The 253,064-nt window shown below is 43.1% G+C and overlaps 6 protein-coding genes and 2 long non-coding RNA genes across 15 annotated transcripts; 4 read left to right on the top strand and 4 right to left on the bottom strand.

Moving 5' to 3' along the window:
• Positions 1-20,880: 20,880 nt before the first annotated feature.
• Positions 20,881-67,096, bottom strand: LOC112218671 (ras association domain-containing protein 8). 5 transcript variants are annotated; one of them, XM_024379673.2, is made up of 7 exons: positions 66,825-67,095; positions 53,689-53,843; positions 31,774-32,023; positions 30,223-31,190; positions 22,802-22,976; positions 22,618-22,725; positions 20,881-21,209 (listed from the first exon to the last, which is right to left on the bottom strand). In XM_024379673.2, exons 3-7 carry the CDS (start codon positions 31,874-31,876, stop codon positions 21,178-21,180), a joined length of 1,386 nt encoding a protein of 461 aa, XP_024235441.1. In that variant the 5' UTR covers positions 31,877-32,023; positions 53,689-53,843; positions 66,825-67,095; the 3' UTR covers positions 20,881-21,177. The 5 variants fall into 5 exon arrangements, with proteins under 5 accessions (XP_024235441.1, XP_024235445.1, XP_024235444.1 ...); XM_024379677.2 differs by lacking the exon at positions 53,689-53,843 and having other exon boundaries at positions 31,774-31,889; positions 66,825-67,096; XM_024379676.2 differs by lacking the exon at positions 53,689-53,843.
• Positions 67,097-77,527: 10,431 nt separating this feature from the next.
• lrrc56 (leucine rich repeat containing 56) lies at positions 77,528-124,377 on the bottom strand. Of its 2 annotated transcripts, none has more exons than XM_024379670.2 (12): positions 124,304-124,377; positions 123,457-123,616; positions 110,950-111,037; positions 110,104-110,164; positions 88,455-88,551; positions 88,038-88,235; positions 84,061-84,241; positions 82,045-82,302; positions 81,590-81,657; positions 79,476-79,618; positions 79,185-79,378; positions 77,528-79,004 (listed from the first exon to the last, which is right to left on the bottom strand). In XM_024379670.2, the coding sequence occupies exons 2-12, from the start codon at positions 123,601-123,603 to the stop codon at positions 78,490-78,492; spliced, it is 1,950 nt and encodes a 649-aa protein (XP_024235438.1). In that variant the 5' UTR covers positions 123,604-123,616; positions 124,304-124,377; the 3' UTR covers positions 77,528-78,489. The 2 variants fall into 2 exon arrangements, with proteins under 2 accessions (XP_024235438.1, XP_024235439.1); XM_024379671.2 differs by having other exon boundaries at positions 123,472-123,616.
• A 7,674-nt stretch (positions 124,378-132,051) lies between these two features.
• Positions 132,052-161,565, top strand: LOC112218668 (GTPase HRas). The gene is made up of 6 exons (XM_024379668.2): positions 132,052-132,335; positions 150,863-150,996; positions 154,941-155,119; positions 157,468-157,627; positions 157,863-157,987; positions 158,109-161,565. The coding sequence occupies exons 2-5, from the start codon at positions 150,886-150,888 to the stop codon at positions 157,980-157,982; spliced, it is 570 nt and encodes a 189-aa protein (XP_024235436.1). The 5' UTR covers positions 132,052-132,335; positions 150,863-150,885; the 3' UTR covers positions 157,983-157,987; positions 158,109-161,565.
• Positions 161,566-161,856: 291 nt separating this feature from the next.
• Positions 161,857-166,607, bottom strand: LOC112218669. Its single transcript, XR_002948649.2, has 3 exons — positions 163,307-166,607; positions 162,934-163,175; positions 161,857-162,844 (listed from the first exon to the last, which is right to left on the bottom strand). It is a non-coding gene; the product is annotated as an uncharacterized LOC112218669 (long non-coding RNA).
• An 11,195-nt stretch (positions 166,608-177,802) lies between these two features.
• LOC112218667 (leucine-rich repeat neuronal protein 2) lies at positions 177,803-182,719 on the bottom strand. The gene is made up of 2 exons (XM_024379667.2): positions 182,025-182,719; positions 177,803-180,533 (listed from the first exon to the last, which is right to left on the bottom strand). The coding sequence occupies exon 2, from the start codon at positions 180,295-180,297 to the stop codon at positions 178,276-178,278; it is 2,022 nt and encodes a 673-aa protein (XP_024235435.1). The 5' UTR covers positions 180,298-180,533; positions 182,025-182,719; the 3' UTR covers positions 177,803-178,275.
• A 1,070-nt stretch (positions 182,720-183,789) lies between these two features.
• LOC121840075 (testis-expressed protein 52-like) lies at positions 183,790-188,190 on the top strand. Its single transcript, XM_042301618.1, has 4 exons — positions 183,790-184,027; positions 184,713-185,710; positions 185,896-186,048; positions 187,650-188,190. The coding sequence occupies exons 2-4, from the start codon at positions 185,379-185,381 to the stop codon at positions 187,834-187,836; spliced, it is 672 nt and encodes a 223-aa protein (XP_042157552.1). The 5' UTR covers positions 183,790-184,027; positions 184,713-185,378; the 3' UTR covers positions 187,837-188,190.
• Positions 188,191-188,323: 133 nt separating this feature from the next.
• LOC112218666 (S-adenosylhomocysteine hydrolase-like protein 1) lies at positions 188,324-224,825 on the top strand. 3 transcript variants are annotated; one of them, XM_042301615.1, is made up of 17 exons: positions 188,324-188,637; positions 217,069-217,180; positions 217,589-217,732; positions 218,010-218,110; positions 218,224-218,326; positions 219,026-219,120; positions 219,246-219,352; positions 219,725-219,841; positions 219,946-220,009; positions 220,123-220,211; positions 220,434-220,504; positions 221,398-221,492; positions 223,440-223,538; positions 223,627-223,695; positions 223,881-223,959; positions 224,056-224,176; positions 224,334-224,825. In XM_042301615.1, exons 1-17 carry the CDS (start codon positions 188,377-188,379, stop codon positions 224,338-224,340), a joined length of 1,734 nt encoding a protein of 577 aa, XP_042157549.1. In that variant the 5' UTR covers positions 188,324-188,376; the 3' UTR covers positions 224,341-224,825. The 3 variants fall into 3 exon arrangements, with proteins under 3 accessions (XP_042157549.1, XP_042157550.1, XP_042157551.1); XM_042301616.1 differs by lacking the exon at positions 188,324-188,637 and adding an exon at positions 207,290-207,455; XM_042301617.1 differs by lacking the exon at positions 188,324-188,637 and adding an exon at positions 216,507-216,697.
• An 18,616-nt stretch (positions 224,826-243,441) lies between these two features.
• LOC112218665 lies at positions 243,442-245,641 on the top strand. The gene is made up of 2 exons (XR_002948648.2): positions 243,442-244,130; positions 244,329-245,641. It is a non-coding gene; the product is annotated as an uncharacterized LOC112218665 (long non-coding RNA).
• Positions 245,642-253,064: the final 7,423 nt, after the last annotated feature.

Here is a 253,064-nt window from a genome sequence, read left to right as displayed (position 1 = left end):
GGCACTGCATCTCAGTGTTAGAGGCGTCACTACAGACCCTGGTTCTATTCCAGGCTGTATCACAATTGGCAGTGATTGGGAGTCCCATAGGGCGCCCCACAATTGACCCAGCGTCGTCCGGGTTAGGGTTTGGCCGGAGGAGGCCATCATTGTAAATAAGATTTTGTTCTTAACTGACTTGCCTACTTAAATAAAGGTTAAATAAAATAAATAAAAATCCACAGAAAATGCCATCTCTATTGCACACCACACTGCCCTTTCCCACCTGGACAAAAGAAACACCTACGTGAGAATGCTATTCATTGACTACAGCTCAGCATTCAACACCATATTGCCCTCAAAGCTCATCACTAAACTAAGGTCCCTGGGACTAAACACCTCCCTCTGCAACTGGATCCTAACTTCCTGACGGGCCGCCCCAGGTGGTAAGGGTAGATAACAACACATCTGCCACGCTGATCCTCAACACAGGGGCCCCTCAGGTGTGCGTGCTCAGTTCCCTCCTGTACTCCCTGTTCACCAATGACTGCATGGCCAGGCACGACTCCAATAACATAATTAAGTTTGCCAATGACACAACAGTGGTGGGCCTGATCACCGACAACGACGAGACAGCCTATAGGGAGGAGGTCAGAGGCCGGGCCATGTGGGGCCAGGATAACAACCTTTCCCTCAACGTGATCAAGACAAAGGAAATTATTGTGGACTACAGGAAAAGGAGGACTGAGCACGCCCCAATTCTCATCGACGAGGCTATAGTGGAGCAGGTTGAAAGCTTCATGTTCCTTGGTGTCCACATCACCAACAAACTATCATGGTCCAAACACACCAAGACAGTCGTGAAGAGGGCACGACAAATCCTATTGCCCCTCAAGAGACTTGGCATGTGTCCTCAGATCCTCAAAAAGTTATACAGCTGCACCATCAATAGCATCCTGACGGGTTGTATCACTGCCTGGTATGGCAACTGCTCAGCCTCCGAACGCAAGGCACAACAGAGGGTAGTGCGTACGGCCCAGTACATCACTGGGGCCAAGCTTCCTGCCATTCAGCACCTCTATACCAGTCGGTGTCAGAGGAAGGCCCTAAGAATTGTCAAAGACTCCAGCCACCCTAGTCATAGACTGTTCTCTCTGCTACCATACGGCAAGCGGTACCGGAGCACAAAGTATAGGTCCAAAAGAGTTCTTAACAGCCCCCCCGCAGGAAGAATCAGAAATTCCCCAGGCCAGCTGTTTAGGCTCCTTAATTTTTTCAATCTTTACTAACAACATGTCAATGGCTTTGAGTAAAGCCAGTGTGTCTATGTATGCAGATTACTGAACACTATACACGTCAGCTACTACAGCGACTGAAATGACTGCAACACTTAACAAACAGCTACAGTTAGTTTCAGAATAGGTGGATATTTCAGGATTTCAAAAACTAAAAGCATTGTATTTGGGACAAATCATTCACTAAACCCTAAACCTCAACTAAATCGTGCAATGAATCATGTGGAAATTGAGCAAGTGGACGTGACTAAACTGCTTGGAGTAACCCTGGATTGTAAACGGTCATGGTCAAAACATATTGATACAACAGTAGCTAAGATAAGGATAAGTATGTCTATAATAAAGCGGTATCTGCCTTCTTAACAACAATATCAACAGGGCAGGTTCTACAGGCCCTAGTTTTGTCACACTGGGACTACTGTTCAGTAATGTGGTCAGGTGCCACAAAGAAGGACTTAGGAAAATTGCAATTGGCTCAGAACAGGGCAGAACAGCTGGCCCTTAAAAGTACACAGGGAGCTAACATTAATGACAGGCATGGCAATCTCTCATGGCTCAAAGTGGAAGAGAGATTGATTTCATCACTACTTGTTTTTGTAAGAAGTATTGACAAGCTGAATGTACTGAGCTGTCTGTTTAAACGTCAAGCACAGAGCTCGGACACCCATGCATACCCCACAAGACATGCCACCAGAGGTCTCTTCACAATCCCCAAGTCCAGAACAGACTATGTGAGGTGCACAGTACTACATAGAGCCATGACTACATGGAACTCTATTCCACATCAGGTAACTGATGCAAGTAGTAAAAGTAGATGTAAAAAAACAGGTAAAAATACACCTTATGGAACAGAGGGGACACTGAAGAGACACACACACAGGTACAGACACTCGCATATACACAAAAGCGTTAGCTCACGCACTCTACACACACATACATTGTAATATTGTTGTATGGTGGTCGTTACACATTTTGTATTGTAGATATGTAGTGGTGTAGTAATGTTATATGATGTACTGTTTTATATTTGGTTTTATATGTAATATAAGTGCCTTAATGTGTTTGGACCCCAGGAAGAGTAGCTGACGCCTTGGCAGCAGCTAATGGGGATCCCTAATAAATACAAATGTGTTTGATGTATTTGACACCATTCCACTCATTCTGCTCCAGCCATTACCACGAGCCCGTTCTCCCCAATCACCGTCCTGGGGCATTCAACGGATTTCGCTTCATGATCTACACGACAGCTAGACACACAACATTTTGCTCTTTGTCCATTCTCTTTTGCAAACAATCGCTTTCGTAATGATCTTACCCAAATATCCCACATCTTGGCTTCTCCCATCTGCATACACTTGGTACATGTCCCAACATTTAATAGTGGGTACATTGCAATGGTCTGGGAATAAACACTCTGACAGAGTAGTTCACATATCCCAGCTGCACTCGGAAAGGGAGAAGCTCATCAAAAAACACAAGAACAGACAAACTTCTCCTTCCTGCCATTTACCATTGGATGTGCTACCTTGTCCCGGACCTGCTGTTTTCGGCTCTCTTCCTCTACCGTACCTGCTGTCTCCAGCTCTGAATGATCGGCTACGAAAAGCCAACTGACATTTACTCCTGAGGTGCTGACTTGTTGCACCTTCTACAGCCACTGTGATTATTATTGTTATTTGACCCTGCTGGTCATCTATGAACATTTCAACATCTTGGCCATGTAATGTTATAATCTCAACCCGGCACAGCCAGAAGAGGACTGGCCACCCCTCAGAGCCTGGTTCCTCTCTAGGTTTCTTCCTAGGTTCCTGCCTTTCTAGGGTGTTTTTCCTTACATCAGCTGATGTAAAAAGGGCTTGATAAATACATTTGAACGATTGATTAATTGACCATGCAATTCATTCTACGTGCATCGACCACTCCATGAATCTTCTTCAGTAGAGCATTGTTGAATTCTTACGCTACTCCAGAAATGACTCCCGTCCACCCCGACCAACCATCCTCTTTTTGTTTACATTTACTATGTTACATCTAGTCTATGAGACCAGGCTGTTTGCTTTAACAGGTACCCTGCTTCAAACAGTAAATCAAAGCATGACACATCATATCCATCAATTGACTTGAGATCCAACACACGTGTCTTCTGATCAACAAAAGTCCACTTCTCTTGATTTTCATAGATTTAACTTATCCCATTGCTTTCTCCACCAGTTTTGATATTTCAAACAGATCCTTAAATAGGCATAGGGTGAATTCAGAAAGCGAGGGAAGTCATAAACTGGGACAGCTTAATCCTGACACGTCTATTTCTTGGTCTGACAAGAGAAAATCTAAAATATTGTTACTAAGCCCTTGCAGAGAAACCACATGATGTGTGATCACTTCATTTGTGTGACATTATAGAGCAGGGTTCACCAACTGGCGGCCCATGGGCCGAATTTGGCCCCTCAAGTTTTCTGAGCAAAAAATAAATACAAATATATATATACATTTCTCAATGCTGGACATAATAGACTGTAAAAACACCAGGAAATAAACTCCAAGTGATTTTAATTTAAGAAATCTGTTCCCAAGTATTCCCATACATAATAGAGGTCAATTTGCAGTCTCACCTTCCGGCCTCCAGACCATCCGCTCAAAGAAAAATCGTCCCGCGGCTGAATCTAGTTAATGATCGGTGTTATAGAGGGTGGCAGAGCAAGCTCCAAACAGGAAGCTGAGAAGCACACGGTATGATCAGTCATATAGCTATTTATTTTATGTTAAGGTTATAAAACTTTCATAATGCATTGTGCCAAATTGTGGAGGAAATGTGCATACTATGTACTGGTGCATCAAAACAAGTTGCCAATATTATGTTTGAACTTTTTCATTTTTGTTGTTGTCCCACTTTACCAGCCCTAGCTAGCTAAAGTAGGACAGCATGTAGAAGCTAAAGTGGGACAGTCTAGGCTTTTCCAATGGAGGAAAGAGATCCAGTTTACATTAGGGACCCCCTGTACTTAGATTAGGCAGGGCTCTCGTTCTTGTAGCACTATATCATGTAAAAAAAAAGTGTAGTACTGTTATTAGTGAAAGAAATACAGAAATATTTTACACAAGTCAAAAAGAAAACAAAGATGATGTACTTTCCAGAAGAGAGAGAGAGGTGTGTGTGTTAGTAGTGAAATTTTGAGAATTCAGAAATTTTGTGAATGGCAGAGCTCCTCTGTTCAGTGTCTGTGTTCTTTTTCCCATCTTAATCTTTTCTTCTTATTGGCCAGTCTGAGATATGGCTTTTTCTTTGCAACTATGCCTTGAACGCTAGCATCCTGGAGTCGCCTTCTTCAATGTTGACATTAAGACAGATGTTTGCGGGTAAGATTTAATGAAGCTGCTAGTTGAGGACTTGTGAGGCGTCTGTTTCTCAAATTAGACACACTAATGTACTTGTCCTCTTGCTCAGTTGTGCACCGGGGCCTCCCACTCCTCTTTCTATTCTGGTTAGAGCCAGTTTGCGCTGTTCTGTGAAGGGATTAGTACACAGCATTCTACAAGTTCTTCAGTTTCTTGGCAATTTCTGACATAGAATATCCATCATTTCTCAAAACAAGAATAGACTAATACGTTTCTGAACAAAGGTCTTTGTTTCTGGCCATTTTGAGCCTGTAATCGAACCCACAAATGCTGATGCTCCAGATACTCAACTAGTCTAAAGGATGCCAGTTTTATTGCTTTTTTAATCAGAACAACAGTTTTCACCTGTGCTAACATAATTGCAAAAGGGTTTTCTAATAATCAATTAACCTTTTAAAATTATAAACTTGGATTAGCTAACACAACGTGCCATTGGAACACAGGAGTGATCGTTGCTGATAATAGGCCTCTGTACGCCGATGTAGATATTCCATAAAAAATCAGCCTTTTCAGCTACAATAGTCATTTACAACATTAACAACATTAACAATTATTTTAATGAACAAAAAATGTGCTTTTCTTTAAAAAACAAGGACATTTCTAAGTGACCCCAAACTTTTTAATGGTACTGTATATTGGCCTATATATTTTCTATAACACTAATTTATTTATGATATTTATGCCATTTGAAGTTGCATTGAACTAAAAAATAAATGTATTGTTAATTAAATGATATACAGTGCATTCAGAAAGTATTCAGACCACTTGGCCTTTTCCACATTTTGATACGTTACAGCCTTATTTTAAAATGGATTTAATAAAACATTTTCCTCATCAATCTACACACAATACCCCATAATGACAAAACAAAAACAAGTTTTTATTACAAATAAAAACAGAAATACCTTATTTACATAAGTATTCAGACCCTTTGCTATGAGACTTGAAATTGAGCTCAGGTGCATCCCGTTTCCATTGATCATCCTTGAGATGTTCCTACAACTTGACTGGAGTCCACCTGTGGTAAATTCAATTGATTGGACATGATTTGGAAAGGCACACACCTGTCTATCTAAGGTCCCACAGTTGACAGTGCATGTCAGCGCAAAAACCAAGCCATGAGGTCGAAGGAATTGTCCGTAGAGCTCCGAGACAGGATTGTGTCAGGGCACAGATCTGGGGAAGGGCACCAAAACATTTCTGCAGTATTGAAGGTCGCCAAGAACACAGTGGCCTCCATCATTCTTTAATGGAAGAAGTTTGGAACCATCAAGACTCTCCGTAGAGCTGGCCGCCCGGCCAAACTGAGCAATCGAGGGAAAAGGGCCCCGGTCAGGGAGGTGACCAAGAACCCAATGGTCACTCTAGCAAAACTAGTTCTAGAACTAGAGTTTCTCTAGGAGATGGGAGAACCTTCCAGAAGGACAAACATCTCAGCACCACTCCACCAATCACGGCTTTATGGTAGAGTGGCCAGACGGAAGCCACTCCTCAGTAAAAGGCACATGACAACCCTTTGTAGTTTGTCACCTAAAGGACTCTCAGACCATGATAAACAAGATTCTCTGGTCCGATGAAACCAATATTGAACTCTTTGGCCTGAATGCCAAGCGTCACGTCTGGAGGAAACCTGGCACCATCCCTATTGTGAAGCATGGTGGTGGAAGCATCATGCTGTGGGGAGGTTTTTTAGCGGCTAGTCAGGATCGAGGGAAAGATGAACTGAGCAAAGAACAGAGAGATGAAAACCTGCTCCAAAGCGCTCAGGACCTCAGACTGGTGCGAAGGTTCACCTTCCAACAGGATAATGACCCTAAGCACACAGCCAAGACAATGCAGGAGTGGCTTTGGGACAAGTCTGGAACATACATACAGGAACTCAAATCCTTCTGTTCACCTGATTTAGAATTCCTCACAATCAAATGTAGACCGCATTATCTACCAAGAGAATTCTCTTCGATTATAATCACAGCCGTATATATTCCCCCCCAAGCAGACACATCGATGGCTTTGAACAAACTTTATTTAACTCTCTGCAAACTGGAAACTATTTATCCGGAGGCTGCATTCATTGTAGCTGGGGATTTTAACAAGGCTAATCTGAAAACAAGACTCCCTAAATTTTATCAGCATATCGATTGCGCAACCAGGGGTGGAAAGACCCTGGATCATTGTTACTCTAACTTCCGTGACGCATATAAGGCCCTGCCCCGCCCCCCTTTCGGAAAAGCTGACCACGACTCCATTTTGTTGATCCCTGCCTACAGACAGAAACTATAACAAGAAGCTCCCACGCTGAGGTCTGTCCAACGCTGGTCCGACCAAGCTGACTCCACACTCCAAGACTGCTTCCATCACGTGGACTGGGAGATGTTTCGTATTGCGTCAGACAACAACATTGACGAATACGCTGATTCGGTGTGCGAGTTCATTAGAATGTGCGTTGAAGATGTCGTTCCCATAGCAACGATTAAAACATTCCCTAACCAGAAACCGTGGATTGATGGCAGCATTCGTGTGAAACTGAAAGCGCGAACCACTGCTTTTAATCAGGGCAAGGTGTCTGGTAACATGACTGAATACAAACAGTGCAGCTATTCCCTCCGCAAGGCTATCAAACAAGCTAAGCGCCAGTACAGAGACAAAGTAGAATCTCAATTCAACGGCTCAGACACAAGAGGCATGTGGCAGGGTCTACAGTCAATCACGGACTACAGGAAGAAACCCAGCCCAGTCACGGACCAGGATGTCTTGCTCCCAGGCAGACTAAATAACTTTTTGCCCGCTTTGAGGACAATACAGTGCCACTGACACGGCCTGCAACGAAAACATGCGGTCTCTCCTTCACTGCAGCCGAGGTGAGTAAGACATTTAAACGTGTTAACCCTCGCAAGGCTGCAGGCCCAGACGGCATCCCCAGCCGCGCCCTCAGAGCATGCGCAGACCAGCTGGCCGGTGTGTTTACGGACATATTCAATCAATCCCTATACCAGTCTGCTGTTCCCACATGCTTCAAGAGGGCCACCATTGTTCCTGTTCCCAAGAAAGCTAAGGTAACTGAGCTACACGACTACCGCCCCGTAGCACTCACATCCGTCATCATGAAGTGCTTTGAGAGACTAGTCAAGGACCATATCACCTCCACCCTACCTGACACCCTAGACCCACTCCAATTTGCTTACCGCCCAAATAGGTCCACAGACGATGCAATCTCAACCACACTGCACACTGCCCTAACCCATCTGGACAAGAGGAATACCTATGTGAGAATGCTGTTCATCGACTACAGCTCGGCATTCAACACCATAGTACCCTCCAAGCTCGTCATCAAGCTCGAGACCCTGGGTCTCGACCCCGCCCTGTGCAACTGGGTACTGGACTTCCTGACGGGCCGCCCCAGGTGGTGAGGGTAGGCAACAACATCTCCTCCCCGCTGATCCTCAACACTGGGGCCCCACAAGGGTGCGTTCTGAGCCCTCTCCTGTACTCCCTGTTCACCCACGACTGCGTGGCCACGCACGCCTCCAACTCAATCATCAAGTTTGCGGACGACACAACAGTGGTAGGCTTGATTACCAACAACGACGAGACGGCCTACAGGGAGGAGGTGAGGGCCCTCGGAGTGTGGTGTCAGGAAAATAACCTCACACTCAACGTCAACAAAACTAAGGAGATGATTGTGGACTTCAGGAAACAGCAGAGGGAACACCCCCCCATCCACATCGATGGAACAGTAGTGGAGAGGGTAGCAAGTTTTAAGTTCCTCGGCATACACATCACAGACAAACTGAATTGGTCCACTCACACAGACAGCATCGTGAGGAAGGCGCAGCAGCGCCTCTTCAACCTCAGGAGGCTGAAGAAATTCGGCTTGTCACCAAAAGCACTCACAAACTTCTACAGATGCACAAATCGAGAGCATCCTGGCGGGCTGTATCACCGCCTGGTATGGCAACTGCACCGCCCTCAACCGTAAGGCTCTCCAGAGGGTAGTGAGGTCTGCACAACGCATCACCGGGGCAAACTACCTGCCCTCCAGGACACCTACACCACCCGATGCTACAGGAAGGCCATAAAGATCATCAAGGACATCAACCACCCGAGCCACTGCCTGTTCACCCCGCTGTCATCCAGAAGGCGAGGTCAGTACAGGTGCATCAAAGCTGGGACCGAGAGACTGAAAAACAGCTTCTATCTCAAGGCCATCAGACTGTTAAACAGCCACCACTAACATTGAGTGGCTGCTGCCAACACACTGTCAATGACACTGACTCAACTCCAGCCACTTTAATAATGGGAATTGATGGGAAATGATGTAAATATATCACTAGCCACTTTAAACAATGCTACCTTATATAATGTTACTTACCCTACATTATTCATCTCATATGCATACGTAGATACTGTACTCTATATCATCGACTGCATCCTTATGTAATACATGTATCACTAGCCACTTTAACTATGCCACTTGGTTTACATACTCATCTCATATGTATATACTGTACTCGATATCATCTACTGTATCTTGCCTATGCTGCTCTGTACCATCACTCATTCATATATCCTTATGTACATATTCTTTATCCCCTTACACTGTGTATAAGACAGTAGTTTTTTAGAATTGTTAGTTAGATTACTTGTTCGTTATTACTGCATTGTCGGAACTAGAAGCACAAGCATTTCGCTACACTCGCATTAACATCTGCTAACCATGTGTATGTGACAAATAAAATTTGATTTGATTTGATTTGATTTGAAGTCTCTGAATGTCCTTGAGGGGCCCTGCCAGAGCCCGAATAAGGCTGTTATGTAACAAAATTTGGAAAAAGTCAAGGGGTCTGAATACTTTCCGAATGCACTGTACAAACAAGAAAATGTTCATCCTCCAGATGAGTATGAGGGGGGAGTTGAAGTACAAATCTTTCAAGCTTGTTTGACTGGTCTGTAGCTCGTTCTTTAGATGTTTGAGGCTGTTGGTGAACCATGATGTGCAGGCATAATCAACGTGACACTAGAGTAGCACACTTGCCAGAGTCTTTAGGGTGTCTATAGCTCAGTTTTCATCCAATTGGTGACTGATTTTCATGTGAATGTGATCAAATCTATATAAAAACAATATGCACATTTCAGAGTTTCCTTTCGGAAAATGTGGTGCCAGGCAACGTGGCCATGAAGATTTTAATTTACCAGACATTTGAGAAATGTATGTCTTTAAGATCGACTTGGTGCAATGAGCACCATCAATAAAGGAAGGATATTGGCCAAATGAGACACATTTACTTGTCCTTAAAGACTGCCTATAACAAATTACAAAAACATTATTCCTTGGGTTTAAATGTGTAGCATATGCAAAACCTTTTAGCCATTTTTGTATACAGTTTTTAGACAACTTTTCTTAAACAATAATTGTCCACCTCAATATCTGAGCACTAAATACATCAGGGCCTTGCATGCATAGGCCTATAGGCTTAGGTGTCCACGGTATGATAACATTTTTAGAAATGGATATAGCCTATATTAAACGAAGACAAGCTTAGGCCTATCCCCAGGGAGATAGACACTTTTGAATGAAACATTCAAATCACAGGGCTTTTGCACCATTATTCAAATGACATTTTCACTGCAGCACTTGCTTGAAAACAATAATAAATGATTCATTGCATTGTGGTGTTGTAGACTAGTCTAGGTAGGATAATGTTGTTGTTCCTAAACTAGATCAATAGGAGGGCTTTTTGAGCTGGGCTTCATGTCTTCACTGTTCTTTCATGTGCAATGATGAACGTGGCATCTCCACTGCCTATCAGCTATTCCTATTTGTTCTTGTCGATTCATACTGAAAATTGATGCAGCTTTGAATGATTTTATGTGTGGTATGATTGCTAGTTAGCCTATTGCAAATATGGACAAAAGATCCACCTAGCACTATTGTCAATATGAATGGTGGATAAAAGGCAAGATGGACCACTGGACTGGTAGATTATACCGACCTGTGGTATAGTAAAGCAATAAGGCCCGAGGGGGTGTGGTACAGTATATGGCCAATATACCACGGCTAAGGTCTATTCTTAGGCACGACAAAACACTGATTGCCTGGATACAGCCCTTAGCTGTGATATATTTGCAATATACCACAAAACCCAAAGGTGCCTTATTGAAATTCTAAACTGGTTACCAACATAATTAGAGCAGAATAAATAAATGTTTTGTCATACCCGTGGTATACGGTCTCATATACCACACCTTTCAGCCATTCAGCATTCAGGGATCGAACCACCCAGTTTATAATAAAAGCTAGCAAATGGAGAAGCATAGTGCATAAGAGAAGTACCAAAACACCTTGATATAGGGGAGGCGCATGTGAGCAGATGAGGAAATTTGGCTAGGATGGAAGAAATGACATAGCAATACATGCAACTAGCAGATGTAAACCAGGGGGAAAATGCACTGCCCTCCCCTGTGCCCAACAAAAAAACACACAACCCTCCCCTATATTGGACCAACCCTCCCCTATATTGGACCACCCCTCCCCTATATTGGACCAACCCTCCCCTATATTGGACCAACCCTCCACTATATTGGACCACCCCTCCCCTATATTGGACCACCCCTCCCCTATATTGGACCACCCCTCCCCTATATTGGACCACCCCTCCCCTATATTGGACCACCCCTGGACCACCCCCCCATATTGGACCACCCCTCCCCTATATTGGACCACCCCTCCCCTATATTGGACCACCCCTCCCCTATATTGGACCACCCCTCCACTATATTGGACCACCCCTCCCCTATATTGGACCACCCCTCCCCTATATTGGACCACCCCTCCCCTATATTGGACCACCCCTCCCCTATATTGGACCACTATTCCCTCCCCATGTGCAGTTTTATAATGCTATTCTACACATTTGGCCATGGGGCAGAGAGAAATATTGCAGACCACACCCTGGGGCAGAGAGAAACATGTGCCCCCTAAAAATGTGCAGTTTTATAATGCTATTCTACAATTCTACACATTTGGCCATGGGGCAGAGAGAAACATGTGCAGTTTTATAAATTGCAATCTGTCCCTAACTTCCTGCATTTCAAAACGTTTTGCCATGGGGCAGAGAGAAACATGTGCAGTTTTATAATGCTATTCTACACATTTGGCCATGGGGCAGAGAGAAACATGTGCAGTTTTATAATGCTATTCTACACATTTGGCCATGGGGCAGATGTGAGAAACATGTGCAGTTTTATAATGCTATTCTACACATTTGGCCATGGGGGAGAGAAACATGTGCAGAGAAACATGTGCAGTTTTATAATGCTATTCTACACATGGGGCAGAGAGAAAATTGCAGTTTTATAATGCCATTTGGCCATGGGGCAGAGAGAAACATGTGCAGTTTTATAATGCTATTCTACACATTTGGCCATGGGGCAGAGAGAAACATGTGCAGTTTTATAATGCTATTCTACACATTTGGCCATGGGGCAGAGAGAAACATGTGCAGTTTTATAATGCTATTCTACACATTTGGCCATGGGGCAGAGAGAAAAATGTGCAGTTTTATAATGCTATTCTACACATTTGGCCATGGGGCAGAGAGAAACATGTGCAGTTTTATAATGCTATTCTACACATTTGACCATGGGGCAGAGAGAAACATGTGCAGTTTTATAATGCTATTCTACACATTTTGTCACGAGGCTGTGAGCTATTCTACACATTTGGCCATGGGACAGAGAGAAAAATGTGCAGTTTTATAATGCTATTCTACACATTTTGTCACGAGGCTGTGAGCTATTCTACACATTTGGCCATGGGACAGAGAGAAAAATTTGCAGTTTTATAGCACATTTTCTGCTATTCTACACATTTTGCCATGAGGCTGACAGAAAATTGTGCATACCATGGGAGCCTAGGGCACTTGCCCTGTCCATTTGTAATCCTGCCCTGATCATTCCACTGATAATAGGCATTGGCCTACATACTATGTGGCTTTCTTGCTCTCTGCTGGTTGATGTTGAAATGACATACAGTACCTGGGTGGACCTGTTACATAATATATTGTAAGAAATGTATGCTTTATTGTTGTTTTGTATCGTGGTAGAATTTGTCCACACTGTATCCGGTTGTATCCAATCAAATAAATGGTATGGTCTGGCATATTCTGATCAGACACGATTCTATTGCTTTGCCAAACTGTTGATCGACCTGTTCCGGTTCAAAAGGGGTACTTGGTAATGTTGTTGAACCTGAACATAACACCTTTCAGTAGTTAGAGGAAACGTGGGAATATACAAGCTCAAATTGGGGGTAAAAATGGTTATGAAGAATTGTCAACAGGAATAGGATTTATAGATAATTTCTCAGCTAAATGTTTTTGTATTTGTTTAAAATGTGTTAAACGTGTATAAAATATTGATCTTGAGTGTTAGGCAATTGTATCCAAAATTGAATTTTGCATCTTGCAGTACATCTAAATAATTCAAGATGATCGGTAATGCGCCTTGAATACTGTATGATTGCACTACGCCATTAGTCCAGATCATACAGTCTGTGCCATTCGCGCTCTCTCGCTCTGATTTCCACTACTGTAATGAAGCAGCATCCTTAGTACGTGCACAACCACACTCGCCTCATGGCAACACTGTACACAAGCGAGCAGAGTTCAACCACTTTCAGTAGTACGGGTAGAGCGCTTTTTCTCAAAACGGGTTAAATGCACGCCCCTTGACTCCGACGACCAATGTTGAATTACAGTTTGCCCGACTTAGACGGGGAGAATCTTGTCGTAACCGCCTTTCTGATTAATATTGCCGATGGAAGGAAATTGATGACGCGAAAATGGTTTATTCCTAATATAGCCTGAGACGTGCAGAAACGAACGCGCCGCACCCCAACCATAACTCAAGGAAATCCACTAAACCCATTGGTGGTGTTAAGTACACCAATTGGACGCTGTAATTCGATGGTTGTGTTTATTGGGCGGGCTTGTACAGTAGGAATAGTGTCCACAGGCTTTACAAGACGCCAATATCTGTATGCTTTGCATATGCAGGTCAGGTTGCAGAGATGCATTGGAATGGGTAGTTTTGGGGTAGCGCAAGTGAACTGAACTGAACTTCTGGGTTAGTGTGGCCTAAACTGCTATTCTTTAAATGCACCTAACTTTAATGAAATATTTGACATATTTTTGAGAAAACAGTTACAGTGAATGTATGAACGTGTGGCACTCTTCAGAGCTATTGGGAGTTATTTTCTCTTACACATTACCTATTCAAAAGGAAAATGTGGGAGATTGGTGAGTAGACTTCTGTATCTTTATCTTGTGAAATGTTGTAATAATTTCCTGAGAATATTTTCCAAATGTTTTTGAAGTAGCTCGATGCGACGTTGAATTTGATGATGTGTTAGGCCTATGTTGTAGAATTACTTCCCTTGTTGTTGATCATATTGTAATTTGACTGATAGGATAAATGAGAACCATGCTAAATATTTTACAACCGAAATGTGTCGAAAATGTAGATGAATATGTCAAGGAGGAGCCTGCCAAACCAACTGAGATTGCACATAGTTTCGAATCCAAAAGTTATTTTCAGTATTTGGATGCAAACTATTTACGCAACTTGCGCTGTAAAACAATTCCTATAGCCACGATGAATTGTATCCTATATTTGCATGCCATGTTGATATCAAATAAGATGATGATGATTATTATTGTTGTTATGCTATTATTGTGTTGTCACTGTATAATACATACCATTTTTCCCCCCTCAGTTATCATTTGGTAGGATTTATTTTATGAATCTGAAATCAGGTTAGCCACTGACTAACGTACATTGCGCCTATCCCAATACCACTGTGCGTGTGACAGCGGCTAACCTGGTTTTGGGGAGACTTCTCTACTGCCGCCGCGGGAAAGGCCCTGTCCAGACACACTTTACAAATGCAACATCTCGTGCTATCTGACACCTGTTATGTGGGAATAATTATTTGCTTCAGCATTACTGCCCTCCCCGTGGCCTTTCTGAGTACTACTGTATGTAGTACACTATCTCCAGGCTATACAGTCAGAGGCCTTCACATTAGACCTACTTTGGAGCTGCCGTCCTATAGACCTGGCATGCCATCTACTGGGACTCTAGGCTGCTGGTGGTGAGTGTTTCTCTGGCATTGCCTTAGTTTACTTCAGTGTGTATTTCGTTAATTAGCACAAATATAGTCCATAACTTGTATCAATGTATATATACTCTGTTCCAAACCAATGACAATGTGACTTGACAATGTTACCCTAAGAAAAAAAAGTAAACTTTCTATTGAAATCATGTGGCATCAAGTATATTTATTTCCATTGTGTGGTTTCAGTGTTTAGTTTATTGCCTCATGGATTACTGAGTGACACCCAGTAGATAGATAAGTAAGTGGTGTATCTAACTGTGAACGTGCAGATAGTTACGGCACCATCCTATCAACAGGCAGGCAGCAGGGCTACATCCATAGCATTCAGGCTCCGGCCATAAACAGCCTCTGGCCCCCTCCTTTTAGACCCAGGCACATGTGTTCTGTACATCTGAAATTATTGGGTAGGTGTAAGCATATGGCAAAGTGGAGCTACCAGCATATTGCTTATCCAATTATTCCTGATCTACACAAATGGTTAGGGACTAGGGTTGTTTTTGGACAGGGGTCCCTCACTTTTTAGTGATAAGAACAGGGTGCTATTCAATGCCATGACTTCCAACCCACGTCCTGCGTAGATACATATGATATACATATTGTTCTGTCTGGTTAAGGTCAGTTTCCATATCCAAAAGGCAAACGTTTGCCTTACCTCTTGCTGAACCAGTCTCAACAGATTCAGTGAGAGAGGATCCATGTTGAGTGGTATAGTATCTGCGAGCAAACATAATGCCCTCATCAGGTAGACACCCTGCAAACCCATCATAATCTGTTAATGTTCTCCTGTTTGTGAGATAGCTGTCCTTAAGGTTAGCTTTTGAGTGGGTGAGATTGTGTGTGTGCGTGAAAGAGAGGTAGTGCCTGTGTGACTGTTCTGTATGTGAGTGGCTACAGGCCACAAATGGGGACATTTCAAAAGATTAGAGACTAACTGGATGTGATTGAACTGCTCCTGAACTAGAAGGCCTTCCAGTGTGATAATCCCTGATAGGAAATGGAAGTTTCCATGAGACTGATGACACGACATCTGCATTTAGTATTCCACTTCTGCTGCATGCTCATATCAGTGTGACCCTGCAACAGCTCAGTGTGTGTGAGAGAGAGCTTCCCATGTCATACCAGGTCAGAGAACTGTCCCCCCCTCTCTGCTTTCTTTCCCTCACTTCTCTCTCTCCCCTCCCTCTCTCTGTCTCCCTGTCTCTCCAGACTATGGGAACTGCAGGGATTCTGGGGCTTATCTATCTCCAGCCAAGCCAGACATGTCCTGATCTTGTCACCATAATCCAATTCCACATAATTCATCTTAATATCAGAACTGTCTAGTCTTTTCAAGTAGCTCTGACAAACATATGTACCTCAGCTACTCCCTCAACCCATAGAGGTGAGAGTTAAAACAGGAATGTAGAGAAATGCCGACTTAGGCAAAGTCATTAGATAACTATTGAAGGGTGGGAAAAGTAGATAAATATAGAGGTGCAGATACAGTATGTAAAGGGAAGAGGAATCTCTTTATGTGGCAACAAGGACAAATATTTACAGGGCTGTGGAGCAGCTAAGCAGAGTTTGTTTCAGCATTGTGGTGGTTCATGGGACTCACTCCGTCAGACAGCCATCATGTTTATTCTCACAGATATACACTACACAGAGAGAGGGAGAAGGGTGGGACTGGGCCATCTGACGTGGGTTCAGAGAGGAGGACTGTGTAACGTGAATAGAGTCCAGAGTCGGGGTCAGCTCACTGTTTATGATATCACTTACTGTAGTACTGATATCACTAACAAGCTTCATTACAGAAAGGCATACTGAATAGACATTTAACTTTTCATCACTATCTACTTAGCTAAATACACTATCAGGGCGGTCGGTAGCCTAACGGTTAAGAGTGTTGGGCCAGTACCCGAAAGGTCGCTGGTTTGAATCTCCAAGCCGACTAGGTGAAAAATCTGGATGTGTCCTTGAGCAAGGCACTTAACCATAGTTGCTCCTGTTAAGTCGCTCTGGATAAGAGTGTCTGCTAATTGAATTTAAAAAATGATTGTACGGTCCTAGTCCTGCACTCTGTCATGTTTGCATTTTATTTTCCATGTTCAAATACCACGGCAAGTCACTGGTTTGAGGTAAGAGCAGGGGCCTGGACTAGAGTATGGGAAGTGTTGAGTATATGGCATGAAGAAGCACTTGAGTAGAGAATTAGTGTGCACTAAATGTGCATGTTCAGCTATCGTGTGAGTGGACACATCAGGATAGCATAGTAGACTTCATGGCAGCTGGTGCTAGGTCACATGTACTGTATGTGTTCTCTACCTCTCTCCCCACTAAGGGAGACATTTTGGTAACAGATTGTATGAGCAACATTATGTGTATAATGTATTTAATGTGCTTTCTGTCACTCACAGTCACTCACAGTGTATTGGAAGTGTTGCCATAACCATTTAAAACAGCTCTATATAGCAGCCTTTATAAAATGTATGAATATCTATCATAAATGTGAAATTCATTAAACTAGCAATGGTCATCGAAATAGTTAAAAGGTTTTAAAAACAATTCTAATAAATGCAAGTTAGACAATGGATGAAGATACTCCAACCTTTTGGAATTTTTATAATTTATCAGATATTGAGTGATTTATAGCACATAACATTTTCCTACTGTATTATTGATTGTATGTTTGTTTATTCCACACTGTGTTGTTGTATGTGTCGAACTGCTTTGCTTCATCTTGGCCAGGTCGCAGTTGCAAATGAGAACTTGTTCTCAACTGGCCTACCTGGTTAAATAAAGGTGAAATACAAAAATAATAAAACTGGCACGGACAAATAATGAATGGAGTTCTTGGATTTTGGTGGGAATACAGGTATTCAATTCAATGCCATATATCACTTTTTGTATGTACTCATCTACACTCAGTGGCCAGTTTATTAGGTACACCCATCTATACTGAACAAAAATATAAATGAAACAATTTCTAATATTTTACTGAGTTACAGTTCATGAGGAAATCAGTCAATTGAAATAAATAAATTAGGTGCTAATCCATGGATTTCATATGATTGGGAAAACAGATATACATCTGCTGGTCACTGACACCTTAAAAAAGAATTGGCTCCACAATGGGTCTCAGGATTTCGTCAAGGTATTTCTGTGCATTCAAATTGCCATCGATAAAATGCAATTGTGTTTGTTGTCCGTATCATATGCCTGCCCATACCATAACCCCACCACCACGGGGCACTCTGTTCACAACGTTGACATCAGCAAACAACTCGCCCACATGGTGCCATACACGTGGTCTGCAGTTGTGAGGCTGGTTGGAAGTACTGTCAAATTCTCTAAAACCACGTTTCAGGCGGCTTATGTAAGAGAAATGAACATTAAATCCTCTGCCAATTGCACGCTCCCTCAAAACTTGAGACATCTGTGGCATTATGTTGTGTGACAAAACTGCACATGTTAAAGTGGCTTATTATTGTCCCCAGGACAAGGGGCACATATGTAATGATCATGCTGTTTAATCAGCTTCTTGATATGCCACATCTGTCAGGTGGATGGATTATCTTGGCAATGGAGAAATGCTCACTAACAGGGATATAAACAAATTTGTGCAAAAAATTTGAGAGAAATGCATTTATATTTTTGTTCAGTGTAGTACTGGGTCAGACCCCCCTTTTCCTCCACAACAGCCCAAATTATTTTTGGACTTCTATAAGGTGTCGGAAACGTTGCACAGGGATGTTGGTCTATGCTGACACGATGGCATCACACAGTTGCTGCAGATCGGACAGCGGTACATTCATGCTGAGAACAGCCTATTTCATCTCAGCCCAAAGATGCTCTATTCAGTTGAGGTCTGCAGGCCACTCAAGTAAACTGAACTCACTGTCATGTTCCAGGCAATGTTTCTCCGCTCCTCAATTGTCCAGTGTTGGTGATTGGATTGATGAGTTGTGCAGTTCAAGATGCTGTTCTGCACACCACTTTTGTACAACTCTGTTATTTGTCAGTTTGTGACCCACCTGTTAGCTTGCACGATTCTTGCCATTCTCCTTCGACCTCTCATCAACAAGCTGTTTTTGTTGTCCACAGGGCTGCTGTAGACTAGATGTTTTTTTGTTTGTCGCACCATTCTCGGTTAACCCTAGATACTGTGGGGTGTGAAAAGCCCAGGAGGCCAGCCATTTCTGAGATACCGGACCTGTCACGCCTGGCAACGACTATCATTCCAAGCTCAAAGTCGCTTAGGTAACTCATTTCGCCCATTCTAACGTTCAATCGAACAGTAACTGAATGCCTCAATGACTGCCTGCCTGCCAAGTGACTTACTGCCTGTAGGAGCAATCCATATTTGGGAACGGGGTGGTGTACATAATAAACTGGCTGGCGAGTTTATACATTTTCTTATTGCATCAGCTATTTGTTTTTATTTTGTGTTAAAATATGCCTAATTTGCATAAATACACATGTTGTATTTGCATATATGAATATTAACATAACAGGGTGGAACAGGACTGCAACCACCAAACACCTGCTCTATCTATCCTACCAACACTCACCTGCTCCGTCTAACCTACCAACACTCACCTGCTCCATCTAACCTACCAGCACTCACCTGCTCCGTCTAACCTACCAGCACTCACCTGCTCCGTCTAACCTACCAACACTCACCTGCGCTGTCTAAACTGCCTCATTAATTACTGTTGTTGTCATGTTCTCTTTTTTAATTCAACAAGTGTGTCTGTTAGAGACAATTTCGACATATTTGTATACAGAACATACAGAGCTCCATGTACGTAAATATATTAAATATGAATGTATATGATGAAATATTAGGTATTAACCTTTATGATTTATATATTTACCTGATTGAGATATATTCCTTTGTTATTAGCGAAATTTTGTTTGTCTTCCCCCCTTGTCCACTCATTGTACTGTGGTAAATGTGTTAGTGATAAAATAAAGGCAGGAAGTTGGGACTTTGGTGGGGAGTGTCCTAGCTAGACGCTGGAGCAGTATAGTCGTTTGGCCATACATGCATATGCATGCATACAAACAGGCCGTATTTTTCATGTCAAGTAATCTAGACTTTAAATTGATAGGATAATCCTTTTTTGATGTTAGATTTAAGAAGAATAAACCTTTTTGTTGCACCATAACCCTGGACCTCATTGAATGTTTTTGCTGTTTGGGAACTTTGAATGTGGACTGACTGTATGCTTCTGAAACAACCCCACTTCAGGCCAGGGCAGTGTCTATGTTCAATTGGTAAGGAAGCCACTAGTGTCAATAGCAGGATACCCTCGGATTAAAAATCAACATGCTTGGTTCTAGATTACATATCTAAACATACAGTACTTTACATTGTTTGCGAGATCAAACATAATATCACTATAATCCGAGTATTCATTTTCGGAAGTTGTTTTCATTTTTTTCATATTTTTTATGGAATTAAAAACCCATCAAAATACATTTTCCTTCCTTCTCTTTCTTGTGATGTAAGTGTCGAGAGGGTTCATTAAATCCCCAACGAAGCATTAGAGTTCTTATAGATTCAACGGAAATACAATATATTCCATTGAGCCCATTTCAGCCATTAGTGTGTTTGACAGGTCATTACAAACATTTCCGCGCTTGTAACGTTACCGGGGGAAAACGAGAGGCACAAGCAAAAGTATGAAAGAGCCGCAGGAGTCAAATGAAAGTAATCAATCCAGCGAGATTTAAGTGACAAGTAGATTTTGCATCCCTCAATCACAGGAAATCGATGGCTGAAAGAGATCCTCAAGTGGGCGGGGCATGCGCGTTCTACATCATTAAACAGTGCCTCATAGAAAGGGTGACTGGAGTTTTGAGTCAGCGTTATGCACTAGCATGTGAAATATTCAGAGTTGGACATTCCCAACAGTGGCCCATCCTTGCCATATCTTATTGCATCCCTTAACCAGGCCTGTAGATGCAAGTATATATTATGCAACTATGATGTGGTCTTGGGGAGGATTTAACAGTTTCATTCAATCAAAACAACAGGAAGTTTATCTAACACACAGTGCACAATATTTTATTATATTTAAATACACAAACAAAGTAATAATTCTCCAGGTAAAGGTTTTCCTAAATCATTTTACATTTCATACATAGGTACTTTGCAGTGTACAGTAGTAAAATGCTATAAATATATTTATGTGCTAGTATATACACAGTATGTATATAGTATATGTGGTAATCTGGATAATAATAATAACAGACAGTAGGTATAAAGACAGACAGGGGTTAAATAGAATATGTGTTGGTGACATTAAGTAAACAGTGAACAACTCCTTGGCCCTGCCGTTCCTTGTTTTATCTCCATGACGACTCTCTGGATGTCACGACTGCAAGACACACAAAAATAAGTTGGGATGATGTCTCCTTTCATTTGGTTTCGAAAACACTTTTCTTGAAAACAATTTTCTTGTTAAGGTGGAGGGAGAGCTTGGTAGATAGAGATTGTAAATCATTCCCTGGGAGTGGGCAGAAGTTAGCCCTAACCACTGATTCAGGGTCAGTTCTTATTTAACCACCTAATGGATTGGATTAGGGGCATCTGATCAAGGATCTGTGGTGAGGCAACTTCTACCTCAAGCATGCGACCTCTATTTCCCCACTAAAGCCAGAGAAACCGCCAAAATACCCCAGCAACCAGGAGGGAGCACACACACACACACACACAACATCACACACACACTAGGCAATGGCCATGTTTCAATACTTCTGAAATGCATTGTTCCATTCTCTGTCCTTAGAAGAAATGACTAATATGAAATATCAGAACTAATGTGAAGGATGCATGTTTTAAGTATTCAAACAGGGCCCATGACCTCACACAGAAGAGAGAAGGGACTGTGCAATACATCTTACAGCACTAAGGTCAGGCTCTCTCTTTCTCTTTGGAAGTCAAAGGTCACCAACATACAAGGCAATATGGAAGTAATCCCCCAGACAGAGACAGAAGGCTCTCTGGTACAACCAAACACAATTGTATTTTACACTACAGTCAGAATGGTCAGTCATTGAGCCACATTTATCAATTGTAAGCAGCACAAATTTGATTTTTTTCCAATAAAACATCTGCATTTAAATGAGGCCCACTCTTTTATACAGAAATAGAGTGGTTACAGTGTAATAGTGTGTTTCTGTTGTGTGTGGAGAACAGGCCTGTTGTTCTGCGGGTGGACAGACACCCTGCGTCACTGGACTGACTGGGGGGGAGAGAAGGGAGGGGGACATACTGGGGGGGGCTGCACCACCCGCCTGAGTGTTACAGTCCAGCTGGAGTAGAGGGAGCAGTAGGAGGCAGAGCTACTGTTAGTCCACAACACAGAGAAACAGAGAGAGAGACTGACAGAAAGAGAAAGAGTGGGGTCGAGAGAGAGAATCAGAAAGTAAGGGAAGCGGGTGGAAAGAAACCGAGAGAGAGAAGAGAGAGGGGAGATGTGCATAGGAGAGTTGAAAAGAGTTGAAAATAATGATTGTAGATGGACCAATATAACAGATAACCAGAATGACCAGATAACCAAATAGCATTAGAGGCGTAAGGGGCAGTCAGAGGACAGCAAAAGGTTAAGGGAAACCTGGGGGGGGCTGAGAGGGGGATGGGGGAATCAATGCTTGGACCTCCACCCTTAGTACCAGAACAGATGGGTGTAGTCGCCAGGCATGGCCCAAAAAGTCAAGCTAAGGCATGGGAAGGCCGGAGTGGGACAGGGCGGGGTAGCGGCAGATAGCGTCACACATACACACCCTCTGGGTGGAGGCTGGACACCAGCGGGTTCTGCAGGTTGCGGGGGTGTCCCAGGAACTGCTTGGCTGTGGGCCGGGGTGGCGACTCTGAGGGGAGCAGGCCCAGGCCTGGTGGAGAGAGACGGAGGTTAAGGAGGAGCAATCTTCTGTGCGAGATTGCGAGAGAGAGAGTGTGTGTCTGTACCTCCGTTTCTGTATCTTTCCTGTAGCATATGAGCCAGTTCTAGCTGGTCCAGCTGGTCGCTGAGGTCTGTGCGTGAATGTGTGTGTGTCGGCAGGACTCCCGCCTGCTGGATGAACTGCTGCAAGTTACACTGCCTCAACTCCTTGTTCAGCTCCTCCAACTCCTCCTGCTTCTCCTGGGGAGGAACACAGAGAGGGAGGGGGGGGGACAGTCACACCCAATCCCAGATAGACTCCTAGCCCCTACACCGACGCAGTTGATGATACTATAGGCATAGGTGTTGGATAGGTCTTAAGTTAGGTTTGGGTTTCAATTAACAGATCTCTTCTCATTCTCTTCGTTTATCTCATTCTATTAATATTATACACCATTAGATATGTGTTTGACACTGAAATGTACATCGGACAGGTTCAATAATATTTGGATTTAGATGCATATAATTAAAGAAATGGTGAGATGTTTCTATTGCATGAATCACCTCCTTTGTTTTCTAGGACTACCTCCCAAATATGCAAACTGGAATATAAAACAACCACAGATATACATCCAACTGGAAGACATGAAATGTAATTTGCAAGGTTACTTAGGTTACATAATCATTAGAACAAACACAGACTGGCTGATGTTGGGCTTTCAAAGGCTGTAATTCATATTCCCACCACAAGAGTACAGCAACATCCACAGCATACATCTCAGACGCTCATCATCATTAATGAACAGCCAGCCAGCCACCTGCTGTATATATCTAGAAAGCCACTGCTAGCTGCAAAAGCCAAACAATCCTGACCATACAATTCATAAGCTTGTAACGATCAGTAAAGTATGTTTTGACTATAGACACCCATCAGTTTGAATTTTTGACTTAGAATATGTGGACAACTACAAATACCTAGGTGTCTGGTTAGACTGTAAACTCTCCATCCAGACTCGCATTAAACATCTCCAATCCAAAATTAAATCTAGAATCAGCTTCCTATTTTGCAACAAAGCCTCCTTCACTCATGCTGCCAAACATACCCTTGTAAAACTGACTATCCTCGACTTCGGCGATGTCATTTACAAAATACCCTCAACACTCTACTCAGCAAATTGGATGCAGTCCATCACAGTGCCATCCGTTTTGTCACCAAAGCCACATATACTACCCACCACTGCAACCTGTTTGCTCTCGTTGGCTGGCCCTCGCTTCGTATTCGTTGCCAAACCCACTGGCTCCAGGTCATCTATAACAATTTGCTAGGTAAAGCCCCTGCCTGATCTCAGCTCACTGGTCACCATAGCAGCACCCACCCGTAGCACGTGCTCCAGCAAGTATATTTCACTGGTCACCCCCAAAGCCAATTCCTCCTTTGACCGCATATCCTTCCAGTTCTCTGCTGGCAATGACTGGAGCGAACTGCAAAAATCACTGAAACTGGAGACCGATATCTCCCTCACTAACTTCAAGCACCAGCTGTCAGAGCAGCTCACAGATCACTGCACCTGTACATAGCCCATCTGTAAACAGCCCATCCAACTACCTCATCCCCATACTGTTACAGTGGTGCAAAAAAGTATTTAGTCAGCCACCAATTGTGCAAGTTCTCCCACTTAAAAAGATTCGAGAGGCCTGTAATTTTCATCATAGGTACACTTCAACCATGACAGACAAAATGAGAAAATAAAATCCAGAAAATCACATTGTAGGATTTTTAATGAAATTGGGTGGACCAACTCTATATTAATGCCCATGATTTTGGCAAGAGATGTTTATTTTTTTATTTTACCTTTATTTAACTAGGAAAGTCAGTTAAGAACAAATTCTTATTTTCAATGACAGCCTAGGAACAGTTGGTTAACTGCCTGTTCAGGGGCAGAACAACAGATTTGTACCTTGTCAGCTCGGGGGCTTGAACTTGCAACCTTACGGTTACTAGTCCAACGCTCTATCCACTAGGCTACGCTGCCGCCCCGACGAGCAGGTGTCCACATACAGGACCATACAGTACATGACCAGAAGTACCAGAGATGAACCAGCAACAGTCCTGATATAGTCCTGTACCAGAGGTGGACCAGCAAGCTATGCTGAGAGATTAGTGATTTTTGAGGTCGGTTTGGTTTCTGTTCAATAATCTTTTAAGACATTAAATGCACTGTGGGTTGAATGCTGCTACACAGAACAAAACAAGTCCCATGATGGTAGTGACTGCCGATGACTTCTTATCACTTATCAACCATCATTTATTCACATTACTTGAATAAAATATTTCAGTTGTTGTGTATATTTCACAGTTTATTACCACAATTTCTGCGCTAAACTATGTAGAATATTGGCCTGTTGGAAACTATAACTCCCTACTACATCACACAGTTCAGGCTGATATGATTTATCTCTAGAGAAATTGTGCACTACCTCACAGAAAGAAAAAAAAACCTAAATGGATTTCAAATAACATGATCAAAGGTCAATCAATTAGTAAAACAAATAAAGAATAACTGAAATTTAGGTTTATCGCTTTTTTAAATTTAGCAAGCTATGGTCCTGAACCAGAGGAGGACCAGCAAGCTATGGTCCTGAACCAGATGAGGACTAGCAAGCTATGGTCCTGTACCAGAGGAGGACTAGCAAGCTATGGTCTTGTACCAGAGGAGGACTAGCAAGCTATGGTCCTGTACCAGAGGAGGACTAGCAAGCTATGGTCCTGTACCAGAGGAGGACTAGCAAGCTATGGTCCTGTACCAGAGGAGGACTAGCAAGCTATGGTCCTGTACCAGAGGAGGAGCAGCAAGCTATGGTCCTGTACCAGGCAGCAAGCTATAGTCCTTCCTCCTTGGGAAGGAATATTTATATATTTATTACATTTTTATTTAACCTTTATTTAACTAGGCTAGTGAGTTAAAACCTCTTGGGGCTAGGGGGCAGAATTTTCATTTTTGGATAAATAGCGTGCCCAATTTCAAGTTCCTGCTACTCATGCCAAGAATATAAGATATGCATATTATTCATAGATTAGGATAGAAAACCCTCTGAAGTTTCTAAAACTGTTTGAATCATGTCTGTGAGTATAACAGAACTTATGTAGCAGGCAAAACCCCAAGGACTAATTGTTCAGAATTTTTTTTTTTTTTTTGCCTCTCTCTGTTCCCTGAGATGTTATTGCCAAGGGATATTTCTTAGGAACCTGTTTTCCTACCGCTTCCACTGGATGTCACCAGTCTTTGGAATTTGGTTGAGGTTATTCCTTTGTGCAATGAAGAAGCAGGCCAACTGGGAACTGGGTACACTTTTGTGAGTTGCGCAAGATGTGAAAAGTGGCGCTGGTTTGTTTTCATTCCTGTATTGAACACAGATTGCCCCGTCTACAATTTGATTGATTATTAACATTTAAAAATACCTAAAGTTGTATTATAAAAGTAGTTTGAAAAATTTTGGCAAAGTTTATAGGCAACTTTTGAAATATTTTGTAGTGACGTTGCGTTATTTGTAAGCTGTTTTTTTCTGGATCAAAAGCGCTTTATAAATGGACATTTTGGATATATATGGACAGAATTAATCAAACAAAAAGGACCAATTGTGATGTTTATGGGACATATTGGAGTGCCAACAAAAGAAGCTCGTCAAAGGTAATGCGTGTTTTATATTTTATTTCAGCGTTTTGTGTAGCGCCTGCAGGGTTGAAATATGCTAACCCCTTTGTTTACTGCTGGTGCAGGCTATCAGATAATAGCTTCTTATGCTTTCGCCGAAAAGCATTTTAAAAATCTGACATGTTGGCTGGATTCACAACGAGTGTATCTTTAATTGAGTATCTTACATGTGTGATTTAATGAAAGTTTGAATTTTATAGTATTTTATTTGAATCTGGCGCTCTGCATTTTCCCTGGCAATTGGCCAGTTGAGACATTTGCGTCCCGCCTATCCCTATTAAGAACAAATTATTTTTTTAAATAATGGCCTACGAAAAGGCCTCCTGCAGAGACGGGGGCTGGGATTTAAAAGAAATATATATATATATGACAAAACACACATCACGACAAGAGAGACACCACCACATAAAGAAAGACAATAAGATAGCATGGCAGCAACATGTGACAACAAAGCATGGTAGCAACACAACACGGCAGAAACCAAACATGGTAGCAGCACAAAACATGGTACAAACATTATTGGGCACAGACAATAGCACAAAATGCAAGGTGGAGACAACAACACATCACGTGAAGCAGCCACAACTGTCAGTAAGTGTCCATGAGTGAGTCTTTGAATGGAGATGGAGAGAAAACTGTCCAGTTTGAGTGTTTGCAGATAGCTTGTTCCAGTCGCTAGCTGCAGCGAACTGAAAAGAGGAGTGACTCAGGGATGTGTGCACTTTGGGGACATTTAACATTCTCCGTGTTGGAGAATGGAGTGGATGGATAGGGCTGCCGTGCTTCAAGCTCTTAGAAAACTTTGCAGTATTTTATTTTATTTTAAATGTGTTAGGAGATGTTAGGAGATAGTGGTTGTACCCCCTGTGACTATTAACGTCTTGTTTCCGGACAAGCTAAACACCTTCTTCGCCCGCTTTGAGCATAACACAGTGCTACTGACTCCGTCCACTACCAAGGACTGTGGGTTCTCCTTCTCCGTGGCCAACGTAAGTAAGACATTTAAGCATGTTAACCCTCGCAAGGCTGCCGGCCCAGACGGCATCCCTAGCCGCGTCCCCAGAGAATGCGCAGACCAGCTGGCTGGAGTGTTTACAAACATATTCAATCTCTCCCTATCCCAGTCTGTTTCCACACATGCTTCAAGATGTCCACCATTGTTCCTGTACCCAAGATAGCAAAGGTAACTGAACTAAATGACTATCACCCCACAGCACTCACTTCTGTCATCATGAAATGCTTTGAGAGACTAGTCAAGGATCATATAACCTCTACCTTACCTGACACCCTGCCCCAATAGATCCACAGACGATGCAATCGCCATTGCACTGTACACTGCCCTATCCCATCTGGACAAGAGGAATACCTATGTAAGAATGCTGTTCATTGACTATAGCTCAGCATTCAACACCATAGTACCCTCCAAGCTCATCATTAAGCTCGAGGCCCTGGGTCTGAACCCCGCCCTGTGCAACTGGGTCCTGGAATTCCTGACGGGCCGCCCCCAGGTGGTGAAGATAGGAAACAACACCTCCACTTCACTGATCCTCAACACTGGGGCCCCACAAGGATGCATGCTCAGCCCACTCCTGTACTCCCTGTTCACCCATGAGTGTGTAGCCACGAATGCAACCAACTCAATCATCAAGTTTGCCTGATTAACAACAACGACGAGAGCCTACAGGGAGGAGGTGAGGGCCCTGGGGGTGTGGTGCCAGGAAAGTAACCTGTCACCCAACGTCAACGAAACAAAAGGAGCCGATCGTGGACTTCAGGAAACAGCAGAGGGAGCACCCCCCCTATCCACATCGACGGAAAAGCATTGGAGAAGGTGGAAAGCTTTAAGTTCCTCTGCGTACACAACACTGACAAACTGAAATGGTACACCCACACACAGTGTGGTGAAGAAGGCGCAACAGCGCCTCTTCAACCTCAGGAGGCTGAAGAAATTTGGTTTGGCACCTAAAACCCTCACAAACTTTTATAGATGCACAATTGAGAGCATCCTGACGGGCTGTATCACCGCGTGGTACAACTGCACCGCCCGCAACCGCAGGGCTCTCCAGAGGGTGGTGCGGTCTGCCCAACGCATCACCTGGGGAAAACTACCTGCCCTCCAGGACACCTACAGCACCCAATGTCACAGAAAGGTAAAAAATATCTTCAACAACAACAACAACCACCCAAGCCACTGCCTGTTCACCCCGCTATCATCCAGAAGGCGAGGTCAGTACAGGTGCATCAAAGCTGAGACTGAAAAACAGCTTCTATCTCAAGGCCATCAGACTGTTAAATAGCCATCACTAGCACATTAGAGGCTGCTGCCTATATACATAGACTTGAAATCACTGGCCACTTGAAATAATGGAACACTAGTCACTTTAATAATGTTTACATATTTTGCATTACTCATCTCATATTTATATACTGTATTCTATCCTATTCTACTGGATTTTAGTCTATGCCGCTCTGACATTGCTCATCCAAATATTTATATATTCTTAATTCCATTCCTCTACTTTAGATTGTGTGTATTGTTAGATATTACTTGTTAGATATTACTGCACTTTTGGAGATAGAAACACAAGCATTTTGCTAAACCTGCAAAAACATCAGCTAAACACGTACGTGAAAAATAACATTTGATTTTGACAGAATGTGACTGGCAGAACGGGTGTTGTATGTGGAGGATGAGGGCTTGCAGTAGGTATCTCAGATAGGGGGGAGCGAGGCCTAACAGGGTTTTATAAATAAGGTCAACTTGTGACTGATGAAATAAGGGTCAGTCATGACTATATAGACCACAGACTTAATCACAAAGTCCCACTCCTACTCAGCTGACAAACTGATACCAAATGAGATTTTCATGGTCTTATAATCCGTTTTCATAGCATGCCAATAGCACAGTCATTACTTATGGATCACAATGAGATGGGTTGCAATGGTCTAAGAGTGCCAATGGCCCCGTCTTAATGTGGGATGTAGCAAATGCACTCAACCCATATGAAATACATTAGAATATCATTAGCTACATACAACAACATCATCACTGTCTCCAACTAGCAGCAAACACTGACAGACCTGCTTGTGGCAAAGTCAAGCCAATAAAATGCACTTGTGCAATGGATAAATTACCTTTATTCAGGTTTTTATTTATTTTTCTCCATTTCAGTTACAAGAATATAAGGAAGTACAAGTACTGTCAATGTGATACAAATGAGAGTACAGATATGGGGGAGTGTATCTAATCAGTCCAGATGAGAACTAAGCTGTCACAGCCAATCAAACCAGTCAAGCCAGTTCAACCAGACACCCCAAAGGGGTCCCATTACAATTCATAGCAAACATTCATACATTTAGGTACACATTTGATTTAAGTACAAAACATTGTGTAAAAGGTAATCATTTTTCTCCCCAATAAATATAGGTTTTCCCATCACCATTGGAGACCGAGACCATATTTATTTGTTTGTTGAGTGTCCTTGCACTAATGAATGTATGTGTGTGCATTTGCTGCAGTGTGCTGACAAGAGGGGGTGAGAGATGGTAGCTACACCAGTGGTTCGCAAAATGTTTTGCTAAAGTGTTTCAAATGTTCCTATGATAACACGATTTGCCTTGATCAAGGATTGGCTCACTTGGTTTCCCAGGTCTCAATCAGTTTGTCCCACAGCACTGACCCATCATTTGGGAACCACTGAACTACAACCTTCTCGTGGATACTGAATAGGAGTGTGGGTGAAGGAGACTGCGAGCTAAACCCCTCTCTCCAGGGCCCTACCCTCTCTCCTTACCTGCAGCAGTGACTCAGCCTTCCCCAGAGCCCTGTCCGTCTCCGATAACTCCCCCTCCAGCTCCTCGCTGTGTCTCCCCTGGCTCTGTAGCTCCGCCCTCATCGCCCCTAGTGACTCCTCACCCCCCGCCTGATTGGCCCTCCCAGCATGGGCACCACCCCCAAGGTTCTCCCGTTTGATGGCCTGCTCCAGCTGGGCGGAGCGAGACGAGAAGTCGTGGAGTCGCCGGCCGCAGTCGTCCATCTTGGCATGGAGCTCCCCCAGCCTCCTCCTCATCCCCCTCTCCCTTTCCACCTCTGCCTGCAGCTCTTCCTCCCAGAATGTCTCGTGGGCCAGCTCGGCCTGGTTCCTCCTGGCTGCCTGCTCCAGAGCCTCCATCTCCTCCTGGAGGCGAGCCTCTGGGACAGGGGAAGGAGAGGAGGCCGGGGAGGCCCTGTTCCTGGACCGAGAGTCTCTCTCCATGGCCTCCAGCTGGGCCTCAAAGGCCCTCAGCTTCTCCTGCTGCTGAAGAATCTGCCGGAAAACCTCCTCTTTGGACGGGCCCACGAGAGGGGAGGGAGAGTGGGGGGAAGGAGAGGAGGAGGTAGCATGGTGGGGAGGAATGGGGCTGGGTGAGGACCTCTCTTTGGGGGAGTCGCAGGCAGACTTCCTAATGAGCTGCTTGGCTTTGGTTCTGGGGGAGGTGGAGGGCCCCAGGTTAAAGGTGAGGGACTTCATGGGCTGGGTGTGTTTGAGGGGCTCTGGTTCGGGGTGTTTGGGCATGGAAAGAGGTGCGACCCGGTCCTGGGTGGAGCCAGAGCCAGACCCTGGTCCATCGCTGCTGCTGGGGCCGGTGCGGCGCAGGAAGAACTGGACGTCGTTGCCGTGCTGGCCCAACTTGGCCAGGGACTCCAGGGGCCTTTCGTTGGCTAACAGCTGCCTCTCTGAATCTCTCAGTCTCTGGATCAGCACGTAGCGACCCGTCTGACCTGTGGCAGGAAGAGAGAGTCAGAAAACAGAAACATAAAATTAGCACAAATCATTAACAGCTCGTTGCACTCTCTCTGGCAATGGGCATATGGCTAATGTCTATACAAGACTCTAAACTCTAGTTCTTCAGTCCTTAACTCAACTCTCTCTTCTCTCAGCAATGACAAATATAAGTCTTATACAATGTATAAACATGTTCAAACAAACTGAAATGAGGACAAGCTCTCCCTAATGACCTGGCAGTGGGGTTTAGTTTTTGGCACTGCAGTATGTGGCTTCAATACAGCCGGAGGGTGTGGTGACAGAAGCTTACTCCATACCAAGTCGACCCCTAGCACCATTCCCCCTTAGCACTTTATTGAGGTCAGAAAGGAAGGATAGATGGAAGAAATAAATAACACAGTGGTCCCACCTTACCCTATCAGTGGGATTTTCACCATATTGCTTATGCCCATCCTATTATTTTAAATCTAAAGTGCCTATGGTGTAGTAGGGGCTAGTCAGGGTTGGTTTGGAAAGAGCCGTAGGGTTTAGAGGGAAAGAACTCACTCCCCAGAAAGGAAGAGGGACTGAGATACTGACCAATGGCCTGAGCCAGTGCGATGACCACATCCTGGCAGGAAGTCTCCTCTGATAGGCCACAGACCACACGCACCACACCGTCCACCCACACCTTCAGTTCCATCTGAGACGCGATGCTAAGAAATGCAATGAGGAATTCAGTTCAGATCCGCTTGGCTTGGTTCAGCTCAGTTCAGCACTGCAGGGTACTACTGACTCCTCTCTGCAGGGTACTACTGACTCCTCTCTGCAGGGTACTACTGACTCCTCTCTGCAGGGAAGAGAAACATGGATAATAAAACATTTAAAACTCAAAACCAACCAAATTAGTCACAGTACAGAAATTCATGTTACACAGAACTTGTCAAACGTCCAATGTTATCTAGCCAAAGGGGGTGAAAAAAGTAATCCCTCGAAATTAGCAGAATAATATTGTTGCTCAGTTTAACACACCCGACACGCAGCTGTGTCACACACAAATGGCCCCTTTCTCTCTCTACCCTCTGTTGAGTATTGAAGCTATGGGTTTATACATCTCTCCTACAGGGTCTATACGTAACAGAGCCTTATTGACGTCAGGCCCTGCGTATGTGTGACTGAGGTTTAGATTTTCATTACACTGCCCCTGGGGAGCTGAGCGGAGCCGAGCGTTGCGTTCATGAAGTTTCCTGTTGGTTAGTTGGAGCTCTGGTGGTACCTCACGGATCGGAGAGCATCAACTCAGATCTGTAACCCAATTAAATGCTCCGCTGCCCTCCTTCAAAGACATTATGACAGCTTAGTGCTGAGAAGAGCACAAGCAGAATGCACCATAGCCACTCGGTGTGTAGGTGAGAGAGTGTGTGTGTGATCTACTTAGATGCTTCCCACCAGTAGCTGACCTGGCAGACCTGGAACTTCAGAGACTGTCACTGGGAAGAGCAGCAGGTATCCTAACACAGGAGGATATTTAGGCCTAAGTGGATTTCACAATGAGGAACAGGAACAGCACTAACCACTCCCCTGCTGTGTGCCGTTTTATGACTTTACTTCATCTGTATTCCACAAATAACAAGGCAATAACACACACTGCCTGACTCAAAGTCTATAGCCTTGGGTGGTAAAGTACACACACAGACCTACAACTTTTATTAACAATAGTAGTAGTAGTAGTAGTAGTAGTAGTAGTAGTAGTAGTAGGCTATACAGTTTCTCATTTGGCATATGTAAGGCCATACACACTGATCTGGCAGTGTGACTCTTACATAAGTTATGTCAACATGAGTAATAGGTCAAATGACCCACTTGCTCTGTAACTGGCCCACAGCACAGCTAGTGTTCGAGCTCAAACCCCTAGCCTAGCTCCTCCTCTCTCTGAGGTGTTTTTACTAAAATCCTCCATTATCTCCTCCTCAATGACTGTTGGCTGTGGTCGTCTATAGGGGAGCTGCCCAGCAGGAATGCAGGACTTCATCTGATGATCACAAGAATTCCATATTTCTTAACAAACCGTTATTATAATGGTTTATATACCGTCGCTAGCTCCCCTACCTGCGACCCAGCTACCCCCAACATTACTCATGTGTTATAAACAGGCCAAAAGCTGGGCAAGCTGGGAAGCAACAGAGCTTATCACAACACCACATACAGAGAAGGAGTCACAGCTAGGGCTGTTACGGTGAGCGTATTACCGCCACACCGGCAGTCAAATGCCAAGTGACCGTTTAGTCACGGTAATTAGGCTTCTCCAAACTCTGATGCTGCTGGTGGTCACTAATAGCCTACCAAACTTACTAACTGCCTGGTACTCAACATGAGCTCACGTTGCACAACATATCTATAGGCCATGCAAATGCATGATAAAACAGAGTGATGGGATCCTCTTCTTTTTAATAGAGGCCATCAGCTTTCTATAGGCTAGGCCTACTATATTTATTCACTTTTGATAATGGTGTTTTCCCGCTAATGGAACATTCCTGCATATAGCCTACTGCCGTGTGCGCATTGCTGCGCTTATAATGTGAATAAATAGCCTAATAGTTTATCAACATTTTAAGCTAAACGTTCTGATCTGTTGCATCCCACAACTCCCAGACTATCTTTAGAATATTTATTTCTCGCACAGAATAGGTCAACTTTTGTACTATGGGGGATAGTTGATTGGGTGAACAACGGTGGGTGGACCGGCCGCCATCTTTGTGGTAGTAATTAGAAGCTAACATTTTAATTGAAATGTCAGTGGTGTACCAGCTAAATTGCAGTGGTCTGAAGGGATAGGTCCATTCTATGAATTCTATTTATGATTGAATGACACCCACCCTGTATTCAAGAGCATGTTGTGTCTCTACCGATGGCGAGCACAACACAAAAACCTCAGATGATGTAAGGTAGGTCCAAGCTACAACATATGTGAATAAAAAAAAATCCAAAACCATACATTTATATTTAGATAATTGACATTAAAAAGTTCAAAAATGTCCTAGTTTTTATAAAAAACTTTTTTTTAAAGAAATTAAAATAATTTGACAACCCTATTTGTACGCTTTAAAATGATATCAAACTCAACCGTTTATATTTTCCAGTGACGAAGACATGGGTGTCTTATGGTATGGTGAGGTATGTAAAATGGGTACATTTTGAACACCTTTATCTCCTGAATGTTTTGGCATTCAGGTAACAAAAAGTCCCTATCTGACCACCTCTTCCATGGTCAAACGTATATGAAAAGTTTTGTTTAAATTAAAAGCGAAGATGTCAAAAAGTGATTGGATTCAAATGGCTTTACCCAATTATGACTCATAATAATGACTCACATATATCTTACAACGGCTGAAGATATAACATGTTTCTAAAACACCACGCGGAGAGAGCGGTCGCTAAGTGCATTGTTGGAGCATGTGTCAATACTGATATTATCAACATAAAGGGAGCGCCTGCTCTTGGATCAGCATTCAAATCTTTACTTAACATTATTTCACAATACTGATGACGGAGGAGCTCCTAGAGAGATATTACCACCTACGGCTGCAAATATTGAGGCAGCTTATTCTAATGATTACCCTCCCAATAACAATTCACTAAATCACCGATTTGGCACATCATTGAGCACGTTAGGTTACACATCATGAGACAAATGACAGTACATGTAGCAAAACAGAACTCAATTGATTGAATATGAAATGTATTTCACTATGATTGAAATGGGCCTATAACCTACTATTTATAATTTAATGCAGTCATCTCTGTTTTTATTTAAACCATCTTTTTATACGTTGATTGTTTATAACAATTGCAAAGACATGGGCAACTTTATATTTGTACTCAACTTTGTTCTGAAGTTATTGGTGGTCACAGAGAGACGGATAAACCATGTGATTCTATGCTTAGCAGAGATCTGTGTATAAAGTCATGCGGGAGAGCAAAAAAAGCATCTAACTACACACTTAGCTGCTTACAAGTGGTCTGAGGCAGACGTTAGATTACAAGCGTTCTCAAGTGCAAGGTTAATAATGATGATTTTGGGAAACCGCTCATAGATTTCATTATGCTCCTACGAACATTCTAACAATGAAATTAGCCTTAAGATGCTTTTGGGAAACTGGCCCAGGCCGAGAGCAGTGGAATGCCACCTTGTGTGTGTGTGTGTGTGTGTGTGAGAGAGAGAGAGAGAGAGAGAGAGAGAGAAAGACACTGGAACAAACTCTCCTTTGTCTGTGAGAGGACTAAGACTATGACACATATACAGTAACCCAGTAAGTGTAACATGGTATCCAACACCAACTCCCCCTGTCAGAGCCAGGCTTTGTGCCCTTTGAGATACACTGCTCATCACACTCAGGTAGGAAAACGTAACAAATACAGCATCTGAATTCTCCAAAATGGCTTCATTTCCACACCACTGGCAATGATCCTGCAGAACTGGACGATAGATGAAAGCAAGTGTAAAAGTGTATAGGTCTCCAAAGATTAAATTTACTTGATCTAGTGTTTTCAGATGGTTGTAAAATAAGGTGATGAGATGAGGTAAGGACAGAGGTATCTGTGCCCTGACCCCTATCCAACATCTCTATCTTATCTAGCATGACAAGCTCTCCTACAGCACCTCACCTGGCCAGGTCTTATTGGCCAAACGAGCCCTGGTGTGTTGGGGGGGTTGTGTGTGACAGGTTCTCACACTACCTATGACGCCATGTGACAGCTTAGGAGTTGTGTGTTCCATGAAGATATGTAATTTTCCCACAAAAACATACCTCTTAGTCAGTGAAATGTGATCAACCACATCAACAGGAAACAAACCAGCCACACAGTCTCATGTTACTTACTGCCTGGCCATTGTCACTGTCAGTCTGTCTCAGGAACAACAGCGGTATGTATATATGGCAGATATCCAGTGGTGTAAAGTACTTACATACACATCAATTAAAGTACTGCTTCAGTAGTTTTTTGGGGGGCATCTGTACTTTACTATTTATATTTTTGCCAACTTTTACTTCACTACATTCCTAAAGAAAATAACGTGCTTTTTACTCAATACCTTTTCCCTGACAGCAAAAGTACTCGTTACATTTGGAATGCTTAGCAGGACAGGAAAATGGTCCAATTCACACAGTTGTCAAGAAAAACATCCCTGGTCACCCTTATTGCCTCCGATCTGGCAGACTCACTAACCGCAAATACTTCATTTGTAAATTATAACTGAGTGTTGGTGTGTGGCCCTGGCTTTTTGTAAATTAAAACAATTAAAAATGGTGTCATTTGGTTCTTAATATAAAGAAGTTAAAATTATTTGTACTATTCCTTTTTTGATACTTAAGTATATTTCAGCAATTACATTTACTTTTGATACTTAAGTATATCACAAAAGTGAATACACCCCTCACATTTTTGTAAATATTTGAGTATATCTTTTCATGTGACAACACTGAAGAAATGACACTTTGCTACAATGTAAAGTAGTGAGTGTACAGCTTGTATAACAGTGTAAATTTGCTGTCCCCTCAAAATAACATAGCTATTAATGTCTAAACCACTGGCAACAAAAGTGAGTACACCCCTAAGTGAAAATGTCCAAATTGGGCCCAAAGTGTCAATATTTTGTGTGGCCAGCATCATTTTCCAGCACTGCCTTAACCCTCTTGGGCATGGAATTCACCAGAGCTTCACAGGTTGCCACTGGAGTCCTCTTCCACACCTCCATGACGACATCACGTAGCTAGTGGATGTTAGAGACCTTGCACTCTTCCACCTTCCGTTTGAGGATGCCCCACAGATGCCAATAGGATTTAGGTCTGGAGAGATGCTTGGCCAGTCCATCACCTTGACCCTCTGCTTTTTTAGCAAGGCAGTGGTCGTCTTGGAGGTGTGTTTGGGGTCGTTATCATGTTGGAATACTGCCCTGCGGCCCAGTCTCTGAAGAGAGGGGATCATGCTCTGCTTCAGTATGTCACAGTACATGTTGGCATTTATGGTTCCCTCAATGAACTGTAGCTCCCCAGTGCCGGCAGCACCCATGCAGCCCCAGACCATGACACTCCCACCACCATGCTTGACTGTAGGCAAGACACACTTGTCTTTGTACTCCTCACCTGGTTGCCGCCACACATGTTTGACACCATCTGAACCAAATAAGTTTATCTTGGTCTCATCAGACCACAGGACATGGTTCCAGTAATCCATGTCCTTAGTCTGCTTGTCTTCAGCAAACTGTTTGCGGACTTTCTTGTGCATCATCTTTAGAAGAGGCTTCCTTCTGGGACGACAGCCATGCAGACCAATATGATGCAGTGTACGGCGTATGGTCTGAGCACTGACAGGCTGACCCCCCACCCCTTCAACCTCTGCAGCAATGATGGCAGCACTCATACGTCTATTTCCCAAAGACAACCTCTGGATATGACGCTGAGCACGTGCACTGAACTTCTTTGGTCGACCATGGCGAGTCCTGTTCTGAGAGGAACCTGTCCAGTTAAACCGCTGTATGTTCTTGGCCACCGTGCTGCAGCTCAGTTTCAGGGTCTTGGCAATCTTCTTATAGCCTATGCCATCTTTATGTAGAGCAACAAAAATGTTTTCAGATCCTCAGAGAGTTCTTTGCCATGAGGTGCCATGTTGAACTTCCAGTGACCAGTCAGTATGAGGAAGTGTGAGAGCGATGACACCAAATTTAACACACCTGCTCCCCATTCACACCTGAGACCTTGCACCACTAATGAGTCACATGACTCCAGGGAGGAAAAATGGCTAATTGGGCCCAATTTGGACATTTTCACTTAGGGGTGTGCTCACTTTTGTTGCCAGTGGTTTAGACATCAATGGCTGTGTGTTGAGTTATTTTGAGGGGACAGCAAATTTACACTGTTATACAAGCTGTACACTCTCTACTTTACATTGTAGCAAAGTGTAATTTCTTCAGTGTTGTCACATGAAAAGATATACTCAAATATTTACAAAAATGTGAGGGGTGAACTCACTTTTGTGATATACTGTATTTAAAACCAAATACTTGGTTACTCAAGTAGTATTTTACTGGGTGACTCACCTTTAATAGAAAATAACTCAAGTAAAAGTATCTTTACTTTTACTCAAGTATGATGTTTGGGTACTTTTTACACCACTGCAGATATCTATGGTATCTTCTAGAATGTAGTGAAAACCATGGCAACTACGCCTAGGCCCTACATATATTTTAAGCCCCCAACAACAGCATGAAATAGCATACATATTTAATGGTGCACTTCTATTCTGGGATATGTCCAATGAGAATCCAGCTGACAGCTTCTCCAACCCCAAATGTCTTGAGGTCAACTTCACCACATCCTTACAGTGGAGTCTCCAGGCCTGACTGACATGCATCTCTGTGGTTGTGTGCAGGGTGCTTGAGTGTGTGAAGGGTGTGGAGGATCCACACAGACCGCTCACATGCATTCAGAAACACACCCACCCACCACTACCCGGGCAACCAGAAGTTTTCAAAAACACAAATATCCACCCAGGCCCTCCACACCCAAAAGTCTCGGAGTAGAGACAAAAAGCATCCGCCCCGACCCCATCCCCTCACCCGCTGCTCTGCTCATTATCTTCCAGTTCAGCCCAGATCCACCCAGCGAGACAGAACAGTGAACAGACATGTGCCTTTCCATTCTCTTCTCTTTTCATCACCCACCCAGCCACTCTCTCTCTGATCAATGAGAGGCCAAGAGAACCCTCCAGCAGCATGGCTGCCTGCTGCACACACTCATCATTATGCCAATGAAAGAGACACACACTGACAGACAGCATTTGGGTCTAGTCTGGTGTTCTGAAGCCTAAGACGGACTAGTCCCAGCTAGTCCTTAAGAGTGAATAGGGTGAATAAGAGAGAGTTCCCGCCCTGATAACCTCTTACCATGACAACCATCAGCACACATTCCTGTGGCTTTACGCACACTCCGTAGATCACCCTAAACACACGAAACATACCAGTCACTCACACACACAGATTGACACAAGCACACAAACACTGGTCCATGCTAACCAACAGTAGAGGTGATGGTCATTCATTGGTGGCCTGTGTCTAGTTGAATCTCAGCTGAGCTACTAGGGTCAGCTCTCAAGGGGACAGGAACACATCTCTACAGAGCAGAACATGTTCAACTAGACTAGGTACAGGTTTTTCTCAAGTGATCAGCATCAACGCCCACACAGACACAGTGGGTAGCATCTCTCTGTCTGTGTGTGTGTAAGTGTGCTTGTGTCTGTATGAGCTACAGTGTCAGCCTGTGTATAGCACAGGGCCAAAACAAGCAGAGCATGACCATGTCTCCATATGTACTCCACAGCTGTTCATAGAGGAGAACGCACGCACGCACACACCACACGCACACACTAAAACCTTCCCATCCAAACCTACACAAAGGAGGAATTTATTGATTACTGTTAGTCACCTGGAGTAACGCTATTGGGAAATGGATCAGAGGATAAAGGTGAGGAGTAAACATTCCACAAGTGTTTAAGTTATGAGTCCGCTTCAACACCTTCCCCTTAAACAGTGAAGAACAAGGAGCGGGACAGATGCGTGCGTATGCATGTGTCTCTACACTGACTGCACTGCAGCCTAATTCAAATATATACCTGCCCACAACTATTACTGTACAATCAGAGTGAGTGAGAGAGAGAACCCCTTGTCAGAGCTTCATTGTACAACCATGGACAAGAGGAGAACAATGAGAAGAACAAAGGAGAGTATGTAGTACACACACACACACACACACACACACACACACACACACACACACACACACAGAAAATGACAATGTAGAGCACATTTTAATGTTTGTGCTTTTCTTTTAACCAACTTCTGTCCTCTAATCATGTGCGGTTCTAATAACCAATTTCTTTGTTAATGCAAGTGGCTGACTGTACAAATCCTCACTATCAGTAGCTGCAATTTGGCAGTACGCCCAGACTGTGTTTTGAGAACAAACAAAAGATATCTCAGTTTCAAGATCTCAGCTTAGAGAGAAGAAGCCTCGTGGGGTATTGGTCTGTCACATGTCATGAACCAGTATTGGTTGGTCACATGAATGAAACAAACTGGTAATGATTAATTCACTGTGCTAAATCATGCAAATATAATTTGTCTGTGTAAAGTTGTATATAAGACAACTGCTGGGTCTGCCCAGAGAGAGCTCCTGATTGACATGTGTACTATGGTGCATTGACTTGGTTGGAACCTCTCTAGCACGCTGACAAATAAACAATGATTCATTTAAGATCGACTTCGAGTGTCTCTGTGTAAGAATTTCCAAGACAACACACAGTTTTAAACACACTCATTCTTTTCACACACACACACACACACACACACACACACACACTCTCTCCCTCTACTGTTCCCTCTCTCTTATCATCATTCAAAGGAAAACACACACTGTCCTTGATACACAAAAGTAAACAGCTCCCTGAAGTAAACAGTGTGATAATGAGTTTCTTTGTGGCTGTTTGGGTAGTGGGCAATGCCCTAGTGATGTGCTCGACTCTGCCTGCTGTGTCACTCTACCCCTGGGCAGAGACTGTAACAGGCTGGCACCAACCACCCTGGTCCCATCTGCACAGTGGAGGCGGTCCCACTAGTAATGTAGAGCACTGTCTGTCACAGCGGGCACCCAAATATTTATGTTGTCCTCTCGCTTGCTTTGTTTGTTAGGCTTGACACTCATTACTGGCTTTGTTGGTTCTGTCTTGTCTGGCTGTCTATCTGTTTTATGACCATTCTGCTCCACGTGGGACAGCAATAACACTGTAATAAAACTGTTGATTAAACGTTATTTTGTCCTCTTTTTACATCCCTCATTCCCTCCATTCTTCCTCTGTCCCTCACAGCTCCAAGTGAGGCTGATAAGAGCTCTGGCACGGATATAAGCTGAGAGCAGCCAGTTAGGTCACATCATCATCATCCAGCAGGGTTTTGACAATCTAACTCTCCCACCTGATGTCTCCACTACAGAACATGTACAAAAGAAAAGATGACATACACACAACCAGGTGCTGCAGGTTAAAGAATAGGCTCCTTCTGTACAAGAGTCAGGAAACATTAAGACATGTTTTAATACACCACATGGGAGCATACTGTAGATGTCAGTGTGCAGTCTTCTTGTACTAGATGTCAGTGTGTAGTCTTCTTGTACTAGATCTCAGTGTGCAGTCTTCTTGTACTAGATCTATGTGCAGTCTTCTTGTACTAGATCTCAGTGTGCAGTCTTCTTGTACTAGATCTGTGTGCAGTCTTCTTGTCCTAGATCTCAGTTTGCAGTCTTCTTGTACTAGATCTATGTGCAGTCTTCTTGTACTAGATCTCAGTGTGTGGCATACTGACACTCTGAACACAGACACAGAACTGCATCTAGCAGTAAGCTATATCTAATCACAAGTGTTCACATGCAGAAATGATTAGCTGTAGTTTTGTCCACCAACTGAGCTGCAGTTACTGGCTGGCTGACTGACTGCAGTAGAGAACAGGGAGTGGTCACAGGCCCTGGAAGAAATAAGATCTCTGATCTTCTGAAGCCTCCACATGCAGCCCTATAAAAGACTGATTCCTGGAGAACTTTTCAAATAGAACCACACCTAAGACTGGAGCAGATTACTGTTGCCTTTACAGTCTGTGACAAGGAAGTAAAGAGGTTTGAACAACAACAAAACCTCAATGGAAGGTTTAGTTGGCGCTCTTAGCAAAACATCAGAAAGCAGAACGTTCCCTGTGTGTGGAGGTAGAGTCACGTTTGTTTTCTCCTGTTTCAGAGTCGATGTGGCTATGTGTGTGTGTTCTCTCACACAGAGAAGGGGGCCAGGCTGCTGCAGCCTCTCTAGACACACAGCTTGCTAATTAGATTGAGCGGTTGCCTGTTCTCGCAGCGAATGAAGCGCAGAAACAAATCATGAATAATGCATTTCACAGCACATTCAATTTGGCAAATATTTCTCTGAACAAATCCCAAACACGTGACCGGCCGGCAGCGCCTCTCTGAAAACATCCCCTCTGTCTGTCAGTGGTAGCTCTATTCAGATGCTAATGACAGCAGGATGCATCAGGCACTACCATAGAACACATCACTCCTCCAGACATCAGTATCAACCCATTATACTGATTGGATTACTGGTTTGTGGGTTAATTTGCCGCAAGAATTACAACATATTTTATATTGTCCTCAAAGCACCTCAACAGTGTTTAGTGGTCTGTTAATAGTGCAGGCACAGTTGTGCAACATCTCACTCAGTTTAAAAGATGCAGAGTAACCACCCAGTTGGATTACATATAAACCTACTGTAGCAACAACACATAGGTTTTACAAAGTCATTGATTATTAACCAGGTAAAAAATATGACAAGGCTCACGGACCAGCAGGCAGACAGACAGCTTCATTCACCTCACAGCACCTCACTGCAGTGTCAGTCCTGTAGCCAAGCAGCACAGTGTTAAAAACAGTCTGGGTGAAAACTCAACAGTCATTAACTAGCTACTCTTCTCCACCCACGTGTAACGCCAAGCATGGCAATACTGACCAAGGAGTTGACTTATCAGCAGCAGTCAGAGTCAGTCAGTGGGACGGTGACTTGATGACAGGGTCGTACTCTAAACCATAGCAGAGAAAACATACATCTGGACAAAACAGTTGATATAGTCAGGTCCAATCAGTGGTTAAATCCTGCTAAGAGAAGAATATAAGGTTACTACTCACACTAATGACCCCTACCTCATCAACTCCCTGGCATGACTAGATTCACTGCCTTGGCTGCTTTAACTAGCCTAGCTCAACCGTTTACCCATCTACAGTACCAGTCAAACACTTGGACACCTACTCATTCAAGTAGTTTAAAAAAAAACAATTTTCTACATTGCATAATAATAGTGAAGACATCAAAACTATGAAATAACACATATGGAATCATGTAGTAACACAAAAAGTGTTAGACAAAATCTAAATATAATTTATATTTAAAGATTCTTCAAAGTAGCCACCCTTTCCCTTGATGACAGCTTTGCACACTCTTGGCATTCTCTCAACCAGGTTCATGAGGTAGTCACCTGGAATGCATTTCAATTAACAGGTGTGCGTTGTTAAAAGTGCATTTGTGGAACTTCTTTCCTTCTTAATGCTTTTGAGCCAATCAGTTGTGTTGTGACAAGGTAGGGGTGGTATACAGAAGATAACCCTATTTGGTAAAAGACCAAGTCCATATTATGGCAAGAACAGCTCCATAATGTGTTATTTCATCGTTTTGATGTCTTCACTATTATTCTACAATGCAGAAAATAGTAAGAATAACTGACTATACTCTCTGTTCACTAGATTAGTGTTCCCAGTGCTCTGATTAATTTTGCTTCTGTTTACTTGGTAGGGCGGTAAAAGTCTATTTTAGGTGGGTGTTTGACACGCACGCGTCAGCAAAAATTAAAGTTTGGAGAGTGCTGAACGATGTAGCAGGCACAGCTTTAGGACTACTAAAGACAACAATAAAGGCTTACTCATAGGTCTAGTTCCTAAGCCCTACCTCAGACACTACCACAACTGCTTCAACTGGATAAACACTTTATTTACTCATGTAAACTATACTGCTGCCAAAGTTTTTGGGGACAATAGAAGGTTACTCATTGTGGCTCAGCCCTATACAGCCTTTTTACTAAGAGAAATACATGAATGGCCTGGCTGCCTGAAGGTGATGAGGTTTTAGAACAGAGAAGAGAAGAGGACTTAGCCTTGTCATCATTACTCAGCACCTTGAGAGATGGAGAGGAGTGACTGGTGTGACTACTGAGCTCTAAAGAGAACAGGAGGCTGTATTGCTAATCGGTTAAGAGCGTTGGGCCAGTAACCGAAAGGTCACTGGTTCAAATCCTAGAGTTGTCAAATTGGAAAATATCTGCCATTCTGCCCTTAAGGCAGTTAACTGGCTCCAATGATGTGGACTTCAATCCATGCAGCACTTCACTGATTCAGAGGGGTTGTGTTAAATGCCTAAGATACTTTTCGGTTCAAGGCATTCAGTTGTGCAACTGACTAGATATTCCTTTTCCCTAGGCTACAGACACAGACTGCTGATGGGCACCTCTATGTGTAATTATACACTCTCTACCTGACTCAGCACTACTGCAGGCCTGGCAGAGTCGAGATCACGCACACAGAGTGCACACAAATGCAGAACGCACACACAATTAGGGGTGTACCGAATAAACATAAACACACTAGGCCTATAGGTTATGCCTACGCTGCGTTGTATGCCTTTTGAGTGAATCGGAGCAGAAAAATTACATTTCAGGCTATTCCGTTAAAACAACTAGAGCCTATGCACACGTTGTAATTAAATTTCGAATCTTAATTGGCGCATTAGAAACTGTCCTTTTGCGAGGCGCAGCTGGGCACTAGTTCTGTACAATGGCAAGTGATGGTCAATAAAACAGGAGAATTCTCCATCGCCGTTTAATTCTCCAGTTGGGGAAAATGTTGGAAAAAAGTAGATTACAACGGTGATGGAAACAGAGTTAACAGTACTAGGTAGTCACTGCTAAACGAGAATAGTCTATGCAGCTGCCAACACCTCAAACATGTTGACACAACCCAGTATTCCTACCACTGGATAAAAACAATACAAACGTGGTCTCCCCTCTACATACAAGCAGCCTTTCGCTGCCGAATCTGACCGGGACCAAAAAATTACAAGAGCGATAGGTATGTTTATAGCCGCGGATATGCACCGATTCTTGGTGGTTGAGAATAGGGGGTGTCAGACTCAGCACCTCATGAAAGTGCTCGCGCCAGGTTACGAACGTCGCACTCTCGCACCCATTTCAGCAAACAGGTAGTACCCACTCTATACTAGCAAGCTAAATCTGAAGATGTCAATGAATTGGCCAATGCACCATGTGTTGCGTTCACTACAGATGGATGGACCTCCAGGGCTAGACAGCTACGTAGTGACAGCCCGTCACATTACCCCAGAGTGGGAGACGAAAAGTACCCTGCTACAGACACGCCCTCTTTGAGTAGTCACAAAAGTGCGCATATTTTTCTCTTTGTAAGAAAACATTATAGCAAAGGCTTATACAATGTCTGAGCTATGTTTACATATTGATTTCACTGTCAAATGTATATTGCACTTTACTTTAGTGTTGTTGTTGATGAGTAATCGTGTGTTTTCATTTGAGAAAATACAAAGTGATATTCCTGATAGTATTCCTGATTGGGCTCTCCTCAGGCATTATGACTCATGATCATATATCGAATCAGGGATACAAACACTTCGTATTTTCTTAAATAAAATAAACTACAGTAACTGTTTCCCGCTGTGCCGAAACCGAACCGTGACCCCACGGAGCCGTGGGTTTGAGGTTTGGGTCATTGAGTATGTTTACATGCACAGTAATAATTTGATGTTCGGCGCGAGTGAAGTGAGTTTGAAACAACTGAATGTATGCGTCTTAGTAGTTTACATCCCAACTTTATAAACTCAGAAAAAAATAAACGTCTTCTCACTGTCAACTGCCTTCATTTTCAGCAAACTTAACATGTGTAAATATCTGTATTAACATAACAAGATTCAACATCTGAGACATAAACTGAACAAGTTCCACAGGCATGTGACTAACAGAACTTGAATAATGTGTCCCTGAACAAAGGGGGGTTCAAAATCAAAAGTAACAGTCAGTATCTGGTGTGGCCACCAGCTGCAGTAAGTACGGTAGTGCATCTCCTCCTCATGGACTACACCAGATTTGCCAGTTCTTGCTGTGAGATGTTACCCCACTCTTCCACCAAGGCACCTGCAAGTTCCCAGACATTTCTGGGGGGGAATGGCCCGAGCCTTCACCCTCCGATTCAACAGGTCCCAGACATGCTCAGGAAGTGTACCACATGAGGGAGGAGGATGTCTTCCCTGTAATGCACAGCGTTGAGATTGCCTGTAATGACAACAAGCTCAGTCCGATGACGCTGTGACACACCGCCCCAGACCATGACGGACCATCCACCTCCAAATAGATCCCGCTCCAGAGTACAGGTCTCGGTGTAACGCTCATTCCTTCAACGATAAATGCGAATCCGACCATTACCCCCGGTGAGACAAAACCACGACTCGTCAGTGAAGAGCACTTTTTGCCAGTCCTGTCTGGTCCAGCGACGGTGGGTTTGTGCCCATAGCTGACGTTGTTGCCGGTGATGTCTGGTGAGGACCTGCCTTACAACAGGCCTACAAGCCCTCAGTCCAGCCTCTATCAGCCTATTTCGAACAGTCTGAGCACTGACGGAGGAATTGTGCATTCCTGGTGTAACTCAGGCAGTTGTTGTTGCCATCGTGTACCTGCCCCGCTGGTGTGATGTTCGGATGTACCGATCCTGTGCAGGTGTTGTTACACGTGGTCTGCCACTGCGAGGACGATCAGCTGTCCGTGAACAAGCATGGGAAACAATGTTTAAACACTTTACAATGAAGATCTGTGAAGTTATTTGAATTTTTTACGAATTATCTTTGAAAGACAGGGTCCTGCAAAAGAAACGTTTCTTGTTTTGCGGAGTTTATGTCCTAACTCCGAAACAAATAGGCTTCCAAATAATATGTTTGCTGTGGTAGAATGTTTTAAACAGTATTATTAGGGAAATTGTTCTTCTTTCAAAGCTTGTAATTTAAAAAAAAATCAAACAATTATATTAGTCGGACTATAATCACATTGTTGTGTGCATGTAAACGTACTCATTGACTTAATTAAAGAACAGAGAGTGCAATTACAAGACTGACTAAGTTGGTACCCTTAAATTGCACTGAGGACAGTTATATTCGTAGGCCCTGTTCTAGTCTCATCTGTGTGTGCGCATGTCGGCCTCCAGTAGCACTGGGCTGGTCTCAATAATCATTTAAGGCTCTTTCCATGTCTGCTAATGTAAAGGACGTCCCGCTGCTTGCTTAGGGAGTACCGCTTCCTCCTGATTCGGCTCACACAGAGGCTCGAACCCAAGACCTCTGTCTCACAAAACACACGTGACCACCTTCCTGAAGCTTCTTACCAGTCAAAAGCTACAGTAGGGCCACTTCAGGCTGCTTTTGGGGATTTAATGTTGCAGCAGTATGCTCCAAAATGTTCCAAATGAGACCCATTCCAAGTGTTATATGTTAAACCCCAAATACAACGTTGAGAGTTGTCTATAGCCAATGTTGTTGTGGTAAACAAATAGCTGGGTAAACTGATCACCTGTGAATAAGATAACGCTCGCTGTCGTGCAAAAACAAATGGTGGTTAAACTGCATTGAGTTGCATTTACTACACCACTGTCTATAGCCTAAAACCAAACAACAGTGGGAGTCTTTAGGATCCAGTCCAGACTAGTGTAGGTGTGCATACTTTAACAAGGCTGGGACAGACCGTCAAAATATATGACTCCAAATGCAAAACAAGGACTTGCGGGCTGGATGAATGTTTTAACAGATGAGATCTGTGCTGCATTCCACCCAGTTAGGCTACCTCCCAAGTCTCTCAACTTAGCTGGGGCCATGCAATGGATAGTTAACAACAACAATCTCAGTCCCTTCAACACTGGTTTCAATTAAACTGAACTCATCTAGTTCCATTCCTTCACCCTAACACTAGGGAAATATTTGTTAGAACTTGGGGCCATGCATAGGATACTGTGTCAACCAACAGCCAATGCTATCCCATTACACTATAACGTCTTAGTTTCCTACAGCTCCATTTCTTCTCCTTCTACTATATTTATTCTCCTGAACACTAGTGAAACATTTGTCAATCTAATACACAGTTTAGGTAATAAACAGGTGTTGTAGATTAACATGTGGCTCCATGATTAAGGTCAGAGGTATGCTAACCTCCTATCACACACCTAATATTGACCTAGGGAGAGAGTGACTATCCCTGGGAGAGTGGGATAAGGGCAGAAGTGTGAGAGAGTGTGTGTGTGTTCATCTGAGATGTGTACTTTAAACAGGACAGTGGGCATTCATACACCCTGAGGAATGTTTGTTGTGAAAGCATTCAGTGAGATGACTGAAAGACAGAGGTAAAGTTGAGGGGGAGTAAGGTGTGGGGTTAGGTGCAGAAGGTATATGGTGTGAGGGGAGCAGAGTATGTGGATATTTATGGAAGCTATGAAGGTAGTATTGACTTGAGTGCGGTTGGTGTGGGTCATGCAGTGGGGATCTATAGGACTAAGGCCACTCATTGGGAGGTGCCAGCCTCAACTCAGTCTCTCATTAAACTGGGGGACGAGTAATGATTTTTGCTCTCTAAGTAGAGGGATGAAATGATGGAAGGATAGAGTGGAGGATGAGTGGAAGGGTAAAGGGGACGATGTAGATTTACGGTGGGATTCCTCATATCCCAGATACCTTACTGGAGCAGGGTTATATCTGCCTCGCTCTGTCCAGCCCTAGAAACCTCCCTTTCGCCCCACTTACCATAAACACACACACACACACACAGTCAGGGGTCCATAGTTGACACTAGCCAGTCTGTTGAGATTGATTTCTCCTAGGGAAGATATCTCAACCCCTGGAACTACGGGGGGGGTATTTTATTAACCGGAGCTGATAAAGCATGAGAGGAGGGAGAGAGGTGCCACTCTAGCAGGTGGGGGATGGGCAGTGCTGTGAGCAAGTGACATGGGGAGCAGGGAGGGAGAGATAAGAGACAGCAACCAACCAAGCCAATTCTTGCTATAGTAGGCTAATCGCTGCCATAGCTAGTTTATTTATCATCAAATATGATTATGTAGTACCTGTCTTGCCCTGCATCAAACCGGGACCAGAAGCTAGTCAACTTCTTAGGGCTAGGCCCCTTTTTTCTCAATTTCCACCTGAATGACGTGCCCAAAGTAAACTGCCTGTTACTCAGGCCCTGAAGCCAGGATATGCATATAATTGGTACCATTGGAAAGAAAACACTTAAGTTTGTAGAAGTGTTAAAATAATGGAGGAGAATATAACACAATAGATATGGTAGGAGAAAATCCAAAGAAAAAACAACCAGACTTTAATTTGAGAGACCATGCTCTTCCAATGGCAAGTATAAGGGCATACTCAATTCTAGCTCCCAGGATGCAATTCCTATGGCTTCCACTGGGTGTCAGCAGTCTATGTTCAAGGTTTCAGGCTTGTGACTTCCAAAATAAGTGAAGTGAATATACATCCAAAGTAAGTGAATATTTAACCGCTATTAGTGAATTTATGAAATCTGTGCCGGTGGAAAAATATTTTGATGTGGGGCACCGTTCTCAAACAATCGCATGGCATGTTTTCACTGTAATAGCTACTGTAAATCGGACAGTGCAGTTAGATTAACAATAAGTTTAGCTGTCAACCGATAAGTATGTATGTACCTAAATGTTTAATATCCATAATTGTTATGATTATTTATTTGAATTGCGCGCCCTCCAGTTTCATCAGAAGTTGTCCCGCTAGTGGGACGCCGATCCCTGAGAGGATTTATTAAACTAACTAACTAGGCTGACTAACTGGGTTAACTGAGGCTTCAGTGCATGCGCCTTCTCATCCTACAGTTACAAATAACAACAACTCCATTCCGAACATTAAGTAGCAGCCTACCTGTTGCCTCTTTATCATTGTAGCCGATCCTTCTCCTTTAACTTTTAATTCCGTCATTTTAATTCCATTAGAAATCTCCTAACTTTTGCCACACTTGGAGCGAGGCTCTATGACTGTACCATATTGCCGCTTTGATGATTTAGGATTGGCCAACATCAACGCTCCACTCTCGTGAAAAGCAAGAGCAGCTGCATAAATTACAAGATTTCTCTCTCGCTCTCTACTGCAGCAGTCTCATTCGGAAATGCAAGGGCCCTTCCGGACAAGTCAGTTAAAATTACACATACCCGAGACCTGTGACAATCATATCAGATCCAACCCACATCCTTGACATTATTTCGAATTCTGGGTCCCAGATCGGGAATTCGGGTACCGGTGGATCCGTGAAGACCTCTAGTGGCTGGTATCCATTCAGGATGTTCTTTACCACACACACACAGCTCAGACACATTTCAATATTTCAAAGAGAAACTCTCCTAACAGTGTGTTTATGGTGGTACAGCCAGTCAACAGTCCACAGAGCAGCATGGAGAGTCTACTGAGCAAGTCAAGAGAACATATGTCAGTGGGAAAAGGCCAATGTAAAACAAGCGCCCTAACTAAACAAAGGGATGAGTCAAGACACTGAGAACAGGGCCTTATCCATTAATCTCCATGACAGGGAGATCTTTGTCATCACATTGTGGTGAGCATAGGGGTTTACATACAGCTCTAAGAACCAAATAGAACACTGTTCAAAGTGACAACAAGTCTTCTTCACCCATGAAAGATCCTGAGCTGTGAAAGAGAAGCACCAGAGTGTGCTGAGACTGTGTTGAAAGTACACAGTCCCTAACCTGAGTAATGCCAACCAGTCTGACTATGTCTGTGTGTATCAGTGGACGGAGGCTGACCTGGAGGTTACCATGTACTACTATAGGATGAGAAAATGTCCCTAGGTGCTGATTTTTCAGTCCGTTTTGACCTAGGATCCCTCCTAATGGTCAATCTTGAGAGGGCTGAAGAAGTTAGATTTGAGCTTTTCGCTTCTATTACCTGTTCTTGGAGGCAACTTTGACGTACTTCTATGATGTTCACAGATAATAGATCTCAGTTTAAGGCAACGTCTTCCAACTCTGATTGGAGGCAAGTCGCTGTCAAGAACACCTGCCTCTACTCCCTTAGTCATAGATTTAGAAACCTTCACAGCTTGCCTTCTGCTTGGTGCCGAAAGCCCCTCTCAGGCCCCTGTGTGTGTGTGTGTACGTGTGTGTATTCAGGCCCTCCCCTGGCAGAGAGACCAGCCTTAATTATGGTTTTGTAAGATGCTGAGAGTCAACATGGCTCCTCAAACACAACACCCCATTGCCATGTCTATGTATGGCATCACACGACTCTCCCAGGGGATTGTGGGATATTTGCATTGCCACAAGACAGGCTGCGTCAAGATAAATCTCATTACACGCACCACACACACATTGCCCCTCGTCTCCACGTCCACAGGTGTCCGGAGGCTTGGCAACACTGTCAACTCTAACAGGTCAGGATCATATAGATCAACCTAGAAGTCTGAGGCCAAGCAGGTTTCACTCACACCACCCCTCGTCTCCACGTCCACAGGTGTCCGGAGGCTTGGCAACACTGTCAACTCTAACAGGTCAGGATCATATAGATCAACCTAGAAGTCTGAGGCCAAGCAGGTTTCACTCACACACACACCACCCCTCGTCTCCACGTCCACAGGTGTCCGGAGGCTTGGCAACACTGTCAACTCTAACAGGTCAGGATCATATAGATCAACCTAGAAGTCTGAGGCCAAGCAGGTTTCACACACACACACCACACGTCCACAGGTGTCCGGACACACTGTCAACTCTAACAGGTCAGGATCATATAGATCAACCTAGAAGTCTGAGGCCAAGCAGGTTACACACACACACACACACACACACACACACACACACACACACACACCAGGATGAAAGAGGTAAAGCAGTAAGAAACAGACAGGGCCAGGAGTGAAGCTGAGAGTACAGTGGAAAGCACAAATCACCGTCAGCCAGGTAGACTTCGTTGTCAGTAACAACAAATCCTGAGGTGTGTGGGTTATCAGGATGTCTGACAGTGAGGGAGTTTGAAAACCTCTAGATCAGAGGTCAGACCAGAGGGCCCAGAAGGTTATCTTTCACTGCCGGACTAAATGACCACAGCCAAACTGCCAGGGACTTTCCATTAGAACTTCTCTCTAACTGGTTGACCGAAGGCAAACATGCAGCAATTGGTATCAAACATTTTCCTCCAGAAACAAACAGACCGGAAGCTATTGGTTCCTGCCACCCAGTTAGGGCCTGGGTGAACATATGTGAGAGAGAGTATGAGTGAGTGAGTGAGTGAGCGAGTGAGATTGGAATAATGAAATATACAGGTGTCTGAGTGTGTCTGTCTGTGAGAGAGAGGTAGAAGAGTGCAAGTGAGGAGAGCAGCACTGGATCAATCTTTAAATCACGCAGTGCACTCTCCTTCCTGATAGATCACACACTGTTTGTCTGTCCATCACATTACACACACATTCACTCTATCAAACACACCTAGACAAGAAACAAGTAATACTTTCCCTCATGAAAACATTCACATACTGTTGCTTTGAGACCACCTGCAGTAGGTAACCAATGACAGGCAGAGCCACTTCACAGCATGAGGACAGTCACTTTACACACCCACATCATCAGTTAGAATGAACTAACTGTGCTCAGCAAGACTACATTACATGAATTTACAGCTGGACACACACACTTCATAACAGAGGAGGAGAAAAGGGGCCAAGCTTTTCCAGGTGTAGTGAAGCAGTTAAAAGGCCATTAAATATAAGATCGCAGTGAACACAACCATCCCTCAGAGTACGCTCCACCCAGCCCAATGTAATGGGAAATTAACCATACTGTATGTTTAATCCACTGTGTGTGTGTGTGTGTGTGCACACACAAATAACAGTACATTCTTGCATTCTATCCATGCTGGTTTTGGCAGGCTACCTGAGACATGAAACCTATAGGAGGGAGGGCATACTGGCTGTTCCCAATTTATTAATACACAGTTTGTCTAAATGGTTAATGGAAACACTTCTACCACTTCATTTTCATCTAGACACCATGGTTTCTTTTTTGGGGGTCTGACGTCATTACATCCAGCTGGAAACTCACCGCCATCTATTTTAATTTGTCACAAACTTTCTCTAAATGTCAAAAAATAATAATAATCTACTGACTGAGGAGACAGTTGGTTGAAAATGTGCTCGAGTTTAAATACCTTTACGTCCCTCCCTCCGCAACCATCTCACACACTAACATGTACACACACACGACACATGAAGTATGGCTATTTACTCTCAGAGTAAGCCAGACAATAAAATCTCTGGCTCCCTATGGCTGCACATGGTTGAACAACAACTACAGACTCTAAAAAAAACACACACACACACAGGTTAGGATAATAAGTTCATATTTCGTAATGTGTAGCACGCTAACAGTTAAATAAGCTTTGTATAGGCAGTGAGTGAACTCTGCGCATGCCCTCAATAAAGTAAAAAGAGCTGGGTGACATGCAGGCTGTGGAAGAGATACCCATGGCCTTAGATACCCATGGCCTTATCATGCCTTGTCACGCATACATTCATGCAGAAACACACACAGGTCGGGCAGACAGTTTCCCCCTAACAGGTTTGAGTTGTGCCACAGAGGGGGCCTAGTAGCAACAGATACATTTAAAGACATAGTAGCCTGGTTGGGGACATTGAACACACACTCATATAAAGTCCCTCACACAAACCCACACTCACTCAGAGAAAAACACACACACACACACACTTTTTCCCAGAACAACATATGCCACACTCACCAGGTGTGGAAATGTCTTCTTTAACAGCTCTCTCTCTCTCGGGTAGATTCCACTCGCTCCTCCGGGCTCTGGAGAGAGGGATCAGGAAGTGTAGTCCCAGCGCAAGAGGGAGTGAGTGTGTAAAGTCCAGTGGGGGTCCGAGTCAGACAAGGTGGCTGGGGATTAAACAGATCGTTCTGTTGCTACTCATCTGTTTCTCTCATTCTTCCTTTCTCTCTTTTTTCTACCCCTGTTTCTCTCCGTCACTCGTTCAATGGCTGCTTCAGGAAGATCTGAGTGACTGCTGAACTCTCCCTCTCTCTACCCCTCCCTCTCCACCCTTCCCTTTCTGACATACAGAAACACACCCTCCCAGTCGCTCTCCTTTCACCCCGCCCTGACACACGCTGCTGACAGGGCATCCCCCTCCCCCTCTCCAGGTACTGGGAGTAGAAGAGTATTCTCTCCCCCGCTCTCCACCTACCTCATTCATTCTCAGTAACACATTTGCTGGAATCAACGATCTCTATCCACACCAGCTACAGAGAAACACCAGAGGCTGGTGGGAGGAGCTATAGGAGGACGGGCTCATTGTAATGGCTGGAATTAATGGAAAGGAGTCAAACACGTTATTTCCATATGTTTGGTACCATACCATTGATTTCATTCCAGCTATTACAATGTGCCCTTCCTCATACCAGCCTCCTCTGACACACACACAATGGTTAAATCAGCAATCTTGTCACTGCAGGGAAATAGGACAGACACAGAACACACACTGATCACATTCGTGCACATTGACTAATGCATACTTAGCCCCAAATTCAAACTTTGCCATTTCTGTTCCTGGAATAAGCACAGAATCTCACACACACACACACCAGAGAGCCTAGCATTACCAATGGTTGTGTGTGGGAGCCCCACAGCAGGAGCTGAGGCCTGTTTTCCATCAACACCTCTCTCTCTTCATCCCTTTTTCACTCTCTCTCTCCTTCCATCTCCCTTACGCTCCCACACTACATGATTCCCTCTGCCTCTCCAACCCAAAACCCCAGGGCTGGTCACTGATACTCAGGAGGATCCCAATAGAGCAGGCCCTCTCTTGGATAGCCTAGTCTGTTTCACAAAGAAACAGGGAAACCCTTCAAAACAAGCAGATGTGTGTGTGTGTGGTTCCTGCTAAGCAACTAAGGTTGGATTTGGAGCCGTGCCAGGCCAAATAGATGTTGTGTTGGTATTGTCACGGCAGGACATCCTATGGCCTTTAGGGTGAACACACTAAAAATCAACACAACCTGAGCATTAGTCTAATTTACCAAGACTGAACTGACATGATTCATAACAGTCTTTAACTAAACACATTCACAAACACAGACTCATTGAGACTAAAATGTTAAATAATGGGGCTATTTTGTCTTGCAATAACCCATATGTCCCCCAACCTTAATGAAACCATATAAACCAGGCTAGGTCTAGCTTTTTACTGCAGCCTGAACTATGGAACCCATCAGAGAGTTTGCTCACATCTGACACTTCTGTCCAATGACACAAGCTTTTGACACATTTAAGAGGTCAGATCCACAACAGATCCAGTAATACTCTCTCTCTCACACACACAATTCCACTTCTGACTGGAACTACAGTGAAGGGAGAGAACCCTGGAGGTTCGGTTGCTAGTGGCCTGGGTGAGAAAAGCAGAAGGTGCCAGAGGGAAGTAAAGTTTTAAAAGGGCAATATCGAGAAGTCAGTCTTTTTCCCTACAATTAGGAACTACTTAGCTGGTAAATCCCAAAAGTCAAACCGAGCCAATGAGAGCTGAGGGCAGGGTGAGTTAGATGTGATGTAAGGATTAATCTCAAGGCTTTGAGATTTCACGGTCCCCTTCCAGGCATTCCTGAGGGTGCCTCCCTCCTGAACCAGAATATGGGTTTACAGGAGACATATGGCAATTCTCCTTCAAGCCCAGAAAGCAGCCATTCAACTTGCCTTTCACCAGCTTTTCAAGCTTAATGTCAACAACCGTTCTGTACTTACCAAAGAAAACAGTTTCACTGAGCAACTATCATTACTGTCGTTACGGTCATTGCGTACTTCCAAAAAAAATACAAATAAATAAAAAGTTACATGCAACCAAAAATGTTTATTGTCTGGAAAGAATCTTTTTTTTTTTTTTAACCAAATGCGCATGCACCAAATCCACCTCTTCTGCACCTCCAATGAAATTACTGCCAAGCACAGGTTGGCTGGAAAGGTAATTGATTTTACTACCTACAATAGTGTATGAACGTTATATCAATCTGTTGTTTCACAAATGCTACACAGAATGCAATAATATTTCATGTAAGTAGATGAAGTAGACAATATAGGGTACAATTTTACAGTGATTGTATATTTCTAGATAGGCTTTATTTATTTGTGTGTATTTCAAATCCATGACTAATTATGCAGGAGCAAAAGAGGTGGATTTGAGACACTTGGTCAAAAACAATACTTAGATTCTTTCCAGACAAGGATTTTTTTCAGTGGCATGTAACTTTTTATTTTGACCTTTTTTGGAAGTACGTATCAGCCATGACGTCAGTAATGACAATAGTTGCTCAACAAAAACATTATTTGATAAGTATCAAATGTATTTTGGCATTATTAATCTTGAAAAGCTGGTCAATGGCAAGTTGAATGGCTGCTTTCTGGGATTAAAGGAGAATCGCCATATTCACTCAACCCCCCAAACCTTACTTTTCTATAACACATTCAACCCCCCCCTCCTGTAAACCCTGATTTGATTCTGGTTCACCTCCCTCCACCCCCCAAACCTTACTTTTCTATAACACATTCAACCCCCCAAACCTTACTTTTCTATAACACATTCAACCCCCCAAACCTTACTTTTCTATAACACATTCAACCCCCCAAACCTTACTTTTCTATAACACATTCAACCCCCCAAACCTTACTTTTCTATAACACATTCAACCCCCCAAACCTTACTTTTCTATAACACATTCAACCCCCCCAAACCCCTCCAACCCCCCCCCCAAACCTTACTTTTCTATAACACATTCAACATTCCCCCCTCCAGTTTGCATCAAGCAAAAAGAAAGAAAGCAAAGAAAGAACAGATGAGGTCTAAAAAGCGTCATCATCTTAGCAGTCAAATCCAATACAGCCCCGTTTCCTCCTGCTAAATGTTCAGTCCCAGGACACTAAAGACTGAGAGCATTCCCAAACCCACAACCCAGATCACCCTTTCACTGGCCTCAATCAGAGCCCATAATAACTTAATACCTTTACTAAGGACACACATAAATCTGTCCAGAGAGCAATAAGCCAACAGTAGATCAGGGCAGAAAAGGCAGGAAGATGTCAGTATCTGAGGTAGGAGGAAGACAAATAGACCTCTCTTTCCTGTCACTTCTTCAATAGGTTCTGTGGAGGGAGGTGGGCTCAGGGGGACTCATGCAGCTGATAGGTTCTGTCTTGTTGGCTGTTCTGCATCATGCTTGAATAGCATTAAGTCTAAGGCTCAACCGTCTCCCCTCCCCCTCTTCAGAGATGAGACCTCGCTCTCTTGTTCTACTGTTTCCCAGAAAACCTCCAACAGGTGGGGAAAGGACGGACAGACGGACGGAGTCCCTTCTTCGTTTCAAAGGGTTTTCTCCTATTGGATCCTGTATAACACAACGCTGCATTTTGCCTTCTGTATGCTTTAACCTGTCTGTCAGTCTGTCGGACGGCCTTCTGTATGTTTTAACCTCTGCCTGTCTGTCGGGCGGCCTTCTGTATGCTTTAACCTCTGTCCATCAGACAGAGACAGAGAGACAGAGAGAGACAGACAGAGAGAGAGAGACAGTTAAAACATACAGAAGGCAAAATACAGCGTTGTGTTCAACAGGATCCAATAGGAGAAAACCCTTTGAAACAAAGAAGGGACTACAGTCCAATAAGTTTCTAAACATTTTGCATCATTGCTTGTCTAATTGAATATGTCCCAGCCTGCACTGCTCTCATGTTTGCAACAACACACTGAGTTCTGAACTTTTGTTGGCATAGGCTGTGGTCAGGGTAAGCCAGACCAAGGCAGTAGTAATACTTTGTTTGTTCCTAGCAGAGCTAAGTATAACATAGCCATGTCATTATGGTCAGTGTCGAACTATTGCTCCTGCATTGTAGCTCTGCTCTGTGTATCATGAAGATAGAGAAAGTCTGGATGGCTTAGGTCATTGTATGGTTTACTCTTAAATATAGCACACCCCGCAGAAGTTAGAAACAAAGCCTTTGTTTTCTGCCATGATACTTGTCACAGTCAAGGAATAATATAGGTCTATCTTTATGATCTCATTTGGAAATCATCATAATCTCACCTCATTTCATCTGTATTACTACAACAGTCTTGTCTGTGCATGAAAACAGTTCATACCAGTTCAACAATACGAAAGAGAGAAGCAAACGTGATAGCCTAGATCTCTTCCTCTGCTGTCATCTAGTCTAGACCAGTGTCAACCCAAAGCCAGGGATGGGCTCCCTCTCCCTCAGTCATGCATGGAGCCCCTCAGTGTGGAACACAAAAGCCAGTCAGGGTTTAAGTCAACAGTATGCTCACATCAGACACTGACCCCAAGCCCCAATCCTCAGATCCTCTCCATTCTGGGAGTTCTGGTGGTGGGAGTGTGTGGGATACCGCCTCGCCACACACTGGTCTCACACTTGTGAACAAACACACCGCCAGGCCAGACTAGAGAGACAAACAGAGAGAGAGACAGACAGAGAGAGACAAGCAAGTAATGGAGAGAGAAATTCACAATGGATATAAAACAGAGACAGAGAGAGAGAGCTTAGAGCGAGCTAGAGCGAGGAGCTACAGAGAGAGAGAAAGAGAGAGGAAAATCGAGCTAGAGAGAGAGGAGCTAGAGTGAGCTAGAGCTTGAGAGAAAGTGAGCTAGAGAGAGAGAGAGGAGCTAGAGCTAGAGTGAGCTAGAGCAAGTGGAGCTAGAGAGAACTAAAGAGAGGAGCTAGAGCTAGAGAGAGCGAGGAGCTAGAGAGAGCTAGAGAGAGAGAGAGGAGCTAGTGCTAGAGAGAGAGGAGCTAAAGCTAGAGAGAGGAGCTAGAACCAGAGAGAGGAGCTAGAACCAGAGAGAGAGAGGAGAGAGAGGGAGAGAGGAGCTAGCAGAGCTAGAGAGAGAGAGAGAGAGAGAGAGAGAGAGAGAGAGAGAGAGAGGAGCTAGAGAGGGAGAGGAGCTAGAGAGAGAGAGGAGCTAGAGCAGAGCTAGAGAGAGAGAGAGAGAGGAGCTAGAGCGGAGCTAGAGAGAGAGAGAGAGAGGAGCTAGAGCGGAGCTAGAGAGAGAGAGAGAGAGAGGAGCTAGAGCGGAGCTAGAGAGAGAGAGAGAGGAGCTAGAGCGGAGAGAGAGAGAGAGAGAGGAGGGATCTAGAGAGAGGAGGGAGCTAGAGAGAGGAAGGAGCTAGAGCGAGTGGAGCTAGAGAGAACTAGAGAGAGGAGCTAGAGCGGAGCTAGAGAGAGAGAGGAGCTAGAGAGGTGGAGAGAAGCTAGAGAGAGAGGAGGTAGAGCAGAGCTAGAGAGAGAGAGGAGGTAGAGCGGAGCTAGAGAGAGAGAGGAGCTGGAGCGAGCGACAGCTAGAGAGAGGAGCTAGAGCTAGAGAGAGCTAGAGCGACAAACAGACTAGGCAGAAACAGAGAGTACGAAACAATCAAAGAAACAAAGAAGAAGAGAGAGACAGAAAGGTAAAAAGAGACTGTAGGAGGGAGAGAGGGTCTGGAGGGTGGGGTTGTTGATGATGATAAAGCGCAGGAAGTGCCAGTTAGGGAGAATGGAACAGTCAGGTGATTAGAGGTCAGGGGTCTGGGGTAAACAAGGGACAGAGTGTGAGGCGCCCTAATGTAGGCACTGACTCCCTGTCTCTGTCTGGTTCTCCCTTTACCGATCTCTCTGGGGTGGCAGGGTAGGCTAGTGGTTAGAGCATTGGACTAGTAACCAGAAGGTTGCAAGTTCAAATCCCCGAGCTGACAAGGTACAAATCTGTCGTTCTGCACCTGAACAGGCAGTTAACCCACTGTTCCTAGGCTGTCATTGAAAATAAGAATTTGTTCTTAACTGACTTGTCTAGTTAAATAAAGGTAAAATAAAAATACCTCTCTGTCTCTTTTCATTTTCTCCTCTGTCTGATGTCTGGGGAAAGGGCTATAAAAACACCTGTTAGAACAATAAGTCCCAATGGCTTTCACTCCACTTCTCTTTCACTTCCGTGGATCAAAGGATTCATCTTGCTGTGTGTGCAGTGGGGTGGCTGGGTGAGTCAGTGTACCTTCCCCTTTCCCTTCCCTGCACACATCAGCCTGCCTGGGGAACATGAAACTACTCCTCTCACATAATGGACTTGCATTGTTCTAGTACACATCTCTTTTACAGATATCATCCTCACAATATATGTCTCATAATCTAGAGTGCTAGTGTAAAAGGTTTCATCAAAACCTATAGAGAGTATCTAGTAGCCTGGAGGATTTCCAGGAACCCTGGTTGAATATAACCTAGGACAAGACATCTGAAAGTATAATCACTGTCTAATGGTAGTGGAGCTTGAGTGTGTTCTACTGGACATGTGTGTGTGTGTGTGTGTGAGTGAGTGTCTGATTACTAATTAATAGAAGGGTCATAGGGTCCTCTGTCTCTCCCCCACAGCAGCCCACACATGCCCAGCCTGCTTTGCATAACACCACCAGTAGGAATGTGAGGATTGTTGGGTCAGCAAGCGGTGACATCATACATAGCAGCATGCAGCTACAACGCAGCCCTAGTCCCTGTTTCCTCTTGATTACATCAGCCAAGTATTAATGTCTACAGATAAAGCCATGACACACTCCACCACAGCTTCCTGTGAGCACACACACACACACATTTTGGGAGATTCATACAAACACACTTCAAACCCTGAGTAGATTTAAAATGACTCACTGAGTCCAGCCAGTCTGCCTCACGTATATTAGCCTTACCATACATCTTTTTCTCACACGACAGGCAAGTAATACAAGCTCTCTTCTCAGCAACCCAGTTCTGAGTATGAGAGATAACCTCTCACACACAACAGTTGTCTCCTAACTGTGTGTGTGTGTGTGTGTGTGGGTGTAACAGGAGATCCTCCGGCCATCAGACAGACAAGACAAGAGTGCACCTGTGGGAGTGGCCGAGAGCTCTGCTTCTGGCATTGCCACGGTTACCAAACACAGGGCAAGCCACGTGGTTGGTGGAACCGGAGCAGGGCAGTCAAAAGAGGACAACACTTGAAGACGGAAGCCATGCCAGAATGTGACAAAGTAATTCATAGACACAGCCCAAAGAGTGCGTCAATGTTGGGACAAAGCCAGAAAAACAGAGCTCACAGCTGTGGAGTCTCAAGATATTATGGTCCTTTTCTACTACACGACCCAATGGTGTTTAACAAAGGACACACATCTTGAGACCAGACACAACTGTCATGCCAACAGTTTCAATACAAATTCTTTCCATACTTTTACTGAAATTAAGACTACAGTAAGTTCCATGTTTAAGGCTAATGCAGCTTTACACTAAAATGACAGTTCATCTCATTTCCCATGGAAGGCTCTCCGCCACCAATCTAGACAGAAAAGCAATCCTACGCTCATCTTAATTCATCGTCAGCGGTGTACAACAATATCAACAAAAGATCTCTGACTCATAAAATATGTTCTGCCAGGAGCGTTGTAGAATTGACCCTCAGCTGATATGAAGACAAATGTGTGCCAGTTCAGTGTTAGACCTGCATTCACCTGTAGTGAACGACACAGAAGCGAACAGAAAGAACATTAAATTGTCAAATGAATCCGGATTTCATCATTTGTTTTTTGTTAGAATCTGCCTTAGAAATTAGAACGACGTAAGCAACTATTACTATTTACTTAAATTCAAACCCTCTGAAAACAACAGTTTGACAAAGACAGCCAACAGAAAAAGACACAAAGCAAACTTCCAAAAAAGGGGAACAAAAGCCCCAAAACTACTCGCCTTCTTTAGTAGAATCCAACCGTCTGTCTGGGTCTCTGTGGTGCTGTGAAAGAAGAGCAAGATGAAGATGAAGAGAAACAGCCCAGTCACTGTGAAAGAAGAGCAAGATGAAGATGAAGAGAAACAGCCCAGTCACTGTGAAAGAAGAGCAAGATGAAGATGAAGAGAAACAGCCCAGTCACTGTGAAAGAAGAGCAAGATGAAGATGAAGAGAAACAGCCCAGTCACTGTGAAAGAAGAGCAAGATGAAGATGAAGAGAAACAGCCCAGTCACTGTGAAAGAAGAGCAAGATGAAGATGAAGAGAAACAGCCCAGTCACTGTGAAAGAAGAGCAAGATGAAGATGAAGAGAAACAGCCCAGTCACTGTGAAAGAAGAGCAAGATGAAGATGAAGAGAAACAGCCCAGTCACTGTGAAAGAAGAGCAAGATGAAGAGAAACAGCCCAGTCACTGTGAAAGAAGAGCAAGATGAAGAGAGAAACAGCCCAGTCACTGTGAAAGAAGAGCAAGATGAAGAGAGAAACAGCCCAGTCACTGTGAAAGAAGAGCAAGATGAAGATGAAGAGAAACAGCCCAGTCACTGTGAAAGAAGAGCAAGATGAAGATGAAGAGAAACAGCCCAGTCACTGTGAAAGAAGAGCAAGATGAAGAGAGAAACAGCCCAGTCACTGTGAAAGCATACGTGTTACACTGCTACCTGATCCAGTAGAGTGAATGACAGCCCCACACACTCAACGCGATGGAGGGGAGGAGTGGGGAAGGAGAGAAAAGTGAAATGGTGCTGCCATTCTCTGTCGCCCTGGAGACCAATGCTCTTTCAAAGAAATCGACCAATGACAAACACCGGCGATTGTGTAGAGACAAAAAAGTCACGACTGCCATTCCCTCAGCAGAAAAAACACAGAGCGAGAGAGGGAGGGAGAAACAAAGAGAAAATGAGGGAAGAATTAAAAAGGGAAAGACAGAAGAGACAGAATGACCAACAACAACAAAACTGAAAGAGTGAAAGAGAAAGAAGGGGGATGAAATGGAAGCCAGTGAGTGACAAAAGGGGCCAGGCAGTGAAGAGGCCACCAGACCAGAGTCTGTCCTTTCTCCATTGTCCTCCTCATCTCTGCTCGGGGGGGGACCCTGTATCAGTGGTTAAGAATAAGAGTCTCATATCCTCCCTGTATTTCCCACGGCTGAGAGGATCAATGCTCTCTCTACACCACTGTGTGAGCCGGATGATAAGTACTACAACTTCAGTTGGTCCCATGTTCTGAAACAGCTGAACTTCACATTATATCTGTTGTTGACACGTCACCATTCTGGTGCTGTCGACTGGTCTGCTGATGATAACACTGTCACCGGTGGCTGGTGTACCATGTCATTTGATCAAAACTAGCACTTCAGATGGAGTAGCCCTGATTTCCAAAAGCTAATGTGCAGGGCCTAGGGAGAGTGAAATGGATGGACTGAACAGAGAAGATTTCAAATATATGGCACTCACACATCCATCACCTTTTCAGCAACACTTGAGCACAATCAGTTTCACAACACAGCCTCAGTTTACTAAATGACCCTCCTTCAGCGGTAAATGCTCTATTTATCCTGAGCCAAAGCGTTTACCATGTGAAAATGGCCCTATTTCCCTGCTGTGACAGTCGCTATGACAGGATTGCTGATTAACAACCAATATAGTGTGTGTGTGTACACATCAGACAGAACAGAAAGGTTTAAACAGCTAGGATTGATTTATTTGAAGTGGGTAATGGGGTGTTCTGACAGGAATTAACTGCTCTGTAATAGCCCTGTACTGGCTGCTGCATTAGGGTTTTAGTAATAGCTGTTCCATGGATCTCATCTAGCATGGATATTTAGGCTACACAGATACAGCAGCAGGCATAGATAAAGCACCTAGTCTATTTCAAAATTAGATGTATCCCCAAAATGAACCATCAATGAACTATTGCATTGTAGCCTAATAGCACTGTAACAAAATAAAATTGTATTTGTCACATGCTTTGTAAACAGCTGTAGACTAACAGTGAAATGCTTACACAGTGAAATGCTTACTTGTGGGCCCTTCACTACAATGCAGAGAGAAAAATGTAAAAAGAACAGAAAATTAATAACAAGGAATAAATCCACAATGAGTAATCATAACTTGGCTACATACACAGGGTACCAGTACCGAGTTGATGTGCAGGGATACGAGATAATTGAGGTAGATATGTACAGTTGAAGTCAGAAGTTTACATACACCTTAGCCACCTTATCCTGCACATGAGCTTTTTCACAATTCCTGACATTTAATCCGAGTAAAAATGCCCTGTTTTAGGTCAGTTAGGATCACCACTTTATTTTAAGAATGTGAAATGTCAGAATAATAGTAGAGAGAATGATTTATTTCAGCTTGTGGACAGAACTGAAAAAGTGTGTACAAGCAAGGAGGCCTACAACCCTGACTCAGTTACACCAGCTCTGTCAGGTGGAATGGGCCAAAATTCACCCAACTGATTGTGGGAAGCTTGTGGAAGGCTACCCGAAACATTTGACCCAAGTTAAACAATTTAAAGGCAATGCTACCAAATACTAATTGAGTGTATGTAAACTTCTGACCCACTGGGAATGTGATACAGTGAATTATAAGTTAAATAATCTGTAAACAATTGTTGGAAAAATGAATTGTGTCATGCACAAAGTGGATGTCCTAAACGACTTGCCAAAACGATAGTTTGTTAACTAGAAATGTGTGGAGTGGTTGAAAAACTAGTTTTAATGATTCCAACCTAAGTGTATGTAAACTTCCGACTTCAACTGTAATGTTATTTTGATAATTCATACCATTTAATCCTTCCATCTGAGGACAAAAAAACTAAATACAATACTTTCATTCATGCAAAAATGTTGGTTACTAGGCCTAACAAAAATGGTTGCTATGGAGGCTGGCTAAGTCTTCTCACTGAGCCAACTAAAGCTACAAACTCTACAGCTGGAAGGGCAGCAAACACTACATTTTCCTCTGTTTTCATAGCTTTTCTACTGACATTTAATTGCATATATTCATGATAATAATATTGTTGCTTGATTTCTGGATCAGAAAAGTTTGTCTTGTTCATTCACAGCATTCTCTGTGGGGCGAGATCAAATTGTAAAGGTAAATAGCCTAATAGCTATGGATCTGACATGCTATTTTAATGAGCCTAATGTGGCCTAACAAAAGTAGCCTTATAACATCCTAGTATGACATCAGCCATTTCAAAATCATAGATCATTGTAATCAGAGACGGAACAATGAGGCATTGTGTGTGAGCAATGAGCAGTACGTTCTGTAAATATTGTGTTCCAGTAAAGCACAGTGACTGACTGACAGTAGAGAACCTGTAGCTGACAGGAGGAACCAGAAGGTGGTTTGGCTGTGTTTTTATCGGCCTTTCAATCAGTGGATAACATGCGAGTCACAGCTCTGATAAGGTTGTGGTAGGAATACAGGCAGGTCCAAGTACACCAACACTTCACATTGTTATGATTGGGACAGAGGAAGAGAGTGAATTGAGATGCACCCAGTGAGTAGAATAGTTGTGGCAAAGAGAACAGGAAGTCCTTCTTTGGATATTTCCCCTACTGGGTGACTGGTCAACAATGACATCATGAAGTTGGAGAGTGTACTGATGTGGGAGTACGCAGTGTGGGTTCATGCCCATGAGGGGAATGCACTCTGTCTACCCCAGCTAACATTGTTTAAGGATGAGAGAGAGAGAGAGAGTGTGTGTGTGTGTGTGGGGGGGGGTATTAAGTGCTTTCTCCAGTTGGTACACAATCTTTTTTGTTTTCCCATGGAGAAGCAGCTGTACAGATGATTAAGTATTGGGGGATACAGGAAGGAAGAGGGGAGGACGAGGAAGAGGGCAAGGAGGAGGCAGACACAATTTTGTTTCACTACTACAATATTACAATAACCAATAGACACTTAGGGAGGGAATTCATTTATATCATGGGAAAATACAGGTTTAGGCCAAACAAAAGTACAGCTCCCAAAGAAACAGAAGATACAAACATGGCTCAATTCACACAGCAATATTCTTGATTACAGAAGAAAACTGTTACATACTTTCCTTATGTAAGGGAGTTGGGGAGGAGCAGAATGGCGGAGAGCACAACAGAGGGGATCCTAATGCCTTTAGTGATGCTGGAGGCATCATACTGCACACAAATCAAACAAACAATGCTGCCAAAGCATTCCAGCATAGTACACACTACTGCCTGCCCTCAAAATACTATAAACTGCATGTCTTGAGTGATCACATTTCATGTTATAATAAAAGGTAGCTTAAGCAAACACAACAAATACAAACAGAGCAGAGTACTACATTTTCTATTACAACATAGGCTTTTTGCTTGCAAGCCTGTGACACAAACAGAGAGTCAACTAAATGAAGCTAATGCTGAAATATTTAAATGGTAGTATTCCACAGCCAGCTATTGAAGTTGGCTTTTATACTGGATGTAACTTGTCCTAGGCTACATTCTTCTCTATTTGACACTCAACAATAATGACTGCTGTTTTCACACAGAAGTACACCAGTACAACAACTGGCACTCTCATTGCTATGGCAAAGTATTTCTTTCATGGGCAAAATCAGAAACACCATGCACTATTAAATAGTTCTTAGACTAACTTTAGCTGTCTTTACCTCTCTAACGAGCACTTAGGCCTAACGGATGTCACAGTAAATCATAATTTCAATGTAAAAAAAAAAATCTTTAAAAAAAATCTAAGGTAACATTCTTTACAGTTTACAGATGGGTTGGTTCACAGACTGATATACATAAATCACCTGAACTTTGAACCTTGTTAGAGCTAGTACAACTTGGAAATCAGTGATGGAATGCATCCCGTTCAATACGCAAATATCAAACTGATATTTACATACTCATGCAAATATGTTAATGTAGATTAAAATAGCTTGCAAGTGACTCTTGATTTCCATAGCCTACTCGAAGCGCCATAATGTATCACACACACACACACACACACACACACCGAGGGAGAAATAAGTTGGCTAGCATGGCTAACTTAACATTAGCTGATTAACGCGAATGTTTTTGTGAAGGTGTTTTACCAATGTTGTGTCTTACCGGTTTATAGCAATTCGGTGTAAAACGACAGAGGTCCTCGTCTCTTATTTCAGGTGTATTCTACTCCGGTTGTCTTGCCATAGAGCGCATGGTGCAGTTGAATCTACTCTCCACTGTCCCTGTCAGCGACTCTCTACAAATATATTCTGCACATGCATCAGTCCTGCTCATGCCTCTGTAAACAACAGTCTGATTGACATCTTAAAGAGGCAGTATCCAATGATCTGGCGGACATGTAAGAAAAACGTTTTTTTTCCTGATTTTGATGATCTAATAACGTTTGAGCTATTTATCGTACCTGTCTCATGCCTTTAACATCCGAGTCCAATCAACATGTTCAGCCCTTCTCCCGGGTCATGGCTCGAAGGGGTCCAGCTTTTGTCAAATCAACGTCAGATTTTAATTTTCGCAGCAGGTTAGGATAACTTATGCAGCAGGTTAGGATAATTAACGTAGCAGGTTAGGATAATTATTTTAAGGTTAGGGAAAAGGTTAGCTTACATAACATTTTTTGACGTTAATTTACGTTAATTTTACAAAAGCTGGATCCCTTCCTAGCCATGACTCCTCTACCGCCAGTTAGTGTAGCCGCACACACTTACAGAGGTTGAGCTATTTGGTGATAGCAAGACTGTTCGATTTAGGTTACTTTAAGTTCTTTCACAGTGACAAACTGAAAGTTGTACAATGCTTCAGTGAGTTGTCTGTGATGTCAAATTGTTGCAAGTTGTAATAAACTTTGTGTAATCCAATGGTATCTGGCATCTATGGCCAAATACATTGCAAAGAGTAAACCCTAGCTAGCATCTCTTTTAACATCACTACTCTAGCACTAAGCTAAGCTAAGCTACACGTACATGCATTGACTTGTTGGCTATTTCCATGAACATTATCTTGATCATTATCTTTTTAACGCTTCGAAAAACATGCACTTAAATTGTTACAGCGAAGATTTGTGCAGCTGCCCACCTGAGATAGGCCTGGCTACATGAGGGCCAGGGATGGTGCCACAGAGAGAATGGAAATTCAAAACACCTTGCTAGCTTGTATGTAAGCCAGCTATATATATATATTTCCCTATTTCATACTTTAGCATAAGGGTGATGACTAGGCCTATAATAGATTTACCTATTTTGTGCACCTACAAAGATTATATCTCAAATCAAATGTTATTTGTCATATGTGGCGAAGACAACAGGTGTAGTAGACCTTACCTTGAAATGCTTACTTACAAGCCCTTAACAAACAATGCAGTTTTAAGAAAATAGAGTTAAGTAAATATTTACTAAATAAACTAAAGTAAAAAAATACATGTTAAAAAAAAAGTTACACAATAAAATAACAATAATGTTACAGGGGTACCGGCACCGAGTCAATGTGTGGGGGTAAAGGTTAGTCGAGGTAAATTGTTACATGTAGGTAGGGGTAAAGTGACTGCATCCGACAAATGTAATCATGAGTCCAGAGTGCTTTCCAAAAAAATGTCTCCGGGTGAACAAAATCTAGTCCCGAGTTCAAAATGTAATGTTGGAGGCCTTATTTTTCACTTTCAAACCTGTCTGTGCACCTAAACTGATTGGTACATGTATGATGTACAGTAAAAGATCCCAACAGCTCCTATTAATGTTATATGATTCATGCTTCTCTTGAATTTAATGGAATGGAATGTCCCTGTGGGCAGGATTGTGTTCCATACTGCATGTCTGAACTCATAGGCGTATCCAACACAGGGACCCTGTTGAGCTTTATTTTTCCTAGAATGGAAAACTAACAAGCCTCCACCTAAAGTAACAGAACAAAGCAGGCTGCTTCCTCTAATAATTATGTCTTAATTGCACACACTTGGCAAAGGTTCTGGTATGTCAGTGAGTGCATATCTGCTATACAGTCCTGTGTTGCTCAGTTGGTAGAGCATGGCGCTTGCAACGCCAGGGTTGTGGGTTCAATTCCTGTGGGGGACCAGTACAAGGGGGAAAAAGTCTGAAAATGTATGCACTCTACTGTAAGTTGCTCTGGATATAAGTGTCTGCTAAAATGGCAATATAATTATGCTACTCATTTCTTGTTTGGCATCAGGCGCAGGATGCAAGTTTGTGCATGTTTGTAACTTAGGCTATGTTGTTACATACACTACTGTTCAAAAGTTTGGGGTCACTTAGAAATGTCCATGTTTTTTAAAGAAAAGCACTTTTTTTTGTCCATTAAAATAACATCAAATTTATCTGAAATACAGTGTAGACATTGTTAATGTTGTAAATGACTATTGTAGCTGGAAATGGCAGATTTTTTATGGAATATCTACATAGGCGTACAGAGGCCCATTTATCAGCTGTCACGCCCTGGTCAAAGTATTTTGTGTTTATCTTTATGTATTTGGTCAGGCCAGGGTGTGGCATGGGGTTTTTGTAATTGTGGTGTGTTTGTCTTGGGGTTTTGGTGGTGGTATTGGGATTGTAGCTTAGTGGGTTGTCTAGCAAGGTCTATGGCTGTCTGGAGTGGTTCTCAATCAGAGGCAGGTGCTTATCGTTGTCTCTGATTGGGAACCATATTTAGGCAGCCATATTCTTTGAGTTTGTCGTGGGTGATTGTCCTGAGTGTCTTGATGTCCTTGTTTGATGTTAGTTGACACAAGTATAGGCTGTTTTCGGTTTTCGTTTCGTTTATTGTTTGTAGTGTTCGTGTTTAGTCGTGTTTACGTTTGTTTAAATAAACATGGATCGCAATCGACACGCTGCAGTTTGGTCCGACTCTCCTTCACTATATGAAAACCGTTACATCAGCAACCATCACTCCTGTGTTCCAATGTCATGTTGTGTTAGCTTATCCAAGTTTATCATTTTAAAAGGCTAATTGATCATTAGAAAACCCTTTTGCAATTATGTTAGCACAGCTGAAAACTGTTGCCCTGATAAAAGAAGCAATACAATTAGCCTTCTTTAGATTAGTTGAGTATCTGGAGCATCAGTATTTGTGGGTTCGATTACAGGCTCAAAATGGCCAGAAACAAATAACTTTCTTCTGAAACTCATCAGTCTATTCTTGTTCTGAGAAATTAAGGTTATTCCATGCGAGAATTTGACAAGAAACTGAAGATCTCGTACTACGCACTGTACTATACCCTCAACAGAACAGCACAAACTGGCTCTAACCAGAATAGAAAGAGGAGTGGGAGGCCCCGGTGCACAACTGAGCAAGAGGACAAGTACATTAGTGTCTAGTTTGAGAAACAGACGCCTCACAAGTCCTTAACTGGCAGCTTCAATAAATAGTACAGGCAAAACACCTGTCTCAACATCGACAGTAAAGAGGCGACTACAGGATGCTGCCTCTGATCTAGCGGACTCAATAAACACAAATGCTTAATTGTAAATTATGTCTGTGTTGGAGTGTACCCCTGGCTATCCGAAAATGAAAACAAATAAAACAAATTGTGCCATTTGGTTTGCTTAATATCAGGAATTTGAAATGACTCATACTTTTACATTTGATTGTAAAGTATATTTTAGCAATTACATTTACTTTTCACACATTTCTATGCTTGGGCCGCCACTATAAGCATGTTATTATCAGAGTAAAAAGGTTAATGTTTGCATGCTACAGGCCCACTGAAGCTAGGAATAGTGTGTCCCAATCTCTGAGATATAAGGCTGTATACTTCTAGGAAAGAATCTGAATATTTGAATGCTGTGATAAACTTTTAAACACTTCGACAACTTGTTTGTGCTTTAGATGTCTGATAAATGGAGGACATTATAATTAGTACTGTTTACTTTTTAATTTGACGTGAGCCTAAACCCCCTTCCTCCGCCCTCTAAAGAATATCAATGTTCTGTTGAAAGTCATCTCTTGGGAATCAAGATGCAGATTTTGGGAGGAGTGGTGTAGTGGTATAATTAGCTATTTAATTTGATAGAGTTAAAGCATCCTCCTTCCACCTGCTGCCATACCAACTGTGTCAATTGTCTAGCAACAACAAGGTTGTAATGGTAGCATTCCATTCACAGTAACCCAGGGGCAGGAGAGTCAAACTAATGTACCCACACCCTGACTTAAAGTCTGTTACCAGGCCCTTTACTACATTCTCTGTCATCTGTATGTAATGGTCAGCTCATTGCATAGCAGCCTTGTGTAGTGATGCAGGGCTGTTTTATGGTAATGACCGTTGACATCAGAGTGCAGTGATGGTGGGAGAATAAAAAGTATAAAACCTGCAGGCCATATATACAGTGAAACTGGTTTCCCTGGTTGGTTTAAGACTAATGACTGGTGAGCAGGGACAAGCTCTCTACAACACAGATTCCAGTCAGTCACCACCAGCTGGAAGTGTTTCTCTCTCCACAGTCAAATTACACATCTGAGGCTACTACCTGGACCCAGGAGCTGCCCGCTCCAGCTGTCTGCAGCATTGATCTCCCTTCCTCTCTCACACACCCTACAAGGCATCCCCTCTCAATCCACTCTCTCTCATCACTAGCAGGCAGTGTGGATGATTGCCATTTGGCCAAGAATGTTAACCTCAGAGAATTCAATTATCTGGTTAAATGAGATGAGCAGTAAGTAGGCAGTGAAGTTGATGAGGCTCAACAGGAAGCCAGCTATACAGACCATGTCAGACACAGCTGGTCAAAGCACAGGTGCATGATGGAAATGGATGCTCAGATAGGATGGCAGCAAAATGTATCAGATAAATCAGGCAAGTCAAACAAACAGCTTCTTTGTGTTATGTAAGTGTAACAGTTTCGCTTCAGTCCCTCTCATCGCCCCTACCTGGGCTCAAACCAGGGACCCTATGCACACATCAACAACAGTCACCCTTGAAGCATCATTACCTATCGCTCCACAAAAGCCGCAGCCCTTGCAGAGCAAGGGAAACAACTACTTCAAGGTCTGGCGTAGCATACTGTATATATCTCATTGCCTGCATCCGGAATTGGTCTGGAGTCAAACGACCACCCCTCATCACTGTCAAACGCTCCCTAAAACACTTCAGCGAGCATGCCTTTCTAATCGACCTGGCCCGGGTATCCTGGAAGGATATTGACCTCATTCCGTCAGTAGAGGATGCCTGGTTGTTCTTTAAAAGTGTCTTCCTCATCATCTTAAATAAGCATGCCCCATTCAAAAAAAATTGAACCAGGAACAGATATAGCCCTTGGTTCACTCCAGACCTGACTGCCCTTGACCAGCACAGTAACATCCTGTGGCCTACTGCACTAGCATCATATAGCCCCCGTGATATGCAACTTTTCAGGAAAGTTAGGAACCAATATACACAGGCAGTTAGGAAAGCTAAGGCTAGCTTTTTCAAACAGAAATTTGCATCCTGTAACACAAACTCAAAAAGGTTGTGGGACACTGTAAAGACCATGGAGAATAGGAGCACCTCCTCCCAGCTGCCCACTGCACTGAAGCTAGGAAACACTGTCACCACCGATAAATCCACGATAATTGAGAATTGCAATAAGCATTTTTCTACGTCTGGCCATACTTTCCACCTGGCTACCCCTACCACGGTCAACTGCCCTGGACACGCCCAAGCCTCCGCAATTTCTCCTTCACCCAAATCCAGCTGATGTTCTGAAAGAGCTGCAAAATCTGGACCCCTACAAATCAGCCGGGCTAGACAATCTGGACGCTCTCTTTCTAAAATGATCTGCCGAAATTGTTGCTACCCCTATTACTAGCCTGTTCAACCTCTCTTTCGTATCTTCTGAGATCCCCAAAGATTGGAAAGCTGCCGTGGTCATCCCTCTCTTCAAAGGGGGAGACACTCTAGACCCAAACTGCTACAGACCTATATCTATCCTACCCTGCCTTTCTAAGGTCTTCCAAAGCCAAGTTAACAAACAGATCACCGACCATTTCTAATCTCACCGTACCTTCTCCACTATGCAATCTGGTTTCCGAGCTGGTCATGGGTGCACCTCAGCCACGGTCAAGGTCCTAAACGATATCATAACTAGAGGTCAACTGAATATGATTTTTCAACGCCGACACCGATTACTGGAGGACCAAAAAAAGCTGATGCCGATTAATCAACCGATTTTTTTATATATTTGTTATAATGACAAGGACAACCTACCGATCCTCGACGATGTCATTTACAAAATACCCTCAACACTCTACTCAACAAATTGGATGCAGTCTATCACAGTGCCATCTGTTTTGTCACCAAACCCTCATATACTACCCACCACTGCGACCTGTACGCTCTCATTGGCTGGCCCTCACTTCATACTCATCGCCAAACCCACTGGCTCCAGGTCATCTACAAGTCTTTTCTAGGTAAAGCCCCGCCTTATCTCAGTTCACTGGTCACCATAGCAGCACCTACCCACAGCACGCACTCCAGCAGGTTTATTTCACTGGTCATCCCCAAAGCCAATTCCTCCTTTGGCCACCTTTCCTCACAGTTCTCTGCTGCCAATGACTGTAACGAACTGCAAAAATCACTGAAGCTGGAGACTCATATCTCCCTCACTAACTTTAAACACCAGCTGTCAGAGCAGCTGTACATAGATCATTGCACCTGTGCATAGTGCATCTGTAAAGAGCCCATCCAACTACCTCATCCCCATACTGTATTTATTTATTTGTTTTGCTCCTTTGCTCCCTAGTATCTCTACTTGCACATTCATCTTCTGCACATCTATCACCCCAGTGTTTAATTGCTATATCGTAATTAACTTGCTACTATGGCCTATTTGCCTTACCTCCCTTATCCTACCTCATATGCACACTTTTTTTCTACTGTATTATTGACTGTTTGTTTGTTTATTCCATGTGTAATTCTGTGTTGTTGTATGTGTCGAACTGCTTCGCAGGTCTCAGAGCGAGTGACGTCACCGATTTGAAATGCTATTAGCGTGCAGTGTTGCCAACTTAGCGACTCAGTCGCTATATTTAGCGAGTATTCAGACCTCTAGCAACTAATTTACAAAAAAGCAACTAGCGACAAATCTTACCGACTTTATTGGAGACTCTGACATGAAAGCACGTATTGTTCTTACTCTTCTCAACGAGCAGCGGATGCTGCCGTGGGCCCCACCCCGTCCCAAAGCACGCACAGGAGATGTTCACCCCTCCGTGCTCAGACTGCAAATGAATCGCACATGCGGTAAACTGCCGCTGGGTGATCCCATCCTGGCTTACAATAAAAAAAACTATTAACCTGAATTAGGGCCAGACTAGTTACCATAATTTTCTGACATTGCCATTGACAGTTTCTTCTATGGTCTCTTTTTGGTCCATTTAGATTGTATACAAAAAAAATGTTAAAAAATGTTATGGTTAAAAATGTTCATGTTTTACTGTGACTTGTTGTAGGCCCCTAAGTGGACCATAAGGTTAAAAACCAATTTAAGAAAAATAACCTAAAAAATATATATATATTTTTTTAAACAAAGTAACTCCGCCAGAGTGTCTCTTTTGGGTCACTTTTGCCAGTCCCAAGCCCGGATAAAGGAGGAGGGTTGGAATTGTGACATAAAAATAAAAAAAAGAATCGACAAGTTCATTTGTAGTTCTAAACATATTTAGGGTGTTTTTTACTCACTTTTTTTTGTCTCTCTCACAACGTTATTTCTCTCTCCAACAACATCCATCACAATTACATGCACATGGCCAATTATGCAAATTAGGCGATGACGTCATTGAGCAACTTCTATCGATTTTTAGGACAGCCAATAGCTACTTTCCTTGCTGAGGACTTGGCAACACTGTAATAGCACGCACCCTGCTACCTAGCTAGCCATTTCACACCGGTTACATAAGGACAGTCTCGTGGTTAAAACAGACACACCTTCGTACAGTTTGTTCTGTATTTTTGCGTGTCCATGAATCCCACACAAGTCTTCCATGGTAGTGTGTAATCAAACAGTACTCTGTGGTCGCGATGGCAATCTGTTTTGTTGTTCTATGGCTCCTTCATTTCTGTCCTTTTGCCAGAGACAGCAGTGAAGCAGAACTGACAGACATGCAGAGTGGAATCAGGCCCTCTGTTTGCTTGTGTTTGTGTGTGTGTGTCTCCAGGAACAGGATTTGGCCTTCTCAAATATGTCAGCTTGGTTAAAATTGTTCACCTGTTCATAGCAGTAACTTACACGAGGACACCTATGTCCAGAACTCTGCTCGGTACCAATTATTTATAATTTGAAAAAAATATTGATAATATATATAATTTGTACACAAGAAAATCAATTATGGATCAACTTCTAAATATTGCTTCCAGCATTGATCAAAGATCAGAAAGCTATTATTCTTGATCTGACTGAGTTCTATTCACACCTGCCTCTCTGCGAACGAGTGGAATCATGAACAGTGCTTTGTTTGTCTGCGTCCCCTAGATTTTCCTCACAGATTTGCCTTTTTAGCAGCACATTCATCACTCTCTCAAACAGCTAACTCCTCCACCTCGCAACACAAGCCGAGAGACGTGACATTTTAAAACCGTCCCGCAACTCCTGCATGTCTGCTGACATCCCCATAGCCGCGGGAAGTAGTTTGGGAGTGCCGCGAGAGAAGAAAAAAAACTCCCTGAAGACGTCTATATTGGTCCACTAATACAGGACTAGTAAAGGCCCAGTGCACTACTTTTGGTAATTTTTTAAAACTAAATGTATTTGAGTGTTTACCAGCACTTGTAACTTGAGTCTGATAATTATCTGTACAAAACATTTAATCAGATAATACTTGTGCAATATAAAAATACTTACTTGATTTGTTTTCCAGTTTCTTAAAATACTTTGCAAATACAACTTATTTCTATGTAAAAACTGAAATGGTCTATTCATTCCTTTTCAGTAGATGCTCTTATCCAGAGCAATGTACAGTAGTGAGTGCATACATTTTCATACTGGTCCCCCATGGGAATTGAACCCACAAACCTAGCATTGTAAGCACCATGCTCTACCAACTGAGCCACATCATCACAAATCACACAAACCTAAATGACCAACCTATTTACATTAAGGATTGTCAATTAATACTGCACAAAACATGGTGGTTTTCCATGTTTTTTTATCAAGAAAAATATTTAATTTGATGTGGAAGTTTTGCATCTTTGCCTATACCTTTGCACCTTTTGATGTAAATGTTTGAGGACAAGGTTTTGTTCTTTCTGGATTCCATTAGAATGACAATCACAGAGAAAGGGACAGGGACAGGGCAACAACTCATACAATTCTAACTATTGAATCCTGCAAGATACTGTTCTTAACTATACAACAAAAAATAATTTTGCCTGCTCTACAGAGGTATATATCAGTTTAAAAAATATATATATATAATAAATATATTCTGATTTTTCAGGGGGTGCTGGCTATGGACATCCCCCAAACAAACGGACTCTGGGAGAATGAGTGCACAACTGCAAACAAGTCGATTATAAATATGTCAGTCAGTCAGGGGGATAGCCTCTGGCAGAGACTTCTATTGCAGTAATGTTGAAGGGCTCTGGTTAGTATCACTTAGCTTGCTAGAAGGATGAAGTAAGAGGCTAACGTTAAACGAAGCCTAACTCAGCAGGAGCAAAAATTACACAACTAAGTTCTCGTAATAACTTTGATTTACAGAGAGTAGGCTACTACTGAGACAGACAGTGAGTGATATGGCACTCAGTGGTGAGGCGGAGGCAGGCTGCAATGCATGCAGGAGGAACTAGAGGAGACAGAGACAGAGAGGAAGCAAGCAGAGAGAGGGTCAGAGAGGTTAGTGTAGTGGTTCCCAAACTTAGGGTTGGGGTCCCCTGAGAAAATCTGTACTAATCTTATCTCCACATGCAAAACCTGGACCTGTACAAATCAGCTGGGCTAGACAATCTGGACAATCTGGATGTGTAACTCTGTGTTGTTGTATGTGTCGAACTGCTTTGCTTTATCTTGGCCAGGTCTCAGTTGTAAATGAGAACTTGTTCTCAACTAGCCTACCTGGTTAAATAAAGGTGAAAAAAATAAATTATAAATAATAAACATGGCATATCTTCTCTATAGGCCTACATTAAAATGCAATCAATATAGTTCTAAAAATGTAATACATTTTAGTTTCGATGCTGATTCTACATGTCAGTGTGAATCATTTATCATGTTTCCCCCCTTTTCAGAGGTATAACATTACAATTGTATAGCTAATAGTGTTAATAGCTATGTGTTTGTAGATCGACTGAGGTGAATAAGCCTACAGCAGCCAAGGTGATAATGTCTGAGGTCATTTTTTCTTGTTTTTGCTGTTCTCCAAATACCATTTTCAAGTTTTTTTTAATTGTATAGAAATGCAGTAAATGAGCTTCAACTTAAAAAAAAAAAAATCCTCCTCCATCCCCTTCCAGGCCTCATTAAAACTCAAACCCTGGTTATGGCCCTGCACCTGTTGTCCACAATGGATGCCACGTGAGGAGGAGGCTGTCACACAGCTTCTCCAGTCAAAACAAACAGTACTCGTATTACTATCTACCCGTAGGAACTGATTTAGGATCAGTTTTCCCCTCTCTGGTCCTGATCTTTCCACTGTAAGCTTCACAATAGCACTGGCCCTTTTCCAGCAGCTCAGGACTATTTCTCGAAGCAGGGACACTGGCCAACTAACTTTACCAGTTTTCCCAAATATTTGGAAAAAACTCCAGTAGTGTTAAGTATTGACCTAAAGCACTCAGACACAGTTATATTTACACACACTATTTAATTTAGTGATGTCTTAATTGCTTTTGCTGTTAAACTCTCTCTTTGATCCGGCCCAAAGCAGAGAGTAGAATGTGGGTCTTGAGTAGTTTTATGGAGGCAGTCTTGACAACACAGTAGGGGCAGTAGTGAGTTATATGGCGCCCCCAAGTGGCATAATATTGCCACACCACCACAAAGTTGGGGAAAGTGAAGTGAAAGATGATACATTTCTTCCATTGCAGAATAATCCTTGATTGGACTCTACACGCTTTCTTTATATCTTAACAAACCTGGATAGATTCAAACTCTAGAGATGTGATTTAACAACTAAGAAATTTGATCTTACTAAGCTAGTCAAGATCAAATTATTCCATTAAAGGAAAGATTTGTTGATCAAACTATGTTTTTATTTAAGGTGTGGATAAGGTAGTACTTGAGTAAATAAAAACAGTACAAAATGTAATTCAAACTGAAAAACACAGATATGAGACATGAATGAGACATGTGAAACACACTTAAGTCCCACAAAAATTCAGCATTGTGAAAAGCATACTAATTCAATTTAAAGGCCATTCCAAGAAATATATCTTCGACCAAACTATAAACCTTTTCAAATAGAGCTGTTGTCCTTAGTAAAGCCAATGTGAGCTCAGTATCAGAGTCATTGTCAGTACTCTACTGTGCTGAGCTGAGAGAGCAGAGGGATGCAGGTGATTCTCTAACTGTCCATCAGAGGAAGTCAGAACACTGAGATAGCAAGTTCACACTTGGATTCCACAGCTTTTATGTTCCTTTCTCCAGGTGACAGTTGGATGTAATCCAGCCCCCAGGGTCCTCTTTCCTAAACATAACATAGAGGGAGACTTGTCACTGCACTCACTAAGGAAGTCTTCACATTACAAGTTGGCTCAGCTCAGAAGAGCGGGGACCTGGAGGACAATCTCCATCTCTGCCTCAGCTACTGTTTTCAGTGTTCCCCTCTCAGGAAACAATCCCAGACAGTATGTGGCTTAGTCTAAGTAAGAGTTCCCCCTGCTGGGCTGGAGTGTGAGACGCTGTGGCATTTTCTGCAGAGCTGCCTTGGCCGCGTGAGGACGCATAATGGCCGGCCTCCCTGGTGGTCTGCACAAGACAATTGGGTGAAGCCCGTTGACAGACTGCACATAAGCTCCACCTGTTGGTGACCTGAGCCCTCTGACCAGTGGGCTGGAGGCTGGCCTGTGGGGCATGTGGTAAGTAGTCTTGGGCAGCAGAGGGACTTTGGGCCTCACAGCCTCCTGGAGCCCCTGGCTCTCCAAGATGCGGACTCCTGTGACCGTCTCTGAGTCTGTATGGTCTTCAGCAGGCCTTACAACAGCCCCAGCCACCCCACCACTGAGCCTCAGCCTGTGTGCTCGCAGCACTGACAGCCTCCGGCTACCAGGGGCTGATGTGGCACTTTGAGGGGGAGAGGGCGACAGAGTGCAGTCAGGGGACAGTGAGAGCCGGGCCACTTCAGGGGATTTGGCTTCTCTCAGAAACACATCTATAAATTAAACATAGTTTATTAGAGAACATTTCAGACTGTGTTGTGGTCGTGTGATCTCAAGTTATTCTGTGTTCAAATCCCTGGATTTATATTTAGGTTTCTTGATTTTATATTTCATATACTGAGTAGGTTTGGCATGTTTGATAGCCTTCTTAACCAGAGATGAGAGAGACTCGCCTGGAGAGGGGGACTGGGAAGACGAGTCTGTCGAGTCAGTGTTTAACCAGTGACTCAAACCAGCGCTCTCTTTTTTTCCCTCCTCTTCTTCCTCCTTGCCAATGAAAATGCTGAGACTTTCATCATCCTCCTCTTCATCACCATTGAGGATGGTCAGTATCTGAGGCCCATCCCTCTCCATGGCTAATAGACGTCTGGAACACAAAGCAATAGAAAACAGTGAAAAGTTGGTTCAGTAATCTCTCACACAGACAGTGAGAGTAAGTGAGTGAGTGAGTAGGTGGTCAGTACTTGTTATGCTGTTCCCTCCAGGCCCTGAGCTCAGAGAACACATCACTGCCCTGGCATCCTTCTTGCTCCTCAAGGTCATAGGTGTGCTCCGGAACATGGAGGGGCGGGGTGCTAGGAGTGGACACAGGCGAGGGGGCTGCATTCTGCATAAGGAGGCAGTAAGGGAATTTGATTAAGCTGGCCCGGGCGCCTAGGTAGGTGGACTTTGCACTGGTTGAAAAGTGATTGCATTCATTTTTGAACCAGGCTGCCTTCCGGGCATGAGCCAGGTGCCCCGTTATGGCTGGCGGCGAAGTCGGCTCAAAATCAAATTGACGTAGTTTAAGCACGTGGAGTAATCAGTAGCATTCTGTGTTTTCACATGTAAAAGTTATTACTTTTCATGAAAATGTATTATCTGCATCCCAATGAAAACAAGTTAAATTCTAACAGATATTTTATGCTGTACGTTTCTGGGCTAAACCTGGTTGAATTAACGTTGTTTCCACATCATTTAACCAAAAAATACAATGTGTTGACGTTGAATCAATATGGAAAACTGATTGGATTTGCAAAAAGTCATCAACGTAAGGGAATTTAGTATTTTTTTCAGAGAACTTTTAACCTAAATCCAATGACAGTGAATTATTTTGTTGATTTTACCTTGAATTCATGTTAGTTGACAACTCAACCAAATGTAAATCAAAACTAGATGTTGAACAGTGGGATGCTACCTTGTTGACCAAACGACAGAGATAACTGTTCGATTTCCGCAGGGCGGCTCACCGGCTTCGCCCGATCACGTGACGGGCCATAGCCCGGGTCAACCCTGGCTAGCTTAATAAAATCCCCTCAGTAAGAGAGAAAGATAGATAAGGTTCGCGATAGAAGAGGGATAGCGAGACTGAGGGAGCCAGAGACTAATAGAGGGATGAAGAGATAGAAAAATAATACAGAGGGAGACAAAATACAGAGAAGATCTGAAAGAGAAATTAGGGATAAAGATTAAAGAGAGAATGACAGCCCAAGAGAGAGAAGAGTGTGACAGCAGTTTGAGAGTGAGTGACGGATGGCAGGTCTATAGAGATGACAAAGTGACAGATCGCCTGGCATTGGCAGTACTCCACTGGGGCAACAGCTGCATCCCTCTATCACCCTCCCCTCCGCTCTCTGATAATTATCTCCTTCTGTTCATCCTGACATCACATTAGAGAGACAGGGGGAGATGTCACGTCACCCAGTCATAAAGGCCTGTCACAAAGAGGGGTAACCGCAGGTAGTCTAGCGGTTAAAGACAGCGTGTTCGAAACCTGCCGTTCTACCCTTGATCAAGTATGAGAGAAAAAGTACATATTTACCTGATTTATTTGATATTAATGGTTAACAATTAATATTGAACTAATAGTAAGACATTTCTGTCCTACTAATGATGTGTTTTTATGGTCTCCACTCTAGTTCTCTGCAGCTAATCTGGGAGTATGGTCACTAGAGATGGCTTGAGCTGACAAATTAGTTAAAGACTGCATTACATAGACAAGAATGTGTTTTACTAGAGATAGTTTGGGAGTAGAGCAATCCCTCACCGGGGGGGTGACACACCAACCATGACTAAGCATTCTTAGTGTCAGCCTATATAAAGTCAGCTATATAAAGAACTCTGCATTTGTGTAAGGGTTAGGTTACTCGGTCCAACACTCAAGGGTTTTGGGTCAACCAGCCTCATTATTGCAATCATTAATCGATATTGAAAAAATATAATTGTTTGAAGAAATGACAAGGTCTCTCTCACTTGATTAGAATATTCCATGACACAAGGTAGTTGACCCCAACAACAACTGCTCCTCGGGTGACGCGGGCGTCGATTAAGGCAACCCCCGCACCTCTCTTGATTCAGAGGGGTTGGGTTGAATGCGGAAAACACATTTTGGTTGAATGCATTCAGTTGTGCAACAGACTACATATCCCCTTTCCCCTACACATAACTACTCCCCTTCACTCTGGGCCACTTTCCCCTGAAGCTGGAAGACTGTGTCAAATCTCTGCTGTGGTCAATGTCCAGAGAGGACTCAAGTTTGTCAAATAAGGATTGAGATGCTGCAGTTAATTAGTTTCATGCTAATGATGGGTCAACAAACCCTCATCTTCTGTCGCCTGGCTCTGAGGGCCTGGACAGGGCTCCCACAGAACAAGACCTTCCCTGCACCTGGAGAGAAACAAAACCATTTCATTACAATGGAGGATAGCCAATCAGGGATGGGATTGTCACAATATAGGAATTTAGAAAAATAGGCATAGTATGCCTGAATTCTGGGGTTGGAAAATCAAAGATCTCTGATTTAAAAATACATAATGAATCTTCAGACACTGTTACAATATGTCCTCATGGTGGCAGTGTTGCATAATTATACAGATGAACGGTACTTTTTCAAAAATAAGTAAAAAATAAATCAGAAACGGCTAATTAACACAAAAAGGATACAAAACAATAAGCCTGATTCATTATATGGACCTATTCAGGGACATAAACTGAAGCTTTATATGTGGAGATGGTAGGGCTTTCAGTGCCAAGGACACCAATAAAGTGTCTCACCGTGCGTCAGAACGCTAGCGTCTGGGTCCACAGAGACTGGATCTGCATCAGCAGAACCAGATCTGGACCCTGGAGGGGAGAGGGCTCTGTACCCAGCCGCTGATAAGGGTCGCGACCCAGAGAGGGGTCTGGAGCCGGCTGCTGAGAGGGGCCTGGCAGTGACTGGTCGGCTGGAGGGACAGGAACTGGAGAGGCTGCTAGCTAGGTGCTGGCCAGAGCTGGGTCTGGAGTAGACACACACACTGGCTGCTCTCTTCTCTATGGCCAGACAGGGAAGAGGGAAAATATTGCATATCAAAACACAGAGTAGAAGAACTGGCCTGGTGGATCTACTGTTCAGATACAGTGTTCAGATACAGTGCATTTGGAAAGTATTCAGACCCCTTGACTTTTTCCACATTTTGTTATGTTACAGCCTTATTCTAAAATTGATTAAATTATTTTTTCCCCCTCATCAATCTACACACAATACATACCAAAAGCAAAAGCGTTTTTATTATAAATGTTTGCAACAAATGTATAAAAAAATATAAAAAACAGAAATATCACATTTACAGAAGTATTCAGACCATTTAATCAGGACTTTGTTGATGCACCTTTGGCAGTGATTACAGCCTTGAGTCTTCTTGGGTATGACGCGACAAGCTTGGCACACCTGTATTTGGGGAGTTTCTCCCATTCTTCTCTGCACATCCTCTCAAGCTCTGTCAGGTTGGATGGGGAGCGTCGCTGCACAGCTATTTTCAGGTCTCTCCAAAGATGTTCGATCGGGTTCAAGTCCGGGCTCTGGCTGGGCCACTCAAGGACATTCAAAGACCTGTCCCAAAGCCACTCCTGCGTTGTCTTGGCTGTGTGTTTAGGGTCGTTGTCCTGTTGGAAGGTGGAACTTCGCCCCAGTCTGAGGTCCATTCTGTACTTTGCCCCGTTCATCTTTCCTTTGATCCTGACTAGTCCCTAACGCTGAAAAACATCCCCACAGCATGATGCTGCCACCACCATGCTTTACCGTATGGATGGTGCAAGGTTTCCTCCAGACGTGCTCAATTCATGCTAAACAGGTCATTCAACAGAGAACCTAGTTTCTCATGGTCTGAGAGTCTTTAGGTGCCTTTCAGCAAACTGCAAGCGGGCTGTCATGTGCCTTTTATTGAGGAGTGGCTTCCCTCTGGCCACTCTACCATAAAGCCTGATTGGTGGAGTGCTACAGAGATGGTTGTCCTTCTGCAAGGTTCTCCCATCTCCACAGAGGAACTCTGGAGCTCTGTCAGAGTGACCATTGGGTTCTTGGTCACCTCCCTGACCAAGGCTCTTCTCCCCCAATTGCTCAGTTGGCCGGGCGGCCAGCTCTAAGAAGAGTCTTGGTGGTTCCAAACTTCTTCCATTTAAGAATGATGGAGGTGACTGTGTTCTTGGGGACGTTCCATGCTGCAGACATTTTTTGGTACCCTTCCCCAGATCTGTTCCTCGACACAATCCTGTCTCGGAGCTCTACGGACAATTCCTTCAACCTCAAGGCTTTGTTTTTGCTCTGACATGCACTGTCAACTGTGGAACCTTATATGTGTGCCTTTCCAAATCATGTCCAATCAATTACATTTACCACAGGTGGACTCCAATCTAGTTGTAGAAACATCTCAATGAAGATCAAAGGAAACAGGATGTACCTGAGCTCAATTTTGAGTCTTATAGCAAAGGGTCTGAAAACTATGTAAATAACATTTTTCAGTTTTTTATTTTTCAATACATTTGCAAACATTTCTAAAAACCTGTGTTCGCTTTTTCATTATGGGGTATTCTATGTAGATTGATGAGGGAAAAATATAATTTACTCTATTTTAGAATAAGGCTGTAACGTAACAAAATGTGGAAAAAGTCCAGGGGTCTGAATACTGAATACAAATGCACTGTACACATACAGACAGATATACACACAAGCAGATGCAAGCACATAGATCCATACACACACACACACACGGGCACACACACACAGATGCACAGACGCGCACACACACACACCCTCAGCTGTCTCTGTAGAGCTGCAGTCTTTAAAAGACTCTCTGAGCAGGGCCCAGTCTTCCCCCATGGAGCTGCTACAGCGAGACCCCGCCTCCTCCCTGGCATGCATGTCGTCTAGGTAACGCAGCTGTGGGACCAGCTCCCTCACTGATGACCGGTAGCAGTACCCCTCCTCCTCCTCCTGGGAAAAGGAGAAGACAGCATAAACAAAATAAGGGGGGGGGGGGTTGGTTGTATCTGGAAGAGAGCCCAGCCCACACCTCATTCAACGAATCATGTTTCATATGAGCAGATGAGAAGTTCAATTAGGCTAAGTTTGATAAAACAGGGCCCACCTCTGGACGACTGTGATAAAGAATGATAGGTGATACAGTAATAGGACTGCATAAAAGGGTTCAAGGTTGTACCTTTAGTTGTGATTTGAATGGTAGATAAAGGCCAAGGTAAGTCCAACCTTTCAAAGTTAGCCTTTCAATGCCAAATACACAACACTTAACACCAGTATACCATAACATAACACAGCATAACATAACATAGAGCTTTAAGGCACAATGAATGTGTAACTTCTGTTCAAAGGAGGAGACAAAGAACATGGTTCTGAGTGGGCCGATAACAGAGTACTAATAAAGGCAATAATCTGCACTTTGTACTGTGCTTTGATCATTTATAAGCACTGAGAGACAGCTCAGAGAAGAAAGGGGAGAGAGAGAGACTATTCTGCTGCTGCTGAGAGATCAAACCCACAGAGAGAGGGAGTGAGATGGGGGAAGAGGGTTTTAGAGAAGGGGGGAGAGAGAGAGAGAAACCCAAGGACCCCACTCTCAGTGCTTGGACCAGGCCTAATACATATTCAGATCAGTCTTCCCTCCCTCACTGCCCCAGTTTCCTAAGTCCTGCTGCTGACTGGGTAGGTGAAAATAAACACATTCACTCTGTCCCAAAAACCCTACAAAGCACTCACAGCCTCACAGGCCAAGCTCCTGGGCTCTCCTAAAAACCCACAATTGGTAAACAAGATAATGTGGCACAGGAACTAGACTAAAACATGGAATGATATGGGCAGGAAGCATCGTTCAGTCATACCACTTCATCGTGTCATTGTGCGATAGTAAAATCTTAATAAACCACTTTAATATGGGCTCAATCCCATCACTCAAAACATATATGCTAAAACCTTACTACAGTATATTCTCCACCCTGCCCAGTTGAGCAAGGTTCATACTAACCATCACCACAGCTGGTACCATCCCTACTTACACAAGCAAAACAAAGTTAAGCCTAAATGAAATACAGTGTAGGATAAGAAACCCCAGGTGCATAGGCTCCCTAGGCCTGGACTTTGTCAAATGAGAGCAGCCTGTTTTGGTGTTTGTTTTGCTTTGAACACCACTTCCCTGTTCCCTGCTCTCCAGTCCCACTCCATTCTGTCTGATGCAGACACAGACAGACAGGGACAGACACACCGGTAGGTTTGTCAAACATTTGATAGTACTTAGCACCTCTGAACAGAGTGTCGGCAAACTCTTTTGTTTACACACAGCAAAGACCTTGAAAGTTGTCAGCCACTCAGCCTTGTTAAAATACTACAAACCAGAAGGTGGCAGTAGCGTTGTTTGGCAATGCATACCTGTGCATGGTCTAGATTCCAAGCTTTCTACACTATTGTTTCTATTTTGTAGAAAGCCCTTGATGATACTAGTCAGATGGCCACAGCTAGTTAATTACCTAGCAAGAAGACAAGGGAACCATTTCATTCGTAATCCCATACTGCCAGTGCCAGCCCATAGCCAAAATGTTTAGCTAGCTAGCTAAGGTTAGAATATTCGCTAGCGAGCAAAACAGAGTTAGCTAGCTAAGGACACTGCACTAACTCAGCAGCTAACACAGGAAACTATCTAACCCGTTGTGATTTAATTATTATGTCAACACTAGCTATAGTGGTTAGCTAGCTTGGCAGAAGTATTTTGTGTTGTGTGCATTGCGTCTGTGCACTTACAGTGAGTGCATTCGGAAAGTATTCAGAGCCCTTTCCGTTTTCCACATTTTGTTACGTTACAGCCTTATTCTAAAATGGATCAAATAAAATACCTTTCCCTCATCAATCTAAATTGAGCTCGAGCACTCGAAATTGAGCTCAGGTGCATCCTGTTTCCATTGATCATCTTTGAGATGTTTCTACAACTTGATTTGAGTCCACCTGTGGTACATGTTATTGATTGGACATGATTTGGAAAGGCACACACCTGTCTATATAAGGTCCCACAGTTGACAGTGCATGTCAGCGCAAAAACAAAGCCACGATGTCGAAGGAATTGTCCGTAGAGCTCCGAGACAGGACTGTGTTGAGGCACAGATCTGGGGAAGGGTGCTAAAACATTTCTGCAGCATTGAAGGTCCCCAAGAACACAGTGGCTTCCATCATTCTTAAATGGAAGAAGTTTAGAACCATTGAGACTCTTTCTAGAGCTGGCCGCCTGGCCAACTGAGCAATTGGGGGAGGAGGGCCTTGGTCAGGGAGGTAACCAAGAACACGATGGTCACTCTGACAGAGCTTCAGAGTTCCTCTGTGGAGATGGGAGAACCGTCTCTGCAGCACTCCACCAATTACGCCTTTATGGTAGAGTGGCCAGACGGAAGCCACTCCTCAGTAAAAGGCATATGACAGCCCGCTTGGAGTTTGCCAAAAGGCATCTAAAAGATTCTCAGACCACGAGAAAAAGATTCTCTGTTCTGATAAAACCAAGATTGAACTCTTTGGCCTGAATGCCAAGCATCACGTCTGGAGGAAACCTGGCACCATCCCTATGGTGAAGCATGGCGGTGGCAGCATCATGCTGTGGGGATGTTTTTCAGTGGCATCGACTAGGAGACTAGTCAGGATCAAGGGAAATATGAATGGAGCAAAGTACAGAGAGATCCTTGATGAAAACCTGCTCCAGAGCACACAGGACCTCAGACGAGGGCGAAGGTTCACCTTCCAACAGGACAACAACCCTAAGCACACAGCCAAGACAACGCAGGAGTGGCTTCCGGACAAGTCTTTGAATGTTCTTGAGTGGCCCAGCCAGAGCCCGGACTTGAACCCGATCGAACATCTCTGGAGAGACCTGAAAATAGCTGTGCAGCGACGCTCCTCATTCAACCTGACCGAGCTTGAGAGGATCTACAGAGAAGAATGGGAGAAACTCCCAAATACAGGTGTGCCAAGCTTGTAGCGTCATACCCAAGAAGACTCAAGGCTGTAATCGCTGCCAAAGGTGCTTCAACAAAGTACTGAATAAAGAGTCTGAATACTTATGTAAATATGATATTTCCATTTTTTTTATAGACATTTGCAAAAATGTTGAAAAACCCGTTTTTGCTTTGTCATTATGGGGTATTGTGTGTAGATTGATGAGGGGGAAAAAGCGATTTAATACATTTTAGAATAAGGCTGTAATGTAACATAATGTGAAAAAGGTAAAGGGGTCTGAATACTTCCGAATGCACTGTATCTAGCTACCATCCCATAGCCTGCACTGCATATGAAGTGTGACTAAACTAATCCGTGGACATACAGAGAAAATTACCATTTGTGCTCGCTGATTGGCTAAAAGTCAAGTTGTTGGCCACTGACGAGCATTGGTATATTCATTGCTACCGGGTTGCATGCAGGTACCACTTTTGTTCTAGCAAGAGAAGGAACGGCTTCCCACTGTGATGAGTAGCTATCGGCAGTGAGATTCTTGGTGTATTTCATGGTTTAAAGCAGCCTGGGATCACAGCCAGACTCACTGCATTTTGGCCAATATCATCTGGGCCCATCGGAGAGAGCATGGCTCACAGCCAGAGCCCGGCATGGCTCACAGCCCCCCATACACACACATACACAACTTGAGTATCTATGAAGATTCAGTAATGAATTCAATAATATACACGATTGTGGAATTGTGGTGAGGGTTAGGGTAAGAAGATACAGTAGGAGTGTGTATAGGTACCTGTGTGGCGTTGGGGTGGGGGCACATACAGACGGGGTTTCCCTCCAGGGTAAGTGTGCGGAGCTGGGAGCAGAGGCCCAGGTACTGCACCTGCACCAGGTCATTCACATCATTCCCTTCCAGGTCCAACAGCTGTAGATTCTCCAGCATGCTCACCTGACTCAGGTCTGACACACTGTTGTAGGCCACATACAGCTCCTAGCGTAGGGAGAGAACATACCAACACAGGTTCAGATTTAGTGTCGCTCAACTGTTATTTGCACATAGTCAAATGCATAAAACTTCAACTTTTGTTGAATTGTGAGATTTTCACAGGTGAGCAAGGTGGGTAGAAGCCAGGTGGATTAGGCAGGTGGAACAAGTCTATCCTCTAGTTCATGATGGTCCACTGCAAAAGTTTTCCAGTAGCAACTCTACCTTGAGAGAGGAGAAGGAGGGAATCCCATCCAGGTCTGCCAGGTTGCAGCGAGACATCCACAGCACCTGCAGATGGGACAGCGTGGTTCCCAGGTCCCTGGGAGACATAGACAGCCATGATCCCGAGGCAAAGGGTGGAATTGTACCAACAGAACATCAGGTGCCGCGACATATGGTTTATGAATTGATCAAATGTGAAATGCAAATCCAGGATGGAAAGAAAATAAATTGCCCTGTAACATGAGTCCTAACTTTTGAACGGTTTAGGCTAGAGACGAGCAGTTTTCTGCAATGTAAAAGGTACAACGTGGCGTTTTTTTTATGGTACACTACATGGCCGAAAGTATTTGGACACCTGCTCGTCGAACATCTCATTCCACAATCATGGGAATTAATATGGAATTGGTCTTGTTGGAAAGGTGGCACGTTAAAAGCCACTGAGCTCTTCAGTACAGGCCATTCTACTGCCAATGTTTGTCTATGGAGATTGCATGGCTGTATGCTCGATTTTATACACCTGTCAGCAACGGGTGTGGCTGAAATAGCCGAATCCACATACTATTGGCCATGTAGTGTATCAAGAGGCAGTGGTACAGCGAATCCTACAGACTTGCCCGAGCTCAGGGCTGGGTAGGTTACTTTCAAAATTGTAATCAGTAACGTAACTTTTGGATTACCCAAACTCAGTAATGTAATCTGATTATATTCAATTACTTTTAGATTACTTTCCCCTTAAGAGGCATTAGAAGAAGACAAAAATGTATGTTACCAATTGAACAACATCTATTGCAGGATAAATCAATGTTAAAGTTTTCATAGCTGGCCATATGTGGATGTCAAATTTTACTTTATGGGTTGGTTATATGTAGGCTTCTTCTTAGTCATCGCTTTGTACCACATATAATAATATGATTAAATTATATATATATTAATGTAAAGATAAGTCACAAAATGGATGTAGCAACTACAGATTACCCCTTTAAGTCTATCAAAACTTTACGAGTTTAAGCATGTGTCCATTAGGCCTATGGAAAAATTGTATTGGCATGAATTAGATTGAGCAATAAAAGCCTTACTTTTATTCCATAGTCTGGGATCTGCACTATGCAGCTTTTGCATTTTTCACTGGCTGTCCACTGGTTTCAAAAACAATGATTGATTGGCAGCTTAAACTTCTTGAATTCAACCATTATTGGGTTCAAATACACATTTAGATTTGTGAACAGCCATCCACAACAACCACAATCTGTAAGGCGCAAATAGCTAAATGAGAGAGCAGCAGTGCGATTCACATCAATGTGCTATGTAGATATCAATAATAAGTGGTATCTGTATCACCGTAGACTACACCACTGCTGTCATCCTTACCTCCAAGAGTTTATTCAAATTGCATAATCTTTGGATGCCGACAGCAGTCGCACCATTGGAAGACATACAAAACGCATATTCTTGCTCTTTTCCCGCGATCCATTAAACACATTTGGTGTGTCATCATAGTGGTCTCTGACTTGTGGTCAGACTAGCTAAGGTAGAACAAACGTAAACATGCGCCTTTTTACAATGCTGATTTTAATGTCATTGGGAAAACAAAGATTTTTTTTCTCAGAAAGATTCTTTCTGAATTTAAAAGTAATCCTCAAAGTAATCATCTAGGTTTTCAAAAGTATCTGTAATCTGAGTACAATATTTTAGCTGGTAACGTAATGGGTTACAGTTACCGTTTTTTGTAATCCTTTACTGTACATGTAACAGATTACATGTCATCCTACTGCCATTCAACACCTCTCATAAATAAAAGTAGTGATGAAGTCAATCTCTCCTCCACTTTCAGCCAGGAGAGACTGACATGCATATTATTAATACTAGCTCTCTGTGTATATCCATGGGCCAGCCGTGCAGCCCTGTTCTGAGCCAATTGCAATTTTCCTAAGTCCTTTTTTGTGGCACCTGACCACACAACTGAACAGTAGTCAAGGTGTGACAAAACTAGGGCCTGTAGGACCTGCCTTGTTGATAGTGTTGTTAGGAAGGTAGAGCATCGCTTTATTATAGACAGACTTCTCCCCATCTTAGCTACTACTGCATCAATATGTTTTGACCATGACAGTTTACAATCTAGTGTTACTCCAAGCAGTTTAGTCATCTCAACTTGCTCAATTTCTACATTATTTATCACAAGATTTAGTTGAGGTTTAGGGTTTAGTGAGTGTTTTGTTCCAAATACAATGCTTTTAGTTTTATAAATATTTAGGGCTAACTTATTCCTTGCCACCCACTCTGAAACTAACTGCAGCTCTTTGTTAATCGTTGCAGTCATTTCAGTTGCTGTAGTAGCTGACATGTATAGTGTTGAGTCATCCACATAAATAGATACTATGGCTTTACTCAAAATCAGTGGCATGTCGCTGGTAAAGATTGAAAAAAGCAAGGGGCCTAAAGAGCTACCCTGTAGGATTCCTGACTCTAACTGGATTATATTTGATAGGCTTCCATTAAAGAACACCCTCTGTGTTCTGTTAGGCAGGTAACTCTTTATCCACATTATAGCAGGGAGTGTAAAGCCATAACACATACGTTTTTCCAGCAGCAGACTATGATCGATAATGTCAAAAGCTGCACTGAAGTCTAACAAGACAGCCTCCACAATAATTTTATCATCCATTCCTCTCAGCCAATCATCAGTCATTTGTGTAAGTGCTGTGCTTGTTGAGTGTCCCTCCCTATAAACATGCTGAAATTCTGTTGTTCATTTTGTTTACTGTAAAATAGCATTGTATCTGGTCAAACACAATTTTTCATAGAAGTTTACTAAGGGTTGGTAACAGGCTGATTGGTCGGCTATTTGAGCCAGTAAAAGGGGCTTTACTATTCTTGGGTAGCGGAATGACTTTAGCTTCCCTCCAGGCCTGAGGGCACATGCTCTCTAGTAGGCTTAAATTGAAGATGTGGCAAATAGGAGTGGCAATATTGTCTACTATTATCCTCAGTAATTTTCCATCCAAGTTGTCAGACCCTGGTGGCTTGTCGTTGTTGATAGACAACAATAATCTTTTCACCTCTTCCACACTGACCTTACGGAATTCAAAAGTATAATTCTTGTCTTTCATAATTTGGTCCGATATACTCGGATGTGTAGTGTCAGCGTTTGTTGCTGGCATGTCATCCCTAAATTTGCTTATCTTGCTAATGAAGAAGTCATTAAAGTAGTTTGCAATATCAGTGGGCTTTGTGATGAATGAGCCATCTGATTCAATAAATGAAGGAGCCAAGTTGGCTATTTTCCCCAAAATTTCATTTAAGGTGCCCCAAAGCTTTTTCCTATCATTCTTTATATAATTTATCTTTGTTTCATAGAGTAGTTTATATTTATTTTTATTTAGTTTAGTGACATGATTTCTTAATTTGCAGTACATTTGCCAATCAGTTGGGCTGCCAGACTTAATTGCCATACGTTTTGCCTCATCCCACTCAACCATACAATTTTTAAATTCCTCATCAATCCAAGGGGATTTAACAGTTTTTACATTTTATTAATGGGTGCATGCTAATTAGTAACAGGAATAAGTAGTTTCATAAATGTGTCAAGTACAGCGTCTGGTTGCTCCTCATTGCACACTATAAACCAGCAAATATTCTTTACATCATCAACATATGAATCACTACGACACTTCTTGTATGACATCTTAAACAGTATATTAGGCTCAGCCTTTGGAAGTTTGGTTTTCCTAGATATGGCTATTATATTGTGATCACTACATCCTATGGATTTGGATACTGCTTTAAAGCAAATATCTGCAGCGTTAGTAAAAATGTGATGAATACATGTTGGTGATTTAATTCCTGTGCTGTTGACCCCTCCATCTGCCACTATCCCATCTCTCTCCCCTGCACTCTCTTCCCGCTCTACCCAGCCTCTGTTATCAGTCCCCCTGGACCTCCACTCAGCACACTCCTCACAGTCCCCCCCAACTGGCCTCCAGAACCCAGCCAGCACACGGCACTCTCAATAACCCCTCCAGCATTCCAATCCCAACTCTTCCCAGCCATCGCATTCACTCCCAGGGCCATAGATTACATTTCAATTGATCTATGACTTCTGGTCAGCACCAAATTTCAGCATACTCTCAAAAGTGCCTCCCCCCAACCTTAGCCTCAGGAAGCACACTCTCCACTTTCCCACCTGACTTCTCACAACACCAGCAGCCCCAGTATCCAGTTGTCCCTGACCACCATCCTCCCTCCCCAACACTCTCTCCTCCTCAGCCCCCGCAGCTCAGAGCAGGATATGCAGGAAATGCTATCAGGGGCTGTTCACCGGCCCTGAGCTACTCATCACAGGGTGGGTCACACAGTTCTCTATCTCCACTCTGCTCCTCTCCTCTCTTATCCCTTGTTCATGTACAGCTCTATCTTCCCTCTCCTCTCTTATACTTCACTCCCTCTACAGGACTCCCAGGATGTGTTACACAGGTATATTTCTTCCCTCTGCTCCTGTCCTTTCCTCTTGCGTTCTCTGCTTCCTGTTCCCCAGATGCATCTGACTTCATCTTCATCCTACAACGACAGGCTTTGTCCAGTAGAACCTTGTCAGTCTTGCCTGGTTCCCCGATCTGTGTGCATTGTACCACTATACATACGAATGAAAAAGGTTCTGGCTAAAGCAAAAACTGTTCTGGCAACCAGACTACTGTCTGTCTGCTGTGCGATTTACAGGTGGGGTGCATCTGCTCCACAGACAGAGGACCTTGGTCAGATTTGCTGCTCCCCCTCATCCTACTGTCACAACTCCCTACGTCCTGCCTAAGTGGAAATAAAGACTCTGCACCTGTACTGTGTGATGTTCCCATCCCATGCCCAACCAACAGGGTCTCAGTCTTCAAAGCACAGCGCTTAACCATATCCCTGTCCTCTAGAGCCTCCTACTCCTGGGTGTTTCCTGATGCAGACAACCAGACCAGGGTGAAGCGTGACAGGGATCCCCATGGGGCGACACTAGCTCTGGTTCCAATTACGGCTCTCTTTGTGGGAGGCTGGGATTGTACCATCTGAGCCACTGGCTTAATCCTATTCTTTAACTTTTATTATTGGTGACGCCTGCTGCTACAGTCTAGTTCCACCCTCAACTTCTGGACTTGTCTCTGTACTACTGTGCTGTTTGTTGCTCTTTGGCTATCTGCCAAACTTTTTGGTTTTTTCTTTTAATACATTTTACCTATGTTTTGTCCTCACAAATTTTTTAATTAAACTTTTTCACCCCAGACACTTTATCTAGACATGGTTCTACAGGACCTCCACTAGGCGAAAAAGCTAAGTAGTAACATTAACACTATGCCATTAATTGCAGTCGCTGTACTCATAATATACACGAGAACTATTGCCTTATGGTGAGGATAGCCGTGTTGCAAGCACAGCTTCATATGCAATCGTTAGGCAAGGGTAATTTAAGTGTAGGAAAGGATGAAACAGCGTCTGTGCCACCAGTAAATTCAGATTGTAGTATAAATCCCCCTGCACAGTCCCCGCAGCCGGAACATATTCTCTAGGCTTCTAGAAAGAAATGCTGTCGGCATGCTCAACCAGTGTTGCTCAACCGGTGTTGCTCATTCAGCCGACAAACTTTCAACCGGTTCTCCCCATTAAGCAGCGAGTCGGAGTCGGAGGCCAAGCCTTCTCAGGTCTCTCCTCCACCTGTTACGGTGTCTGAGCCGTCGGAGCCTCCAACCATTAGCTCTGACAAATTGAAAACCTTAGTCTTTGGCGAATCCATTACACACAATATTAGAATTATCCAGCGATCATACACAGGGGGCAGTACTACCGACAAAAAGACTAATCTGAAGATGGTGCTGGCTAAGGCTATTGTAGAGAGTATAGGGATATTGTTATCCACGTCGGCACCAACGGCGTTAGGATGAAACAGTCAGAGGTCACCAAGCGCAACATAGCTAGAAAGATGTGTCGGCATCGAGTAATTGTCTCTGGCCCCCTCCCAGTTAGGGGGAGTGATGAGCTCTACAGCAGTCTCACAACTCAATTGCTGGTTGAAAACTGTTTTCTGCCCCTCCCAAAAGATAGAATTTGTAGATAATTGGCCTTCGTTCTGGGACTCACCCACACACAGGACCAAGCCTCACCTGTAGAGGAGTGGAGGACTCCGTCCTAGCTGGAGGAGTGCTCTCATCTTATCTATCAACATAGACAGGGCTCCACAATAAGATAGGGTGCAGGCCGCAATCTGTTAGCCAGCCTGCCAGCTTAGTGGAGTCTGCCACTAGCACAGTCAGTGTAGTCAGCTCAGCGATCCCCATTGAGACCGTGCCTCAATTTAGGTTGAGCAAAACTAATCATGGCGGTGTTCGCCAAAGAAATCTCACTGGAATAAAGACCTCCTCCGTTACTGTCATTATTGAAAGAGATTGTGATATCTCACATTTAAAAATTGGGTTACTTACTTAGTGTTAGATCTCTCACATCCAAGGCAGTCATAGTCACTGATCATTATGGGGTGGCAGGGTAGCCTAGTGGTTAGAGCGTTGGACGAGTAACCTGAAGGTTGCAAGTTCAAACCCCCGAGCTGACATGATACAAATCTGTCGTTCTGCCCCTGAACAGGCAGTTAACCCACTGTTCCTAGGCCGTCATTGAAAATAAGAATTTGTTCTTAACTGACTTGCCTAGTTAAAATAATTTAAATTAAAATTCTTGCTGTGATTGGCCTGACTGAAACATGGCTCATGAATTTACTGTGTTAAATGAGGTCCTCTCCTCCTGGTTACACTAGTGACCATATCCCGCAGAGGTGTTGCTAACATTTACAACAGCAAAATACAAATAAATGACTGTGTTGTTGTATTTTGAGCTTCTAGTCATGAAATCTATATAGCCTACTCAATCACCCTGTTAACAGGCCTGCTGGGAAGTTAACAGGAGCCTGTTAACAGGCTCCTCCTACAGCGTTCCTCTCTGAGTTCCCTGAATTCCTATCGGACCTTGTGGTCATGGCAGAAAATATTCAAATATTTGGTGACTTTAATATTGACATGGAAAAGTCCACAGACCCACTGGGTTTTGTCCAACATGTCTCCGGACCTACTCATTGCCACAGTCATACCCTGGATCTAGTTTTGTCCCGTGGAATAAACATTGTGTTTTTCCTCATAATCCTGGACTATCAGACCACCATTTTATTACGTTTGCAATCGCAACAAATAATCTGCTCAGACCCTGACCAAGGATCATCGAAAGCCGTGCTATAAATTCTCGGACAACACAAAGATTCCGAGATGCCCTTCCAGACTCCCACCACCTATCCAAGGACATCGGAGTGCAAAAATCGGTTAACCACCTAACTGAGGATCTAAATGTAAAAACCAAAAACATTTGTCACAAGAAATTTGTTCCCTTGTATACAGAAAATACCCACGCCCTGACTAGCTTGGAAAGACAGTACCGTGCAATATTGAAGATGCCTCACCGCTGCTCGATAATCCTGTTTTTCAAGCCTAATTGAGGAGAATAAGAAAAATCCTAAATGTATTTTTGATACTGTTGCAAAGCTAACTGAAAAACAGCATTCAACAAGAGAGGATGGCTTTCACTTCAGCAGTGATGAATTCATGAACTTCTTCAATGAAAAGATCATGATAATTAGAAAGCAAATTACGGACTCCTCTTTGAACCTGCATATTTCTCCAAAGCTCAGTTGTCCTGAGTCTGCACAGAACTGCCAGGACCTAGGATCAACGGAGACACAAGTTTTTTTAATCCTGTATATCGACATATTCATGAAAATAGTCATGGCCTCTAACCCGTCAAGCTGCATACTGGACCCTATTCCAACTAAACTACTGAAAGAGCTACTTCCTGTGCTTTGCCCTCCTATGTTGAAGATAATAAATGGCTCCCTATCCACCGGATGTGTACCAAATTCACTAAAAGTGGCAGTAATAAAGCCTTTCTTGAAAAAGCCAAACTTTGACCCCTGAATTTTTTAAAAACGAATCGGCCTATATCGAATCTCCCATTCCTCTCACACATTTTAGAAAAAGCTGTTGCACAGCAACTCACTGCCTCCCTGAAGACAAATAATGTATATGAAATGCTTCAGTCTGGTTTTAGCACTGAGACTGCACTGAAGGTGGTAAATGACCTTGTAATGGCGTCAGACCAACGCTCTGCATCTGTCCTCATGCTCCTAGATCTTAGTGCTGCTTTTGACACCATCGATCACCACATTCTTTTGGAGAGATTAGAAACCCTAAATTGGTCTACACAGACAAGTTCTTGCCTGGTTTAGATCTTATCTGTCGGAAAGATATCAGTTTGTCTTTGTGGATGATTTGTCCTCTAACAAATCAGTTGTAAGTTTTGGCGTTCCTCAAGGTTCCAGTTTAGGACCACTATTGTTTAAACTATATATTCTACCCCTTGGTGATGTCATTCGAAACACAATGTCAACTTTCACCGCTATTTCTTTCTTTTTTTTTATTTCACCTTTATTTAACCAGGTAGGTTGGTTGAGAAAAAGTTCTCATTTACAACTGCGACCTGGCCAAGATAAAGCATAGCAGTGTGAACAGACAACAACACAGAGTTACACATGGAGTAAACAATAAACAAGTCAATAACACAGTAGAAAAATTAAAAAAGAGTCTATAATATACATTGTGTGCAAAAGGCATGAGGAGGTAGGCGAATAATTACAATTTAGCAGATTAACACTGGAGTGAAATGATCAAATGGTCATGTGCAGGTAGAGATACTGGTGTACAAAAGAGCAGAAAAGTAAATAAATAAAAACAGTATGGGGATGAGGTAGGTAAATTGGGTGGGCTATTTACCGATGGACTATGTACAGCTGCAGCGATCGGTTAGCTGCTCAGATAGTAGATGTTTAAAGTTGGTGAGGGAGATAAAAGTCTCCAACTTCAGCGATTTTTGCAATTCGTTCCAGTCACAGGCAGCAGAGAACTGGAAGGAAAGGCGGCCAAATGAGGTGTTGGCTTTAGGGATGGTCAGTGAGATACACCGGCTGGAGCGCGTGCTACGGGTGGGTGTTGCCATCGTGACCAGTGAACTGAGATAAGGCGGAGCTTTACCTAGCATGGACTTGTAGATGACCTGGAGCCAGTGGGTCTGGCGACGAATATGTAGCGAGGGCCAGCCTTGAGACTAGAGCATACAGGTCGCAGTGGTGGGTGGTATAAGGAGTGCAAATTTTAGTAACAAAAAGGATAGCACAATGTGATAAACTGCATCCAGTTTGCTGATGGTAGCAGTATTGATGAAGCTATTTTGATAGATGACATGGCTAGTGATACATGTATTACATAAGGATGCAGTCGAGGATCGGCATATGAGAGGATAATCAGTTTTACTAGTGGGTAAGTTTGAGTCAGTACCCAGTTGACGTGACCCAGTGAAGGAGGCTTTGTTGCAGAATAGAAAGCTGACTCTAGATTTTATTTTAGATTGGAGATGTTTGATATGAGTCTGGATGGAGAGTTTACAGTCTAGCCAGACAACTAGGTACTTATAGATGTCCACATATTCTAGGTCGGCACCATCCTGGGTGGTGATGCTAGTCGGGCGTGCGGGTGCAGGCAGCGAACGGTTGAAAAGCAGGCATTTGGTTTTACTAGTGTTTAAGAGCAGTTGGAGGCCACGAAAGGAGTGTAGTCGGGCGCGGCGGTGCAGGCAAATTGGCAGGCATTTGGCTAGTGTTTAAGAGCAGTTGAGGCCACGAAAGGAGGTTGTGGCATTGAAGCTCGTTTGAGGTTAGATAGCACAGTGTCCAAGGAAGGGCCAGAAGTATACAGAATGGTGTCGTCTGCGTAGAGGTGGATCAGGGAATCGCCCGCAGCAAGAGCAACATCATTGATATATACAGAGAAAAGAGTCGGCCCGAGGATTGAACCCTGTGGCACCCTAGAGACTGCCAGAGGACCGGACAACATGCCCTCCGATTTGACACACTGAACTCTGTCTGCAAAGTAGTTGGTGAACCAGGCAAGAAAGTCATTAGAAAAACCGAGGCTACTGAGTCTGCCGATAAGAATATGGTGATTGACAGAGTCGAAAGCCTTGGCCAGGTCGATGAAGACGGCTGCACAGTACTGTCTTTTATCGATGGCGGTTATGATATAGTTTAGTACCTTGAGCATGGCTGAGGTGCACCCGTGACCGGCTCGGAAACCAGATTGCACAGCGGAGAAGGTACGGTGGGATTCGAGATGGTCAGTGATCTGTTTGTTGACTAGGCTTTCGAAGACCTTAGATAGGCAGGGCAGGATGGATATGCGGACGACACACAGCTGTACATTTCAATGAAACACGGTGAAGCCCCAAAATTGCCTACCCTCGAAGCCTGTGTTTCAGACATAAGGAAGTGGATGGCGGCAAATGTTTTACTTTTAAACTCGAACAAAACAGAGATGCTAGTTCTAGGTCCCAAGAAACAAAGAGATCTGCTGTTGGGATCTGATAATTAATCTTGATGGTTATACAGTCGTCTCAAATAAAACTATGAAGGACTTCGGCGTTACTCTGGACCCTGATCTCTCTTTTGACGAACATATCAAGAATATTTCAAGGACAGCTTTTTTCCATCTTCGTAACATTGTAAAAACCTGTAACTTTTTGCCCAAAAATTATGCAGAAAAGCTAATCCATGCATTTGGCACTTCTAGATTAGACTACTGTAATGCTCTCCTCTCCGACTACCCGGATAAAGCACAAACTAAACAAGGCTGCTAGAATCTTGACTAAAACCCCAAAATTGTATCAAATTGTATCATATTACTACAGTGCTAGCCTTCTCTACGCTGGCTTCCTGTTAAGGCTAGGGCTGATTTCAAGGTTTTACTGCTAACCAAAAAAGCATTACATGGGGTTGCTCCTACCTTGCTCCCCACGATTTGGTCCTGCCGTACATACTAGGGATAAACAATATCAGTAATCAGTGAACATATCGGAATCGGACGATATTAGCTAAAAATGCCAACATTGGTATCGGTACCGTAAGATGGCGCCGGAGAAGAAGGCAGACGTTTTACGTTCCCCCAGCCGATTGTGTTTTTTGTTTTGTTTATTTGCAACTTGTTTTTTTAACTTATTTTGTACATAATGTTGCCGCTACCGTCTCTTATGACCAAAAATAACTTCTAGACACCAGGACTGCGATTACTCACCACGGACTAGCAAAATAATTTTTTTCCTTTCATGACTCTGACGAGCCAGACACAAAGGATATACTGCTTCCTCGGGAACAGGCTCGATCCCCGTGATCTGCGTGAAGAGGAGGCGGAGAATGAGGGGTCGAAGGTCAGGCTGCCTTCTGAGAATTCGTAGGTGATTGAATAAACCCCCATTTCCCTCCATTCTGCAAGCATACGTGCAATCTTAGGAGAATAAAATCGCTGAGTTACGCAGAAGATTAAACTACCAACGGGACATTAAAAACTAACATCTTATGCTTCACGGAGTTGTGGCTGAACAACAACAATATCAACATACAGCTGGCTGGTTATATGATGCACTGGCAGGACAGAACAGTGGAGTCTGGTAATACAAGGGGCGGCGGTATATGTATTTTTGTAAACAACAGCTTGTGCACGATATCTAAGGAAGACTCAAGTTATTGCTCGCGTGAGGCAGAGTATCTTATGAAAAGCTGTAGACCACACTACCTACCGAGAGAGTTTTCATCTGTATTCTTTGTAGCGGTTTACATACCACCACAGTCAGAGGCTGGCACTAAGACAGCATTGAATGAGCTGTATTCCGCCATAGGCAAACAAGAAACCGCTCACCCAGAGGCGGCACTCCTAGTAGCCGGGGACATTAATGCAGGGAAACTGAAATCCATTTTACCAAATTTCTATCAGAATGTTAAAAGCGCAACTAGAGAGCAGTAAAAAGAGGTAGGGTGGGTCAGTCCGTTTGGTCAAAAAGGTTGTGGTGTAGTGTATTAACCTCTCTGGGATATGTGGGACGAGCTTCATTTGTTGGCACTCCAATATGTTCCATAAACATCACAAATGGTCCTTTTGTTCGATTAATTCCATCAATATATATCCAAAATGTCAATTTATTTGGCGCGTTGGATCCAGAAAAACACTGGTTCCAACTTGCGCAACGTGACTACAAAATATCTCAAAAGTTAACTGTAAACTTTGCCAAAACATTTCAAACTACTTTTGTTATCCAACCTTCGGTATTTGTTCACGTAAATAATCGATAAAATTGAAGACGGGATGATCTGTGTTCAATACAGGAGTAAAACAAACTGTAGCATGCTTTCTGGTCACGTGCCTCTTTCTAACAGTACACTTCAAGTGACCCTCGTTCAAGATGGCCGTACTTCTTCATTACACAAAGGAAAAACCTCAACCAATTTCTAAAGACTGTTGACATCCAGTGAAACGATAGAAACTGCAAGATGGTCCATTAGAAATATGGATACCCAATGAAAACTCATTGAAAAGAGAGTGACTTCAAAAAAAAAGAAATCTGAATGGTTTGTCCTCGGGGTTTCGCCTGCTAAATAACTTATGTTATACTCACAGACATGATTCAAACAGTTTTAGAACCTTCAGAGTGTTTTCTATCCAAAATCTACTAATAATATGCATTCTTATTTTCTGGGGATGGGTAGCAGGCAGTTGAATTTGGGCATGCATTTCATCCGGACGTTAACATCTTCTACCCCAAGCCAAAAGCCATAAGCCTCCTGAACATCTAGTCGAATGGCTACCCAGACTATTTGCAGTGCCCCCCCCTCCCCACACCACTGCTACTCTCTGTTGTCATCTATGCATAGTCACTTTAATAACTCTACCTACATGTACATACTACTTCAACTAATCTGTGCCCCCGCACATTGACTCTGTAGCGGTACCTACTGTATATAGTCTCGCTATTGTTATTTTACTGCTGCTCTTTAATTACTTGTTACTTTTATCTCTTATCTATATATGTTTTAACTGCATTGTTGGTTAGGGGCTAAGCATTTCACTGTAAGGTACACCTGTTGTATTCGGCGCATGTGACAAATAATAAATAGCTAGTCAGCAACTTAACCCTGGTGCCCAAAGTTAACGTTATAAGCAGAGAACTAGCTTAATCTGGCCAATGAGGCTCGACCACACCAGGTTATGTGGAACAACAGTGGAATTTGCAGTTTGCCTTCAAAATTAAAGTCTGTCATTGACAGTAATGCAAATTAACACAAATAGTAGAATTATGCCATACTTTTATTTTGAAGGCTAACCGCAAAGTCCACTATTGTGGCTAATCCTTATTGTGGTTAGCTTCATATAGATGGGTCTGACCACCATAAATCAAATAGGAACCGTCTTATAAATTAGGGTTATTTTAGATGATGACACCTAGCTATATAGTTAGCTAGCTAACTATAGCTACTGAAACAGATGTTGTGTTATTTGACGTGTATCTTTTAAGACATGCAAAGACCGAAACGGTGTTCCATAGAAATCCTGTTGAGAATGAAACGACTGATCAACGAAACAGGTTTTGATTATGTTTTACTGGTAATGGGGCCATACGTAAATGCCAACAAAATAACTTTTTGGTCTGTGTGTGTGTGTGTGTGTAATCTTTATTTAACTAGGCAAGTCAGTTAAGAACACATTCTTATTTACATCCCGGATGACGCTGGGCCAATTGTGCTCCGCACTATGGGACTCCCAATCACGGCCGGATGTGCAACAACCTGGATTCAAACCATGCTCTAGACTGCTGTGTCCATGTGTGTGTGATAACTATTTAACTGTACTAGCTTTAAAGGCCGCTAAAATTGTAAATATCGGTTATCGATGTCGTATTTTTTGAAACGGAAAATATTGGATATCGGTATTGGGCAAAAATGTCATATCGGTGCACCACCAGTACATACCTACACGTACGCTACGGTCACAAGACGCAGGCCTCCTTATTGTCCCTAGAATTTATAAGCAAACAGCTAGAGGCAGGATTTTCTCCTATAGAGCTCAATTTCTATGGAATGGTCTACCTATCCATGTGAGAGACGCAGACTCGGTCTCAACCTTTAAGTTTTTTACTTAAGACTCATCTCTTCAGTAGATCCTATGATTGAGTGTAGTCTGGCACAAGGGTGTGAATGTGAACGGCAAGGCACTGGAGTGACGAACCACTCTTGCTGTCTCTGCCTGGCCGGCTCCCTCTCTCCACTGGGATTCTCTACCTCTGACCCTGTTACGGGGGCTGAGTCAGTGGCTTACTGGTGCTCTTCCATGCCGTCCCTAGGAGGGACGCGTCATTTGAGTGAGTTGATTCACAGAAGTGATCTTCCAGTCTGGTTTTGCGCCCCCTCAGGCTAGTGCGGTGGAGATCTTTGTGGGCTATACTCAGCCTTGTCTCAGGGTAGTAAGTTGGTCTGTTGATATCCCTCTAGTGGTGTGGGGACTGTGCTTTGGCAAAGTGATTGGGGATTTATCCTGCCTTGTTGGCCCTGTCCTGTGGTACCTGTCCGGAGGTAGTGTCCTGTCTGAATTTAAGTATGCTTCCTCTAATTCCGATTAGAGCAATTAGGAAGCATTAGTACGCTTCCTCTTCCTCTGATTTTTCCAAGATGGCGCAGCAGTTTTGTTTTTGTCCCAATGTAAATAGTCTTTTTGGTAAATGTTGAATACATATTTCAATCTCTTTTTTCCATTTTCAAATTAAATATACCTTCCTGCAACCTGCCTCACCCAATGTGGTACGGATCTGCTATTTTTTAGACCTTATCACTGGAACCTCCATCAGAAGCTAGCTGTCAGAAGCTAGCCAACTAATTAGCTACTTAGTCATTGGCTAACACTGCTAGCGGTCTTTACCTTTAGCACGGACACCAGCCGCTTTAGCACAGATAGCCCAGATAATATCTGCCAGTCTGCACAGCGCGATATCAGCCCTGAGCATATCGGACTACTTCTTTTTTCCACTACATCACCGGATTCCTGCCGCAAGTTCTGGACCATTACACCGGATTGTCACAGCTAGCTAGCTGCTACCGAGTGGCTATTGTGGCTAACGCCCTTGTCCAGAAGCATGCACAAGTTAGCCTCGAGCTAGGCCCATCTCCCTGCTAGCAAACAAAGTTCACCAACTATAATACCTCTCTTGCCAATTTGGCCTGGACCCTTTGTCAACACGGAGCCCCTCCGATCCATCACGACTGGTCTGCTTATCTGCTAATGTAATTCAACTGATGTGCTCTCAACCGGCCTCTGCGTTGTGGATGTTGTGAAGATCCATCTGCTATCCCTGGCCCGCTAGCTTCCTGAACACTGTCTCCCGCTCGCCTAGCATAGTAATTGACTACCGAATAGCTCCCTGTTTCATCTATTGCTGCTCATTGGACCCTAAGATCACTCGGCTACACAGCTGATGCCTGCTGGACTGTTTATTAACACGGTACTTAATTTTGTTTATCTGTCGGCCCCAGCCTTGAACTCAGGCCCTGTGTGTAGCTAACAGACACTCTCTTTGCCTATTTATCGCCTTTTAACTGTTGTAGTTGTCTTAGCTGTTTACCCGTTGTTGTCTCACCAGTTGTTGTCTTAGCTCTCCCAATCAACACCTGTGATTGCTTTATGTCAATATGCCTTGTATACTGTTGTTTAGGGCAGCTCTCATTGTTTTATTTTACTGTGGAGCCCCTAGTCCTGCTCAACATGCCTCAGATAGCCCCCTTGTCCCACCCCCCACACATACGAGACCGCACCTAGCTTAACTAGCGCCTCCAGAGATGCAACTTCTCTCATCAATGCCTAGATTTACCCCCACTGTACTCGCACCCTACCATACCCTTGTCTAGACACTATGCCCTGAATCTATCCTACCACACCCAGAAATCTGCTCCTTTTATTCTCTGTTCCCAAAACACTAGACGACCAGTCCTTACAGCCTTTAGCAGTACCCTCATCCTACTCCTCCTCTGTTCCTCTGGTGATGTAGAGGTTAACCCAGGCCCTGTGTGTCCCCAGGCGCACTCATTGGCTGACCTCTGTAACCGTAATAGCCTTGGTTTCATGCATGTTTACATCAGAAGCCTCCTCCCTAAGTTTGCTTTATTCACTGCTTTAGCACACTCCGCCAACCCTGATGTTCTAGCCGTGTCTGAATCCTGGCTTAAGAAGGCCACCAAAAATTCAGAAATGTCCATCTCCAATTACAACATTTTCCGTCAAGACAGAACTGCTAAAGGGAGCGGAATTGCAATCTACTGTAGAGAGAGCCTAAAGAGTTCTGTCATACTATCCAGGTCTATGCCCAAACAGTTTGAGCTTCTACTTTTAAAGATCCATCTCTCCAGAAATAAATCCCTCACTGTTGCTGCTTGTTATAGACCCCCCTCAGCCCCCAGCTGTGCCCTGGACACCATATGTGAATTGATTGCCCCACATCTATCGTCAGAGATCGTAATGCTAGGTGACCTAATTGGGATATGCTTAACACCACAGACGTCCTACAATCTAAGATCGATGCCCTCAATCTCACACAAATTATCAAAGAAACTACCAGGTACAATCCCAAATCCATAAACCTGGGCAACCTCTTAGATATCATCCTGACCAACATGCCCTCCAAATATACCTCAGCTGTTTTCAACAAGGATCTTAGCGATCACCGCCTCGTTGCGTGCATCCGTTATGGGTCCACGGTCAAACGACCACCACTCATCACTGTCAAACGCTCCCTAAAACACTTCTGCGAGCAGGCCTTTCTAATCGACCTGGCCCGGGTATCCTGGAAGGATATTGACCTCATCCTGTCAGGAGAGGATACCTGGTTGTTCTTTAAAAGTGCTTTCCTCACCATCTTAAATAAGCATGCCCCTTTCAAATAATTTAGAACTAAGAACAGATATAGCACTCGTTTCACTCTAGACTTGACTGCCCTTGACCAGCACAAAAACACCCTGTGATGTACTGCACTAGCATCGAATAGTCCCCACGACATGTAACTTTTCAGGGAAGTCAGGAACCAATACACACAGCCAGTTAGCAAAGCAAAGGCTAGTTTTTTTAAACAGAAATTTGCATCCTGCAGCACTAATTCCAAAAAGTTTTGGGACACTGTAAGGTCCATGGAGAATAAGACTACCTCCTCCCAGCTGCCCACTGCACTGAGACTTGGAAACATTGTCACCACTGATAAATCCATGATAATCGAGAATTTCAATAAGCAATTCTCTAAGACTGACCATGCTTTCCACCTGGCTAACCCAACACTGGTCAACAGCTCTGCACCCCCTGCAGAAACTGGCCCAAGCCTCCCCCTGCTTTCTCCTTCACCGAAATACAGATAGCTGATGTTTTGAAAGAGCTGCAAAACCTGGACCTGTACAAAACCTGGACCTGGGCTAGACCATCTGGACCCTCTCTTCCTAAAATTATCCGCCGCCATTGTTGCAACCGTATTACTAGTCTGTTCAACCTCTCTTTCGTATCGTCTGAGATTCCGAAAGACTGGAACGCTGCTGCGGTCAACCCCTCTTCAAAGGGGGAGACACTCTAGACCCAAGCTGTTATAGACCTATATCCATCCTGCCCTGCCTATCTAAAATCTTTGAAAACCAAGTGAACAAACAGATCACCAACCGTATCTTCTCCACTATGCAATCTGGTTTCTGAGCTGGTCACGGGTGCACATCAGCCACGCTCAAAGTCCTAAACGATATCATAACCGCCGTTGATAAAAGACAGTACTGTGCAGCCATCTTCATCGACCTGGCCAAGGCTTTCGACTCTGTCAATCACCATATTCTTATCGGCAGACTCAACAGTCTTGGTTTCTCTAATGACTGCCCCTTCTGGTTCACGAACTACTTCTCAGAGTTCAGTGTGTCAAATCGGAGGGCATGTTGTCTGGAACTCTGGCAGTCTCTATGGGGTGCCACAAGGTTCAATTCTCGGGCCGACTCTTTTCTCTGTATATATCAATGATGTCGCTCTTGCTGCAGGTGATTCTTTGATCCACCTCTTAAGCCGATGACACCATTCTGTATACATCTGGCCCTTCTTTGGACACTGTTAACAAACCTCCAAACGAGCTTAAATGCCATACAACACTCCTTCTGTGGCCTCCAACTGCTCTTAAATGCTAGTAAAATTAAATGCATGCTCTTCAACCGATCGCTGCCCACACCCACCTACCCGACTAGCATCACTACTCTGGACAGTTATGACTTAGAATATTTGGACAACTACAAATACCTAGGTATCTGGCTAGACTGTAAACTCTCCTTACAGACTCACATTAAACATCTCCAATCCAAAATTAAATCTAGAATCGGCTTCCTATTTCGCAACAAAGCCTCCGTCACTCATGCTGCCAAACTTACCCTCGTAATACTGACTATCCTACCGATCCTTGACTTCGGCAATGTCATTTACAAATTAGCCTCCAACACTCTACTCAGCAAATTGGATGCAGTCTTTCACACTGCTATCTGTTTTGTCACCAAAGCCCCCATATACGATCCACCATTGCGACCTGTATGCTCTCGTTGGCTGGTCCTCGCTACATATTCATCGCCAAACTCACTGGCTCCAGGTCATCTATAAGTCTTTGCTAGGTATAGCTCGGCCTTATCTCAGCTCACTGGTCACCATAGCAATACCCACCTGTAGCACACGGCCCAGCAGGTATATTTCACTGGTCATCCCCAAAGCCAACACCCGCTTTGGCCGCCTTTCTTTCCAGTTCTCTGCTGCCAATGACTGGAACGAATTGCCAAGATCACTGAAGTCAGAGACATACATCTCCCTCACTAACTTTAAGTGTCAGCTGTCAGAGCAACTTACCGATCGCTACAGCTGTACAAAGCCCCTGTAAATAGCCCATTCAACCAACTACCTACCTCATCCCCATATTTGTTTTTCTGCTCTTTTGCACACCAGTATTTCTACTTGCACACCCTCATCTGCACATATATCACTCCAGCGTAAATTGCTAAATTGTAATTACTTTGCCACTATTGGCCTATTTATTGCCTTACCTCCTTACTTCATTTGCACACACTGTGTACAGATTTTTCTATTGTGTTTTTGACTGTACGTTTGTTTATCACGTGTAACTCGTTGTTTTTGTCACACTGCTTTGCTTTATCTTGGCCAGGTCACAGATGTAAATGAGAACTTGTTCACAACTAGCCACCTGGGTTAAATAAAGTTAACTAAAAAATAAATAAATAACATTAAAATAATTCTCTCTCTCCCTCCCCTCCTGGGGGACCTGAGCCCTAGGATCATGCCTCAGGACTACCTGGCCTGATGACTTTTAGCTGTCCCCAGTCCACTTGGTCGTGCTGCTGCTCCAGTTTCAACTGTTCTGCCTGCGGCTATGGAACACTGACCTGTTCACCAGACGTGCTACCAAGTCCCGGAAGTGCTGTTTTCGACTTTCTCTCTCTACTGCACCTGCTGTCTCGATCTCTTGAATGCTCGGATATGAAAAGCCAACTGACACTTACTCCTAAGGTACTGACCGGTTGCAGCCTCTACAACCACTGATTATTATTTGACCCTGCTGGTCATCTATGAACATTTGAACATCTTGAAGAACAATCTGGCATTAATGGCCATGTACTCCTATAATTTCCACCTGGCACAGCCAGAAGAGGACTGACTGGCCACCCCTCAGAGCCTGGTTCCACTCTAGGTTTCTTCCTAGGTTCCTGCCTTCCTAGGGAGTGTTCCCTAGCCACTGTGCTTCTACATATGCATTGCTTGCTGTTTGGGGTTTTAGGCTGGGTTTCTGTAAAGCACTTTGTGGCATCTGCTGATGTAAAAAAAAAGTCTTTATAAATATATTTGATTGATTGATAGGAAACCCATACACAGTGGGTCTGCTGCTTTGTCCCCTATCATAGAGACTGAGCATATACAATTGAAGTCGGAAGTTTACATACACTTAGGTTGGAGATGTTAAAACTTGTTTTTCAACCACTCCATACATTTCTTGTTAACAAACTATAGTTTTGGCAAGTTGTCTAGGACATCTTTGTGCAACAATTGTTTACAGAAGGATTATTTCACTGTATCACAATTCCAGTGGGTCAGAAGTTTACATACACTAAGTTGACTGTGCTTTTAAACAGCTTGGAAATGCCCAGAAAATTGTGTCATGGCTTTAGAAGCTTCTGTTAGGCTAATTGACATCATTTGAGTCAATTGGAGGTGTACTTCAAACTCAGTGCCTCTTTGCTTGACACCATGGGAAAATAAAAAATAATCAGCCAAGACCTCAGAAAAAAATTGTGGATCTCTACAAGTCTGGTTCATCCTTGGGAGCAATTTTCAAACGCCTGACGGTACCACGTTAATCTGTACAAACAATAGTATGCAAGTATAAACACCATGGGACCACACAGCCGTCATACCACTCAGGAGACACTTTCCGTCTCCTAGAGATGAACGTACTTTGGTGCGAAATGTGCAAATCAATCACAAAACAACAGCAAAGGACCGTGTGAAGATGCTGGAGGAAACAGGTACAAAAGTATCTATATCCACAGTAAAACAAGTCCTATATCGACATAACCTGAAAGGACGCTCAGCAAGGAAGAAGCCATTGCTCCAAAACCGCCATAAAAAAGCCAGACTACGGTTTGCAACTGCACAGGGGGACAAAGATCGTACTTTTTGGAGAAATGTCCTCTGATATGATGAAACAAAAATAGAACTGTTAGGCCATAATGACCATCGTTATGTTTGGAGGGAAAAGGAGGATGCTTGCAAGCCAAAGAACACCATCCCAACCGAGAAGCACGGGGGTGGCAGCATCATGTTGTGAGGGTGCTTTGCTGCAGGAGGGACTGGTGCACTTCACAAAATAGATGGCATCATGAGCAAAGAAAATTATGTGGATATATTGAAGCAACATCTCAAGACATCAGTCTGGAAGTTAAAGCTTGGTCGCAAATGGGTCTTCCAAATGGATAATGACCCCAAGCATACTTCCAAAGTTGTGGCAAAATGGCTTAAGGACAACAAAGTCAAGGTATTGGAGTAGCCATCACAAAGCACTGACTTCAATCCTATAGAAAAGTTGTGGGCAGAACTGAAAAAGTGTGTGCGAGCAAGGAGGCCTACAAACCTGACTCAGTTACACCAGCTCTGTCAGGAGAAATGGGGCAAAATTCACCCAATTTATTGTGGGAAGCTTGTGGAAGGCTACCTGAAACGTTTGACCCAAGTTAAACAATTTAAAGGCAATGCTACCAAATACTAATTGAGTGTAGGTAAACGTATGAACCGTGAAAGAAATAAAAGCTGAAATAAATAATTCTCTCTACTATTATTCTGACATTTCACATTCTTAAAATAAAGTGGTGATCCTAACTGACCTAAGACAGGGCATTTTTACTAGGATTAAATGTCAGCAATTGTGAAAAACTGAGTTTAAATATATTTGGCTAAGGTGCATGTAAACTTCTGACTTCAACTGTACAGGGCTACCTGCCTTTTTACTGTGAAGTACTGCTAGCAGTAGTATTTGTAGTACTTGGAATGCAGAAAGTGCTTTGTTTTACCTAGTCAAAGAGAAGTAAAAAAAACTACAACACATAACTATAATAGACATACAGAGACAGAGCACTATAGTGGAACTTTCCACTTACCTCACTGACATTATCATACTGTTGTTCATTTTCAGCTGCACCAGCTTGGGCAAGTAGGCACCTGCAAGATGATAAGATAGAGAGACGTTCCTCACACGTCACAGAGGGCCGATGACTTGATTTGATTGGGTCTTAAACAGATGGCTGGCTCCCTCCCAGCCATGCCTCAACAGGCCTATAAACTCCATTCATTAGCAGAGAGATTGAGAGTGAGTTGGACTCTGCTGCTAGTGCACAAGCCAGACGCACGTGATTCACCCCTGTGCAGACAAACTTCAGTCATGCCTGCACACGTTGTGCAACTGAGGTTTTCCTAAGGACATAGGTGAGCATGATGGTGCGGTTCTTTCTGGCCTTATCTTTTAAACCAGTGAGAAGAGAGGGGGAGGGAGTTGTGCCCAGTGAGAGAGCTTTGGTACAGTACAAACCTGAGGGTGAATTTGGCATGTTCTGTTTTGTGTGTCACACAGCTACAGTGTTTTTTGTCTGGTCTTTATCTATGTCTGACGAGAAACCATGTCTGTATAGATTGTGACGGTCTTCATGTATCTATGCTATAAGTCATTACATGAACTCATCAAGTGTGAGCCGATCAACCCTGTACATTTCCACATTTGCAGTAGGTATGGCATAACGCCCACTTCGTGTTTGATTAAAAACGAGGATTCACATACAGTACTATTGATATACACTTCATATACAGTACATAGTCCCCTATAAATTCAAATACTGCATGCAAAAATATGTATATATCTATGTGTAATATAATACAAATACAGTATGGGCCTACACATGTAGTGGACTGAAAGGGTAGTGTATGCTGCTTGACCAGTGATTGTCTCTCACCAAAGTTGCCCAGAGTGCTCTCCTGAGTGTCCACACACATTACCAGGGAAGTGACCTGAACTAGGTCTTCTGTTCCCGACAAGGCTTTCTGTGGGGTCAGAGAGAAATATGTCATGGACTTTATCAAATTGATTCTCTTAGCCGACATTATGTAACAGCACACTGGTTGAATTAATGTTGTTTCAATGTAATTTGTCATCCTATTGTGATGTGGAATCTACGTGGAAAGCATTTGGATTTGCAAAAACTAATCAACCAGTACTGTTTATCTAATTTCAACCAGTGTTGCAAACATTGAAATTAGTGTAAAACGTAGGTTAAGTCATTGTATTTAAGTTGACTAACAGGTTGTTACATCAATCTAATTTCAACATAGTCACCAGAACTACGTATACATTAAAAGTGCATAGAAAATTCCATGTAGAAAAGTAAACAATATTTTTCATGCAATATACTTTATATTGGGTGGTTTAATTTATGTAGAATTTCATATGATTATTTTTATGTTTACCTTGTTTCAATGTTGATAGTAAAATGATATGTTTGAATCAACATTTTTGTTTCAACGTCATGCCATCAACTTAAATAAAAGAGGTGTATTGAAACAAAATTTGAAGCCACAGTCAAACGATTCCTGACTGAACAGTGATTTGTGCTCGTTTATGAGGGATAATGAACTTTATTGAGAACTAGTCTTCCATCCAGATGCCTACCTCTAAGTATAACCTGGTCTCAGTGCCTTTTTGTATTATTCTGTACGTAAATCTGAGACACTCGTTTTAGCATGATATGCTACTTTTCGTATGGTATGTATTAAAATTGTGGATGTCCATTATGCATTTGCATGATACAGTATTATACGAATTCTAGCTAGCTGGCTAACGTTAGCTACGCTAGGGGTTAGGTTAGGGTTAAGTTTAGGAGTTACAGTGCATTCGGAAAGTATTTAGACCCCTTGACTTTTTGCACATTTTGTTACGTTGCAGACCTTATTCTAAAATTGATTAAATTGTTTTTTCCCTCATCAGTCTACACACAATACCCCACAATGACAAAGCAAAAACAGGTTTTTAGAATTTTTGGTAAATGTATATAAACAAAACTGAAATATAAAATTTACATAAGTATTCAGACACTTTACAAATGCTTACTTACAAGCCCTTAACCAACAATGAAGTGAAGAAAAACATACTTAAAATAACAAATAATTAAAGAGCAGCAGGTAAATAACAATAGCGAGGCTATATACAGGGGGTATCGGTACAGTCATTGTGCAGGGGCACCGGTTAGTCGAGGTAATTGAGGTAATATGTACATGTAGGTAGAGTTATTAAAATGACTATGAACCCTTGGATTTAATAACTGGTTGACCCTCCTTTGGCAGCAATAACCTCAATCAAACGTTTTCTGTAGCTGTGGATCAGACCTGCACAGCGGTCAGGAGGAATTTTGGACTATTCCTATTCAAAAAACTGTTTCAGATCAGCAATATATCAGCAATATTCTTGGGATGTCTGTTGTGAATTGCTCTCTTGAGGTCATGCCATAGCATCTCAATCGGGTTGAGGTCAGGACTCAGACTCCAGAAGGCTTATTTTCTTCTGTTGAATCCATTCTCTTGTTGATTTACTTATGTGTTTTGGGTCATTGTCCTGTTGCATCACCCAACTTCTGTTGAGCTTCAATTGGCAGACAGAGAGCCTAACATTCTCCTGCAAAATGTCTTGATAAACTTGGGAATTCATTTTTCCGTCAATGAGAGCAAGCTGTCCAGGCCCTGAGGCAGCAAAGCAGCTACAAACCATGATGCTCCCTCCACTATACTTTACAGTTGGGATGAGGTTTTGATGTTGGTGTGCTGTGCCTTTTATTCCCTACACATAGTGTTGGATGTTCCTTCCAAACAACTCAACTGTAGTTTCATCTGTCCACAGAATATATTTTGCCAGTAGCGCTGTTGAACATCCAGGTGCACTTTTTCAAACTTCAGACGTGCAGCAATGTGTATTTTGGACAGCAGTGGCTTCTTCCGTGGTGTCCTCCCATGAACACCATTCTTGTTTAGTGTTTTACGTATCGTAGACTCATCAACAGAGATGCTAGCATGTTACAGATATTTCTGTAAGTCTTTAGCTGACACTCTAGGATTTTTCTTCACCTCATCGAGCATTCTGCGCTGTGCTCTAGCAGTCATCTTTGCAGGACGGCCACTCCTAGGGAGAGTAGCAACAGTACTGTACTTTCTCTATTTATAGACAATTTGTCCTACCGTGGACGATGAACATAAAGGCTTTAAGAAATACTTTTGTAACCATTTCCAGCTTTATGCAAGTCAACAATTCTTAGTCTTAGGTCTTCTGAGATCTCTTTTGTTTGAGGCATGGTTCACACCAGGCAATGCTTCTTGTGAATAGTACTCACAATTTAGTGAGTGTTTTTTGTAGGGCAAGGCAGTCCTAACCAACATCTCCAATCTCATCTCATTGATTGGACTCCATGTTGACTCCTGACTCCAATGAGCTTTTGGACAAGTCATTAGCATAGAGGTTCACATACTTTCTTCAACCAACACTGTGAATGGTTAAATAATGATGTGGTCTAGTGTTTTTTCCCTCTGGTTACACATGCTGGTAGAAATGAGATAAAACAGAGTTAAGTTTTCCTGCATTAAAGTCCCCGGCCACCTCTGGTTGAGCGTTTCCCTGTTTACTTATGACCGTATACAGCTCATTGAGTGCGGTCTTAGTGCCAACATCGGTTTGTGGTGGTATGTAGACATCTACGAAAAATACAGATAAATTCTCTTGGTAGATAGTGTGGTCTACAGCTTATCATGAGATACTCTATCTCAAGTGAGCAAAACCTTGAGACTTCCTTAGATTTCGTGCACCAGCTGTTTTTACAAATATACATAGACCGCCACCCCTTGTCTTACCAGAGGTCGCTGTTCTATCCTACCGAAAAAGCTTAAAACCCACCAGCTATATATTATTCATGTCGTTGTTCAGCCATAACTTGGTGAAACACAAGATATCACAGTTTTTATGTCCCTTTGGTAGGATATACGTGATCGTATTTCATCTATTTTATTATCAATGATTGTACGTTGGCAAATAGGGCCGATGGTAAAGGTAGATTACCTTCTCTGCCACGGATCCTATCAAGGCACCCTGATCTTCGTTCATGATACCTCCGTCTCTTTCTTCTGCAAATTACGGGGATGAGGACCTTGTCGGGCGTCTGAAGTAAATCCTTCCCGTCCGACTCGTTGAAGAAAAAGTATTCCTCCAGTATGGGGTGAGTAATCGCTGTCCTGATATCTAGAAGCTCTTTTCTGTCATAAGACACGGTGGCAGAAACATTATGTACAAAATAACGGGAAAAAACATACACAATAGCACAATTGGTTGCGGGATCGTAAAACGGCAGCAATCTCCTTCGGCGCCATTGCTTGATCTGGCAGCTTCTTGGGTTTGACGCTACAAATTTAGCACACAGTTTCTCCCATTCTTCTCTGCACATCCTGTCCAGCTCTGTCAGGTTGGATGGGGAGTGTCGCTGCACAGCTATTTTCAGGTCTCTCCAGAGATGTTCAAGTCCGGACTCTGGCTGGGCCACTCAAGGACATTCAGAGACTTGTCCGGAAGCAACTCCTGCATTGTCTTGGCTGTGTGCTTAGGGTCGTTGTCTTGTTGGAAGGTGAACCTTCGCCCCAGTCTGAGGTCCTGTGTGCTCTGGGGCAGGTTTTCATCAAAGATCATTCTGTACTTTGCTCTGTTCATCTTTCCCTCAATACTGACTAGTCGCCCAGTCCTTGCCGCTGAAAAACATCCACCACCATGCTTCACCGCAGGAATGGTGCCAGGTTTCCTCCAGACGTGACGCTTGGCATTTAGGCCAGAGTTAGTTCTTGGTTTCATCAGATCAGAGAATCTTGTTTCTCATGGTCTGAGAATCCTTTAGGTGCTTTTTGGTAAACTCCAAGCAGGCTGTCATGTGCCTTTTACTGAGGAGTGGTTTCTGTCTCGCCACTGATTGGTGGAGTGCTGAAGAGACGGTTTTCATTCTGGAAGTTTCTCCCATCTCCACAGAGGAACTCTGGAGCTCTGTCAGAGTGACCATCAGGTCCTTGGTCACCTCCCTGACCAAGGCCCTTCTCCTCTTGTTCAGTTTGGCCGGGCTGCCAGCTCTAGGAACAGTCTTGCTGGGGGAAGGATTTAGCTAAAAGGGTTAGGGTTAGGGGAAATATTAGCTAACATGGTCAGTAGTTGCAAAATAGCTTTAAAAAAAGTAGCAAGTAGTTGGAAAGTTGATAATTAGCTAAAGTTGATGAGATTCGAATTCACAACCTTTGGAAACAAGCTGGGCTATCATGTCAACACATTTAGACATTGATCAGCTTTCATACTCATTTTTGTAGACCAGCTAAATAACATTAAATATTTGAAAGTAACTAACTTTCCTTAACAAGCTGTCTGTGAATGTAAATTCAGAGTGAAGTTGGGTTTATGTAGGCAACATTGACATCCGTTTCGCCCAAATGACACCATTTCAAAGAGTAGCTAGGTATACTGTCATTCATTCATGGTTGATTGTATCTTTAGAAGTAATTATCATTAGACATATAAATAGGATGCCAAATTAATGATATTAATAATAAACTTTCACCTTTGGATATTGTCTTTTATATGAAGGATGGTTAGTTGACTTCAAATGTAATCTACAAGTTAATAATTAAGAATAGGACTAAATCAAACTTATTTCAAGTGCATTATTATTGCTATTCTTTAACTTCGATTATTGGTTGAGAAGGAGACATGAATCCATCTTATCAATCAACTGGATATTGAATTGTGAACGCAACCAAATATCAACGTTTTCATGCTTGGATAATATATTTATATATACACTACCGTTCAAAAGTTTGGGGTCACTTAGAAATGTCCTTTTTTTTTAAAGAAAAACACTTTCTGTCCATTAAAATAACATAAAATTGATTAGAAATACAGTGTAGACATTGTTAATGTTGTAAATGACTATTGAAGCTGGAAGTGGCTGATATTGAATTGAATATCTACATAGGCGTACAGAGTTCCATTATCAGCAACCATCACTCCTGTGTTCCAATGGTGGTTGTGATGGTTGTGTTAGCTAATCCAAGTTTATCATTTTAAAAGGATAATTGATCATTAGAAAACCCTTTTGCAATTATGTTAGCACAGCTTTAAACTGTTGTTCTGATTAAAGAAGCAATACAATTGGCCTTCTTTAGACTAGTTGAGTATCTGGAGCATCAGCATTTGTGGGTTTGATTACAGAAAACAAAGAACTTTCTTCTGAAACTCGTCATTCTATTCTTGTTCTGAGAAATGAAGGCTGTTCCATGCGAGAAATTGCCAAGTAACTAAAGATCTCGTACAACGTTGTGTACTACAGCGCAAACTGGCCCTGACCAGAATAGAAAGAGTGGGAGGCCCCGGTGCACAACTGAGCAAGAGTAGAAGTAAATTAGAGTATCTAGTTTGAGAAACAGATGCCTCACAAGTCCTCAACTGGCAGCTTCATTAAATAGTACCCACAAAACACCAGTCTCAACGCCAACAGTGAAGAGGCGACTCCGGGATGCTGGCCTTCTTGGCCGAGTTGCAAAGAAAAAGCTCAGACTCAGACTGTCAATAAAATTAATAGATTCAAATGGTCAAAAGAACACAGACACTGGACAGAGGAACTCTGCCTAGAAGGCCAGCATCCCAGAGTCGCCTCTTCACTGTTGGCATTGAGACTGCGTGTACTATTTAATGGAGTTGCTTTTCTTTCAAAAACAAGGACATTTCTAAGTGACCCCAAACTTTTGAACGGTAGTGTACATATTTCTGATAATTATGCTGAAATTATGTTAATGTAACAAATCTGTAAGTCAGTTTAAGTCATTGTATATATTTGAAGTTTTACCCTAATTTAAATGTTTATAACGCTGGTTGAAATAAGATGTAAACAGTACTTGCTGACTTTTTGCAAATCCAAATGTGTATTCCACATAGATTCCACGTCACAATAGGTTGACATACGAGGTTGAAACAACATTGATTCGACCAGTGTGTGCCCGGTGGGAGTGTTGTGCAGTAACTACTCTTGCTTTTGGAGAAAAAGAAACCAGTGAAAGCTTAACTTCCACAGGCGTCGACAACATTCTAAATTCTACTCATGACTGTGTCTATTGTCTGTCTGTCGCTGGAGGAGGTAGCCAGGTTCTAGGTTAACACCACAGATGATTATGGATGGGAGTGTTTGCACACCATGCCTTTTGGCTCAGCGTAATCAGAACGGTGCAGACTCCAGAGATAAATCAAAACCTCCCCAATAGCTTTAATGGCCACATCTCAGTAGGCACACCTATGTCTCCTCCCTCCCAGAGACCAATCTCACTGACAAGGCTAACAGCATTCCCACCAGGCAACAGCACCACAGCTTAATTTATAGTATAAACTAGCCCATCAAATAATTTCAAAAGTGATGCTGAAAGAGAGGGAGAAAAGTGTTCGTTTGCGCAGTGTTTGTTTTTATAAAATACTAACCAACAAACTCCATTTAAAAGTAACACTGCAAGGAAAGATTCTCCAGTGTGCCATTCATCAACCTCTGATGCAAGTGAGACTTTTATGAATGTCCCCCCATATGTCCACTCAGCAATCAAGATAATGGAGCATGTTAATAGCTGTCAGAACAGTGTCACGTCGGAGTCATAGCTCATTCGCTTAGTCACGTGTCTGTTCATTCAAGCATCTTTTAAATGCATAGGAATATAGGAATGTACAGGCGTGGACAAAAGTTGAGAATGACACAAATATTAATATTCACAAAGTCTGCTGCCTCAGTTTGTATGATGGCAATTTGCATATACTCCAGAATGTTATGAAGAGTGATCAGATGAAATGCAATCAATTGCATAGTCCCTCTTAGCCATGTAAATTAACTGAATCCCCAAAAAACATTTCCACTGCATTTCAGCCCTGCCACAAAAGGACCAGCTGACATCATGTCAGTGATTCTCTCGTTAACACAGGTGTGATTGTTGATGAGGACAAGGCTGGAGATCACTCTGTCATGCTGATTGAGTTCGAATAACAGACTGGAAGCGTCAAAAGGAGGGTGGTGCTTGGAATCATTGTTTTTCCTCTGTCAACCGTGGTTACCTGCAAGGAAACATGTGCTGTCATCATTGCTTTGCACAAAAAGGGCTTCACAGGCAAGGATACTGATGCCAGTAAGATTGCACCTAAATCAACCATTTATCAGATCATCAAGAACTTCAAGGAGAGCGGTTCAATTGTTGTGAAGAAGGTTTCAGGGCACCCAAGAAAGTCCAGCAAGCGCCAGGACCGTCTCCTAAAGTTGATTCAGCTGCAGGTTCGGGGTACCACCAGCACAGAGCTTGCTCGGGAATGGCAGCAGGCAGGTGTGAGTGCATCTGCACGCACAGTGAGGCAAAGACTTTTGGAGGATGGCCTGGTGTCAAGAAGGGCAGCAAAGAAGCCACTTCTCTCCAGGAAATACATCAGGGACGGACTGATATTCTGCAAAGGGTACAGGGATTGGACTGCTGAGGACTGGGGTAAAGTCATTTTCTCTGATGAATCCCCTTTCCAATTGTTTGGGGCATCTGGAAAAAAGCTTGTCCGGAGAAGACAAGGTGAGCGCTACCATCAGTCCTGTGTCATGCCAACAGTAAAGCATCCTGAGACCATTCATGTGTGGGGTTGCTTCTCAGCCAAGGGAGTGGGCTCACTCACAAGTTTGCCTAAGAACACAGCCATGAATAAAGAATGGTACCAATACATCCTCCGAGAGCAACTTCTCCCAACCATCCAGGAACAGTTTGGTGACGAACAATGCATTTTCCAGCATGATGGAGCACCTTGCCATAAGGAAAAAGGGATAATTAAGTGGCTCGGGGAACAAAACATTAAGATTTTGGGTCCATGGCCAGGAAACTCCCCAGACATTAATCCCATTGAGAACTTGAGGTCAATCCTCAAGAGGCGGGTGGACAAACAAAAACCCACAAATTCTGACAAACTCCAAGCATTGATTATGCAAGAATGGGCTGCCATCAGTCAGGATGTGGCCCAGAAGTTAATTGACAGCATGTCAGGGTGGATTGCAGAGGTCTTGAAAAAGAAGGGTGAACACTGCAAATATTGACTCTTTGCATCAACTTCATGTAATTGTCAATAAAAGCCTTTGTGAAATGCTTGTAATTATACTTCTGTATTCCATAGTAACATCTGAAGTTACTACTAGTTAAATATCTAAAGACACTGAGGCAGCAGACTTTGTAAAAATGTAGATTTGTGTCATTCTCAAAACTTTTGGCCACGACTGTATATAGCTTTCTGTCTTCATACGGGTAAGGAACCCAAAAATATGACTCAGCAATGTTGGCAATGCAGCCCATTTCGCAACCAATAGGTTTTCTGCCGAATACAATTGGGCGATTCCATGCCAGCGTAGGCTAAAAATATATTTTTGGTATCTCAGATTGTTCTGGTAGGATATTTGACATGCTTTTTACATTTGTATCAAACGTTTTTTAATAATTTATTTTTTATGATAGTGGAAATTTTAGACCTACAGCGCCTTCAGAAAGTATTCACACTAAAGGTCGGCCGATTAATCGGAATGGCCGATTAATTAGGGCCAATTTCAAGTTTTTATAACAATCGGTAGTCAGCATTTTTGGACACCAATTATGGCCGATTACATTGCACTCCACGAGGATATTGCATGGCAGGCTGATGACCTGTTATGCGAGTGCAGCAAGGAGTTAGCTAGCATTAAACTTATCTTATAAAAACAATCAATCTTAACATAATCACTAGTTAACTACACATGGTTGATGATATTACTAGTTTATCTAGCTTGTCCTGCGTTGCATATAATCATTGCGGTGCCTGTTAATTTATCATCAAATCACAGCCTACTTTGCCAAATGGGTGATGATTTAACAAGCGCATTTGCGAAAAAAGCACTGTCGTTGCACCAATGTGTACCTAACCATAAACATCAATGCCTTTCTTAAAATCAATACACAAGTATATATTTTTAAACCTGCATATTAGTTAATATTGCCTGAAGGTTGTGCAATGTAACAGCAATATTTAGACTTAGGGATGCCCACCGTTAGATAAAATACGGAACAGTTCCGTATTTCACTGAAAGAATAAACGTTTTGTTTGTTGTTCGAAATAATAGTTTCCGGATTTGACCGTATTAATGACCTAAGGCTCATATTTCTGTGTGTTATTATATTAAAATGAAGTCTATGATTTGATATTTTATAGAGCAGTCTAACTGAGCGATGGTAGGCAGCAGGCTCGTAAGCAATCATTCAAACAGCACTTTCCTGCATTTGCCAGCAGCTCTTCAAGCATTGCGCTGTTTATGACTTCAAGCCTATCAACTCCCGAGATTAGGCTGGCAATACTATAGTGCCTATAAGAACATCCAATAGTCAAAGGTATATGAAATACAAATGGTATAGAGAGAAATAGTCCTATAATTCATAAAATAACTACAACCTAAAACTTCTTACCTGGGAATATTTTAGACTCATGTTAAAAGGAACCACCAGCTTTCATATGTTCTCATGTTCTGAGCAAGGAACTTAAACGTTAGATTTTTAACATGGCAAATATTGCACTTTTACACTTTGTTTTTGCATTATTTAAACCAAATTGAACATGTTTCATTATTTATTTGAGACTGAATTGATTTTATTGATGTATTATATTTAGTTAAAATAAAGTGTTCATTCAGTGTTGTTGTTACTAAAAATATATATATATATTTTTTTTTTAAATTAAATCGGTATCGGCTTTTTTTGGCCCTCCAATAATCGGTATCGGCGTTGGAAAATCATAATCGGTCGACCTCTAATTCACACCCTTTAACTTTTTCCACATTTTGTTGTGTTACAGACTGAATTTAAAATAGATTACATTTAGATCTATTTGTCACTGGCCTACACACACACACAATACCCCATAATATAAAAGTGTAATTATGGTTTTTGAAATGTTTACAAATTAAAAGCTGAAATGTGTTGAGTCAATAAGTATTCAACCCCTTTGTTATGGAAAGCCTTAATAAGTTGAGGAGTAAACATTTACTAAACAAGTCACATAAGTTGCATGGACTCTGTGTACAATAATAGTATTTAACCTGATTTTTGAATGACTACCTCGTCTATGTACCCACACAATTGTCTGTAAGGTCCCACAGTCGAGCAGTGAATTTCAAACAGATTCAACCACAAAGACCAGGGAGGTTTTGTAATGCCTCGCGAAGGGCACCTATTGGTAGATGGGTAACAAAACAAAAAAAGAAAACATTGAATATCCATTTGAACAAGGTGAAGTTATTAATACACTTTGGATGGTGTATCAATACACCCAGTCACTACAAAGATACAGGCGTCCTTTCTAACTCAGTTGCCAGAAAGGAAGGAAACCACTCAGAGATTTCACCATGAGGCCAATGATAACTTTAAAACAGTTACAGAGTTTAATGGCTGTGATAGGAGAACACTGAGGATGGATCAACAACATTGTATTTACTCCACAACACTAACCTAATTGACAGAGTGAAAAGAAGGAAGCCTATAAAAAAAATATTCTAAATCATGCATACTTTTTGCAACAAGGCACTAAAGTAATTCTGCAAAAATGTGGCAGATTGTTAACTCTTTGTCCTGAATACAAATTGTTATGTTTGGGGCAAATCCAATACAACACAGTACCACTCTCCACATTTTCAAGCACAGTGGTGGCTGCATCATGTTATGGGTATGCTTGTAATCGTTAAGCACTGGGCAGTTTTTCAGGATAAAAAATAAAATGGCATGGCAAAATCCTAGAGAAAAACCTGGTTCAGTCTGCTTTCCGCTAGACACTGAGATTAATTCACTTTTCAGCAGGACAATAACCTAAAACACAAGGCCAAATCTACACTGGAGTTGCTTACCAAGAAGACAGTGAATGGCCGAGTTACAGTTTTAAAAACGTATGGCAAGATCTGAAAATGGCTGTCTATTAATAATCAACAACCAATTTGACAGAGCTTGAAAGATTCTCAAAAGTATAATGAGCAAATGTTGCACAATCCAGGTGTGGAAAGGTCTTAGAGAATAAAAATGTATGCACTCATTACTGTAAGTTTCTCTGGATACGAGTGTCTGCTAAATGACTAAAATGTTACCCAGAAAGACTCACAGCTGTAATCGTCGCCAAAGGTGCTTCTACAAAGTATTGACTCAGGGGTGTGAATACTTCTGTAAATCAGTATTTCTGTATTTAATTTGTTAATAAATTTGCTAAAATATCTAAAAAAAGGTGTTCACTGTCATTATGGGGTATTACAGTATGTGTATATGGGTGTGCGGGGAAAAACTATTTAATCAATTTTGAATTTAGGCTGTAATACAACAAAATGTGGAATAAGTCAAGAGGTATGAATACTTTCTGAAGGTACTGTACTTTATACATGACTCCTATAAGACCTTATGGTCCATGAACTGTACATGATACAGACAACATATTGGTGTCATTATACTCCTTATAGTGTGCTCTAGCATATGGAGTATGTATAGATTCTGAAATCGAAATATTCACATTTATTTATTCAACTTTAAAAATCAAAATACCCTTTTTGATTTGGTTCATTTTAAAACATATTGTTTGGAATAATAGGCCTATACACTACGATAACATAAAATGTCCAGAGTGGGCTCTCTGCTAATTCTGAAGTTATGATAAATGTTATGAGCACCACCAACACAGTGAATGGGAAAATTGATTCAAAGGGAACTACCTCTGCTGGTGATTTGCTGCATATGCAAACCTAAAGGAAGGCTGTGATTGGGTTAATGATCTATAGTGTCAATTTCTATGTATAAAATGGGTCATTTCATTAAAAGTACCAGAGAGCTCACTCTGGAAATTGTACGCGTTTGAAAAGTATATTGTTCAAAACAATCCGTCAAAAAAATTACCAATTCAAAAAGGGTACTTTTGAGATATTCATATTCATATTATAATTTTGTATACGGAAAAAGTTAATGTGAAAAATGTATTTCAGAATCTAGACATACTAGATATTTGAGTGCACACTAATAGGAGTAAAATGACACCAAGATGTTGTCTGTATCATGTAGGGTTCACAGATCATAGGTTCTTACAGGAAGCATGTATAGGTCTTAAAAGGGCCTAAAATGGCCACTTTCATCATGATTGTCTCATAAATGGTTTGTGATACAAATGTAAAAAGCATGTCAAACATATTCTTCCTCCCAATTAAGTTTATGTTAGAATCAGAGATAGCAAAAATATTTTAGGGCTACGCTGGCATGGAATTGCCCAATTATAGAATTGTGTTGATGCACTAAATTCAGTCAAGCATGCTCCCACATCTATAATTAGCCTATAAAAAGGGCCACACCCCTCCCTTTACCAATAGGAGCCCCACCAGCTTTTCTGGAGAGAGGTAGAGCTCCACCTGCATGTCAGAGTCTTCATAAGCAGCAGGAGTTGGGTTCATCTGACCAGACCCACTCAGCTCAGTCACCAGTACCCTCACTGAGTCCTGGGAACAAATCATCACTCACAGACACCTGGAAGTGGTCAAATAATAATAGGTTAGGGAAAAAAGTAACATTCTGTACAGGGGCAGACTGGCCCATCTGGCATTTACATGAAATGCCAGATGGGCCAGTCCAGTTTTGGCCCAGTGAGTCTGTCTAACCTGGGGGTTTTTGCACAAAGGGATCGCTAATAATAGGGGCCTGGAGGAAAAAATTGCCAGGGCCGATTTCTGGTCCCAGTCTGCCCCTGATTCTCTGTGTCAGAAGGTTGGTAGCCTACGTGGAAATTCAGGGTGATGATGTAGCTCCTGTTATTGCAATGGAAACCATGGAAGAATATAGCTAGCTTTATAAACTCAAAGCATAGAATATTTGGCTTATGGCTAGCTAGCTGTCATTATCAACTTCTGATTAACATACTGTATCTAACGTATGTTGTATCAATTCCTAAAGAAGACATTCTGAGGCACTGTCAGAAGAAGTAACTAATCTGGTTATCTGGATATTTGGTTTGTTAGCCTAGCTATCTAGTTAGCTAGCTGACATCCCACACTTAAAGCTAGGATATGAAAACAAGCGGTCTAACATCTCAATTGCATACAAGTTTGTTGACGTTTTGAATGGCTGCAGATAACAAATGACTGTAAAAGGCTAAATGTAATCACAAATAACTCTTCATTATGATGATCAAATATCCAATGTCGTATTTTTTCTTACCTTATGAAGTGAACATTCTTCAGAGCATTTACAAAGACACGCACAAGTTTGCTTGACAACGCACCCAACTTCCTGGATACGATGATAAAGTTGGCTTTGCCCCTTGGGATATGTAGTCAATATGTTATCGTATTGATCGATTACAACACAAGGATGATACATGACCATACATGTTCGTTTCAAAGTTTATTGGTCGCAGTTTAGCATATGTTATAGTTGGTGCAGCTAAATGCTTATGTTAGTATCTCCATTAAACTGTCAAAAAAGAAAGCCTACACACATATTCCAAATTAAATGTGTATGTCATCTATGTATATATACACAGGATGAATTTACACAACATATAGGCCTATTAAGAATTATATGTAGGCTACAGCAGTAGGTATAGACGATTACAGTGAGCAATGTCAAGAGTCCAGTATATAAATAAATATGTGGTGTGTATAAACAGTGCAATGTACAGTTGTACAAATATTAGAATGAGATGTGTCGAGAATAAAGTAGGCCTATATAAACACACAGTACAAAACCCCATGGCAAATGGATAGAATTGCAAGAATTAGCTTCCGAACCAGAGTCTGGAATATAAAATGTACTGTATGTATATGAATGGTATGTATAGACAGTATGGACAGTAGGCCTATGTGAAATAGGTGTGTAAAGCAGTAGTTATATAGGATGAGCCATGACTAGAATACAGTATATACAGTGCCTTCTGAAAGTATTCATACTTCCACATTTTGTTGTTCCAGTCTGAATTTAAAATGGATTAAAGATACAAATTCACACAATACACCATAATCATGATAACAACACCCAACAGTAACACACGTTCCAGCAGGTATATCTCACTGATCATCCCCAAAGTCAACACCTCGTTTGGCCGCCTTTCCTTCCAGTTCTCTGCTGCCAGTGACTGGAACGAATTGCAAAAATCGCTGAAGTTGGAGACTTATTTCCCTCACCAACTTTAAACTTCAACTATTTTCTACTGTGTCATTGACTTGTTTATGTTATTGGCTTGTTTATTGTTTACTCCATGTGTAACTCTGTGTTGTTGTCTGTGTCACACCGCTATGCTTTATCTTGGCCAGGTCACAGTTGCAAATGAGAACTTGTTCTCAACTAGCCTACCTCGTAAAATAAAGGTGAAATAAAAAAATAAAATGACAAAAGTGAAAACAAGTTTAGATATGTTTATGCAAATGTATTAAAAATAAAATAAGTATCTCATTTACATTAGTATTCACACCCCTGAGTTATAATCAACTTTGGCAGCAATTACAGCTGTAATTCTTTCTGGGTAAATCTCTAAGAGCTTTGCACACCTGGATTGTATAATATTTGCACATCATTCTTTTTAAAATTCTTCAATCTCTGTCATGTTGGTTATTGATCATTGCTAGACAGCCATTTTCAAGTTTTTGCAATAGATGTTCAAGCCGATTTAAGTGAAAACTGTAACTAGGCCACTCAAATCAAATTGTATTTGTCACATGTGCCGAATACAACCGTGAAATGCTTACTTACGAGCCCTTAAACCAACAATGCAGAGTTTTTAAAAAGTAAGAAAAATATGCTAAATAAACAAAAAGGAAAAATAGTATACAATAAAAAAATAACAAGGCTATATACACAAGGGATACTGGTACCAAGTCAATGTACAGGGGTACAGGGTAGTTGAGGTAATATGTACCTCAATTGTAGGTAGGGGTAAAGTACTATGCATAGATAATAAACAGAGGGGTAGCAGCAGCGTATGGGAAGATTGTGAAGGAATGTTAATGTGTGTGTGTGTGTTGGAGTATCAGTGTAATATGTGTGAGTGTGTGGTTAGAGTCCAATGAGTGTACATCAAGCCTGTGCAAGAGAATCAGTGTAAACAAATAAGAAAAAATACAAATAAAAAGGGGTAATTGCAATTTGTCCAGGTAGCCATTTGATGAACTGCTCAGCAGTCTTGGGGTAGCCCTGGTATATGGCCCTGGTATAGACGTTCCTGATGGCAGAGAGCTCAGCCACAGTGATGTAAAGGGCCGTACGCACTATCCTCTGTAGCGCCTTGCGGTCGAATGCCGAGCGGTTGCCATACCAAGTGTTGATGCAACCCGTCAGCACGCTCGCAATGGTGTTAACCACTCGGCTATGGGGAGCGTGATCGCACAGTCGCCTGGAACATCTGGAGCTCTCATGCATGGTTCAGTGTTGCCTGCCTCGAAGCAAACATAGAAGGCACTTAGCTCAGGAACATTCAATATCGTCTTGGTAAGCAACTCCAGTGTATATTTGGACTTGTTTGTATTTATTTTTTGCTGAAAAGTGAACTTGTCTCCCAGTGTCTGTTGGAAAGCAGAATTAACCAAGATTTTCCTCTAGGATTTTGCTTATGCTTAGCTCTATTCTCGTTAAAAGAAAATTGGGTGTACATTTTTGTTGTAATTTTTACCCAATTACTATCTTGTCTCATCGCTGCAACTCAACAACGGGCTTGGGAATGGCGAGTCATGCATCCTCCGAAACATGACCCGCCAAGCTGTGCTTCTTAACACCCGCTCGCTTAACCCAGAAGCCAGATGCACCAATGTGTCAGAGGAAACACCATTCAACTGACGACCGAAGTCAGCCTGCAGGCGACCTGCCCTACACAAGGAGTCGCTAGAGAGCGATGAGCCAAGTAAAGCCACCCCTGGCCAAATCCTCCCCTAACCCGGATGACGCTGGGCTAATTTTGCACCGCCCTATGGGACTTCCGTATTCCGCTTCCAGATGGTAGTGGGGTGAACATGCTGTGGATTGGGTGGCTGAGGTCCTTGATGATCTACTTCTTGGCCTTCCTGTGACACCGGGTGCTGTAGATGTCCTGGAGGCCGGCTGCAACCATGTTTCAGATAATTTCGTATTGTTCTGTACATAAATCTGAGACACTCCATTTAATATGATATGTTACGATTTGTTGGTATGCATTAATTAGTGGATGTCCATCATCCATTTCATTAGACATGTTAAGAATTCACAAAAATATGTTACGATTTGTGCAAAACGTATGATATGTTACAAATTCCAATTAGTTGTTGCTAACTTTGGCTAGGTGGCTAATGCTAACGTTAGCTAGCTGGCTAAAGTTAGTTAGGCTAGGAATTTGGGTTAGGAGTTACATTAAAGGGTTAGGGTTAGGAATAGCTAGCATGCTAAGTAGTTGAAAAGTAAATAAAAAGTAGCAAGTAATTGCAAAGTTGCTAAAATGCTAAAGTTGCCCGTGATGAAAAATGTTTTTTTCTTCAGTAACCTTCTGTCTTATGTAACCGTACCAAACATTATATACACTACACGACCAAAAGTATTTGGAGACCTGCTAATCAAACACCTCATTCCAAAATCATGGGCATTAATATGGTGTTGGTCCCCCCTTTGCTGCTATAATAGCCTCCACTTTTCTTGGAAGGCTTTCCACTAGATGTTGGAACATTGCGACGGGGACTTACATCCATTCAGCCACAAGAGCATTAGTGAGGTCAGGCACTGATGTTGGGCGATTAGGCCTTACTCGCAGTCAGCGTTCCAATTCATCTCAAAGGTGTTTGATGGGGTTAATGTCAGGGCTCTGTGCAGGACAGTCAAGTTCTTCCACACCGATCTCGACAAACCATTTCTGGATGGACCTTGCTTTGTCCTAAAACAGGAAAGGGCCTTCCTCTAACTGTTGCCACAAAGTTGGAAGCACAGAATCGTCTAGAATGTCATTGCATGCTGTAGCGTTAAGATTTCCCTTCACTGGAACTAAGGGGCCTAGCCCAAACCATGAAAAACAGTTCCAGACCATTATTCCTCCTCCACCAAACTTAACAGTTGGACTATGCCTTCCGGGCAGGTAGTGTTCTCCTGGCATCTGCTAAACCCAGATTCATCCGTCGGGCTGAATGAAGCATGAGAACACGTTTCCACTGCTCCAGAGTCCAATGGAGGCGAGATAAACTCAATCAAATTTATTTATAAAGCCCTTTTCACATAAGCTGTACAAAAACATTTTGGATGCACAAAGTGCTGTACAAAAACTCAGCCTAAAACCCCAAACAGCAAGCAATGCAGACGTAGAAGCACAGTGGCTAGCAAAAACTCCCTAGAAAGGACAGAACATAGGAACAAACCTAGAGAGGAACCAGGCTCTGAGGGGTGGCCAGTCCTCTTCTGGCTGTGCCGCGTGGCAATAACAGAACATGGTCAAGATGTTCAAACGTTCATAGATGACCTGCTGGGTCAGATAATAATAATCAGTGGTTGTAGAGGGTGCAACAGGTCAGCACCTCAGGAGTAAATGTCAGTTGGCGTTTCATAGCCGATCATTCAGAGTCAGAGACAGCAGGTGCGGTAGAGAGAGGGTCCAAAACAGCAGGTCCGGGACAAGGTAGCACATCCAGTGAACAGGTCAGGGTTCCATAGCCTTAGGCAGAACAGTTGAAACTGGAGCAGCAGCATGACCAGGTGGACTTGGGACAGCAAGGAGTCATCAGGCCAGGTAGTCCCGAGGCATGGTCCAAGGGCACTGGTCCTACGTGAGAAGAGAAATAGAGAGTATACTTAAAATTCACATTTTTGGACAGAAAGTTTCTGAGTTTTGCAATGTTACGAAGATGGAAAAAAGCTGTCCTTGAAATATTCTTGATATGTTCGTCAAAAGAGAGATCAGGGTCCAGAGTAACGCCAAGATCCTTCACAGTTTTATTTGAGATGACTGTACAACCATCAAGATTAATTGTCAGATCCAACAGAAGATCTCATTGTTTCTTGGGACCTAGAACTAGCATCTCTGTTTTGTCCGAGTTTAAAAGTAAAACATTTGACGCTATCCACTTCTTTATGTCTGAAACACAGGCTTCCAGGGAGGGCAATTTTGAGGCTTCACCATGTTCCATCAAAATGTACAGCTGTGTATCGTCCGCATAGCAGTGAAAGTTAACCTTATGTTTCCAAATGATATCACAAAGAGGTAGAATATACAGTGAAAACAATAGTGGTCCTAAACTGGGACCTTGAGGAACACCGAAATTTACAGTTGATTTGTCAGAAGACAAACCATCCACAGAGACAAACTGATATATTCCCGACAGCTAAGATCTAAACCAGGCTAGAACTTGTCCTTGTTGACCAATTTGGTTTCCCAATCTCTCCAAAAGAATATGGTGATCGAGTATCAAAAGCAGCAATAAGGTCTAAACCACTACAGCCAACGCTTGGCAGTTCTTGTACTGACGTTGCTTCCAGAGGCAGTTTCGAACTCGGTAGTGAGTGTTGCAACCAAGGACAGACGATTTTTACTCGCTACACGCTTCAGCACTCAGAGGTCCCTTTCTATGAGCTTGTGTGGCCTACCACTTCACAGCTGAGCCTTTGTTGCTCCTAGGTATTTCCACTACACAATAACAGCACTTACAGTTGACTGGGAAGCAGGGCAGAAATTTGACAAATGGACTTATTGGAAAGGTGGCATCTTATGACAGTGCCACATTGACATTGAAAGTCACTGAGCTCTTCAGTAAGGCCATTATACTGCCAATGTTTGTCTATGGAGCTTGCATGGCTGTGTGGTCGATTTTATACACCTGTCAGCAACGGTTTGGGCTGAAATAGCCAAATCCACTCATTTGATGGGGTGTCCACATACTTTTGTATATATAGTGTATCATACTAATTTGAGTGTCCCGGATTTACGTTTACTATGTTATATCTAGTCTATGAGGGTAGGCAGTGTGCCGGATGATGCGTTGGACTGACCGCACCACCACGATGGTGCAGCTGTTGAAGTTTGTGGGGTCTAAAAGAGGATTTACACTTACCGGAGGCTTTCCGAAATGCGATCCGAAGAGGCTCCGTAAAGTCCGGAGGCTTGCCGAGGGCAAATCAAGCTCTGTACCGCATCGCTGTGTGCATCCAAAATGTTTTAACAATGTGGAGGGCTCCGTATATCTCCGGATTGACATGATTGGTTGATGAAGGTGGAAGGTCCTGTTTAAATACAAATTTACTTCCTTGACAACTTCCTTCACAACAGCTCTACTCTGTTCGCGAAGAAGTTTGAACGCTCTGGCTTCTGTGGAGGCCGCATCACAGTAAATGCTGTGGCAGTACAGCACTGCAGATGTCAGATTGACCATGCAGAGCCTTTAAGCCAATTTATGCCTGCTCCGTTTGCAATCCGGAGACTGTGCAGATGGTTAGACGCAATTGCATAGCCTCTAGAGGTTTGTGGAATCCAAATTGAACTCCGTACCGCATCACCATGCACCTCCTAAATTTTGTAACAATGTGGAGGGCTCGCTTCGCATTGACATGATTGGTTGGTGGTGGCGGGAGGTGCTGTATAAACACAAACTCACGTTCTTGACAACTTCCTTCATAGCAGCTCTGCTCCGCAAAGTGCAAAAAGTATGAATGTCCTGACTTCTGCAGAGGCCATACACAGTAAACACTGTACAGCCACTGCAGAGCCTTTTAAAGGCGTTGCATAGTCAATCCGATGTCTGCATCGGCCATGCAGCCTTTTTGGGCATTCATACTTACTGCACTTCGCTGAGCAGCTCAGAGCTGTTGTGAAGGAATTTGTCAAGGAAATTAGGTTTGTGTTCATACAGGACTTTCCACCCTCACCTACCATCAACCAATCATGTCAATGCGGAGTCATGGCGCCCTCTTCATTGTTACAAAATTTGAGAGGCACATGGTGATGCGGTATGGAGCTCAATTTGGCCTCTGGAGGCTCCACAATTGCGTTACGCCATCCATATGGTGCCTCTGACCACATTTTCAGATCAAACATAAATTGGCTCTTAGCCTAGCCTCGGGAAGTAGGGGAGCTGAGGGTGCTGCAACACCCCCTGAAAAATCTGAATAATTATAATTTAAAAATCATTGTATTTCTTTCACAAATGTTGTGCACTGGGCCTTTAATTGTCCTGCATTAGCTGACTGATATAGCAGAGCCAACGCAAGTAAAACCTTTCAACCTCCCCAGTCTGCCCAAAAAAATCGCCGCGCCCTCACCCCCCAACTACTGACTGTAGCGATGACTCTTACGGACCAAGCCGAATTTCTTCAGCCTTCTGAGGTTGAAGAGGCGTTATTTCTCCTTCTTCACAACGATCTCGGTGTGGTGGGACCTTTTCATGTCCTCGGTGATGTGCACGCCGAAGAGGAACATGAAGCGTTTGACCCTCTCTACTGCGGCCCCATCGATGTGGATGGGGCGTGCTCTCTCTGTTGTCTCTTGTAGTCCACGATCAGCTCCTTTGTTTTGTTGAGGGAGAGGTTTCATTTTGGTCTACACATTAGACCTATATTAAAATTAAAACAAATCTACATTTCTAATTTAACTCCCAGGTTGACTTTATCTAGGATTAGGCTAAATTTAGAGAATAAAAATGCCTAAACCACGTGAAGATACTCCGGCATTTGTAATTGTACTGCGATATGCCCACACTGCCGCTTTATATTTTGCAGTGTTACAGATAGGCCTACCGACCAATGTAATAACGATGGTCAAAAACAGGCAACTAAACAGCGGTGTATTCGTTACGGAAACCGTTTAAGAACGGAAACAAACAGCAAAACGAGAGTTTCTATTTAACAATTTCAGGTAAATTCCTCACCGTTTGGTTCTGATTGTTTCCGTTCAAGAAACGTTTTGTTACAGAATCCGCGGAATGAATACACCCCTGTGCTCACTTGGGCGGTTCATACAGGGCTGGGCGTGGGCTCCAACAGACTTGACTTCATCCTCTCGGTCTTCGAAGCACATTGTGCGCTATGACTTAACCTCTCGTACAACATTGAACGAATGCTGTAAAAATTGGGCTGAAAAGTATGAGTTCTGGAATAATAACATATTTATCTTGTCGAACACTGTTGTGAGACATTCGTTGAGAAAACGGGTCTACCATTTGTATTTCTATTCTTGGAACACTCAGAAGCTACTGAGTTGAAACATTGTTTCCAGTAGACCAAGTCTCGCTCCTGATTATTGGGTAGAGCTCTGCTTGTTGTAAGTATTGCGTGCACGTTTTTCATCTATTACACAAATATAAGCTATTTGAACTGTCGCTCAATGTTATTTTGTGTGCTTGGTCCAGGGAACCCATACAGGGGACCAAAAGTAGTGTTTACAGCTCGAGCTCGTTCACACGGCCACTGCTGCGGCGCACCTTTTTATTTTTTTTAGGACATTCACACGTACATCAGGCTGAATCTCGTTGGCAAGCACAACATTGGGAGGTGTAGCCTGACGTTTTGGCAGACAAAAACTGCTCTTCGCGTGATCATTGACCCAAACCATAGGCATATTGGTAGGCCTATTGAATCAGTTTGTGTATATTATTTTCTCAAATATAGGAATTTAGTTCGTAGGCTAAATCCCCTGGTCAGCCCATAAACTTCACGGACAGGGGGTCATCTGCTGCTGATATATAGGCTAAGCTAAACCAAGGAAGGCATACTAGAAAATGAACCCCCTGATATTTTCATTGGCATTGTCAAGAAATTCAAGTATTAAACTGTTGCCATTTTGTATGGCCAGGCTATTCGATGAGCGCTGCAATAGTGGCTGTAGCTTGAAGACCACACAGACAAGGGTGACGCCCCGTCTTGTAGGCTACACCGAATTGTAGCACTGCGGAAGTTGCATTTAATTACTAGGCAGTTGATTAAGAACCCGATTCTACACTGATATGATTGGTCAAGGACCAGGAATATATTATTTTTGTAGTCTAGAGACAGTCGGCTCACCAGACCACAACGTCGCAAGTTTGTCTATGTCGCATGCCTTACATTCGAAGCTGATGCTTGGAATAACATGCGATTTTGTTGTTGAGTAGCCTGAAGTTTAATAAAAAAAGAAAAGCATGGGAGGCCTGGTATTTCCGGTAGAATATCTCACATAAGGCTAAATACAAAGCTAATTCAACAGCATTGCTATTTTAGCTACCGATGCCTACCAAGGTGTAGCGTCTCTCATTGCTCCACAGTGGGCTATGACATCATACATGCGGTGTTGACCAAGAGACAGATCTATGACCAATGATGTAGCCTAAAATCATAATATATTCTCAGTCTTTATATGCCTCAGTTTCACCCATCTTCAGTCATTAGGTGTTTTGATAACTTCATCTATTTGTTTGTTATGATGATGACCATGATTATTAGTAGTAAGTAATAATACAGAATAGACCAGTGCTTAGTAATACAGTAGACTATTATGAGTGTATGCCAAATGGAACAACCTAAGTGAAGCATGATTCATGTCAACAATAGCCCATGAGAGCAATACTGTTTTATACAAAAAGTGATCATGCTGATCAAGGTCTCTACAGATTTACACTCAAGCTAGATATACCATTTATTTGGACACTCTTAGATTTAGAAAGGGTTCTATTCGTGTAAAGGGTACGGTGGTGGTATATAACACTTGATAATGGTTAGCTGAAGCTACATGAGGGACACAGCACTTCTCTAATTCTTGGGAAGAGTGGCTTTGCGTTGGGGATTGTTTACTAATAGATTCAATGGATGGTCTTCCAGTTGCTTTCTATTGTCATGGAGCTGAATAGAAATAGTCTTTGTCCACTGATGGTCCTGGCTGTATTGTGTGTGTGCTGTTTTGTCTGCAGGTCTCTTCTCAGCCTGTGTTCTTGGGGAGGACTATAGAGCAGAGGATTCTGGGTGGCTTCTTCCTTGTCCAGGAAGGCCTTTGTTTACGCAGCTCTCAGGGATGGCTCTGATTGTTGGTGGGGGTTGTCTGATGAATCATCTCACCTGATCTCTCTCACACACAAACACAAAAACACACTTATTTACTTACCATGAAATGCTTAGTCAATGTTACAAACCTGACTGTTAACAATATATGTATCATATTTCTTGATCAGTTATTTTTTTTGGTTCTCATTTTATGTTGCATTGACACTTAAGTGGGCCCTTCCCGCTGCACAGCCTACATGCCAGTGGCCCACAGGTGTCAGAGGCTATCAGGTTGGCAGTGTTTAGTGTGGACATCTGTCCTTTTCATCTCACCACCTGGCTCCATCACCTGATCCCTGGTTAACAACCTGAAAGGACGACCCAATGGAAAAATGTCACATTTTGCTAAGAGGCTGTTTTGAAGCTAGGGCCCTCACCTCTTCTCTCCCTCTGCACACAGTGTCACTATTGGCGAGAGCAGAGGGAGCACTGCACTTCCACCCTTCCTGCTTTCTGATAAGATGCTACATCTCGATTCCAAGTCTCTTAATTACAAACTGTTTTGTTCTGTCTTTGTTCCTATTCATATGATGTGCGGGCTTCGATCTTCACATTGTGTTCTGATGGATGAGCCATGGATGTAATGGGGTTAGTCCTGAAGGCCTCGGTATTTACCTTATCTTGTAAATGGATGGATTTTCTGATGCTGAATTGTGTCAAGGCTGGGCTACATTGTGTTGTAGCATTGCAGCTGAGCCTCATGTAGTGATGGTGCACTGGGGGGGCTTGGTCTAGGCTCCATGATGGTTTCTCAGTGTTCGATTGTGATCTTTCCCTAGAGAGGTTTCTCTTACCATCATCGCTCCATTAAAAATCTATCCCTGCTATGGGCTTGTGGCTCTGCCAATATGGATCCTTTAACCTATTAAGTGTTTTAGTTGAGAGAGTGGCGACGCATGAGGTCCACTCTTAAGTTCTTTATCCTCGATAGAGGATGTGTGGCGCCGAGAGCGGGACAGTTATTTGTGTATTCAGGTGGAAAGGTGGTCTACCTTTCCTCAAAAGAGTGGCAAGAGTAGCATACTACTAGCAAGTCAATGCTGAATACAATGAGTTGTGTTCTGCCCCAAGGTACAGTATACACTGAGTGTACAAAAAAATTAGGAACACCTGCTCTTTCCATGACTGACCAAGCGAAAGCTATGATCCCATATTGATGTCACTTGTTAAATCCCCTTAAATCAGTGTAGATGAAGGGGGGGGAGACATGTTAAAGAATGATTTTTAATCCTTGAAGCAATTGAGACATGGATTGTGTATGTGTGCCGTTCAGTGGGTGAATGGGCAAGACAAAAGATTTAAGTGCCTTTGAACAGGGTATGGTAGTAGGTGCACCGGTTTGAGTGTGCAAAGAACTACAACGCTGCTGGGTTTTCCAGCCTGCGCCCTCAGTAAGATGTCATGTCAGATTATCCTCATGGTCCAGGCAGAGCTCTAGAGTTTCAAAAGGAACTGTTAATTCCCCAGCTCGAGGTGGCCGTGAGCTATATATAACCCTACACATGTTCATGTACCACCCCTTGAGCAAAAGGGCACAACCACACAGAGATTTAGTGGAGTAGGTCATCAGACAGGGCTGTGGCTGAAGACTGAGAGTGTTTAAGACTTTTTTTAATATGTGTCACCATTTCAAAAGTGCTTACACAAGGGGTTGACTCCTTCATTCTTGACCTCTTATGTTAGAATTCTGGATCAATTCATTAATTTAAAAAAAATCCAGATTATGTGTTTACTGTAGTGGTGGGGTTTTGGAAACTGTTTATGACTGCTGTGTGGTGTGCGCTTTCACCGTATGTGTGCACTGTAACAGTGTGTGTGTGTGTGTGTGTACACTTAAGGGGCTAATTAAGACTGGTAGAGAGACTCTACCAGTGCTCTGTGCCCTAATTAACAAACAGAGTCAGAAAGAGAGGAGAGGGTATGGCTGGCACCGGGCACTGCCACAGGGAGAACTCTGCCGTTTGTGTGCATCCCATGTGATTGTGTCCTCCTTCAGTAGTAGCTAGACAAACACCACAGGACTGATCCCTACAGACAACAAGTGGTCCTGGAGTCAGCAGGCAGGGCTGCATCAAATATTCATCTCCCTATGTATGTCTGGATTATTAATCAGCCTCTGACAGTCTAGATTGTCAGTGAATGGCACAGCTATGTCTCCCCTCACCCATAGAGGAGTGTGTAAAAAGCTCCTCTTACCAATAACAATTCAAATCTGCCTAGACTGCCGCTATTGGCTCTTTCCAATGTGGGCACGTCTCAAGGAGATGTCAGATGATGTGACTTACATGTAATGGCACATTAGAGTTGAACTGTTATTCTCATGATAATTCAACCATCCATGATAAAACGTGGAAACTATGTACTGTACTTGGTGGTGCTGTTTGAAGCTATTGTCTCAAAGCATTCCTTTCTGTTGAACCCTGACACCTTTCACTTTCACTTCTTCACCACAGAAACTAGTTTCCCTCCCTGGAATCCCAGGGGTTTTCTTTCAAACTGCTCCTACTCTCTTCTGCCCTTGGCTTTGTCAGAGGAAAAAATCTCAGGAACCACATTGGTGTGATGTATATCTATCTTCTGAGATGCACAGCATAAGTAAAAAGATGTCCTAGAATGTGCCAATTTTAACTGTAAGATATTGATTGATGGGCAGCTGGTGGGGAGACTGGAGAGTCTGGCTACAGGGTCATTCAGATTAGAGGTCGACCAAATATTATTTTTCAACGCCGATACCGATTTATTGGAGGACCAAAAAAAGCACATACCAATTAATCGGGCGATGTTAAAAAAATAAATAATAATAATTAAAAAATAAATAATTATATATATATTTTTTTTAAATAAATAATAATACTTTTACATTTTTAATTTTTTTAAATAATGCCAGTTAAACCAATACTGAATGAACAATTATTTTAACTTCATATAATACATAAATAAAATCATTTTAGCCACAAATAAAGGGAATTCTCTTCGATTATAATCACAGCCGTATATATTCCCCCCCAAGCAGACACATCAATGGCTCTGAACGAACTTTATTTGACTCTTTGCAAACTGGAATCCATTTATCCGGAGGCTGCATTCATTGTGGCTGGGGATTTTAACAAGGCTAATCTGAAAACAAGACTCCCTAAATTTTATCAGCATATCGATTGCGCAACCAGGGCTGGAAAAACCTTGGATCACTGCTATTCTAACTTCCGCGACGCATATAAGGCCCTGCCCCGCCCTCCTTTCGGAAAAGCTGACCACGACTCCATTTTGTTGATCCCTGCCTACAGACAGAAACTAAAACAAGAAGCTCCCGCGCTGAGGTCTGTTCAACGCTGGTCCGACCAATCTGATTCCACACTCCAAGACTGCTTCCATCACGTGGACTGGGATATGTTTCGTATTGCGTCAGACAACAACATTGACGAATACGCTGATTCGGTGAGCGAGTTCATTAGAACGTGCGTTGAAGGTGTCGTTCCCATAGCAACGATTAAACCATTCCCTAACCAGAAACTGTGGATTGATGGCAGCATTCGTGTGAAACTGAAAGCCCGAACCACTGCTTTTAATCAGGGCAAGGTGACCGGAAACATGACCGAATACAAACAGTGTAACTATTCTCTCCGCAAGGCAATCAAACAAGCTAAGCGTCAGTATAGAGACAAAGTAGAATCTCAATTCAACGGCTCAGACATAAGAGGTATGTGGCAGGGTCTACAGTCAATCACGGATTACAAAAAGAAAACCAGCCCAGTCACGGACCAGGATGTCTTGCTCCCAGGCAGACTAAATAACTTTTTTGCCCGCTTTGAGGACAATACAGTGCCACTGACACGGCCCGCAACTAAAATATGCGGACTCTCCTTCACTGCAGCCGACGTGAGTAAGACATTTAAACGTGTCAACCCTCGCAAGGCTGCAGGCCCAGACGACATCCCCAGCTGCGCCCTCAGAGCATGCGCAGACCAGCTGGCTGGTGTGTTTACGGACATATTCAATCAATCCCTATCCCAGTCTGTTGTTCCCACATGCTTCAAGAGGGCCACCATTGTTCCTGTTCCCAAGAAAGCTAAGGTAACTGAGCTAAATGACTACCGCCCCGTAGCACTCACTTCCGTCATCATGAAGTGCTTTGAAAGACTAGTCAAGGACCATATCACCTCCACCCTACCTGACACCCTAGACCCACTCCAATTTGCTTACCGCCCAAATAGGTCCACAGACGATGCAATCTCAACCACACTGCCCTAACCCATCTGGACAAGAGGAATACCTATGTGAGAATGCTGTTCATCGACTACAGCTCGGCATTTAACACCATAGTGCCCTCCAAGCTCGTCATCAAGCTCGAGACCCTGGGTCTCGACCCCGCCCTGTGCAACTGGGTACTGGACTTCCTGACGGGCCGCCCCCAGGTGGTGAGGGTAGGCAACAACATTTCCACTCCACTGATCCTCAACACTGGGGCCCCACAAGGGTGCGTTCTGAGCCCTCTCCTGTACTCCCTGTTCACCCACGACTGCGTGGCCACGGACGCCTCCAACTCAATCATCAAGTTTGCGGACAACACAACAGTGATAGGCTTGACACCTTGCCCTGATTAAAAGCAGTGGTTCTCTACTGCATCTTTATGTAATACATGTATCACTAGCCACTAACTATGCCACTTTGTTTACATACTCATCTCATATGTATATACTGCACTCAATACTATCTACTGTATCTTGCCTATGCCGCTCTGTACCATCACTCACTCATATATCTTTATGTACATATTCTTTATCCCCTTACACTTTTATCTATATGGTAGTAGTTTTGGAATTGTTAACTAGATTACTTGCTGGTTATTACTGCATTGTCGGAACTAGAAGCACAAGCATTTCGCTACACTCGCATTAACATCTGCTAACCATGTGTATGTGACAAATAAAATTTGATTTGATAATGAAACATGTTCAATTTGGTTTAAATAATGCAAAAACAAAGTGTTGGAGAAGAAAGTAAAAGTGCAATATGTGCCATGTAAGAACGCTATCGTTTAAGTTGCTTGCTCAGAACATGAGAACATATGAAAGCTGGTGGTTCCTTTTAACATGAGTCTTCAATAATCCCAGGTAAGAAGTTTTAGGTTGTAGTTATTATAGGACTATTTCCCTCTATATCATTTGTATTTCATTAATCTTTGACTATTGGATGTACTTATAGGCACTTTAGTATTGCCAGTGTAACAGTATAGCCTCCGTCCCTCTCCTCGCTCCTCGCTGGGCTCGAACCAGCAACACAAGGACAACAGCCACCACATCGAAGCAGCGTTACCCATGCAGAGCAAGGGAAACAACCACCCCAAGGCTCAGAGCGAGTGAAGTTTGAAATGCTATTAGCGCGCGCTAACTAGCCAGCCATTTCACTTCGGTCACACCTGCCTCATCTCGGGAGTTGATAGGCTTGAAGTCATAAACAGTGCAATGCTTGATGCACAACGAAGAGCTGATGGCAAAATGCACGAAAGTGCTGTTTGAATGAATGTTTACGCGCCTGCTTCTGCCTACCACCGCTCAGTCAGATACTTGTATACTTGTATGCTCAGTCAGATTATATGCAACACAGGACACGCTAGATAATATCTAGTAATATCATCAACCATGTTTAGTTAACTAGAGATTATGATTGATTGTTTTTTTATAAGATAAGTTTAATGCTAGCTAGCAACTTACCTTGGCTTACTGCATTTGCGTAACAGGCAGTCTCCTTGTGGAGTGCAACGAGAGAGAGGCAGGTCGTTATTGCGTTGGACTAGTTAACTGTAAGGTTGCAAGATTAGATCCACGAGCTGATAAGGTGAAAATCTGTCATTCTGCTCCTGAACGAGGTAGTTAACCCACTGTTTCTAAGCCATCATTGAAAATAAGAATGTGTTCTTAACTGACTTGACTAGTTAAATAAAGATTAAATAAAGGTGTAAAAATAATAATAATAATCGTCAAATCGCGCCCAAAAATACCGATTTCCAATTATGAAAACTTGAAATCGGCCCCAATTAATCGGCCATTCCGATTAATCGGTCTACCTCTAGTTCTTATAGGCACTTTAGTATTGCCAGTGTAACAGTATAGCTTCCGTCCCTCTCCTCTCTCCTCCCTGGGCTCAAACCAGGAACACAACGACAACAGCCATCCTCGAAGCAGCGTTACCCATGCAGAGCAAGGGAAACAACCACTCCAAGTCTCAGAGCGAGTGACGTTTGAAACACTATTAGCGCTCACCCCGCTAACTAGCTAGCCATTTCACATCGGTTACACCAGCCTCATCTCGGGAGTTGATAGGCTTGAAGTCATAAACAGCGCAATGCTTGACTCACAACGAAGAGCTGCTGGCAAAATGCACAAAAGTGCTGTTTGAATAAATGCTTACGAGCCTGCTGCTGCCTAGTCAGATACTTGTATGCTCAGTCAGATTATATGCAACGCAGGACACGCTAGATAAACTAGTAATATCATCAACCGTGTGTAGTTAACTAGTGATTATGATTGATTGTTTTTATAAGATAAATTTAATGCTAGCTAGCAACTTACCTTGGCTTACTGCATTCGTGTATCTCCTTGTGGAGTGCAATGAGAGGCAGGTGGTTATAGCATTGGACTAGTTAACTGTCAGGTTGCAAGATTGGATCCCCCGAGCCGACAATGTGAAAATCTAACCCCCCGTTCTTAGGCCGTCATTGAAAATAAGAATGTGTTCTTAACTGACTTGCCTCGTTAAATAAAGGTGTAAAAAAATGGCCAAATCGGTGTCCTTAAATAACGATTTCCGATTGTTATGAAAACTTGATATCGGCCCTAATTAATCAGCCATTCCGATTCATCGGTCGACCTCTAATTCAATAGATGGGGAGGTGAAACAGGAGAGGAGGCGCACCAAGGGGATGGGATGGTTTGGACAGGGGAGGAGTAATCGTCACTGTCTCCCGGATTGGCTCACCTTGAGCTGGGCGATATATCGTTTGCAGGTATGGATCCAAATCCCGCCTTTAATTTATATTTTGATACAGTGCTAAATTATAAGTTCTACAAATTGTACTACTTCACTGTCTGATTTGTTCTAGTTTGGTTGAGTATAAAGCCCTTTGAAACCACTTAGAACTAATTTGTTGCCATTCAAGGGTCATGCTCTATATATTTAGAACTTGAATTATTCAGTAGCAGAAAATACCGCCATACTGTCAAAACGTTTGAGAAATATTGTGATATCGCTTCGGCCCACCCTGTCCATTCTGTTGATTTGGTTGTGCCTCTCATTTCCTTTTGATGTTGTCCACCTTTCTTCCAGGACACAAAGCCCAGTAAAAATGATCTGCCTCCCACTAAATCTCCATGTTGAAAAGGCAACAACAACCTGTGTGCAAAAAGTCATCTCTCCTGTTTACACAGAGGGATAGGGCAAAGCTGCATCTTTTCTCTCTGGGCCAGACCTCCATCACTGTAGAATGTATCACTGCTTTTTATTCTGTTACAGCCTTCTGCTGCAGGAGATAACACTACAGTAGCCCAGGGTATGTCCAGGCTCAGCCAAGAGACACCTCAAAACATGACCTCCACCTCAGCTGCTCTATTAGCTCAGTGCCCAGTGCCCAGTGTCTGGCTATGTTAGAGCACAGTGTATGCATAAATGAGAAGTGTGTTTTTTTTTTACTGAATTCATTTACTTGGAAGAAGGAAGCTAAATGTTTGCCCACATGATTGAGAGGTTGTGGTAATCCCCTCCTGTAGTGTTAGAATTATAGCCATCGGGTTGTTTTTTGCAAGCCTGTGTGTTGACATTGGCGATGGTCTAGCCGATCTAGAGAGCTACCTGTTTCCATGAAACCCCTTGGCAGTCTGGTATAGAGCCTGTTGGAACAGCTGTGCAGGAGAAGCATCGAGGGGTTTGGAGCGGTGGAGAACAGACCAGAGGGCAGTTGCTCTGTCAGCAAGCAAGAAGCCTTCCTTCAATCATTAACATCAGTGACCCAACAGTCCACTCATCAACAAGGCACTCTGGTCTCTCTCTCACACACACACACAGAGACACACACACACACACACACACACACACACACACAGGGGCTCTAGATTAGCAGAGGTGCATGACGTTCAATTAATACACCACCACACCGAGAGACAAATATAGGAGTTTACTTGGAGTGTTTCTGTTGCCTTTGACTCCCTGCCACTGCATTAGCCTTGTAAATGGGGTGGTTTTTTGATGGTGTGTATCCTGCTGTCATCAAACTGTCCAGAGTCCAGTTTGGTGTCACTAGTTACTCCTCTCGGAACACTGCAGCACCTGTGCAGGCATATTAGTGTGTGTGTGGACTGTACACACAGGGCGTGTGTGTACAGTTTTTTTTTTTAGCACATTAAGGAGTAACAGGGCTTCATGGAGCTAAAACGGTAAAGGGGGACAGGAGGTTAGTGTAGGCTAGGGGATGCTGTGTTTGACTGTGTCAGGGAATACAAAAAGCACCTGACCTGTAAGGGATATTTCTGAGAGCAGTGAAGAGGTAGGGTGGGTCAGTCCAGTGGTAGTTTGGTCAAGAAGGTTGTGGTGTAGTGTATTAAAGGAGTAGGATGCTTATATCCGGTAGAAGATCCAGGGTCTGTTTGTTAGCAAGTCATCTGTGTGGGCAATGTTCCCTCTCATTTTTTCCGGCACTGAGCAAATTTCAGGTCCGCTAAGCGCAAACTTGAACATTGTGACAGTCGCCAAGTAGGTTGCTGTGGCTATTTGATCATGATGTAGGCCTACCAGAGTTGCCTACCACAAACAATGGAGACGAATGCATCCCATAACATTTTAACATGGAAATAGCTGTTCTGTCAGTAGCAGCAAATGTGTGGTGTAAAATGTAAACCTTTATTCCATGAGACATTTGGAAAAAAACATGCAGGGATTGATATTAACTGGTTTATTCACTTGTCCTTCAGACAAGGAGACGACTGAAAATGTTGTGGTGGTTGATGCAAGAAATCACTTTACAAAATAAAGTCGTTATTATTTGCATACCATTATTAGAGAGAAACAGACAAGTTATGCTACCCTCTGTCTATTGGCTACTTAGCTTATTTGAGACTGTCTCAATGCAACACTGCCCCTCTAAGACAAAAAAAGCTCTTTACCTGACTCGCTTTTCAAAGATAGTTAGAAATGCACACATTTTGTGCTCCAGTTGGAAGCAACCAATTGTTGACAAGAAAATGGCTAACTGGACTAATAACTCACTAATTAGCAAACAATTTGAACAAATGTGCACAGGTGGCTACATTCAGCTCTCACTTTGATATCAATAAAGGTCATCTACTCGTGACCGCTAATGCTTTAAATACAGTCCAGTTCAAAGTGAATGGCACAGATCCATATATGGCCATGGCTATTTACAAATAGGCCTACTACAGCTCTGATTGGTTATGGCGCACCGGTCTGTATAGAGTACGGCAATGCAATACACTCCTCCTCCAATGTGCTCTCTTGCACAGATAGTTTTGCATACTAAACCTTGTATAGTTTGTTTTCTTTTGGTATGTTACATTGAAAGTGGCTAATATTGTGTTGATACGAGCACAATTCCCACAGTAGAGTGAAATGTTGATCGTCTTAACTAAAGTGGAATATTCTAGAAAGTTGAGTGAAGTTCATTCTCGTGCTTTTCTGCATTGTCTGATATTTCTTCTGCACAGCAGTCTGAGGGGAGCTGTGCATGCGCATAGCTTAGAGGAATGTGTGTGTGGGTACAGTAGAAGATAAAGGGTAGGGCAGATCCATACACTGGGTTGCAGTGGGAGGAGGTGTGAGTTGGTTGGCTGTCCCGTATCTTTAAAAAAAAAAAAATCTGTCGAGCTATTGGACAAGGGAGGCTCCTCTATAAACCTGTCATGATAAATCACAGGGGCAAAGAATAGTCCTTATTGCGGTCAGTTTACCCCTTCACTGACTCTTCATCACGGTGTCCTGCCGTGGAGAAGTGGTCATGGGAAGGATATGTAGGCTAACTGACTGATGGTAAGCTGCGGCGTGTATACCAACAACATTGCCCTTATGACTCCCCACTGCTGCTGTTTGGCTCATGTCCTTCACTGGCCATTGTGTGTGCGTGAGTATGTATGGTTCGTGCAGCTTACCTGGCAGTTGACACCCTGACCCAGCCTGTCAGCCACGAGAGCGAGAGTACAGTGGCTGGACTTCAGCTGAGTGTCTCTTTTAGCCACACAACACTACCCAGTTCACTGGGGTAGGGGGTTTTAGCTTGTCAAATCAGAAGCCTACTGGTTGGCTTAGTTTACTGAGGCTGTACCTGTGCTGAGATCGTATGGGAAAATTACAAGTTGATAGCTTTCTGTTAGCTGTTTTTGTTTTAGGGCACTGATGTCCTATGAGTGAACCACTGTAGTCTGACACTGTTCTGTAGGTTTTTGGTGACACACTAACTGTGTGTTGTGACACATGGAGCAATACCATCACCAGTATGTCCTCTGTGTCATCTAGGCTACATTCAAATCTGATGATCTGTTGGAATAACTTAGTGTCCATGGTTATCTCTGAATCTCTGTCAGACACGCTCCATTCTGCAATCTGTTGCAGTGAGAGACTGGACGTGTACATTCCGTTCAACTCGACACCTTACTGTGTCAGGGTCTCAATACTCTTACATTGCTCCCTCCCTCTCCTTCATCACTGATCGGTGAATGGATTGGATACAGTAGATTTCCACCATATAGCTCTCACCTGTCATGTTCTGGCCTCTCAGAACAGTGGTCAAAACAGGCTCAAGGATGCATTCTAAAGGATTCACACACACCGCCTGTGTGTTTTGAGTCCCTCTCTCTCCAGTCATGTCAGATACGTGATTTTTATTTTATTTACATGTAACCTTTATTTAGCTAGGCAAGTCCGTTAAGAACCAATTCTTATTTGCAATGACGGCCTTCCCCGACCAAACCAGGATGATGCTGGGCCGATTGTGTGCCACCCAGGTGTGATACTGCCGGGATGGGATGAGGAAAGGATGTGTTCTGGAAGAGAACAGGGCCTGGTCCAACTGGATCATATTCACTAGGAGACATGTATAAGCAGGCAGGAAAAACAGGGAGGGACCTACCTTGTCCAATAACAAGTGCTCGGTTTTTGTTGAAAACATTTTCCGTTGCAAAACTAATAAATGCGGCCCGAGTTGTTTAATGAGAGCCCCTGATTTATGACAGAGTAGCCCTGTGTAATTTCTGCGCCGGACCCAACCACTGAGGGGGGTGACGAGGTACACCTGGGAGTCCAAAAACCCTCTGACTGCACTTCTTCCCCTTCTCTGTCCTCTCCTCTGAACTCACTGACCCCAGTGGCTATCACTGCTGCAGTGCCACAAAGTACACTCAACACGGTGTGCAGATATCTATTTTCTATGGGACATATCAGAGAAATTATGAATGTTAGATTTTTTTGCATTCGTTTGCCATTAATGCGTCTAGAATTGGTATTTTATTAGGATCCCTATTGGCCGCTGCAAAAGAACCAGCAACTCTTACTGGGGTTCATTGACGTCACCAGGTGCAGGCTTTTGGGGCTTTAACCCAATTGTTCTGATTGTGACGACATGTTGTAAAATTTCTGTGTGAAAATGTTCCCAGTTCAATAATTGCACGTGCGTCTCTATGTGGATGGCTGAGCTCGTGTGGATGTTTCATGATTTTCAATCATGTTAGGTGCCTGTATTTGTACATATGCAAAACATAAATTTGTGGTCTAGGCTGACACCCTTTGGATTGTTTTGGAACCGCACAGCGCGCGCAGCATGACTAGCTACACAAACGGGCACTCTTAAGGAGACATTTTATATATTTTGTATTGTAATTTGCACTGATTGTATTTGACCTAGATATTGTCTGTATGTACGAATATGTAGGCTGTGTGACATTTATGTAAATGTATGTAGTTCTGTCCTTGAGCTGTTCTTGTCTATTAATGTTCTGTATTATATGATGTTTCATATTTTGTGTGGATCCCAGCAGGGACGTCACAGAACCTCCGGGGCTCAGCCCTGAAGACCCGGGGCTGACTCTGGGGAAGGGGGGGAGTTTGATCCCCGCGCGACCGAAATGAAGCGCCCCGCATCGCTGGCTAGCCATGAACTAGGCTTGCCATTTCCAGAAACAGAACAATATTGCATATCTCACTGCTTTCTTCCATGCGCTGTGCTCTCCTGATGCCAAATAAACAACACTTAATATTAATTCAATGGGTTGTGGTCAGTAAACCCATTTTAATAATATTTATAAAAATCTATTCTATTAGCAAGTACAAAATACAAGTGCATGGTAATTTTCAAGCCTCATTGTCAGTCACATTACTGCTAACTAATGTGTAGTAAGGTGTTTTATCTGTTTTTATTGCTATCTTGTCTTACATGGGATGGCAGAGTTCCATGTAGTCATGGCTCTATTTAATACTGTGTGTTTCTCAGTCTGTTCTGGACCTGAAGAGACCTCTGGTTGCATGTGATGAGTGTCCAAACTGTGTGCTAAATTTTTGAACAGACAGTTCAGTACCTTCGACACCCCGCACAAAGACCAATTTGAGATGCAGTCATTCTCTCCTCAACTTTGAGGCAGGAGAGGTTGAGATGCAGTCATTCTCTCCTCAACTTTGAGGCAGGAGAGGTTGAGATGCAGTCATTCTCTCCTCAACTTTGAGGCAGGAGAGGTTGAGATGCAGTCATTCTCTCCTCAACTTTGAGGCAGGAGAGGTTGAGATGCAGTCATTCTCTCCTCAACTTTGAGGCAGGAGAGGTTGAGATGCATGTCGAAGTGCAATACGTGCCGCTTTGTTACAGGTCATTTGCAGTTGGCCCATGTCCCTCCCCCGCACATGGCCACACAGCTGGGAAGTAGTCCAGGTGCGACAAAACTAAGTCCCGTATGGCATGTCTGGTCGACTGAGATGTGAAGAAGGCAGGGCAATGTCCTATCATGGACAGACCTCTTCCCATTTTAGCAACCGCTGAGTCTATCATTTTTTACCATGACAGCTTGCTATCTAGGGTTACACCCAGCAGTTTAGTCTCTTCAACTTGCTGAATCACAACATTTATTCAAGAATAAATTAGGTTGAGTGAGTGAATTGTCAAAAAATCAATGCCTTTTATTTTTTTTAAATAAATGTAGCACCAGCCTATTGCTAGTTACCCATTCTAAAACTTACTGGAGCTCTATGTTAAGGGTTTCAGTTATTTATTTTACTGTTGCAGCCGACGTGTATACTGTTGAGTCGTCAGCGCACATAGACACCCAGGCTTTATTCAAGGTCAGTGGAAGGTCTTTAGTAAAAACAGAAAACAATAATGGCCCTAGCCAGTGGTACACTAGAACAATATTAAAATGTTCGTAATAAAACAAAAGTATTTGCAAGAAAAACTAGCCAAGATTACCATTTTGTACAACAACTGCATTCTCACACATCATGCAACAGACGTCATCAGCACACGCAACAGATCAGTGTACAGTCATGGCCAAAAGTTGAGAATGACACATATGAATTTCCACAAAGTTTGCTGTTTCAGTGTCTTTAGATATTTTTGTCAGATGTTACTATGGAATACTGAAGTATAATTACAAGCATTTCACAAGTGTCAAAGGCTTTTATTGACAATTACATGAAGTTGATGCAAAGAGTTAATATTTGCAGTGTTGACCCTTATTTTTCAAGACCTCTGCAATCCACCCTGGCATGCTGTCAATTAACTTCTGGGCCACATCCTGACTGATGGCAGCCCATTCTTGCATTATCAATGCTTGGAGTTTGTCAGAAATTGTGGGTTTTTGTTTGTCCACCCGCCTCTTGAGGATTGATCACAAGTTCTCCATGGGATAAAGGTCTGGGGAGTTTCCTGGCCATGGACCCAAAATATCGATGTTTTGTTCCCCGAGACACTTAGTTATCACTTTTGACTTATGGCAAGGTGCTCCATCATGCTGGAAAAGGCATTGTTCATCACCAAACTCTTCCTGGATGGTTGGGAGAAGTTGCTCTCAGAGGATGTGTTGGTACCATTCTTTATTCATGGCTGTGTTCTTAACGAGAGAATCACTGACATGTCAGCTGGTCATTTGTGGCAGGGCTGGCAGGTCTGAAATGCAGTGGAAATGTTTTTTGGGATTCAGTTCATTTGCATGGCTAAGAGGGACTTTGCAATTAATTGCATTTCATCTGATCACTCTTCATAACATTCTGGAGTATATGCAAATTGTAATCATACAAACTGAGGCAGCAGAATTTGAAAATGTATATTTGTGTCATTCTCAAAACTTTTGGCCACGACTATACTGTCTACACTCGGTCTGTTTTTATTAATTCTTATTTTTATTTCTTTCATGTCAACAACATCTTTAACCATTGGAGTTTCTGATAGCTAAAGATTCCGTGTCGCAGTTAGCTTTTTCAACTGGACTGCATGTTTGTGTCCTGGATTCCTGCAAAAAACACAATAGTTAGCATAATTGCTAACTGCTAGCAGTGCTAGAGTCAACACCAGTGGTATGTGTCTACGTCTGGGCTCAAATGTGCTAGGTGTGAGATCTATGTAAGAGAAACAAAATAAGGTGGAACTGATATATTTTGGAACAGACAATTTGTTAATTTATCATCAAGTAGATTTGGGAAGAGATTCTCTGGCTGCTAGCTGAGCTGTGGGAAAAACAAGATGTACTTTGATGCAGACCAGGCACACACAAGTTCAGTTCTGAATGCCTCCATCAGCCAAGGGGTCGATGAGTTGGGCGATACTGACCTGCTCCAATCCACTGGACAGATGGTAAGCTCAACTCTGAGGCCAGTGGGAGACTGGACACTGGCAAGGTGGAGGTTGGGTGGGAGGCAGTCTGGTCGGCCTCCATATATTCTAGAAGATCAGATCCCGCTATTAGACAGCTTCGCTCTGCTGGTGGCAGACATACCTGCTCTGGGAGTCAGTGCTGATCCTGGGAGTACACCAACAGCCAGCAGCCATCCAGGGGTGCTGACCAAAGGAAACAAGGTCCTTCATCTCCCCGACGATTCCGAAGCCATCCGCTGGTACATGTGCGGTGAGTCAAGCTGGCATGAGTCGAAGCACACCTCCTCCTCCTTGCCCGGGGCAGGCCCGTTCTGGTCCCCTTCTTCCTTCCCCATCGGATTCAATCAAGACCACCATCATTGTGGGCAGCTCAATGGTGTGATTTGTTGTTTTTTGGCCTGCTTGTGGGCCCACCAGGGTCTACTGTCACCCAGGTGCCCATGTCCAAGACATCAACTCCCTCCTCAGTATTAGACAACTATTCTAATATTGTCACCATTGACACTCACGTTGGATTTAACGACATTGGTTTTCGGATATCTGAGGAACCAAAGGACTTCAACATTCTCTTGGACACACTTGTTTGCACATGGAAGAGAACACTATAGTCTAACAAAGCCGCTCCCAGAATCTTAATATCAATTTATTTCAGCCAATCATCAGTCCTTTGTGTCAGTGCCGAGCATGTTGAGTGCCCTTCCATATAATGCTGAGAATCTAATTAGTTTTCTATAAAATAACTGATCAAACACAATTTTTTTCTGAAAGTTTGCTATGCACTTGCAACAGGCTGATTGGTTGGCTGTTTGAACCATTGATGGGTGCTCTGCTATTCTTGGGTAGTGGAATGACCTTTGTCTCCCTCCATGTCTGAGGGCACACACTGTTTTTCGAGGCTTAAATTGAATATGTGGCAAACAGGAGTCACAATGTATTCTGCTACCAACCTCCGCAATTTACCATCCAGGTTGTTGGTATCAGGTAGTTTTCACCTCTTCCACACCCACTTTGTGGAACTCGACTACAGTGCTCGTCTTTCGTTATTTGGTCCGTTATGCAGGAATATGAAGGCTCAGTATTTGTTGTTTGCATGTCATGCCTAAGATTATTTTTTTTAAATTGTTGATAAGTTTGCTAAAGTGGTTGGCAATATGAAAGGGTTTTGTTATGGACAAGCCATCTGCCTCAATGACGACAGTTGGAGCATAGTTAGGTTTTTTTGCCTGGAATTTCATGTGAAGTACTCAGAGCGTTTTACAATCCTTTTATATCATTTACCTTTGTTCCATAGTATAGTTTCTTCTTATTTTTGTTTAGTTACATGATTTCTCAATTTACTGTATGTTTGCCAGTCCCCTGTCAGACCTATTTGCTATTCCCTATGCATCATCCCTCTCAGCCATACAGTTTCAACTAATCATCTATCCATGGGTGAATTTGGCAGTTCTAACAGTCAGGCTTGCGCCCATCAAGAAACTATCAGTAACCAGAAGAAGCATCATACTCAACTGTCATTAAGGGGCTATTCAAATGCTCTGCTCACGTGCTACACACATGCTTTCAGAGAAACAGCACCTCTATGCTGTATAAAAAAAAACATGATATCTTCTGATTTGTGAGGTAGGCATCAATGAGGAGCACTCGGTGTCAAACCTCTCTCTCTGTGTCTCTCTTGTGTTGTGTGGGAGTGGATTGGAACATTGAGTACCTTCAGCACATTTGACATTCCTCTGATGGGAACTCAAACTCAGCCGCCCTACATACACATCTCACCTCTGGGCAGAGGTGGTGGTAAACAAAATAGTGAGGTAGGGGTTCGGGGAAGCTAATGTCAAACAGAACACGTGCAAATGAATAGACATCTAAGAACAGAAAACATTGTGAAATGTATGAACCTCTCTCTCTCTCTCTCTCTCTCTCTGCAGTGTGTGTGTGGGGAGCAGTGAGGATGACTGAGTACAAGTTGGTGGTGGTGGGGGCTGGAGGTGTGGGGAAGAGTGCACTCACCATCCAGCTCATCCAGAACCACTTTGTGGATGAATACGACCCTACCATAGAGGTATGTACTGTTAATTTTTTTATTTTAACTCGGCAAGTCAGTTGAGAACAAATTCTTATTTACAATGACCGCCTAACCTGGCCAAACCCTATCCCAGACGACGCTGGGCCAATTTTGTGCCGCCCTATGGGACTCCCAATCACGGGCCTGTTGTGATACACCCTGAAATCAAACCAGGGTCTGTAGTAGGGATGCACTGACATTACATTTTTATTACATAATATTCTCCTTGCCAAAAAAAACAATACCGGTGCTGTGCTGTTTCGTTGTTCAGTCGTTTCATTCTCAACCAAGATTTCATCATACATGTCAAGCAGTGAAGTTTCAGCTGTCTGTCCGTGGTCTCGCTTCCCCGGTGCGCACTGTCACTGTCCGTTTCTATCTTGTCCAGCTGTGTCTAACATTTCACGTAATCCCCGTTTCTTGTCTGCATCGAAGTAGCAGTCCTTGTACCCAACGACTCGCTTGTTCACAGCCTCTAGTCGAGTACTTTTGCAAGTTTTAACTGCCGACACAGACTGGGTCTTTGTTGAGCAGATGTTTCAATGCCATGACAGAGGGTATCACGCCTGCTGCAGACGCAGTTGAGTAGCTTATTTCTTGAGTCAGTTGTTCAAATAGCGCTAGGAGTGTGTTCATGTTTACAGGTTTCAAACATGTTCTCAAATGCCATTGAAATGGCAGCAGTGGTATGACAACCAGCACATTCTTGAGCATGCAATACGGCTTTCCTCAGTACGAAATCCTCGTAGACCCACTGTGCTGTCAGACTCGGCATGCTCGTGGGGCTGACGTCGCTGGTCCAAATGTCAGTCAGGAAGCTAATCGCAGTGACGCCCATAGCAAGTAGTTCAAGGATGTGCGTTTCTCCGGTAGGGCAACATCTGAAAGATAACGCCTACTTGGTAGTGTGTACCGGGGCTCAAGGTGCTCGACCAGTCGGCGAAAGCCAACATCATCCACAACAGAGGACTGTTGATCGTCAAGGGCAATGAATTCCATTATCTTGGTGTTAATGGATTTCGCCTTTGAGTTGTCTCGCTGAAATGTTCTTACTCTTTCAAATGACTGCTTGACTTGAACTTGTTTAGTTGCAGTTTTTTTCTGCTTTTGTTCTAAGTAGTCGCTGAACGTCTGGGGGTGATGCACTTTTAAATGAGTAATTAGGTTTGTGGTATTGAAAGATTTCACTTTCTCCCCTCTGGAAATAACAGCAGCACAAACGTTGCAGATGGCCTTTTTGTTATCTTCCTTTGAAACTTCAAAATAGATCCACACAGCAGACATGGGCTAGGTTAGGTATGCTGTGTTGCACGTGTACCTCTGTATTTTTCGTGCCGTCATTGCGTTATATAGGTATGCACATCAGCTTTGACATCGGTTTTGCACGTTGACGTTAAGTTAGACATCGGACCGATGTTGGCATTTTTAGTTAATATCATCCTATTCCAATATGCTTACCGATATAGCGTGCATCCCTAGTCTAGTGACTCTAGTAGCACTGATATGCAGTGCCATAGACCACTGCGCTTCTCGTGAGCCCAAGTGCGTTTCCAGAGCTTCTGTCCACATTTGTAGCTGATCACTGTGGTTGATGTCATGTGGATGTGGCCTCTCCCCTGGTCTGTAGTTAACGGAGTGGAGTAGGCTAGTGTGACTACTGGCTCACTGGAGAGACCACTTAACTACCAGATCTCATTACCAAACAGGCTACTCATTATCAATTAAATTCTCCAAATGTCAGGTTAAAAAAATATATATATTTTAAAAAAATATTTTTTTTACTACACCGCTACTCCTAATTGAGTTCCTCTCAGTTCACTATAAGAGATTTTTAGAGACAGAGGGAACAAGAGAGTCTGCTTTCTCTTCCCTCCCTCTCTCTTTGTCACCACGCCTACCTCTGGCCAGACAATGTCCTTTTTGTGTGTGCATTCCTGGCCCCTATGCACTAGCACAGAAAGACCCTGCACCCTGTTTCTGTGTGTTGGGACGCTAAACCTTGGCCCTGCACTCTGCCCCTTTTGATACCACTACCTCTTCTCTGGCCAGTCACACAGCATGGCCAGTCACACAGCATGGCTAGTCACACAGCACGCATGTGTGCCTGTGTGTGTGAGAGACTATCAATCAGGTCCCAGATCCAGACTCCTGCTTTAAGCCTAGTCAAGAGACATGTGTAAATGGTTGGTTAGTATACTCAACACGCATCAATGGATTTCAGCTTATACTTCATTAGCGCATTCGTTACAGATTGTAGGGTGTTCACCCGTAAAAGGATTAATTCATTCAAGGTTCATACAAATGTGTCCATTCCACAGGGAATTCAGAAAATAAATAATCCAAAACCCATGTCTACCTTATGGTTCAAACGTTACAGAAGATTTACTCTGAGAATATAGCATGTTTAGAGTGAATATAATGTTATCACTGGAATGATCATGAAGTGCTGACTGCTCAATAGAACTCTAACATGCTGACCAGACCGCACACGCGCAATTTGTCCCCCCACACCAGACGTAATCAGGACACAGGTTGAAATATCAAAACAAACTTTGAACCAATTATATTAACTTGGGGACAGGTCGAAAAGCATTAAACATTTATGGCAATTTAGCTAGCTTGCAATTTAGCTAGCTAGCTTGCTGTCTAAATTGGATATAAACATTGGGTTGTTATTTTACTTGAAATGCAGAAGGTCTTCAACTCCGACAATTAATCCACAGATAAAAGGATAATCCAACTGTTTCTAGCAAATTCTCCTCCTTCAGGCTGCTTCTTCTTTGGACTTTATATGGTGGTTGGCAACCAACTTTTCTTGAAGGTGCATTACCACCACCAACTAGACTGTGGACCTCAGTTCATCTTTCATTCACCCACGTGGATATACTCTCCAAAAAATCAATGAGGTGATGGCACGTGGGTACATGCCAATGAGGAGATGGAAGAGGCATGACTTACGTCACAAATAGAAGCACGTTCTATTTTAGATCCTGGCTACGCAGACGCTCACGAACAGTGTGGGTGCAATGATTGGATAACGTGTAAAAAAAAATATAATAATAATAATCTACACTCGTGCATGCGACCCGAGCAGTGTGGCCAGCTTGTAAATGCGCTCAGCTTGTTAGTTGAAGTTACATGCCAACTAGTGGCTGCAGGTTCGCATGTGAAAACAGGCACTTTTTCTAAATGAAATCTGCTGAATAAAAAAACAAAATAAGGACTAAATATATATTTAGTTACAATACTAAGAGGCTGAATTTCAGTATCCACCCTCCGCGAAGACAATCTTTTCCTGTTTTTGTCTCTCCCTTTAAATGGCCATCGAAACAATCTCTCTCAACGTAGTTTGATCGCCAATATAGGCAATGAAAGCGGGTGCAGTTGAAAATGACAAGGGTATCAAGTTGATTTTTGATTGGACCAACCAGTGGAAACGCCTCCAAATGGTACCACCTCACAACGCCAAATATGGACGAGATACAACCAAGAGCAGCACAGTCTAAACTAGCAACGGTCACAGCAAGTTGATGTTCTTATTTCATCAACACGGTCAAGTACAAGTATATTAGGTTTATAATATTGTAGAGAACAATCTAATGATTTAGTTCTGTGTAATTTATAAAGACATTGGGCAAAGTAAAATATGTTTTGACATTCATTTCATAGCACCCTCTTGAATTGCCCCGTTTTTCTCTACATTGTACAGCAGGTAGTGAATGCCCTACAGATGGTTTGTATGTTAATTTAGTGCACCAGGGGTTGAGTTTGTTAAATTGGTCCACAGCCACAGTTCCCTTTAACTTATACACATCCTTACACATCAAACCAATTTTTGTAAATCCTTAAACAGGAGTGAGCAAGTGCACACTTGGGTAGAGAATCAGTCGGCAGTCTGTCTGTAGCAGTGTAACTGGAGGATATCCCCCCCCCCCCTTCAGGACTCATACAGGAAGCAGGTGGTGATTGATGGGGAGACGTGTCTGCTGGACATCCTGGACACTGCAGGTCAGGAGGAGTACAGCGCTATGAGGGACCAGTACATGAGGACAGGGGAGGGCTTCCTCTGTGTCTTCGCCATCAACAACACCAAGTCCTTTGAGGACATCCACCAGTACAGGTGTGTGTGTGTCTGACCGGCCAGGGGGCTGTATGTGACGGTGGGGGGTCATGGCTGTCTTGTGTGAAAGCTCTCTGCAGCAGCTAGCTGGGTGATGTCATGCCTTAGCATTTAACACAGCTATAGAAAGCTTAGCCTTCCGCCTTGGAGTGATTACAGCACGCTGCCAATGAGATCGATCCTGCCTCAATTAGACCAGAGGAGAGAAGAGCAGAGGAACACTCCCAATGACATGGAGGGAGGGAGGAGAGTAGAGCAGAGGAGGAACACTCCCAATGACGACATGGAGGGAGAGAGGAGAGTAGAGCAGAGGAGGAACACTCCCAATGACATGGAGGAGAGTAGAGCAGAGGAGGAACACTCCCAATGACGACATGGAGGGAGAGAGGGGAGTAGAGCAGAGGAGGAACACTCCCAATGACATGGAGGGAGGGAGGAGAGTAGAGCAGGGGAGGAACACTCCCAATGACATGGAGGGAGGGAGGAGAGTAGAGCGGGGGAGGAACACTCCCAATGAAATTGAGGGAGGGAGGGAGGAGAGTAGAGCAGGGGAGGAACACTCCCAATGACATGGAGGGAGGAGGAGAGTAGAGCAGGGGAGGAACACTCCCAATGAAATTGAGGGAGGGAGGGAGGAGAGTAGAGCAGGGGAGGAACACTCCCAATGAAATGGAGGGAGGGAGGGAGGGGAGCAGAGGAGGAACACTCCCAATGACATGGAGGAGGCAAGAATTCCAGACGGAGATGATGGTAATCTATTCTGTCTCCACTCTATTTCTCTACTTCCCATCCCTCTCTCCATTTCTCCACTAGGCTTGCATTGGGTATATTGAGGGGTTGATGTATAGATCTGACCCAGTCCATTTGGTCCCGTCACAGTCATCTGACTGGTTGCTTGCTTAAGTGATTAGCTCATTCTGTTTGCTGCCTTCCCATCCATCTCCTCATATACACGGCCATAGACATTGGGCATGCACATGCCAGGCACGACAACCTGGAATGCCACCGCTAGAAATCATCTATCCGGTTAACTGTCCTGCTTGTGACTGTGCTGAGCTCCAAACAGATCTGACCCTCTCCCCTCACACACTCACACTCCCCTGGCCTGCTGGCTATAGATGGATGCTGGAGAGATGAGATCATGCAGTTTGCTGCCCCATCCTTCCTCCAGCAGTACATCACAGCCATTAGTGTCTGACTGTGGTGTTGTTTATGGAGAGAAGGGGAGGGAGGTAGGATCCTAATACATAAGGCTGAAATGACCCACGAACACCCTGTTCCTTCATTGGGAATTGATCGTGACGCTTTACAAAATGCATTAGTTGTGGTATGATGGTGTAACAGGTGGATATGTGCAGAGAAAGCTTATTATAGTTTGTTGTTATTCACATACATTTTCTGATTGTTATTTGAAGTTCATTTGTTTCCATTAGTTTTCAGACCTGATTTGCTCGTTTTTATTTAGTTGTATAGCAATATTTCTATGTTGTTTTACTGTTTGGGACAGAAAGCATGTGAGGGAGACTAGGAACCATTTGTGCTGTATTGTTTTTTGAGATGTTACTTCTTGCAACTGGGGGGCAGTAATGCATAAGGTGCAAATGGGTCAGGCTATAGGTTAGGTTTAATTTATACATTAAACCATCTCAATGTGACTTGGATTTAAAAGGAATAGCGCTGAGACTTGTGCAAAAAATATGGTGGAACGAAGTTATCTTGTCCAGGATTACACCAATCCAATGCTTTTTAAATTTTTTGTGCAAGAAATAAGCTAGATACCTAGCCAATTTTTCCATTTAGCTAGTGATGGTGATGCACAAACTAGGCCTATTTGAAACATCACCACCAATGACATACTGTATTTACCCACCAGATTCAGGATCTTGAAAGCCCCCTCCAAAGGCTTGAAAATCCCACTTAGTTTTTTAATTCATGTTGTTTTTTATTTTATTTTGGCTAGTTTTGGAGTCAGAGATAATAGTTTCAGTACAGTTTTAGTTTTTCAAATGTTTGTTAATTATTTTAATTCAGTTTACTGAATTGTTTGTTCATGATTCATTTCAAGTTACTATAATAAACTTGGTGTAGTGGAGGGTAAACGCACTTTGCGGGAAAATTCATTGAAACTATATTGAGCGTAACTTTTTTCACAGCGATCAGAGTTTACCCACCTATTTTCACCACCACATCACTGGGTATGTGTACAAGCAGTTACATACTACTACAGTTATTCCAAAGGATAGTTACTGTAGTTTAAGGCCCATGTAATGTCGAGTATGGTCCTCATATTTGAAGAAATGGGTTAAACCAAGCAGGGAACTGACCAGTGTCTTTCTGTCCTCCTATAGGGAACAGATTAAGCGTGTGAAAGACTCTGACGACGTGCCCATGGTCCTGGTGGGTAATAAATGTGACCTCCCATCGCGTACCGTGGACACTCGGCAAGCACAGGAACTGGCCCGCAGCTACGGAATTCCCTACATCGAGACCTCTGCCAAGACACGACAGGTACTCTTACACACACACACACACACACACAGGGAGAGCAGTGCGTGTCCCTCAGTGCGATGTATGTGTGTGTATATATATGTATATGTGTGTGTGTGTGTGTGCAGTGCTGGGAACATTTTCTACAAATACACAGAGGTTATATTGTTGATGGCCATCAAGTTTACAAACGTGTAAATATGTAATGCCTACCTTTTTGCCGATTGTTCTGACTGTGTGTTTGGTTTATTTGCAGGGGGTAGAGGACGCCTTCTACACGCTAGTGAGAGAGATCAGGCAGCACAAGCTGAGGAAGCTCAACCCTCCGGACGAGAGTGGACAGGACTGCATGAGCTGCCGCTGTGTGGTGTCGTGATGGAGGTCGTTCAGAAACTCAGCCCATTATCAACTTTATCCCAAGCATAATTGACAACATCGTTCACAGCAGAGAGACACTGAATCCTTACACAATGTGTTAATCATGTCTGCTTCTCTCCCACAGGTTACCAGTTCGGGGTGAGGAGTGGACCTAGTGGCAGAATGGACTTAAAGAATGATGGTGGAGGATGAAACAACAACTAACTTTGAAACGGAAGAGTACAGTCTAAGAAAAGCAGACGCACCACCAGGCTGACTGTACCATAGACATTTGGGAGAGGGGGATCTTGCCCCTGTCAGGCCAGGCCATACCAGGCTAGACTAGGCTGTCTGTCCCCTCTTTGAGTCCGCCTGCCAGAGCAACACCACTAATGACTGTTTCTCACCAGTGTGATCATGTTGGGCAGCTCCAATGAGTTCCTGCTAAGTTATTGTTTTACAGTCTCAACACTGGTCTTAAAGGGAGGTGTCACCAATCCAATCCCTGGTGAGTCCCCTTCACCAACACCTCAAAACCCTGATTCTACATTTGACCCCCTGGAAAGACTGGACAGTAGTAGCCTAAATCCCCATCCCTAATTTAACCTCCCCCAGCCTCCTTGTTCCTCTCTAGAGGGGCTCTGCAGTAACCTCATTATTACAGATACAAGTATGAGGATGGAGCATGACAAAAGACACGCCAGATAGGATTTCTTTTTTTTACGGTTAGTCTAGCTGTCAAACCTAACTTTGTTTTTTTTTAAAGACTTTTTTGTGATCGAAGGTTTTGAAGGTGATCATACTTGGCACTGTAAAGTAAGCCAGGATGTTTATTTTGTGTGATGGGCTGTTGCTATTTTAAGACCTGTCACCGTGAGGAAGTCCTTATTCGGGGTCCTTATGTGGGCATGGCTGTGGATCAGACCGATGGACTCATTTTCCCAGAGTGCCATTGCCTTCCCCCACAGAAGTGTGTGTGCGCGCACATGTCAGTGTGCTAAAGAGTTCTCTTTGTGGAGTAATATAGTACTAGATATTGTAGGTTCTGGTGCAATAGGAATGTTTACTGTCTTACTAGGTTTAAGAATTGGGAATAAACCATCTCTCTCATCCCTATTTATTATTTGCTTGTATTTCTTGGGTGGAGAAGGGAGGGGTACATGAGTGATGTTTTACTTGCTGTTGCCTTCAAGGTTTGGCTGAATGTTAGTCTCCCATCCTTCCAACTATCGTCATTCCTTGGTCCATGCAGTGACATTATTTACCATGGGATGGTTATGTAGTGAAAGATTATTCTTGCACAGCCTTTCAGGGAAGTGGAACAAAATACCCTTTGAGATTGTGCTATTTTAAGACACTGGTGGCATCCATTTCTTTCCAATTCCTTTGCTTAGACAACAGTATGTTGCTTAGTATAGTTTGACATTTCTAGATTGCAAGTATCGGTCCTCACTGTGTTTTTAAGGCTCAGGAAACAGGAATGTCTAGAAATGTCTCGCCCTTGTATCTTATGTTCCAGGATGAAATTGAAATTCTAATGCACAAGACCTGCCTTAAATTACTGGTAATATGTGGGATAAAACTGTTTAGGCCTCATAAAAGAACCTTCGCTCTCATTCTACTCGCTACTGCCTCAGTTGGATCTTTGGTTCCCTGAGAAGATAATTTAATTCAAGCTGGTCATGTACGAGCCAACTTCATTTGCAAGAAAAGTCAGAGGAAAACGTTCTTCACTTTAGGGGTTCGCTTGTGATATTTCTCAATGACATTTGAATCATTTAGCAGACGCTCTTATCCAGATATGTCTGGATATTGAATGGTGTAGATAGACCTACTACCTTTTGCGCTCTCTACAACACTAACTGCAGCATAGGGCTGCCAATACAAATGAACACTGCTTGGTCCTGTTTAACTTGCCTTGTTATTTGTTAGCTAGTACTTCATGCCTTAGAGTAGTAAGTTTGCTTGAAGCAGGTGTTTCTGTGGTGGTCTGTCTCCTTTCCTCTGTGGACAACTGTTGTGAATCACTGGTGGTGATTGGAGATCTGCTCCTTCTGGGATTTGTTTATCTTTCCCTTGACTAACAGACATGAGGAAAAACGAACTCTGAAACAGTCCAACCAGATGAGATTCTGTACAGCATGCCCCGTCTGATTAGCTAATGGTTTTTGTGTGTGTTAGTCCAAACTAAGTTTGCCATAATTAAACAATCTTAATTCAAGAAGTGTTTTTTTTACCTTATAAGAGCCGCTGGCTTTTTATTTCCCCCTCCTGTTTTTGAAGGTACTTACCCCCACAGTTCAGCCACAGTGACCCATATACTGTCGTACATTGTGATGCCTCATTAGACTTCAGTCAAAGCCAACACCTTGACCTCTTGTCTAGAAGATAGACCTTAACATTGGAAAATAATCACTTTATTCTGTCGCTAGAAATGCTTAATTTCACTGACTTTTTGCTGCTATCATACATGTGAGTGGTGTTCCTTAGTATACGTACAGTACGTGCTCTTGTATGTGGTTTTCCAGGAGCTGCCCCCCTCCAAACACTCTTCTGAATTACCCCCATCTTACCTGAACACAATTACACTAGTTGGCATGTAAGAGATTTTTTGACCTGCTCCCTCCACCATGAGGGCCCTGCAGTCAGACAATATTCTCCAAGATCATCTCACCTTTCCTGGGTTGCTACCCTTCATATGTTGGACCCAGGGGATGAAGGGGTCTGAATATGAAGACACTGCACACAGGCTTGACCGTTACCTCTGACAACAGCCACTATACCTCTTCTGGCTCTGTCTGGGTGGAACACCTCTACTGTGTTGTGTGGACCACAGATTATATTCTGGAGCTCTGAGGGATTCAGGGATGATGTTGGTCTTCTGTGTGTTTTATTCTCAATTTATTGTTGATGATTTTGGGGTCTTAACTGTGAAAAAGTGTGTTTTTAACAGAAAATATTATTTGTGTTGTATTATAGGGCACTCCATAACCATAAAGTAAAGATACTCTGTACCTTGAAAAATAAATAGCCAATCTTAAACAAATGTAGGTCTTTGTCCCCATAATGATCTACTGTGTAATCTTAAACAAATGTAGGTCTTTGTCCCCATAATGATCTACTGTGTAATGTTAAACAAATCAGACCTATGTAATTTGTTTATCAAGTAGACCTCTGGTGTTAGATGTGAACTGTACAGTTGTCTGAACTATAGTTGGCTGTTATATTCTACATCTCACACAATGTCCCTTGTCTGTCTATACTCTGTGCTTTGACTGACTGACAGTTATGAGCACACATCTAAAGGTAAATGCTTAGAAATTGGACATCAGTTGTCATTGAGGAATACAAGGCCAGCAGGCCATGTCTGAAGGGAGGGGAGACTTTTTTTGGGGTCAAAAACATGGACATTGGGGGGTTTCCCCAAGGACTGAAACCAAAAAGGGCTTACTTCTCCCTTGTAAAACTGTAGTGTGAACATGTGAGAGAGGATGTGGGTTTGGAAGTTTGATTGTGAAAATAAACTATTTAAGATGTATTTACTCTTTAACAAAATGGCAAATGTGCAGCAGGGCAGGAATAAAGGTGTCAAGATGAACTTATTCACCTGACTGACTGCAGTTATTTTAGCTACCATCTCTCCCTCAGTCCAGCCCTCTCCAGGCTAAAATATGAATGAATAGTAACAACCCTACATGATTCATTAGAACAGTTAATCATTTTAACTATTTATCCAGATAAGTGAGAATGTTTAGTGTTCAGCAGATGCAAATCAGTAACAAACTGAATTGATGGCAAAGTTCATATTTAAAATGCACAAACATATACTACACCATCACAACAGATATGTCAACTAGATAAAGTACAAACTTAATCACCCATGACCACGATATTTCTCCACAAGAGGGCACAGAAGCGGCAACCAGAACTACACAATTTATACACATTGAAACAGTGGTAGCCAGAATATTTAATTTATATTGGTTTATTGACTATGATCAGCAGTGATGCATTTGAATCGAATGGATTTTCAGTGAAAATAATGAGTTCACTTCTCATTGAACACAGACAACTTAAGAGTTGATGGAAGAAATTGAGCTGTTAGGAACAGTGATTTCTTCCACAGAGGGCCTTTTACCAAAAGAAAGAACACGTCTAACATTTTGTTTTCATTATAGTCCTACAATTAGACTAAATGTTCAGTGACTTAAATTAAAAGGCAACAAAAGAAACCAATCAATCCACAAGAGTCTTGAACTCTTGACCTAATAGTTAATTGTGCCACAAAAAAATTGAACATTGTTACAGTACATTTCAGTGTCGCAAATAACTGGCTGTCCAATTTTGAGTGAAAAATGTAAATAAAAGTGTAAAGTCGACAATACTCCATCCAAAATAATGTGCCCTCCTAAACCAGTCCTGGTTCTGTTTTATATGCCCTTCACACAGCACTGTGATTGTTTGCCAGGACTTTGTACTTGAGGTAGTAGGGGTAGCACTGGCTGCTGTCAAACACAACAAATATCGTAGGATGCTTCTGATCCGCACTGGAATCGCAGTGATGCCGTCCTGACTTAGTGGGGTTGGGGAGTCGAGGGGGACGGACATAGTCAGGCTTTACCCACAAGCACCTTAGCCAGGAACATGAACCCACAGTCTGTAAAGTCTCCCCCCGGCCCTCTGATGGAGTAGAGGCGGAACCGAAAAGCTTCACAGGTGAAGTAAACGCCACGGCCATAATGACTAGTGGTTTTCGCCACGCAAGGGTCGAAGTTCTGTCGGCAGATGTCCATGGCGGCACTCTCGCATGTTCCATGGAATAGGTGTCTCTCCAGGACCACGCTACAATTGTCATGCGTGTCCTCCATGTGCTTCTTCTGCCTGGAAAACACAACACAACCCTCCATTGGAATCAATTTGATGTATTTTCGATGTATTTGAAGTTCCGAATGTTATGAGGAAAGTCTTACATTCTATACTTGTCTCAATGGAAGGTGTTCTGGACCTGCTGGTAATCTGGACCTGGCTCTCTGGCATGTTTCTGTGGAACAGGTCGTGAACCGTCCTGTAAACCAGCATCCCAGGAGGAACCTCCAGCATGGAAAAGGGGTTCCCTGGACTCAGGGTCTACATCGGTGGATACCGGCAGCTGAAATTCTCCATAGGGTCCACCTCAAGACTGGGGAGGGTTACCTGTCCAACTGGGAGTGTCCTAGGAGATTCACATTGTCTTGTTAACACTAAAATTTATTTTCACATCTCAAGGCAATGAAAATAAAACACAGTATGAACAGCATCCACATTGAAATCCAATGCAACGTGTAACGGACTGCATGCTTGTACCTGAGGTGTTGTCTTAGGGAGTCTGGCGAGCGGAAGGTGGGTCTGCATCTGATACGGTGGGTGGAGTCTGTGATGAAGTTTCTCTCTGTAAGCATCTTGAGATTTACACAGGCCCAGTCTTTACCCAGCCAGCAACTGTCCTGACCCTTACTAAGACAGTCCAGCATGAGCTCACGGTTCTCCTAGGTGGTACAGGGGAGGAGGATGAAGTCAGCCCCAAACCACAGATCTAGAAACAGATTTCCCTAGCCCTGAATTTAACCAGTAGACATTTGCTTAAATAGCTGATCCAGTATCCGTTATTACAGTCAATCTACTCCAAAGGAGTCATAGGTCACTTCAAATGTCAGGACATGTTCTAGCAATCCATTTCATCTATCAAGGAAAGGAGGAGAGGAAAGCCATCTACAGACTGAGGGCTAAGAACAACTTCTCTAAACAAATGAAAATTGCTTTGTCAAATTTGAGATGGCCAGTAGGCTTTCACTTCCTCACACCAAACATGAAGTAAAATCCCCACAGTTTGGTGGGTGGGACACACTTCTCCCAGCTTCCCAGCCATAGTCAGATTCCCAGAAGCGCCACTGTGTTGGGAAGTGAGGGTTCAGCTCTGGGCCAGTGGTGTTGGACAGCCTCCTGACTTGGCTGTACACAGTGGAATTCTCTACCATCAGTGAGACAAAGTTCAGGCAGAGTTGGTCCTTGAGAGTCCTAGAAGAAGAGCTGTCTGAGGGAGTAGTTATTTTCTTTCAAATGTAAATGATTATTAAGAGAGGAAAAACTTACATTACTTCACATAATATTACCATTACCCATCAGACCTGGGTCAAATACTTCAGCTACCCATTTTAAAAGGAACCAATGGAATAATCCTAAAGCTGCAAGCTCCAACCCCAAGTAATTAACCCAAGTCTTAACTATACCCACTCTGATAAGGTAGAAGTTGCCCCTTACCATTGATACAGGGTCAGACATTTTCTCATGGTTAGAAATCGGGATATAGGCCAGGGTCATCTGAAGATCTGTGGTGGGGGGCAACATCTACCTCGTGCCACTCACTCACCCATGTGTCAGGTAGACCCTTTCCTTATCAGGGTCACAGAACCAACGTTCTGCTTTCAGCTGGGAGCTGGGTTCCAGGCTGACCCATTCCGGGATGTCAGTCCTCTTCACCTGCCAGTGGAAGGGGTACTGCATGTGGTACAGGTGGCACCTCTCCCTCTTGGGGCAGTACCCCAGCAGGAAGTGATCACAGATCATATTGTTCTCATAGGACTGGGGGGGGGCAAGGAGTCTGGGGGTGGTATCATGGGGGCATGTTCCAGGCGTTGTGCCGGAAATTAGGTTGGCAGTTTTGGGCAAATTAGATTTAGGTGGAATGGAAGGCTTAGGTTTGGTTGAAGGGCAGGTGGGAGTCTTGGTGGAGGATCGAGTTTTGATGGAATAGGGCTGTGGACACTGGGCCAATGGCTGGTGTCTGTGCTGGGACCGTGTATATTCAGGAATTTATATATTTTTCTCAGACAGCCATAGACACATTTAATTTACATCACGTCATAAACATCAGTGTTAGTTGAAAATGAAATATCATACAATTAATTTATAACACGTCTTATACATTTGTACATTAACTTGCATTGAGTATTATTTTAGTGCTTTTTAAGGTTTTTCTAAAATTAATAATTCAACACAACGCCTGAATGTATAAACTTGCCTTTGTGACAGCTGAAAACATTTATCATAAAAAATAAGATATTTCCACCCAGCCTTTTTGAGCGATTATGATAACAACAATATGATTTCCCTATCTAAAATAAATCAATCAATGTAAATGATACATAATATACTAATTTACCTAAAAAATATGGGTGTGGTGGAAATGTCAAGGTGTGGTGGAAATTACATTTATGTATAAAAAAAAAGTGTATGAAAACAATATTTTATTGCAAACATTTTGAACAACAACCATGTTAAACATTTCATTAATTAAAGACAAAGTAAAATTCCGAAAGTAGCCGATGGGCAGAGCTCACGGTAGTCTAAGGTTTTTGAGAGAGGTGTCATCCGCCCAGATTGCAGAGGGGTCATCCGCATAGAAGAGCTCAGAGAGCGAAGTGAAACGGCGTTATTTGTGGTATACCCAAAACAGGTGTGGAGGGTCACCTGCTTGTGAGAATCACCAAAGTGCAACTTTATTATAATTTGTTTTATTCAGTCAGATAAACACTCCAAACAGCCTATCCGAACACTCGGAGGCGTCTTCATGGTCCTAAAGCACACCGTTGACCTATTTTCACATTCCAATGATAAAACTGGAGGGGAACAAAAATGCAATTTCAGAATGTGGGGGAGATATCCCCAGCGAAAGTTGCACCCGAGTTCTATGCAAAGTCAATATGCACGATGATCTCCTCTTTCTGCAGATTCTCTTTTAATTCTCTCAGTTTGGAATATTGGTGTCGAATGTTGTACACGTGCTTCCCTAACTTCTCTTTCAATCCTTTGGAGAAGTCCTCCAGTAGAATATGCAGTGTGCCACACACCTTTTCACCGTCAAATGTACAGTGAACTTCTCCACGTTTCCCTCTTTGTTTTCCCTTCTCTCTCTCTTCAGCTTCGTTTTTCCCCTCAAACCACCATGTCTGCTCACCAGCATCAAACAATAAACAATAAAATCCTTCTCAAGTTCTTTGGAGTTCCCTTCGTTTTCTGTCTTGTATTTGTCTTCGGGGAATATTGTCTCTCCATTTTCTTCATCTGTTGATCATACCTTTTTTTGTATTTCTCAGTTTTCCGTTAAGCTTTATTAAGTTTGACATTTGTCATGCAAAGATCCCTATGTTTTTAGTGACTTCTTCCAACCTTTATCCTTCCAACAAGTATTCGACTTCTCATTCCTGTTGCAGATGATGAGGAAGGGGTAACAGGACATGCATCAGGGGCAGGTATGATGGCCTCGTTCTGGCTGCAAGTCCTCTGGTGACTAAGGTGTTGTGTTGCCTGATAGGTAGGTCTCCATTGCAACTCTTTAAAGTCTGTCTTCTATTCCATTGGTTGCATTTCCATTTCCATCTCTTGCTTATTTGTTCTTGCTTTGTAAGCTCAGAGAGATTTCACTTCTCCCTTCTCCCTGTATCTCTCCCTGAACTTTTTGCAGATGTTCCTGGTATCATATAGGATCATGTTTTATTTTGTTTCTGCCTGTGACCTCTGTGCTGTTTCATGTGGCATCTTCTAAAAACAAAAGAAAATTGCAAATAGTCTGGGTAGCCATTTGACTAGATGTTCAGGAGTCTTATGGCTTGGGGTAGAAGCTGTTCAGAAGCCTCTTGGACCTAGACTTGGTGCTCCGGTACCGCTTGCCATGCGGTAGCAGAGACAATAGTCTATGATTAGGGTGGCTGGAGTCTTTGACAACTTTTAGGGCCTTCCTCTGACACTGCCTGGTATAGAGGTCCTGGATAGCAGGAAGCTTGGCCCCAGAGATGTACTGGGCTGTACTCACTACCTCCTGTAGTGCCTTGCAGTCGGAAGCCATGCAGTTGCCATACCAGGCAGTGATGCAACCAGTAAGGATGCTCTCGATGGTGCAGCTGTAGAACCTTTTGAGGATCTGAGGACCCATGCCAAATATTTTCAGTCTCCTGAGGGGGAATAGGTTTTGTCGTGCCCTCTTCACGGCTGTCTTGGTGTGATTGGACTATGTTAGTTTGTTGGTGATGTGGACACCAAGGAATTTGAAGCTCACAACCTGCTCCACTGCAGCCCTGTCGATGAGAATGGACGTGCTCGGTCCTCCTTTTCCTGTAGTCCACAATCGTCTCCTTTGTCTTGATCACGTTGGGTGAGAGGGTGTTGTCCTGGCACCACACGGCTAGGTCTCTGACATCCTCCCTATAGGCTGTCTCATTGTTGTCGGTGATCAGGCCTACAACTGTTGTCATCTGCAAATTTAATGATGGAGTTGGAGTCGTGCCTGGCCATGCAGGCATGAGTAAACAGGTTGTACAGGAGGGTACTGAGTGCACACACACCTGAGGGGCCCCTGTGTTGAGGATTAGCATGGTGGATGTGTTGTTACCTACCTTTACAACCTGGGGGCAGCCCGTCAGGAAGTCCAGGATCCAGTTGCAGAGGGAGGTGTTTAGTCACAGGGTCCTTAGCTTATTTTGAGGGCACTATGGTGTTGAATGCTGAGCTGTAGTCAATGAATAGCGTTCTCACATAGGTATTCCTTTTGGTGGGAAAGGGCAGTGTGGAGTGCAATAGAGATCAAATCATCTGTGGTTCTGTTGGGGCGGTATGCAAATTATGGTGGGTCTAGGGTTTCTGGGAGAATGGTGTTGATGTGAGCCATGACCAGCCTTTCAACGCATTTCATGGCTACAGACATCAGTGCTGCGGGTCGGTACTCATTTAGGCAGGTTACCTTAGTGTTCTTGGGCACAGGAACTATGGTGGTCTGTTTGAAACATGTTGGTATTACAGACTTAGACAGAGAGAGGTTGAAAATGTCATTGAAGACACTTGCCAGTTGGTCAGCGCATGCTCGGAGTACACGTCCTGGTAATCCATCTGGCCCTGTGGCCTTATGAATGGTAACCTGTTTAAAGGTCTTTCTCACGTCGGCTGCGGAGAGCGTGATCCCAAAGTCTTCCGGAACAGCTGATATTCTCTTGCATGTTTCAGTGTTATTTGCCTCGAAGCGAGCATAGAAGTAGTTTAGCTCGTCTGGTAGGTTCATGTCACTGGGCAGCTCTCGGCTCTGCTTCCCTTTGTAGTCTGTAATGGTTTGCAAGCCCTGCCACATCTGACGAGCGTCAGAGCCGGTGTAGTACGATCCGCTCTTAGTCCTGTATTGACACTTTGCCTGTTTGATGGTTCGTCGGGGGACATTGCGGGATTTCTTATAAGCTTCCGGGTTAGAGTCCCGCTCCTTGAAAGAGACAGCTCAAGCCTTTAGCTCAGTGCGGATGCTGCCTGTAATCCATGGCTTCTAGTTGGGGTATGTACGTACGGTCACTGTGGGGACGACGTCATCGATGATGAAGCCAATGACTGATGTGGTGTTCTGCTCAATGCCATCGGAGGAATCCCGGAACATGTTCCACTCTGTGCTAGCAAAACAGTCCTGTAGCTTTTCATCTGCTTCCTCTGACCATTTTTTTTATTGATCTAGTCACTGGTGCTTCCTGCTTTAATTTTTGCTTGTAAACTGGAATCAGGAGGATAGAATTATGGTCAGATTTGCCAAATGGAGGGTGAGGGAGAGCTTTGTATGCCTCTCTGTGCGTGGAGTATAGGTGGTCCAGAGATCTTTTTCCTCTGGTTGCACATTGAACATGCTGATAGAAATTTGTTAAAATGGATTTAAGTTTCCCTGCATTAAAGGCCCTGGCTACTAGGAGCGCCGCCTCTGGGTGAGCGTTTTCTTGTTTGCTTCTGGCGGAATACAGCTCATTCAATGCTGTCTTAGTGCCAGCCTCTGACTGTGGTGGTATGTAGACAGCTACAAAGAATACAGATGAAAACTCTCTCAGCAGGTAGTGTGGTCTCAAATCAAATCAAATCTTATTGGTCACATACAATTGGTTAGCAGATGTTAATGCGAGTGTAGTGAAATTCTTGTGCTTCTAGGTCCGACTATGCAGTAATATCTAACAAGTAATCTAACAAATTCACAACAACTACCTTATACACACAAATACACACAATGTAAAGGGATGAATAAGAATATGTGCATATAAATATATGGATGAGCGATGGCGTGCGGCACAGGCAAGATGGAGTAGATGGTGTAGAATACAGTATATACAGTGGGGAGAACAAGTATTTGATACACTGCCGATTTTGCAAGTTTTCCTACTTACAAAGCATGTAGAGGTCTATCATTTTTATCATAGGTACACTTCAACTGTGAGAGGCTGAATCTTAAACAAAAATCCAGAAAATCACATGGTATGATTTTTAAGTAATTAATTTGCATTTTATTGCATGACATAAGTATTTGATACATCAGAAAAGCAGAACTTAATATTTGTTATAGAAACCTTTGTTTGCAATTACAGAGATCATACGTTTCCTGTAGTTCTTGACCAGGTTTGCACACACTGCAGCAGGGATTTTGGCCCACTCCTCCATACAGACCTTCTCCAGATCCTTCAGGTTTCGGGGCTGTCACTGTGCAATACAGACTTTCAGCTCCCTCCAAAGAGTTTCTATTGGGTTCAGGTCTGGAGACTGGCTGGGCCACTCCAGGACCTTGAGATGCTTCTTACGGAGCCACTCCTTAGTTGCCCTGGCTGTGTGTTTCGGGTTGTTGTCATGCTGGAAGACCCAGCCACGACCCATCTTCAATGCTCTTTCTGAGGGAAGGAGGTTGTTGGCCAAGATCTCGTGATACATGGCCCCATCCATCCTCCCCTCAAAACGGTGCAGTCGTCCTGTCCCCTTTGCAGAAAAGCATCCCCAAATAATGATGTTTCCACCTCCATGCTTCACGGTTGGGATGGTGTTTTTGGTGTTCTACTCATCCTTCTTCTTCCTCCAAACACGGTGAGTGGAGTTTAGACCAAAAAGCTATATTGTCTCATCAGACCACATGACCTTCTCCCATTCCTCCTCTGGATCATCCAGATGGTCATTGGCAAACTTCAGACGGGCATGGACATGCGCTGGCTTGAGCAGGGTGACCTTGCGTGCGCTGCAGGATTTTAATTCATGGCGGCGTAATGTGTTACTAATGGTTTTCTTTGAGACTGTGGTCCCAGCTCTCTTCGGGTCATTGACCAGGTCCTGCCGTGTAGTTCTGGTCTGATCCCTCACCTTCTTCATGATCATTGATGCCCCACGAGGCAAGATCTTGCATGGAGCCCCAGACCGAGGCTGATTGACCGTCATCTTGAACTTCTTCCATTTTCTAATAATTGCGCCAACAGTTGTTGTCTTCTCACCAAGCTGCTTGCCTATTGTCCTGTAGCCCATCCCAGCCTTATGCAGGTCTACAATTTTATCCCTGATGTCCTTACACCCTCTCTGGTCTTGGCCATTGTGGAGAGGTTGGAGTCTGTTTGATTGAGTGTGTGGACAGTTGTCTTTTATACAGGTAACAAGTTCAAACAGGTGCAGTTAATACAGGTAATGAGTGGAGAACAGGAGGGCTTCTTAAAGAAAAACTAACAGGTCTGTGAGAGATGGAATTCTTACTGGTTGGTAGGTGATCAAATACTTATGTCATGCAATAAAATGCTAATTAATTACTTAAAAATCATACAATGTGATTTTCTGGATTTTTTGATTCTGTCTCTCACAGTTGAAGTGTACCTATGATAAAAATTACAGACCTCTACATTCTTTGTAAGTAGGAAAACCTGCAAAATCGGCAGTGTATCAAATACTTGTTCTCCCCACTGTATATATGAGATGAGTAATGTAGGATGTGTAAACATTCTTTTAAAGTGGTGTTATTTAAAGTGACTAGTGATACCTTTTATTAAGTCTCTTTATTTAAGTGGCTAGAGTTGAGTCAGTACGTGCTTCTACACCTGCATTGTTTGCTGTTTGGGGTTTTAGGCTGGGTTTCTGTATAGCACTTTGAGATATCAGCTGATGTACGAAGGGCTATATAAATAAATTTGATTTGATTTGATATGTTGGCAGCAGCCTCTCTATGTTAGTGATGACTGTTTAACAGTCTGATGGCCTTGAGATAGAAGCTGTTTTTCAGTCTCTCGGTCCCAGCGTTGATGCACCTGTACTGACCTCGCCTTCTGGATGATAGTGGGGTGAACAGGCAGTGGCTCGGGTGGTTGTTGTCCTTGATGATCTTTTTGGCCTTCCTGTGACATCGGGTGGTGTAGGTGTCCTGGAGGGCAGGTAGTTTGCCACCGGTTGATGCGTTGTGCAGACCACACTACCTTCTGGAGAGCCTTGCGGTTGAGGGCGGTGCAATTGCCGTACCAGGCGGTGATACAGCCCGACAGGATGCTCTCGATTGTGCATCTGTTTTAGATGATGAGCCAAATTTCTTCAGCCTCCTGAGGTTGAAGTGGCGCTGTTACGCCTTCTTCACCACGTTCAGTTTGTCCGTGATTTCAGTTTGTCCGTGATGTGTACGTGATGTGTACGTGATGTGTACGCCGAGGAACTTATAACTTTCCACCTTCTCCACTACTGTCCCATTGATGTGGATGGGGGGGTGCTCCCTCTGTTGTTTCCTTAAGTCCACGATCATCTCCTTTGTTTTGTTGATATTGAGTGAGTGGTTATTTTCCTGACACCACACTCTGAGGGCCCTCACCTCTTCTCTGTAGGCTGTCTCGTTGTTGTTGGTAATCAGGCCTACCACTGTAGTGTTGTTTGCAAACTTGATGATTTAGTTGGAAGCGTGCATGGCCACGCAGTCATGGGTGAACAGGGAGTACAGGAGAGGGCTGAGAACGCACCTTTGTGGGTCCCCAGTGTTGAGGATCAGCGGGGTGGAGATGTTGTTTCCTACCTTCACCACCAGGGGGCGGCCCGTCAGAAAGTCCAGGACCCAGTTGCACAGGGCGGGGTTGAGACCCAGGGTCTCGAGCTTAATGATGAGTTTGGAGGGTACTATGGTGTTAAATGCTGAGCTATAGTCAACAAACAGCATTCTTACAAAGGTATTCCCCTTGTCCATATGGGATAGGGCAGTGTGCAGTGTAATGGCGATTGCATCATCAGTGGACCTACTGGGGCAGTAAGCAAATTGGAGTGGGTCTAGGGAATCAGTTAGGGTGGAGGGGATATGATCCTTGACTAGTCTCAAAGCAATTCATGGTGACATGAGTGAGTGCAATGGGGCGACAGTAATTTAGTTCAGTTACCTTATCTTTCTTGGGAACAGGAACAATGGTGGCCATCTTGAAGCATGTGGGGACAACAGACTGGGATAGGGATTGGTTGAATATGTCCGTAAACACACCAGCCAGCTGGTCTGAGCATTCTCTGAGGACGTGGTTAGGGATGCCGCGTCCCTTCACAGAGTTTGCGCTGTTCTGTGAAGGGAGTAGTACACAGCGTTTGTACAAGATCTTCAGTTGCTTGGCAATTTCCTGCATGGAATAGCCTTAATTTCTCAGAACAAGAATAGACTGATCCGTTTCAGAAGAAAGTGCTTTGTTTCTGGCCATTTTGAGCCTGTAATCGAACCCATATATGCTGATACTTAACTGGTCTAAAGAAGACCCATTTTATTGCTTCTTTAATCAGAACAACAGTTTTCAGCTGTGCTAACATAATTGCAAAAGGGTTTTCTAATGATCAATTAGCCTTTTCAAATAATAAACTCTAAAAGAGTGCAGTGTATAAAGTCAGAACATCTGCTGTCTCAGCCACTGCCTGTCACCAAGGGTGTACCCAAAGGCTCGATCCTAGGCCCCACGTTCTTCTCAATTTACATCAACAACATAGATCAGGCAGTAGGAAACTCTCATCTATTTATATGCAGATGATACAGTCTTATACTCAGCTGGCCCCTCCCCAGATTTTGTGTTAAACGCTCTACAACAAAGCGTTCTTAATGTCCAACAAGCTTTCTCTGCCCTTAACCTTGTTCTGAACACCTCCAAAACAAAGGTCATGAGTTACCTCATACAAGTACTTGGGAGTATGGCTGGACGGTACACTGTCCTTCTTTCAGCACATATCAAAGCTGCAGGCTAAAGTTAAATCTAGACTTGGTTTCCTCTATCGTAATCGCTCCTCTTTCACCCCAGCTGCCAAACTAACCCTGATTCAGATGACCATCTTACCCATGACAGATTACGGAGACGTAATTTATAGATTGGCAGGTAAGTGTGCTCTCGACCGGCTGGATGTTCTTTACCATTCGGCAATCAGATTTGCATCCAATGCTCCTTATAGGACACATCACTGTACTCTATACTCCTCTGTAAGCTGGTCATCTCTGTATACCCGTTGCAAGACCCACTGGTTGATGCTTATTTATAAAACCCTTTTAGGCCTCACTCCCCCCTATCTGAGATACCTACTGCAGCCCTCAACCTCCTCACACAACACCCGTTCTGCCAGTCACATTCTGTTAAAAAGTCCCTAAAGCACACACATCCCTGGGTCGCTCGTATTTTCAATTCGCTGCATCTAGCGACTGAAACAAGCTGCAACAAACACTCAAACTGGACAGTTTTATCTCAATCTCTTCATTCAAAGACTCAATCATGGACACCCTTACTGACAGTTGTGGTTGCTTTGCGTGATGTATTGTTGTCTCTACCTTCTAGCCCTTTGTGCTGTTGTCTGCCCAATAATGTTTGTAACCTTTTTGCTACAATGTTGTTGTTATGTTGTGTTGCTACCATGCTGTGTTGTCATGTGTTGCTGCATTGTCTTAGGTCTCTCTTTATGTAGTGTTGTATCTCTTGTCGGGATGTGTGTTTTGTCCTATATTTTTATTTTATTCATATTTTAAATCCCAGCCCCAGTCCTCGCAGGAGGCCTTTTGGTAGGCCATCATTGTAAATAATAATTTGTTCTTAACGGAGTTGCCTTGTTGACTTGTCTTGACTTGTCGGATGTATTGCCCAGCTGTCAGCCAATCATCATTCAGTCCTCTTCTCCTCCAGTCCTAAAGTGCTAAAGGGTGTGTAGGTTTTTGTTTTAGCCCAGCACTAACACACCTTGATTCAACTAATCATCAAGACTTGGGACAATATTGTTCTATCTATCTAATACATTATCTGTCTTGTCTGACTATTCAAGAAAATAAGATGCTGCTGAACCGGAAGCAAATAGCACCACCCTGTGGTTGTGTAGCAAATGGCAGTGATTGAATCTGTATCTTACCTTTATTTAACTAGGCAAGTCAGTTAAGAACAAATTCTTTGCCCATTTTTCCCAGCGATCCCACCACTACTCCGTCAGAGGGTTGAAGGGAGACGAAGACACAGGGTTCCTTGCTAAGGTGATTGTGGGTAAAACCTGCTTCGGCAGGATGGACTACGTCCGCCCCCCTCGAAACACCCATTACTGACAAGTTTATACAATGGAGCACACAGCCATGCAATCTCCATAGATAAACATTGGCAGTACAATGGCCTTATTGAAGATCTCAGTGATTTTTTACGTAGCACCGTCACAGGATTCCACCTTTCCAACAAGAGAGTTCGTAAGATTTCTGCCCTGCTGTTATTGCTGTTATTGTAAAGTGGAAACATCTAGGAGCATCAATGGCTCAGCCGCAAAGTGGTAGGCCACACAAGTTTACAGAACGGGCCGCCGAGTGCTGAAGCGTGTAGTCGAGTGCTGAAGCGTCTAATGTCCTGTAGGTTTTCAGTCCAAGGATGGTAGATCTCCAGGAAGAGGGTTGGGCAGCCCTGGTGTAGCGGGTAAAAATCGTCTGTCCTGGGTTGCAACACTCATTACCGAGTTCCAAACTGCCTCTGGAAGCAACATCAGCACAATAACTGTTTGTTGGGAGCTTCATGAAATGATCAACATGTGCAATGCCAAGTGTCAGATGGAGTGGTGTAAAGCTTGCCTCCATTTGACTCTGGAGCAGTGTAAACGCGTTCTCTGGAGTAATGAATCACGCTTCACCATCTGGCAGTCCGATGGACAAATCTAGGTTTGGTGGATGCCAGGAGAACACTACCTGCCCGAATGCATAGTGCCAATTGTAAAGTTTGGTGGATGAGGATTAATGGTCTGGGGATCTTTTTCATGGTTCAGGCCAGGCCCCTTAGTTCCAGTGAAGGGAAATCTTAACGCTACAGCATACATTCTAGACAATTCTGTGCTCCCAACTTTGTGGCAACAGTTAGGGGAAGGCCCTTTCCTGTTTTAGCATGACAATGCCACCATGCACAAAGCGAGGTCCATACAGAAATGGTTTGTCAGGATCGGTGTGGAAGAACTTGACTGGCCTGCACAGAGCCCTGACCTCAACCTCATAGAACACCTGTGGGATGAATTGGAACAGCGACTGCGATCCAGGCCTAATCGCCCAACATCAGTGCCCGACCTCACTAATGCTCTTGTGGCTGAATGGAAGCAAATCCCCGCAGCAATGTTCAAACATTTAGTGGAAAGCCTTCCCAGAAGAGTAGAGGCTGTCATAGCAGCAAGGGGGGGAGCAACTCCATATTAATGCCCATGATTTTGAAATGAAATGTTCCACGAACAGGTGTCCACATTCTTTTGGTCATGTAGTGTATGAGATGGAGCATCTAGTTTAATTCACTTGTTATTTTCTGCCACACTAGAATATGTAAGGGATAATCAACTAGGGGCTATTTGTTCTGTGGAAAATAATGAACGTCGTGGAAGATGTGTTCCATAACTCCCTAGCGGAGTGAGCTAACCTTCCACTGCATTGCATTTTTTTTCCAGAGAATGCATAGCGCCCCGAATTGATTATCCCTTTTATTCCGTGGCTATAACTGAGCACATTTACCAGTAGAAATGTGTTCATTTGCCGGTAGAAATATGTTCCAGATTTACTGAAGCAGCTAGTAAGTTTAGTAGATAGCGACAGTAGTTGCCTTGGTAAACAAACAAACAGACTTGCTAGTTTAGCTAACCAAACCATTTGTACTAGCTTGCTATTATGAAAGTCGAATTCAGCAATGCCAGTAATATTTTCAATTCGACGTTTGCTTTCAAAAGCAGCTAAACATAGAACATGTAAGAATGAACTACAGCCATTGAATTCTACTGTACAAATATAACGTTTGATTATAGGAAATAATGCACGTTTTAAAATTCAAGTCAATTCAAGTCAATCAGAAACGAGTATACAACAACGCCATGGTATAAACTTAATTAATTATACTGTAATTGTAATAATGTATAACAAACTCTGGCACATTTAGCACCAAGTCCAAATGTTCAATCTTTTAAACTACATTTTCCTGACCTAAAACAAAATATATTCTGAAAATAATTAATGAATGCCTTGAGTAAGAGACATTTTCTTGGTAAAAGGTGCGAAAGGCCCTCTGTGTGAGGAAGACAGAGATAAAGAAGCCAAACTGAGTTTAACACCGGTTGAGATGCTAACTGCTCAGTTCCTTGCACCATTTCTGTTAACGTGTGTCTGTGTTCAATGAGGAGTAATAATCTTCTGAGTCTTTGTTAATTTAGTGTGCTTTTTCTACAAAAATACTGGCTCTTCTGCATAACATTCTAATTATGTAGGGTATAACGATCTATTCCTGTTACAGTCCATGGCCAGTAGAAAGATAAAAGTTCTAGATTAAAATATGAATTTAAGTTGTCATAGAAAGATGGTTAGAAATATTGAGTTGTGAATTCAATGTAGTCAACAGTTACCATTTTGAAGAGTGCATAATCTATTGCTCTCATCTGCCTCCAGCAATAAGGGAATTAGTGAATATGGACAGGAAAACAAACCATCAACATAAATCAGTCCAACTTTTTTTAATAATAGCTCAAAATAGAATTTAATACATCTCAATCCTATTTGAAAGAGAAGTGGCACACTGGGTAGGAAAACAAGGTAATGTTATGTAAAGGCAATAGGATAGAAAAATAACGCAAGGTGACAGGAAGCCGATGGAATAGGCGGAGTGAGAAAGGGCTGGTCACATTAACCACTTAGATTTACAAAACCTCAAAGAAGGCAGGGATAGGCTACAATAAAATGACACTGTTTGGAAAATGCCTGTCCCCTTGTGTAAGTGAAGAATACTTCTCTCCTGTAATAGTCCATTTATTTTCTCTATGGCAAGTACCACAGTTTGAGTGTCCTCTTTATACAAACTAAAACCATGTCAATGTGTAGGCCTATGCATACAGTGCACTCGGAAAGTATTCAGACCCCTTCCCTTTTTCCACATTTTGTGGAAAATGTCCGCATCAGTCTATACACAATACCCCATAATGACAAAACAAAAACAGACACTTTTGATAATATATTCTACATAAGGTCCCACAGTTGACAGTGCACGTCAGAGCAAAAACCAAGCCATGAGGTTGAAGGAATTGTCCGTAGAACTCTGAGACAGGATTGTGTCATGGCACAGATCTGGAGCGTTGACGTGACTGTCCCCAAGAACACAGCGGCCTCCATCATTCTTAAAGGGAAGAAGTTTGGAACCACCAAGACTCTTCCTCTTCCTTCCTTAATGGTTTTATTTTACCTTTATTTTAGTCAGTTAAGTATAAATTCTTATTTTCAATGACGGCCTAGGAACAGTGGGTTAACTGCCTGTTCAGGGGCAGAACGACAGATTTGTACCTTGTCAGCTCAGGGATTCGAACTTGCAACCTTTCGGTTACTAGTCCAACGCTCTAACCACTAGACTACCCTGTCGCCCCAAAGTACTGAGTAAAGGGTCTGAATACTTATGTAAATGTCATATTTCAGTTGTTGTTTTAATACCTTTTTAAAACTTTCTAAAAACCTGTTTTTGTTTTGTCATTATGGAGTATTGTGTGTAGATTGATTAGAGAAAAAAACTGTTTCATCAATTTTAGAACAAGGCTGTAACATAACAAAATGTGAAAAAAGTCAAGGGGTCTTAATACTTTCCAAATGTACTGTATATATAAAATATATACATATCTGACTGTACAACACTGTCGTATGTACTGCCACTGTGTCATATGTCCTATTTACAGGCCCCAATGCTCCCAACCACTCCCACAAGCATCTCCAGATTCAGCCCTAACATGTCCCAACTGCGGCAGGACATGTGCCTCCTGGATTGGGCTTCACAACCACCTACAACCGCACCCCCGCCAAGAGTGGTAGCCATATCTATCCTATAAATAATCCCTGGAAGCGATGGTATCTTTGGAAACGATGTACTGCAAGTATGTGTGTATGTTGTTATGTGTATAATATCATTCATTATTTATATAGCTAGGCTTTACTCATATGTGTGCTGCTCCTCATGCTTGCTGTCTTGACCCTTGCCCTCATGTGACCTCCCTTCCCTCAAAACCCTCTTCTTTAACCCCTATCCTCTACCCTCCAACATCTGTTGCCTCAACCCCTTCCCTGGCCCCTGCACCCCTACAGTCACACTGTGAGTGTCGGCCCCCAGTGTGTTCTCAGCCACACAGGTGTACAGACCCGAATCCCGGGATGTCACCATGACGATCTCCAATGTTCCCTCTGGCAGGAGCCGGTAGGCAGGGGAGGAGAGGAGGGGGGGAGAGGAAGGGGTGAGGCTGGAAAAGAGGACAGAGGCATTACCAGATGCTGGGCTGGGTAAGTGGGAATGGTAAGAGGAGTAGTTGGATGTCTGGCTGGATGCAGGCTTGGAGTTGAGGCTGGAGATAGGCTTGGAGTAGGGTCTGGATCCAGGCTTGGAGAAGGGTCTGGATGCAGGCTTGGAGTAGGGTCTGGATGCAGGTTTGGAGTTGAGGCTGGATCGAGGCTTGAAGTAGGGTCTGGATCCAGGCTTGGAGTAGGGTCTGGATGCAGGCTTGGAGAAGGGTCTAGATGCAGGCTTGGAGTAGTGTCTGGATGCAGGCTTGTGGCTGTGGGTGTTGTTGGATGATCCCAGTCTCTGTCCAGAAGGAGTGACCCAGTAGATTGTGGGCTGAGGCTCTGCCAGGGCGCGACAATGCAGGGCCAGCCTCTCCCCCTCTCTCACCCCCACGTAGGGGGGGAGGATGCCAGGGGGGATGAGGGGGAGGCAGGAGGCTGACATCTCTGTGATTGACACCTCCCTCACCCTGCGAGCCCTCAGCTCTGGAGGCTCAGAACACAATGTGGCCTGGGGCTGGATAAACCTCACAGCCTGTGGCATCTGTGTATCTGTGTGTGCATCAGCATCTGTGTGAGGGTGCTCCTCAGCCACCCAGCGAAACAGGCAGTCACAGCGGAGGGGGTTGGAGTGCAGGCTGACCTCCCTCAGTCTGGGCAGAGACAGGACAGTGTGTTGGTGCAGAGCAGTCAGAGCGTTGGAGTTCAGCATCAGGCTCTCGAGCCTGCCCAGCTGGAAGAAGGCCTGGGGGTGGATGTAGGACAGCCGGGGGTTGTTGGTGATCTCCAGCTTGGTGAGCTCAGGCAGGTTCTCCATGGCTGCCCTCTCGATGGCCACCAGCTCCTCCATGTTGTTCAGACCCAGCTCTGTCAGGTGGACCAGGTCCCTGAAGTCCCCTGTCTGAACCAGACTCAGACGGTTCTTATTCAGGTCCAGGAACTTCAGGCCTGGGAGCCTCCTCAGGGCCTGTGTGGGGACAGTGGTGAGGAGGTTGTCGTAGAAGGACAGGCTCTCCAGGCTGTCCAGCCCCTCCAGGGCCCTCTCAGGCAACCCTTTCAGCCCCATGCCCCCCAGCACCAGGCTGCGTAGAGACGCCAGCGCCTGGAAGCCCCGTTCAGGGAGGACCTCCACTGGGTTTCCCCCCAGCATCAGCACCTGGAGGCAGGGCAGGGTGGTGAACCAGAGGGGGTCAATTGAGGTCAGGTGGTTGTTGTTGAGGTGCAGGCGCAGCAGGGAGCCCAAGCCAGAGAAGGCTCTAGGAGCCAGGGAGGCCAGCTGGTTGTGGCTGAGGAAGAGCTCCTGTAGGGTAGGCAGGGAAGAGAAGGCGGCAGGGGGCAGGGACCGGAGCTGGTTCTCCTCCATGTGCAAGGAGAGTAGGGAGCGCAGGGAGGGAGTCTGGGGCTGGGTTGAGGTTAGTGTCCTAACACTGCTGAAGCGGTTCTGAGACAGATCCAGCTCTGTGAGGTTGGGGAGTGTCTGTAACAGTGGTGTCTCCAAGGCAGACAGCAGGTTACTCTGCAGACAGAGGGTGTGTGTGTCTAGGGGGAGAGGGGAGGGGAGCTGGGTCAGGAACAGGTTGTTACAGTCCACAGTTGGAACCTCGCAGGACAATGACTGGGGGGAAAACCAGGGCTTGATCTGACACACACACCCTGCCGGGCAGGAGACGCTCCATGGCAGGGAATGGACCACTAGTGCACTGGACACACACACCCACACACACAGGACCAGCTGCCTCTGCAGTAGGACCATTGACACCCTCAGCATCCTCACAGCAGAGGAGTTGATTCAGAGGAGTCGATTCAGTGGTGGCAATTCGATTGAGGTGACTCAGGGTTGTTGCCAAGTTACAGCTCTGTAGGTATCTGCTGTTGCCAGGTTACAATGCCATAGGAATCTAGAGTGTTGTGGACTGTCTAGGTGATGGTCTCCGTGGTCAGACGGTCGCTGTCACATTGTGGCGACAGGTGTACTGGGCATGGCTCTGTACACACTAAGGAGACCTGACAGAGAGAGAGAAGGAGTGAGCGAGAGCGGTGGAGAGAGACGGGGAAGATAATGTGTTAAGGACAGGTTTTGTAACACATTTAGAGAGCCAGAGGACAGGTTGAGAGAGTACCTCCTGTTCTTTCAACTCTCAACCATTCCATTTGATTTGATTTCCAGTCTCTTTGCATATGCAATGGATTACATTTGATTTTTGGATACATTGGATTTTTGTCCCTCTTTTCTTATTTACTTTAATTATATTTTGAATGAATGAAAATATTTGTGCGTGCGAAGTGTGCACTGATGACGACCAGTCACCACCTGGTGGCAGTGTTTACCAGTTAAGATAACAGAGGAAGTCTGAAATAAAACACATACACACTCACACAATGGAAAGAAAGGGGTAGAGAGACTACTAGACCATGTGTCAAGGAAATGAGAGGAAGAGGAATATATCAAAAGGAGATGAGGATACCTAGTCAGTTGTCCAAATGAATGTATTCAACTGAAATGTGTCTTCTGCATTTAACCCAACTCCTCTGAATCAGAGAGGTGTGAGGGGCTGCCTTAATTGACATCCACATCTTCGGCGCCCAGGAAACAGTGGGTTAACTGCCTTGTTCATGGGCAGAACGACACATTTTTACTTTGTCAGCTCGGGGATTCAATTCAACAACCTTTCGATTACTGATCCAACACTCTATCCACACCTGCTGGTGGGAGAGGAGGAAGAGGGGGAAAGGAGGAAGAGGGGGAAAGGTGGGAGAGGAGGAAAGGTGTGAGAGGATGAAAGTGGGAGAGGAGGAAAGGTGGGAGAGGAGGAAAGGTGGGCGAGGAGGAAAGGAGAAGACTAGAGGAGGTTGTCTGGCTGTAGCTGAGACTGCAGTAGGAGGGATGAAGTAGTAATCTACAGTGGAACTAAGCTATCTGTACTAACAGACAGAGGGAGATGGAGGTATGGGAGAGAGTGAGAGCAAAGAAAATGGAATGACAGGGATAAAAGAGAGGGAGGGTTAGAGAGAGGGTGCTGGATGCTGATGCCTCGATCGCTTCAATACACACAAACATGCGGGCACACACACACACACAAAAACACGACAGAGTCTGAGCAGTTAGCACAAATGAGATGACACCACTGTGGCACATCACAGATGGCACTCTTCTCCTTCTACTGCTCTGATTCTGTGTGTGTGTGTGTGTGTGTGTGTGTGTGTGTGTGTGTGTGTGTGTGTGTGTGTGTGTGTGTGTGTGTGCGTGTGCGTGTGTGCGCGTGTGTGTGTGTCCATGTGTTTACCTCAGTGCCAGTGTATCTGTGTCTAACCCAGACATATGTCCAAGCGAACACAAACACACACATTTGCATCTCACAAAAAAAGAATCCTTACCATCGAATGAACAATAATCCTTACCATCGAATGAACAATAATCCTTACCATCGAATGAACAATAATCCTTACCATCGAATGAACAATAATCCTTACCATCGAATGAACAATAATCCTTACCATCGAATGAGTACGGTTGACTGCATGCATCTCTCGATCCGTCCTCTTTCCTTCTGTCCCTCTTTTCCTAACCCACAATCTTTTCAGTTGTTTTTTTCCAGGAATGTTCAGTCAGCTTGTCTTTGTCTTGCTTTGTCAATGGCTTGCTCCACAATAAATCATCCTTCCTCTCTCTCCTCTTAAAACATATGTGTTTCCCATTCTGTATTTCTCTCTTTTTAAAATATTCATCCTTTTCTCTCTCTGAGGCTGTGGGGAGATCTCTACAGGATGAATCTGCACTCTCCCCAACCCCACTGTATCTCAGTCAGTATGTGTGAGCCTCTCTCTCTCTCTCTGTCTCTCTCTCTGTCTCTTTCTCTCAGTAGCCAGTTGTCTTGAGCAGGAAAGCCAAAGATGATTTAATCTGAGTTTCTGTCCCTCTCTACTCCCCCTCTCTCTCCAAATAAAAAAATAATTTAATACCTCTGAATTGCAGGCTGAGTGAGTTTCCATTTGGCTCACTGGTTTGCTTTTTAAAAGCTGTCTAGTGGAGCATAGTGCTGGCTACATAGAGAATGAACTATTAAAACCAAAAAAGCTTTCAGAGACATCAGCATCTCTTCCGTGCAGAGGAAGAATCCCGGTAGCTATTGTATAAACTTTAATGCACTGTGTGGGTGTGTGTGTGTGTGTGTGTAAAGCAGTGGATTCAATCTCCCCTTTCTCTCCAACCGTTCCACATCTCCCTCTCTCCCTATATCTCCTCCCTCTCCCTTCTGTATGTGTATAAAAGAAAATGACTGTGTGTTTGTGTCACTGTGTTTATGCCCTCAGCCATTCCTGTGCCACTGCTGACAATTGAGAAGAAAAGACAAAAGGATTGCACAAAAGTTTCCATTCTCTCCCAACAAACCCTAACAAGTCACCTGCCTACATAGTTCAACACGGCTCTGAGTTTGAGCAGCAAAGCCTTGTTGAACTATGTACGGTAGGTGTGTGAATGTCTATTGTATGATAGAGCTGCACATCTATAAATACAAATAAAGATATATAAATATACATTTATTTTAATCATCTAACCTAAATCCTAACCCATCTAACCCTAATCCAAGTCAGGATTGAATGTCATGTTTAGTGTTAAATGTTTAAGTTTACCTAGTCTTACCTTATCACATAACGCACAATATATGGACAGCAGAGAGAGAGAAAGAGAGAGAGAAGATTGGATGGACGGAAGGATGGAAGCACTCTGAGGAGAAGTGTAACCATTCCTGTTAGGCAAAGTGAGGGGGTAATGGGAGCTGAGCAACTAAGTTTCAGAAAAGCATGTCACAGAGACACACACTCATGCACGCGCCCTGCAGGCTGAAAGGCAGTGAGAATGAGGGATGAGAGGTAGCACAATGAAAAGGAATCTAGTGGAAAGGTCGTCATAGCAACATTGGGAGAGAAAACATTTGAGAGAGAAAACAAGCACTGCTTCCCGTTCTCTCATATTTTTCTCCTGCGTCTTTCCTTTCTTCATGTCTCTCCTCTCTTCAGATCTGCTCTCCTTCATATTTTTTAATTCTCGTATCCTTCCCTCTAGTGGTTAGAGCATTGGGCCAGTAACTGAAAGGTTGCTGGATCGAATCACCAAACTGACCAGGTGTCACGACTTCCGCTGAAGTTGGTCCCTCTCCTTGTTCGAGCGGTGTTCGGCGGTCGACTTCGCCGACCTTCTAGCCATCGCTGATCCATTTTTCATTTTCCATTGGTTTTGTCTTGTCTTCCATCACACCTGGTTCCAATCCCATCAATTATATGTTGTGTATTTAACCCTCTGTTCCCCCTCATGTCCTTGTTGGTGATCGTTTATTGTAAGTGTATGTGTACGTCTGTACTGGTGTGCGGCAGGTTGTTACCCATTGATTTTTATTATGTTTTCCGGTGGGTTTTTGGTAAATAAACTGCGCCGTTGGAAACAGTTATTTCTCTCCTGCGTCTGACTTCTCTGCCGCCAGTTCACACCCTTACACAAGGTAAAAACATGTTGTGCCCCTGAGCAAGGCAGTTAACCCAGTTGACAATGCATCTCATATTAATGAATGACATGATTGATACCATGATCTGATAATGTAGAATCATGATGGGTCTTTCTCACTCTGTTCTTTATATCCCTGTTTCTCTCTATCTATGTCTCTCTCACTTTCTATCTGTGTGTCTCTCAATCTTTCTATTCATGCGTGTCTGTCTCTGTGTGTGTCTGCCTCTCTTTCTCTCTGTGTTTCTCTGTCTCTCTAGCTCTCTCTCTGTGTCTCACTCCCTCTGTGTTTCTCTGTCTCTCTAGCTCTCTCTCTCTATGTATATCTCTGTCTCTCTCTCTCGCTTTCTCTGCCTCTGTCTCTCTTTTTCTGTGTCTGTCTCTCTGTGTGTGTCTGCCTCTCTTTCTCTCTGTGTTTCTCTGTCTCTCTAGCTCTCTCTCTGTGTCTCACTCCCTCTGTGTTTCTCTGTCTCTCTAGCTCTCTCTGTGTCTCACTCCCTCTGTGTTTCTCTGTCTCTCTCTCTCTCTCTATGTATATCTCTGTCTCTCTCTCTCTCTCTCTATGTATATCTCTGTCTCTCTCTCTGCCTCTGTCTCTTTCTGTGTGTCTGTCTCTGTGTGTGTGTGTGTGTGTGTGTGTATGTCTCTCTGTGTCTCTCTCATTTGAATTCTGTACACAACAGGTGTTCGCTGGACCGGGGAAGGCTCAAGGACTTATGAAACGCTCCCTACAGCACAGCTAAATGGTGCGGTGTGTGTGTGTTGTAAAGCTGCAGAGAGAGTGAGAATCTGCTGCCATGGCGACAGGCCCAGCAGTATCTTATAGCAACAGGTTGCTAGGCAGCCTGCATTGGTAGATGAGTTGGAAGCTTTTGTGAGTGCATTTGCATGTGTGCATTTGTAATGGATTGTTGAGTTCAGAGGAGTAAATCAAACGCATCAAGTTACATTGAGTTCTCTTTGGCCTTGTAGATTATGGTTGTTGATGCTATTTGACACAGCATTAAATCCAGTAAGGTTTTAATGTCCATAACATTGCAATGGTAGATTTTTCTCTTTAACCTTTTAATCTGAAACCTTAAACTTTAAACCCTCAGACTGTTGACAGCAAGCCCACCTCAGAAATGTTACAATCGGGTTACTTATATTTGCTTGTTGTTTTCTAGAATTAGAATTACATTATTCCATTTACTCTATATTTTTTTCAGTGACAGACAACAATGACCATGTTGCTATAGAAACATAGTGACTTCATCAGCCAGCAGCAACAGGTAATTGAACAGGTGTTGCTGTAGCTACAGAGTAGGAGAGTTCAGGCTAGTGTGAGAGGGGTGTTACTGTGCAGCAACATGGAGATGAGGTACCCAGGCTTCAAGCCTCGCCTGCAGCATCGTCTGGTCCTGCAGGGCCCTCCGAAAGGTACCGCCCACAAAGCCCAGGTCACCAACTCATTGGCCACTCCCAGGGAAACATTCTACTTGCCCCTCCCACCTACCCAACCTCGACTGGAGTTCTTGCACTGGGTGCAAGTGGAGAACAGCGAAGAGCAGGAGAAGAGGTGGAGGGATAGGGCTGAGAGGGAGCAGCGTAAGCCCCAGAGGGAGGCCAGCCTACCTCCTCCTTCCAGAATGGGCCCCCATACCTTGGCACGCTTCTTCTTCCAGTGGAGGGGGAGACCCAGGCAAGTTCAGCCCCATCCAGAAACAGGCCCTACCCATAGGCACTTCTTGTAGTATTCAGGGGTAGGGGTCGTTTTTGGATAGTTCCTTCAAGTTTATTTGCCAGTTGTTATAAATACATTGGAAATCTCAATGACGAGCTTTCACATAAAAAGAGTGCAGGACAAATATAGGTGTACATCCACAGGAACTGGAGCGGGGCCAGGGGGAGCCGAGCAGACTCACCCCAGGATGTGGACCCTGAGTGGGGGGAGAGAGAGAGGCTGCTCTGGCTCAGTCACCTGAGGGCTCCACCACTGGACAGCAAGGGCAACATACTGCCCCCTAGTGGCTTTAAACGGTAATCTTTGTAGAGATGTACAGGATATGCTGTTGTATATGTGTGGTTCAGACATGCTCAGTCTTAAAACAGTGAATAATTGTAGAATAGTCACAAATTCCTTTCTATATATGTGACTGAGCGGATCGATTCAGTCTTACTTAGCAAAATTAGAAATTGTGTTTTTTACAATGGATAAAAGAAGACTCAGAGAAAATGGTACATCGTACGCTATGGTTGAGGAACAATGGGAAAGTAATTCTGCTTTGAAAGTTGTAAACTTGTATCCTCACTTTTGAGAAAATGTCCGTTGAATATTTTGGTACCTACTGGAGAGCTCTTCTTTGTCTACACCCATTCAGCAACGTTCACAAACTCTTAAGCTTTAGCCCCACCCATCTCTTTAAGGGTTTATCCGAGCGTTCCTTCCTAACAACAGCAGTCAAGCACCCAAGCTAACTGGCTAATGTTGGCTAGCTTGCTAGCTACTTCCAGACATAAATGAGAGAACAGCGCACTGACCATTTTACTCACCCTATTGAAATGGATACTTGCATAGTGGAGTATTTTGTTAAGACATGTAGCTAGCTAGCTAAACAATGAACCATAATCCCAACTCATGAAGTTAGAACCCTGCATGAATCTGCAGGTAGCTAACAAACCAGGTTCAACGTTAGCTAGCTAACATTAGGCTATAACTAGCAAAGCAAATGGCTCTTATATACAAATAATATTACTACACAGATCACACACATAACATTAGCTAGCTAGCTAATAATACACTTTAACTTGAAATGAAAACAACTTTCTGTCAAAATTAGAAATGTGTAATAACTGAAAATGTAGCTAGCTAGTCTATCTTACCCGAATGGATGCTTCTCCCTGTCACGGATGCCACGGTTGCCCTTACTTAGTTTGAAGATGTAATCCGGAGACAGGTGTTATCTCCATCTCTTCAGCTATCATACTCTAATTCTACTGATTTCAAAACTTGGTCCTCCAGAAAGTGGAGAGCAACACTCATGCAGCTCTACTACACGATATATATATATATATATATATATATATATATAACACCTGCGTTAGACAGGATTACCTACACATACTGACCAGCTCAAATAGACAGAAGCTGCTACATGGCAGACCAATCCAAACTCATCTCTCGGCATGTCCATTATCTCAGCCAATAATGGCTAGCGGGAAGGTTGCTCCCCCTTTTTCTGTGGCTAAACCAACTAGGCTCGTAATTGAACAATTGTATTTGTATTTCAAATCAAATCAAATTGTATTAGTCACATGGGCCGAATACAGTGAAATGCTTACTTACGAGCCCCTAATTAACAATGCAGTTTTAAAAAATACAGATAAGAATAAGAAATAAAAGTAACAAGTAATTAAAGAACAGGAGTAAAATAACAATAGCCCATTTACAGATGGAATACAAGTTTGTTATTAAGGCACATGAAAGTTCACATGTTCCAGAAGGCATTTCTGCCCCAAAAAAATCATTTTGATAAAAATGTAAAAGTTTATGTTCTCCTGTGAAGTAGTGACGCGCGACATACGCCTAGTTTCCTGGAACAAGTCACATATGAGTTCGTGTGTGTGTTTGTGTGTTGAAGGCGTGGACGATATGGGCCACAGACAGAGGACCCTCAGACAGGAATGACACACACCTCCACCACACAAAGCCTGCCCCTGCCGCCTCTCCTCATGCTCCGCAGACACACCCTCTGCTACCGGTTACCTCGGAAACGACCCCCGGAGCACCTGAGTTGCCCCATGAAGGGCAGAGCAAAGACTTCCTGAACACTCACCCTGACAGTAAAGACTACTGACTATCTACATCATTGTCTGTGTTGCAACCTTCTTTTTGTTTAATAGATGGCAGTCCAGTGAACCTTTTCACTGGACTGCCATCCAGTGAGGGGTTGTTCAATGGAAATTCAATGGAAGTTACAAAGTAAATGTTTGGGCTGTGGGCCTAAATCCTTCATGTGGATGTAATCTGCCTCTCTGTGTGGCTATCATGACTACAGGGTTTACTGTAAACACATGTCACTGTGCCTTTTTCTTTGTGTGTTATGTGTTGAAAATGAACACATACTGGCAGAGTGAAATGGGTCATCAGGGTCACAAACAGACCGTCAAATCTGTCTTCATTTTGGAATGTGGAAGGTCATCATTTTCAAAGTCACCATAGTCATCACTTTGGGATGTGGAAGGTATGTGGGTACTTAGCATACTGGACAGACCATACTTCTGCTCAGACCCGCCCTTACCTATGTTTTTTTCATAGTTTCAAAAGAAGAGGTTATTTAGTTCAGTCACCACAACACCAGTCGAGTTATGGCAGAGAAATCTGAACAGACTGATGCTCCTTCTCCATATAAAGACCTAACCTTACCGGTCATGTTTCCCGAACTGCATAGAGAAGATGAGGGTGGTGCTACTACCTTCTCATCGTCGACATGCAACCCCAACCTGTGGAATATGTTGCATGCAGCCGAGACCAGATGGAGCGAGCAGTCTCAACCGTCCAACGGAAACGGGGCCGAGGTGTCCGTTGGGGCGGGAGAGACAGTGATCGAAGCGCTAAATATGGAGAGGGTGAGGATAAATCAATGACCTAGACTCGTGTCTTATCCTACTTTTACTGTGGGGGTTTGGGTTTTAACTTCAGTAGGCTACTACATGTGCTAGAAGGCGCATTCAACAGTTTGAGTTGCTCAATCAATGCAACTTTAGTTGGATAGTGTCCTACCATCTTGGCTGTGACAGCGAATCAATGTGTGATACGTCAAGGTTTGAAAGATGAAGGCAGTATCTGTTCAGATCTCAATTGCGACGATTAAAAGCATTATCAAAGGCAAATTCGTCTGCGCCAAGACATGCGCCAGCGTTAGACACCACCACGGCATATAATGTTGATCAAAAAAAATGTCGCGACCGCATGTTTCTGCAATGAGGCGTGCAGATCCGAACAGAGCGTCTGTAAATCTTGATGGTACTGTGACTGAAGTACATATAATGATAAATGTAAATGAGAAACGCGTTTAATATGTAGGGGGTTAGTTAGGCTATTGCTGGGACTAGAATACAAGGCTGTATACCAGGAGTTTCTAAAGTTATGACCCAAAAGGAACCAATCCACCTTGTGAAATATAGCTTGCAACCTGGTCTCAGCGAATTTAATAATTTTTCTGTACAAAAATCCGAGATACTCCAGTATGATGATATACGTTTCGTATTGGTATGTATTATTTTGTGGATTGTCATCACCATCATTTCGTATGATGTGTTACGAATTACAATTTGTATTATATTTTACGAATTTAAAAAACGTATACATATGTTACAAATTAGCAAAACATACAATATGTTACACATTTTCTAAACTATATATGATGAATTCTAGCTATGCCATTAATGTTAGCTAGCTCTATAATGGAAGCTGGGCTAGGGGTTAGGGTTAAGGTTAGGGCTAAATTTAGGAGTTAGATTAAAGGGTTAGGGAAGGGTTAGCTAACATGGTAAGTAGTTGCAAAGTAACTGAAAAGTAGCAAGTAGTTGAAAAGTTGCTAATTAGCTGAAGTTGTCTGTGATGAGATTCAAACTCACAACCTTTGGGTTGCTAGACATTTGTCATAAGCCCATCCATCTAACCCAACCAGACCTAATTTAGTTTTTGCCTTAAGTAACCATCTGTCTTATGTAACCTTACCGAACATAACATATCATATTAAATGGAGAATCTTGGCTTTATGTACAGAATAATATGAAATGCTCAGAGACCAGGTTGATATCAAGAATATTATGAATGGGGTAGCCAAGGTGGGGCACAGAACCAGTTTAGGGGGCCCATAACATTTGGAACCTTAATCGATGCAAGGTGGATTTGTTCAATATGTACTGAACAAAAATATAAATACAACATGCAAATAATTTCAAAGATTTTACTGAGTTACAGTTCATATAAGGAAATCAGTCAATAGAAATAAATAAATTAGGCCCTAATCAATGGATATCACATGACTGGGAATACAGATATGCATCGGTTGGTCACAGATACCTTTTTTTTTAAAGGTAGGGGCGTGGATCAGAAAACCAGTCAATATCTGGTTTGATCACCATTTGCCTCATGCAGCGCGACACATCTCCTTTGGATGGAGTTGGTCAGGCTGTAATTTGTGGCCTGTGGAATATTGTCGAGCTCCTCTTCAATGGCTGTGTGAAGTTTCTGGATATTGGTGGGAACTGGAACACGCTGTCAAACACGTTGATCCAGAGCATCCCAAACATGCTCAATGGATGACATAACTAGTGAGTTTGCAGGCCATGGAAGAACTGGGACATTTTCAGCTTCCAGAAATTGTGTACAGATCCTTGCGACATGGGGCTGTGCAGTACCATGCTGAAACATGAGGTGATGGCAGCAGATGAATGGCACGACAATGGGTCTCAGGATCTCATCACGGTGTCTCTGTGCTTTCAAATGGCCATCAATAAAACACAATTGAGTTTGTTGTCAATAACTTATGCCTTCCCATACCATAAGCCCACCGCAACCATGGGGCACTCTGTTCACAACGTTGACATCAGCAAACCGCTCGCCCACAAGACGGCATACACGTGGTCTGCAGTTGTGAGGCCGGTTGGACGTGCTGCAAAATTCTCTGAAAAAATGTTCGAGGTGGCTTATCGTAGAGAAATTCACATTAAATTATCCGGCAACTGCTCAGGTGGACTTTCCTGCAGTCAGCAAACTATCCCTCAAAACTTGAAACATCTGTGGCATTGTGTTCTGTGACAAAACTGCACATTTTAGGGTGCTCTTTTATTGTCCCCAGCACATGAGGCACCCTTGTTATGATCATGCTGTTTAACCCGCTACGGTCGATGTCCGCTCCCCTGGGGAAATCTATTTTGCATAATAATAAAATCTGCATAAAAATCTGTTAATTTTAGCTAGAGATATGTATTTTTTGCGTTGGATACATCTTAATCCACTGCATCCGCCTGTGTTGCACTTATGCATCTGTGGTGAAAGGTAACACAACTAGAGTGGTGTTTGTCAGACCATGAGACATTCCGAAAATCGGCTTTTCTCAAAATGGTCTGTAGCGTCAGAACAGTTTGAGCTACACACTAATATGACCCCTCTATGGAAAGGGTAGACACACACGTACATGTCGGTTTTGCTCACATTACTCGTCTGAAGGTCCCACTGTACAAATGGAAAAAATATATGGAAGTATATACTGTATTCTGACCCCTTCACTTTTTCCATATTTTGTTACGTTACAGCCTTATCCAAAATGGATTCAATTGTTTTTCCCCTCGTCAGTCTACACACAATACCCCATAATGACTTAAGCAAACAGAGGTTTTTAGATTTTTTTTACAAATCTATTAAATAGAAAAACATTTAATATTATATTTACACAAGTATTCAGAGTACTCAGTACTTTGTTGAAGCACCTTTGGCAGCGATTACAGCCTCAAGTCTTCTTGGGTATGATGCTACAAGCCTGGCACACTTGTATTTGGGGAGTTCCTCCCATTCTTCTCTGTAGATCCTCACAAGCTCTGTCAGGTTGAATGGGGAGCATTCTTGGGGACCTTCAATGCTGCAGAAATGTTTTGGTACCCTTCCCCAGATCTGTGCCTTACTAACACTATCCTGTCTCGGAGTTCTACGGAGACTTCCTTTGACCTCATGGCTTGGTTTTTGCTCTGACATACACTGTCAACTGTGGGACCTTATATAGACAGGTGTGTACCTTTCTAAATCATGTCCAATCAATTGAATTTACACCAATCAAATTGTAGAAACATCTCAAGAATGATCAACGGAAACAGGAGGCACCTGAGCTCAATTTAGAGTCTCATAGCAAAGAGTGAATAGTTATGTAAATAAAGTATTTCTGTTTTTAATTTTTAATACATTTTTAATACATGTTTTCACTTTGTCACTATGGGGAATTGTGTGGAGATTGCTTAGAATTGTTATTTATTTAATACTTTTTTTAATAAGGCTGTACCGTAACAAAATGTGGGAAGAGTCAAGGGGTCTGAATACTTTCCGAAGACACTGTATATAGACAGTTTAGTGCCAAAAATAAGGGGTTAAATACACGTACAAAAAAAATAACAAATGTTTCCTGAGCTTTCTTATATCGCTCAGATATAGGACAGACACTTTAGGACAAACTTCCTTTACATTTTGTGGGTGGACTATCTTTTCCATGTAGTGAATCTGTTATTCAATGCGTTTAAATGGTCTAGTAGCAGTAAGGCCAAAAATTCCTTTTCATCAATACATTTTTTATATATAGTTTTTATACTTCAAGGGGTCTTCAAATTCCAAATCAAATAGCAAAATGATCATTGGTATGACCTTCTTAAAACAATTCCATATAGTTTAGTAGAACCCCCAGGCTTAGACAAGGCTTAGACTCTTATGGGTAATCAGTTTCTTGATATGCCGCACCTGTCAGGTGGATGGATTACTCTCACTAACAGGGATGTAAACACATTTGAGAGAAATAAGCTTTTTGTGTGTTTGGAACATTTCTGGGATCTTTTAGTTCAGCTCATGAACCATGGGACCTACACTACATGTTGTGTTTATATTTTTGTTCAGTGTAGCAAATATTTGATTTAATTTATTTTATTTGACCTTTATTTAACTAGGCAACCTTTAAATAGGCAAGTCAATCTATGGGGGCCATACATTTTTAAGCCTATATTCATTATAAGCCTTCAATGAGAGGCAAGGTGATGTTGCACAGAGAATATTCATAAGCTGGCATAGAAAGGTTGTTTAAAGGTTGTGAACATGTACTAGGTTAGTTTGGTGACATTCAGAGGGTGCGAGAGTGACCAACTTCATGAGGTAAACACACCACACCCACACTTCATTAGGTAAGCTATACTGAGAGTCTGGGCCTTCAGAAAAACAGGTTCACTCTGAAAACTTTGAAGGTCAGAGTGTGCAGCTATTGTCACCTACACCTTATTTATATAGGCTTTATTTGTGTGCGTGTTCAGGTCAGTTACAGTTTCTCCATCTACTAAGCCCTACCAAAATAAAGTGTGCTGCTGTTCTCCACACTGACATGATTTTCTCTACCTGTCCTGAGCACTCTCTCTACTGGTTCAGTCCCACACTAGTAGCAGCCGTGCATCTGCATTAGTGGAGGCTGTTGAGGGGAGGACACGCCGAAGTACTAACCATACTTCGGGGTGGCAGGGTAGCCTAGTGGTTAGAGTGTTGAACTAGTAACCGGAAGGTTGCAAGTTCAAAACCCCTGAGCTGACAAGGTACAAATCTGTCGTTCTGCCCCTGAACAGACAGTTAACCCACTGTTCCTAGGCCATCATTGAAAATAAGAATTTGTTCTTAACTGACTTGCCTAGTTAAATAAAGGTAAAATAAAATACTATTTGTGATGTAAATGGAGTAAATAGAATGCTTATTGGTCAATGTATGGGTATAGTTAGTATGGCAAAAGTTCCCAGATGTCGTACTGCATTAGCCAAAATATGAAGTATACAAGCAGTGGATACTATTTCCATGCTTTTAGGGCCCATAATGCAATTCTTCAGAAAGTGGGCGTGGCTTCATATCATTTTCAGATTTGAAGAAAATGGCAGAAAATATGCAGCCTAAGTCCAATGAGAGCGGATACAAATGAATTGCTTTAACTAATTATGACAAATGTTAAGAAAATGTTGAGCAATGTAATAAAGTAATGACTTTTCAAGTAAGTTACCTTACAACTTATGTTGGCTGACAATTTGTTAGCTATGCTATCCTTACGAACTACATAGCATATCATTACAGCAGTATGTACCCGTATGTTAGCTATCTACCTAACGTTAGTTGACTACTAATACAACAAACTTGACACTATATTAAATACAGTGGCAAGAAAAAGTAAGTGAACCCTTTGGAATTACTTGGATTTCTGCATAAATTGGTCATCAAATTTGTTCTGATCTTCATCATATCACAACAATAGACAAACATAGTGTGCTTAAACTAACGACACAAATTATTGTATTTTTCTTGTCTATATTGAATACATAATTTAAACATTCACCGTGTAGGTGGGAAAAAGTATGTGAAACCCTAGGCTAATGACTTCTCCAAAAGCTAATTGGAGTCAAAACTCATGCCTCAAACAAAAGAGATCTCAGAAGACCTAAGATTAATAATTGAAGACTTGTATAAAGCTGGAAAGGGTTACAAAAGTATCTATAAAATCCTTGCTGTTCATCAGTCCACAGTAAGACAAATTGTCTATAAATAGAGAAAGTTCAGCACTGTTGCTACTCTCCCTAGGAGTGGCCCTTCTGCAAAGATGACTGCAAGAGCACAGCGCAGAATGTTCAATGAGGTTAAGAAAAATCCTAGTGTCAGCTAAAGACTTACAGAAATCTCTGGAACATGCTAACATCTCTGTTGATGAGTCTACGATACGTAAAACACTAAACAAGAATGGTGTTCATGGGAGGACACCACGGAAGAAGCCACTGCTGTCCAAAAAAAACATTGCTGCACATCTGAAGTTTGCAAAAGTTCATCTGGATGTTCCAAGGTGCTACTGGCAAAATATTCGGTGGACAGATAAAACTACAGTTGAGTTGTTTGGAAGGAACACACAACACTATGTGTGGAGAAAAAAAGGCACATCACACCAACATCAAAACCTCATGCCAACGGTAAAGTATAGTGGAGGGAGCATCATGTTTTGGGGCTGCTTTGCTGCCTCAGGGCCTGGACAGCTTGCTATCATCGATGGAAAAATGAATTCCCAAGTTTATCAAAACATTTTGCAGGAGAATGTTAGGCTGTCTGCCAATTGAAACTCAACAGAAGTTGGGTGATGCAACAGGACAACAACCCAAAACACAGAAGTAAATCAACAAGAGAATGGCTTCAACAGAAGAAAATACGCCTTCTGGAGTGGTCCAATCAGAGTCCTGACCTCAACCTGATTGAGATGCTGTGGCATGACCTCAACAGAGCAGTTCACACCAGACATCCCAATAATATTACTGAACTGAAACAGTTTTGTAAAGAGGAATGGTCCAAAATTCCTCCTGACTGTTGTGCAGGTCTGATCTGCAACTACAGAAAAAGTTCATTTGAAGTTATTGCTTCCGAAGGTGGGTCACCAGTTATTAAATCCAAGGGTTCACATATTTTTCCCACCCTGCACTGTGAATGTTTACACGGTGTGTTCAATAAAGACATGAAGATGTCTAATTGTTTGTGTATTATTTGTTTAAACAGACTGTGTTTGTCTATTGTTGTGACCTAGATGAAGATCAGATCAAATTTTATGAACAATCTATGCAGAAATCCAGGTATTTCCAAAGGGTTCACATACTTTTTCTTGCCACTCTATATGCTATCTAGCTAACTATCCAATGTGTATTGACCTGATTAACCCTGTAATTCTTAGTTTATCTAAGTGGTATAGTCGTTGTGTGTTCTCAATGGACATTCTGTTGCTTTCGTAAATTTGCTATGGCTATCTACTCCGATTTCAGAGCACTCTCGTCTGTGTGTACTAGAGCGCAGAATAACTGATGAATTTATGAACACTCAACACCCGTTGAATATGGCCGGTGTCAGTAATCATCAGCATAATAAAGTAATTAAATTGTTGCCAGCAGCACAGTTACAGTCATCAACGCTCTGGATAACATGAAAACTACCTAACCATCTCTGCTAGGGCGAGTAAAATGGTAAGAGTGAGGTGTTCTCTTATTTGTGTCTGGAAGTAGCTAGGCAACGTTAGCCTGTTAGCTTGGGTGCTTGACTGCCGTTGTGAGGTCCAGTGTGTGCTCTGAACGCTCCGAGAGCGAAACGCTCTGAATTTACAAACGGACAATCTGACAATGCTCTGAATTTACGAATGCCTAGAGGGCCTTCTGGTACTCCAGATTAAGAACACACCCAAAGTCATAAAATGTCTAGCTAGTAATGTGTTATGCTATAAAGCTAGCAAGAGGTTTCATAGCAACAGCATCAACTTCTGGTAGACAGGCGAAGCTCTAGTACGCTCAACTGAAAGGATACAGTTTGTTTACAGTGTACTAAAATGTATTAGTATATAGTATGTAGTATATTCTCATTAAGTATGTAGTATACAGAATGTTAGTATTGGTATTCGAACACAGCTCTACTGTTTCATGTATTTGATACCATTCCACCTATTCCGCTCCAGCCTTTACCACGAGCCTGTCCTCCCCAATTAAGGTGCCACCAGCCTCCTGTGATTTGCATACCCTTATTCTGTTCATCATCACCCTGCCAGTAGCCAGTGTTGTATATATACCAGGTTGTACCTTTCGTACCGCATGGCTAACTTTAGTTGTATGCACAAAACATCATGGGAGTTTTGTGTTTAAATGATCAGGTTCATATAAATGGTTGAACTGAATTCCTCTTTCCCTTCTCATCATTACTGAATTGTTATAAAGACGTGGCTATGAAACCCACAAGACATAACAAAATATTGGCAACAAATAAGTCTGAACCGACAGTGGTTATTCTGTCCAGAAGAAGTCTGTTTTAACATGTTTAAAACAAAAACAATTCTGCGGTACAGTCTAGACTAGTGGTAGCACCGTGTATCGCTAGCAGATACAAGTTCATGCATAATCAAGCTAGCTAAGAGAGAGAGTTAGCATCGTCAGGGACGGCAGAAAATCATTTGAGACGAGCGTTGGAGCGAGAAAACAACGTGCTTAAAAAGGGATGAATATACAGTGGGTAAAGGAAAGGACATTTATTCAACTTTGAAGATGAACTTTGGAATTAAAAACTGGTAAACAAGCAAACTTGAGGAGGAAACGTCAGTGAGTGAAGTGAATGCATATCACGTGACTGAGGAAAATGTTGCTGTGGCAGAACAGAACGTTGCCGTGGTTGAGGACAATATTAAAGTGAGTGACAATCAGGAAGGATTATTGAGAAACAAAAAATGTCTGGAATTGTTGGAAACATTGTACAGTTGGATGAAAGCATTGAACACCGGAATTTATATCAAGAACGGTTGGAAAATTTTGTTCTTGCAAATTACAATTGATGAGGACAAAATTGTGCCAAATTTGTTTTGTGTAATGGGGTCGAAGGCATTTAATTTATTAGTAGCCTGCTACAGACAGGCCAGGTAATAAGACATATGGGGACATCGTAGAAATAATGAAAGGACACTTTTCACCAAAGCCACTAGTTATTGCTGAAAGGTTAACGTTCCACAGAATAAATCAGGAAGAGGGAAAATCAGTGACAATGTTTGCTGACAGAGCACAGTGAGTTTAATGATGTCCCAAATGACACCATTAGAGACAGACTAGTATGTAGGCTACGCAGTGAAGTTACACAAAAGAGACTATTGACTGAAAGTAATCTGACCTTGGCAAAGGTCATTGAATTTAGTGTGTGCAAAAGGTATTGAATTCAGTGCCTTCAGAAAGTATTCATACCCCTTGACTTATTCCACATGTTGTTGAGTTACAGCTTGATTTCAAAATAGGTAAAATAAAATACAAAAATTATCCAGCTATACACATTACCCCATAATGACAAAGTCATTTTTTAAACATTTTAGAAAATGTATTGAAAATGAAATGCAGAAATACTTAATTTACATAAGTGTTGACACCGCTATTTCAATACTTTGTAGAAGCACCTTTGGTGGTTATTACAGATTTGAGTTGTTTTGGGGATTTTCTCCCATTCTTCAATGGGATTCAAGTCTGGGCTTTGGCTGGGCTACTCAAGGACTTTAACATTCTTGTTCTGAAGCCATTCCAGCATTGCTTTGGCTGTATGCTTAGGATCGTTTTCCTGTTGGAACATAAATCTTCACCCCCAGTCTAAGGTCGTTTGCACTAAAAAGCAGGTTCTCATAAAGGATTTGCATGTATTTGGTTCCATTCATTGTTCCTCCGCTGAAAAGCATCCCCATAGCATGATGCTCCACCGCCCTGTTTCACGTTAGGGATGGTGTTAGATGGGTGATTAGCTGTGCCTGGTTTTCTCAGGCCAAAGAGTTTAATTTTGTCTCATCTCATCTCATCAAGGAATATTTTGTCTTATGTTCTCGGAGTCGTTCACATGCCTTTTTTCATTTTGTTATTGACCAAATACTTATTTTCCACCATAATTTGCAAATAAATTCATTAAAAATCCTACAATGTGATTTTCTGGATTTTTTTTCTTCTCATTTTGTCTGTCATAGTTGAAGTGTACCTATGATGAAAATTACAGGCCTCTCTCATCTTTTTAAGTGGGAACTTAACTTAAGAACTTGCACAATTGGTGGCTGACAATACTTTTTTGCCCCACTGTATATACCTTATCACAATTATTTTACAGCCAGTTACTGGGACGTCATGGTATAGTTTCTGCTTTGACATGCACTGTCAACTGTGGGACCTTATATGAACAGGTGTGTTTTTTCTAAATCATGTCCAAACAATTTATTTGGCCATAGGTGAACGCCAATCAAGTTGTAGTGACATCTCAAGGATGATCAAAGGAAATTGGATGCACCTGAGCTCAATTTGGAGTGTTATCGAAAAGGGGTGGGTATACTTATGTAAATGAGATATTTCTGCATTTCATCATTCTTTTACATCAAAACTGTCTAAAACATCCCAAAAACATTCCTTACCCCAGGATACTTCAACTGGTGACTATCCAGGAGAATAAAAAAAAGGATCACTGTTTCTGCATAAATCTGGTAGATTCATTGATGGGACAAGTAAAGAATCGCCTTACTCAGAGCTTTGTCGAAAAGCAGGTTTGGATTTTGTATTTATGGGGAGTTGTGTAGATGGGTGAGAATTATTATTTGTAATCTATTTTGAATTCAAGCTGTATGACTACTTTCTGAAGGCATTATAGCTGAAAAAGGGGCTCAGCAGTTGAGTTCATCAGGGCGAGTGTACGGAGTTGCAACTGAAAATCAGCGACTGGGGAATAGGGACACACTTCCGCTGAGGGAAGTTTCAGGTTTCAAGTTCTATTAGTCGTATGTACAGGGTACACATATTATACACCGACCAACAAGCTCAGGGCCCTGGGTCTGAAACCCTCCCTGTATAACTGGGTCCTGGACTTCCTGACGGGCCAACCCCAAGTGGTGAATGTAGGCAACAACATCTCTGCCATGCTGATCCTCAACACGAGGGCCCCACAAGGGGGTGCATGCTCAGCCGCCTCCTGTACTCCCTGTTCACCCATGACTGCGCGTCCACGTACGTTTCCAACTCAATCATCAAGTTTGCTGATGACACAGCAGTGGTAGGCCTGATTACCAACAATAATGAGACAGCCTACAGGGAGGAGGTGAGAGCCGTGGCAGAGTGGTGCCAGGAAAATAGCCTCTCCCTCAATGTCAACACAATGAAGGAGCTGATCGTGGACTACAGGAGACAGCAGAGAGAGCACACCCCCATCCACATTGAAGGGCTTCAAGTTCCTTAGTGTGCACATCACTGATGACCTGAAATTGTCCCTTCATTCAGACAGTGACGTGAAGAAGGTGCAACAGCCCCTCTTCAACCTCAGGAGGCTGAAGAAATTTGGCTTGGCCTTTAAGGCCCTCACATTCTACAAATGCACTATTGAGAGCATCCTGTCTGTCTATATCACCACCTGGCACAGCAATTGGACCTTCTGCAACTGTAGGGCTCTCCAGAGAGTAGTGCCGTTACCCCAACGCATCATCAGGGGCAGTCAGCACAACTCATCATCAGGAGCATACTGCCTGCCCTCACAGGAAGACCAGGAAGATCATCAATGACCTCAGCCACCCGAGCCATGGCCTGTTCACCCCGCTACCATCTAGAAGGAGGAGACAGTACAGGTGCATCAAAGCTGAGTCCGAGAGACTAATACAGCTTTTATCTCCAGGCCATCAGACTGTTAAAAAGGCCCCAATATCCGGCTTCCACCCAGTACCCAGCCCTGCACATTAGAGCCGGCTTTACCCTATGTACAGAGTCATTGAACACTGGTCACTTGAATTATGTTTACATACTGCTTTACCCACTTTGTATGTACTGAGTATTCGGAAAGTATTCAGATTTTGTAACATTACAGCCTTATTCTAAAATGTATTAAATGTTTTGTTTCCCTCGTCAATCTATGCACAATAACCCATAATGACAAAGCAACAAAAAAAAACGTTTTTTAGAAATGTTTGCAAATATACTAATAATAAAACTGAAATATCACATTTACATAAGTTTTCAGACACATTACTCAGTACTTTGTTGAAGTATTTGGCAGCAATTACAGCCTTGAGTCTTTTGGGGGGCAGGTTTAGGGTGATTAAATATGAAGAGCGGGTGGGTGATGGGCGGGTTGAATAAAGAGAAAACAATACAATCCATAAATGTAGCCTATCATTCTGGTGCGATTTATATCGATAGGCCACATAGAAGTTTTTTGTTTAATTATTTTAGGCTATCTGGTATTAGTGTGTAAACCTAACTGTAAAGCGTGCCAAATAGCTACACGCAAATCGCCAAATTATTTTTGGAATGGCCAGAAATCCATGGATATCTATCCATGGAGCCAAAAATGACAATGTCAGAGTTTAATTCAATAAGAGAAAAGCTGTGAAATGGAGAGTTGAAAATAAAGAGAAGGGAGGGCTAGAAAAGTAATGTTTTTGGAAAGATTTGGTGAAGTGGTAAAAGAGGATGATAGCAGTGATATGTGTAATGATTGTGAGGCGCTGTAGGCCCACAAATTTGTCAGTCGCATTTCTTGCAGTAAAGGGAAATTCCAAATGTAGGCAAAATTTTGACTCTGGAACAGGAGTGAAGAAATATGATTTCTTTCTTTCAGCATTTTGAGAGAATTCGAATGAGCAGTTAGATACCGTCTGTAGAGATCCTATCTTTATTAGCATCATAAAAGCTGATACTAGGCTATTTCAACCACAAAAATATAACATTTTATCAGAAACGTGTTGGGTCTTTTTCACAGCTCTCATTTTCACAGCTTTCAGCAAAATTAACCTCTGCCAAGCCTATTTTTGCACAGAAAATCTTTCAAATTATTTTTTTGCCCTGTCCGTAAAAGTCTTTGCTTCACGAAAGAAGCAGAGATGACAGGGAAAACTTTACCGATGTCAACTAGATGGAAGCATTAATTCTATCGATTTATGTCATTCTGGTGAGCAAGGGTTTAGCCTATTTAGTCTTCTAGGGCAACATGTAGGCCTTATGACAGAAGAGAAGCTGCTTGTATCTAATTATAGACTACTTGACTAACAAATAGCCTACCAAAATGTATGCAGATAAATATATAAATCAGGCCCAAAAAAATCTTGCACCCCCTGTCAAATCATTCTACCTTCCCCGACTAGCCTACAGCGCATTTTCTGTATTAGCGGGTTAAAGTCGAGTGCAGGCTTCAGATTTTCACTTTATCACATATAGGCCTAGTAAGCAGTTGTGGGTGGGTTGTTAGCAATTCCGGGCGGTTGCGGGTGTACAAACAGCTGACCCACACACCACTAATCTCTTGTGTAAGACACAGTCTACAAAAATACACTGAAACACCGACTTCAGCCAGTCCACATCGTGTTAAAGACTTACACAGGTGAATCTGTCACTGTGAGAGGCATCACTGATGTCACAGTTCAGTTAAATGGAAAACTGAAAAGCTGCCACTATGTCGTGAAAGGAGACTATCCATCACTACGGGGACGTTTGTGGCTGGAGAAAAATCACAATAAACATCAGTGCGTACAATGACATATGAAGACACAGGTCTACCCGCCAATAAACATGGAGATGTATTTAATGGAGTGCTGGGTAGCATGAAAGACATTACAGTGAAGCAAACTAACATTTCTGAAAGCACAACTCGTACCTTATGCTATCGGACCAAAAGTCGAGGCTGACTTGGACACTTTAGTCAAGAACAAAGTCCTGGAGCCCATCAGTATGGGTGAATTGGCAACACTCATCGTACGAAGGATGGTGGAATCAGGATATGTGGAGACTTTAATTACACAGTTAACCCTGTGTTGTCCGCTGAGCAGTATCTTCTACCACACATCATTGACCTTTTCCCGGGTTTATCTGGGGGTCAAAGTTCAGCAAAATCAACCTCTGTCAAGCCTACTTGCAGATGTATGTGGATGAAAAGTCAAAGGAGTACAATGCTACCTTAATGACATCCTCGTTACTGGAAAGGACGAAGAGGACCATCTCCTGAACTTGGATGTGACCTTACAGAGACTTAAGGACTATGGACTGCGAGTTTGTAAGGACATCTGTGCATTCTTCTAATCATTGGTTGAATACCTCGGACACGTCATCGACGCCACGGGCCTTCACACGCCTCCGTCCAAGGTCAAGGCTATCTTGGACGCCCCAGCTCCACAGAACATGAGCAAACTACCTTTTTTTCCCTGGGGTTACTGATTTTCAACGGACGCTTTCTCCCAAACTTAGCAACAAAGCTGATGCTGCTACATCAGTTGCTTTGTCAGGACCAAACATGGAAGTCAACAGAACAATGTGAGGAAGCATTTTTGAAAACCAAGTAAACTCTCCTAAAATCTGAGCCACTGACGCACTTTGAACCGTCATTGCCCATCCAACTACCTTGTGATGCTAGTCCATATGGTGTAGGTGCAGTCGTGTACCATATCATGCCTTCCGGTGAAGAGATACCGACCACTTTCTCATCATGGACATTGAACAAAGGAGAAAGTAACTAAGCACAGACAGATCGGAAAGTCCTAGACGTTGTTTTTGTAGTGCGTACAATTCGCCAGTATCTGTACGGGAGGAAGTTCATCCTTTTTCCAGATCATCGTCTGCTGACGAGCATCTTTGGATTGCATACTGTGATTCCGTCACTTGCTGCAAGCAGGATGCAAAGTTCCTCGTGTCAGAAGGTTCCCAATATACCTCAACATGCACCTCTTTATCAGTGGGATTGGCCGGAGGAGGCATGGTAACGCATACACTGTTTCTTGTGGTTGTGGATGTACATAGCAAGTGTCCAGAGGTTTCCATCATAAGGTCTGCTACTGTCGGTTCGGATCGCCACTCCAACTCGTTAGTGACAATGGTACGCAGCTTGTGCCACAAGAAATGGCCACATTCCTAAAGGTGAAAGGCGTACAGCACATCAGATCCCAGCAGATTTCCCCGTGGGGCTCACTGTCACCTTCACAGGACTGTTGTTCATAATGGGGAAAATGAATGTAAGAGGAGATGTACATTAAGGTTAAACCTTTCGCACCTCCTTACTTACCTTAGTTGGTATGAGCAAAGCATCATGGAAATTATGTGTGTAGATGGTTGAATTCTTGGGAGAGAGAGTTTTGAGTCAAAAAAAACTTTATTGAGTCTGGGAACCCACAACACAATAAACACTCAAACGAGCAAAATCATGGTTAAACATCAATTAAACACACAACACCAAATCTTCCTCTACAGTAACTAAACACAACAGCCTCTGCATACCCCATATACTCATAAACAGCCCAATGCTATTAACCATTTTGTAATAGGCAAACTCAAACCTCAGTCTCGCTGCCAACATCCCCTCCAGCAATCCCACCACATCCACAGACCCCTGTCTCCGAATACTGTTCTTTCGTGTCTTCCAAATTGCTAATTTAACTGTCCCTGACACAAAGTTAAGCAAGATAACTATACCCCTTTGACTAAACCTGTACTTTGGCCCAAATATAATCAATTGGGAAGAGAAAACCTCTCCCAGAGCTGAGAACCAACTAGTGATCAGGTCAATCATCCCAACCAACCTGGGACACTCTAAGAATAGATGTGCCAGAGTTTTAGACTCAGCACAGAATGGAAATCCCTCCCCAACAGTAGGATCCAGGTGTACCAGATGAATATTGGTGGCTATAGCTCCATGTATTATCCTCAATTGGAGGTCAGCTGTCCTCTTATCAATAGGCAGTTTAAATTAAGACCGTCAACAGCCTTTTGGGGAGACACCTGGACCAAACCCACCTGCCCACCTCATAGATTTGACCCCTTCCAGGGTAGAAGCACGGGACACTTTTACCCATTATGTACATGGCCTTCTTTCCCACTGCTTTGAACTCCCCCATCTCCAGGATATTGAAGGAAAGCAGCATCCCCACGTCCTCTTCTAATGCCCCTGCAGCAGCAGTAACATTCAGCACAGGGAACACATAATCCAGACCCTCCGTCCACCGATGAGAATTGTAAGTATCAGTCACATACTGCCGATGAAGTACTGGCAAGGAATTGCAGGCCTCAGCTAAGACCATCCTCAGTAGCCGAGATGATTGGATCCCCGCTCTTTCTCCCAGCTCTTCCAACGATCTGCTCCTGCTCCGTATCAGATGACCCAGCTTGGTACACCCCACACCTAACAGGCATGAACGTAGGCTGGCTGAACCCATAGCACAGGACTGGATGACAGTGTTATTAAAAAATAGGCTCTTCATAAAGCCACATCCCTGGTGGGGTGCTGGCCTTACGGGACATGTCGAAAACTCTCCAAGCCTGCATAACAGACTCATAGAATGTAGTCAGGCCAGACAAATCACCCCCTCTAGCTTTAAGAAGAAAAGGTGCTTGTCTAAACCCAAACAGCCCACTTTCCTCATCAATGTGTAGGCTGAGTCGACCCAGCTAGAACCATCACTGTACAACAGTCCCTGGGCTGCTTGAAGCCTGAATGCCATGATCCTAGAAGAAATGTCCACCAGGCCTTGCCAACCTTTGTGGCAGGTACAGGGCTGCAACCTTAATCAAATGTTGTCCAGACCAGAAAAAATTGACAAGGGTCCTCTGAAGCTCTTGTATCAGACCCCACAGTGGCTGTAAAATCATTAGTCTGTGCCACAGGGTAGAGGTAGCTAGGTTATTGGATGCCAGCACCCCTCCCCTATAAGACAGCGGGGGTAGCATCCCATTTACACCCAGACAATCTGGCACACACCTTCTCCACCACACACTTCAAGTTATTTTTTTGAAAGACCTCAGAGCCTAGAAAGAAAGAAAAAAGTCTTCATGCCGTCTCTGCCCCACTGAAGCCCCCCGGCTAACCGTGGAGCGGACCCTATCTGAAAATGACCTGCCCACAGCAATTCACTCTTTTCCCAATTAACTCTAGACGAGGAGGCCCCCTCATACACCTTTAAAGCGTTTGAGAGAACCTTAAAATCCTCACCCTCTGTAATAAAAACTGTCATGTCATCGGCATATGCAGACAGTGCTATCGTGGGACCCTTCATAACCCCTGGCACAGAGAAACCAGTAAGCCTCGCTCTTAAAAATGAATCATTGGTTCAATTGCCAGACAAGATAACTAACCTGAAATTGGGCATACCTGCCTTATACCCCTTTGGATGGGGATGCGGCAGCTCAAACCACCCCCCACCTCCCCCATACATGAGGCCCCAGCATACAGTAAGCTTATCCAAGACAAAAAAAAACATCCCCAAACCTAAAAGCTTTCATTGTTTTGAACAAATATAGGTGGTCCACACGGTCAAAAGCCTTCTCCTGATCCAAAGAAAGCAAACCCACATTCACATCAAACAGTTTACACGTCTAAAACATCTCTTATTAGAAACAAGTCATCAACAACAGAGAGGTCAGGTACACAGTAAGACTGGTCTTTGTGGACCAACAGCTCCAGATATTCTTTCAACCTGTTTGAGAGACACTTAGATATATAATAGATATAATAGATATATAATAGATATAATAGAACCCCAAAGGTTCTTATAGAAATCAGATGGTAAACCATCGATGCCAGGGGCTCGGCCTGATGAGAGCTGCATAACTGCAGTGGACAGCTCCTGCAGAGTAATGTCAGAGTCCAAAGCAGCTCTCTGCTCATGTAAGAGGAGTGGAGTAGATGCCCGGTACGAGTGATAGGGTGCAAGAAAACTAACTCCAGACACTACTCGTACTCGCTCATACAATTCCCAGCATGCACCAAACACTCCCAACATGCAGAGAGAGAGTGAGAGAGAGAGAGCGCTCCCCTTCCAATACTAGCAAGAATAAGAGTAGTCACCGGGACAAGTGAGCTCTCACAGTTTATGTGTGTTTTTAATTGTCCATGGTTTCCGTGTTTGAACATGCTTGTGTTTGTTTTTCCACACCTTTCCTTTAGACACACACAGACACAACCCAGGTAGCACATAATGTTCTGAGAATCATATTTTGAGCTTGGTAAGAGCATGGTTGTCCTATGCTTTTTTTCTGGGAATGGTGCAGGATAGTTGCTTGGCTTTGGAACATTCTGAGAAAATCTTAGAAAATGGTCAACAACAAAAAAATTATCTTGGTATTTCATTACTTTAACAGAACGTTTCCTAAAAGTTCAAACATGGATACATTTAATTTTACAAATTATAATGTTCTAGGAACATTCTCCAACTGGTCTGACATTGGGAATGTTCTCAAATAGTTCAGAAAACGTTAAGAAACAACATTCTGGGGAACTTCAGTACTTCAGCATAACATTTCCCACAGGTTTCCTCATGGTTCTATGAGTACCCACAAGTTCCATGGTAGTAAATGTGCTAGCTGGGAATTATGATACACTCAGAGACACACACAAACTCACATGCACACACACTTCTGTGTTTTTTATGTTTATGCTTGGGAATCAGAGAACACTCCAAACGTTATTCATATTCATTACAGGCTTCAAGTGATCCTGTATGAACTCTCTCCCTTCCTCCATACCTCCCCCTCCTTCTCTCGTTATTTCCCAGCCCTCCATCCTGGAACCGCTCCTCTCGTCTTCTCAATTCACAAAGGCTCTTTTCTTCTTTGGAACACTCCTTTTTCTCTCTTCTGTCTCTCCTCTCACCTGCCTCCTCTAACAGGTGTAGGATCTTAATTTGAGAATTTCCCTGCACGGCAGGAAATGCAAACTTGTAGTGTATTCACAGTTTAGAAAGGCTTTTTAAGTTTGTAATTTCCACTTTGTCAAGGACAAAATATGGACTTGATTTTCCCTAATGAAAAATGTATCAACCCCTACAAAAAAAATGTCAATTAATTATAATCCTCATAATAATTCACATTTCCTGTTGCTGCATGATTATTTTCCTGCTGTAGCAAACTGGATCAAATTAAGGTCCTACATACTGTGTGTACCAGTAACCTGGGCCTGAGAGCATATGGTGTAGCGCCTCTCAGTGTGTTAGCTTAGCAAGCCTTTATCCCTGAACCTTCTCATCAAACGCGGTCAGGTCACAGTCGAGCACGGTCAGTCCACGGTTAAATACAGTCTTTGTGTGGTGGAAAGCATTTGTTCTGACAGCATGAAGAAGGTGTACAGCCTGGTCAACTTGAACAAAACCAAGGAACAAAAGGCAGTTCAGTCCATCTGTATCAAGGTATCTCTGTTGTATTCTATATTATCTTTAGTTCTGTAAATCTTTATCAAGGTATCTCTGTTCTAGACTCTGTCACTAGTCTCTTTATTACAGTCAATCTGTATCAAGGCACACTAAATGACCAAAAGTATGTGGACACCTACTTGTCAAACATCTCATTCCAAAATCATGGGCATTACAATGGAGTTGGTCCACCCTTTGCTGCTATAACAGCCTCCACTCTTCTGGGAAGGCTTTCCACTAGATGTTGGAACATTGCTGCGGAACTTCAATTCAACAACAGGAGTATTAGTGAAGTCGGGCACTGATGTTGGGCGATTAGGACTGGCTTGCAGTCGGCGTTCCAATTCATCCCAAAGGTGTTCGATGTGGTTGAGGTCAGGGCTCTATGCAGGCCAGTCAAGTTCTTCCACACCGATCTCGACAAATTATTTCTGTATGGACCTTGCTTTGTGTACGGGGGCATTGTCATGCTGAAACAGGAAAGGGCTTTCACCAAACTGTTGCCACAAATTTAGAAGCACATAATCATCTAGAATGTCATTGTATACTGTAGCATTAAGATTTCCCTTCACTGGAACTAAGGGGCCTAGCCAGAACCATAAAAAATAGCCCCAGACCATTATTCCTCCTCCACCAATCTTAACAGTTGGCACTTTTCATTGTGGCAAGTAGCAGTCTTCTGGCATTTGCCAATCCCAGATTCGTCTGTCGGACTGCCAGATGGTGAAGTGTGATTCATCCACTGAATGCGTTTACACTGCTCCAGAGTCCAATGGCGGCAAGCTTTACACCACTCCATCCGACACTTGGTATTGCGCATGTTGATCTTAGGCTTTTGTGCGGCTGCTCGGCCATGGAAACCCCTTTCATTAAGCTCCCGAAGAACAGTTCTTGTGCTAAAGTTGCTTCCAGAGGCAGTTTGTAACTCGATAGTGAGTGTTGCAACCCAGGAAGAATGATTTTTACACGCTATGCGCTTCAGCACTCGTTGGTCCCATTCTATGAGCTTGTGTGGCCTACCACCTCGCGGCTGAGCCGTTGTTGCTCCAAGACTTTCCACTTCACAATAACAGCACTTACAGTTGACGGGGGCAGCTCTAGCAGGGCAGAATAACAGCACTTACAGTTGACTGGGGAAGCTCTAGCAGGGCAGAATAACAGCACTTACAGTTGAGCGGGGCAGCTCTAGCAGGGCAGAATAAGAGCACTTACAGTTGACTGGGGCAGCTCTAGCAGGGCAGACATCTGATGAACTGACTCGTTGGAAAGGTGACATGCTATGACGGTGCCACATTGAAAGTTACTGAGCTCTCCAGTAAGGCCATTCTACTGCCAATGTTTGTCTATGGAAATTGCATTGTTGTGGGCTCGATGTTATACACCTGTCAGCAACAGGTGTGGCTGAAATAGGAACGTATTCAGACACCTTGACCTTTTCCACATTTTGTTACGTTACAGCCTTATTCTAAAATGGATTCAATTGTTTTTTCCTCTCATCAATCTACACACGATACCCCATAATGACAATGCAAAAACTGTTTTTTAGAATTTTTTGCAAATGCATAAAAATAAAGAAACAGAAATATCACATTTACACAAGTATTCAGACCCTTTACTCAGTACTTTGATGAAGCACCTTTGGCAGAAGTTACAGCCTTGAGTCTTCTTTTGTATGACGCTACAAGCCTGGCACACCTGAATTTGGGGACTTTCTCCCATTCTTCCCTGCAGATTCTCTTAAGCTCTGTCAGGTTGGATCGGGAGCGTCGCTGCACAGCTATTTTCAGGTGTCTCCAGAGATGTTCAACCTCTGTTCAAAGGACATTCAGAGACTTGTCCTGAAGCCACTCCTTAGTTGTCTTGGCTGTGTGCTTAGGGTTGTTGTCCTGTTGGAAGGTGAACCTTCGCCCCAGTTTGAGGTCCTGAGCGCTCTGAGGAAGGGTTTTCATCAAGGTACCTCTGCTGTATGTGATTTAGTTATTTGAGAGTGGATTAGTTGCATCCAGAGTGTGGATCCAAATTTCTCCTGGCCCATAGAGTACATTCAAGGTAAGGAAACACAAGTCATTTCATAATTTGCGGTGAACTACACTTTTAAATCAGAGCCTTTAATTAAATAACATGTATCTGTCCGTCCATCTTTAATCACAGTGGCTCAGATCATCCCTCTCTTGGGACTGTGTCGTCATTCAGTTAACTCGTGCTCTCTTATGATTTGAGGCCCTTCAGTTCCGTATCCTTCCGTGTGTGTGAAAGATCAAGCAGCAGTTTGAGTTCTGAGTATACTCAGCTATGCACCTTTTCTCAGGGGGAAGGCTACTGGTGTTATAAAAATGTGTCGGGTTGATGTAGTCCTTTGAATCAGATCAGCTCATTTAAGTGCAGGCAGTATTTACCTTTCTATTCAATGTCAGTAAGTCAGTGAGTGAGTGTATTCTGCTTCAACAGCCGCAGTATCTACGTAGGAAGAGAGCCTTATGGGTCTGGTTAGTACAGTCGTGGCCAAAGGTTTTGAGAATGACACAAATATTAATTTCCACAAAGTTTGCTGTCTCAGTGTCTTTAGATATTTTTGTCAGATGTTACCATGGAATAGTGAAGTATAATTACAAGCATTTCATACATGTCAAAGACTTTTATTGACAATTACATGAAGTTGATGTAAAGAGTCAACATTTGCAGTGTTGACCCTTCTTTTTCAAGACCTCAGCAATCCACCCTGGCATGCTGTCAAATAACTTCTGGGCCACATCCTGACTGATGGCAGCCCATTCTTGCATAATCAATGCTTGGAATTTGTCAGAATTTGTGGGGTTTTGTTTGTCCACCTGCCTCTTGAGGATTGACCACAAGTTCTCAATGGGATTAAGGTCTGGGGAGTTTCCTGGCCATGGACCCAAAATATTGATGTTTTGTTCCCCGGCAACTTAGTTATCACATTTGCCTTATGGCAAGGTGCTCCATCATGCTGGAAAAGGCATTGTTCGTCACTAAACTGTTGCTGGATGGTTGAGAGAAGTTGCTCTCAGAGGATGTGTTGGTACCATTCTTTATTCATGGCTGTGTTCTAGTCAAAATTGGCTGAGAAGCAACCCCACACATGAATGGTCTCAGGATGCCTTACTGTTGGCATGACACAGGACTGATGGTAGCGCTCACCTTGTCTTTTCCGGACAAGCTTTTTTCCAAATGCCCCAAACGATCGGAAAGGGGATTCATCAGAGAAAATGACTTTACCCCAGTCCTCAGCAGTCAAATCCCTGCACCTTTTGCAGAATATCAGTCTGTTCCTGATGTTTTTCCTGGAGAGAAGTGGCTTCTTTGCTGCCCTTCTTTACACCAGGCCATCCTCCAAAAGTCTTCACCTCTCTGTGCGTGCAGATGCACTCACACCTGCCTGCTGCATTCCTGAGCAAGCTCTGTACTGGGGGTGCCCCAACCCGCAGCTGAATCAACTTTAGGACACGGTCCTGGCGCTTGCTGGACTTTCTTGGGCGCCCTGAATCCTTTTTCACAACAATTGAACCGCTCTCCTTGAAGTTCTTGATGATCCGATAAATGGTTGATTTAGGTGCAATCTTACTGGCAGCAATATCCTTGCCTGTGAAGCCCTTTTTGTGCAAAGCAATGATGACCACACATGTTTCCTTGCAAGTAACCATGGTTGACAGAGGAAAAACAATGATTCCAAGCACCACCCTCCTTTTGAAGCTTCCAGTCTGTTATTTGAACTCAATCAGCATGACAGAGTGATCTCCAGCCTTGTCCTCGTCAACAATCACACCTGTGTTAACGAGAGAATCACGGACATGATGTCAGCTGGTCCTTTTGTGGCAGGGCTGAAATGCAGTGGAAATGTTTTTGGGGGATTCAGTTCATTTACATGGCAAAGAGGGACTTTGCAATTAATTACAATTCATCACTCTTCATAACATTCTGAAGTATTTGCAAATTACCATCATACAAACTGAGGCAGCAGACTTTGTGAAATTTTTTATTTGTGTTATTCTCAAAACTTTTGCCCACGACTGTACATAGGATCAGTGATTTCTACAGTCTTTCTACAGTTTGTACAGAGTTCTACCTCCGAAATCCATCCCCTCCCTTTCCCTAACAATGTTAACTCATCCTGTATGGTTTGTGTACTTATCATGCTATAGCTGTTATTATTATTGTTTACTATGGGGTCTCACATGTTTGTATGTTTACACCACAGGCTGACCAGAAACAACCCCAAGCCCCTTCCCCAAGGCTCTACCTTCCTGTTGTATTCACACCTGAAGGGATCAGATAGGGCAGAGCTGCTGTAGGGATCTAGTGGAAGGGAATAGGGGCGGTTCAGGGTCAGGGCTGTTTTGTCATCAAATCAAATCAAAGTTTATTTGTCACGTGCGCCGAATACAACAGGTGTAGACCTTACAGTGAAATGCTTACTTACAAGCTCTAACCAACGGTGCAATTTTTAAGTAAAAAATAGATAAGTAAAGAGAAAAAAGGAAAATAACAGTGAAAACAACAGTAGCGAGGCTATATAGGGGGGTACTAGTACAGAGTACATTAGTACATTTTGGACCTAGACTTGGCGCTCCGGTACCGCTTGCCATGCGGTAGCAGAGAGAACAGTCTATGACTTGGGTGGCTGGGGTCATTGACAATTTTTAGGGCCTTCCTCTGACACCGCCAGGTGTAGAAGTCCTGGATGGCAGGCAGCTTAGCTCCAGTGATGTACTGGGCCGTACGCACTACCCTCTGTAGTGCCGAGCAGTTGCTGTACCAGGCAGTGATGCAACCAGTCAGGTTGCTCTCAATGTTGCAGCTGTAAAACCTTTTGAGGATCTGAGGACCCATGCCAAATCTTTTCAGACTCCTGAGGGGAAATAGGAGAACGTTAATGGGAAGGTGGTGCCCTGTGTGAGTTTGTTTGTGGACAAATGAGCTCTGTAGAAAACACTGGCCTAGATGAGCCATCCCACGTCTCAGTTCAGCTGCTCAGACAGGGCAGCAATACAGTACAAATACATGTAGGCTACAATCCAGTAAATAGCATACAAATGGTTTATAACTGAAATATCTCTGATTAGAGTTACACATTGGGCTTGTTTGACATTCTGTAACTTTCTATGTGCATCTCTCTCTGAGTGCTCACCATGCGCAAGGAATAGGACAGGACAGAAATGTGAGCTATTCATGTGAGAATCTCTCTTGAGGAAGTACAGTAATTTACCATGAGAAACTGCTTCTTAGCCTGCGTTTACACAGGCAGCCCAATTCTGATATTTTCCATGAATTGGTCTTTTGACCAATCAGGTCAGCTTTGAAAAAGATCTGATGTGAAAAGGTCTGATGTGATTGGTCAAAAGACCAATTTGTCGAAAGAAGAAAAAAATTGGGCTGCCTGTGTAAACGCAGTCATATTGACCCTCATTATAAACCATTAGAAAGACTGTGAGGTTAATTACCTTTAATGAGGCAACTCTTAACGAGGCAGCTCTTAACGAAGTAGTAAGTGGACAGTTTGATCCTGAGCAGCACATATGGCCTTTATGAGTCTTATGATCCACCCGTTAACCATTGGAGGGTGATTCAGGCAGGGTATGTTTCTGATTTAAAAAATAAGTAATATTGTGCAGCCCTCACCAAATGATACATTCTGGTGAAGGGAAAGGGTCTATGGGTAGAAATGGAAAGTGTCAACAAATCAGAAACAGACCCAGATTAGATGGGAAGGATGAAAACCAGCAGTGCTGCAAACCTCAAGGTTTGAATAGCCCTGGGCTAGGGGAAGGGTGCTAACGGTACAAATGGAATGTCCTTGAGTGGGGGATCTGAAGTCAGCATTGTTGTAGAATTGGAATGTGGCCCGGTGTGGGGGATCTGAAGTCAGGAATTCAGCTCCACAGACTTCTAACTGACCTACGACCCTTATCAGCTAATCCTATTAAGAGCTGCCAACTCGGCTCCATTCGGACCGCATAAGACAAGGGGTGTACCCACGGCCTAACACCAGTGTGTGGGTGTGCATGTGTGAGGGGGGAGTATTAGACTGTAAATGTGTCTCTGTGTGTGTGTGTGTGTGTGTGTGAGAGAGAGAGAGAGAGAGAGAGAGAGAGAGAGAGAGTGCAACCCAGGTCTCAGAGAATTTTGTATTATTCTGTATGTAAATCCGAGACACTCAATTAAGTATGACATGTTCCGTTTCATATGATATGTATTCATTTGTGGATGTCCATCACCCATTTTGTATGATATGTCACGAATTACAATTCATGTTATATGTTACAAATTTGAAAAACGTACAATATGTTACAAATTTGAAAAACATATGATATGTTACGAATTCTAGCTAGATGGCTAACATTAGCTCGGCTAGGGTTAGGAGTTAGGGTTAAGTTTAGGAGTTAGGTTAAAGGGTTAAGGTTAGGGGAAGGGTTAGCTAAAATGGTTAAGGATAGGGGAAGGGTTAGCTAAAAGGGTTAAGGATAGGGGAAGGGTTAGCTAAAATGGTTAAGGATAGGGGAAGGGTTAGCTAAAAGGGTTAAGGATAGGGGAAGGGTTAGCTAAAATGGTTAAGGTTAGGGAAGGGTTAGCTAAAATGGTTAAGGATAGGGAAGGGTTAGCTAAAATGGTTAAGGATAGGGGGAGGGTTAGCTAAAAGGGTTAAGGATAGGGAAGGATTAGCTAAAAGGGTTAAGGATAGGGCAAGTGTTAGCTAAAAAGGGTTAAGGATAGGGGAAGGGTTAGCTGAAAGGGTTAAGGTGAGGGGAAGGGTTAGCTAAAAGGGTTAAGGATAGGGCAAGAGTTAGCTAAAAGGGTTAAGGATAGGGAAGGGTTAGCTAAAAGGGTTAAGGTTAGGGGAAGGGTTAGCTAAAAGGGTTAAGGATAGGGAAGGGTTAGCTAAAACTGTTAAGGTTAGGGGAAGGGTTAGCTAAAAGGGTTAAGGTTAGGGGAACGGTTAGCTAAAAGGGTTAAGGATAGGGGAAGGGTTAGCTAAAAGGGTTAAGGTTAAGGGAAAGGATTAGCTAAAAGGGTTAAGGTTAGGGAAGGGTTAGCTAAAAGGGTTAAGGATAGAGTTATGGTTTGGTTTGGGGAAGGGTTAGCTAAAAGGGTTAAGGATAGGGCAAGTGTTAGCTAAAAAGGGTTAAGGATAGGGAAGGGTTAGCTGAAAGGGTTAAGGTGAGGGGAAGGGTTAGCTAAAAGGGTTAAGGATAGGGCAAGAGTTAGCTAAAAGGGTTAAGGATAGGGGAAGGGTTAGCTAAAAGGGTTAAGGTTAGGGGAAGGGTTAGCTAAAAGGGTTAAGGATAGGGGAAGGGTTAGCTAAAACTGTTAAGGTTAGGGAAGGGTTAGCTAAAAGGGTTAAGGTTAGGGGAACGGTTAGCTAAAAGGGTTAAGGATAGGGAAGGGTTAGCTAAAAGGGTTAAGGTTAAGGGAAAGGATTAGCTAAAAGGGTTAAGGTTAGGGAAGGGTTAGCTAAAAGGGTTAAGGATAGAGTTATGCTTTGGTTTGGGGAAGGGTTAGCTAAAAGGGTTAAGGATAGGGAAGGGTTAGCCAAAAGGGTTAAGGTTAGGGGAAGGGTTAAGGATAGGGGAAGGGTTAGCTAAAAGGGTTAAGGATAGGGAAGGGTTAGCTAAAAGGGTTAAGGTTAGGGGAAGGGTTAGCTAAAAGGGTTAAGGATAGAGTTATGGTTTGGTTTGGGGAAGGGTTAGCTAAAAGGGCTAAGGTTAGGGGAAGGGTTAGCTAAAAGGGTTAAGGTGAGGGGAAGGGTTAGCTAAAAGGGTTAAGGATAGGGGAAGGGTTAGCTAAAAGGGTTAAGGTGAGGGGAAGGGTTAGCTAAAAGGGTTAAGGATAGGGGAAGGGTTAGCTAAAATGGTTAAGGATAGGGGGAGGGTTAGCTAAAAGGGTTAAGGATAGGGGAAGGATTAGCTAAAAGGGTTAAGGATAGGGCAAGTGTTAGCTAAAAAGGGTTAAGGATAGGGGAAGGGTTAGCTGAAAGGGTTAAGGTGAGGGGAAGGGTTAGCTAAAAGGGTTAAGGATAGGGGAAGGGTTAGCTAAAACTGTTAAGGTTAGGGGAAGGGTTAGCTAAAAGGGTTAAGGTTAGGGGAAGGGTTAGCTAAAAGGGTTAAGGATAGGGGAAGGGTTAGCTAAAAGGGTTAAGGTTAAGGGAAAGGATTAGCTAAAAGGGTTAAGGTTAGGGGAAGGGTTAGCTAAAAGGGTTAAGGATAGAGTTATGGTTTGGTTTGGGGAAGGGTTAGCTAAAAGGGTTAAGGATAGGGGAAGGGTTAGCCAAAAGGGTTAAGGTTAGGGGAAGGGTTAGCTAAAAGGGTTAAGGATAGGGGAAGGGTTAGCTAAAAGGGTTAAGGATAGGGGAAGGGTTAGCTAAAAGGGTTAAGGATAGGGAAGGGTTAGCTAAAAGGGTTAAGGATAGAGTTATGGTTTGGTTTGGGGAAGGGTTAGCTAAAAGGGTTAAGGATAGGGAAGGGTTAGCTAAAAGGGTTAAGGATAGGGAAGGGTTAGCTAAAAGGGTTAAGGATAGGGGAAGGGTTAGCTAAAAGGGTTAAGGATAGAGTTATGGTTTGGTTTGGGGAAGGGTTAGCTAAAAGGGTTAAGGATAGGGGAAGGGTTAGCTAAAAGGGTTAAGGATAGAGTTATGGTTTGGTTTGGGGAAGGGTTAGCTAACATGGTAAATAGCTGCAAAGTAGCAAGTACTTGAAAAGTGCTAATTAGTTCAAATGTTGTCCGTGATGCGTTGCTAGACATTCACGTTATACTCCAGACCAACCACCCTACTTTCATTTTTTCCTTAAGTAACCATCTGTTTCATGTAACCATACCAAACGTAACATATAATACTAATTTGAGTATCCCGGAATTACATGTACTATGTTACGTTTAGTATATGAGACCAGGATGATGTGTGTGTGTCACTTTGGAATGGAGTATTAGGTAGAACAGAGCCCGGTGGGCGGGGAGTTTTAGGGAGAGTGGTGCACGACTTTAAAAAGAAAAGTCCTAGCACCTAACCAGACTATGCTACCAGGCTGGATGAGATTGGACTGGATTGGTCTAGGCTGTACCAAGTGGGAATAAGAGGCAGAGACGGGGACAGACTGGACTGAACCTGGCTTAACTGAACTAGGCTGAGTGGGTAAAAGAAGCATAGACTGTGTCAGAGGGAGCAGACAGCAGGCATGGCTAAGTGGGAACCCTCCACCAGCCCTGCCTTCCAACCACCACACTGGATGGTGAGACGGAGAGAGGGGGAGAGTGATGGAGAGAAAAAAGGGGACTATGAAAAGAAAGAGACATGGATAAGGGAAAGAGAATGAAAGTGGGTTAGTGAGAGACGGTGAGCGTGTTATGAAGAGTGTGTTAGGGAGAGAGGGAAGGTGTGTGAGTGTGAGCTATGGTGAGAGAGTGAGAGAACTATGTGAACCTCTTGAACCTCCTGAATCATCTGTGCCTCCTTTGTGTGTTTTGTTCCTTATGTTGAGTAAAAAAAGAGGTTTATATAATGCCTTGGACAATGCGGTGGATATAACCCTGGCGTCCTTCTAACCTTGTCTTTCTCTTGCCTCAAAAGTAACTCTCTCTCTCTCTCTCTCTCTCTCTGCAGCAAATCCAGTTTGCTGATCAGAAGCAGGAGTTTAACAAACGTCTCACTAAGACCGGGCGTCGTTCCCTGTCCCGCTCCCTCTCCCATTCCTCCACAGACAGCTACAGCTCAGGTATCCACACATGCACCCCCAGCTTTTAACCCTTCTTCAGCATGGTGTGTTTTGTCTGTGTGTACAGCCGACCCTTGTAGCTGGCTGTGGTCACAGCATCTGGGGAACAGAGGGCTGGTTACATATAGATTAGTCCAAGGCATTGCTCCTTAGGAGATAAAGTCTTCAGAGGAATTACCATTTTTCATTTACTCCTAATCTGTCCCCTGGGGATGGGGGGGGGGGTAATCCAGACTGTACGTAGCATGTAGTTAAACCTCAGACCTGAAAGATCACACAGCTGTTAACTTTTGACTATTTGGTAAAATGAGAGCTTTCGTGAGGCCTAGATAATTTATCGCATTCAGACTGTTTCATTGTGCCTGATGTTGATCACCCCCTTACCTCCCCTCACACACAAACCCTTAGCTGCGTCGTACACAGACAGTTCAGAGGATGAGATGTCTCCTAGAGACAGGCAGCAGAGGAGCTCTAAGGGACATCAAGACTTCTGCATCAAGAACATCAAACAGGCCGACTTCGGACGCAGGGAGATCGAGATTGCTGAACAAGGTGAGAGGGAATGGAGTGTGTGTGTGTGTGTGTGTGTGTGTGTGTGTGTGTGTGTGTGTGTGTGTGTGTGTGTGTGTGTGTGTGTGTGTGTGTGTGTGTGTGTGTGTGTGCGTGCGTGCGTGCGTGCGTGCGTGCGTGCGTGGTAAAGAGTAAGGTAAGAAAGAGGTTGGAAACATGACTCAAGGTCTGTCAGGTTCTCTCCCTCTTTCTCTCTGTCTCTCACTCTCTCTTTCCCCCATTCCTCCTATTTCTCCTTCTCCCTTCTCTGTCTTTGTAGAGATGCCAGCTCTGATGGCCCTGAGAAATAGATCAGGGGGCGAAAAGCCGCTGGTTGGTGCTAAAGTAGTGGGCTGCACTCACATCACCGCTCAGACCGCTGTGAGTATGCATGCACGCACACACACACATGCACACACAAACAGACACTGAATCACGCACATACTGAATTGGACTGCGTGTGTGCGTGTGTGTATACATGTGCATACCTGTAGGTCTTGATCGAGACTTTGTCTGCGTTGGGGGCTCAGTGTCGCTGGGCAGCCTGTAACATCTACTCCACTCAGAATGCTGTGGCTGCAGCTCTGGCTGAGGGAGGTGAGAGACACGCAGTATTTCGCTCGCTCTCTCTCTCTCCCTCTCTCTCTCTCTCTGTCTCTCTCTCTCTCTCTCTCTCTCAAATCAATTCAATTCAAGAGGCTTTATTGGCATGGGAAACATGTGTTAACATTGCCAAAGCAAGTGAGGTAGATAATATACAAAAGTGAAATAAACAATAAAAATTAACAGTAAACATTACACATGCAGTAGTTTCAAAACAATAAAGACATTAAAAATGTCATATTTTATATATGTATATATATAAATATATACAGTGTTGTAACAATGTACAAATGGTTAAAGTACACAAGGGAAAATAAATAAGCATAACTAATGGGTTGTATTTACAATGGTGTTTGTTCTTCACTCTCTCTGTCTGTCTTCTCTCTCTCTCTGTCTTCTCTCTCTCTCTCTCTCTCTCTCTCTCTCTCTCTCTCTCATATTCTCTCTGTCTTCTCTCTCTTTCTCTCTCTCTCTCTCTCTCTCTCTCATATTCTCTCTCTCTGTCTTCTCTCTCTCTATCTGTCTTCTCTCTCTGTCTTCTCTCTCGCTCATATTCTCTCTCATATTCTCTCTCTCTCTGTCTTCTCTCTCGCTCATATTCTCTCTCATATTCTCTCTCATATTCTCTCTCTCTCTGTCTTCTCTCTCTGTCTTCTCTCTCTCTCTCTCATATTCTCTCTCTGTCGCTCTCAGGCTTCTCTGTGTTTGCATGGAAGGGGGAGTCGGAGGATGACTTCTGGTGGTGTATTGACCGCTGTGTCAGCCTGGAGACCTGGCAGCCCAATATGGTACAGTACAGTATAGGCCTACCTACCTGTCTCTCTCTTAATGTGGTACAGTACAGGCCTAGCTCTCACATTAGACAGCTATGATCCGGATGGATACAGTCATGGGTGGATTCTGTTTTTCTCAGATCCTGGATGACGGGGGAGACCTGACCCACTGGATCTTTAAGAAATACCCCAACATGTTCAAGATGATCAAGGGAATCGTGGAAGAGAGTGTCACAGGGGTTCACAGGTGGGATTGGAGCACACGTGTCTCTGATTGTTGTGAAATACCTTTTAGATTAGAAGACACTCTTATCTAAAACAACGGATATTTCAGGTATGATAAGCCTATTGTTTGCCTTAGTCATTACAACTTGTGTGACTCATGTGAGTCACCTGTGTGAATAAGGACAGCTCATTAAATCATGTGGCAATATAAATTGAATGAAAGAAGCTAACACTTGTGACATCATTATACTGGTATACTTTGTCTGTGTCCCAATTTACACAATATTCCCTTAAGGGCCCTGGTCAAAAGTAGTGCGCTACATAGTTAAAAGGGGACATTTAGGACAAAGCCTATGTGTAGTGCTAAGGTAGCAGTGTTCTCCTTCTTCCGAAGGCTGTACCAGCTGTCCAAGGCAGGGAGACTGTGTGTCCCTGCTATGAACGTCAATGACTCCATTACTAAGCAGAAGTTTGACAACCTCTACTGCTGCAGGGAGTCCATACTGGATGGGTACGTATATGAAAACACACAGGCGCAGAATCAACATGCGTGTTTGTGTGTGTGACCTTTGAACTTTTGAGTGTGTAACCTTTGGCCTCCCATCCCTCCCCCAGATTGAAACGCTCTACAGATGTGATGTTTGGGGGAAAGCAGGTGGTGGTGTGTGGCTATGGAGAGGTCAGTATTTTATTAGCACCTATTAAACACCGAGGTGTAAAGTCTTCTCTCTGTGTATTTATTCCATCTGTGTGTACGTATGTTTCCCCCCCCTCCTCTCTCCCTCTGGCCAGGTTGGTAAAGGTTGCTCTGCCGCTCTGAAGGCCATGGGCTCAGTAGTGTATGTCACGGAGGTGGACCCCATATGTGCCCTGCAGGCCTGGTATGATGTGTGTGTGTGTGTGTGTGTGTGTGTGTGTGTGTGTGTGTGTGTGTGTGTGTGTGTGTGTGTGTGTGTGTGTGTGTGTGTGTGTGTGTGTGTGTGTGTGTGTGTGTGTGTGTGTGTGTGTGTGTGTGTGTACTGTAGGTGACAGAAGACATGTACTGTAGGTGACAGAAGCAGGTCTTGAACTATTTGTGTATATCTCTCCTCTCCCTACCCCAGCATGGATGGCTTCAGACTGGTCAAGCTCAATGAGGTCATCAGACAGGTGGACCTGGTCATCACCTGCACAGGTAAGACATGATGTCATCACCCACAGAGGTTATGTGAATGGTCCAATAGAGAGACTGTAGGCTGAGAAAGCCTTTACTCTCACACACTACAGCTCTGAAGAGTTAGCTATAGAATTACATTTCTATTCCTTTTAATGCCAAAAATGTACCTGTAAATGTATACTCTCCAGTAGGAGTGTTTCTCAGGTTACCAACCCTCTCAGTGGTCCTGTAATGTGACTGTGATAAGTTATAACAGGCAATGATAGGTTATGACCAGTGGTTAAATTGAGCTGGAGCTTCCCGGAACTGGTCAAAGGGAGAGCCAGAACCTTACTGGTTCAAAGTAAATTAAAATAAGAATTAAAATTTTGATAAAAGGACACTAAACTGGAATTAGGGTTTAGCCTTATACCTTATGTACGCAATGCAACAATGCAACAATGCAACAATGCTAAGCAAATTGCCGATTCTGCGAGTTATGAATTAACTGCATTGCAATGCCATTTTGCATAGCTACTTGTAGTTCTTCCATGCCTACGTAGGGTATAAATCAGGCTGTAGAGGTTAGGGTTGAGGCTCCGGTTAGGGTAGAACTGAATGTGGACATGAAGCTAGGGTTAGGGTTGGGGTTGGGGTTATGGTTAGGGTTCAGAAACTAGCCCTAACCCTAGTTCTAACCCTAACACCATCTCCAACCCTAATTCTAACCCCTATATAATAACTTAGAATCAGCTATTTAAGCTTGTTGTTGCCTTTATTTTACCAGACAGGTCAATAACAACTCATTCTTATTTACAATGAAGGCTAGCTATGTTATGATAGGCTATGGTAGTTTATGGTAGGCTATGATAGGTTATAACAGGCTATGACAGTATATGACTGACTATGAAAGCCTCAGTGTTTGTCTTCAGGCAACAAGAATGTGGTAGCAAGAGAGTACCTGGACAGGATGAAGAACGGCTGCATCGTCTGTAACATGGGACACTCCAACACTGAGATAGACGTGGTGAGACGTATGTGCGTGTGCGTGTGCGTGTGTGTACAAATGTAGGATCTTGATATGATCACTCTTGTTGCTGAGGATTCTAAACTTTGTAATTTCCTATTTTAAATAGCAGACTTCATTTGCCCCTAAGGAAAATGTATCAACCCCTACAAAAATGTAAATGAATTATAATCCATATACAGTGCCTTGCGAAAGTATTCGGCCCCCTTGAACTTTGCGACCTTTTGCCACATTTCAGGCTTCAAACATAAAGATATAAAAGTGTATTTTTTGTGAAGAATCAACAACAAGTGGGACACAATCATGAAGTTGAATGACATTTATTGGATATTTCAAACTTTTTTAACATATCAAAAACTGAAAAATTGGGCGTGCAAAATTATTCAGCCCCTTTACTTTCAGTGCAGCAAACTCTCTCCAGAAGTTCAGTGAGGATCTCTGAATGATCCAATGTTGACCTAAATGACTAATGATGATAAATACAATCCACCTGTGTGTAATCGAGTCTCCGTATAAATGCACCTGCACTGTGATAGTCTCAGAGGTCCGTTAAAAGCGCAGAGAGCATCATGAAGAACAAGGAACACACCAGGCAGGTCCGAGATACTGTTGTGAAGAAGTTTAAAGCCGGATTTGGATACAAAAAGATTTCCCAAGCTTTAAACATCCCAAGGAGCACTGTGCAAGCGATAATATTGAAATGGAAGGAGTATCAGACCACTGCAAATCTACCAAGACCTGGCCGTCCCTCTAAACTTTCAGCTCATACAAGGAGAAGACTGATCAGAGATGCAGCCAAGAGGCCCATGATCACTCTGGATGAACTGCAGAGATCTACATCTGAGGTGGGAGACTCTGTCCATAGGACAACAATCAGTCGTATATTGCACAAATCTGGCCTTTATTGAAGAGTGGCAAGAAGAAAGCCATTTCTTAAAGATATCCATAAAAAGTGTTGTTTAAAGTTTGCCACAAGCCACCTGGGAGACACACCAAACATGTGGAAGAAGGTGCTCTGGTCAGATGAAACCAAAATTGAACTTTTTGGCAACAATGCAAAACGTTATGTTTGGCATAAAAGCAACACAGCTTATCACCCTGAACACACCATCCCCACTGTCAAACATGGTGGTGGCAGCATCATGGTTTGGGCCTGCTTTTCTTCAGCAGGGACAGGGAAGATGGTTAAAATTGATGGGAAGATGGATGGAGCCAAATACAGGACCATTCTGGAAGAAAACCTGATGGAGTCTGCAAAAGACCTGAGACTGGGACGGAGATTTGTCTTTCAACAAGACAATGATCCAAAACATAAAGCAAAATCTACAATGGAATGGTTCACAAATAAACATATCCAGGTTTTAGAAAGGCCAAGTCAAAGTCCAGACCTGAATCCAATCGAGAATCTGTGGAAAGAACTGAAAACTGCTGTTCACAAATGCTCTCCATCCAACCTCACTGAGCTCGAGCTGTTTTGCAAGGAGGAATGGGAAAACATTTCAGTCTCTCGATGTGCAAAACTGATAGAGACATACCCCAAGCGACTTACAGCTGTAATCGCAGCAAAAGGTGGCTCTACAAAGTATTAACTTAAGGGGGCTGAATAATTTTGCACGCCCAATTTTTCAGTTTTTGATTTGTTAAAAAAGTTTGAAATATCCAATAAATGCCGTTCCACTTCATGATTGTGTCCCACTTGTTGATGATTCTTCACAAAAAAATACAGTTTTATATCTTTATGTTTGAAGCCTGAAATGTGGCAAAAGGTCGCAAAGTTCAAGGGGGCCGAATACTTTCGCGAGGCACTGTAATAATTCACATTTCCTGTTGATGCAGGATACTTTTCCTGCTGTAGAAAACTGGCTCAAATGAACATCCTACATCTGTATGTGTCTGCATTTATGTCTGTGTGTGTTTGAGGTTGATAGACTGTTTCTCCTCTGTCAGGTGAGTCTGCGGACCCCAGAGTTGACCTGGGAGAAAGTGAGATCACAGGTGGACCATGTCATCTGGCCCGATGGCAAGAGAATAATCTTACTGGCTGAAGTGAGTGTCTCTGTGTGTGTGTGTGCTTGTTGCCTGAGTGTGTGTCAGGTGTGTGATCACTGGTATGTGTATGTGTGTGTTTTCTCAGGGTCGTCTGTTGAATCTGAGCTGCTCCACAGTGCCCACCTTCGTCCTCTCCATCACCGCCACCACACAGGTCTGTCTGTTTCACACACAGCAGGGGAACTCATGGTCGCAGCAAACACACAAGCTGTACTGGTGTTTTGTGGAGTGCTACATGTATGCATTATGAAAAGGGACAGGCCTTTGTATCCACAGTCTCTTTGTAATTGAAATGTTTTCTATGTATACTATTTCTATAACGTAATGTAATGCACTCAGGCACTGGCTCTGATAGAGCTTTACAACGCCCCAGAGGGACGATATAAACAAGACGTCTACCTTCTGCCCAAAAAGATGGGTAAGACACACCACATCACCTACCTACTGCCTTGTTACATAGGTTTTGACAGGGTTGACTGTGACTGTGTGTGTGTGGTTGTGTGTGTGTTTTCAGATGAGTTTGTGGCCAGTCTCCACCTGCCAACGTTTGATGCCCACCTCACAGAGCTGACGGATGAGCAGGGCAAATACCTGGGCCTCAGCAAGACCGGACCCTTTAAACCGAACTACTACAGGTGGGGAAACTCACACACATACACTCACATCTGCATTTGCATACTCTCATGCATATAATACACATATACACACTAAAATCAGGAATGAACATAAACAGTAAAGTAATTTGGTGTTACAGTATGTTCCTGTAAGTGACAGTGAGTGTGTTCATTGCAGATACTAATCTATGGTAGTGAAGACCAAAGACGTACCATACCATCCCAAAGACATATGTGGCTCAGAGGGAAGGAGGACCAGGAGACCTGGCTCAGATTTGTGTTTGTGGGGGAACTATAGCCCAGCACTGACGGGTAACACCACAACCATGATGTCTGACTGACCTTTAACCCCTGTCCTCTGACCTCTGCTGAGCCATCTGACCTCACTGGAGGGCCGTCATTGGTCTGAGAGAATTGATATGCTGAGAAGCTCTTTTTTTAATGTACATAAAGTATTATTGTGAACAGAAGCAGAAATGATCATTTCCCACCAGATTCATATCCCAAGGCCAGACTCAGTTGCCGGGTTTGAGTTTTCTATTTTCCATTATTTTTATCTGTTGTCTGAAGTGGCGGGGTTTGGAGGAGGTGTATTTTATTTATCAGAATCTTACAAAAATATCAAGTTGTAACAGAGGAACACAGATTATCTAATAAAAATATAAATACATCTTCTTTTCAATCTTTCCAAAGATATCAAAATAATGTTTAAACTTTCTGAATGTAAACAAAGCAGATAAGTAATAACAAATAGGTTCAAGTTTACCAAATGTTACATTTTACCATATTTTTTTCTGCGTCTTTTCCAAAGATAAAGTTGTGACCCACCTGCTAGTCAGTCTCATTAACTCTGCTCTCCTCAAACAGCGTGTCTGTCTCTGTAGTTCTAACTATGCCCAATAGGTGGTGCAATGAAGCTAGTCAAAGAAGTGTAGCGGCTGTTCTGTGGATGTTTCTGGAGTTTGGTTACTCACACACACACACTTACAGGATACAGTGGTAGATGGACCTGTGTGTTTGTTTAGGTCTTCCCTCCTGACCTGTAGATAATATGTGGGGTGAGGAGATAGACTGATCCAGAGTCATTACTTTACTGTAAGTGCCCTTCTGGATGGGAGAGGTGATAGCAGGGCCAATGTTATGACCTGTCCTGTCTTACCATACCTCCTGGCCCGTCCTAATAAAATACATAGTTGAATTAAACTTTATTTTTTTCAAACTTTTTGTTTGCTATAACACTGATTTATGTATGACATTAAGGCAATTTAAAGTTTAAATTACCTATAAAAAAGAATTGTCTTGTTAAATTAAATATGACTCAAGTAATTATGACTGACAGGGTTGTACACCTATCATGTGCATCATGAAGTCACGTCTCTTTTTTACCGCCATTTCGAATTAGTAGTGGGTGGAGCGTTAGTTAAACACAACAGTGTGCCTCGGTGATCAGTAGGCCTGTATACCTTCAAAATAGATATTAGAAATTGGTTTAAAAAGAATGCATCATCTGCTGCAACAAGTGCCGCTCAAATTCCACTCGTCCAAGCCACTGCTACGGTTGCTGGCGATCACGGCAAGAGTTCATTTTATTAGTATTATAATGTTTCTTAGGACGAATGAATAATGGATTTCTTTGTGATGGTGTATATTAAATTGATTTATTTTTTTTAAAAGACGCCCACCCACGTCCCACACTCCCACTCGTCAATTGTGGTGCCGGCATTAGCGCATGGGAGGTGTAAAAGACTTATGCCGGCAATATGTGGTAAAAATTTTGCCGTTTTTTACATGCAGCATACGGAAATTCTTCTGTGAACTAGAGGCAAATCTTTTGGGATGATTCCCAATCTTCTTCATTACTGTCGGAATTATTCTTGCCTTGGTTTGAACATGCAATCAAAGATTTGCATTAGCCTATTATAAAGGATATGTCGATATGAACAGCTAAGAGGAGTGTTGTTAGTAAAATAATTTACATTTCTTAGAAATCTTACTGTATTTCGCCATTTTATGTAGTTAGGCCATGCATACTACAAATATACGGAGCTGTCCATAGTGCTTAAGTTACAGATCAATGTACCATTAATGAGGAAGTTAATGAGGAAGCCTACAGATCACCAACAGGCCAAATCAGCACGTAGAACATGGCCAGGAGTATGTAGGCCTATGTTGTGCCTTTTATTATGTTTTTGGAATGCTCTATAACAATGGGAATTAAAATTCCAACCCCACACGTTGTGTAAATTGTATGTTTACATCTTAATAAAGAAGACTGTTGGCACCTCCCTCAAAATCAAAAACAGGCCCGGCATGGAAATCAAATGCCCTTCCAACTGATTCGTTCTGGCGGGGCCTTCCCAGGAGATGCTGCAACAATACCTGTTACCATGGCACTCAACAAGTTGGTGTGTGTGCTTGCATGTGGGGGGCTTTTTGAAGAGCAGTCGCACATCCACACTCAGTGCCCCCACCTCCCACCCCCTTTCCATCAGATCTGAGAGTTTGTCTGCTCACTTGGTCCCTAATCAGGTTCTGCCCCTCACTCTGTCTCTCCCCCCTCCACTCTCTCTCCTCTCCATCAGATAATGATCCTTTAAAGCAGATTATTGTTTTACTAGAGTGTGTATGGGCTAATGTTGAAAGTAGAGGTTGTGGGTAAGCTGTGTGACTTCCATTTGAGAGCAGTGCTTTAGAACACTCAGAGTGTTATACAGTGTTGCCTGGACACATCAGGCCTCCCCTGGGGTCTCCTTACCTGAGTTCACCTGAGCTCCTCTGTCTGCTCTGCTGCACTCTACTCTGACTCAGAGGGCATGGTTGGATTTCCACCATATTACTTACACCCCTCCTATTTTTTCATATGTGTATATGACAGGTGGGTAGGGTTGGGCATCTCTCATCTATGTTTCTCTAGTCTTGGTTATGTGTTCGCTGTGGTCATCCCAAGCACCAGGTGGCAGAATTCAGTAGTATATCTGGCCAATGAGATGAGAAAGCTCTCCCTCAACAGAATTACACAGATGAACCTCAATACATGAGCAAATTGCCTTTTTCTTAAGCATTTATTTTGTTTTTATTCTGTATGAAATGCAACAGTGCACACACATGTTTATTCAGTTCAACCACAAAAGCAATCCAAGGCCCAACTAATTGATTTTTAGAACATTGGTGCATGTTTTCCTAGATCAGTGTTCCATGCCTATCATGAGTGTAGATCTCTGGCTGCACAGACCTAAAAATACCCTATGTCCCTGGATTACAGTAATCCTGTGTGTGTGTGTGTGTGTGTGTGTGTGTACGTGCACTCACTGAGGCAGGTCTAGGATAAAGACCTCCGGGTGGAACCCTTCCTCCGAAACCCCAGTGCATTGTGGTTATTTAAATCAGGCTAAATTGATAGCATCCAGGATGAAGAGGTGGTGATTGTGCAGGTGGTGGTGTGTGTGTGTGTGTGTGTTACAATGTGTAACCTGTTATTTTTATCTGTCACCCCCCACACTTCATCTTTCAGACCCCACCTTACCTTCTTTCTCACCTGCCAACCACCTGTCACTCTGTAGGCTCTATGTTCAGTTGTTACTATACAGTATATTATAATATACAACAATACAATTTAATACATCTTTATTAATCCACTTTGAGACAATTTAGAAGGCATCACTAGAGCACCTAAAACCTCCACTTCCTATAGGCCGACATGCAGCATAGAAGTACATTCATTCAGCATTAAGACATGAATACAGTGTGATCAGCTGTACAGTCATTTCCCCTGCACTTCTATGTACTACCATCACTGAGTGGCTGATAATGGGATCCATTTACACTCCAACCCATAATCCACCCTCTTTCTCCCCTTTCACCCTCTCCCACTCCCAAGTCCATTTATCCTCCTCTTGCCCTGCTTCCATATAACCCATGAGTGGCGGGCGGGGCGGGTTTTTAGCACAACACACATGCACACTTCCTACATCCCTATAAACCTCCTCTGGTCTCCCTCCAGGGGTCTGCTTTGGGACACCATATAGGTCAGAGTGTGTGTGTCTCCCCCTCTCTCTAAACAGCTTTGATCCCCTCCATCATGACTACATGGTCTAATCACCAGCAGCAGCTGTCAGCAGCACACTGTCCATAGACATCAGTTTAACCCTGTGTTAAATTGGACCTACAGTAGTCTTCTCTGTTTAGACTATTTCTATGACAACGTAATGCCCTCAGGTGCTGGCTCTGAACTGTGCAACACCGTAGAGGAACTGTGCGTGTGTGTGAACGAAAAACCTCCCAATTCCATGTTGAACCCGATGAACTGCAGTGTTTTAAAGCTGATTAGTGTGCACAATATTTAGAAAATGGACATCATCAAGACCTACTTCCCTCCTCTCAGGGAGCTGGTTTCATTATACGCTGCGGTGGCTAACTCTAAAGCCCAGGATTTAAAGCAGGCCCTTCTGCTGTTGCAGGGACAACATCGGCTCTAATCTATTGCACATCAGTGTTACAGTGCTACAGTGCTAAATCCACTCACGCACTGTCCAACCCAGCCCCATATATATTTTTGAATTTAACCTTTATTTAATTAGGCAAGTCAGTTAAGAACAAATTCCTATTTACAATGACAGCTAGTGGTTAGGAACAGTGGGTTAACTGCCTTGTTCAGAAGCATAATGACAGATTTTCACCTTGTCAGCTCGGGGATTCGATCTAGCAACCTTTCAGTTAGCGGCCCAACGCTTTAACCACTAGACTACCTACCTTCCCCAGCTCTATATTCCAATCCCAGCCCCATATTCAATCCCTATATTCCAATCCCAGTCCCATATTCCAACCCTATACTCCAATCCCAGCCCTATATTCCAATCCCAGCCCCACATTCCAGCCCTATACTCCAATCCTATCCCCAGCCCTATACTCTAATCCCAGCCCTATACTCCAATCCCAGTCCCATATTCCAGCCCTATACTCCAATCCCAGCCCCATATTCCAACCCAGCCCCATATTCCAGCCCCAGACCTATATTCCAATCCCAGCCCTATACTCCAATCCCAGACCCATATTCCAATCCCAGCCCTGTACTCCAATCCCAGACCCATATTCCAGCCCCAGCCCTATATTCTAATCCCAGCCCTATACAAAAATGCTTCTCAACAGTTTTTACCCCCAAGCCATAAGACTCCTGAACAGGTAATCAAATGGCTAACCGGGCAATCTGCAATGTGTCCCGCCACCCGCCAACCCCTCTTTTACGCTACTGCTACTCTCTGTTCATCATATATATGCATAGTCACTTTAACCATATCTACATGTACATACTACCTCAATCAGCCTGACTAACCGGTGTCTGTATATAGCCTCACTACTGTTATTTCCAACTGTCTTTTTACTGTTGTTTTATTTCATTTTTATTTCTTTACTTACCTATTGTTCTCCTCATACCTTTTTTGCACTATTGGTTAGAGCCTGTAAGTAAGCATTTCACTGTATGGTCTACACTTGTTCTATTCAGCTCACGTGACAAATAAACTTTGATTTGATTTGACTCCAATCCTAGCCCCATATTCCAGCCCCAGCCAAACCAGTCCCTACAACAGGGAAAGCATATAAATTGATTAGCTGATTGGGGCAAATCTCTATAGGATGCACTTCTCTTTCCAGTGAGGATAATGGTTAACAGGGATGAGTATGGAATGGATCTCTGTTACAACCCCTGAGGCTGAGTGTGTTACACACACTCCTCTGTGAAGTGTAAGGTTACTCTGGGAGTGTATGTCATAATCATCAAATTGTAGCACAGATGCCCCCAGGGGGATGACACACAGCTACTGAGAGCCTTAGCCCTGGGACCTGGGGGAGAGAGGAAGAGAGAGAGATGGAGGGAGTGGGGGGGGGTTGAAGAGAGGAGTCAGAGCAAGTGGAAGGGGGATGGTTGTTCTTCTGCCCATCCTTTGGTCACCAAATGATAGGCAGAAACAAATAAAGGCTGCATTGCCTGCTGGTTTTCATTATTGCCTTTTAATTCCATCAACATGTGGTCTGAAGGGGGTGTTTACCATGTGGATCTGGCTGGCTGGGAAGCTCTCAGTCAGTTGTTGGCAAGTCTAGAACCACCGGATCCAACTAGCCCACCAGTGTGAGTTCTACCATTGCCAAACACCGGGGGAGAACATGGGAATCAGAAACACATCGGTGGAGCACCTCAGTTGGTCAGTTTGGTTTCAACTCCTGAACATTCTCTGGATTGTTATGGTGAGAACTTGGAACTATAAGGTTCAACCTCATTTTTGTCAAAAAAGTAGTTATTGACATAGCCTTGTTCTGTTAAATTGTATCTACCTATATAGTAGTACTCTTAATACCCCAATTAATGTCAAGTTCAAAAGAATACCAGATAAAAATTGCTGACACCATTCAAACCAATGAGGGTTTGAAACTTTAAAGCCACTTATCTCAGACTCATCTTTTTACATATAGAACCTTATAGCCCCAAGCTCTCGATTGGTCAGTAGTATTGCCCAGGAGTCACCAAGGAGAATAATGATCATCATAGGGAGGCACTAGAACTTGGCTGCTGTGGAATGGTTTGAATACATTTAGTCTGAGAGTATCATCAGGCTCTATGTGAGTCATGAGGGCTGTGCCTGAGGCTACAGCTCAGGTTCCAGGATTCAGGGCCTCTGGAACAGAGTATAGACCTCCATAGCAAGCAAGATATTGGAGAGGACCCAGACCATTGATCAAATCTATAGATCATCTTCTGCGGTCTCTCTAGAGCTCACCTCTTTATGTCTGTCTCTTTGTCCGTAGGAAAGAAAAAGAAATGGGATCATTAAGTATTTATGAATCTAAAGAGACAAAGTCATTGGTCCCACCCTCAGGTTTTCCGTCAAGTCAGTGACAATGCACATCTGTGACAGGACCTATCACCTACGTATCACTACTCCACGTTCTACACAACCTCCGTCCACTCAGAAAACAAACCAACAAGACAAGAGTTGAGTGTCTGTCTCCTCCTATATTGGCACTACACATGATTGCTCAAACAGATATATACAGAAGCAAAAATGTGCTAGTGCCAAAATGGGCAAAGAAGACGAGTGGAGGCCATGTCTTAACTGACAGCACAAGCATGAGGAAGACTACATGTATGAATAGCAAGTTGTTTGTCTGTCCACGGACATTGAAACCCAAGTATGGTCATAAACCTTCATCAACACTGAATTCTATGCAGTTGGTGTATAGAATGTAAAGAGGGTAGGGCACAGTGTCAGCAATGCATATTGGGTAATGTGGTTCTTTCTCTACTCTGTTTATGGCCCTATGGTAATTCACTGATAGTGTGCCGTCACAGTGAATTCTACCAGTGCCATACACAGAACAGGAGGAGTCATCAGGCCAGCACCAGGGCATGCTGCATGGGTAGCCTACTACATCCATGCAGGGCAGGACAGGACAGAACACATGGAAGGCTGCGTTTCAATCCAGGAACTTGTTCCCCACCTTCTGTCCTTGTTTATTCCCCTTCACATATCTGATTGGATGGTTGAGAGAAATCTCTCAGCTCTGTGAAGGGGACTGAACATGGGGGAGCGGAAAGGCAGAATTTGAAATGCATGACTAGAGAACTCTCTCAAACACCAGAACGTATCCCTCACCACACAGAAAACAATTATGCTCTATCTATGTGTTCCAACAAAGACCTAAAACATATAATCCAACACAGTGTAAACTATGCATTCAATACACTGGGCTACTACTTCAAATCAGCCCACAATATGCCACAGTATGAATGCGTTAAGTAATGAGACACTGTGGAGCAATTGGTGACAAAATGTTGGTCTGTTTAAGGCGCTGCCTCATGTTTGAGTTTCTTATATCCATGTCCTCTTGCAACAATTTTCTCTCTCCCTCCTCATGCACTGCACCGCGCACCGGCGGGTTTTAATCCGCTTGGACCATCTGCTATCCTCTTGTGTCCCTTCTGCCGGGTTAGAACAAATATCCATCCCTGGGACACCTAGAGAGACGCAGACAATCAGCCCCGTGCGGTGCCGACCCACTGCCCAGCTCCAGAATTGATCCCGGCTGTGTGGAATGATGCGCTAAGTGATTTTTGAGACGCTCCAAATGGGTCCCAGAGCAGAGCTCGTCTTCCAGCTTCCGGGAAAAATCAATAGTGCTAAAGAGCAAAGTTTTTTGAGTGAGAGATGGAGAGAAGAGACAGAGCGAGAAAGAAAGAAAGAGACCTCTGACATTATGCGAGATGAGTAAGCTCTTTGCAATGGTTAGTAGAATGCCCCTGAAATTGGTTAGCAATTTTTATTAGGCGAGAACAGACTTTTCACTCGTATTATAGGCATATTTCGATTAGAAAAATTATACCGTTGTAGGCCTAACAATTAACTCGAGCCTTTTCACATCGGGTATAGGCTAATCAAAATGCCTACATTTAACGAATACATATAAATAAATATTATTTCTACAGAAAACAGTCAGATACTTTTTGTTATTATTCAGTAGGCTTTAGGCCCAATTCCCCCCCAAAATGCAGGTATAGGCTCTGAAGAGTATCGGCAGGCCTAGCTGCGTGTCTAGGGGGGCGGCAGAGTTCACCTTTCTTTAGAATGCACTCGACGCTGGAGGTAATCGCATTTGTCTGATGATGACGCAGTCTACTCTCCTCCACCTGCTGTTATTTTAAGAACGATTTGGAAATACTAACCCTGGAAGGAGAGCACGAGAGGGTTCACCAAGAGGGTAGTTTACTGTAGGCCTATAATCGTCCACTAAACGACCTTGATAATTTTTTACAAATATAGTTTCATCATTCAGTCACCGCTTTATAGCCTACAAATGGACTAAAAAGTGATTATATGGTTTTTGTAGGCCTAGAAATAATTGATCTGCAAAGCACGAGAAGCCAATTTAAAATAATTAACTATAGCCTAGGCTACTTAGAATGCTGTGTAATTTTATTTGATCAAACTGAATTGTAGGCCTCACTCATATTTTTCGAGAAGTGATCTAGCTTTTCTGATATAGATTACATAGCCTACAATTACAATTAGATTAAAATACATTTTGAAAAGACTAGGCGACCACTTTTAATTCAAATTGTATTACGCATCAAATGTTTGAAGTAACACAGCATACAACACGTCAATTGTAAAAGGTTTATTCTATGTGTAATGAAAAAATAGTTTTGTCTTTTAAGATGCGGGGACTTCTGTTAATAAAATAGCATGCCCTAATGCGAATGCGAAATAAAATAAAATAATCCAAGCGTACTTTACGCACGCAAAAATAATACACTGTTGAAGGGTTATACATATTTATACTCAAGGACTGTTTTCTCCCCTTTACTCTTTCCCTCCTTCGCTCCTCGGGGAATAGCTACATACCTGAACGAAGGCCACATCACCTCAGTGACGGCATCCTCACCCTGACCTGAAAAACAGACAAACACCTCATGCTCTCTTCTCTCCACCGCCGGTCCCTCTATCGCTCCATCTCTCCCGGCGCCCCGTCTGTTTGGGCTGCCTGGCCGGAGATTTTCAGGTGGAAAGGTAACTCGTTGGTAAGCATATTTTAGCCCAGTGGAGAGGGATTACTCCATGTTGCCATCCTCCCTCTCCTCCTGCTGCTATTCAACGTCTTGCGCAGTTCGTCAGTGTCACAGACCTCTTTCGTGCGTGGAGATGTACAGCAGTCCCGTGCCATGTGCCACTTCACGGATTTGGCGAACATATTAAGATTGCTGATGGTGACAACACTAATCATTTTAGATTGTATTATATTTTTTAAGCCTATTGGCTATACTGATACGAACATTAAAGTTATTTCTAGCCTACTACAAAAACTATCGCATTAGGCTTTAAAGCTTTCGCATACATTTCTCAAGTTTTTGATGGTTTGACATATTGCATATTGTTGAGTGCGCGTGCAGTTCGTGCGCCAATACACTGCCCCAGGATGGAAGGATGTTCCCCGGATGGCGGATATAGTGAATCCATCAACAGTTCTAGATCGAGGATGAGGAGATATCTCTAGCGTAACCCGTGCCATGAAGCACGCTTTTGCCTTTTCCAGTTTTAAAATAGGCCTAGTCTAGTTAGTCTAAAAGGTTATTTCTTATAATCAACGAGTCAAATCAACACAAAACCTTTCATTAAGCCAAGCAAAAGCTTAGTGCTTTCCTTTTTAACCAATCCATTTCAGCTCAGAGACACATTTTATTTTATACAACCTGTGCCGTCCATCGAGTGTGGCTGTTTCTTCCTCCATAACCATATTCCCTGAAATGGCGCTCTGGTCGAAATGGCGCTCTGTCCCTGAAAAGTCCCGCTTGAACTGTACATTGCGGCTCACATCTCCTCAATATATAGGCCTACAGGTGAGCACCTCCTATACTCCCCTCTTCTTCCACTGACCTGCTGTTGATAATTAGATAGACATACAGAGAGACCTGGGTGGAAAAAGAGACCTCATCCTTTCATCTGATCTTCGGTTTGGATTTCAGACTCTAAAGTCTCGCTGAAATCCCTCCACGCGCACCCATTGTCCAAAACATACATTATATAATAGAAACAGCCTGTCCAGCCTAACCCAACTCAGCTCAATATCCCAAACCAGGAAGCCGTAGCTATAGGACAGCCAAATTAAACTCCACAAAAGTTTAAATTAGAGACCCCAAAGACTGAAACGGGAATAAAATGATGTGAATAAATATTTCACGTCTTCATTATGAGTCTGACCCATCGCGAATGATTCGTGTGACGCGGTGGATTTGGCGTCTCTCCCAGTCAGCATCTGTCCTCGCTATCTCTGGTGGAGGGATGCTGAGCAGAGCGCACCTGACATTAGGGCGTCGTGCTACAGGGTCGGGCTGGGCTGTGCACAGAACATTGCGGGGAGAAGTGCAAGCGGGCCATATGCATTAATAATAATGTGGACGTGGAATATTGTCCTCTGAATACAGCATCCCCGAGTTTACCAATAGGCCAAAAAGAAACATATTTTATCATAAAAAATACGACTATTTAACTATATACCTGCCTCAGGCCTGCAGGTTCAAATACGTGTGTATTTGAGTATTTGTAATTTAAAAAAAAAAATCTGTGTATTTGAGTATTTTTAAATAAACAGCCCCAAACAAGTAGGTCTACTTTTATTTGATTATTTGAATAGTTACTTGTAAATACTTATTTCAAATACTATTTTCAAATGGCAGGGTTAAATGCATGGGAGTGTATTTGAATCATTGTATTTGATTATTTTCAAATACTTTCCAAGTGTATTCCCAAATACTTTCCAAGTGTATTCCCAAATACTTTCCAAGTGTATTCCCAAATACTTTCCAAGTGTATTCCCAAATACATTCCAAGTGTATTCCCAAATACTTTGCAAGTGTATTCCCAAATACTTTCCAAGTGTATTCCCAAATACTTTCCAAGTGTATTCCCAAATACATTCCAATATTCAACTATTTGATTTTTCATATAAAGGCAATCTGATTACTTGTTTTTAAATGTATTGAAAAGTAATTTAAATACCTGAAATAGTATTTGAACCCAGGTCTGATCTGCCAAGGCTACCCCATTACATGTTGTGCAATCACTCTGTAAATATGATTCATTATTGGCTTGGCCCTAAACAACAGACAAGCCTACATGTGATATAGACACATTGTTCTATAAAGACTATTTTCCTACTGTACAATTATTTCAGTGCCAATAACCCTTAGCCACAGAGACATATCCAGTTTGGACCACCTGCTCTTTATCCATTCAAGTTTAACTAAACTGTGTTTAATGGTCATATAAGCATATAGGCTAGTAGACTAACCTTTATGAACGAATGTGTTGAATCAAAATGTATACTAAGGAAAATATTTCTGTAAAAAGCTGAGGGATGGGGCTGGAGAAATGTAAGCACTCTCAAATTCATAGACAATGCTATAAACCTGCGACCATTTACCAGATTTATGTATTTATTGGCTCTTAACCAACCATGTTATTATTATATTTTTTTTCGCGTTGTTCATAACCTGTTTTGCACATAATGTTGCGGCTACCGTCTCTTATGACCGAAAATAGCTTTTGGACATCAGAACTGCAATTACTCACCTCAGATTAGACAAAGAGTTTTTCTTCAATGAGTCGGATGGGAGGGAAATACTACAGACACCCAACCAGGCCCAGATCCCCATCATTCACAGGAGAAGGAAACTGAGATTTCGCAGAAAAGGATCAGGGTGCCTTGTGAGGATCAGGCGACGAGTAGCTAATATGCCTATCCATATATATATAAACAACAGCTGGTCCACGATATCTAAGGAAGTCTCAAGGTCTCAAGGTCTTGCTCCTCTGAGGTAGAGTATCTCATGATAAGCTGTAGACCACAGTATCTTACTAGAGTATTTTCATCTGTATTTTTCGTAGTTGTCTACATACCACCACAGAACGATGCTGGCACCAAAACTGCACTCAATGAGCTGTATTCCGCCATAAGCAAACAGAAAAAACGCTCATCCAGAGGTGGCACTCCTAGTGGCCGGAGACTTTAACGCAGGGAAACATAAATCAGTTTTACCTCAGGGAAAAAAATATATAGGTCACCTGTACTCCACACACAGAGACGCGTACAAAGCTCTTCCTCGCCCTCCATTTGGCAAATCTGACCATAATTCTATCCTCCTTTTATAGACCGAGTCACTGGTGCAGGAAGCACCAGTGACTCGGTCTATAAAAAAGTGGTCAGATGAAGCAGATACTAAACTACAGGACTATTTTGCTAGAACAGACTGGAATATGTTCCAGGATTCTTTCGATGGCATTAGGAGTACACCACATCAGTCACTGGTATTAACAATAAGTGCATCGAGGACGTCATCCCCAGAGTGACTGTATGTACATACCCCAACCAGAAGCCATGGATTACAGGCAACAAGAAATTCCCGCTATGCCCTCTGACGAACCATCAAACAGTCAAAGCGCCAATACAGGACTTAGATCAAATTGTACTACACCGGCTCCAAGGCTCGTCGGATGTGGCAGGGCTTGCAAACCATTACAGACTACAAAGGGAAGCACAGCCGAGATCTGCCCAGTGACACAAGCCTACCAGACGAGCTAAATAACTTCTATGCTCGCTTTGAGGCAAGTAACACTGAAACATGAATTAGAGCTTCAGCTGTTCCGGACGACTGTGTGATCTCGCTCTCCGGAGCCGATGTGAGTAAGACCTTTAAACAGGTCAACATTCACAAGGCCGCAGGGCCAGACGGATTACCAGGACGTGTTTTCCGAGCATGCGCTGACAACTGGCAAGTGTCTTCAATGACATTTTCAACCTCTCTCTGTCTAAGTCTGTAATACCAACATGTTTCAAACAGACCACCATAGTTCCTGTGCCCAAGAACACTAAGGTAACCTGCCTAAATGACTACCAACCCGCAGCACTGATGTCTGTAGCCATGAAATGCATTGAAAGGCTGGTCATGGCTCACATCAACACCATTATCCCAGAAACCCTAGACCCCCTCCAATTTGCATACCGCCCCAACAGATCCACAAATGATGCAATCTCTATTGCACTCCACACTGCCCTTTCACACCTAGACAAAAGGAACACCTATGTGAGAATACTATTCATTGACTACAGCTCAGTGTTCAACACTATAGTGCCCTTTAAGCTCATCACTAAGCTAAGGACCCTGGGACTAAACACCTACCTCTACAACTGGATGCTGGACTTCCTGACGGACCGCCCCCAGGTGGGTAGAATAGGTAACAACACATCTGCCATGCTGATACTCAACACAGGGGTGTATTTAGGTGCGTGCTCAGTCCCCTCCTGTACTCCCTGTTCACTCATGACTGCACGAGCAGGCACGACTCCAACACCATCATTACGTTTGCTGATGACACAATGGTTGTAGGCCTGATCACCGACAACGATGAGACAGCCTAAAGGGAGGTCAGAGACCTCAGCTGCACCATCGAGAGCATCCTGACAGGTTGCATCACTGCCTGGTATGGCAACTGCTCGGCCTCCGACCGCAAGGCACTACAGAAGGTAGTGCGTACGGCCCAGTACATCACTGGGCCAAGCTTCCTGCCATCCAGGAACTCTACACCAGGCGGTGTCAGAGGATGGCCCTAAAAATTGACAAAGACTCCAGCCACCCTAGTCATAGACTGTTCTCTCTGCTACCGCACGGCAAGCGATACCGGAGCGCTAAATCTAGGTCCAAGAGGCTTCTAAACAGCTTCTACCCCCGCGCCATAAGACTCCTGAACAGATAATCAAATGGCTAACCAGATTATTTGCATTGCCCCCCCCTCTACGCTGCTACTACTCTCTGTTATTATCTATGCATAGTCACTTTAATAACTCTACCTACATGTACATATACCCTCAATTACCTCGACACCGGGGCCCCCGCACATTGACTCTGTACCGACATCCCCTGTATATATCCCCTGTTATTTACTGCTGCTCTTTAATTATCTCATACTTTTTTTTTTGGGGGTATTTTCTTAAAACTGCATTGTTGATTAAGGTCTTCTAAGTAAGCATTTCAATGTAAGGTCAACACCTGTTGCATGTGACAAATACAATTTGATTTGATTTGATGTGATGCAAGGACTGACCATCCATGATATCAAAATGATCTTTTTAACCACGTTTTGAGGCTGTTTGTTTTGAGGCATGTTTATTTTACATTTACTTTGTTGACAAACATTGGAGTTAAACAAGCTTCTATTTTGGGTTCTGATGGGGTATGACAGTCAAACTAAGCTGACGAGTTGTATTCTTCAAGAAACAATTGGTCCAAAAAGTTTTTAAAAATGTAGCAACTGCTGATTGGTACTTTAACTGGAATATAAGCTTTTTCCTGGGACCACCCATACAAATACATGTATGCACGCATGACTCGCTATATTATATTATTAGTAGTAGTCTATGATAACTGTAGGCCTATGGTAATAAAATTGCTAACAATAATATAATTAATGAATTATTCAGACAAAGTCGTTGAGTCAGTCAATGTTACCCATACATAATTTAATCCATTTTTAAGTAATTTTTATTCATTTCAATCGTTACTGTTTTTCCTCTATTTTTGAGCATATATTTTTCTCACATATTATCCATTCTTCACTGAGGTGAGAGAATGAATGACCATAGGAAAGAGAATAGTGTTGAATGAATTCTGTATTCTTCCTTTCCTTGAGTAGATTTTCCACAGTAAATGTCCTGCAATGAGCTATGGCGCTAATATTTGTGTAAACTCTTCAGAGTAATGTCCTGTGTGCGTCACTGAGTAGACTGATACCCCATTTCATGTATCCCCAATCCATATTTAATTCTTTACAGTGCAAAATGAATGTTCAATACTTAAATAGGCTTACTAGAGAGGCGATTTCCCACAGACATAGTACTGCAATAGGACCTATGACTGTATTATTTGAGTTGTGTTCTGTGGGTGTCACTCGGAAGGCTGATACCCCAGTTCAGGGATCCATATGTAATGCTTTAAGGTGCATATACAGTACCAGTCAAAAGTTTGGACACACCTACTCATTCTGTTGTTTTTATTTATTTTTACTATTTTCTACATTGTAGAATAATAATAGTGAAGATATTAAACTATTAAATAACACATATGGAATCATGTAGTAAGCAAAAAACTGTTAAACAAAACCAAACATACTTTCAAATGTATATATATAGCCCTTCTTACATCAGCTGATATATCAAAGTGCTGTACAGAAACCCAGCCTAAAACCTCAAACAGCAAGCAATGCAGACGTAGAAGCACGGTGGCTAGGAAAAACTCCCTAGAAAGGGCAAAACCTAGGAAGAAACCTAGAGAGGAACCAGGCTATGAGGGGTGGCCAGTCCTCTTCTGGCTGTGCCGGGTGGAAATTATAAGATGGAGATTTATATTTGAGATGCTTCCAAGTAGCCACCCTTTGCACACTCTTGGCATTCTCTCAACCAGCTTCATGAGGTGGACCTGGAATGCATTTCAATTAACAGGTTTGCCTTGTTAAAAGTTAATTTGTGGAATTTCTTTCCTTCTTAATGCGTTTGAGCCAATCAGTTGTGTTGTGACAAGATAGGGGTGTGTAGTGGAAATTTCAGTACTGAGAGAGACTTGGACAACTTTCCAAACAATCATCTTTTTCAACATCGATTAATTATTGCAATAATTAAACTGTCGACCACACACTCTAAGTTGTGTTGCCGAGAGCTTAACTGATAATGAAAAAACAGAGATCTTATATAGGCCCTAAATGCTCAGTCAGTTCCCATAAGCCATCTTGGTCCATCTCCTAGTTATTATCTACACGGGATGTTGTTTTACTTCCAACCCAGCTTAGTTTCCCAGATGCCAGGAAGATGAGACAATGAGGCATTGTTCTAAACTCTTACAGGCTATCTCAGGTCACACACATCTTGTCTATAGAATGCCAGCTTTTAAACACCAAGTCATTGTAAGCTCAAGCTATCCCTAGCTAAACCCATTTCCTTAACCAGACACCCAGACTAACTGCAGGAATCTATTTTGATTTTACTAGGCAAGTCAGTTAAAACCTCCTTGGGCTGAGATCCTGCTAACGGGATCGATATGACAACAGCCAGTGAAAGTGCAGGGCACTAAATTCAAAACAGCAGAAATCCCATAATTAAAATTCCTCAAACATACAAGTATTTTACACCATTTTAAAGATACACTTCTTGTTAATCCCACCACAGTGTCCGATTTCAAAAAGGCTTTACGACGAAAGCAAACCAAACGATTATGTTAGGTGAGTGCCTAGTCACAGAAAACACAGCCATTTTTCCAGCCAAAGAGAGGAGTCACAAAAAGCAGAAATAGAGATAAATTAATCACTAACCTTTGATGATCTTCATCAGATTACACTCATGGGACTTCATGTTACACAATACATGTATGTTTTGTTCGATAAAGTTCATATTTATAAAAAAAAAAATCTCAGTATACATTGGCGTGTTATGTTCAGCCACATCAATTTACAGAAATACTCATAATAAACATTGATAAAAGATACAACTATTATGCATGGAATTACAGATACACTTCTCCTTAATGCAACCGCTGTGTCAGATTTTTTTTTAAATTTACCGAAAAAGCACACCATGCAATAATCTAAGTACAGCGCTCAGAGACCAAAACAAACAGATATCCACCATGTTGTGTAGTCAACAGAAGTCAGAAATAGCATTATAAATATTCACTTACCTTTGATGATCTTCATCAGAATGCACTCCCAGGAATCCCAGTTCCACAATAAATATTTGATTTGTTCGATAAAGTCCATAATTTATGTCCAAATACCTCCTTTTTGTTCGCGCGTTTAGCCCAGTAATCGAAAATTCCGTGACACGCGATCACTAGGTGCAGACAAAAAGTAAAAAAGTTCCATTACAGTCTGTAGAAACATGTCAAACGATGTATAGAATCAATCTTTAGGATGTTTTTAACATAAATCTTCAATAATGTTCCAACCTGAGAATTCCTTTGTCTGTAGAATTGCAAAGGAACGCAAGCTAACTCTCATGTGAACGTGCGTGGTCAGCTCATGCCTCTCTGGCAGACCTCTGACTCATTCCCCTCTCATTCGCCCCCACTTCACAGTAGAAGCATCAAACAAGGTTCTAAAGACTGGTGACATCTAGTGGAAGCCTTAGGAAGTACAATATGACCCCATAGACACAGTGTATTCAATAGGAAAGGAGTTGAAAAACTACAAACCTCATATTTCCCACTTCCTGGTTGGATTTCTTCTCAGGTTTTTGCCTGCCATATGAGTTCTGTTATACTCACAGACATCATTCAAACAGTTTTAGAAACTTCCGAGTGTTTTCTATCCAAATATACTAATAATATGCATATATTAGCAACTGGGCCTGAGTAGCAGACAGTTTACTCTGGAACTTTGAAAGTTTCTTCAAGTGCAGTCGCAAAAACCATCAAGCACTATGATGAACCTGCCTCACTTGAGGACCGCCACAGAAAAGGAAGACTCAGAGTTACCTGTGCTGCAAAGGATAAGTTCAATATCGTCAACTGCACCTCAGATTGCAGCCTGAACAAATGCTTCACAGAGTTCGAGTAACAGACACATCTCAACATCAACTGTTCAGAGGATTCTGTGTGAATCAGGCCTTCATGGTTGAATTGCTGCAAAGAAACCACTACTAAAGAACACCAATAAGAAGATACTTGTTTTGGGCCAAGAAACACGAGCAATGGACATTAGACCGGTGGAAATCTGTCCTTTGGTCTGATGAGTCCAAATGTGAGATTTTTGGTACCAACCGCTGTCTTTGTGAGACGCAGAGTAGGTGAATGGATGATCTCTGCATGTGTGGTTCCCACCGTGAAGCATGGAGGAGGAGGTGTGATGATGTGGGGTGCTTTTCTGGTTACACTGTCAGTGATTTATTTAGAATTCAAGGCCCACTTAACCAGCATGGCTACCACAGCATTCTGCAGCGATATGCCATCCCATCTGGTTAGCGTTTAGTGGGACTATCATTTGTTTTTCAACAGGACAATGACCCAACACACCTCTAGGTTGTGTAAGGGCTATCTGACCTAGAAAGAGAGTGATGGGGTGCTGCATCAGATGACCTGGCCTCCACAATCACCCGACCTCAACCCAATTGAGATAATGAGTTGGACCGCGGAGTGATATCTTCACTATAATTCTACAATGTATAAAATAGTAAAAATAAAGAAAAACCCTTGAATGAGTAGGTGTGTCCAAACTTTTGACTTGTACTGTGTGTTTGCATCCATTTTAATGCGGGATGAAACGCCAATTCTACTATTGTGGCTCAGTTTAGGGAGGTCTTTACTTGGAGACAAAATACATTAAAGTCTTATCTCTAACCTATAACTTTGCTCCCACCTACTGGAGGAAAATAATAAAACTGAAGTATTAGATTTGTAGAGTGCTCTCAATCTAGTCTGTTGTTTCCCAATGCTTATATACATGTTTGTATTATTTAACCTTTATTTAAATAGGCAAGTCAGTTAAGAACAAATTCTTATTTACAATGAACCCCACCCCGGCAAGACCCTCCCCTCCTTAATTGAATATCTCAGTATGGAATACTATAATTTCATAAATATGGAATACTATGTTCGTGTTTTATATGTTTTAATAGTCTCTTTGCTTCAGTACTATCTGTGACCATATTTTGGCAATCAGCCAAACTCTCAATGTGGTTCAACTAGCAGAACCAGCAAGTTACTCAGCTCTGTCAAACAAACATTTCCAGAGAAATGAAACTGAACAGAAAGACAACACCCTAAACTCTTGCCACTGTTCAGTCGGTTAGTCTGTGTATCAACATGGCAGAGGCAACTTTAGAAGATAAGGATTTGATTACCTGTTCAATCTGTCTGGACCTACTGAAGGATCCAGTGACTACTGCCTGTGGACACAGTTACTGTATGGGCTGTATTAATGACTGCTGGAATCAGGATGATCTGAAAGGTAACTACAGCTGTCCCTTGTGCATGGAAAGATTCACCCCAAAACCTGTCCTGAAGAAAAACATATTACTGGCTGAATTAGTGGAGAAACAGAAGAAGACAGGACTCAGATCTACTCCTCCTGCTCTCTGTTATGCTGTACCTGGAGATGTGGAGTGTGACTTATGCACTGGGAGAAAACTCAAAGCAATCCAGTCCTGTCTGGTGTGTCTCGCCTCTTACTGTAAGACTCACCTCCAGCCTCACTATGATTCCCCTGCTTTTAAGAAGCACAAAAAGAAGCTTGTTGAAGCCTCCACACAACTACAGGAGAAGATCTTCCCTCATCATGGCAGTCTGCTGGATGATTACTGCTGTACTCATCAACAGTGTATCTTTCTGCTGTTTGTGGTGGATGAACATAGAGGCCATGATACAGTTTCAGCAGAAAGGAGAAAGAAACAGGTACCAAACCACTTCTATGCAAGCTATTCCAAAACATACATTTAACACATTATTAATAAATGATGTCTTTCAAAACATACATTTAAAAAAGTTATAATGATTCCATCTGAGTTCATCTGAGACAGACAGACAGACTCAGAGTTATTTTCAAGATAATGGTAGGAGTAGTTACAAAATCTTTATTCTCTAAACAAGCAGAGGAGACCCGGCCATCGCTATGCAACCCAGGTCATGAGGCCACAACATTTTCAGTACATGCAACTGACCATGAAGCCCACCTTCCAGGCTGCAGCGCCTTGCATGTGTTCCACTCAGCACACGGCCGGTCAGAACATGGGCCTCTGCTTATTTATTAGTATTATTTTGTTTGTTTGGTTGTTTTTACTGTGAAGAGTTAAATAGTAGAATACATAAGGCACCATTTTGAAATGTCGTAGTGTGCAGCAGTTTTCCTCGTTATGTCAGTCACTGTCAGACCTATGCAAGCTATTTACTAGGCCTACCTGTCAGAAATGTCCAGTTGATCAATTTAGTGACAGAGGCAGGACAAGCAGGGCCCGTGTGCAAAATATTTATCACAGTGGGGGCACAACCAAATCTTGCCAGGGGCCCCCAAGAAGCAGGCCAGTGGAACAGAAGCAAATGCTGGGTGAGCGCCTCTTCCCGCTCAACCAGAATATGCACTCCAGCCTGACTGGAAAGATTGACATGTTGCTGGAGAGTCTCCAGAGTCTCTCCTCATCCAGTTGGATGAAGCCATGGCAGTGCTGCAGATTTACCAGAGATGAAACTACTCATCTGGTGTTCCAATTGTCATTATAAGCCACTGAATTGGGAACCTTGAATCTCACTTGACTGAGGAAAAACATAACATTGAAAAATAACTAAAACATAAAACAATGCACATTTACTTTGCTTTCATGAATAACATTTTTTTTATATATTAGATTTTATAAAGTGGCGTTGATGTAGGATTAGGGGGCACTACTCCCTGGTCTATAAAGCCAGGGTGAAGTTGCCTCTAGACACTGGTCTATAAAGCCAGGGTGAAGTTGCCTCTAGACACTGGTCTATAAAGCCAGGGTGAAGTTGCCTCTAGACACTGGTCTATAAAGCCAGGGTGAAGTTGCCTCTAGACACTGGTCTATGGTCAGTTGGTCATTCGGTCATTTGTCAGCAAAAGGCAGTAGGATGACGTGTACCATTGCACAGACCACAGACCCTTTATCCAGATCATCTGTGAGTATACTGAGACCTATTTAGTGATCAAGAAATTGTGAGCTTCTGCTGGTGGGCCTTTTCTATATCCAGGGCAAGTTAAGGGTTGCGGTCGAAGTATGGTTTAAGACTGAATGTTAAATCGTTTGGACTGTTGTTCTCTCTCCTCTCTCCCTCCCTCTCCCCACACCCCTCACGTAAAACTATGAAAATGTAATATTATTTTAACAAACTCTACCATTTTATTCATTGTATATGACATGTCATTGTGTAAAATAAATACATGAAGTATTCTATGAGTCATGTAAAGTGAATCAATCATCTGTGTTTACACTCAAGCTTTATTGGGAAAAATGGCATTCCGATCTTGCTCAGTAGGCTACATTCAAACTTTATATACCATTCTAACCTATAGGCATACATATGAACCATACTACATCTGTTGTTGCACAGTGTTGATTTTTTATAACAAATACTCACAACAGTTGTGTACAGTATGTCAGACTGTCTAATAAATGCATATATAGAATTCTCTCTCTATGGCAAAACGCAGCCTCTCTAACAAGATGATATCATCCAACTGAAGTTGTTATAGAGAGCAACCACCTAGTAGTCTTCCCAGTGTTCACTCTAGGTCTTCTTGCCACAGTCTACGATGTGTGTATTTGCTGGGACACAGTCCCTTCATGAAAGGAGATGAGACTCACCTGTTGCAAGATGGCCGACCCCGGGGCAGGATCAGTGATCAGCTCCACTCTCACTATCCGCATCCTCCCTATATATATATATATATATATATATATATATATATATATATATATATATATATATATATATATATTGATATATATATATATATATATATATATATATATATATATATAGAGAGAGAGAGAGAGAGAGAGAGAGAGAGAGAGAGAGAGAGAGAGAGTACCCCAAGTACTCCAAAGCATGTGTAGTTTGCTATTGGAATCGCTTTATGGAAAACTAGGATTTCATTAGTCTCCTTCCATTCAGTACTAGATTCAGCCAACACCACACCCCCTGCTTGTGCTAAGTGCACACAGAACCAGGAAGTAACCCCCACTGCAGCACAAGCATTTCCAGAGAAATGAAAACAAGCAGGCAGATAACACCCTAGTGTGACGTCTGCAATGGAAGAAAACTCAAAGCCATTCAATCTTGTCTGGTGTGTCTGGCCTCTTACTGTGAGACTCGCCTCAAACTTCACAATGAATTCAACCCAGGAAAAAGACAAGTTGATTGATGTCACTGGACAACTACAGTAGAAGATTTGCTCACTTCATGAGAAACTGTTGGAGGTTTACTGCCGTACCGATCAGAAGTGTATCAGTCTGCTGTGTGTGATGGATGAACATAAAGGCCATGATACGGTCTCAGTTGCAGCAGAAAGGACTGAGAAACAGGTAAGGACCAAAACAGTTCAATGCAAGATCTTTCACACTTTCAAAATACATATTATATATAGGCCTATAATGGTTTCATCCTTCAGAGTCTGAATCCATGCTAATAAAGCACAAAGTAAAACATTAACTAGTCAATACTCAGTGCCAACACACACACTCTTTACAATAACTGTGGAGATTGTTCTGCAGAAGCAGTTGGGAGAGAATCAGCAGAAATCCCAGCAGAGAATCCAGGAGGGGGGGAAGGAGATGCAGGACCTGAAATAGGCTGTGTGTTGGACCGTATATACACTGTTCAAAAAAATGAAGGGAACACTAAAATAACACATCCTAGATCTGAAGGAATGAAATATTCTTATTAAATACTTTTTTCTTTACATAGTTGAATGTGCTGACAACAAAATCACACAAATTATCAATGGAAATCAAATTTATCAACCCATGGAGGTCTTGATTTGGAGGCACACTCAAAATTAAAGTGGAAAACCACACTACAGGCTGATCCAACTTTGATGTAATGTCCTTAAAACAAGTCAAAAGGAGGCTCAGTAGTGTGTGTGGCCTCCACCTGCCTGTATGACCTCCCTACAACGCCTGGGCATGCTCCTGATCTCCTCCCAGACCTGGACTAAAGCATCCGCCAACTCCTGGACAGTCTGTGGTGCAACGTGGCGTTGGTGGATGGAGCGAGACATGATGTCCCAGATGTGCTCAATTGGATTCAGGTCTGGGGAACGGGCGGGCCAGTCCATAGCATCAATGCCTTCCTCTTGCAGGAACTGCTGACACACTCCAGCCACATGAGGTCTAGCATTGTGTTGCATTAGGAGGAACCCAGGGCCAACCGCACCAGCATATGGTCTGACAAGGGGTCTGAGGATCTCATCTCGGTACCTAATGGCAGTCAGGTTACCTCTGGCGAGCACATGGAGGGCTGTGCAGCCCCCCAAAGAAATGCCACCCCACACAATGACGGACCCACCGCCAAACCGGTCATGCTGGAGGATGTTTCAGGCAGCAGAACGTTCTCCAAGGCGTCTCCAGACTCTGTCACGTCTGTCACATGTGCTCAGTGTGAACTTGCTTTCATCTGTGAAGAGCACAGGGCGCCAGTGGCGAATTTGCCAGTCTTGGTGTTCTCAGGCAAATGCCAAACACAGCTCGCATTGATGTGCCATCCTGGATGAGCTGCACTACCTGAGCCACTTGTGTGGGTTGTAGACTCTGTCTCATGCTACCACTAGAGTGAAAGCACCGCCAGAATTCAAAAGTGACCAAAACATCAGCCAGGAAGCATAGGAACTGAGAAGTGGTCTGTGGTCACCACCTGCAGAACCACTCCTTTATTGGGGGTGTCTTGCTAATTGCCTATAATTTCCACCTGTTGTCTATTCAATTTGCACAACAGCATGTGAAATGTATTGTCAATCAGTGTTGCTTCCTAAGTGGACAGTTTGATTTCACAGAAGTGTGATTGACTTGGAGTTATATTGTGTTGTTTAATTGTTCCCTTTGTTTTTTTGAGCAGTGTATTTACATTACATATAGTGCCTTCAGAAAGTATTCACACCCCTTGTCTTTTTCTACATTTTGTTGTGTTACAGCCTGAATTTAAAATGGATTCAATTGAGATTTTGTGTCACTGGTCTACACACAATACCACATAATGTCACAGTGGAATTATGTTTTTAGAAATGTTTACAAATTAATAAAACATGAAAAGCTGAAATGTCTTGAGTCAATAAGTATTCAACCCCTTTGTTATGGCAAGCCTAAATAAGTTCAGGAGTAAAACTTTGCATTAAATGTCACATAAGTTGCATTTGTACAATAATAGTGTTTAACCAGATGTTTGACCGTTTCTCTTTACCCCACGTAAGATCCCTCAGTTGAGCAGTGAATTTCAAACAGATTCAACCACAAAGACTAGTGAGGTTTTCCAATGCCTCGCAGGAGCACCTTATTGGTAGATGGGTAAAAAAAAAATAAAAGCAGACATTTAATATCCTTTTGAGCATGGTGAAGTTATTAATTACACTTTGGATGGTGTATCAAAACACCAAGTCACTACAAAGGTACAGGCGTCCTTCTTAACTCATTTGCAGGAGAGGAAGGAAACTGCCCAGGAATTTCACCATGAGGCCAATGGTGATTTTAAAACAGTTACAGAGTTTAATGGCTGTGATAGGAGAGAACTGAGGATGGATCAACAACATTGTGGTTACTACACAATGAATAACCTAAATGACAGAGTGAAAAGAAGGAAGCCTGTACAGAATAAAAAAATATTCCAAAACACGCATCCTGTTTGCAATAAGGCATCTAAGAAAAACTGCAAAAGATGGGTCAAAGAAATTACCTTCATGTCCTGATTACAAAGAGTTATGTTCAGGGCAAATCCAACACAACACATCACTGAGTACTACTCTTCATATTTTTAAGCATGGTGGTGGCTGCATCATGTTACGGGTATGCTTGTCATCTACAGAGTTTTGTTTGGATAAAAATAAACGGAATAGAGCTAAGCACCGGCAAAATCCTAGAGGAAAACCTGGTTCAGTCTGCTTTTCAACAGACACTGAGAGACACGTAGTCCATTTCAGACATTTTTGGGGAACTCAGTGCAGTTAATTATTTTGTGCAGTGTGAACACCCCAAAGGAACTCAAACCACTGAAAAGAGCCCCCGAAGCAAATCAAACTGAGATCATCTCTAGAGCTAGTCTAAGTCTGATTTGCTTGAATTCCTTGGTTCGGTTCCCTTTTTTAAGGCAATGTGAACACAAAGCTCCCCAGATTTGCTTGTCATTATTCCCGCACCACACAGTAGACTACTGCAAAAGCGTTTCACTTTCCATGACCCTCAAATTGGTTCCACAAAAGAGAGAAGATTATGATGTGCAGGTTCGCAGAAAAAAATGTGCGCTGTTTTTAGATATTGATTAGAGATTATCAAGAATGGACCGAAATTCCAAAATACAGTGCATTCGGACTGTCATTCAGACCCCTTCACTTTTCACAAATCTTGTTACATTCAAGCCTTATTCTAAAATTGATATTTTTTTCCCTCATCAATCTACACACAATACCCCATAATGACAAAGCAAAAATAGTTGTTTTGATTTTTTTTGCAAAGAAAATAAAAATAGATATACATATTTACATAACTATTCAGACTCTTTGCTATGAGACTTGAAATTGAGCTCAGGTGCATCCTGTTTCCATTTATCATCTTTGAGATGTTTATACAACTTGATTGGACACACCTGTCTCTATAAGGTCACACAGTTGATAGTGCATGTCAGAGCAAAAACCAAGCCATGAGGTCCGTAGAGCTCCGAGACAGGATTGTGTCAAGGCACAGATCTGAGGAAGGGTCCAAAGAATTTCTGCAGCATTGAAGGTCCACAAGAACCCAGTGGCCTACGTCATTTGTAAAATAGAAGAAGTTTGGAACCACCAAAATTCTTCCTAGAGTTGGCCGCCCGGCCAAACTGAGCATTCGGGGGAGAAGGGTCTTAAATAGGGAGGTGGTCACTCTGACAGAGCTCCAAAGTTCCTCTATGGAGGTGGGAGAACCTTCCAGAAGGACAATCATCTCTGCAGCACTCCACCAATCAGGCCATTATGGTAGAGTGGCCAGACGGAAGCCACTCCTCATTAAAAGGCACGACAGCCCGCTTGGCGTTTGCCAAAAGGCACCTAAAGGACTCTCAGATCATGAGAAACAAGATTCACTGGTCTGATGAAATCAAGATTGAACTCATTGGCCTGAATGCTAAGCATCACTTCTGAAGGAAACCAGGCACCACTCATCACCTGGCCAATACCATCCCTACGGTGAAGCATGGTGGGGACAGCATCATGCTGTGGGGATGTTTTTCAGCGACTGGGGACTCGTCAGAATCAATGTTCCAAAACACACAATCAAGTCTAGAAATGGCACAAAAAAAGCTACAAATTTGAAGTTTTTGAATGGCATAGTCAAAGTCCAGACCAAAACCTGTTGAGATGTTGTGGCAGGATCTGAAATGAGTAGTTCATGCTCGAAAACCCACAAATGTCGCTGAGTTAAAGCAGTTCTGCAAAGAAGACTGGGCCATTCCTTCACAGTGATGTGAGAGATTGATCAACAATTACAGGAAGTGTTTGGTTGCAGTCATTGCAGGTAAAGGTGGCACAACCAGTTATTGAGTGTAAGTTGCCAATGACCTTTTCACTAAATTAATTAAGTATACATTTTGTTGTGTTACACACACACACACACACACACACACAGCAGCACGTGTCATGAAAAGTACATTTCACTCACTTTTTTTTTTCACTAACTTCCTCAGACTCCCACCAACTCACTGTGGATCCTAACACATCACATACAAAAGTCTGTCTGTCTGAGAGGAAAGTAACATACAGTGGAAAGGACCAGCCCTTTCCTGATAATCCAGAAGGATTCCGCAAATCTCAGGTGCTGTGTAACGAGGGTCTGTCTGGAACCTGCTACTAGGAGGTAGAGACGGAGGGGGACACTCATAGAGGAGTGTCATATAAAGGGATGAGTAGGCAGATTGTCTTTGGAAATAATAATTACAGCTGGAGTTTACGTGCTTCAGACTGAAATATCTGTTCCCTGTTCCTCCATAGTAGGCATGTACCTGGACCACAAGGAAGGAACTCTGTCCTTTTACAGTGTCTCTGACACAATGACCCTCCTCCACAGTGTCCAGACCACATTCACTGAACCTGTCTATCCTGGGTTTGGAGTTTATTGGCCAGGGTCCTCTGTGAAGATACTGACACCGTAAGTGATTGATTTAGGAGTACAGTCATCTTAATGATAAATTGACTCTTTAGACACCTGAGTCCCAGTACATAGGCCCAGACGGCATCCCCAGCCGCGCCCTCAGAGCATGCGCAGACCAGCTGGCCGGTGTGTTTACGGACATATTCAATCAATCCCTATACCAGTCTGCTGTTCCCACATGCTTCAAGAGGGCCACCATTGTTCCTGTTCCCAAGAAAGCTAAGGTAACTGAGCTAAACGACTACCGCCCCGTAGCACTCACATCCGTCATCATGAAGTGCTTTGAGAGACTAGTCAAGGACCATATCACCTCCACCCTACCTGACACCCTTGACCCACTCCAATTTGCTTACCGCCCAAATAGGTCCACAGACGATGCAATCTCAACCACACTGCACACTGCCCTAACCCATCTGGGCAAGAGGAATACCTATGTGAGAATGCTGTTCATCGACTACAGCTCGGCATTCAACACCATAGTACCCTCCAAGCTCGTCATCAAGCTCGAGACCCTGGGTCTCGACCCCGCCCTGTGCAACTGGGTACTGGACTTCCTGACGGGCCGCCCCCAGGTGGTGAGGGTAGGCAACAACATCTCCTCCCCGCTGATCCTCAACACTGGGGCCCCACAAGGGTGCGTTCTGAGCCCTCTCCTGTACTCCCTGTTCACCCACGACTGCGTGGCCACGCACGCCTCCAACTCAATCATCAAGTTTGCGGACGACACAACAGTGGTAGGCTTGATTACCAACAACGACGAGACGGCCTACAGGGAGGAGGTGAGGGCCCTCGGAGTGTGGTGTCAGGAAAATAACCTCACACTCAACGTCAACAAAACTAAGGAGATGATTGTGGACTTCAGGAAACAGCAGAGGGAACCCCCCATCCACATCGATGGAACAGTAGTGGAGAGGGTAGCAAGTTTTAAGTTCCTCGGCATACACATCACAGACAAACTGAATTGGTCCACTCACACAGACAGCATCGTGAGGAAGGCGCAGCAGCGCCTCTTCAACCTCAGGAGGCTGAAGAAATTCGGCTTGTCACCAAAAGCACTCACAAACTTCTACAGATGCACAATCGAGAGCATCCTGGCGGGCTGTATCACCGCCTGGTATGGCAACTGCACCGCCCTCAACCGTAAGGCTCTCCAGAGGGTAGTGAGGTCTGCACAACGCATCACCGGGGCAAACTACCTGCCCTCCAGGACACCTACACCACCCGATGCTACAGGAAGGCCATAAAGATCATCAAGGACATCAACCACCCGAGCCACTGCCTGTTCACCCCGCTGTCATCCAGAAGGCGAGGTCAGTACAGGTGCATCAAAGCTGGGACCGAGAGACTGAAAAACAGCTTCTATATCAAGGCCATCAGACTGTTAAACAGCCACCACTAACATTGAGTGGCTACTGCCAACACACTGTCAATGACACTGACTCTACTCCAGCCACTTTAATCATGGGAATTGATGGGAAATGATGTAAAT

Source organism: Oncorhynchus tshawytscha, linkage group LG19 (genome assembly GCF_018296145.1).
Source record: "Oncorhynchus tshawytscha isolate Ot180627B linkage group LG19, Otsh_v2.0, whole genome shotgun sequence".
In the NCBI taxonomy this organism is placed as follows: Eukaryota; Metazoa; Chordata; class Actinopteri; order Salmoniformes; family Salmonidae; genus Oncorhynchus; species Oncorhynchus tshawytscha.
This window is presented reverse-complemented; position numbering and strand designations above follow the sequence as displayed.

Bases quoted from the DNA above. Each gene is read 5' to 3' on its own strand.
- LOC112218671 (XM_024379677.2), bottom strand. From the start codon at position 31,876: ATGGAACTGAAGGTGTGGGTGGACGGTGTGGTGCGTGTGGTCTGTGGC. The intron at 31,191-31,773 runs GTCAGTATCTCA...TTCCTGCCACAG, and splicing joins CGCACTGGCTCAGGCCATTG to GTCAGACGGGTCGCTACGTG. The intron at 22,726-22,801 runs GTACAGACACAC...TCTCTCCACCAG, and splicing joins GGAAAGATACAGAAACGGAG to GCCTGGGCCTGCTCCCCTCA.
- lrrc56 (XM_024379670.2), bottom strand. From the start codon at position 123,603: ATGATTTGTTCCCAGGACTCAGTGAGGGTACTGGTGACTGAGCTGAGT. The intron at 84,242-88,037 runs GTACCTATACAC...TCCTTTTCCCAG, and splicing joins CCCACCCCAACGCCACACAG to GAGGAGGAGGAGGGGTACTG. The intron at 82,303-84,060 runs GTGTGTGTGTGT...GTCTGGCCATAG, and splicing joins CTCTACAGAGACAGCTGAGG to AGAAGAGAGCAGCCAGTGTG.
- LOC121840075 (XM_042301618.1), top strand. From the start codon at position 185,379: ATGGAGATGAGGTACCCAGGCTTCAAGCCTCGCCTGCAGCATCGTCTG. The intron at 185,711-185,895 runs GCAAGTTCAGCC...GTACATCCACAG, and splicing joins CAGTGGAGGGGGAGACCCAG to GAACTGGAGCGGGGCCAGGG. The intron at 186,049-187,649 runs GTAATCTTTGTA...TGTGTGTTGAAG, and splicing joins CCCCCTAGTGGCTTTAAACG to GCGTGGACGATATGGGCCAC.
- LOC112218668 (XM_024379668.2), top strand. From the start codon at position 150,886: ATGACTGAGTACAAGTTGGTGGTGGTGGGGGCTGGAGGTGTGGGGAAG. The intron at 150,997-154,940 runs GTATGTACTGTT...CCCCCCCTTCAG, and splicing joins AATACGACCCTACCATAGAG to GACTCATACAGGAAGCAGGT. The intron at 155,120-157,467 runs GTGTGTGTGTGT...GTCCTCCTATAG, and splicing joins GAGGACATCCACCAGTACAG to GGAACAGATTAAGCGTGTGA.
- LOC112218666 (XM_042301615.1), top strand. From the start codon at position 188,377: ATGGCAGAGAAATCTGAACAGACTGATGCTCCTTCTCCATATAAAGAC. The intron at 217,181-217,588 runs GTATCCACACAT...ACAAACCCTTAG, and splicing joins CACAGACAGCTACAGCTCAG to CTGCGTCGTACACAGACAGT. The intron at 223,696-223,880 runs GTCTGTCTGTTT...TAATGCACTCAG, and splicing joins CCATCACCGCCACCACACAG to GCACTGGCTCTGATAGAGCT.
- LOC112218667 (XM_024379667.2), bottom strand. From the start codon at position 180,297: ATGCTGAGGGTGTCAATGGTCCTACTGCAGAGGCAGCTGGTCCTGTGT.